The 288,358-nt window shown below is 42.3% G+C and overlaps 1 protein-coding gene and 2 pseudogenes across 1 annotated transcript; all 3 read left to right on the top strand.

The window, feature by feature from the left end:
* Positions 1-95,145: 95,145 nt before the first annotated feature.
* TOR (target of rapamycin) lies at positions 95,146-260,153 on the top strand. The gene is made up of 57 exons (XM_087690407.1): positions 95,146-95,556; positions 95,765-96,103; positions 96,181-96,255; positions 96,366-96,538; positions 96,952-97,050; positions 97,138-97,297; positions 97,391-97,534; positions 97,614-97,783; positions 98,056-98,260; positions 98,370-98,579; positions 116,370-116,522; positions 116,615-116,736; positions 116,861-116,960; positions 117,056-117,151; positions 117,304-117,434; positions 130,085-130,187; positions 130,311-130,505; positions 130,735-130,824; positions 131,000-131,035; positions 131,175-131,273; positions 131,378-131,476; positions 131,860-132,022; positions 132,117-132,250; positions 135,053-135,105; positions 135,292-135,415; positions 135,517-135,717; positions 135,822-135,974; positions 136,062-136,214; positions 139,151-139,222; positions 139,307-139,441; positions 139,544-139,605; positions 182,626-182,723; positions 183,278-183,387; positions 183,466-183,642; positions 183,762-183,827; positions 185,726-185,794; positions 211,998-212,108; positions 212,437-212,577; positions 212,650-212,784; positions 223,791-223,974; positions 224,123-224,334; positions 224,502-224,708; positions 225,221-225,343; positions 228,319-228,528; positions 230,289-230,369; positions 230,582-230,656; positions 230,741-230,807; positions 230,890-231,050; positions 231,177-231,350; positions 231,454-231,582; positions 231,671-231,754; positions 231,843-231,904; positions 232,000-232,072; positions 232,146-232,280; positions 259,087-259,254; positions 259,354-259,622; positions 259,725-260,153. Exons 1-57 carry the CDS (start codon positions 95,443-95,445, stop codon positions 259,741-259,743), a joined length of 7,503 nt encoding a protein of 2,500 aa, XP_087546533.1. The 5' UTR covers positions 95,146-95,442; the 3' UTR covers positions 259,744-260,153.
* On the top strand, positions 110,647-111,570 carry LOC148039411 (uncharacterized; annotated as a pseudogene).
* Positions 140,506-143,706, top strand: LOC148039410 (uncharacterized; annotated as a pseudogene).
* Positions 260,154-288,358: the final 28,205 nt, after the last annotated feature.

The raw sequence follows: 288,358 nt of genomic DNA, 5'->3' as shown, positions 1-288,358 counted from the left end.
CTATCCCTCTCAGTACGTCCCTATTTTTGTATTTCGACTTGATGATTCTTGTCAAAGGACATAAACCAACTATTTGGTCCCTAGAGACCCTAGATTCGGAAACACCACATATTGGCAACTCTCGGCAAATGCACCACCTGTCAGGACCTAAAATGGGCCCGCCGGACCTCTAAGACACACAAGACACCCCACATAGCCTCACGGCTAGGAGCGTTCAAGGCACACGCTATACTAAGCTCTAATATTGATTTTGCGTTTGTAATAGGACATAGTCCAATGTTTACCTTCCCCTACTCCTTAGAGAAATATTCCATAACACATAGGTATAATACCTCGTATCACATACACAAGAGGCAACCTCTCGACTGAAACACCATGGCCTCACTGCAACTCTCCTACATCTCGGGGATTGGCCCCTTGATGCAATGTCTCAACATGAAAACAAACGTACAAGCTCCACTCTTTGATTTATCGAATGATCCAGGAGTTGCTATTTCCTCAGTAAACTTACCCCAAGGAAGAACCACTCGTCTATCCTACAGCCTAGGAATCCTCATACACAGTGGAGTGTAAAAATCAACCCTTCAATGATTTTCAATCTATGCATTGTTACTGCGTTGCTAGAGACTAGCACTGAGTTACCTCATGCTACTAGCCTCTTAACCTTAAACAAAAGATCGTCCTATATGATGTGCACAACCAAAAGGTCAGACTTTACTTCATTTTCCGCACTTAAACGTTTCCATAAACCCTCATTTTCCCCATACCGCTTATGTGTTGCATTGTTGCATAAGTGTAGGGATTTTTCTTTGTCATTTTCAATGTATAAAGCAAAAAAAATGCACTAAACCAAAAAAAAAAAAAGGGTGAGGTGAGGCTTAACCTCATGCCTCAAGCTTGCTAAACATTCACAGACATTAATCATTATTTTTCTTATTTTTAGAAGCACAAAAACCTATTTTTTCCCTTTTTTGTTATTTTTTCTATTTATTTATCAAGAAAACAGAGAATTTACTGGAATTTTCTAGTTTTTCTGATTATGACAACTGAGAATCACTCATTTTTCACATTTCATCCCTCATGCCTCATTTTATTCAAACCTGAAATGACAAAAAATCCCATTTTATTTGTAAAATGCATGTTTTTCAAGTTTTAGAAAATTATTTTCAGCATTATGGCATTATATATTCACAAGAGAGTTTAGTGGATATAATAAATAGTAATCTTATTTTTTGTTATCTTTACTTATATATATTTGTACATTGTGTACTTATACAAGGGATGCTCACTCAACTATTGGTTATTGACCTTTACCCCAACAACCTCTTGTTGAGATGGCAAGCTCAACACGTGCGGACATTGATGATGGACCGCCTAGCTAGATGAGTCCGCACGTCTACACTTAGCACGTTGGTGGTCATTATGATACTCACATGGCTACTGACTTATCACTTCTTATATTTAGTTTGTTACACCTACCTACAACTGGCAAAGACATAGCGCCAGTCGATTAGTGTAGTCGATTATGCATTGTTTGACTTAGTATGCCACTTTCCTTTATGTTGTATCTTATCTGTACTTTGTGTACATTGTATAGTGTGTAGAAGAAGAAGAAAAAACTAGCAAGAAAACGTTTTGGCCTCCATCTCTCTTCTTGTGTTATTGAGTGAGCTTCCTCTTGTGTATACAGTATGTGTTTGGCGCCGCACCTCAAGCAAGTCCCCCCACCACGCGATTCTTGATGTGGTATCAAAGCTGCGCCATTGAGATAGGCTAATTTTGAAGGTTGAAGTGAAGGAGAAGAAGCAAGGTTCGAGCAAGCAAGCAAACGGGTAATAAGCTCTCCCATTCTTCCACTCTCTCTCTTGGATAGTGCCTGTGGAGGCACCGGAAGCAGGGTCAAGCAAAATTGCTGTGAGATTTGGTGTGTGAGCAGACAACTAGCCCTTTAGGGCTTGTCCGTAGTTATTTTGGGCGTCTGAGGCCATTTCAGGTCTCGTTTTAGAGCCGCAAGGTTGCAGACAACAGTTTCAGGGTACACTATGATTTTGGTTGTATTGATTGAAAGTGGATGCGCAAGTTACAGATTGCGAATCTATAATTTTTGAGGTGTTTACAATAAGCAAACATAAGGTTTATCTGCAAACAGGTTGCAGATTACATGTACTGTTGAGCAATCTGTGAAAAAGGTTGCTTTGTGTATTATTGTGTACGTGTTGTGGAAGATTGTAGAAGACTAGCTTGCTGTGTTATATCCTTGTTTATGATAATGGCAGAGAACAATGGAAATCCCATTATTGAGAAGATCGACCTGAACAACTACCCTTCATGGAATTTCCGTGTGATGAACTTCCTCATTGGAAAGGGCCTTTATGAGTTTGTCTCAGGTGAAGAAAAGGAGCCACAGCTGGGTATCCCTCCGACTGCAGATGAGCTAAAAGCATGGAAAGAGTGAAATGTGAAAGACAAATATGTGATGTACTAGCTATCTGCAGTAATTGATAAACTATGCTGGGACATATCAGGAACGCAGAAACTTCACATATAGCTTGGACAATTTTTGAGAGCATGTTTTCAGTAAATACAAAGGCACGAAAGATTCAACTCAAGCAAGAGTTGAATGCCTTCAAGAAAGGGAAAATGACTGTCAATGAGTATGTGTTGAAGATGAGGAACATTGCAAATGCTTTAGCAGCGATTGATGCAATGTCGAATGATGATGATTTGGTTTCATCCACCCTGAGTGGCCTTAACAATGAGAAAGCATGGAAATCATTTGTTACTTTGGTATATGTACGGAAGCCATTTCCAGATTTTGATGAGCTGATCTCTCTCATGATTACTAAAGATATCAATATGCAAGGTGATTCGTCTGAAAGAAATGGTGGACAGGTCCAAGCATTTTACTCGAGTTCAAGAAGGGGACGTGGTAGATCCTCTTCGAGAGGCCATGGTATGGGACGTGCTGGCAATAACCAACAAAACAGGTTCAATCAACAGTTTGGTAAAATGTAGGTTTTTGGAGGTAGAGGAAACTTTAGAGGTAGGGGGAGCTCTAGAGGAAGAGGTGGATGGCAGAATAGAGGTTCTGGCAATTCTGCTATTGTTTGCCATTATTGTGGAAAAACATGCCATATTGTAGCCCATTGCTATGCAAAGAAGGATGATATTCGCAATGGTAAATTGTAGCAAGGAAACTATGCATCGTCTTCACGACAAAATGAATACAAAAATAGGGCGTCTGTTTGTTATGCAGCATATGATGAATGCAGTTACAGGAAAGGGGACAAATGATGATGTATGGTATGTCAATTCAGGTGCATCTAATCATATGACTAGTCATGTTGAATGATTTGGAGAGATGTAGGACTTACAAAACCCAAGTTATGTGCAGACAGGTGATGATTCATGCCACCCAATTTCACACATTGGAAAGGTTCCCTTGTCCTTATATGATGGCCAGACAAAGAGTTTGACAGATGTATTACATGTGCCATCAATTACAAAGAATCTAGTTGGCCAAATGTTCACTTTAGATGCTAGAATTCATGCAATGGATATTGCTATGTATGTTAAAGGAAAATGAGTATTTGAAAATATTGAAATATGGCATAAACGTATTGGATATGCAAATGTACAAAGGCTAAAATTAATGTAGTCCAAAGGATTGATTATAGGGTTGCCTTCTTTTAGAGTTGCAGAATTGCATAAAGTCTGTGAAGCATGCCAGTTTGGTAAGCAGGCGAGACAACCCTTCTCACATGATAGAGAAGTGAGCAGAAACATACTTGATGTAGTACATATAGATGTCTAGGGGCCTACACAAAATGTATTTGCAGCAAATACTTTGTCACATTTATTGATGACTGTTCAAGGAAGCTATGGGTATACTTCATGAAGGAAAAGAGTGACGTGTTTGAGCACTTCAAATGTTTTAAGGCAGCTGTTGAAATAGAAACAGGCTTAAAAGTGAAGTGCTTGAGATCAGATGGAGGGGGAGAGTACCTCTCTAATGAGTTCAGTGGCTTCTTGAGGACTCATGGGATAAAGAGGCAATTTACTTGTTTGCAGGTATATCCCACAGCAAAATGGTGTTGCAAAAAGAAAAAACAGGCATATTGCAGAAGTTGCACGAGTATTAATGGCTAAAAAGAATATGCCCAAACATTTTTTTCCTGAGCTTGTCCATACTGCTATCTACATTATGAACAGAACTCCCACAGCTGCAGTTCATGGGATGACTCCTGAAGAACGCTTTACTGGCAAGAAGCCTTATGTATCGCACTTGAAGGTATTTGGTTGTGTTGCATATGTTCATGTGCCAGATGAGCTACGGAAGAAGCTTGATCCAAAGGTAGAAAAATGTGTTTTTATTGGATACTCTTTAGAGCAAAAAGGGTATCGCTATTATAACCCTGTCACAGGTGAGTTTAGAGTGAGCAGGGATGTTATCTTTGATGAGATGGGAAGTTGGTATACACATGCTGGTGATGTTTTGGATGATGATAATGATCAGGACATCTATGTGCAGAAAGATAAACAAGAATCACGGAGTCTTAGTGGACCAGAAACATCATTTGGTACTACACCTACAGTGAGCCCTTGGTCTGGGAGACTAAGGAGTAGCCCCACATCTTCAGGTGGATCTATAAGTGCTGCAGGGAAGGACAAAGGAAAGAAGAAAGTGTTGGATGGTAATGATGCATCTACTAGTCATTTGGGATTTGACGGAGATTCCAATGGTTCAAAGAGTTTGGATGATGAGCTTGGTATTCCTTCAGTCAGGACACCAGGTGTACAAAGAGCTCATAGTAATGTAAAGGCTCTATTGAGTGATCCGATGGTACGCAGATCTAGCAAGGTCAGATATCATGTTAAAAGATTTGGTTTTGAAGGTTATGCAGCTCACCATTATACTAATATGGTGAAACTAGTTGAGGATGTTGAGCCCACTTGTTTTGAGGATGCTGTTGGTCATGCTCATTCGGATATAGCAATGGATGAGGAGATGGCTACATTAGAAGCCAACAAGACTTGGGATTTGGTACCCTTGCCTAAGGGTAAGAAAGCTATTGGCTATAAGTGGGTTTACAAAGTCAAGCATAATGCTGATGACTCCATTAGCAGGTATAAGGCTAGACTAGTTGCAAAAGGCTATGCTCAAACATATGGCATAGATTATGAAGAGACATTCAGTCCAATTGCTAGGATGGCAACTGTTAGGTGCGTGATTGCCTTGGCAGTAGCCAAAGGTTGGAGTTTGCAGCAAATGGATGTTAAGAATGCCTTCTTGCATGGTGAATTGCAAGAAGAAGTGTATATGGAGCAGCCAGCAGGTTATGAGGATTTAGAGCATCCCACATATGTGTGCAGGTTAAAGAAGGTACTCTATGGGCTAAAGCAAGCACCTAGAGCATGGTCTGACAAGATTGGAGAGTATCTTGTCAATATTGGATTTTGTATTTCTGATGTTGATCACTCACTTTATGTGAGAAAGGGAGATGCAGGGTTGGTCATCATAGTCATCTATGTGGATGACTTGATTATTACAGGTGACAGTGACAATGGGATTGCTGAAGTTAAGGACTTCTTGAAGAAGAAGTTTGAGATGAAAGATTTGGGTGAGTTGAGATACTTTCTTGGTATTGAGGTTATCAAATGTGATGATGGTATATGGCTGTCCCAAAGGCAGTATGGCTTGGATATGTTATCCAAGTATGGTATGACAGCATGTAAGCCTCTTTCAGTACCATTGGAACAAAATGTGAAGTTGAGTGCTGATGTTGGAGATGAGATAGAAGACCCTACTATGTTCACGAGGATAGTAGGGAGTTTGATTTACATGACTATCACAAGGCCAGACTTGAGCTATGTTGTTGGCCTTGTTAGTCAGTTTATGAAAATGCCTAGAAAGCCTCATTTGGATGCAGTTAGACGTATATTGAGGTATGTGAAGTCCACTTTACATTATGGAATTTTTTATGAGGCAGGTAAGGACATACAGATCTTTGGATACACAGATGCAAATTGGGCTAGTAACATGTCAGACAGAAGATCTACAAGTGGATTCATGTTTTCCCTTGGTAGTGCAGCAGTTACATAGAGCAGCAAAAAGCAACCTACACTTGCTTTATCAAGTACAGAGGCTGAGTATAGAGGTGCTGCTATGGCAGCATGTGAGGTGGTATGGCTGCAAAAGTTATTAGGTGATTTGGAGGTGCATGGAGATGGTCCAATTGTCATTCACTGTGACAACATGAGCAGCATACAGCTAGCTAGGAATCCAGTGTTCCATGCTAGGACAACACACATTGAGGTGCACTACCACTTTGTGAGAGAGAAGATACTTGTAGGAGAGATTAACTTGGTATATGTCAGCATACACGATTAGATAGAACCTGCAACAATATTTTGGGCCTGCATTGATTTAAGTCGTTGTACATTAACATGACCAATGCGTTTATGCCATATATCAATATCTGCAACTACACCGGTCCCATGTGCAAACATTGATGCACTCAATTCAGACATGTCTGCATCCAATGTAAACATTCTGCCCTTCTTCTTTCCTTTTGCTATCAAGCGACCTTTATTTTTCATATCCTCAACAAAGCATCCATGAGGATTAAATCTGACCTGCAAGCCCTGCTCAACCATTTGACCAACAGAAACCAGATTCTTGGTGATATTCGGAACATGAAATACATCGAAGAGGTATTTCTTTTTCCCATCCTGCATAGACAAAGGAATTTTTCCAATCTGCACAATAGGATGTGCAGTATCATCACCAGTCTCCACAAATCCTGGTTTTTCCATTTTTCTTGCATCCTCCATCCATTCTGCATGACCTGTCATGTGGTTTGATGCACCTGAGTCAACATACCATACATCATTGCTTTCTTCTACACTTGTCACAGAATTGTTCATGTGCTGCACCATAAACAAGTGCTCATTTCTGTCATCACCCTGTCTACTAGAAGATGCATAATTCCCTTGTTGCAATTTTCCATTCATAATGTCATTCTGCTTTTTATAGTAGTCTTTAGCCATATGACCCATTTTACCACAATAGTAGCATTCAACATTACTGTTTGCATTTTGGCCTCTTTACCATCCACCACGACCTCTTTGGCTCCCCCTACCTCTAGAGTTACCACATCCTCCTCCATAGGACTGGTTTTCTTGAGTTTGCTGCATATTCTGATTTCTACCACGGCCTCCAAATCGGCCTCCTCTACCTCTGCCTCTACCTCTTCCAGCATTTGAGTAGAAGACAGCTTCTTTTGAAGTTCCTCCTGAAGAAGATGCACCACCATTTCTCTGTTGCTCAGAAATTAGAAGAGCAATCAACTCCTCAAAATCAGGAAATCTTTCACGAACTGAAATGGATGTCCAAAACTGTGCATAATCCTTTCCTAGACCATTCAAGGTCACAAAAACTAAATCATCATCTTCCACTGGTGACCCAATGGAAGCAAGTGCATCTGCAATCTTCTTCACCTTCATGTGGTAGTCGTTGATGCTCATATTTTCTCTTTGCACATTGTGCAACTCTTGCTTGAGCTGCATTTTCCTGGCTTGTGTATTTGTGCTATACATTTTTGACAAAGTATCTCATGCCTCCTTTGGCGTACTTGCATCCTGAATATGCACAATCATAGAGTCTGAAATGCTGATAGACAGCCAATACATAACTTTCATGGCTCTCTCATGCCATGCTTTAAATGCCTGCATTTGCTGTTGATTGGGAACATCAGGAAGAACTGGTTCTTCTTCATTTCCTGCAATAAATTCCCAATATCCTTTTCCCATTAGAAAATTCGTCATTCTAAACTTCCATGCTTGGAAGTTGTTCTTGTCAAGCTTTTCAGTGACAATCTGTGAAAGAGAATCAGATGCCATTACAGAAGACTGCAAAAAATTCTGTCACTGCAAAAACCACAGCTTCACCCTCACAAGGAAAAATCTGCAAAACTGGCGAAAGTGGTATTTGACCACACAGTCACTTCCTAGTGACGATTTTGCATCAACAGGCAACAGGGATGATTCTGTAACTCCTAATGTCTCTGCGCACAAGCATACAATGCAATTTTTACAGTAACTATTCACCGACCTGTAGAACAGTGGCTGCACAGCATAAAACTGAGCCTTTTCCTGAGTGTGTGCAGAAAACTTCCACCTCCAAAACAGGCCCGAAATGGCCTCAAATCAAAAAAACAAGGTCAACAAGGGCTAAAGCCCTTGCCCGCAGCATATACTGCCCTCTTGCTTCACCGCGAAGGGCGTCTCAACCTGAGACAATGCACTCCTGCACTTTCTGGCTGTGCTACCTGCAGAAATCTACTCCCAAAACAGAAAATGAAAGCAACACTGCTCCTCTTACCAGAACACTGCGAGCTTGGCTTGCTTTCTTGAGCTCCTTACCACGAACAAGGCTCTGATACCATGTCAAGATTGTGGGAGAGAAGGAATGAGTCTCACTTGTAGCTTTCTTGCTTGCACAATGGGGGAATACACACAAGGGTGGAGGCTGAAAACAGTTTTTCTCTTCTTAGTTGTGTAAGCCAAAAGAACTCTCATACAAAGAAATAGAAGAACCCTATATACGGGTCTCAGACCAAACTCAAATAACTAAGGTGGCATACTAACTGAGCCACAAACTAGAGTAGATAAGGATAGCTGTCATCTAGCTATTATTCATGGGCGGTGTACCAATCGCATCTGCAACTAACACGTCGGTGACATAAATGCACAACGGTCACCCTGGCATATCACGAGTGGAGCTCGATATCTCAACAGGCGCCCCCCCTCCAACTCGTCCGCAGATGTTGCGCCCCCCCCTCCGTTTCAGAGAGAAGGAGAAGGAGAAGGAGAAGAAGAGGGAGAGAGAGAAGGAGAAGAAGGGAGAGAGAGAAGGAGAAGAAGAAGGAGAAGGAGAAGAAGAGGGAGAGAGAGGAGAAGAAGAAGAAGAAGAAGGAGAAGAGGGAGAGAGAGAAGGAGAAGAACATGAAGAGAGAAGAGAAGAAGAGGAAGAAGAAGAAGTGGAAGAAGAAGGAAGAGAGGGAAGGAGAGGAAGAGGAGAGAGAGAGAAGAAGATACGGAGAAGGGAGAGAGAGAAGGAGAAGAAGAAGACAAGAAGGAGAAGAAGAAGAGGGAGAGAGAGAGTAGGAGAAGGAGAGAAGAAAAAAAGAAGAAGAAGAAGGAGGAGGGAGAGAAGAGAAGGAGAAGAAGAGAAGAAGGGAGAGAAAGAAGGCGGAGAAGAGAGAGAGAGAAGGTTCTAGAAATTTTCCAACCTTCCCTCCCCCTAAGCCCAATTCACGCCCAAGCTCCCTTTTTGTGCCTTTGGGTGTATATCTTCATCATCAGGAAATGCTCAGGTGGCATTGGAGTGCTAGAATTCTGCAATCCCTACGTAAGAAGACTCGTCCCATTAAAGCTCTCTACCGAAGTTCGTGTATGAGATAAAGGCTCCCAATAGGTGCTCCCTATTCATACATCGTCTCTTGGCTAAGGTTCTTACGGACTTTCTCTCCACGACTCGGAGAATCTCATAATTGTGTATGGCCCTGAAGCAGAGATCTTAGTGAATGGGAATCCCACAACCATGGATGGAGATTCGGGTCAAGATGCCACCACCCATGCAAACACGCTGCCAAGGGTAAACACTAAAGTTTCTCCCCACAATCAGGTATTGCTTCGATGTCTTACTTATCTCATGAGGATAGGGGATCATAATGAAATTCATATTGCATGGTTTGATAGGTAAAGAACCTAGGCATGAATCTAGTTATGATAGTTGTAATAATCATAAGATATTTCATGTTTATGGTCAATGAAATGATAGGTAAAATTGATTAAGGAAAACACATTATAAGATGCCGAAATGCCTCACACATACACGTGCATGAAGAACATTCTACTCATTAATAGTAGAAGATATTTTTGTATTATACACTGATTGGATTACCTTAGTTTGCATTTAGAAAGAGCTAGAATCTTGCATTATTTTCATTAAAAGGATTGGAGCCTCACATCGAAAGAGATAAAAATACTCCCTTATCAAAAAAATGCAATAGCATCCTAAGTTTGCAAACCAGTTTTTCATGCGCAAGGATGATAGGGTATATTAAAGTAACAATTAGATCATACACATGTCGATATATGTTAACTTGCACACACAATGGGATTGCACGATAAACATTGTTAGAACAGTAGTTCTAAAAGAAATTCCATTTAGAGATCCTTGTTTGAACTCTAGCCTATAGATGAAGATTGGATAACCTATGGCTAATCAGGTTGGAATCTCATTAATGTACTCTTGGTGATGTACTAGCAATATGGGTTAGCACTTGGTGACCTGTGATCTTAGATAGCTACTCTAGGAATTGGGTTGATCTTCTACCCTAAATAGGTGGCCATGATTAATAAAGGTCAAGGTGAAATCACTTAGATCATTTAAAGGATCTAGAAGGAATTTGTTAAATTGACCTTGCGAAGCCCTAACCCAAGGGGGGAGAGCGAACTTTAGGGTAATTGATTTATGCTAAGCATGTTGCTTGGAACTATTCAAATGGGTTCTAAGGAAGGTTGATCTTGTTAAAGACGGATTGTTGACCCAAGTTATGCTTGGTTGTTTGAGAAGGTTGTAAAAGTGTTTTGATACATCCAAGTTAAATTCTAGTTGTGCATGCAATGGGATTGCGATGCCTTGAAGCAAGATGTTGTGCATTCAACTGTTTGTTAATGTGGTTTTGGATGTTAACCCAAGTGGGGTGTGGTTGATGATTTTATGGCCGAGTCTGTGATGATTGACTGCCATGGGAACAAAAGGATGGTTTCCTAGTTAAAGGATGTTAGGCTGGTTGCTTCAGCTGTGGTTGATTTCCTAAAGGGTTAATCAAGGAAGGATGGCGCTAGCCAGCCCCCGCGAACCGCCAAACCCTAACCAAGGGGGTTATGAATCCACGCCAGGAATGTGGACCAAACCCGTCGCGAGAGGTCTCTCCGTGGAAATTACTTGGCATAGGAGGATGCTTGGGTGCCAGTGGGGGCTCTAGCCGTAAATCCCAATGCCTCCGGGCCCTACACAAGTGTTCTATGTGACTCGAGATGGGATCTAGAGGCCTTGATACTAGTTACAAGGCAGAATCTTGGTAGGATAAACCTTCGTGTTTTATTACCGGGAGACGAAAGGATTTTTCTGCAAAGGCAGAAAGGAACACTTAATTCTCCTGTATGGGTAGGAGACAAACATTAACCTGAAGATAAGTTAAGAAAATGTTTGATCTTGTTTTATCTTGTCTTCGTGTTTATGCCCTAAATTATGTAAAGGAACCTATGATTAACGGGTTAATTAAGGAAGCTGCTTTTATATGTCAAACATAATGTGGTAGGTAATTAGATAACTAAAACAACCCCCGAGGGAAGCATGGTGGATGTATCCATTGGGTCTATCCTACGGAAGGGTGGTCTCGGTTAGCCGAGAGCTTTCCTCAAAGGAAATGTTAACGAGAAATGTTAGGAAAAAGTCGGTCGATGGCCTTAGACAATGTTGGCTAGAACCCTGATTCATGCCGTTTTAGGGGACGGGAATGGGACTATGCCCTACAGGCAGAGAGGTCGAGCGATGCGTCCCTCTCGGTTCCCATTCTCTTTGAACCAAATGCGGTGTGAGTCTGTTTGGGTCTAGTTGTATCTACGCAAAGTGGAGCGGCTTTCGGCCGATGCTAGAAGGCTGTTTGAAAGACTCGATTGCTAGGAACCCAGACTTCAAGTCGATCCTAGTGGGAACGGCTAGATAAGTTTCGTTGCGAGGCAGACTCGAGAGACCCTAGTTGGCAAACCCCATGTCATTCCTTGGGAGTTCCGAGCGGCGTCTTGTAGATTGATCTCTCAATGGGCTACTAAGACGTGTCCCGCAATTTGAGGGGCGGGCACATTACAGTTGGTGGTATCAGAGCAAAACTGCTTAAGCTAAGGGCTGTGCCTCATGATTAGAGTTGCCCAGTAGAAGCATGATGGGTCCTAACCCATAGATTCTAGAACCCAATGATAACTTGTCATCAATAAACCCTAGCGCATTCGAGATGAGGACATCTCGATTCCTCTAAGGGGGAGAGGATGTAATGTCCCCCATGCTTCCCCCCTCCCCGTGCCTCCCCCATGAGAACCCACCCCCTTACGAAAAAAAAAATTCAAACTTTTTTCAAATTTTTTTACTCCCTCTCTCTCCCCCTAGCCGACTGCATGGTGGAGAGAGAGAGACAGAGAGTGAGAGTAATGAAGAAGGGGCGGCATGCAGCCCCGACAGATGGTGGGCTCCGTCCTCCCCCCATAACCATCTCCCTTCCCCCCACCTTATAAGGGGGCAGAAGCTCCCCCCCTCGGACGGAGCACACAGCAACCCTCCTGCTAGCCGTGATGTGCAGGCACCCCCCCTCTAGCTCGTCCACCGACGTTGCACCCCCCCTGCGTTGCAAGTTTCCCGCAAAAAGGAACACTTAATTCTCCTGTATGGGTAGGAGATAAACCTTAATCTGAAGATAAGTTAAGGAAATGTTTGATCTTGTTTTATCTTGTCTTCGTGTCTATGCCCTAAATTACGTAAAGGAACCTGTGATTAACGGGTTAATTAAGGAAGTTGGTTTTATATGTCAAACATAATGTGGTAGGTAATTAGATAACTAAAACAACCCCCGAGAGAAGCATGGTGGATGTGTCCATTGGGTCTATCCTACGGAAGGGTGGTCTCGGTTAGCCGAGAGCTTTCCTCAAAGGAAATGTTAACGAGAAATGTTAGGAAAAATTCGGTCGATGACCTTAGACAATGTTGGCTAGAACCCTGATTCATGCCGTTTTAGGGGACGGGAATGGGACTATGCCCTACAGGCAGAGAGGTCGAGCGATGCGTCCCTCTCATTTCCCGTTCTCTTTGAACCAAGTGCAGTGTGAGTCTGTTTGGGTCTAGTTGTATCTACGCAAAGTGGAGCGGCTTTCGATCGACGCTAGAAGGCTGTTGGGAAGACTCGATTGCTAGGAACCTAGACTTCAGGGATCCTAGTGGGAACGGCTGGATAAGTTCCGTTGCGAGGCAGACTCGAGAGACCCTAGTTGGCAAACCCCGTGTCATTCCTTTGGAGTTCCGGGCAGCATCTTGTAGATTGATCTCTCGATGGGCTACTAAGACGTGTCCCGCAATTTGAGGGGCGGGCACGTTACACAAACTTATGATATTATTCCTTTAGAGCCTATTTCGAACCATATAAGATCTTATATAGCTTACATAACAAGTGTTCCTTGCCTTTCACAATAAGCCCTTTAGGTTGTTACATATAAATTCCCTCATGCAAAACTCCATAGAAAACAAAAAAAAGTTACAAAGTATAATGTGCACATAGAAGTATAACGACATGAGGAATACACATAATCTCATTCTATGGCCATCATCTTTGTAAAGGAAGGCATAACATTCCACTAGGAAAATTTTAGTGAGAAAATCTATAGGATTCTCATAAGTTAAGATCTTTACAAGCTCTTGTCCTCAATCACCTCTTTAATGAATTGTTAATGGATCTCAATGTATGTCACATGCCTACCTAACAATTCCTTGGCAGCATGTTTTAGTGGTCCATCAGGGAACTATCCTAGATGGCTTTGCCCGGCACTCGCAAAAATGCACGAGGTTTATCATCTAGGTTTCCCAGAGTCCATCCCATAATAGAAGGTATCGGCCGTCCCCATGAGAATCCACCTGTAAGCTCGGGGTCCTAATTTGACAACTAAGGTCTCAATGCATCAGCTAGCTCCATAGGAGGTGTCCCACAAGGGCTTCTCGTCCAACTAGAGTGATTGTAGTTACCCTTGGTTTACGGAGTGCAATACTTTTTTCTAGCAATGGTTAGGATTCAGGGAACCTTAACGAAGTTGTGGCATAGCCGCTGCACCTTTCCCCTTAGATAATTACTAATCAAGGTTTTAAAACCTAACCCTAGGTAATTCAATGCTCGGCTCTACCTAATTTTTCCTAATTAACGGCTACAACCCCGTGGCACTCCCGCCTCCTCCTACCTAACGGATTCCTCATCGAGCGACCTCTTGCCGTCGGGGCCTGGTCCAAAGCTCCTCGCGGTGGTACAAAACAATCCCCCTTGGAGGAGGGTTCCTTGTCTAGCCGTGGGGAAGGCATAGCACGATCTTTTCTCTTATTATCATGATTATATATTTACAATCAGATCTAACTACTGCATGCACAAATAAAAAAAAGAAATAGCAATAAGTGTTTTTAGCATATGAAGCAGCCCCACCCAAATCTAGGGTTTCTCTTTTAAGGTCCCACCTTATTCTTAGGGTTTCACTTTCTACTTGCAACTCTTTTTCGGAATTTGCAAAGATATTTCGAAAATCTAAAGTCTACTTTATGTATATGAAAAATTTGGTATTTCCACCCTAAAAGATAATATGGGCATTTATGCCTATGGCAGGTAATTCATGCACAGTCCTACCCTAACTCGTGCTTAGCAGGATTTCAAATGCTTTTTCAAGTCTATTTAGACTTTAGAAATTGTATTGACAAATTCTTATCAATGTCCAACAAGTCATAGGGACTTCCGATATTTATTTAATTTCATGATACTCATAGTTTCAGGGTTGTTGAGTATTTCATAGTTATTTTTGCTTCAACATTCTCGATATTTTAGGTTAGGTTTTCTTACTAATTCATACATGGATCAACTCATGATATTGATGCTCTTGCTAATACAATCATTAATATAACATTGCGTGTGTTTTCAGTAAGAAAATAATTTTTATTTTATTCTACTCATATTCCATGGTTTAATCGACGATGTCGAACTTTTAACATTATCTAGAAAGATCAATTTTCATTTAGCTATGTCCTAACTGCAATGCTGATTGTTTTTCTGAAAACTTTATTCTAAGCAATGCAAAAATCATAAGTGAAATTTTTCTTTCATCTTTCACACATTGAATTATATTTCCACACATCTAATTTATGTGCATCTAGTATATATTTTCTTATGTAATTTTCTGTTGATTTAATGCATTGATTATTTCATGATATTATATAAATTATTTTTTATAAATTATTATAAAACTCATATGCATTTGTTTATCATTAGCAAAATGAAATAGATATAGTCACTTTCAGGAATAAATGATTAAATATTTCCTTTTCTAACACCGTCTACCCTTTTTTTAAATATAATAATCACATGTGTCATTAATAAAATAACAATAAATATCACAAAATAAACCATAATTAAGATATTTTCTTAAGACATACAATCATTTTCCAAGTGAAAGAGTCTTTTCACTGAATAGTTAATTCTTATATTACTTAGGCTATTTTCCTAAGCGATAGTTCATATGCATTTTCTTTAGAATGTGTTTATAATCATTTAAAGCCAAATATAGCAATAAGCTTATAAAATATTATTTTTTTCCAAACCAACAATATGTTACCTCTATCAGGTTTGCAATAATGGGGGTTTTACTAATTCCTACCGTGTCATTTTCTCCATCGACCGCATTTCTTACTTCTCTTGCTTTGAATGGCCTTCTTGAATTTTTGTGACCTCGTGGAACCATGGATGTCATGCAAAATTGACATGGTAGTTCAGGGAGAGTTGTGGTTATCCAGAAAAATTTTGCCAACATTTTGCTTAGCGATATGGCTATATGAGAGGAATGTGTAACAGGGGTAGAGAAAATGGAAATGAGGTAGAAGAGGGGTATTTTTCTCCTTCAAGCTCAAAGCTACAATGGAAAAGAGAAATAGAGAAATTTTTCCATCATCAGGAGGTCTTCCTTATTGCTTTCTTTGTGAATGAGAGGGGGTGTATTTATAGCCATGAGGGGGAGCATGCAGTTGACTCATTCTTTTAGCTACTTGTCAAGAGCTAAGTAAGCTTTATAAAAAATGCTTTTTGATTGCCTACCTATTGGATGGTGGCATGGGGACGATTTTTAAATGCTTTCTCTACCTCCAAATGTAAAAATGTCATGTTTTTGGCCTATTTTTTTAGAAACGTATTTTTTTTAAACAACTTCATCTTATGGTTTTTGGGCAAGTTACCTCATGACTTATCTAGTTTATAAATTCATGCCATACTGTGTGAGACTTAACTTACTCAATATCATGCTCATTCTTGCACGTTCTTTGTCTACCAATTAAGGCTTTTGTGATTTGTCTTGCAATTTATACGAAATCAATGAGATCTTCGATGCATTAAATGGAATCGGGAATACTAAATCAAATATAATGCGAAAACAATTATGATCAAGTAGTTGTAATATAATTTATGAGGTGTTTTTGCTTCTTATTAACTGGAAACATTGAGATGTCTTTTCGTGTTAGATTGCGGAATTGATTGAATGCAAGACTCGATATTAAAAAATTTACGTGCGGTCACTTATGTGATAGCTCGATGAGTAATTTTTAAAACATCTCAAGCCCAAATTTGTTGAGAGAATATTGCATCCTCTCCTCCTTAGAGGAATCAAGATGTCCTCATCTCGAAAAGAACTGGGGCAACTATTTTTCTAGAGCCATCTCTTCTATCCACGCGGCATCCTTCTCAAGATAGTCTTTCTGTAATATCTCCGCACAATAAAAGTTAGTTGGTTAGTTCAAAAGTTAGTTAGTCAATTAATAAGTTAGTAATGTTACTAACTAAAGACTAATTAAGGTAAAAACTAATAAACAATAATAATTAAGGATTTTTATTTAATTTAAAATATTTTATTTAGAAAAATTGAGAGTCATAAATTCGATATTTTTCTCAGATTGATAAGGACCGTGGCCACCCTTCACGTAAGTTACAACGTGAAGGAGACTTATGAGCTATATTAATCATTAATATTAATGTGTATAGTTTGGAATGGTCCAAAAATATTAGATTTTGGGCAAAACTAGTTTATTTTAGATATTTTAGATATTATCCTAAAAAATATATGGAGATTTTTAGAACTGGATGTCATTTAAAAGAAAAGACAAGTGATGTTTTAGTTAGTTTTGGAGAATTTATAAAAAAAAAAATAAAGAAAAGTGATTTGCAAAATCGCGCACGCCGCAATCGCAATCCACAGACAGAAAACAGCACTTCGAACAGAGAAAAGAAGGAGTGAACTAAGAGCTTTCTAACCAAGTGTCTTAAAGTTTTAACCCCTTTCGGAGCCAATGGAACCATTAGATTTATGATTTGAGCATCAAATCACTGATCTTTCCAAGATCCCCCTCCACAAAGAGCTCCACTTCTCAACCACAAGCCCTCTTCTCTAATTCATTATAAATATGAGGCATGTGAGAGGCATAAGGAAGCATAAGGAGACCCTGAGAGGCTACGAGAGAGAGGTAGGGAGAAGGTTATCCCTCCAAGATATTGTGAGGAAGAGCTTGAAAGAGAGCTTGAGAGAGAGAGAGAGAGAGAGAGAGAGAGAAGAGTCACCCCGAGAGGCTGCAAGGAAGAGAATTAGCTCAACTCCCTCTATCTTGATCCTCGACTTAACCATCTTCTCTTACGCTCTTCCATCTTGAATCTATTCCACCTTCTTAATCTCTTGAGTCTACTTGCGGACGATGGCCTCCAAGCGAAGAATATCGCGTACGGATGACAATCCTGCAACAAGCAACAAGCCTTTGGGCAAAGGCATCACTGTCAATCCAACTGCGGTTCTGGTCGTAAGTAATATATTTTCAAATTGATAGATGCTTGCTTTGATTCTCGTATGAGATACGTTAGGCCCCATACTACTATGCACGAGTATAGGTCATGGGAAAGGATAAATTTCATCTCACCTACTCGAAAGATGGAGTTTGTGAAGTGCATATATCAAGGGAAGATAATTGCACCTAGTTACATATGACTTATTTGCTGATAGAGCAATTACAAGGAAGAATTAGTCAAGGGTTATGAATGGCATAGTCGTCAAAAGAATGACATTAAAAGATTGTGTAGACAAGTGCTAGATTAAAGTATAGTCAAGGGTTACAAATAGCATAATTACTAAAAGAATATGACATTGAGAATCATGAATAGAAAGTACTAGTTTAAAGTTTAAATACTTCAAAAGTACTTAGCCTAAGAGCCCAAATATTAAGAAAAACTGGATTTTAGCTCAATGCAAGGCCTGTTGGAGTCTAATTACTTGAGATCATCTCACACTTATCTTATCAAGTATTTACACGTTATGTCTATAATATGTTTTGATATATGAGAATAATTTCCTGTTTGCCTCATGACTTGACTAAGAGCTAGTACAAGAAATTAATAATAAGGATTAAAGCTAAGATGTTTTGAGATCCATTGGATAACTATAATCCAATTCATGGTTGGGTTATCAATCAAGATAATTGACCTATAGAACTTACATCATGAATAGTGTTTGAACCCTTAACATATGCCCTAGCCGAAGGAATGAAGTGTTAAGAAACATTTTTGCATAGTATTGCTCTTAGATCCCAAGGGGGAGAGCAAATATACGATGGAAATGTTATATCGTCTATTCTTGCATTGGTTGGAAAGAATGCAATTGGTTTTGTTGGTTGATCGAACAACATCCTAAATGCTTTTACATTCAACTGGTTGTTAGTTGTTGTTTGGATGATTATTCCGTGCTTGTGATTTATGGTAAATGCATGGCAAGGGTCTGTGATGACAAGTCGCCATGGGAATAAAGTAATGTTTTCCTCGAAAATGATATTAGGGTTGAATGCCTTGTTTGTACTTGATTCTAAAAGGATTTAATTAAGGAAGGATATATTGCACGGGTGGATCACCTCCATGATCGCACCGTGGGCTAACCCGAGAGGGCACTGCTCGATTCATGGGCCGAAGGTCGAGTGGTGAAAAGGCCAACCATGGAATGATGTTTTGCTCCTAGACAACTTGCGGGTCAGTTGGAGCTTTGGACACCCCTTGCTAGGTCTAGAATGGAGTTGAAGACCTCCGTGGCCCCAAACGTCTGGGCATGTTGGGAGATCCTATTCTAGATAAAGGATTGAGTTTGTGGTGCCATGTGAATTGGACTGGTTACTTCTGCAGGGCAGAAGAGATACTTTTGTTGGACAGAAGGGATACATAATTTCTCTTATATGGGCAGGAGACAAAGATTAACTTGAAGATAAGTTAAGGAACTTGTTTGAATCTTGTTTGTCAATAGATTGCTTTGCTCTGTTTTTGTGTCTGTGATATAAGTTATGCGAATGAACCCTGTTCTCTAAAAGGCTTAATTAATGAAGCTGACTTTAAGTGTTACACATAAATGAGGTAGGACCTAATTAGAAAACTAAAGCTATTAAGGGAAGTGGGTGGGCGGAACCCCCGACGGGTCTGTCCTACGGCAGGGTGGTCCCAGAGAACTGGGAGGCTTCTCACAAGATTTTATCATCATCCGACCTTTAGGTATTGTTAGGTTAGAACCCGATTCATGCCGTTTAAGGGGATCGGAATGGGACTGTGCCCTACGGGCAGAGAGGTTGAGCGGTGCATTTCTCTCATTTCCCATTCTCTTTGAACCAAGTGCAGCATGGGTTTGCTTCGGATTGGGTATCTCTGCGTAGAGTAGGATGTCCAAAACTCGACGCTAGAATGCTATTAGGAGACCTTGACAACTAGGAACACGAATTTCAGGTTGATCCAAGTGGGTTCGGTCATGAACGTTCTATTGTGAGGCGGATTCGAGAAACCCTAGGCGACAAAACTCGAAACATTCCTTGGGAGTGCTGGGCAGTGACGCTTAGATTCGTTTCTTGATAGACCGCTAAAAGAGTGCCTGGAAAGCCGATGGGCGGGCACCTTACACTTTCCATTGGATAAGATACTCTCCAATGGTTCTGTTTCTCAGAGATTTCTCTTTTACATCTAGGATCTTATCAGGATGGAGTTCAAGGTCTCCTTGACTACGCATAACAATTTGCTAGTCATCAAGAATATGATCTTGATTGGCCACATAAGATTTGAAAAGACTAACGTGAAATACATTGTGGACTTTCACATGATCAGGAAGTTGCAGTTTGTAGGCATTAGCTCCTAGGCATTTGAGAACATTGTATCGTCCACAATACCTTGGACTCAACTTTTTGAACTTTCCCAATGAAATTTTGGTATTTGACTTTGAGCTTAGGATTATGTTCTTAACTAGGATTTCTCTAAGCATTAGTTGATACTTAGGATCCTTCTTTGCCTCTTCTTTGGCTAGCTCAATGACTGGATTGCTAGGCATCGATATCATGGTAGCTAAAGTCTCTCCTTTAGATGGCTCTTCCATGATATTCCAAAAAGCTTTATGACTTAATGCATCAACAATCACATTCTCTTTCCCAAGTCTGAACTTGATTTCAAAATCAAATTCTTGCAAGACTTCAATCCACCGACGCTACCTCATCTTGAGGTCTGGTGAGAGTAAATATCCATTTGAGACTTTTGTGGTCACTGACCAAAGTAAACTTGCTTGAGAGCATGGATCATAGCTAACAGCTCAAGATCATGCGTGGCGTAATTTCTCTCATGGATTTTCAGTTTCCTTAAGGAATAGGCTATCAGATGACCTTGTTGCATAAGCACACAACCTAGTGCAAGAGAACTTGCATCTGTTATGACCTCAAACTCTTGACTTAGGTCAGGTAGCTTTAAAATGGGTGTTGTTACTAAACTTTTCTTGAGCTGCTCAAAATTGGCTTGCTCAATGGGCATCCATATAATGGTAGTTTGATTTTTTAGCAAATCAATGAGAGGTGTAGCTATTAGGGTGTAATTTTTTATGAAAATTCTATACCATCCAGTCAGCCCTAAGAAACTTGTCACTTCCTTAACTATCGTTAGAGGTTGCCACTCTTGAACATCTCTAACTTTGGCTAGATCTACCGAGATTCCTTTAGCAGATACTATGAATCCAAGATATTCCATTTGTCTTTTCAAAAAGGCACACTTCTTTTTCTTTGCATATAGAGCTTGTGCGTCCTCATTGTGTCTAGCACAATGCGCAATTGCAGCTCATGGTCTTCGTACTCATCAATATAAGGTCAAAAAATGTCCTGCCTTAATCTATTGAATGTAGTAGGGGCATTAGTTATACCAAAAGAGATTACAAGGAATTCAAAATGACCATATCTGGTGTTGAAGGCAGTTTTGGGAATATCTTCTTCCTTTATCTTTATTTGGTAATAACCAGATTAGAGATCAATCTTGGAAAGATTTTTGCCCCTTGGAGCCTATCAAGTAGCTCATCTATTCTTGGGATCGTATACTTATTCTTGACTGTTACCTGGTTTAGACCTCAATAATCAATGCAAAGGTGGAGAGTTCTGTCCTTTTTCTTTTGAAATAATACTGGGGCTCCCCATGGTGAATTACTAGGTCTAATGTATCCTTGATCCAATAGCTTCTTGAGTTACTCTTTCAGCTCAATTGCTTCAGGGATAGACATTTTATATGGACTCTTAGCGATTGGAGCAACTCCTGGTTCAAGTCTATTCTTGTGATCGACTTCTCTTTGAGGTGGTAATTCAGTTAGCTCTTCTAGGAAGATACCATCATATTTCTTCAACCAATATGGCTTTCTCTCGTCTTGTTTATTCTGCTCAACCTTATTTAATTTTATGAGATACACGGGTAATCCTTTTCTTAACCCTTTTATTATGCAAGATGATTTGGCTAGTTGAACCTTGGGTTTTCCTACCTCACCTTGGGTCATCACTTTTTCCCCCTTTAGGCTTTGAAAAGTCACCTGGCATTTTTTGCATTGAATATGTGTGTCATTGGTCCATACCCAATAGACATTCGTAGGCCACTAAATTCATGATCCTAAATCCCATTTTAGAGAGATTGCTTCACAGGCTAGATGTCACTTTGCAAGTTTACTGAGTAGACTGGATTTCTTTTCCATTAGCAAGTTCCACAAGTAACCTAGATATAGGTATTGTGTCTATACCTAATTTTTTGGCACACTTTGGTGACATGAACGAGTGTGTGCTTCCATAGTCAATCAAAATTTTAAAGGACTTACCCTCATATTCTATTGGTGTTTGAATCACTGAAAATTGGCGATTTGGGCCTTTCTTATGGAGGGTGGTGTGAACTAATGCCCTCTCCATATCGGCTTCCATAGTTGGGTTTCCCTTTTCTTCAAGCTCTTTAAGAATTATAGCAAATGCTTTTCCTTTTGTAATTGAAGCTTCATTCTGACCTCTATATTGTCCTTGGCGAGGAATTTGGCCAAGCTTTGGCCACTGCCTTTTAAAGTGGCCTAGCTCATTACAGTGGAAACACCTAGGTACTCCTAAATTACTTCTCGTAGGTATGAAGTTCCTTGACCAGGATATGAAGAACTTCATACCTACGAGAAGTTCATACTGGACCTCAATAATACTGCATTTGTTTTGGCCCTCTTTCCTTGACCAGGAGGACACTAACCTTGGGCTCACTTAATATAGCCCCATGGAGTCCCTTTGTTTTGATTCCAAAGTCTATTATTCATTGGCTTTGACTGAATCTTTTAAACAAGAGGTGCTGCGCAAATCAAAGCATCTTGAAAATCAATTGGGCACATAGATTCAAGGCATGTACTCAGAGGAGCATTCAATCCGTGACAAAACTTAGACACCTACTGAGCAATAGTCATGGAAGGCGCATATTTAAGCAGTGAGATAAACTTTGAGTAATATGCCTCTATAGGCTCATTCCCAGCTATCTTAAGTTAAAGAACTCATTCATTTTTAGTGTGCAGTAAGCTAGTCGCTAATATCGACCACGCACAACTTCTTTCAGCTTTTCCCAGGTAATAGTTGTCTCAGTGAGTCCTTGAGTCCCTGGTCTTTACACCACTGTTTCCATCACAAGCGTGCCTCACCGGTCAATTTCAACTTGGCAATCATAGCCTGATTAGCAGGGATAGTTCTCGCAGCAATAAAGTAGTCCTCCATGGTCTCAATCCAAATCTCTGTCTCGACTTCAACGTCTTTGCCCTTGCCATCAAATTTCGGTGGCTTAACCTGCTTAAGGAGATACTTCTTCTCCTGAATTTCATTTGGACTAGTGATAGCTATATTACCCTAGGTTATCATAAGTTTAACGAATTAGTTTAGCGCTTAAACTTTTCAGCTTCATTTTCACATTAACAAATCTTATTAGTTTTGTAAAACAATGATCGGCCAAAGACACAATATTTTTATAAAAACTAGCCATTGTTATCATATGCTATGATTTTTACAAGGGACATTTACAAATGGTAGATGTTTACATGTAGAGATGCATCAGCATCGATAGGATAGGTTGGATGCTATGTACAATTTTCAAAACCTGATATCATTATATCTTTCTTTTTCAGGGATGGATATTAGTTACATTCATGTAGAAAAAAGTAGGCCAATTTCTGTCTATGTCCAAAAACCTATACTATGAAAATGTTAGAAAAGGAAAACCATGGATATGGTAATCTCGATACTTACGACATCATTGGATTATAATCCTATTGATGACCGGGATTACCTTCAGTACCTTGTCTATAAACATAATGGTCTAGACGTATCTGTCGACCACTGGTAATCATAAGTGGATTCCTTTTGGATGGACAAAAGATAAAGGTCTCAACTACTTTTAAATTTTCCATCCATTCAAGGCATTTTAGATTAGTTTGCATGTTGAAGAATTGATCAGCCTCGATGTAACAATAATGATCATCCCAGAATCATCTTCTTTCGCGATTCACAGGGGATGGATTGTATAGGTGATTGAGTATCCTCATCATTTCTCTTCTCTACTCATCATCCGTGGAGTTCAATGCAAATGTGTACATTGCTCGAAAAACAAGGAACTGGTTCCAGGCTTCATTATTCTACCAAAGTTTATCCCTCAACAATTAGCATGCTCATTATTACATAGAAGGGTTGATCTTAAAAACCATAGATATTTTTAATTTCAATTATGCTCTAATACCACATGTCACGTGCCTACCCACTAGCAGCATGTTTTAGTGGTCCATCGGGGAACTATCCTAGATGGTTTCTCCCGACACTCACGAGAATATCGTCTAGGTTTCCCAGAGTCCACCCCGTAACAAAAGGTATCGGCCCTCCCCACGAGGATCAACTTGCAAGCTAGCTTAGGGTCCTAATTTGACAATTGAGGTCTCGATGCATTAGCTAGATCCATCAGAGGTGTCCCACAAAGGCTTCTCGTCCAACTGGAGCGATCATAGTTACCCTTGGTTCATGGAGTGCAACACTTTTTTCTAGGGATTGGTTAGGATTCAAGGAACCTTAATGAAGTTCTGGCACAGCCGCCGCACCTTTCCCCTAAGATAATTACTAATCAAGGTTTTAAGACCTGACCCTAGGTAATTCAACACTCAACTCTACCTAATTTTTCATCATTAACGTTTCATTCAATCTCTTGAGAGAAGCTCCCAGCTTACTGGGACCACCCATCCGTAGGACGGATCTGTCAGGGATCTCGCACAGCTGCTTTCCACAAATGATTTTCTTTAGTTTTCTAATTACCTATCACATTAAGTTATGACATAAGAAAGCAACTTCATTAATTAACCCATTATCACATATTCCTTCGCATAATTTTATGGCACAACACAAAGATAGAGAAAACAGACTTTTGGCAAAACATGTTTCACGAAGTTATTTACAATGCTTTTCCCCTTCTGCCTATGCAAAAGATAAACCTCTGTTCACCGGAAAATCACCTCTATCTGTGCAAAAGAAAACAAACCCTCCAAGATTTCCGTCCCTTCACTAGTACTGGGGACTCCAGGATCCCATCCTAATTCGTGTGAGGGTCAAGCAGTTCCTAGGAGCGATCGAGAGATTTACGGCCAAAGTCCCCCTAGCACTCCTGTCTCCTCATGCCTAACAAATTCATCATCGAGCGACCTCTCCCTATCGGGGCCGGTCCAAAGCTTCTCGTGGCGGTACAAAAAAATCACCCTTGGAGCAGGGTTCCGCGTCTAGCTGTGTGGGAGGCATAGCACGATCTTTCCTCTTATTATCCTAAATATATATTTACAATCAGACCTAACTACTACAAGCACAATCAATCTTTCATGTGCAACCATCAATGCATGCACAAATAAAAAAAGAAACAACGGCAAGTGTCTTTAGCATAGGAAGCAGCCCCACCCAAATCTAGGGTTTCTCTTTTAAGGTCCCACCTTATTCTTAGGGTTTCACTTCCTACTTGCAACTCTTTTTCGGGATCCGTAAGTTATTTCATGAATCTAAAGTCTACTTTATCCATATGAAAAACTTGGTATTTCCACCCTAAAAGATCATATGGGCATTTATACCTATGGCAGGCAATTCATGCACTGTCCTACCCTAACCCACGCTTAGCAGGATCTCAAATACTTTTCCAAGTCTATTTAGACTTTAGAAATTGTATTGACAAATTCTTATCAATGTCCAACAAGTCATATAGACTTCCGATATTTATTTAATTTCTTGATACTCATAGTTTTAGGGTTGTCGAGTATTTCATAATTATTTTTGCTTCAACATTCTCAACATTTCAGGTTAGGTTTTCTTGTTGATTCATACGTGGATCAAATCATGATATTGATGCTCTTGCTAATACAATCATTAATATTAACATTGCGTGTGTTTTCAGTAAGAAAATAATTTTTATTTTATTCTACTCATATTCCATGGTTTAGTCGACGATGTTTGACCATTTGTTGAACTTTCAACATTATCTAGAAAGATCAATTTTCATTTAGCTATGTCCTAAATACAATGCTTATTGTTTTTCTGAAAACTTTATTCTAAGCAATGCAAAAATCATAAGTGTAATTTTTCTTTCATCTTTCATATATCAAATTATATTTTCATGCAACTAATTTATGTGCATCTAGTATATATTTTCCTATGCAATTGTCTATTGATTTAATGCATTAATTATTTCATGATATTATCTAAATAATTTTCTATAAATTATTATAAAACTTATATGCATTTGTTTATCATTAACAAAATGAAATAGAGATAGTCACTTTCATGGAAAATTTATTGAATTTTCCACAACAGCGTCTACCTTTTTTTAAATATTATAATAACATGTGTCATTAATGAAATAACAATAAATATAACAAAATAAACCATAATTAAGATATTTTCTTAATGATAGACATATAATCCTTTTCCAAGTGAAAGAGTCTTTTCACTGAATAGTTAATTATTATAATACTTAAGCTATTTTTCTAAGCGACAGTTCATATGCATTTTCTTTAGAATGCGTTTATAATCATGTAAAGCCAAATATAGCAATAAGCTTATAAAATATTGTTTTTTTCCAAACCGACAATATGTTACCTAATGGGGATTTTGCCAATTCCTATCGCGTCATTTTCTCCATTAGCTGCGTTTCTTGCTTCTTCTGCTTCGAATGGCCTTCTTGAATTTTTGCAACCTCGTGGAGCCGTGAATGTCATGCAAAATTGACATCGTAGTTCAGGGAGAGTTGATGGTTGTCCATAAAAATTTTGCCAGCGTTTTGCTTAGCGATATGACTGTATGAGAAAGGCGTAATAGGGGGTAGAGAAAACCAAAATGAGGTAGAAGAGGGGTATTTTCCTCCTTCAAGCTTAAAGCTACAATGAAAAAGAGAAGTAGAGAAAATTTTCCATCATTAGGAGGTCTTCCTTCTTGCTTTCTTTATGAATGAGAGGAGGTATATTTATAGCCAGGAGGGGGAGCATACAGTCGACTCATTATTTTGACCACTTGTCAAGAGCTAAGTAAGCTTTATAAAAAAAACTTTTTGATTGCCTACCTGTTGAATGGTGGCACGGGATAGTTTTTAAATGCTTTCTCTACCTCTAGGAATTAAAAACATCATGATTTTCGACCTATTTTTTCAAAAACATCTTTTTTTCTTCAAAATGACTTCATATAGTGGTTTTTGGTGTAATAAAGCAATTTTCATGTTGCTTTAATTAGGAAATTAGCCTAGTTTGGATTGGTGTATAAAAGGCAAGAGGGTGCCAATGTAAACCATCTTTTTAATCATTTTGCACATCTGCATTTCTTGGAAGTTGAAGGTATTTCCTTCCCCACCATTGTAAGGGGTGAGTTCCTTACAACAGCCATCATCAATTGATTCTCAAGCTTTCATGTCTTCAACATCTCTTGTAATTTCTTGGTTGTAAGACATCTTGAATTAAGAAATGGCAAGCTATGGTTTCCTGCATTTCTTGTTAATTCAGCATTTCATGTTAGTCCTGTATTAATTTCCATTGAAGTGGCAACCATCTTTACATTGGTATCAAAGCATGGACTTTGATCCATGGGAAGAGTCATTTTCATGGAGAATTTACTCACAGGAATAGGTAGTAGGCAACTAGAGTACCAAGATTTGGTCATAGGGTTTGGTACAGTTCAAACCGTGACTCATCAGAGTTCTCTGTAACAAGTTAGGATTAATTTTGAAGGTTTCTTGTTGGAGAACTTGAGGAAGATGGAGGTTTTTTGGCCGAAATAGCAGGTCGTGGTCAAATGGAGTCCCATTTTGAAGGTTATTGACTCTAACTGGAGTCTAAACTCGAATTACAAGAGTTTAACCCTGATTACTTTTTGAGACTAGCTTCTCTCTCTTCCTTCTCTCAAGCTTTCTTCAAGCTTTCATGGTGGATTTTGGCTTTGTCCTCCTTCCAGGCCTTTCAATGGCTCAAGTGACCTCCAAGACTGTAAACTTCATGCATTAAGCTTCCCATAGAGTAGCCATATGCCTTGATCAAGGCAAATTTCATCTGGTGGTACATGAGGCTGAGTTTGTACTTTTTACGTTGAACTGATCATCTCTTCCTTCACAAAAATCTGCAGCATATGGCATTGGCTATGGCTTTAGCAAGCTTTGACAATGATTCTTTAAGTCTTCCGGCAAGCATATTGAATTATCTCTCATTCTCTTGATCATTCTTGAGCTCTCAAACCCTGGCTATGGCAGACTTATGACAGCAATGATTTTTTGTGAAATTTCTTCAAAAGATCAAAGGGTTTTTACTCTATCAAGCTTCCTGGAGCTTCCTCAACACTCAAGGGACTGACATTGATGCATTCTTGGACTTGAAGCTTCAAAGAATGGTGGCTATGGAGTCAAAACAGGGCAGCAAGCTTTAAGAATCCAATTCTAGATTATTTTCTTCAATTTCATGGGGCTTTTATTCTAAACCACTCCAGGGATCTTCCTTCTACTTCAACCACTCAAGATATTGAAGAATCCAAGCAATTTATTCAAGATTGAAGACCTATCTACTCTTGGATTGCAACGATGACAGGGATTGAAGAAATTTTACTGAAATCTTCATCAAATAGGCTTTAAATTTCCGGGGTTATCATCTATGATGTTCAATGGAGCTGAAGACTTGATCTATATTCCATTCTTGGATCAAATTTGGAGCTAATGAATTGGTTATGGAGTTATTCTTCTCTTGATCAATGGCTGTACTCAAGAAGAAGATCTATCAATCTTTGTTACTGAGGAAGGACTCAAACAACGTATTCTTCTTCAATCATTGAAAGAGGTATTCCTACTACTCTTCTTTAATCTCTCCAACCCCTCATTCAATTGTTGTTGCATTTCCTATTGCTGAAGGAGAGGTTAAGTAGAGTACTATTGCATTTGTTGATTGATTACATTCAAATTAAATGTCATCATTGATCGATTGAACCATAATGTTCAAGTGACCAAGCATGAATTGATTGATAAATCATGCCAATTTTAATTAGGCCATTGCAATTGATTGAATCATTACTCTTTGCTTTGTTGCTTGATCAACCCATAGTATAAACCCATGAAATTTCCTTTCAATGATGCTCAAGAATTGCTTAACCTCTAACTTTGGGGTCTTTTGTGATTCAACCCATTGAGAATACCCAATAAATTTGTAAAAGGTGAGCATGGTAAATTAATGAGTCATTGATTACTATAGGTAAAACTTTCTCATCCACATTTTCATACATTTTACCTTTCAATTCTTGCATACCATGAAATGGAAAAATCGTGATTTAGCCATGCATATCATGCCTTGATTGTTAGAACACTAGCTTTGCCATGTATATTCCGACCCGAGGAAAAAGGTCGAAGCCGGATGAGATAGCAAGACGAAAGAGAGGTGACCCTCCCTTGCTATTTATGACTCCGCAGGGTCCACAACCTGGCCCGGAATGAACTTTGCACACCTTTCGGAGTTTTAGAGCCCATCTAGGTGCCCGTCCTATTGTTTTATCCCTCACCACAGGTGGTGGACCATGGAAGACCACTTTGGAAAGAGTGGATGAAGATTTGAAGACTCATGGTAACAAACAGAGCAAAACACGGTAGTTAGTGACAATTTTGATCATATATATAGGTCTACAGGTGCTTTGCAATTGACTCCAAGTGAATGATTGAGCTTCTAGGTCATACTTCAGTGCCACATGTGGTTCTTGATGATCAATGATAAAAGGGTTTGAAACAGGGTCCAAACAATGAATTTATAGGCGATTACAGGTTGTTGTCTAATCCTGGATAGTCATAAAGAATCAATTACAAAAATGGGATATTTCACTCTAAAATATTGGTTCTTATTCTCAATGTGCAGAGGACGAAGTTAGCTTTGACCCTAGCTATAGAACACTTCATTTGGACCAACAGATCAAAAGCTTTGGCCGTGTTAGTGACAGGTGGTCACTGTAGACAGCACTGGGACTGGTTGACAAGGTACACTGTTTTGATCTGAAGCAACCACATACCTCTTTCAAAGTTGTTATTTCAATAAAATTGGTATATCTACGTGTTATTAGCTTCGTGTGGAGCTATCAAGAACTTAGATTGGAGGAGAATAGCTTTGGATATTGACCATTCTTTATCAGGCAATCCTAAATTATCACAGTTTCTATGATGACAAGGAACAAGAAGAAAGAGCAGGTATTGGAGCTCATTAATGAGGGTTTAGAAGATTACCATGCTGAAGCTAATCCTACCATTGGATCCACAAATTAAGGACAATAATTTATGGGCAATATTACAACAAATGAAGATGCACATTGGCCAAGGGTTCCTTATGACAATGAGCCCAGAATTGAAGCTAATGTCAACCATGATTCTAATGACTTCCAATAGTTATCAAAGCAAATTGGTAACATGAATGAAGGTTTAATCCAGCTCACACATTCAATGGATGACAAATTGGGTAAAATGATTACACACATGGAACATCAAAGCCATAGAATGGATGTTATATTTGAACAGTTGGTCACAATATTCAGTCAATTTGCAAAGCAATTCACTTTCCCATGCTAAAGATGTACCTATTGTTTATGGTAATGTGAGGTTCACAACAATCCATCAGCATATACCATCAACTTTTGAACATGGATGACTTTCTAAGGTGAATGATTCAGTTCAACCTCATACCAATTCTTGGAATAGGAACATGCCCAACTTTACTAGTTCAAGAGATAAAGGATAGTAAGATTATTCCCTGTATGATGACAAAAATGGGTTTGTACATGGATGTCATCCCTTTTACAAAGATTTTGGTTCTCAACATACCCAAGTTCCTCATACAAGAGATGATCAAGGGCAATATGCACATGATAAAGCAAGGAAAGGAGACAGTTTCCAGCATGCTGAAGATCAAGAAAATAGATTGGCACATCGAATATCCACTCATGACCAACATTCACATGGAAACTCATTATTTGGTCGTCAATCTTTTGGAAATAATGGAAATGGGCAGCATTCATCTATCCCTAATCATGGATAGCAAGCAATGAGTGAACATTTTAATAGAAAATAATCTTTTGGATATATCAACCATAATGGGCAGCACTATCATTATGATAAGGAATACAAGGACAAGATCCATATATCCAATTTCAAAGGAGATAACCCTTCCCTACCAAACTTGAAGAATGGCTCAACAAATTGGAAATGTATTTCACTCTCTACCCACGCAATGATCAAGCAAAGATTTGTTATGCAGCCCTACACCTTGAGGGTTATGCTCATATGTGGTGGAGATACATGAGAAAGATTGGAGAGAATTTTCAGTCTTGGGACGACTTCAAATCAGCTATGACTCAAGTGTTTGTATCACCAATGGAGAAGGAAAGGCTTGAAAGGAAATGGTATGATCTTAATCAAAGGGGTTCTACCGTGAGCGAGTATTCCATCCAATTCTTAAACCTTTCCATGTATGTGAAAGGCATTTCTGATTCAGCCAAATTGAACAAATACAATTTTGGTCTTGATCCAAACCTATTGGCTGAAGTAGGGGTTGCCAAGCCTACAAATGTTCATGCAACCATTCAATATGCTGAGAGGTACAACCAAAAGTATAGAAGAGATTTGACTTTATTTCAACCCAAAACATAAATGAATTATCAATCAAATCAGTGTATGGGATTTGGACATTAGTTCAGCCAACAAAGAGAAGGATTTAGAGCTAAAAACAAGTTTCAAAATAATTTCAGCAAGGTTCCAACCTATCCTATAGAATATGCTTCAAAAAAGGACAATAATTTCAGATATAATGCTGATCCAAAAGGAGATTTCAAAAGGACTGAAGGTACAATTAGGCAATATCCCAATAACAACAGTAACGAGGCACTTCCTAATGATAAATCCAAGGGTTTATCTTATAAATGTGGGGAGAAATGGTCTCCTAAGCACAAGCAGAAGTGCAACGGATTTATGGCAAAGTCTAATATGCTGAATATTGAAGACTCTAATGAAGAGGATACACAAGAAGGGCATCTTTTGCAAGTAGATGCACTTCGTTGATGAGATGCATGAGCATGATGTGATTAGGACACACAAGAGGAGTTAGAGCTGGTTAGTAATTTTCCTTGTGATCCAAGTGGTCCATTTGATACTAGTGAATCAGAGATTGATGATCCTTCTATGGTTTCTTGTCAACCCATGTTATGTTCCATATCTCCGGATTCATGGATGGGTTGAAAATGTGAAAGTACACTTCAGCTTAAGGGTACTATAAATTCAAAGGTTGCCCATATTCTCATTAATACGAGCAGCACACATAGTTTTGTCAATGTCAAATCATTATATGAGTTGAAGTTACTACCTCAAGAAATAGAAGCTCCACTGAAGGTACAAGTAGCTAATGGTGCCCAAGATTTGAGTAAAGAGATATGCCAACAGACTCCTATTGAATTATCATAGACTTGCACTATTATGATGGACTTGATTGTCCTAGATATGCGTCTTATTGACATCATCATTAGCTGCGATTGGCTTAAACAGTTTGGAAATTTTTCTTTGAATCTAAATCATATGTTCATAGAGTTTACTTGGAATGGGCAACAAGTAAAACTTAATGGCATGGAGAGAAAGCAAGTGGAAATAATCAGCAAGAAGAAGATGAAGAAGGAAATTAATGCTATGTCTTGTATTTTCACACTTCTTCTATCAAAGGCAGATGAAAATTAGCAATCTACTTCACCTAAGGAGCAAGATTCATGTCTATGTAAACTCTTGGAAGAGTTTAAGAACATATTTCATCCACCTACATCATTGCCTCCTCAGCGAGAAGTAGATCATCCTATTGATCTAATGCCTGACACTAAACCCATCAACAAACCTCCTTACAAGTTATCCAAGTATGAGAGAGAAGAAGTAGAGAAATAAGTTAAAGACTTGCTGAAAATGAGGTTACTTCAGCCTAGTCAGACACCTTTTGCTTCTCCCATACTACTTGTCAAAAAGAAAGATGGGTCATTCAGGATGTGTATTGACTATAGAGACTTAAACAAGAGCACCATAAAGAACATGTATCTGATTCCCTACATCAATGATTTGTTGGATGAACTCAAGGATGCAAAAGTTTTCACAAAGATTGACTTAAGGTTAGGATATCACCAAATCAGGATGAAAGCAGGGGATGAGTACGAGACAGCTTTTAGAATAGAAAGAGGTCTCTATCACTTCTTAGTTATGCCATTTGGACTTTCAAATGCACATGCAACTTTCCAAGCTCTTATGAACAAGATTTTGCAGCCATTCTTGTATAAATCAGTCTTGGTATTCTTTGATGTCATTCTCATCTATAGCAAGAATAGAGATAAACATCTGAAGCATGTCAAAGAAGTCATTCTTACCTTGAGAAGACACAAGCTTTTTGCAAAGGAAAGCAAGTGTACTTTTATGCCTAATGAAGTAGAATACTTGGGTCATATAGTTGGTGAGAAAGGGATTATGGTTGATCCAAAGAAGGTTCAGTGCATCAAGGATTGGCCCATACCACAGAATTCTACTTCACCACGAGGATTTCTTGGACTATCTTCTTTCTATAGAAGATTCATCAAGAATTATGCCCATGTAGCAGCTCCTCTTATTGATAGATTGAAAAATGAAGCTTTATTTTGGGATGCTACAGCCACTAAGAGTTTCAATGAACTAAAAAGTCTGCTTATTTTAGCACCTATTTTAGTGTGCCTAGACTTTTCGAAGGAGTTCACTATATTTGCTGATGCTAGTGGCAGAGTTATTGGGGCTGTTTTATTCCAAGATCATGGTGTTATTGCTTAAGAAAGAAGGAAGTTGGATGATAGAGAAAGAGAGCTCCATGTCTATGAGCAGGAAATGTTAGCCATTCTTCATGCAATCAAGAAGTGGCACCACTACATTTATGGCAGCTATTTTAAGGTGAAGAGCGACCATCGTGTGCTGAAATATTTCCTCTCCCAACCAAATCTTTCTCCCAAACAAAGACAATGGTTAGCTACACTTTAGGGATATGATTTTGATATTTCTTATATGGTAGGAAAGGATAATGTAGTGGCAAATGCTTTATCCAGGATGTAGGCATGTTTTGTTTCTAGCATTTCTACTATACATAAGGATTGGATCCATGACATTCAAGAAGAATATCTTTTAGATGAGCATACTGCCAATATTATCAAGAAATTACAACAAGATGATGGATATGAATTTCCCAATTTCAAATGGCAAAATGGAATTCTTTGGTTTAAAGAAAGAGTATATTTGATCCCTCAGTCATCATTTAGATCTCGAGTCTTACAAGAGATGGATTCTTCTCCTTTGGCATGACATATTGGATTGTTTAAAACCTTTGATAAGATCCATAAATGCTTCTATTCGAAGGGATTTTGGAAAGATGTCAAGGAACATGTGATGCAGTGCTTACCATGCCAACAAAATAAAGACTCAAATCTATTGCCTAGTGGTCTACTTCAGCCTTTGCCTATTCCACATGGTAAATGGACTGATATCAGCATGGATTTCATTACAGAACTTCCTACCACTAAGTAAGGCTGGAATAGCATTTTTGTTGTGGTTGATTGTCTTACGAAATCAGCCCACTTCATACCTATCAAAGTCCAATATTCAGCCAAACAGGTGGTAGATCAATTCATGGAAGAGATTTTCAGACTTCATGGATTGCCTATGAATATTGTTTCTGATAGGGATTCCAAGTTCATGGGGCATTTTTGGAAAAGCCTTTTTACTTCCATGGGTACAAAACTAACTCCAAGTACTACCTATCATCCACAAACAGATGGCCAAATTGAAAGGGTCAATAAATAGTTAGAAATCTACCTCATACACTTTTGCCATGATACACAAAATTCATGGGATCATTGGATTCATCTTGCAGAGTTCTGTTACAATAGTACTCATCACATGAGTATTGGTATGTCACCATTTGAGGCATTATATGGATATAAAGTCCAAGTACCTTCAACATTGTTTCATGATGAAGTGAATCCTCTTGCTCGTGGAAAGATGGAAGCCTTAATGAAGCAATGCAAAGAAAATATCAGGAAGGCACAAGAGACAATGAAATCATATGTGGATGATAAAAGAATGCATGTGGCGTTTGAAGAAGGAGAATGGGTATTTTTGAAAGTACCTAAATCTCGTTATGCTTCTCTCAAGGGTGGACATAATAAGCTTGCTCATCGCTATTATGGTCCCTATCAAATCATTAAGAAAGTTAGGGATCTTGCTTACCAACTTGATTTACCTTCTACCACACCCATTCACAATGTTTTTCATGTGTCTCAACTCAGGAAGTACATTGAACCTAACATACAAGTTCTTGAAGAACTACCTCCTCTTGATGAAGATGGCTTAATCATCTATGAGCCCGAAAGAATTGTTCATAAGAGAGAGAAGGTTTTAAGGAACCGTATTGTTATGGAGTATCTTATCAAGTGGAAGGGATTGCCTAGGGAAGAATCATCTTGGCAACATGCTACTTATTTGGATCAATTTCCATGGCTTCTTCAAGAAGATAGTTAGTTTATTGCACAGTGGACAGCTTGCTGTATTAATTTTCTATCATGAAAATAATTGACCTAGCAACATCAAACTTGGATTTTGATGATATGGATGGATACCTTATGAAGTATACTTCATTTCTATCTCTCAAATGTGACAATCCGCTATTTCAGTCAAAAGTTATGAGTCATTTATTATCACTACACTATTCAGAATAGCATTCCAAATTTCCACTGTTTTGAGCTCATTTTGGAGATTATTTTCAATGGAAGATTATCTTCTTCAGTGGAAAACTTCAACAAAGATATTCAGCATTGGCCTCTCGCTTCTTACCACTTACCATTCATTTGTCCTTTCACCCTTCCAAAGTTTTGAGGACAAAACTTTTTTGGGCAAGGATGGATTGTAATAAAGAAATTTTAATGTTGCTTTAATTAGGAAATTAGCCTAGTTTGGATTGGAGTATAAAATCAAAGAGGATGAAAATGTAAATTATCTTTTTAATCATTTTTCACATCTCCACTTCTTGGAGCTTGAAGGTTTTTCCTTCCCCACCATTGTAAGGGGTGAGTTCCTTGCAGCAGCCATCATCAATTGATTCTCAAGCTTCCATGGCTTCAACATCTCTTGTAATTTCTTGGTTGTAAGACATCTTGAATTAAGAAAGGGCAAGCTGTAGTTTCCTGCATTTCTTGTTAATTCGGAATTTCATGTTAGTCCTATGTTAATTTCCATTGAAGTGGCAACCATCTTTACATTTGGCCAAGTTACCTCATGACTTATCTAGTTTATAAAGTTATACCATACTCTTTGAGACTTAACTCACTTAATATCATGCTCATTCTTGCACGTTCTTTGTCTACCAATTAAGGCTTTTGCGATTTGCCTTGTGGTTACGAAATCAATGTGATATTTGACGCATTAGATGGAATTGGGAATACTAAATCAAATATAACGCAAGAAAATTTATGATCAAGCCGTTGTAATATTATTTACGAGGTGTCTAGTAGAGGTGAAGAGAAATAGCTAGAGATGGACTTCCTACTATCTACATGTCCACAACTGCATAATTAGAGTGTGGATAGCCCATGACTTGAATATCCTAGCCACCATAATAAATGTACATATTTTTAGTGCTCTTAGGGAATCTCACAATATCTTTCACAGCATCCCAATGTCGTTGGTTGGATGTTGCCATATGGTAAGCCACAACTCCCACTGAAAATGCTATGTTAGGTTTAGTGGCTATCATAGTATATATCAAGTTTCCCACTACACATGCATATGGGAAGTTGGCCATCTTGGCCTTCGCATCATTTGATTGGAGACAATCTACCTAATTGACCTTCACATGAGAGGTAATGGGTAGCCAATACCCTTGCCACCTTGCATATGGAAAATATGGAAACCACTCAAGGTCTTTATATGGATGTACTTATTTTGTGACAAGTAGAGGAGTCCCTTACAACAATTGTGCGTAATGTGTATACCAAGATCAATATATCATCAATATATATTATCGAAATGATAAAGCTACCATCACAAGACTTCTTCATATAAATATGAATCCATATCACTATGAGAATAAACATGTGAATGCATAACGGTATAAAACGTATGATACCATTCCCTATGTATTTACTTAAGTCCATAAAGAATATTCTTCAACTTGCATACTAGGTCTCCCTACCCTTTTTCATAAAGCCCTTAGGCTACCGCATATATATATCCCCTCATGTAGGTCCCATGTAAGAAAGTTGTCTCAAGATCTATTTAGTACAAGTTCAGATCCATTTGTGTAACCAAGGCCAATACCAAGCGAAGGGTAGTCATCTTGACCACAAGGGAGAATATCTCATCAAATTCAAGTCCCTTTTCCTATTTAAAACCCTTAGCAACTAAACATGCCTCATATGGTAGCTTAGGTAGATGATGAGTACTTTTCAACTTATATATTCACTTATACAGCAATGTACATTTACCATCTAGGAAGGAAAACCAAACCTCATGTATGATTTTTCTACAATGAGATAAACTCAAACTACATGGCCCTCTACTAAAAGTGAATATTACATATGTGCATAGTGCCCTCATAAAAAGTGAGAGACTCATCACTAAAATCTATCACCATGACCTAATACATAGAGGGATTAAACAATGACAAGGACATGAGGCTCTAGTAGAGTGTCTTAAAAATGACTGTGAGGTATGTACTACCTCTTCTCTTTGTTTAGTATCATGATCCTACACAACAGGTAGATTTGGGGCTACTGCTTTATTAACATCTAGGTAGGCTATCTAACTAGTGATACCTATATGGTAATAGAAGTCTTGTCTCGAAAGATCACCCTACGTATCTCAACTACCTGCTATGGTCTCATATGCATCCTTTCCTCATGGAACACAATGTCATGGCTATGGAGAACCTTTCGAGCGTGTGGATCCAAAGGAAATAGCCCATCTCACCTACATCACCATATCCAAGAAATATATATTTGATGGACTTTGGATCTAGCGTGTTGCATTTGTTTTTGGAAATATAGTAGAAAGCCTCACATCCAAAGACTTACAGGTATGCATACAAGGGAGGTCTACTAAACCATACCTCTACAACTCTATCACCAAGAGTAGTGCATGAAGATCTATTAATCATATGAACCACACTCTAACTATCTCAATCCAAATGTATTGTGAGAAGCCTACCTGGCTAAGCATACTATGAATTCTTGAATAATCCTATTCATGTACTCTATAACACCATTTTGGGGTGGGATGTATGGGGTGATTAACCGATGCTCAATATCCCTCTCATCACAAAACTACTCAAATTCCTTAGAGATATATTCACTCCTATCATTAGATTATAGACATTTTAGCCAAGGCTAGTTCTCAACCATAGCAAGAAAGAACCCAAAAAGTAAGTAACACCTCTAATTTTTGCTTGATGGAATAGGCCCAAACTTTATACGAATAATCATCAATAAACATGACAAAATACTTATCACCACCTAGTGAACTGACATGGCATAGGACCAGAAACATCTAAATGCACAAGTACTACCACCTCACATATGCATGTAGAACTAGAGTTTTTATGTAAGTTAAGAGTTTACCTGCCATATAAAAAATATAAAGTGAGTCAAAACATGAGTAGTCAAGAGGAAGTAAATACTACCAATGATTGAGGACTTTAATTAATTTAAGGGATATATACCCAAGATGGTAACTGTTGAGATATTTGCAATCACACCTAATGTAGCAAGTTTGTATGAGGCAGTTTGGGGCTAAAGACATGTAGGCTCCTGTAGGAATCCCATATGCATAGAGAGGGAAAACTTCTACCCATCTAGCAACTATAAAGCATTGTACATGACTAGCACTTTACATATGGAATGAATACAATGTCATGATGCTTCGTAATTTTAGTTAAGTGTCTTGTCTTTGTCAGTCCTACACAAGATTGTGTTTATGAGTCCAAGCTGCCATCTTGGAACCTAATTCACTTGTGTAACAATTTGTCTCTACTTGTCTATGTCATCATGAGTTTGGTCTTCATCTTCCATACGCCATAGCTCCTTGTTGCCATGTCCTAGATCCGGCACATTTTCACATGGTATCAAAGCCCAGTCAGGCATGGCACTACCTCTCCAACCTCTCTTGGCTCCTCTTAATCTCTGCCCAACTCACATCTAGCTCGGGATCAGTGTACGACCTCATTTTTTCAACTTCATCTTTAGTTAAGCTTGTGGCAGCCATAGCTAGACAGAACCTACTGTTCTTAGAGCTTCTTGATCTCCTTCTACAACCCATATCTTAAGTCAATTTCTTCTAGGAATATATTTCCCAGCTCAAGGCGCTCCTCCTCATCATGACATATCCCAACTTGCACACTACAGGAACCGACATTGCCTAAATTCGTCATCGCTGTCTCAAAAAGGCATAGAGCAAGTCGTACTACTGTTGCTGCACGCACAAGCCACGATCTTCCCTGCACACATAGGGTTTTTGAAGCCCACCTTATAAGCCTTATACCCACCGAATATCTTCCACAATGATCGCCTGTACACACTACTATAAACAAAAAATCTATTGTCTGTCTAATGACAGAAGACCTAGTCCTCCATAGCCACAACCACCAAAAGCTCATAATTACTATCATTTCTTCATTCCTCTCGGTCCAAGAAACTTACTATCACTGTGATCTATTATCACACTAAAAAAACCCAACAAGATTCATCACTTAATTAAGGAGGAAAGTGTTTCTGGAAGACCTCAAGCACCAACATCAAAACTCAAGCTCCTCTTGTACATCATCTTCTCACTATTTCTTCTCATTGGAGTTATCAGCAGTAATTTTTTGCATTCCTTGGAGGTTCTTGAAGATCTGGAAGAGTTCAAAGAAGATTAGAAGGCATTTGCAAGCTGGCACACAAGAAGTGTTGAGATATCGAGCTCCACTCGTGATATGCCAGGGTGACCGTTGTGCATTTATGTCACCGACTTGTTAGCTGTAGATGCGGTTGGTACACCGCCCATGAATAATAGCTAGATGACAGCTATCCTTATCTACTCTAGTTTGTGGCTCAGTTAGTATGCCACCTTAGTTAGTTGAGTTTGGTTTGAGACCCATATATAGGGTTCTTCTATTTCTATGTACTTGAGTTCTTTTTGGCTTACACAACTAAGAATAGGAAAACTTTTTTTCAGCCTCCACCTATGTGTGTATTCCCCCATTGTGCAAGCAAGAAAGCTACAAGTGAGACTCCTTCCTTCTCTCCCACAATCCTGACATGGTATCAGAGCCTTGTTCATAGTAAGGAGCTCAAGAAAGCAAACCAAGTTCGCGGCGTTCAAGTAAGAGGACCAGTGTTGCTTTCATTTTTTGAGTTTGGGAGCAAGTCTCTACAGGTAGCATGTTGAGATATCGAGCTCCACTCGTGATACGCCAGGGTGACCATTGTGTATTTATGTCACCGACTTGTCAGTTGCAGACGCGGTTGGTACACCGCCCATGAATAATAGCTACATGATAGCTATCCTTATCTACTCTAGTTCGTGGCTCAGTTAGTATACCACCTTAGTTAGTTGAGTTTGGTTTGAGACCCATACATAGGGTTCTTCTATTTCTTTGTGCTTGAGTTCTTTTGACTTATACAACTAAGAATAGGAAAACTGTTTTCAGCCTCCACCTCTGTGTGTATTCCCCCATTGTGCAAGCAAGAAAGCTACAAGTGAGACTCCTTCCTTCTCTCTCACATTCTTGACATGGTATTAGAGCCTTGTTCGTGGTAAGGAGCTCAAGAAAGCAAGCCAAGCTCGCGGTGTTCTAGTAAGACGAGCAGTGTTGCTTTCATTTTCTGTTTTGGGAGCAGATCTCTGCAGGTAGCACAGCCGGAAAGTGTAGGAGTGCATTGTCTCAGGTTGAGACGCCCTTCGCGGTGAAGCAAGAGGGCAGTATATGCTGCGGGAAAGGACTTTAGCCCTCGGTGACCCTGTTTTTTCTATTTGAGGCCATTTCGGGGCCTGTTTTGGAGGCGGAAGTTTTCTGCATGCACTCAAGAAAAGGCTCAGTTTTATGATGTGTAGCCACTGTTCTACAGGTCGGTGAAAAGTTACTGTAGAAATTGCATCGTATGCTTGTGCGCAGAGACATTGGGAGTTACAGAATCATCCCTGTTTCCTGTTGATGCAAAATCGTCACTAGGAAGTGACTGTGTTGTCAAATACCACTTTCGTCAGTTTTGCAGATTCGCCTTTGTGAGGCTGAAGCTATGTTCTTTGCAGTGACAGAATTTTTTGCAGTGTTCTGTAATGGCGTCTGATTCTCTCTCACAGATTGTCACTGAAAAGCTTGACAAGAACAACTTCCAAGCATGGAAGTTTAGAATGACGAATTTCCTTATGGGAAAAGGATATTGGAAATTTGTTGCAGGAAATGAAGAAGAACCAGTTCTTCCTGATGTTCCCAATCAACAGCAAATGCAGGCATTTAAAGCATGGCATGAGAGAGCCAGGAAAGTTATGTACTGGCTGTCTATCAGCATTTCAGACTCTATGATTGTGCATATTCAGGATGCAAGTACGCCAAAGGAGGCATGGGATACTTTGTCAAAAATGTATAGCACAAATACGCAAGCCAGGAAAATGCAGCTCAAGCAAGAGTTGCATAATGTGCAAAGAGAAAATATGAGCATCAATGAATACCACATGAAGGTGAAGAAGATTGCAGATGCACTTGCTTCCATTGGGTCACCAGTGGAAGATGATGATTTAGTTTCTGTGACCTTGAATGGTCTAGGAAATGATTATTGCACAGTTCCAAACATCCATTTCCGTCCGTGAAAGATTTCCTGATTTTGAGGAGTTGATTGCTCTTCTAATTTCTGAGGAGCAGAGAAATGGTGGTGCATCTTCTTCAGGAGGAACTTCAAAAGAAGCTGTCTTCTACTCAAATGCTGGAAGAGGTAGAGGCAGAGGTAGAGGAGGCCAATATGGAGGCCGTGGTAGAAATCAGAATATGCAACAAACTCAAGAAAACCAGTCCTATGGAGGAGGACGTGGTAACTCTAGAGGCAGGGGGAGCCAAAGAGGTCGTGGTGGATGGCAAAGAGGCCAAAATGCAAACAGCAATGTTGAATGCTACTACTGTGGTAAAATGGGTCATATGGCTAAAGACTGCTATAAAAAGCAGAATGACATCATGAATGGAAAACTGCAACAAGGGAATTATGCATCTTCTAGTAGACAGGGTGATGACAGAAATGAGCACTTGTTTATGGTGCAGCACATGAACAATTGTGTGACAAGTGCAGAAGAAACCAATGATGTATGGTATGTTGACTCAGGTGCATCAAACCACATGACAGGTCATGCAGAATGGATGGAGGATGCAAGAAAAATGGAAAAACCAGGATTTGTGGAGACTGGTGATGATACTGCACATCCTATTGTGCAGATTGGAAAATTTCCTTTGTCTATGCAGGATAGGAAAAAGAAATACATGTCCGATGTATTTCATGTCCTGAATATCACCAAGAATTTGGTTTCTGTTGGTCAAATGGTTGAGCACGGCTTGCAGGCCAGATTTAATCCTCATGGATGCTTTGTTGAGGATATGAAAAATAAAGGTCGCTTGATAGCAAAAGGAAAGAAGAAGAGCAGAATGTTTACATTGGATGCAGACATGTCTGAATTGAGTGCAGCAATGTTTGCACATGGGACCGGTGTAGTTGCAGATCTTGATATCTGGCATAAACGCATTGGTCATGTTAATGTACAGCGACTTAAATCAATGCAGGCCCAAAATATTGTTGCAAGTTTGCCTAAATTCAAGGTTGCAGAAATGCATAAGGTATGTGAAGCTTGTCAGTTTGGAAAACAGGCAAGGAAACCATTTCCTAGACATGTTCAAGAGAGTGAGAAGCCATTGGAATTAATCCACTCTGATGTGTGGACTACTAAAGCTGCATCTCTTGGAGGCTGTCATTATATTGTCACTTTTATTGATGACTATAGCAGAAAAGTTTGGGTGTATTTTATGAAAAAGAAAAGTGAAGTTTTTGGGCATTTCAAAACCCTTAAAGCTATGGTTGAAAAAGAAACAGGCCTGCAAATAAAATGCCTAAGGTCATATGGAGGGGGAGAGTACCTCTCAAATGAGTTTGCAAGGTTCCTACAGGAGCATGGCACAAAGCAGCAATATTCGTGCAGTCATACCCCACAACAAAATGGAATTGCAGAACGGAAAAACAGGCATATTGGAGAGGTATCTCGTGCCATGCTCAATGAAAAAGACTTGCCAAATTTTTATTGGGCTGAAGCAGTTGCTACAGCAGTCTACATAATGAACAGGACTCCCACTGCAGAAATACATGGAATGACTCCAAAGGAGAGGTATACTGGTACGAAACCAGATATTTCTCATTTGAAAATTTTTGGTTGCATTGCCTATGTACATGTGCCAGATGAGTTGAGATCCAAGTTGGATCCAAAAGCTGAGAAGTACATCTTTATTGGTTACTCTCTGCAGCAAAAAGGGTATAGATGCTATAACCCTTCTACTCGTAAGTTTACAGTGAGCAGAGATGTTGTTTTTGCTGAGATGAGTAGCTGATATAAACCAGTAAATGTGATTGATGATGTAGATGCACAAAATGGTAATGCTGCACAGAATTCACAGCAGCTGTCACAAAATATTAGTGGACCTGGAGCATCCTCTAGCAGTGGTTCACATTCTTCGCCATGGACAGGCAGATTGAGATCAGGAGAATCTTCTCAAAACAATGCAGATAGTGGTATGCAGGTATCACGAAAAGGAAAAGAGAAGGTTGATCAGCCCATGTTTGATGTGAATGCAGGTCACTCTTATGTGGATGGTGAATCCAGTGGCTCAGAACAGAGCATTGATGATGAGTTGGATATTCCTTCTATTGTTACACCTGGAGTAAGGAAGACCAAGGATGTTTTGAGAGCATCTGGGAGTGAACCTACTTTGCATAGGTCTACGAGAGCTAGGTATCCTGTGGATAGGCTGAAATATGATGGATTTACAGCCATTCACTATGCCTATATAGTCAAAGTGACACAAGAACCAGAACCCACTTCTTTTTAGCAAGCCATGGGAAAAGAAAAATGGGAGAAAGCCATGGATGAAGAAATGGATGCCTTGGAAGCAAATGCTACATGGGAATGGGTACCTTTGCCTAAAGATAAGAATGCAATTGGTTGTAAGTGGGTTTATAAGGTGAAGCACAATGCAGATGGTTATGTGAACAGATACAAGGCAAGATTAGTAGTCAAGGGGTATGCACAAACATATGGCATTGATTATGAAGAAACATTCAGTTCGATTGCAAGGATGGCAACCGTAAGAGCAATCATTGCTATGGTCGCATCAAAGGGATGGTCTTTACATCAGATGGATGTAAAGAATGCTTTCTTGCATGGTGATTTGCAAGAAGAGGTCTATATGGAGCAACCACCAGGTTATGTGCATGCCGTTCATCCTGAGTTTGTTTGTAGGTTGAAGAAAGCCTTGTATGGTTTGAAGCAAGCACCTAGAGCATGGTTTGACAAGATAGGACAGTATCTTGTCACTATTGGCTTTCAGATTTCCAAGGCAGATTTCTCACTTTATGTAAGAAAAACAGAGAAAGGTATTATGCTGCTTGTCATTTATGTTGATGATTTGATTATCACAAGTGATAGTGATGAAGATATCATTCATGTGAAAATGCTATTGAAGCAGAAGTTTGACATGAAGGATTTGGGAGAGCTGCGTTACTTCTTGGGCATTGAGGTGATTAGATCACCAAGTGGGATACAGCTCTTGCAGAGGCAGTATGGATTGGACACGCTGTCCAAGTATGGGATGACAGGCTGTAAGCCTATTTCAGTTACTTCGGAGCAGAATGTGAAGCTGAGCACAGATGCAGGTGAGCTTCTAGAAGACCCTACTATATACAGACGCATAGTAGGAAGTTTGATTTATATGACTATTACCAGGCCAGATTTGAGCTATGCTATTGGATTGGTAAGTTAGTTTATGCAGGCTCCAAGGAAACCACATTTGGATGCAGCTAGATGCATACTCAGGTATGTGAAGTCCACATTGCAGTATGGACTATTTTATGAGACTGGGGTTCAGATACAGTTGCATGGATACACTGATGCTGATTGGGCTGGTAGTATTTGTGATAGACGATCTACCAGTGGATATGTGTTCTCTTTTGGGAGTGCTGCAGTCACTTGGAGCAGCAAGAAACAGCCTACAGTTGCCTTGTCGAGCACAGAGGCTGAGTACACGGGTGCAGCAATGGCTGCATGTGAGGTAGCTTGGTTGCATAAGCTACTTTATGATATGCATCAGTCTACAAATGGGCCAGTTGCCATTTATTGTGACAACATGAGTAGTATACACTTGGCAAATAACCCAGTCTATCATGCTAGAACAAAGCACATTGAGGTGCATTATCACTATGTGCGAAAGAGGGTTTTACTAGGTCTTATTGATCTAGTTTATGTCAGCACAGAGGATCAGGTAGCTGACATATTCACGAAGGCATTGGGTGCAGAGAAGCTGCGCAAGTTCAGAGACCTGCTTGGTGTGCAGGAATTGGGATTGAGGTCAAGGGGGAGTGTTGAGATATCGAGCTCCACTCGTGATACGCCAGGGTGACCATTGTGTATTTATGTCACCGACTTGTCAGTTGCAGACGCGGTTGGTACACCGCCCATGAATAATAGCTACATGATAGCTATCCTTATCTACTCTAGTTCGTGGCTCAGTTAGTATGCCACCTTAGTTAGTTGAGTTTGGTTTGAGACCCATACATAGAGTTCTTCTATTTCTTTGTACTTGAGTTCTTTTGGCTTACACAACTAAGAAGAGGAAAACTGTTTTCAGCCTCCATCTCTGTGTGTATTCCCCCATTGTGCAAGCAAGAAAGCTACAAGTGAGACTCCTTCCTTCTCTCCCACATTCTTGACATAGCATAGCCGGAAAGTGCAAGAGTGCATTGTCTCGATTGAGACACCCTTCGCGGTGTCGCAAGAGGGCAGTATATGCTGCGGGAAAGGGCTTTGGCCCTTATTTTTCCTGTTTTTTTGATTCGAGGCCATCTTGAGGCCTGTTTTTGAGGTGAAAGTTTTCTGCACGCACTCAAGAAAAGGCCCTGTTTATTGTTGTGCGACCACTGTTCTACAAGTCGGTGAAAAGTTACTGTAGAAATTGCATCGTATGCCTATGCGCAGAGACATTGGGAGTTACAGAATCATCCTTGTTGCCTGTTGATGCAAAATCGTCACTAGGAAGTGACTGTGTGGTCAAATATCACTTTTGTCAGTTTTGCATATTTGCCCTTGTGAGGCTGAAGCTGTGTTTTTTGCAGTGACAGAATTCTTTGCAGTGTTCTGTAATGGCATCTGATTCTCTTTGACAAATTGTCACTGAAAAGCTTGACAAGAAAAACTTCCAAGCATGGAAGTTTAGAATGACGAATTTTCTTATGGGAAAAGGATATTGGGAATTCGTTGCAGGAAATGAAGAAGAACCAGTTCTTCCTAATGTTCCCAATCAACAGCAAATGCAAGCATTTAAAGGATGGTTTTGCATGAGAGGGCCAGAAAAGTTATGTACTAGCTATCTATCAATATTTCAGACTCTATGATTGTGCATATTCAGGATGCAAGTATGCCAAAGGAGGCATGGGATACTTTGTCAAAAATTTATAGCACAAATACGCAAGCCAAGAAAATGCAGCTCAAGTAAGAGTTGCACAATGTGCAAAGAGAAAGTATGAGCATCAATGACTACCACATGAAGGTGAAGAAGATTGTAGATGTACTTACTTCCATTGGGTCGCCAGTGGAAGATGATGATTTAGTTTCCGTGACCTTGAATGGTCTAGGAAAGGATTATGCACAGTTCCGAACATCCATTTCCATCCGTGAAAGATTTCCTTATTTTGAGGAGTTGATTGCTCTTCTAATTTCTGAGGAGCAGAAAAATGGTGGTGCATCTTCTTCAAGAGGAACTTCAAAAGAAACTATCTTCTACTCAAATGCTGGAAGAGGTAGAGGCAGAGGTAGAGAAAGCCGATCTGGAGGCCATAGTAGAAATCAGGATATGCAACAAACTCAAGAAAACCAGTCCTATGGAGGAGGACGTGGTAACTCTAGAGGCAGGGGGAGCCAAAGAGGTCGTGATAGATGGCAAAGAGGCCAAAATGCAAACAGCAATGTTGAATGCTACTACTGTGGTAAAATGGGTCATATGGCTAAAGACTGCTATAAAAAGCAAAATGACATCATGAATGGAAAATTGCAACAAGGGAATTATGCATCTTCTAGTAGACAGGGTGATGACAGAAATGAGCATTTGTTTATGGTGCAGCACATGACCAATTCTGTGACAAGTGCAGAAGAAAGCAACGATGTGTGGTATGTTGACTCAGGTGCATCAAACCACATAACAGGTCATGCAGGATGCAAGGAAAATGGAAAAACCAAGATTTGTGGAGACCGGTGATGATACTGCACATCCTATTGTGCAGATTGAAAAAATTCCTTTGTCTATACAGGATGGGAAAAAGAAATACCTATCGAATGTATTTCATGTCCTGAATATCACCAAGAACCTGGTTTCTGTTGGTCAAATGGTTGAGCACGGCTTACAGGTCAGATTTAATCCTCATGGATGCTTTGTTGAGGATATGAAAAATAAAGGTTGCTTAATAGCAAAAGGAAAAAAGAAGGGCAGAATGTTTACATTAGATGTAGACATGCCTGAATTGAGTGCAGCAATGTTTGCACATGGGACCGGTGTAGTTGCAAATATTGATATATGGCATAAACGCATTGGTCATGTTAATGTACAGCGACTTAAATCAATGCAGGCTCAAAATATTGTTGCAGGGTTGCCTAAATTCAAGGTTGCAGAAATGCATAAGGTATGTGAAGCCTGTCAGTTTGGAAAACAGGAAAGGAAACCATTTCCTAGACATGTTCAAGAGAGTAAGAAGCCATTGGAATTAATCCACTCTGATGTGTCGACTACTAAAGCTGCATCTCTTGGAGGATGTCATTATTTTGTCACTTTTATTGATGACTATAGCAGAAAAGTTTAGGTGTATTTTATGAAAAAGAAAAGTGAAGTTTTTGGGCATTTCAAAACTCTTAAAGCTATGGTTGAAAAAGAAACATGCCTGCAAATAAAATGCCTAAGGTCAGATGGAGGGGGAGAGTACCTCTCAAATGAGTTTGCAAGGTTCCTACAGGAGCATGGCACAAAGCAGCAATATTCGTGCAATCATACCCCACAACAAAATGGAATTGCAGAACGGAAAAACATGCATATTGGAGAGGTATCTCGTGCCATGCTCAACGAAAAAGACTTGCCAAATTTTTATTAGGCTGAAGCAATTGCTATAGCAGTTCACATAATGAACAGGACTCCCACTGCAGCAATGCATGGGATGACTCCAGAGAAGAGGTATACTGGTAGGAAACCAGATATTTCTCATTTGAAGATTTTTGGTTGCATTGCCTATGTACATGTGCCAGATGAGTTGAGATCCAAGTTGGATCCAAAAGCTAAGAAGTATATCTTTATTGGTTACTCTCTGCAGTCAAAAAGGGTATAGATGCTATAACCCTTCTATTCGTAAGTTTACAATGAGCAGAGATGTTGTTTTTTATGAGATGAGTAGCTGGTATAAACCAGTAAATGTGATTGATGATGTAGATGCACAAAATGGTAATGCTGCACAGAATTCACAGCAGCAGTCTCACAAAACATTAGTGGACCTGGAGTGTCCTCTAGCAGTGGTTCACATTCTTCGCCATGGATAGGCAGATTGAGATCAGGAGAATCTCCTCAAAACAATGCAGATAGTGGTATGTATGTTTCACGAAAAGGAAAAGAGAAGGTAGATCAGCCCATGTTTGATGTGAATGCAGGTCACTCTTATGTGGATGGTGAATCCAGTGGCTCAGAACAGAGCATTGATGATGAGTTGGGTATTCCTTCTATTGTTACACCTGGAGTAAGGAAGACCAGGGATGTTTTGAGAGCATCTGGAAGTGAGCCTACTTTGCGCAGGTCTACCAGAGCTAGGTATCTAGTGGATAGGCTAAAATATGCTGGATTTACAGCCATTCACTATGCCTATATAGTCAAAGTGACACAAGAACCAGAACCCACTTCTTTTTAGCAAGCCATGGGAAAAGAAAAATGGGAGAAAGCCATGGATGAAGAAATGGATGCCTTGGAAGCAAATGCTACATGGGAATGGGTACCTTTGCCTAAAGATAAGAATGCAATTGGTTGTAAGTGGGTTTATAAGGTGAAGCACAATGCAGATGGTTATGTGAACAGATACAAGGCAAGATTAGTAGTCAAGGGGTATGCACAAACATATGGCATTGATTATGAAGAAACATTCAGTCCGATTGCAAGGATGGCAACCGTAAGAGCAATCATTGCTATGGTCGCATCAAAGGGATGGTCTTTACATCAGATGGATGTAAAGAATGCTTTCTTGCATGGTGATTTGCAAGAAGAGGTCTATATGGAGCAACCACCAGGTTATGTGCATGCCGTTCATCCTGAGTTTGTTTGTAGGTTGAAGAAAGCCTTGTATGGTTTGAAGCAAGCACCTAGAGCATGGTCTGACAAGATAGGACAGTATCTTGTCACTATTGGCTTTCAGATTTCCAAGGCAGATTTCTCACTTTATGTAAGAAAAACAGAGAAAGGTATTATGCTGCTTGTCATTTATGTTGATGATTTGATTATCACAAGTGATAGTGATGAAGATATCATTCATGTGAAAATGCTATTGAAGCAGAAGTTTGACATGAAGGATTTGGGAGAGCTGCGTTATTTCTTAGGCATTGAGGTGATTAGATCACCAAGTAGGATATGGCTCTTGCAGAGGCAATATGAATTGGACATGCTGTCCAAATATGGGATGACAAGCTGTAAGCCTATTTCAGTTCCTTTAGAGTAGAATGTGAAGCTGAGTGCAGATGCAGGTGAGCTTCTGGAAGACCGTACTATGTATAGACGCATAGTAGGAAGTTTGATTTATATGACTATTACCATGCTAGATTTGAGCTATGTTGTTGGATTGGTAAGTCAATTTATGCAGGCTCCAAGGAAACCGCATTTGGATGCGGCTAGACGCATACTCAGGTATGTGAAGTCCACATTGCAGTATGGACTACTTTATGAGACTGGGGTTGAGATACAGTTGCATGGATACACTGATGCTGATTGTGCTGGTAGTATTTGTGATAGACGATCTACCAGTGGATATGTGTTCTCTTTTGGGAGTGCTGCAGTCACTTGGAGCAGCAAGAAACAGCCTACAGTTGCCTTGTCGAGCACAGAGGCTGAGTACAAGGGCGCAGCAATGGCTGCATGTGAGGTAGCTTGGTTGCATAAGCTACTTTATGATATGCATCAGCCTACAGATGGGCCAGTTATCATTTATTGTGACAACATGAGTAGTATACACTTGGCAAATAACCCCGTCTACATGCTAGAACAAAGCACATTGAGGTGCATTATGACTACATGCGGGAGAGGGTTTTACTAGGTCTTATTAATCTAGTTTATGTCAGCACAGAGGATCAGTTAGCTGACATATTTACGAAGGCATTGGGCATAGAGAAGCTACGCAAGTTTAGAGACCTCCTTGGTGTGCAGGAATTGGGATTGAGCTCGAGGGGGGGTGTTGAGATATCGAGTTCCACTCGTGATATGCCAGGGTGACCATTGTGCATTTATGTCACCGACTTGTTAGCTGTAGATGCGGTTGGTACACCGCCCATGAATAATAGCTAGATGACATCTATCCTTATCTACTCTAGTTCGTGGCTCAGTTAGTATGCCAACTTAGTTAGTTGAGTTTGGTTTGAGACCCATATACAGGGTTCTTCTATTTCTATGTACTTGAGTTATTTTTTGCTTACACAACTAAGAAGAGGAAAACTGTTTTTCAGCCTCCACCTGTGTGTGTATTCCCCCATTGTGCAAGCAAGAAAGCTACAAGTGAGACTCCTTCCTTCTCTCCCACAATCCTGACAAGAAGCATAACCATCAAGATAGTGCTTGTTAGCACTAAGCATAGTGTGTTTTCACACTACCTTCTTGTGTCCTTTGACACATTAGGTTTCAACTCTTTTTGCTAGTCAAAAAGCCAAGGGTTTGAAGTTGAGTTACAATGTCAAACATGAAGATTTTTAAGTGGGTGCTTCTCATGAAGAGTAACATGTATCTTATGGCCCATTTACACTACATAAAGATGTTACTCTACCTACAGGAAGACATGGAGCTGCCTATATCCAAATGCCATCAATGTACCCATTTGAAGATCTTGAAGACATGAAAGTGCAAAAGTTTAAAGTTATTTCTATTGCCTCAAAGATGATACCTTTGGTGACATGAACATGAAGATTGATGCAACTCATGTTGCAAGCAAAGAGGACCTAGAAGAAGAGGACAAAAAGATCAAAGAGAATAAGAATAAGAATAAGAATAAGAAAAAAAATCATAAAGACTCTAAAGCGGCAAGCAAAGTGAAGAACAAGTACATGATCAAAAAGAGCAAGCTGGACTACATCGGCATCTGCAATGAATTGAATATCTATGTCAAAAGAAATGTTGAAAACTGCAAGGGCCTGATGGCGATCCTTAACCCAATTTTTTTTACTAGACCTTTTTTTCAGTCTCGTAATGCCTAGCCAAAAATGTCTTATCATAAGCTTGTAAACTGCTCATGTAGCCATGTACTACAGTCTCTATACACTTTGTGAGCCCCATGTTATAGCCTCCTCTGGATGTCCATCATGTTTGTGGTACCCACACTTAGTCTTTTCTGCAACAGTCTCTGGTGTTTTGCCATGTTTATGGTGTGCCCAAACTTTGCAGGTGTTGCTCTCACTAAAGCCTCTACACACTTTGTACTTTTTGGTTGTGATTGAGGAGGGGTGTTGAGATATTTGCAATCACACCTAATGTAGCCTCTTTGTATGAGGTTGTTTGGGGTTGAAGACATGCAGGATGCAGTAATCCCATATGCACGGAGAGGGAAAACTGCTACCCATCCAGCAACTATAAAGCATTGTACTTGACTACCACTTTACATATGGAATGAATACAATGTCATGATGCTTTGTACTTTCAATTAAGTGTCTTGTCTTTGTCATTCCTACACAAGATTGTGTTTATGAGTCCAAGCTGCCATCTTGGAACCTAATTCACTTGTGTAACAATTTGTCTCTACTTGTCTATGTCATCATGATTTTGGTCTTCATCTTCCATCCGCCATAACTCCTTGCCATGTCCTAGATCCAGCATATTTCCACAGTAATGCCAAAGAGATACATTTGAAAGTTTAGTCATGACCAAAACATGATCAACGCATCTAGATATAAGCAAGGGATATAGGCTACCAATCTTGGCACCTCTGGTAAAAATGAGGTTGCCACTTGTAATCTTCCATGCAAAATCACCAAAAGATACATGATACATATAAGATAAGACTTTTAGTTAAAGTTGGGATATGGCGTATATCATGGAGTACAAATGGAGCATCAATACCAAACTACAGTGTCACATTGCCAATGTTAACGATGTCACATACATGGTAATCACCTAGTTTAACTAAACTTGTAATAGTGCAATAGCTATAAAACCAATGACAATGTGGGGTAACATAAAAGGAAGCCCCTGAATCAAGAAGCCAACATTGAGAGTAAGTAGATTAAACATCAAGCAATTGAGTAGTATCAAGTGAAGAAGCAACAAGTACATAATCATTTGAGCTATACTCCAATGCATTTATCTCTTCTATCTTAATATTGGACTTAGGAACAATGTTGTGATCATCAAAAGACTTGGCTTTATCCTACACTTTCCCTTCACCTTTTTTACAACTATCATTGCACATCTTAAAGCAATGTGGCCTTATGTAACCCTACTACCTCAGAACAATGACAAGTGAGAGAGGACTTATTAACCAGGAGACTTATTGTGTGATTGCCCACAAGACTCAGACTTGCCCTTATTGGATGTGAGTCTCTACCACAGTTATTATTCCCTCTACCATCATGTCTGCCTCTAACAATGACAAGTGAGAGAGGACTTCAGACTAAGAGACTTACCGTGTGATTGCCCATAAGACTCGGGCTTGCCCTTATTGAATATGAGTCTCTACCATGGTTATTATTCCCTCTACCATCATGTCTACCTCTAATTATAAGTACATGAGAAGTATATGATGTAATTTTAATTCTTTTGTAAGCAATACACTCTCTACATTGGAGCATTTAAAGCCATCTTTAGAAGGATTAACACTCATAGTAGTATATAATGTATCCCAAGACTCAGGTAGTGTGACAAGCAAGAACAAATACTTTATGCTATCCTCAAATTGAATGCCTTGAGATAAGCTAGATAAAATTGGAGTGAAACTCATTCAAATGAGTGGACATAGGAGTGCCCTCCTTCATATGAAGGTATACAAGCTTCTTCAACTAATACAACTATGAGGCAGGACTCTCCTTGTCATAAAGATCACATATCTTTTTCCATAAATCATAAGCACCACCTTTAGTCGTATAATAACATTGAAATATATATGCTTAAACAAATATAATATAATGGTTGACTTACATAGCTCATCAAGCTCATCCCAATCCTCTCTACTCCAACTACTCCAAATTTTGGCTTTATATCCTTGGTTTCCAAGGGCTTAACTTTTTTTTTTTGCACTAATACCTGGCAAATTTGAGTCTTCCAATATTGGAAGTTATTGCCATCCAACTTCTCTATGTTAAAGATACTACTGCCTGCATTGGAAACGCCTTCCATCATGTTTGCCAATCAAAAAGAAAATGGACCATTGTAATAATAGCAAACCAGCCTTGAAATTGAGCTAAAATGTGTATACAAAAACACTACTATCTACTACAAGAAAATCATAGAGTGTTGAACACAAGTGTTTGCTCTTAAAGAAACTACTCAAAACTAAAATTTCAACATGGCTGGTCACAAAATTGCAGTAAATGAGTGTAAATTGTAAAGAAAAGACTAGAACACAAAGCTCCTACTGCTAGGAATATCTAGATAGCAATTGAGACATGTAATGCAATTAGCAGTGCAAGATAGGCATAAACCACTAGGGTACCAAATACTGTTAGAGATCCATAGATGTGAGAGACCTAGATGTAATGCAAGATAGGCATAAACCACTAGGTTGCCAAATGCTATTAGAGATCTAAAGATATTAGATACCTAGATGCAATCTCAAGAAAAAGAGTAGGATATACATAAGCCAACTATGTATACAAGATCTCCAAAAGCAACAAAGACCCACAAATCTACAACTAATTAATTGCATATGAATAGTAAGGCTCAAGTACATAATCAAGCATGCATCCAAAGCTAACAAACCCATTTGATAGGATGAAATAGTGGGTGTAAAAGCTAAAGCTAAATCACCCTACAATCATCATTATCTGCATGAAAAATGTAGATCGTAACTAGCTGAAAGAAAAAGCCAACGTGCTTGTGCAAAAGTAAACTAAAATATCCTAGAGCAAAGTAAAGCTCAATACATATGCCTCATAGAATTTGGGTGTCCAATGACATAAAACAATACATCTGAGAGCATGTACCCACAATAAGCCATTGCAAATATGCAACCATTGGAGCTAAAAACCAAAGCCTAAAGCTCAACATAAACATATTTGGGCATAATAACCAATGCAAAAAATCAATACATCAATGTTGCATTTCCAAAGTATGTGTGTAAGCACTTACTATGTAAGCCTTTGGAGCGAATGCTTCTTGGCCAAAGGGTATTATAGCAAAGGACCTTCAAGAACTAAGATAAATAAGCTCTATTTAATCCAAAATCCTTTCCCCACCATCAATACATCATCATGGCATTGGAAACTTTTCCTATAAGCATCAATAACCATAAGCCAAGTGAATATTTATTGTCCAAGTAGTGAACAACAAACATGTTCTAAATAGAGCAATGACTAATCCAAAACCTTGCAAATGGAGCTTAAGATAGAGTCAGAGAAACCAAGAAAAATCCTCAAAGGTTATTCAATTAGTTGTAGGAGCTCTAGGAATCAATGGTTGAGGTAGGAGGATCACAGAATAGCCCTAAATTTATAGACAAATTATGGCATTATTCCTGGGGCCTTGGTTGACTACTATGGAGCTCAAGGATCACTTAGGATGCTCAAATACTATTGGGGAAGGTCTTGATCATGTTGAAAGGGGTGGAACTTATTTGGGAAGAATAGAATTGATGCATACCTTATTGAATGGTTACCATGGAAGCTATGAATGAAGCTCTCTTTCTCAGCTGAAGTGCATGTCGATGAAGCTCCATGAATGCCCACTCTCATATTGGTTGAAAGGTGGATCAAGAGGTCGTAGCACAATCAAAAGTAAGAGCTATGGAGCTTCAAAGCAAGACAGTGTGTGGGAACCCCAACAATCACAATGTGTGACTTGCCTTCCCTTATTCTATTGTCATAGAAAGAATAAAAATTAAAGTGATAATGATGGGTGGCTACCACCTGTAGCATACATGTGTGAAAGTATTATGTACAAATTAAATGTAGGAAGCTAGGCATAGGTAATCTTTAATCCCAGAATCAAGCTTACTCCACTATCCCTAAGTATTTATAAATTTCTCACAATTGAAAAAATGTAAGTGATTATAGCTAGGATTCTTTCTAGGTCATAACTTCTTTAGAATTCTGCTATCCACTAGCTTGTTATGAGACCTGTTGAGAAAATGTTATTGTCTTTACTAATTTGATCCAAAATCCATTAATGAGAACAAAATTAGAGAGCATACTATAGACCTTTTCTTTAATGGCCTTATTCATCTTCTCTATCACATCATTTTGTGTGAAATTTTCACAAGCTATCAACTCTCTTTTAATACAACAACTAGCAAAAAGCTCATAATTTAATACCTAGTATAGAAAGTACCATCAATTGGGACATTGGTACGTTAGAAATCATCCACTTCGTCAACCAAATCCACATGATGATGACTATTAGAAGCAGCATGAGAAGAATTAAGGAGCAACACCAAAGGAGAATATGAGCTATTTATGGTGATTGTTAAGTATTAAGATGGCAAGCTCAACACGTGCGAACATTGATGATGGACCACCTGGCTAGATGGGTCCCCACGTCTACACTTAGCATGTTAGTGGTCATTATGATACTCACATGGCCATTGACTTATCACTTATTATATTTTGTTTGTTACACCCTCCTTACAGTAGCTAGCAAAGATATAGCACCAGTCGATTAGTGTAGTATGTTATGCATAGTTTGGCTTAGTAGGCCACTCTTCTTTATGTTATATCTTATCTATCCTTTGTGCACATTGTATAGTGTGTGGAAGAAGAAGAAGAAATCAGAAAGAAAACGTTTTGGCCACCATCTCTCTTCTTGTGTTCTTGAGTGATCTTCCTCTTGTGTATACAGTGTGTGTTTGGCATAGTAGATCAAGCAAGTCCCCCCATCACGCAATTCTTGACATGGTATTAGAGCCGCACCATTGAGAGAGGCTGGTTTTGGAGATTGAAGTAAAGGAAAAGAAGCAAAGTTCGAGCAAGCAAGCAACGAGTAAGAAGCTCTCCCATTCTTCCACTCCTTCTCTTGGATAGTGCCTGTGGAGGCATCGGAAGCAGAATAGAGTGAAAATCTCAAATTGTTGTGAGATTTGGTGTGCAAGCAGAGCATTGTATATTTTTAGATAGGCCGTTAGGGCTTGCCTCAGTTTTTTGGGGCATTTGAGGCCGTTTTAGGCCCCGTTTTAGAGGCACAAGGCTACAAACAACAGTTTTAGGATACACTGTGATTTCAGCTATATTGATCGAACATGGGTGCACAGGTTACAGATTTCGAATCTGTAATTTTTGAGGTGTTTTCCAGGAGGAAAAAATAAGGTTTATCTGCAAACAAGTTGCAAATTACATGTATTATTGAGCAATCAGTGAAAAAGGTTACTTGGTATATTGATGTGCAGTTGTTGTGAAAGGCTGTAGAAGACTAGCTTGTTGTGTTGTATCCTTTTTTTGTGATAATGGCAAAGAACAATGGAAATCTTATTATTGAGAAGCTCAACAAGAACAACTACCCTTCATGGAAGTTTAGTGTGACGAACTTCCTCATTGAAAAGGGCCTTTATGAGTTTGTTTCAAGTGAAGAAAAGGAGCCGAAGCTGGGTATCCCTCCGCGACTGCAAATGAATTAAAGGCATGGAAAGAATGGAATACAAAAGATAAAAAGATGATGTATTGGCTATCTGTAGTCATTGATAATACTACGCTGGGACATATCAGGAATGCAGAAACTTCACATGCAGCTTGGACAATTTTTGAGAACATGTTTTCAGTAAATACAAAGGCACGAAAGATTCAACTCAAACAAGAGTTGAATACCTTGAAGAAAGGGAAAATGTCTATCAATGAGTATGTTTTGAAAGTGAGGAGCATTCTAGATGCTTTAGCAACAATTGATACAATGCCTGATGATGATGATTTGGTTTCATCCACTTTGAGTAGCCTTAATAATGAGAAGGAATGGAAATCATTTATTACTTCAATATATGTACGAAAGCCATTTCTAAATTTTGATGAGCTGGTCTCTCTCATAATTACCGAAGAGATCAATATATAGGGTGACTCATCTGAAAGAAATGGTGAACAGGTCCAAGCATTTTACTCAAGTTCAGGAAGGGGATGTGGTAGATACTCTTCGAGAGGACGTGGTATGGGACGGCTGGGGATAACCAACAAAAAAGGTTCAATCAACAATTTGGTAAAATGTATGTTTCAGGAGGTCGAGGAAACTTTAGAGGTAGGGGAAGCTCTAGAGGAAGAGGTGGATGGCAGAACAAAGGTTTTGGAAATTCTGTTATTGTTTGTCATTATTGTGGCAAAACATGTCATAATGCAGCCCATTGTTATGCTAAGAAGGATGATATTCGCAGTAGTAAATTGAAGCAAGGAAACTATGCATCGTCTTCATGACAGAATGAAGACAAAAATGAGTATTTGTTTGTTATGCAGCATATGATGAATGTAGTTACAAGAAAGGGGACACATGATGATGTATGGTATATGGATTAAGGTGCATCTAATCATATGACCAGTCATGTTGAATGGTTTGGAGAGATGCAGGACTTACAAAATCTAGGTTATGTGTAGACCGGTGATGATTCATGCCACCCAATTTCACATATTGGAAATGTTCCCTTGTCCTTGCACGATGGATAGACAAAGAGTCTGATAGATGTATTACATGTGCCTTCAATCACAAAGAATCTAGTGTTTGTTGGCCAAATGGTAGAGCAAGGGTTGCAGGTCCGATTCAATGAAAAATGTTGTTTTGTAGAAGACTTTAATGATAACTGCAAGTTAGTCTCAAAAGGAAGTAGAGTTGGCCGCATGTTCACTTTAGATGTTGGAATTCGTGCAATGGATGTTCCTATGTGTGCTAAAGGAAAAGGAGTGGTTGCAGACGTTTAAATATGACATAAATGTATTGGACATGCAAATATACAAAGGTTGAAGTTAATGCAGTTCAGAGAATTGGTTACAGGGTTGCCCTCCTTTAGAGTTGTAGAATTTCATAAAGTCTGTGAAGGATGCTAGTTTGGTAAGTAGGCAAGACAACCCTTCTTGCATGATAGAGAAGTGAGCATAAAGTCTGTGAAGCATGTTAGTTTGGTAAGTAGGCAAGGCAACCCTTCTCTCATGATAGAGAAGTGAGCATAGAAATACTTGATATAGTACATACAAATGTTTGGGGGTCTACATAGAATCTATCTCTTGGTGATAGCAAATACTTTTTCACATTTATTGATGATTGTTCAAGGAAGCTATGGGTAAATTTCATGAAGGAAAAGAGTGATGTATTTGAGCACTTCAGATCTTTCAAGACAGCTATTGAAAAAGAAACAGGCTTGAAAGTGAAGTGCTTGAGATCAGATGGAGGGGGAGAGTACCCCTCTAATGAGTTTAGTGGCTTCTTGAGGACTCATGGGATAAAGAGGCAATTTACTTGAAGGTATACCCCACATCGAAATGGGATTGCAGAAAGAAAAAATATGCATATTACAGAAGTTACACGTGTATTAATGGTTGAAAAGAATATGCCAAAATATTTTTGGTTTAAAGCTGTCCATATTGTTGTCTACATTATGAATAGAACTCCCACAGCTATAGTTCATGGGATGACTCCCAAAGAATGCTTTATTGGCAAGAAGCCCGATGTATCACTTGAAGGTATTTGGCTGTGTTGCATATGTTCATGTGCCAAATGAGCTACTGTAGAAGCTTGATCCAAAGGCTAAAAAATGCATTTTTATTGGATACTCTTTAGAGCAGAAAGGGTGTCGTTGTTATAACCCTGTCATAGGTGAGTTTTGAGTGAGCATGGATGTTATTTTTTATGAGATGAGCAATTGGTATGCATATGTTGGTGATATATTAGATGATGATAATGATCATGATAGCTACGTGTAGAAAGAAAAGCAAGAATCGCGGAGTCTTAGTGGACCAGAAACATCACTGGTACTACACCTATAGTGAGTCCTTGGTCTGGGAGACTAAGGAGTAGCCCCACATCTTCAGGTGGATATATAAGTGTTGTAGACAAAGACAAAGGAAAGAAGAAAGTACTAGATGGTAATGATGCATCTACTAGTCATTTGGGATTTTATGGAGATTCTAGTGCTTCAGAGAGTTTGGATGATGAGCTTGGTATTCCTTCAGTCAGGACACCAGGTGAACAGAGAACTCATAGTAATGTAAAGGCTCCATTGAGTAATCCAGTGGTACGCAAGTCTAGCAGGGTCAAATACCCTATTAAAAGATTTGGTTTTAAAGGTTATGCAGCTCACCATTATCCTTATATGGTGAAACTAGTTGAGGATGTTGAGCCCACTTATTTTGAGGATGTTGCTGGTCCTGCTCATTAGGATATGCAGCAAATCGATGAGGAGATGGCTGCATTAGAAGTCAATAAGACTTGGGATTTAGTACCCTTGCCTAAGGGTAAGAAATCTATTGGCTGTAAGTGGGTTTACAAAGTCAAGAATAATGTAGATGGTTCCATTAGCAGGTATATGGTTAGGCTCATTGCAAAAGAATGTGCTCAAACATATGGCATAGATTATGAAGAGACATTCAGTCCAATTGCAAGGATGGCAATTGTTAGATGTGTGATTGCATTGGCACAGCAGCCAAAGGTTGGAGTTTGTAGCAAATGGATGTTAAGAATGCCTTCTTGCATGGTGAATTGCAAGAAGAAGTGTTGTTAACCCCAACACGAAGAAAGCAAAAGGAAATAAAAAAGATGCAGGTCAAAGGCGGAAAAAAGGTAGCCCAAATGAAGAAAGAAGATGAGAAAAGGCCAAAAGTGCAAGGGCAACCTTAAAAGTCCAAGGGAAATGCAAAAGGGGAAAGACGCATTTTAAAATATAAAGGCGCACCCTGAAATCTTGTAAAAGAGTGCCAGGCAGTGGAAAATCTAGAAAGCTAAAACAAAAGATAAAGACGAAGGCCAAGGCAAAGAGAAACGGAAGACAAAGGCGCACAAGGAAAAGCGCAAGTCAAACTATTGTAAAAAAGCGCAAGCGCATCATGGTTTAATTCAAGGAGCGTCGGGCTCTCACCCGTGCAATTTGTAAAGGTAGACAAGTGGTGGAAAGAAAGCTAGGAAGACAGAAGGACAACGGGAAAAAGGGCCTAGGCTATGGCCGGCCATGTAAAAAAGTGGAAAAGGGGATGACCGCCCAAAAGGGATTTAGGGTTTTGTATATAAAGTTGAAAAGTGAATGAGAAGCTCATTCTTGTGTGTGGCCAAAAGTAGCTCTCCTCTTCTTCTTCTTCTTCTTCTTCTTGCTTGCTTGAGCTTGTGCTTGAGAGAGGGAGTGTGAGAGTGGGAGAGAGTGAGTGTGTGAGGGTGAGGGACTGAGGAGGAGAAGCTCTCCATCTTCTCCTCTCTTCTTCTCTTCTCTTCTCTTCTCTTCTCTTGCTCGCGGCAATGGAGCTTGGAGCATGGAGCTTGAGGATGGAGCTTGCTTGAAGCTTGCACTTGGATCGTGGAGCTACCAGAGTGCACGGGAGAGGAGTAACTCGAACGGCATGGAGGTAAGCTCACTACACCCATAGATATGGATGGCGCATCAGCTATGTGAGAGGTAGCCATTAGTGCTCAGATTGGAACGCTTGAATCAATAAGCGGTCCGTGGGTCTTGGCGGTTGAGTGAAAGCTCCCACATTTTGGTTCCGTTGCCGAGACCAACGGATTCAAGCCTTGAGCACTTGTGTGCTTCGAATCGAGCATTGGAATAGGGTTTCCCTGAACCGGTGCTTGAGATAGGTAGGAAGCGAGGGGGTTGAAGATGGTATTCGATCTCCTTGGCAAGTAGGTTTGTTGTTTTTCTTGAGATTTATGTTGTGAGATGGAGTAGTGTAGGTATTTATTTTGTGATTTGGATGCATTAGAGTAGGGGAAAACAAAGAAAAACAAAGAAAATAAGCATTACGGTTACTACGTAAAACAGGGCAGAAACAGGGCAAGAATCGTGCAAAAGTGGTAACAAACTTACTTGTGATGCCTAAGGTCGGTAAGTGAGTTATTGGGGGTGCTAATACCATACCTGGAAGAGGATGTAAGGGCCAGAAGTGGCAAGAAAGGCCACATTGTGCATTGCAGGGTTTCAGGAGAGCAGGAGAGAAGAGGAAAGCTTGGCGAGGAAATCCGCTTCGATCTTGGCATCAAGGAGATCGTCAGCTAGCCTAGGTAATTCTACACCTTCCCCTACAGTAGTAGGACCAATCTGGAGTTGCACAACAAGGGGGAAGACCCCCAGCGCCCTACACATCAAATTTTGCGAGCTGCGGCAAAAACACGCACGGCGTTCGGCGTGTCCGAGTCACGTTGACTCTGGTCCAAGGCCCAGACTCGGCCCTCGGACCACCCGGCCCACTCGGCCAAACCCTAGTCGGCCTCGGACCGTCCGAGTCGACCCATCCGAGACTCAAATTCGACCCTCGGCCCAAGTGCCTCGGCCCAGCCAAGTGATCCAGTCCGAATCGTCCGAATTTCGCCCTCGGCCCATGCGCCTCGGACCGTCCGAGTGACCCACTCGGACCCTGCAATTCAGACCTGTTAGGCCGAATTTATATTTTCTCAAATTTTTACTTGAAGACCGTGAAATTAACCGAGAAACCATATAGAGCCGAAACTATATCATAGATCCATTACCGGGCTAAAACTGAGAGTAAGTGGTTCAAATTTGGCTACAAACGGTCCCCCAACTTGTGCATGGCTTTTACCGTAACGGCCCTGCGGGCCGAGGGGGACTGCCCCCCCCAGACCCCTGCAGAGGGGGCTCTGCCCCCTCCTCACCTCCCCCGGGTAGGTTGGAGAGAAAATGCGTGCTGTGACAGACCCTCCAAATTGGACCCTAGCGTACCAATGGCTCTACACGAGCATGGAGTCTCACTTGCAATGGAACAACCAAAAGCCCATACCCGAACAGAGAGAAACAGAGACCCTAGAACATCAATGGGCCAATCTATCCATCAAGGGCAAAAAGGCCACACCACGGGAACACAAAGATATTGTGTTCAAACCGTGTCTAGTCAGAGCAAAATGCAACTTCAGCAAGTTACAAATGCAAAGACGACTAGGCACGACACTCTTGACGAGAGATGTACCTTGAATAGCACTCCACTGACGATCCAAGACAGCAGTGGAGAATCCACATCTGGTTGTGCAGTCGAGAACTCAAGGGCATCTATCAGAAGGCTTAAAATTACAAGCCAAGACCTGGAAGATGAAGATATAGTACCACCTGGTTATCTTAGGGTCAAACTCACCGTGAAAAGAGAGCATACTATTGATGCTCTAATTGATGAAGGAGCTGATTTTAATGTCTTGACCTATGAATCATGGACCCTACTAGGCCAACCAGAGCTCACACCGACGGATGCAACTCTTAATCCTTACGGGGAACACCCACAAGCACTTCTAGGGAAGTGCAAAATCCTTGTAACAATTGAAACAGAAAGCTTGCCACTCCTGTTCTATGTCCCTCCCAATAGCGAGAATGGTGGAAAGGAAATCCTCCTAGGAAAGCCCTTCAAAAAGACTACCAAGTGTGAGGCGGACTACGTAGCTCAGAGGATACACTTGACACTGCCGGGTGTGAGGATTGTCACGACCTTTAGCAAGGGTGACCTCAACAAACCCCGAGGGAAAGGCAAGGAAGGTGCTGACGTAATAGTCAAGCCCGTTAACGAGAGCAAGGACTTGTTGGAAGAGTTAATACAAGCACAGGTCGAGCGACGAGAGCCAGTGTGAGTGAGGCCATGCCTGAACCAAAAAGGTTAAGAGACAATGCCAAGGGCAGGCTTTGGACTTACAAATATCATAGAAGACCCCAAAAGAAGCTCAAGCCTTATAGACGCAAGCATCTATGGAGGGTCAGCACAACGCCGCGATGGATATCGAAAGCGTTGCTACATGCTCAAGGGTATTATGCAGGAAACCGATGGATTTGGGTGCCAAAACCCCTTGCTAAACCTCGGTGGTCGACTGAAGGCCAGAGCTCATTAAAAGCAATGAAGCACAGGAGATAATCTAAGAGAAACTCTAGGTCTCAAGGCAACAAACCAGCCATGATTGTTCGAAAGAAGGAACCTCAACCTAGCATGCTAAATAGACAAATGTCATATGTAGCCATTGAGCATGCACAAAAATCATTAGTGCCCAAAGAGTCTTTGCTTGCCCAAGGGGAGAACAAGCATCATAGGCACAACATTACTCAAGGCAAGGCTAATTGCTCAACAAAACAAATGGCACAATCGTCTAATAGCCTCGACTAAATCATTCAGCCAGTGCCAAGCCCACCTAAGAGTCCTAGATCTCCTACATTCTCTTCTTCCAAACGGACACAGGAAGCACAACAGCACTTGTCAAGGGCGGCTGCTCAGTCCCAATCTCCATCTCCATCTAAGCTTCCGAATTTCCAAGAGGTGGGACATGACACCATCTGTAGCTCTCGGCCCAAGGATATGCCTATGCAACCTAAGGTGACTGGAGATCTACACAGGTGAATGTTCAAATGGAAACAAAAGACACGACCACTTCTGATTGCCTTAGGGACTTGACACCGCAATCCACCAAGGGTAGCAAGTCCACTAAACTAGTTGCTACTACTTCCAATCAAGGATCACAGCAGTCACAGCCCTTGGCCATGACAATGCCCCTTATGGAACGTGTCCTTAATAGTTCGCCTGTGGAGGAGGTGTCGCACCCAACTTCCTCGACGACTCCAGCACTTTCAAAGTGCCTAAAGCCTAGGCTGGAGGGGTTAAACACAAGGGAGTCGGCTAAAGGGCTAGACTCTCTAAAAAGGGAGGTAATTGTACTCTCACAACCTAACAAGGCTATTCAGCAGGCCACGGCCATGTCCCGTAAGGACATACTAGAGGAAGAAAATACTAAGGCCCAACCAAGCACATCAACGGTTGATCTAGTTCAGGGTCCTGAGTCATTGAGCGATGCACCTTCATTGACCAAGAAAAAGAGGAGAAAACACAAAAGGCAACAACAATCACAGGTGGTTGTGGGCCCCAAGAGCATTGAGATCAAGAGCGATGGGGAACTGGGGAATAAAGCATCGAGTCCATCCACCAAAGAACCCGTTAATGCCTCTCCTAATAGCGGTGAGCCCTCAAACGCACCCATGTGCTCTGAAAAACCAAAGCAACCGTTGCCATCAACAGTTGATCGCAACACTCTATCCACTGACAATAGAACTCACATTGACCAATCAAGAGTGGATACAACGTCGTCACAATAGGGTGACAAATCTATACCAGTCACATCTAAGAAGAACCATGACAAAATAGCAATAAAACCTCAGGAGAAACATGAGAACCCCAAGAGCATAAGAAATCCTAGCGCTAACCAATCTTGCTCATCTAGGCCTGAGCCCCCAGTCATGATGAAGCCTAAGGAAACTCTTAGAACGTTGCATGAGATAGCAACCGAGCAAGCCCTCGTTGAACATAGAAGTGTCACAGAATGCTTAACTGAGTTGGATGCTAAGCTCAAAGTGGTTGCACGTGTCTATGTCCTTGCGGACATGGGCACAATCCCCAAGGAGTAGCTTGGAGATTACTTGACCTTTCCTCTATCATGGGAAGAACAAGAACATCTTAACGGGCACTACGACAGGCTCCTGCATGAACGCATGCGACTCATCCCTGACGAGGAGGCTGATGAACTGTGCTTAACCATCACATTCAATGAAATGCTCTGCCAACCGAATCTCATAGACATAGAGCAACTAAAGCAACTGTCAGCAGGCCAAAGTCAATTTGAGCAGCGTTGGTGCGAAAGCTGTGTTGTAATGGCCGAACTAGGGGCTCAGATCATGACGGTCTCAGAAGAGCGATTGGCCAGATGGCGGTCTCAAAGAGACCCAACCTATGTGGCACCAACTTCCCTTTGAGTGCTGACTGACATTCGGGGTACGGACTTAGCTGGACTTAAGCTGCAGGGCCCTTTGATTGATAAGGTTCTCACTGAGGAGGAGTTACATATTGCCAGTAGACTCGGTCAAGGTTCCATGCTACTCGACATGGCAAAATATCTATCAGTATTAAGTAAGCTGCCGCAAATACTAGATGTGTGTGCCGCGCTCCGGTACAACCCCAAGTTCTACACTTGGTTCTTACCCTCGTGAAGTGACATGGATGTATAAATATGTATATAAATAAACACTGCTTTTTGTGTCACCATGTATAAACAATGTCAACACACACAAGCAATGATAGTCAAGCGCAGGGAGAAGAGTGGGGTCAGGTAAACTAAGCTCCTCAAGTCCTCCTCTCATCACACATTCAAAAACCATGTGACCAGCCCCACCTCCAAGTAAAGGGCATGCAACCCACATTGCCGCCATAGGAAGCCTTGACCAACAACTTTGATGGTGTAGATAGGGTGTAGCCCCTTTCTATACACCTTCTTCCCTTTTTGGTCTATCATTTCGAGGATGTGACCTGTTCGACTCCATGACAGCCAGTCCACACAACTTAGCATAAGCCAATATCAGCTAATGACTGGTGGCAAAACGAACATCATCTTGGGGGCCATCTCTCTACAACAAACACTGCAAGCCTCACCCCTCCCCTTCTTGTCATATGCACTTGCTAACCCACACTAAAATCCCTTCCTACGAACAGTTGTATCCTGTATCAAGGTCTAAATCCTTGGGTTGCATCTTGCAGGCTTCCAGACAAAACACATGGAGAACCATGGACACCTGGCATGCAAGGATGCTCTTCACAAAAGACGGGAGCATGTGGCACGCGCCCCTCCACCAGAGCGCTATGTCCCTGCCATCAAGAGGTATGCCAAGAAGCGAGGACCTAAGCGACACCGTCCAGGGCGAAGGCCAAAGAATCCTTGAGTCAAGAAAGTCGAGACTCAAAACACGCAACAGGTGGCAACACTAGTGGCACAAACCCCCAACTCACGCTCGGGCCCCAAATGCTCAAGGGCAGAAAGGGCAGCTCGGGAAAGAGAAGAATTTAATGAATTGTTTAAAGACATTCTGGAGACGGTAGCGGGCTGAGACTATACCATTCATGTCCCGGCCGACATGTTCCCTACCCAACCCCACAGGAGCCCCACACTAGCAGAGCCCCAATCACCCGGCCACCCAGACTCGCCCTGCCTTGTACAAATAGAGTAGCCCCATGCTGTATAAAGGGCTTATCAAATGCTACCTGGCCATAACTTTTTGTCTTTAAAAGGTTAAATGTTGACATGTTCCCGAATTGTACGAACTTTTCATATCTGTGTTTAATATATTTCACGTCTTTAGCAAAAGAAAAAGCTAATCAAGCGCAAGTGATAAATGTCTAAGTCAACACCATAGAATTCAGATAAGTGATGTCTCCTTGCATTACATTGGTTTATTATAGTTGTGGCAAAGACCATGCATGTACTCTCATGAAGCGATAAGTGGATACAGGATGAGATAAGTCTTTGCACGAAAGTGTTCAATGCCCGATCACCGCAAGACCATCGACCCCACAAGGAGCCGCGGCAAAGCCACGCTGCCAACAACCTACATCACATGGCCCAAAGCACATTTATGGGTCACGCTCCCCTTCTGGGTCAAGCTCTATAGTTGGCTCACGGCAGTCGTTACCTCAATCGTACCAACATCGCGTGTGTCGCAAGGAAGTTGCAATATCTCAAGTGTGTCTCCCCATCTCAACAATGGCTTCTCTAACAATGAGGCTAGGGCACAATCATCATTGTACTATCCATTTCTTGAGCCTTCGAAGCTTGACATTTTCCAACCCATTTGAAAGGCTGATAGCCTCAACATATTGTAATCGTTGTACTCAGGCAAGTCTTAAAAAAAAAAGAATGAAAAGATAAGAATCACCCACGATCACAGCACAGCACCTAGGGGTCCTCAAATTAGGTACGTCCAGTGACCTTGCTCGACTGGCTCCGTCCCTAGTCCCCTAGCCCTTTAGCATCACCCACAATTGTTCAGGGCACATCAAGGGCAGGACATACCTAGGGAGCTTGTCTCGACTTAGACCTGTCACCCTGACCCACTTGCACAATTCTCTCTTGCGCTCTGCCTTACTACCATTTCAATCAGTGGTGGTAAGCACCGCACGATTGGCCATGAAAAGTACACCGTCCTCATCAAGCAAAACCAATAGCTTCCAGCTACCAAATGTGCGGTGTCCCTATATTCACTTATGATACGTCGTGTAATCACAATGCAAAGGATGTCTCCTATACCTTCTTGTACTTCTTCTCAACATGGACAACTTTGCGTCATCCACGCATAGTTACGAGAAACTAGCCCGCGAACTTCTAACCATGTAATATCTAAGTATGCACGAGCACTCACATAATATCTGCAGCAAAGTATATACACAGTTTGGGTCCTCAAGTGCAGGACAATACTCCAGGCTCGACCTGTCTCTCAAACTAATCAAAATATGTCTTGTGCATGATAAGAAGACTAGCACTACCCCTTAAGGAGAGACCACATGAGAGGTTTTCCAATTGCAGGCATTGAAGACTCCAACGAAGGTGTTGATTCGCTCTTCATCAACACTCAACTTTGAATTCCTAACCTTCTCACCCTGTAAGCCTGCCAAGAATCATCATGTACAGAATCCCTAAACAAACCGCCACTTGTACTCCATCAATGCAACACCCTCAAAGAACAACCCTACAACCAACTCCCATTGCCCTACCACCTACCACTTACCCACCAACGTGCCCCCAATGACCTTCCTTCCCACCACTAGCAACACTCCATCATGGCAACCACAGGCATCCTTGTCACCCACGTCTTCAGTGCATGCTACAGCCTGCTACCTATGACGGTAAGTGCCATGGGACTGGCACTCGTCTAGGAGGAGGGTAATGTTAACCCCAACACGAAGAAAGCAAAAGGAAATAAAAAAGATGCAGGTCAAAGGCGGAAAAAAGGTAGCCCGATTGAAGAAAGAAGAGGAGAAAAGGCCAAAAGTGCAAGGGCAACCTTAAAAGTCCAAGGGAAATGCAAAAGGGAAAAGGCGCATTTTAAAATATAAAGGCGCACCCTGAAATCTTGTAAAAGAGTGCCAGGCGGTGGAAAATCCGGAAAGCTAAAACAAAAGATAAAGACAAAGGTCAAGGCAAAGAGAAACGGAAGACAAAGGCGCACGAGGAAAAGCGCAATTTAAACTATTGTAAAAAAGCGCAAGTGCATCATGGTTTAATTCAAAGAGCGTCGGGCTCTCACCCGTGCAATTTGTAAAGATAGACGGGCGGTGGAAAGAAAGCTAGGAAGACAGAATGACAACAGGAAAAAGGGACTAGGCTATGGCCGGCCATGTAAAAAAGGGGAAAAGGGGATGACCGCCCAAAAGGAATTTAGGGTTTTGTATATAAAGTTGAAAAGTGAATGAGAAGCTCATTCTTGTGTGTGGCCAAAAGTAGCTCTCCTCTTCTTCTTCTTCTTCTTCTTCTTGCTTGCTTGAGCTTGTGCTTGAGAGAGGGAGTGTGAGAGTGGGAGGGAGTGAGTGTGTGAGGGTGAGGGACCGAGGAGGAGAAGCTCTCCATCTTCTCCTCTCTTCTTCTCTTCTCTTCTCTTCTCTTCTCTTGCCCGCGGCAATGGAGCTTGGAGCGTGGAGCTTGAGGATGGAGCTTGCTTGAAGCTTGCACTTGGATCGTGGAGCTACCGGAGTGCGTGGGAGAGGAGGTAACTCGAACGGCATGGAGGTAAGCTCACTACACCCGTAGATATGGATGGCGCGTCGGCTATGTGAGAGGTAGCCATTAGTGCTCGGCTTGGAACGCTTGAATCAATAAGCGGTCCGTGGGTCTTGGCGGTTGAGTGAAAGCTCCCACAAGTGTATATGGAGCAGCCAGTAGGTTATGAGGATTTAGAGCATCCCACATATGTGTGCAGGTTAAAGAAGCCACTCTATAGGCTGAAGCAAGCACCTAGAGCATGGTCTGATAAGATTGGAGAGTATCTTGTCAATATTGGATTTTGTATTTCCGATACTGATCACTCACTTTATGTGAGAAAGGGAGATACAAGTTTGGTCATCATAGTCATTTATATAGATGACTTGATTATTACATGTGATAGTAACAATGGGATTGTTAAAGTTAAGGACTTCTTGAAGAAGAAGTTTGAGATGAAGGATTTACTTTCTTGATATTGAGGTGATTAGATGTGACGATGGTATATGGCTATCCCAAAGGCAGCATGGCTTGGATATGTTATCCAAGTATGGTATGATAGCATGTAAGCCTCTTTCAGTACCATTGGAGCAAAATGTGAAGCTAAGTGTCGACGTTGAAGATGAGATAGAAGACCCTACTGTGTTCAAGAGGATAGTAGGAAGTTTGATTTACATGACTATCACAAGGCCAGACTTGAGCTATGATGTTGGCCTTGTCAGTCAATTTATGCAGATGCCTAGAAAGCCTCATTTGGATGCAGTTAGACATATATTGAGATATGTGAAGTCCACTTTACATTATAGACTTTTTTATGAGGCAAGTAAGGATGTACAGGTCTTTGCATACACAGATGTCGATTGGGCCGATAGCATGTCAGACAAAAGATCCACTAGTGGATTTATGTTTTCCCTTGGTAATGCACCAATTACATGGAGCAACGAAAAGCAACCTACAGTTGCTTTATCGAGTACGAAGGCTGAGTATAGAGGTGCTGCTATGGTAGTATGTGAGGTGGTATGGTTGCAAAAGTTATTAGGTGATTTGGATGTGCAAGGAGATGGTCCAGTTGCCATTCATTGTGATAACATGAGCAACATACAGGTATCTAGGAATCCAGTATTCCATGCTATGACAAAACATATTGACGTGCACTACCACTTTGTGAGAGAGAAGCTACATTGTAGAAGAGATTGACTTGGTATATGTTAGTACAAAGGATCAGATAGCTGACATTTTCACCAAGGAATTGGGTGCAGAGAAGCTTCGGAAGGTTCGAAGCTTACTTGGAGTTGCAGAGATAGAGTTGAGCTTGAGAGGGAGTGTTGAGATGGCAAGCTCAACATGTGCGGACATTGATGATGGACCACCTGGCTAGATGGATCCACATGTCTACACTTAGCACCTTGGTGGTCATTATGATATACACATGGCCACTAACTTATTATATTTAGTTTGTTAGACCTACCTACAGCTGGTAAAGATATAGCACCAATCGATTAGTATAGTTTGTTATGCACTGTTTGACTTAATAGAACACTTTCCTTTATGTTGTATCTTATCATACTTTGTGTACATTGTATAGTGTGTGGAAGAAGAAGAAGAAATCAGTAAGAAAACGTTTTGGCCTCCATCTCTCTTCTTGTGTTCTTGAGTGAGCTTCCTCTTGTGTATACAGTGTGTGTTTGGCACAGTAGCTCAAGCAAGTCCCCCCACCATGCGATTCTTGGAATTAAGATCCCCATGGAGGAAAATATTTCTTTAGATAAAAACCATTGATTAGAAAATGGATCATCAAATACATCTATGACTTGTATCTGTATAGAGCCATTAGGGTTGATTTTGCAAGTACCTTGTAAGTGTTAAAATATGCGAGATCTAGAGCATGGCAAATGTAGAAGCTATGGAGGTTGAAAGAGGAAGAAGAGACTCATGAAGACATTGACCATGACAAAGACAAATTTTCACACAAGTGAATTAGGTTCCAAGATTGAGACTTGGACTCATAAACACAATCTTGTGTGTGGACAGTGACATAGACACTTTACTGGAAAGAAAAGAGTACTATCCTTGGCTTAGAAAAAGAGTGCAAGTACAATGCTTTATAGGAATTGAGTGGTGGCGTATGGTATTCCGGTCCTAAGCCCTCACTGCTCCTTACAAAAGGGAATGAAGTAGGTATGATTGCAAATATCTCAACACCCCTTCTCAATCACAACCAAAACTACAAAGTGTGTACAAGCATTAGTGAGAGCAACTCTTGCAAAGTGTGGGCACACCATAAACATGGAAAAAATCCAGAGGCTGTCACAGAAAGGCTAAGTGTGGGTACCACAAACATGATGGACATCCAAGGGCTGTGGCAGAGGGCTCACAAAGTGTACAAAGGCTGTAGTACAAGCCTACATGAGAAGTTTATAATTTTATGTCCGAAGCATTAGGGCTAGGAAATACAAAGCTAAAAAAGTCTATCTAAATAGAAGGACTGATGAGGTTTGTCCTTCTCCTGGTGGTCTTCTTCTTCTTCTTCTTCCTTTGCTCCGTTTTCTTCTTCTTCTTTAACTGTAACTAGATAGGCCTTTTGGGACCTTTTCCCCATGTGGCAAAACTTCTCGATATGTCTGGTCCTTTTGCAGAAGTCATAGAAGAGCTGATCCCTCTTGCCTTTATACTTGTTGCCAACATATAATGCATGTTCATCTCTAGAGGTGCTTGGTTCTTCCTCAATTTTTAGCTTCTTTTCCTCCTCTAACAGTGATGCCTGGATATCAAAAATTTTGGGGTTTGGCATATTGATTAGGGTTGTTGATACATTATTATATTTAGGAGGCAAACTTTTAAGTAGAACACCGATGCGAACATCTTCTTCCATTTTAATATTGACTCTTGCAAGTTGGGTTAGAAGTCCTTCCACGTAATTTAGATGTGTCGCAAGTGATGTGCCAGACTTCATTTCAAGCCTGAAAAACTCAATCAAGAGACCATACTTTGATGATTTAGACTGTGCACCAAACAAAGTGTCAAGTCTCTTCCATGTCCTGTGAAGTGTCACAATTATCCACATGGTGGATATAGCTATCGTCTAACTCCAATTTGATAATGGCTTGAGCCTTATCATTATTATTTTGCCAAGTAACTGTAAGGTCTGCATCATGAGGCTTCTTTTCTTGTCCAATAGTAATGGCCCAAAGGCCCTTCTTCATCAGGATGAGTTTGATGCGAGTCTCTTCCATGTATCCTATGAAGTGTCACAATTATCCACATGGTGGATATAGCTGTCGTCTAGCTCCAATTTGATAATGGCTTGAGCCTTATCATCATTCTTTGGCCAAGTGACTGCAAGGTCTGCATCACGAGGCTTTTTTTTTCAAGTAGTAATGGCCCAGAGACCCTTCTTCATCAGGATGAGTTTGATGCGAGGCTGCCAAGTGTGAAACCCGACTCCTTTGAAGTGAGTAGTTAGAGAGTCTTTTCCCATGTCAGATGACTAGAGCAGCAACAAACAACTCCAGAATTCTCAAATTTTATTAGTGGAAGAGCAGATTACAGTGTGTCAAGAGACACAAGTAATGACAATGTGAAAACACACTATGTAAAGACTATGTCTGGAACTCAAATCTTCTTAGTTTGGGGTCGTTGTTCTTCTGCCAATGAATCCAGGTTCTTCTCCTCCTTGATTTTATGCTAGGACAGTAGATCATAGTGGCAGTGGGTTGTTCTAGGTGGCAGGAGAGAGAAAATGATGAGATTTTTTAGCTTCAGGTGAAACTGGCTATGGAGTCACATTTAGGGTTTTTGGGGGCAGTTTGATTTTTCAAACATTATAGGAGCTATAATTGATCATTTTGATTTTTTTTTATTGAGGATGAAGCTTACTTCATGGGTTATCAATGCCCTATGATGGTGCGACTGAAATTGTGCTGTGTAAGGATAGATCAAAGTGTTTGATCAGCACAGGCACAAATTTTGATAGTGTGACGAATCTTCAATAATGCTAAAGCATATGATGGCCAATGTTGCAGTGTGATGTGCCACAGAGATGCACCTAAAGTTAAGGAAGATTTCCCTAGAAGACATCATGATGAATAGCAACTTGTAGTGTGAGATCCATAGGCTCCAAGATGACTAGGTACCGCCTGCTGGCTATGGAGGCCACATGACATATCCTTAGAAAAATGACAATGCTGAATAGTGGATAGTCAAGTTCTGAGGTGATATAGAGAAGCGTCTTCAGTAGACAAACAATGTTCTAGAAGAGAGCTCCTAATGGTACGGCCTATAAAGAGAGATATGGAAGCTCCAAGGAGGCAAGGTCCTCCCTGGCTATGGCTGCCATGGGTGACTGTGAGATTCAAGTGAGGAATGGGGGTCATGCACTCAACTTGAGTTGGATTGAGATGAAGAGAAGTTGAGAGGAGCGAAAGGAGATATGGACCATGCTCAATTGAGCTCTGATACCATGTTAAAATATGCAGGATCTAGAGCATAACAGATGCGAAAACTATGGAGGTTGAAAGAGGAAGAAGAGACTCATGAAGACATTGACCCTGACAAATACAAATTGTCACACAAGTAAATTAGGTTCCAAGATTGAGACTTGGACTCATAAATAGAATCTTGTGTGTGGACACTTGACTAGAAAGAAAAGTGTACTATCATTGCCTTAGAAAAAGAGTGCAAGTACAATGCTTTATAGGAATTGAGTGATGCCACTTTCTCCTATTGTGCATATGGGATTCTGGTCCTGAGCCCTCACTGCTCCTTACAAAGGGACTAAAGTAGGTGTGATTGAAAATGTCTCAATAGTAAGGGCCCATCTAGAATTGTTAAATCCAAGAAACTTGCCAGAGTGAGAATCGTAGGCCAAGAGAGACGAGATCACCGTTTTTGAATTATTTTTATTTGATGAAGATGTCATGTGGTGAGCTCTGCATCGAGCCTATGTGACTTCCATGTACTATAAGGCCATCCATTGTATTTTTTCCAAGAATTCCAAGTGTAGGAGGTGATACTCCAAAGACTCATCATCTCCTTAACACTCTGTGTGATGACCACGTGTAGAGAAGGCAATTCCGTCTTAACAAAAAAGATGGCTTTTGTATCATAGACTGACTGAAAAGGTATATATCCTATTGTGGATATTGGAAGATTCTATATACCCAAAGGGCTTCTATAATTCTACCATTCTAATCATGATGATGATATGCAACAATTGTCCTTATCAAGATTGAATAGAGGATGCGATTGGTGACTCTGACTTGGACATTAACCCTAAGGTAGTAGAGTGTGGATTTATGATGGAAAATCTTGTAGGCCTATGTTAGCTCTTCCATGATCTTATTCAAGAAGTGAGTGCCATGATCACTTACCAGCTCCAAGGGACTACCAAAGCCTATGATAATACTCTCATATAGGAATAGAGGCACGTTGTTGCCATTATCTTGCTTGAGAGCTTTGGCTTCACACTACTTTGTCACATAATCAATACATACCATAACATATTTGTTCTACTTTCTTTTAGTTGGAGGGTCGATTGGGCCCACAAAGTCAATTTCCCATTTCTCGAATGGCCTCAAAAGGAAGGTTTTTAACACCAAGATAGGAAATTTGAAAAATTAGAAGCAGAAGATAGTCCCAATGCAAGAGAAAAATGGAGAACAAAGGCACACTAAGGAAATTTTGAAGACACAAAGCATAGGAAAAAATTTTAAATATAAGAGGGAGGTACATAAGAATAAGCACCCCTTTATCTTTTTGCAAAAAGAGCACCAGGCACATTGTAATTTATTTGGCAAAAGAGCATCATGCAAGTTGTAAAGAATAAGAGGCACGAGTTAAGGCCATGCTAATAGGAAAGAATGAGGAAAAAGAGTGGAGAAATGGACAAAGGCCAGCTGGTCCAAAAAGGGGATGGCTGCCCAGAGAGAGGGTAGGGCATGTATAAAAATCAAAAAGTGAATGAAGAAGCTCATTCTTGGTGTGTGGCCAAACTTTCTCTCTTCTTGTTTCTTGCTTCTTGCTTTATTCTTATGTATGAGAGGGGGAGAGTGTGTGTGTGTGTGAGAGTGAGGGACTGTGGAGAAGCTCTTTTTCTCCGCTCTTTATCTTGTCCTTCTTCTCTTCTCTTTTCTCTTACACATGGCTATGGAGCTTGAAGCTTGGAACTTGGAGATGGATCTTGTTTGAAAGTTACACACCTACTCAAATTTCTTGATGAAGCTGTAGGGATCATTGCCTACTTGATATTTGTTGAGTTGCTTGGTAGCTATTGGTATCTTTTTTTGGCTCCTAGTATTTGGAGTAACTCCAAACCCAGCTAGCAATGATACTACCAAGGCTATTCCACTTTGCTTGGTGTCAATGTTGTCTAACAATTGCTTCGTGAGCAGCTCGCTCATCATTGTAAGATCTGTTTCTAAGGCTCTCTCCTTATCGACATTTCCTCTCACTCTATTTTACACCTAAGACAGCTAAGATCCTATGAATCTCATTGAGCTCTCTCTCTTGGTATGACCTCTAAGCCCGTTGCTCCTAGTTATAGCTCACTATGCATTGCAATGCGATCCTTCCTAGCCTCCTCTCCTTCTCAATATTGGCTATGATATCGGCTGTAGATCTCCCATGATGTGTTATCCTTGTCTATTGGTCATACTACATGATAAGTCCTCGGATGTCATATGGATATCCTACTATGTTAAGGTCAAGTTCATTCTCGTTTGAACTGGTACCAGCCATGGTGGTTGTCTCTTGACCCACTAGTATTTCTATGAGGTTGACTATGCCCATTAAAGATGTTTCTCTAATCTTGGTTTGTTCTTCCTTCCCTCAGTCGTCTGATGGTTCTATCTTTCCTAGATCTTTGTCTCTGGTGTCTTGGGTCACTCATTCAATTTTTAGGGTTGCACTCCTACTAGTGGATTCATTTCTTAGCTTAATATCCTTTAGTGTATTCCTTTTTAATCCAATCAATCTACAAGTGTACACACACTTACACACTTGAGTGGTGCAATGTGAGCTATGTGAAATCAGCCTTTCCAGTTTTTACCTACACTTAAGTGTCTATGATGCAGGGTGCAACCTTTGATGAAATCAATCACATCCACAATTTTACCAATTAGTTTCATCCAGTTGCAACTCTTTCACATGAATTGTGATTACTCCTAATAGTCAATTTTAGGTCCCTCATGGGTTTTGGTAGATGGTTTGATGGGTGATTAACCTAGGTAGTCAAATTGAGTCTCTACTAGAGGGTAAGCAGCCTATGATTGATCGGTAATTTTAGTCACTCCTAGCCATTAGGTTAAAGTTCTAGTGACAATCAGCTCTATGGTCTCATCTGTAAGTTTGAATTCCAACTTGGATTGTTGGGCAACTAGATGTTGGCCTTAGTAGGTCATCTTGGAATGGTCAAAATTGTCAAAAATTGTGTTCTAGACAACCTGTCCAGGTAGCAGGTTTTCCCATCTGAGTCCTAGACTCGGCCATCTGAGTGGGATCTGTTGATTGTCCGAGTGGTCAAGGGGTGCCCATCCAAGTGTTTGAGTTTGCCATCCAAGTGGACCAAAGTGACTCGATCATTAGATTCTAAGTGGACTTGTTTGAGTCTAAGTGTCCGAGTGGACTTGTCCAAGTCTGAGTGTTCGAGTGGTCAAGCTCGGACTTGGACAAGGGGTGCCCATCCAAGTGTTCAAGTTTGCCATCCAAGTGGACCAAAGTGACTCAATTATTAGAGTCTAAGTGGACTTCTTTGAGTTTGAGTGTCCGAATGGACTTGTCCAATTTTGAGTGTCCAAGTGGGGGACTAAAGTTACTCGGATGTCCAAGGGCTGCCGACCATTTGAGTCCTAGGAAAACCATTTTAAAGCAATAGAAAAACATGCCCGCATGACGAAAAATCAACTAAATGCACTAGTTATTGCTGCACCCAGGGTTTTGACTTCATTCAATAAACATCAAGGAAAACTTAGAGCATACTTGAAACACCTGAATGCAATGACACTACAAATTTCTCTGTTGTTGCTGCTCTCTTGACCTATGGCTTTCTTTCTTCTCTCAATAGCTCTCTCTCTCTCAATCTCTCAATGTCCAAATGAGCTCTCTCTTTTCCCTTTCTTGCCTTTTGTTTCTCTCTTATCAAAACAGGAGTTGAACTTCAAAAGAAAAGGATGAATTGAATTCTCTTTTTCTTTTAGTAAAAATTTTACATGAAGTTCTTACGTAGAATGTATGGATTGATTGATGTGAAAATTTCCTTTTGTGTTTTACACATTTTACTATCTGATAGTGTTTCTTTCTAATCACTTTATCTACTATGCAAGAAATATTTTTCAAAGAGAACTCATTGTGGATTGTTGTGCAAACAAGAACCCAAATGGCAAGGCAACATGATAAAACCAACAAGCTCCTATTCTCGAAGGAAGAACACAAAAAATACGGCATAGCCCCACAAAGATACACGCCTTCAACCAACTGAAATACCGTAGCATCCATAAATTGGAGGAGCTAATGACATTGGAAGAGATAGTTAGAAATGTAATAGAATAGTACAATCTTGCTAAGTACCTAAAGAAAGTGGGCCAATATATAGATCATAGCAAATGCACCAAATTTATGAAACCTTTTGATATCTAGAAGAACAGTGGCATGGTAACAATCAAACAAGGTGATGCCACTATTAGGAGGGTGGAAGTCGAACACAGGAAGTCGTGAAGAAGGCCTTGGGGTTAGTGGACAAGCCAAAAATGAGACCAAAGAGAGATATCTATGGGATGTTAGGAGTGGATAAGAAGAAAGTTTACACAAATTATGGAATTAGCTTGGCTGATATTTTCTAGCCCACCATACACTACAAGCAAATATGGTCCACACTCTCTTCTATAGTAAAATATATAACACCCTTATGATTAGAATAGGAGTACCCTTACTTGAAAGCCTTGCAAAAAATGCACTAAATGAAGTGAATTGGAATGTTTATGTCCAAAAAAAAAATCCAGGTAGAGGCATTGGCAAGCAACAAAGAGAATAGCTATCCAAAGAACTACAAGGGGCAAAGACACAAGATGAGCAAGAATCAAGGGGAAAGATAGTGGAGCTGTATAACGAACTTCACATAGCAAGCCATCCTAAGGGAAAAGGTAGAGCACCAAAACTAAGAGAAGGAACAAATGAGTACATTATGGCGAGAGCAAGAGCAAGTAATCACTATCCTCGCACAAGACAAGGATGCTTGTGTAGCAAAAAGCCTTCTTGAATATGGTACTAAATGTCACCTAGACAAGAGAGAAAGAGATTATTGATAAACTCAGAAGGAAATTAGAGCTGGCAAGAAGAGCGCTTCAATATGGACTCCATTCTAAGGTGCCCAAACTTAGCACCAGCTTAGGTGTAGAGAAACAAAGAGCTCATTTGATCACGACTAGATTAACTATGTAAGAACTTGAATTGCTAGGGCTTGAGGAGCAAGAGCAAGACCACGATGAGGAAGAGCACCCACATGAACCAAGTCCCCCATTGCAAAGACAAGCACAAATAGAAGAGCAAGGTGAGGAAACCATACCCCTAGGAGAATGGTGGAAATGAGGTACAAGCAAAGAGAACAGTTAGAGGTAGTACAAAGAAAACTCTAAGCCAAGCTGCTACAAGTTCCTAATGTGGCCATTCCTCAAGCAGAGGAGTGTTATCCTCTAAATTGGAACACCTTCATAAAGAGGGACCTCTGCCCATCTATAGCACACTTCCTCACAAGGACTTCTCTTCTTACTCAGATCTTGCCGTTATTGCCCCTCTTCTTTGACATTAATGTAGGGATAGATAGCTATGCAATGACCTGCCTCATGATGAGAGCCACCCTCTTTCCAGCATTCTGTAGTATGAGCGTATTAGAAGATATGAGCAATAGTAGGTTTATTGGGTGTAACCACCCATTTTTGTCCATCGCACCCCTCAATGTAAGAACCAACTTGGAGATCTATATGCAAAGTCAACCTTTCCTAAGCAAATCCCTCAAGCCTCTCCCCACAGCTTGGCCCCTGACCATGAATAGGATGTCACTTAATGTGCTCCCTTGTACCCAAAAAAAAGAAGAAGTGAAAAAGAAATCAAATGAATTTAAATGAAATCCCTCCATTTATTCTCTATGACCGTCACAACCACTACATTTAGGGACCACCCTAGCCCCTCCCTCACACACACACACACACACACACACACACACACCTCTCTCTCTCTCTCTCTCTCTCTCTCTCTCTCTCTCTCTCTCTCTCTCTCTCTCTCTCTCTCTCTCTCTCTCTCTCTCTCTCTCTCTCAATTCACCATAGCTCACTTCTCCATTGCTTTTGCTTATTCGTGCTCTCACTCAGGCTTATCCCTTCAAATTTGTGCTTATAGAGATGCATTCCACACAAATTGGGAAATCATAAAAATGGGATTCGTAGTAATAGTCGCTTCAAGAGAGCCTTATATCTCTAGTGCTAGACCATAGGAACCAAAGGAGAACAAAACATGAGATTAAAACCACTATGCATATGTTGCGAGCAACAGATGCGTTGTTTGCACGTAGCGAATGGAAGAAGCTCCCTCTTTCTCTCTTTTACTCATAAAATTGCATACAACTCATGAGAATTTAAAAATAGACTAAAAGGGAAGATAAAGTAAGATGAAACGACTGAAGATTGGGTTCAATCTCCCCCTGACATGAAGTGGGCAGCTTCCTTCATGCCGTATTTATAATAATATTATGAAATCTTCTTTGCCCAAGATTTAGGCCCTTTACAATCACTTTTTGCATAAAGAGTTTGAGTGAAGTGAAAAAGAGATTAAGTAATCTGAATTAATGGATGCTAGTAGTTGTGTATCCCATAACTCTTTAGAACCATTAATATTTTATCGAACACATCTTCTAAAAATCTATTTTGATAATAAATATTTACATAGAGGGTATGCGCACGCTTTATAAGAAATAACGGTGCATCTAATACAATAATCCAATAAATTCTTGGGGAAATAATCTTTAGAATGCTTGCGTGTGGTGTGCTTTTTCCAATTCTCCTTGCTCAACACATCAATTGCCAAAAATTCAGAAAATCATGTTAGAATAATAACCAACTGAATAATTGCAGCTAGCCACATAAATCAATTAATTTGGAATTCCATACAATAATTAGTTCACGAAGACGTTAATACTCATGTGGATAAAATGGTACCACCCACGTTCACACTTACATTGACATCCGGAAAGGATAGGCGTCCCTATCGACCTTCTACCTAAGACAATTCTTAGGAACGTGCCCTGCATTGATGGAGAACCATTTAAGCTAGATGTGAAGACAATAAATTAGAAAAGATCGCAAATCACGAGCATGCATCCATTGAGCTTCCTCAACAGGGTGATTGTGGAATTTAACAAGATAACGAGGATGAGTATTTCCAGTTCTAGTAGTCATATAGTCAACATCAATTATTGTTTCAAGAATTAAGATTTCATGGTCATCGGCAATCAAGGGTAGTGAGTCATAAACAGGGTGAGTAGGAAGAGAACCTTTGAAGGGATGTAAAAGACTAATGTGAAAAGTGTTGTGGATTTTCCAATGATGAGGTAACTCTAGTTTGTAAGCATTAGGATTAATACAATGGAGAATTTTAAAAGGTCCATAGAAACGAGGAGCTAATTTTACATTTGGGTTCTTTTCTACACTATGGAGTCTACGTTTTTCAACAAGTAACCAAACATAATCTCCTTCTTTATAAATCATAGTTTGCCTCTTTTTATTTGCTTGTTTCACATATGATTGTTAGGCCTTTGCTAGTATTTGTTTAACTTGCTCATAAATACTTGACTGATTTTGAATCCAATCATCAACAGAATGTATTTTTTGAGTTAGGCGAAATGTGGGAGTTGGCAATTTGTGACCATAAACAATTTCAAAAGGTGCCTTTTGTGTAGTAGTGTGAGTGATATTATTGTAAGCAAACTGTAGAAGGTGCAAATGATTATCCCATGTGGCTGGAGAAGAAATTGTGTAAGCGCGGATTAAATCCAAAATTGTGCTATTTGTGGCCTCTATTTCACCTAGATGAAATGCAGAACTAAAGTCAATCTTAGTTCCTAAGTTAGTAAACAAGGTAATTCAAATATTATTACAGAATCGAGGATCTACAATTATTTTTGGCAATCCATGGTGCATAAAAATATGCTTGAGAAATAAGTTAGCAGATTGTACAGCAGTTAAGATCTTTTTACAAGCAATGAAGTAAGCCTGTTTACTAAAGCTATCAACTATGGTCCATATCATATCATTCTGTGAAAAAGTTTGTGGTAAACTTGTAATGAAGTCCATAGAAATCAGCTCCCAAGGTGAATTAGGGATAGTGGAAGTAATAAACCGTATGATTTACCATGATGTCTTTTTATGCGTTGATATACAATACACTCAGAAACAAAATTGGAAACATCACGCTGCATATTTGGCAAGAAAAAATCTTCATGTAATTTTTTATGTGTGGAGATAATACCACGATGTCCCATATAAGGAGGTTCATGTACTTCTTGCAGAATGAAATGACGGAAAGAATTAGTAATACATAACCGTTTTTCATAAAACCGAAAACCATCGAAAACAGAAAAGTTATTAGTAGGGATCCATTAATTATTAGATAAATTTAACCAAACATCATGAAAATCGGGATCTTGAAGATAAGTATTTTTCATTGTGTCCAATGAAGAAGTAGAAATAAGAGAGATATTGTTTAATGATGGTCTATGGCTAAGTACATCGGCTACTACATTTGCCTTACATGGTTGATATTGAATGAGTGGATGAAAGGATTGAATAAATGATACCCATTGTATGTGTCTATCTGATATTTGTGGTTGTGACAATAAATGTTTAATACTCTGCTGATCGGTTTTAATCATTAACTCCGAACCCATTAAATAATGCTTCCATATGTGCAATGCATGAACTATGGCTAGTAATTCTTTGTCATATGTACTATATTTAACTTCAGATGATTTCAATTTACAACTAGAGTATGCTATAGGGTGATTGTCTTGCATCAATACTGCACCGATGCCAGAACCACTTGCATCAGTAAAACCACAAGAAAGAATGGTCTACTGAAATCAGGTAACTGCAAAACTGGTGCGTGTGTGAGTGCATGCTTAAGTATTTCAAACAATCGTTGTTGGTTGTCGCCCCAACGATAAACAAGACCTTTCTTTAACAAAAGAGTTAACGGTAAAGTAAGCAATGAAAAGTTTCTAGCAAATTTTCGATAAAAGCTAGCTAGTCCTAGAAATGAACGAACTTCATGGACATTTTTAGGTGTTGGCCAAGACTTAATTGCTTCAATTTTACGTGGATCTACATGTAAGCCTTTGGCAGATACGATATGACCTAAATATTCTATTTCAGATTGAAAGAAATAACTTTTGTCAGGGTTAGCGTATAGATGGTTTTGTTTTAATAAACTAAACACTAAAGATAAATGTTCTTTGTGTTCTTTTTCAATTTTGCTAAAAACAAGAATGCCATCGAAAAAGACTATTACATAATGCTGAAAATGCAAAAATATTATATTCATCATTCTACTAAATGTTGCTGGTGCGTTGGTAAGTCCAAATGCCATTACCAAGAATTCATAATGTCCAAATTGTGTACGAAAAGCTGTCTTAAAAATGTTAGAAGTAGACATACGAACTTGGTGATATCCTAATTTTAAATCAATTTTACGAAACACTATTGCTCCTTGTAATTTATCTAAAAGGTCGTCTATTCTAGGTATTGGATACCTATTTTTAACCGTTATTTTATTAAGTGCTCTATAATCTATACACATCCGATAAGTTTGAGAGGAAGTTGTAAAGGTGCATCATTAGAAAAGCAATCGAAAAATTTAGCAATAAAATGTTGTTGCTTTGGAGTTAGTTCAATTTTTGTAACATCAACTTTATTAATCCATACTAAGAAAGCTTTTGATTGTTTACGCAAAGCTTGCTTCGCCTGTATATGACTAATAATCGGAAATAATTCAGTTTTTGTTAACCCTTCAAGTAAAATTTGTTTACCTTTGTGCTCAATGTGCATTGATTGTGTGTTGTAATCTATATTGTTGTAGTCTATATTGGGGTTCAAGTAAAATTTATTTACATTTGTGCTCAATGTGCATTAAGTGTGCATTGTAATCTATATTCGGGTTGAATTGGTGACGCCATGGCATGCCTATAATTACGCCAACAGATTGCAAAGGTGCTACTAAAAATTTCCGCTTTTCCTTATAAGATCCAATACAAATTTCTAAATTATGAACTTCTTTAGTACCATTATATTGTTGTCCTAGAAATACAACCTTAATTTTATAGATAGATGGAATAGCTTTAAGTTTCTAACTACTTTTTCTGAAATAAAATCATGAGTACTATCATTGTCATGTAAGACAATCATATCATTATTATTAATTTTACATTGCATCTTTAATAAGGCATGCAAAGAAATTTTACCAGCAAGATCTTCAGGTTCATTAGAATTTTTGCCGATAAGTGTAGCCTCATCGAAGTCGGGCATTGCTTCAAGGTCTTCATTGGATTCTTCAACTCCAAGAAAATTTAGATGTGCCGTGGGTTTCTTCCAATCACGGGTGTTGCCCATGGGACAACGACTTGTGATATGACCAGGATGCTTACAATTATAACAAATTACATTTTTGGAAATGGCATTGGAGACATTTGGGTTAACATTTTTAAGTTCACCAGATTTAGGCAAATTTGAAGGTAGATTGGGAGGTTTAGAATTGGAAACTGATTGACCATGATTATTAAGAACATTTCGCATCCATGGTCGTCGATTAAAACGATTCTTTCCATATTGAGAATTAAAGTTTTGGAAAGAATTAAAATGAAAGTTACCCATGTTGTTACCGTTGGATGCCGGAAATTGCCTTTGGTCTTTAGTCTGCTTCTTCAGCATCGTAAGCTAGGGATATGGCTTCATCTAGGTTATTGGGCTTGAACATGTTGACTTTAGCTTAGATGGATGGAATTAAGCCAGACATATACTTTCTCTTGAAGGTAGACTCGGCCATTGGCTCCACCATTTGGAGTTGCAAGAGAGTGCTCCAAAATCTTTATATGTATTGAGGGATAGACTCACGTTCTCGTTGCATGAATAGATCCCATTATTGTTGCATGCAGAGCTCGAATTGTGCAGAGAGAAAATTTGCAAGAACCTTCTTGCGAAAGTCATTCCATGTGAGAGGACGATCAATGCTTTTACGAGTGACATCCCACCATAATGCAGCTTTCTCAATAAAATAATGAGATGCACATTTAATTTTGTCACTTTCTGAGTATTTCTCATTGTCAAAATAAGCTTCGAATCGACTTAACCATGACAAAAGTTTGCAACCATCTTTAAGACCATTAAAAGAATTAAATTTGAATGTACGCTTACTTATCTTGGACTCCTTTCGACTAGCGTGGACATCCAAAGTAGCGTTGATGGCACGAACTAGGTTGTTGTCATTGGTAGAAATTTCAATGGGAGGATGCTTGAGGGACTTCAATTCTTGCTCTAGTTGTACACGATGTTGACGCTCTTCTTCAAGTTGCATGGATATTAAATCCATATGCTGCTCCAAGGTTGGCTCAGAAAGCAGTGATGCAGAGTCGAAATTGGCCATGATTGCTTGATGGAGAAATCCGAAAATTTAGGACGCCTTGCAAATGAAAAGATGCCTTGCTTGTTGTTGAAGAATTTGGATGTGTAAGACCAAATTTTTAAACGGTCTTTGAACAAGAAATTATGGATAGAAATAGGCAAGAAAAGAGGGAAATTTTTTATGGAAATTTTGTGAGATTTATGAAGCTGGAAAGAATTGTGTGAGAACTGCCTCTATGGGAGAGATAGTCGGCTGTGATTTATGAAGATTGGCACAGTCTGTGTATGACATGAAGTAAGAGAGGTTGAAGTTGATCGAGTAGGTTAGTAATATAACTTGCCTAATAAGGCTTTTAAGCCTAAAAACTTGATGTTTTTACCCAAAATGATGTCGTGGATGCTGCCGTGGCATCAAAAAAGCCCCCCCCCCCCCCCCCTGAATTTTAAAAAAAAGAACTTAAGCTCTTGCTTAAGCTTAAGCTAAGCTTTTCTTAAGCTTTAATTAAGCATCTGTAAGCTTTAACTCATCACAAAATATGGCACCATGATGTAAGAGTGGCTATTCTTCAATGTCTGGGAAAACAACAGAAATTCTTGACTGTGATAGAGGGGTTTGGGGTTTGAAGGCCTAGGAATCCAGTCGTGTAGTCAATTTGTGATGAGACAGACCGTAGAGCCCGTTTATAACAGAGGGCTCGTCTTCATGCCAGAGAGTAGGCGATTGGAAGCCCAAGAGGTAAGCTGGGCTCTGATACCACTATTGCGAGCAACGGATGCATGGTTTGCATGTAGCGAATGGAAGAAGCTCCCTCTTTCTCTCTTTTACTCATAAAATTGCATACGACTCATGAGAATTTAAAAATAGACTAAAAGGGAAGGTAAAGTAAGATGAAATGACTCAAGATTGGGTTTAATCTCCCCCCAACATGAAGTGGGCAGCTCCCTTCATGCCATATTTATAATAATATTATGAAATCTTATTTACCCAAGATTTAGGCCCTTTACAATTACTCTTTGCATAAAGAGTTTGAGTGAACTGAAAAAGAGATAGAGTAATCTAAATTAATGGATGCTAGTAGTTGCGTATCCCACAACTCTCTAGAACCATTAATATTTTATTGAACATATCTTCTAACAATCTATTTTGATAATAAATATTTACATAGAGGCTATGCGCACGCTTTATAAGAAATAGCGGTGCGTCTAATACAATAATCCAATAAATTCTTGGGGAAATAATCTTTAGAATGCTTGCGCGTGGCGCGCTTTTTCCAATTCTCCTTGCTCTACACATCAGCTGCCAAAAATTCAAAAAATCATGTTAGAATAATAACCAATTGAATAATTGCAGTTAGCCACATAAATCAATTAATTTGGAATTCCATGCAATAATTAGTTCACGAAGGCATTAATACTCGTGTGAATAAAATGGTACTACCCGCGTTCACACACTTGCATCGACGTCGGGAAAGGATAGGCGTCCCCATCGACCTTTCGCATAAGACAATTCTTAGGAACATGCCCTGCATTGATGGAGAACCATTTAAGGCGCTCATCCTGCCAACGTACACACAAAGGAGAACCATTTAAGGTGCTCATCCCTTTGCATAGGTGCCACCTAGCAACAACATGGCTTCTCCATTGCTGATGTATGATAACCCTTGCTACATGGAGTTAGAAGAATGGCCTCACGAGAATACCAAAGTACCCCTTGGTAGAGAGCCCATTATAGATTATCAATTGTCACAACTAGACACAAAAATAGTTAGTAAGATAATCAAAGTTTTAGATTTATCACCATTATGTGCTTAATATCCCATTTTGAGATCCCAATTGCCAAAGAATAGGTTTGATGCATGTATATAGATCCTCTAATCATCATAGGTCAAAGTTTAGTGTATTCATTGCATTTGAACTCATCATCACTCGTTCTAGAGCATCATAAGAGCATTACCATCTTAGAATCAATTAACTCATCTCAATAGGCACATTTGTAGCATGAAGATGGTTGAGAAAATAGATAATATGCTTTTGTCCATGCTTGTAATATAAAAAGGCTTGGCACATGAAATATGCACTATTACCTAAGGAGGCATATGTAGACCATCCATCATGGAAGTACATTATTCTTGATATCAACGTTGCCTTCCACGTGATCAATGTAGAAAAAATAGCATATTTTATGTGCTACACTTACTCTTGTTGACATGAAGCTTCATACAATTATGAGAAGCATGGGAGGAGACATAGCTTTCCAAAATATTTAGTGTTAATGCCAAAGACCCCAAGAGTACCTATCTATTCCAACCCAAGGACTTGGTGCATCCTTCAATGCTATTATTAGAACATTTACACATTGTTAAAATATTGCTTTGCTGGCTACTTGTAACCAATTAAGGCTGTCATTCTCTTACTCAAACAAAGTCCACAATACACAAGGTAATGGCCAATGACTTTTTTTTAATGTAAATACCAAAGTTAATCAAAATGCCATGCCTAGTCTAATCCTCCACATTTCTTTCTTGCTAGCATAGTACTTGGAGTTACTAGAGAAAAAGACCGAGCATTGGTTCATTGATCACTCTTGCCCTTTCCTTAATCTCCATTTCATAAGTGATTGCCACTAAAAGAGTACGTAATGAGAGAGGCTTGCCTCACTCAAACATCATGTCCCCTCCCTAAGGAATAAGAGTTCAAAGAAAAAAGAAAAGTAATAAAGGAGAGAAAATGCTCTATTTAGGTGCACATATGATCAAAACACTTAGGGTCCTCAAGTTAGAGATGCCTAGTGATGTTGGTCAACTAGCTCGATCTCCAACCTCAATGGCACCTCTTGAGTATAGGAGGTCACCTCAAAATTCACTGCATTGCACCACCCCTTCAACCAATGGGTCCTTGAGTGTGCGATATATATACATATCGAGTTTTGCCCCTCCTAGAGTTAGACCCACCTCTCAATTGCATTATGCATATCGCCCATCACTTGCATGGTTAGATTTGACATGATTCTTAAGAAGAGAGTAGAAAGTTTTATGCATAGGTATAGCTCAAATATGCACCCCAACCATCAATGTCCAGTCCAGTTCCTTCAGCATCTCTATCCATGAACCAAAGGGAAAGTTGCAAAAAAGAATGTGAAAAATCAAAGTGAATGGATCATTCAAAGAAGTCAAATATAAGGTCAAAGGAGTCGCCTGCGGCCAACAAATCAAAAGAAGCTAGTTGGAGGTTTAAGAAGGTGTGGGAAACCATAGTGTCAATTTTTGAAAGTACTAAAGAAAATCATAGGTAGTACAAAGAATCTACAAGCAAAATGTCTTTTTTTGCCTAACTTTCATCATATCCTAAAATAATGTATTTTTGTAAAAAGTGAGAGCCAAGGTTACTCTTGTACAGACTAAAAGATCTCTTGGGTCACTAATGGATATTTTTGAAATCTATAATGTATGCATATAAGACACACGAGTCATGTAAATCCATGAGCAAGTTAGTCCATCGAGTAAAAGTTAGTGCTAATAATGTAAAAGGCCAAGGCATGTAAAAGAGATGATGATTAGACTTGGGAGAGACCAAGGGTTGAGGCTACCCATCCAAGAAACCCTATGTATATAATGTGTAAACTTAATAGAGGTTCTCATTCTTGTGTGTGCAATCATTGAGCTCTTGCTCTCTTCTTCTCCCTTTTAGTTCTACCATAGGCAAAGCTTGAGAGAGAGAGAGAGAGAGAGAGAGAGAGAGAGAGAGTGTGTGTGTGTGTGTGTGTAAAGGGAAGCCTCTACTCATTGTTTGCTCTTCTCTTCTTATTTTTCTTCTCCTCTTTTGCAATACCCATTTATGGAGGTTTGAGGAAACCATTGCTTCCATCTTGAGAAAGCAAGTGAGAGTGAGGAAATAAGAGCACAGGATTGGGAAGGATAAGCTTATTTTCATATTTTTCTTCTCTATTCTTCTTGGTGGCATTAGAGGTATGCATAGATCATATTAGATCAATGGTTCAAGCTTGAGGTAGTAGATCAGGAATTGTGAGACCACCAAGCTCCATTTGGGGAAGAGACTACAATGGAAAAGGTAAGTTTGGTGAGTCTACTTCTATAAACTTTGAGCATTCTTTGCTTTCTTGCACTCATGAGATTGAGTAGAGAAAGTATGATTGGTTAGGAGCTAGAGTATGAGCCAAATATGTGAGAGGTAGCTTGTGTTGCTAGGAAAGAGGAGAAACTCTTAAAGAATACAAGTCTGTTGTTGAAGTCCCACGATTATGTGTAGATGCAACATGTGGTGTTGGTATTTGTATAACTTGTGCATGCCCTTAGATATGTGGATAATATCGTACTTTCAAGAGGTGTGTATGTGTAATTTAAGATATATACAAAGCAAGGCAACTAAGTATTTTTGTAGGTATGTGGATTCAAGGTTCACTCTATAGGAGCCTTGTTATAGACTTCCCCTTGTTGTATGTTTGTTTTAAAGGAAGTCCCTTCTGATAAGGTTGTTTTGTACTTAGTACTTTGCCTTAAGATACTTTATTCAAAGGGATTTACTAATAGATGTTTTATTAAAAAAAGTTGTGTGTAGGTGCACACATGGTCTATATGTGTAGATGTCCCACATATTTGTATATGTGGGTTTGGAAGTGAGTATTGAATGTGTAAGTCACTTCAAACATTTGTATGTTAAAGTATGTGCATGATTGGATCGAGTGTTTCATGTAGGTGCATTTGGTTTTGCACTTTAAGGATGTTGTGTGCATGGGTTCATTATTAATTATTTGGTGCATGCATATTTAACTCGTCTATAGCTTCTTGTTGCATGTTGTAAGGCCTCACCCTTACATAGAGTGAAATGTTATTCCAAAAATTTGCCATTTATCTATCACCAACGAAAGTGCTCTTCCCTCTCACTCTTCTACACATACACAAATCCAAATCAAGGTAATCACAGTCTGTCACAAACACATACATATGACTGCACTTAACACACCATTGCACTATACCTTGCTTTTTAAAGACCTTTTGTAATAACCTTGTATGTTTACCTTCGTTATATGTTCACAAAGCTCTATCATACTCTTGCAAAGTTGATCCTTCCTTGAAAGACAATTATAGAATTAATGTGAGCTAATCTTTATAACCAATATGACTACTTCTTCCTCGTACAAAACTATCACTATTGGTTCTATTTTATTAAAATTCAAAGTAAATACCATTCCAACTTCTAAAGGTTATAGTTTTGAATGTAGTCCAACCTTTTTCCACCAATGGTTGATTTGTTTATTATATTATTTACTCAACTTGGACTTTGGGGTTTTAAGGAAGGAGGAATGTTTTTCTAAATGAAGGCCCAACCTAGGGTATGACCAATGATAATAATGTTGACATGGTCCTTCGGTATCTAGGTGATATCAATCGTGTAACCTCCTATCATTGTGTTAGGCTTTTGTATTGCAAATGAGTCTTGTTAGAGCATCTCGAAGTTGTTGTCCACATAGATTTGGTGTTTTTTGGTGGCAAGGTGGCCGTCTAACACTAGCTTGACCATGTTTGTGGCCATTGCCGTTAATCCATCTAGTTGGAGTCTCTACTCCATGAGGATGTTGTGTTGCAACTCTTTAGGAGCCACGTGGCTAGGTGGATGTCAAATGCAATGTAGATGAGGCATAGAAATAGTGCATGATTGAGTAGTTGGTCTTGGAGGTTTGAGCCCAACAAGTCATTTCCTTGTTGGTATGGGAGAGGTGAGCTTGGGGAAGGAGAGAGATTGGTGTCTAAGAAGAGGACATTGCTGCAAAGGTTTGAGCCCAACAAGTCATTTCCTTGTTGGTATGGGAGAGGTGAGCTTGGGGAAGGAGAGAGATCAGTGTCTAAGAAGAGAACATTGCTGCAATCAAAGGCATTATAGGTGAGGTATGCGAGGATCTCCTTTCTTAGCTTTTTGTCCAATTGAGGGTTTCACAAGGCCCTCCTTCTCATGTTGTCAAGTGGGCTGCCAACCATTCCCTCAATTTGAGGCTCATTTTGTATCGTTCTTTATAGATGCCACCGTCATCTTCAGGCGGCCTTATGTCTCAAATATATCCTTGGTCTCAAATGAACATCTATTGCAAGGATATCAATGAGCATCTACTGTAATATTAGTATTTGGATATTGCTATTAAACCTATTGGTCACCTTTCAATAATAGAATATGTTGCTACCAATGTTGATGCCAACTTGGTACTAGTATTGACTACCACCCCACTTCACCCACCTCACCATAGCTTTGCCACTTAGATCTTATCATGTTACCTTGGAGTCATGAGAGATGAAGGCAATTCCATCACCCATGTGAAAAAATTAGCAATTGAGGTCGTTAAGCAAGCTCACATGATGTAGGTAGATGTGGGGACTATTGCAAATATCAATTAGGGAGAAGTTGCTATCCAATCCAAGATAATGCAAATGCCAATGTAGGAGCTAGAACAACTCCTAGTTCCTCCTTGTCGACAATCGTATTAATGTTATTAGTTTTTAACCTTCTTCACAAATTTGCATAACATGAACAATGCACCAATGAGTTGTCCGAGAAAACAGAGGAATGTCACTACTTCCATTGCCACCATCACTATCATGAGTACCCTCTACCACCACCTTGGTTGCTCTTGCATCCTTGTACACACACGTGCATGTGCACGCACGCACGCACACACACACACACATACATACATATGAGAGAGAGAGAGAGAGAGAGAGAGAGAGAGAGAGAGAGAGAGAGAGAGAGAGAGAGAGAGAGAGAGAGAGAGAGAGAGAGAGAGAGAGAGAGAGAGAGAGAGAGAGAGAGAGAGAGAGAGAGAGAGAGAGAGAGAGAGAGAGATTGATTCACCCATGGATGAGAGCACATGTTTACAAGGTGTGAGCGGGAGTCTCTTGAGTTGAGCATGAAGGGGGTTGGCTCGATGGAGTGTAGATTTTTTTAAAACTTTTTTAAAAATTACATATTTGATAATGTGGTCAATAATATATTATGTCAAAACATGTAGTTATTTACAACATTGGCATAAAGCTTTTTGACATCAAAGCTCTCTCCAAGAGCCTTGAGGCTATCTTGCAATAGTGTAGCTTCTTTCTGAAAATTCTAGAAATTGCTAGGTAATCAGTCCTAACAGCATAAATAACTCAATAGTGGACCATTTTTTTTCCTTCTTCATTCCAACTCTATTCATGTTCAACCATATGCAATTCATGGCCATTGCCCTCATCACGTTCCAAATCTTTAGCATTTCTTCATCATCTAAAGAACCTTGCACACCAAAAAGAATTGTCTTCGTCTTTACAATGTCATTTAGACATGCTTGTTTTACCGAATCCTTTATCTTTTTCCACAACAGCATAATCTCTTTGCAAGTCCAAAATACATGCTCAATTGACTCCTTTTGAACACAATGCAATGGGCAGCATGTGCCAACAACTAGTATGCACCTACCTAATCTATCCCTTGTGGGTAGCTTCATAATTACCACCTTCAACAACAACAAATTTAGTTTCTTGTTAGGAGTGGATTTCCATGCTTTGACTAGCCTTCTCCTCTAGGTTTCAACAGAGGTGTGAGAAAACTGACTCTTCCATTTACTATGCACATTAACAAGTATCTCTAGATTTCTGCATGCAAAATCTTTTCCCAATTTGCAGGCTAGCTTGCCTGTATGATTAGTGAGTGACATCCAAATTTTATGGCATCCAATATTAGAAGGTGGGGGCCAAGATTGACTCATGTTTTGAGTCGCCCTTCTAACTCATTCTTCCTCATGCTGTGTAATATCAAACTTGGTCTTGAATTGGTTTGTAGACAATCAGTCTCCCTTCTCAAGGTTCCATATGTCCCTCCATTTAACCATTCCCAAAATTTCTAGTTTTCTTTAAGCTCAGTGTCTGTATTAATAGGCACTTTATCCTCCCTTTAATTTACAGTTGCAAGTATGGTACCCTTTCTCATACATGTATTAGCAAACTTAGTGATATCTCTATCATAGATGGGCCATAGTTATTTGTAAATCTCAATTGGCAAACCATCTAGTCTAGGAGATTTTCCACTTTTCATATTGCTAATTACATATTGGAGTACATCAATAGTGAATAGCCTTGCCAACATCAATGCTACATCTTCCTTGATTACTTTGGTTATTCGCTTAAGGACCTCCTACATCTTGACACCATAATTAGCCTCTACATTGGGCTTGGCTCCCATAATGTTGGACATGTGTTTAACAAACATCTTAGCAATGGAGACAATATTTGAGTATTGTTTGCCTTCATCGTCTTCAATCAATTCAATATGCTCCCTTGTCATACCTTTGTTGCAGAAACTTGTAGAATATGGGTGTAGGGGCATTTTTTTCTATGAAATATTCACATTTCAGTTGCACCTTTGATCCAATGGATAATCTTTGGTTATATCCAACATACATGCTTTGAATTTCACTACATTGTCAAACTCTCTTCTCCTTCTTTTTGGATGTAGCCTGCCATGCTTTTTGACCAGCCCAGTGACCTTATTGACTACCCCTTCTATTTTTAGAAAGGGGTCAACCTACCCTTCAGTAGAAGACTTCTAGACCTCATGCAAGTTCTTTACAAATCTCTTATTTTTCTAAGAATGAAGTGTTAAACATGAACCTGAGGGGGGGGGGGGGGGGGGGCACTCCATGGAACCTTTGGATGAAGTGATTTTAAACATGATTTGCACTACATAGTGATTTGAATCCACAACTTCTACTAGGGCTACTAGGAATCCACCAACCTCCCTTGTTGACATAAGCTCTATCAAGTCCGGTAGTGGTAGCTCTCCAAGAGCTACCAATTTGTTTGTTATGCCATGTAGGTGTGAGTGCTTCCCTTCCCCCATTTATATGAGCTACATCCATAAGTCCCTAGCTCCATAACAAAGTGTACTCCAGTTCTCCTTCTCAGCTTTGATAATGGTTGTACTTCTATGAGACCTATCTCCCTCTTCAAGGACCATATTCTAGTCCCCAACCAAAATGGTGTTCTTCGTATCAATGACATGATCTAGTGTGCCCCATAATTCAACTATGTTAGCAGAGGTATTAGGGCCATAAATAGAGAATACTTGGATCTCCAACTCGAGGAGGAGAGGAGAGGAGAGTAACAATTTGGAAAGCTGACGTGGCATGAGCATTTAAGGGCATTTATTGCCCATTAAGTTGCGTGCTAGGGCGAGCTAATGTGGCTTGGTCCATGTCGCAAGTCTCAGCTCAGGCAAAAGATGGCAGCGAGGCTGAACAACTAAAGAGGAAGGCCATAAAGGGAGAAGATGCTAATGGACCTAGACTATTTGTTCGTTGCTACTAGTAAGTAGCATGATCTTGACATGGTAGAGATCGAGAGGAATCTCAGGCAAAATATGAAATTTTTTCCGAGTGCAGGAAGAAGACCATTATAGAGAAGGGTGTGAAGGTCCTTAGGACACAAGCCTCGTTTTCTTTGCAGAAACTCAAGAATAAATATGCAGATTTATTGCATGTGGGATGTACTTTTACTTCATGGGAAAATTTCATAACAAGGATGATTTTGCTAAATGGTTTCTGCTCACTTATCATGGGAGGGCTTTGCTTTGCTAGTGTAAGTTTGTTGGGAGAGGTTTCTATTTTTCCCTTGTGGGGACCCAGCAAGAGAGAGATTGGATTATCGCTGGCGTTTGGCTATATAGGAAATATTGTCCATGCCTTGACGTGCAGACTACTGACCAATAGGGATTTGAATTCTTGTGGAAATAAAATTGAGTCCCTTCCCAAATGCATCTTATCTGTGTTATAAGACTGGGCACTTTGCTTGGGATTGCAAGCAAAAGGAATCAAAGGAGGAGGCTCCACTTGTTGAGAAGGATAAAGAGGTGGAGGAGAAAGACCCAAAGGGGAAGGCATCGATGGGTGATAACAAAGAAAATTTACCCCCTAGTCAAATTGTATACGAAGGCGAAGAGAGGTATTTAAGCACGACAAACTCAACATAATTTCCAATTCAGAGAAAAGGAGTGCATGGAAAAGATTGATAGGTAGGAGGAAACTTGACTTAATGGTGGTGGTTGTGATGGATAAACTGAAACCCAAGCTGACTTGGAGGAGCAGTGGAGAATCAATTGTATATGTAAGCATCAAGAAAAAAGTTATACATTTGCCATATAGGCTTGTGAAATCCTACAATAAGCTGATAGTATAGACAGAGAAGTATAAATTAGTATGGAAGTATAGATTATCAATTCTCTAGTCTCTCTCTCTCTCCCCCCAAGCCACCAAACCCTCCACAATGCCTTTCCCTTTTTTTGTTGTGAAAATCCCTCACTCTAGCCTTTTTTTTTTTGGGCGTTCAACTCCTGCTCCATAATTCATCACACACACACACACACACACACACACACACTCTCTCTCTCTCTCTCTCTCTCTCTCTCGCTGTGTCCGTGTCCCCCCGCCCGTACCCTCCGCAAGGCTGGCATCAGAGCTTGTATCTCGATTAAACCCTATTGGAATCAGACAGGTACCATCCAAGGATCGAGGATAATCCAGATACTGGCATAAATTTTCAGCTATGGCGGAGCAACTCAATTGCCCTCGTCCCCGGCCGATCTTAGGAGTTGGCAACTGAGCTAAAATTTCAGGTCTGCACAGACCATAGGCATGGCTACGATGCCTGTCCCCCCTCCGCCGTCGCCTGCTCTCCGCCCGCCCGGTGGTGGGACTGACACCCTGCAGCGCCTTCTCGCAGACCTCGGTGTCCGAGGATCCCCCAAGGTTGGTTCGGAGTCTGTCTTATGATCGACGTTCCCTCTGATTGTCGCACCTTTGTATGTTGATCAGTGCTTGATTAAGTCTACTAGTTTTACACTCCCTCTCTCATTGTCTCCTATTGTATTTTGATTTACCTCAATAATTAGACATTCCTTCTCACATTGTCTCCTCTCTGTCTGTTGATCAGTTCTTCTTACTGTCTCTTTTGCAGGATGGGGCTGCCGCTCTTCTCAGAAGGCACATCGAAGAAGAAGCTCGAGACCTTGGGGGAGAGGCCTTTACACGCTTCATGGATAGCCTGTATCATAAAATTAGTTCTTTGATTGAAAGCCCAGAAGTTACGAATAACCTGGGAGCTCTACGTGCCATTGACGAGCTTATCGATGTCAAATTAGGCGAAACAGCATCCAAGCTTTCACGCTTTGCAGTGCATTTACAGCATATATTTAAGGAGAAACATGATCTTGACGTTCTTGTCCTTGCAAGCAAGGTTCTGGGGCATTTTGCAAGAGCTGGTGGGGCAACGATGGCAGATGAAGTAGAGCACCAGGTCCGTAGGACCTCCTGTGTTTCCGTTTCCAAGGGTTTCCTGAATGCATGGCCCACTGACACGTTGCATGCTTTCAGGTAAAGCATGCATTAGACTGGCTGCAGGGAGATCGTGTGGAATCTCGACGCTTTGCAGCTGTCCTTATCCTTAAAGTGAGTGCAGATTGTTATTACGGTTATTGCCTTGATTCATGCTACTTGTTTCCATTGTATGATCCTAGTGCAGGGTTATGGACAATAATCATCATGGTAACCCAATGCAGGAGATGGCTGAGAATGCACCAACAATGTTCAATGTTCATGTCCCTGAGTTTGTGGATGCAGTATGGGTTGCTTTGCGAGACCAAAAGTTACATGTGAGAGATCGGGCTGTGGAGGCATTAAGGGCCTGTCTCTGTGTGATTGAAAAACGAGAAACTCGGTGGAGAGTGCAATGGTATGCAATCTTGAATGTTTTCCTAAACAGCTGGTTTATCAGCTGAATCAAAGGAGCTATGTTTATGATCTATGCCAGAGGAATTTGTTTACTATATATGAATGGTGAAGTTGATATCTAAGCTTTTAGAGCCCAAGGATTAGAAGAGCAGATACTTCACAGATGCAGAGTTTGTAGGTTGAGCTGAAAAAGTTTTATTATGGTGCGTTTGTGCTTTTTCTGGTAAACTTGGGTTGCTTTCAGTGGTGTTTGAAATGCAGAGCATATTAGACATAAAGTGCCCCAGACCATCTCTATCATAACGTGGCACCCTGTTCCAGAAGCATTCCCCTGCTATCCTTTTGTTTGTATCTTAGAAAAGGAGGCTGGATATAAAGAAGAGAGTTTCACTTATAAGTATCCTTCACTTGCAGGTATTATCGCATGTTTGAAGCAACCCAAGATGGACTTGGAAAGAATGCAAGTGTTGAGAGCATACATGGGTCATTGCTTGCGGTTGGAGAACTTTTAAGGTTAGTGAGCAACTTATAATGCTGCTCTTTATGTTTGCAATGCAAAATACATGGTTTGAGTGCCTTACAACTTACTCCTTTGAACAGGAATACTGGTGAATTTATGATGTCACGGTATAAGGAGGTAGCAGACATTGTTTTCAAGTACCGTGAACACCGTGATCGTTTAGTTCGAAGAAGCATTACTGCATTGCTTCCTCGTATTGCCCATTTTTTAAGGGATCGCTTTGTCTCTTCATATCTGAAGGTGTGCATCCATCCCTGGGTTTGATCTTGAGCTAATTCAGATCTCCTATGCATTTGGAGTTACCTGTTTGATTTCAAATATTTGACTATACAGATTTGTATGGAGCATTTGCTTGCTGTTATGCGGCATCCTACAGAACGTGGCAGTGGATTTGATGCATTGGCAGAGATGGCAGGTGCTGTGGGTGGTGAATTAGAGCCCTATTTGCCAGTCGTGACAAGTCTTTTACGAGATGCAGTGAGTTGCTTTTTTCCATCGTCTTTAGTGACAATATTTGTTGGAGAATCATAGCTAGTTAAGTTACCTTTTTATACAGATTGCTCCCCGTAGAGGCAGACCTTCCATGGAAGCACTGGCTTGTGTTGGTAGTCTAGCAAAAGCTATGGGGACTGCTATGGAAGAGCATGTACGGGGCATATTGGATGCAATGTTTGCAGCAGGGTTGTCTCCCACTTTGGTTGAAGCTCTTGAAAATATTGTTTCCAGGTAGGCACACTTGTTACTGCAGGAAAGACTTTGGGTACTTTACAGACTTGCTGGAATTTTTTTTGGGTATTAGGCATGGATCATATTACTGTGCATGACTTCCACTATATACAAAGATAACTGTTTTGATGCACTACTACTGTTTTATTGCCATACTTTACTTTGAAACTGCCCAGTCACACTGGGTGTGCAATTTCTGGTTGGTTTATGTCCTTTTGCAATTTCTGGTTGCTTCATGAACCTTACAGCTACCATTTTGTGTTGATTGTTAGCTTACCTTCTTTGCTTCCTACCGTCCAAGATCGTTTGTTGGATTCCATTTCCCATGTGTTGGCAAAATCATCATATCGTTTGCCCAAGGCAACTGTTGTACCTACCCGTGTGCCCCCAGTTCCTAGCTCGCCACAGCCATCAGAGATAAATGCATCTGCTTTGGTACAACTGGCTCTGAGAACGTTAACAACCTTTGACTTAATGGTTTGTTTCTTGTATCTCTGATCCGGGGTTGTCAGTACTTGATTCTAGGTAGGTGAAATTTTCAAGTAAGAGAGTGATGTGTGTTGTGTGCATGTGAACTTTTGTACAGGGTCATGAATTGTTGGAATTTACAAGAGAAGCTGTGGTGTCCTACTTGGAGGATGAAGACCCAATAACAAGAAGGGATGCTGCTGTTTGCTGTTGTAGGCTTATGGAACACTCGTTTCTGTCCTTTGGATCAGCAAATTCTAGATATTCTTCAAACAGAAATACCCGACTTCGGGCAGGGTCTTGGAGGCGGAGACATCTGATTGAAGAGGTATCGTTCTTTGCTTTTTCATTTTGGGTGATGTTTGGTGATGCTAAAGAGTGATTGAGGATGCTTATTTGTGTGGCATTTATATGTATTATCTTGAACTCAGTCACAAGTGCAAATAAGTTTGACAAAAACAATTAAGACCCCTAAAAGAACATGCCAACAGCATGCTATCCATTTCCTCAATACCTTATCCGGCTCTGGCCCCCAAACAAGAAGAAGAAGAAGAAAAAGAAGAAAAAAATACACAAAGAAAAGGAAAAAATGAACATTTGAGGAGTGTACCTTATTCTAAGACAGTTGAGCTCAAAGTCTACAATGTAAGATGTTTGACTAAACAAATACACTACAAGTTCAACACATCCATGAGGAGTCACTCCTTTCTCATTGTTGGGCAACACTTGAGCAAGATTTCCGCCCCAAACTACATGCAAGTAGAGTGGACTTAGGGCTTTGTCACAGATGAGAGTTGATTGGTAGCATTACTGTTTGGTGTAATGCGCCTAGGCATCTCCCACATACACATGCTCGTATGCCAAGCAGGTGATGATGGGATAGGCGGATAACATGTAAGAAGAGGGGCATGAATGGTTAGATAGGTCATGGTGACGACAAATCATGGTGTGCAGGGTTGTGGCCAATAGTGTTAGCAGATTAGTTAGTTCATGGTTGAGTCTGTACATGTGGTACAATAGGCTGGGCACAAAGATATTTTAGGCATTTTATTTGCCAGCATTTATTTTGTGTTTTGGCATTATTGCAGCCAGTGGGCCAACATTTAATGCTGGCCGACCAATCATATTTTTGGCATTTATTTGGCCTATATGTTCTCAAGCTCCCTCCTCCACATTCATTCATCACTTGACAGTTCTTGGAGAGAGGGAGCATGTGCTAGTGCCTCCATAGCCAGTGACTCTTCTATACTGTCTCATGTCTTGGTATATGGATTCCATTTCCCGAGCATACATTTGAGTTCTCATTTGTATTGTGTGCTTTCTTTCCCTTTCTCTCTTGTCTTGTGTTTCAACAGTTTATTACATCTTATGTTTACGCTTTCATTGCTGCACCACTTCTGACATGGTATCAGATTTCAAGATTAGTGCTCCTGCTATGTTTTCTTGCTGATTTTAGGATTGTTTTCACCCTTGCTGATCAGGCGGCTGCTGCTCCAACTAGGCGATCTGTTTTACCTGCGTTTTTTGCTGATGTCAGTATCTGTACAACCTGTGCATTTGTTTCAGCTTGTGTTTTGGTGCCTCAGCATCTCCTCTTGGTTGGGCGCTTGCATTATTAGGCTGTTTTTGTCAGACCTGATTATTACACGTGGAGTGCGGTGATGAAGGCCTAGTTTATCCAAAAGCGGTTATGGTATGTGGTTGGCGGAGCTATGGCACGTCCTCAAATAGCCTTCTCTTGTTCCATCTGATTTTGATGAAGGCAACCATGAGGAGGCAGTGCTTACATGGGATTCGGATGATGCCCGTGCTTATTCGGCCTTACTTCGGTGTATTTTTAAAGAAGTCCTACCGGCGGTCACCTCTTGCAGGACAGCTTGAGACATATGGTTGAAGTTGCAGTTGATGTACGAGGCTCCTTCCACCATGAGGGCCGTTACTTTCAATTGCCAGCTTCAACAACTGAAGTTTGAACCCAAAGATATGATCTAATCATTTCTCCTTCGAGTTACCCAACTCCAGGATCAGCTTCGCACATGCAGTCTGCCCTATCAGAGCCACATCTTGTTAGTACGGTACTCTACAAGCTTCCTCGGGAGTTTGATGAAGTGGCGAATGCTTTACGGGCGTAGACATCTATGACTCTTGTCAGTTTTCTTCATATGTCCTCGATGCTACTTGAGTATGAGGCTACTTTGTAACTATAGGGGATGCTTCCATCACATTGTGTGTAGTGATGGGGTCAGGCACGGAGATAGAGATAGACAGTCAATATGCGTAGTGAGAGACAGAGTGAGATAGAGCAGAGTATAGAGTGAGCACGTTTGTAGGTACATTGATGAGTATGTACCTTTAGGTTTTTAGATAGATATATATGTGTAAGTACAAATGCTAAGGGTGTATTCACACCCGAGCACATTTAAAAGGCACGAGGTCTTTATTCCCAACAACCTCCCACCTAAAGGCAATGTGCCTTAAGAGGGGAAAAGAATCAGCTAAGTCTAGGTATGTACAAAGCTGAAATACATATATCTATCCAACTCCCATCATTTGTCGGCAATGAGCAAACTGCTCTGCTGGAAGACCCTTTGTGAGAAGGTCTGCAGGGTTATCATTTGTATGCACTTTGACAAGCTCAATGCTCTTGCTGCCAAGTACATCTTTGATGAAGTGATTCTTCACTTGTATGTGCTTTGTCTTTGCATGAAAGACAGGATTCTGTGCTAGCATAATAGCACTCTGACTATCGCAACGGAGAACATGTAACTCTGTGATGCCAAGCTCTCCCACCAGACATGAAAGCCATAAAGCCTCCTTGCATGCCTCAGTGGCAGCCACATACTTTGCCTTTGTAGTAGACAATGCAACACACTTTTGTAGCTTGGAGATCCAAGAGGCTGCTCCACCTGTGAAAGTAAACACATACCCAGAATTGGACTTTCTGCAGTCCGCATGATTAGCATAGTCTACATCCGTAAAGCCAACAATAGATGCCTTCAGCTTTCCAAAGCAAATGCACAACTCTTTTCGGGCTGTTTATGCATGTGATCTTCTCGGAAGATAATGTCATTGCTGCGTACCGCTTTCCTTTTCTCAGGATCCCACAATTTATAACCCATTTCACCCTCGTCACTACATCCTAGGAAAATGCATTTACAGGACTTTGGCTCAAGTTTGTTGCGTTTTTCTTTACGAATGCGCACAAAAGCCTCGCAACCAAACATTTTCAGACGAGCATATGAAGGAGGCTTGCTTGACCACGCTTACTAGGGAACTTCCCCTCCCCTCCGCCAAAAGACATGTTTGGTGACCGATTAATTAAGTGAACGGTTGTCACAACAGCCTCTGCCCAAAAACCATGGGGTAATGCAGCATAAGACAGCATCGTACTACGGACCTTATCCTGTTTGGTCCGATTCATACGCTTTGCAACTCCATTTTGGGGTGGATTATGAGGGACAGTGAGCTCCCTCTTTATCCCTTTGCTGTCACAAAATGCCTGAAAAGCCTTGGACACATATTCCCCACCATTGTCAGAGCGAAGACACTTAAGTGTCTTATTAGTTTGATTTTCAACCAATGCTAAGAATTTTCTGAAGTTGTCAAGCACTTCATTCTTGCTACGAATAGGGTAAACCCATACCTTCTGTGTAGCATCATCAACAAAGGTGACAAAATATTTATTTCCCGCTAAAGATAATCCTGGCATCTGACATACATCTGAATGTACTAACTCTAGAGGAGAAGATTTTAAAGAAAGAGACTTTTAGTGAGACGTTGTGCATGTTTGCCATAAATACAATGATCACAATGCTCAAAATCAGCATAACGAAGACAAGGCAAGTAACCCAAACGAGAAAGCACTTTCATTCATGTTTGACTCATGTGTCCCAACCGGCCATGCCATAAAGAAACACTTGGTTGCTTGGTCACGGCAACAACATGGTTGCGCACACTAGATACATGAAGTGGATACAAAGTATCACTCTTTCAACCTCTGCCAATAACCCTAGATTCCTTACAAATCTTCCATTTTCCATCACCAAAGGTGGTATGAAAACCATCAACATCTAGCTGCCCTTTGCTAATCAAGCTCTTTTTGAGCTGAGGTACATGCCGTACATGTTGAAGTGTGAAGATAGAGCCATACTGAAATTGCAACTGCACACTGTCAATACTTGCAATGTCACATGCATAGTTGTCCCGAAGATGGATCACACCATGTCGACCCCTTGTATAGGCAGAGAACCACTCAGGATGAGGGGTGACATGAAAGGAAGCACCTGAATCAAGAATCTAAGTATGCATGTCATCATCTATATATGCAAGTAAAGCATGTGCACTAAAGTGTGAAGAGACCAAGAGTACGTCATTCCCACTGTCACTGTCATGAGTGACTACATTCACCTCTTCAATTTTGACACTTCTCTTCTTAGGCGGACTGTCTTTTTTCTTTCCTTGCTATCATCTGTCTTCTTGCCCTTTCCTTTCTCTTTCTTCCATTTGTAGCAGTCACATTTAAAGTGACCCTTCTTGCCACAATGATGGCATTCAACATCCTTGCCACGTGATTTACTGCGTCCCTTGTTATCATATTTGCCTGTCTATTGTGATCTGCCCCTAGTATGCAAAGCACTAGAAGACTTACTGGATGCATTGTTCTGCCGATTCATTTCTTCCATGAGAAGAGCACTCTCTACCTCAGCATACAAAAGAATCGCTTTAGAATTGCTCATAGCGGTCTTGAATGTATCCCAACTCTCTGGCAAAGTGCAAAGCAAGAACATAGCCTTAAATTCTTCATCAATCAAGAATTTCAAGGCAATCAGCTAGCTGGAAATGGAGTTAAACTTGTTAGCAGTCAGAGACCTTGTCCAGGTGCAGTCGGACAGTTTCTGTCCAGGTGCAGTCGGACTGCCATGTGGCAGTCGGACCTGTCCTGTCAGTCAGCTGCATTTAATGCAGCCGACAGGTCTTTTCTGGCGCCCTGTTTCCTGGCTATTTATAGCCGAGGTTTTCAGCAGTCTCTCGCACTTTTTTGCTCGCAGATTACAAACTGGTGGCACGCGCAGATTCCGTCTCTATTTGCAGATTTCTGACAGGAGATAGTGCAGACTGCAGCGGACTTCGAGGTGAACAGCAGGTTGCATCGTCGAGGTGGAGACACGCAGTTCAGCACACTGCGCCCGTGTACATATATGCATATCTTTGTATACATCACACTTTATACAGCAGATCTTCAGCTTCCATTGTCTCTTTCTCTCTTCTCTCTCTGCGTTCTCTCTCTCTCAGTCCTACGCTTCCGCACCGCTGCACTCTGACATGGTATCAGAGCAGTGTTGAAGGGTTGATTGAGCGCAGAACCAACCTGAAGAGGAGTTTCTATAAAAACACAAGGTTGCGTTTTCAGCATTTGAGGGCAGGCAGGAGGGCTGCGCCTCAGAACAAGGCTGAAGCGAGCGTGGGCGCGCAGGAAAGGAGTCCAGGTGGTGGATTTGCTGCTGTTTTTTGCTGGTTGACGAGGAGGAAGTTTGAGTTTTCAGCTTTCAAGTGCAGGTTTTGCTTTTTCATCGCCTCCGGCGGGTGAAGAAGTTTTAGGACGCGGAAGAGCCCTAGCAGGCTGAGTTTTCACAGTCAGTGGTGGTTGCTTTTGCGTTTGTGAAGGCATTAACAGGTGAAGATGTCTACAGAGATTGACTTGGAGTTCCAGACGATTATGGACCGGAAGGTGCCTGTCTTACCGGTTCTTCCCGCAGATTAGAAGCTCGATGGCGAGAACTACCGCCTCTGGCGCGTCATGATGTTGGCCATCCTTGAGTCCTATGATTTGGCGGAGCTTGTACAGGTGGAGATCGACCGGCCCTCGGTAAGAGATGAGTCCAAACTCTCTTTCGATGCTCGTGCGGAGTTGGCCAAGGCTCAGTCTCACTGGGACAAACTGAATGCCAGGATTCGTTCCTTTCTTTTTCTGTCTTGTACTACAGCCGTGATAGCTCACACCGAGCACTTGACGGTGGCTCGGGAGATATGGCTGGAGCTTGATCAGATGTACGAGTCCTTGCGTGGGAGCTCGTACTTCATGCTGATCGTAGATGACTACAGCAGGATGATATGGGCCTATTTCTTGGTATTGAAGTCAGAAGCTTTCTCCCACTTCAAGGATTGGCTTCTCTTTGAGGAGAGCCAATCAGGTCGGAGATTGAAGACCTTGCGATCCGACAAGGGTGGTGAATTTGTTTCTAATGAGTTTGCTCGTTTTTGTGCAGATAAAGGTATTCACCAGGAGTTTGCTAATACCAACACTCCTCAAGAAAATGGCATTCTTGAACGGAAAAACCGCAGTGTGATCGAGATGGCGCGCACCATGATGGAGCACCGACAGACCCCTCAAGTTCTGTGGGCCGAGGCTGTGGCTACTGCAGTCCACATCCTTAATCGATCCCCCACTTCGGCCGTTGATGGGATGACACCTTTTGAGGCTTACTTTGGGACTAAGCCCGATGCTTTTTACTTTAGGGTCTTTGGGTGTGATGCCTATGTTCACATTTCCAAGGCTCACCGTAATAAATTTGAAGCAACTTCCCGAAGACAGGTATTTGTTGGCTACAGCTCCCAGTCCCAAGGCTATTGATTGTATGATCCCGTCAAGCGGGATGTGTACACTAGTCGAGATGTGCGGTTTGTGGAGGTTCCGGCCATATCAACAGGTGAGGAGCATCCCGTTCTTGGAGATCCAGGGGAGAGTTGGACTCCCGCTACAGTTCCTTTGGAGCCCGTGCCTTTTGATTCTGATTTTGTTTCTGTTTCTGACACAGAGTCTACTGTTCCACCGGTCACCCCCGAGGAGTTACCACCGGTGGATATCCCAGAGTCTTTAGTTGATGGAGAGCGACGAGGGGAGGTCCGGTCTCCTTCTCGTTGGGCCCGTGACACACTTCGTGATTCAGGGATCGAGGGGGTCCCTGAGGAGTGGGGACCGCAGGTTGGTCCGCGGCACCAGGCACATACTACCGAGCTTGTTTGCTCTAACTATTGTTTGATGATCCGTGTTATGCAGGATCGAGAGCCCACCTCCGTGAAGGAGGCTTTACAGTCCGCACCATGGAAGAAAGCTATGGAAGCCGAGTTGGAGGCTATTGAGAGGAATTGCACTTGGTCACTCGTGCCATGCCCCCCCAATAAGAAGGTGATTGGCGTCAAATGGGTCTTCAAGACCAAATACCTTAGCGACGGTTCTTTGGATAAGCACAACCTCACCTTGTTGCTAAAGGTTTTGCACAGCGCCTAGGGATTGATTGTCATGATACTTTTGCCCCCACTGCTTGTATAGCGACCATTAGAGCTGTTCTTGCCTTGGCTGGCCATAGGAGATGGCCTGTTTACCAGTTGGATGTGAAGTCAACCTTCCTCAATGGTGATTTGAAGGAGGAGATCTATGTTGAGCAGCCTCTTGGCTTTGGATCTTCAGATGGGAAAGTCTACAGGTTGAAGAAGGCCCTGTATGGCCTCAAGCAGGCTCCGCGTGCATGGAATGAGAAGATTGATTCGTTCCTTCAGTCACAGTTGGGATATTGGCGTTCTAAGGCCGATCCGCAGCTTTATGTTCACACTTCCGAGGATGGTTGTGTGCTTTTTGTGTTATATGTTGATGATTTGATTGTCACAGGTAATCATGCACAGAAGGTCCAAGAGACGAAGGTAGCTTTACATCGGACGTTCGCGATGACGGACTTGGGTCTACTCCATTTCTTTTTGGGCCATGAGATTTATCAATCTCAGAGGGGGATCTTTATCTCTCAGCAGAGATATGTACAGGAGCTCTTGGTTTATTTTGTGATGGAGGATTGTCGGACCCTTTCTACTCCTATGGATCCGAACTGGAAGGCCACTTCCCATTCAGCTTCTCCCATGGCGGATGCTTCCCGTTATCGTTAGTTGATTGGATCCTTGATTTGGCTTCTCAACACTTGTGTTGATCTTTGTTTTGCTGTTGGGTTCTTGGTAGGGTTCATGAGTGAACCTCAGATGGTGCATTGGCAGGCTGCTCAGAGGATACTTCGGTATTTGAGGGGGATGTCTGATTTAGGGATTCATTATCCTGCAGGGACAGATGGTACAGATCTTGTACTTGCAGGTTGGAGCGACTCGGATTGGGCCGGTGATGTGGACCACAGGCGGTCTACTACAGGTTACTGTTTTACCTTGGGTTCAGGTGTTATCTCATGGAGTAGCAAGAAGCAGCCCACGGTAGCCCTTTCGTCTACTGAGGTGGAGTATCGGGCCGCGTCTTCCACCACATGTGAGGCTATGTGGCTTCGGAGATTATTAGAGGAGCTTGGCTGCCCCTAGACTCGTCCTACTTTGCTGCATTGTGACAATGAGAGTTGCATTGCCTTGGCACAGAATCCTGTTTTTCATGCCCGGACGAAGCACATAGAGATCGAGTACCACTTCATCTGTGAGAAGCTTCTGGATGAAACCATCACTGTGGAGTACTGCAAGACGGAGGACAATCTTGCAGATTTGTTTACGAAGGCACTTCCCCAGGCTCTACTTCGGAGACATTCCAGATCCCTCAGGCTTCTACCCCGCCCAGGCTCTGAGAGGGGGTGTTAGCAGTCAGAGACCCTGTCCAGGTGCAGTCGGACAGTTTCTGTCCAGGTGCAGTCGGACTGCCACGTGGCAGTCCGACCTGTCCTGTCAGTCGGCTTTTCTGGCGCCCCGTTTCCTGGCTATTTATAGCCAAGGTTTTCAGCAGTCTCTCGCACTTTTTGCTCGCAGATTACAGACTGGTGGCACGTGCAGATTCCGTTTCTGTTCGCAGATTTCTGACAGGAGACAATGCAGACTGCAGCGGACTTCGAGGTGAACAGTAGGTTGCATCGTCGAGGTGGAGACACGCAGTCCAATGCAGTGCGCCCGTGTACATATCTGCATATCTTTGTATACAGCACACTTTATACAGCAGATCTTCATCTTCCACTCTCTTTCTCTCTCTTCTCTCTCTGCGTTCTCTCTCTTAGTCCTACGCTTCCGCACCGCTGCACTTTGACAAAACTCACTCAACTGAGTAGACATTGTTGTATCCTCTTTCATGCGCAAATCCATAAGCTTTTTCAGCCAATACACTTTGCTTGGGGCACTCTTCTGTGCATACAGTTCTTCCAGTCAAGTCCAAATATTATATGCAAAATCCAAACCTTCAATGTTAAACAGCAAGGCATCAGAAATCGATAGCTCGATGATTGAGCGTGCAAGCTCATTTAACTCATCCCAATCTTCTTGTTCCACGTCTGCAGGCTTTGCCCCTTTGGTTTTAATCGGCTTTGCCTGCTTCTTCTGCAACAGGATATTGTAGCACTATTTTTGCCAGACAGCAAAGTTATGTGCTCCTTCAAGCTTCTTAATGTGCATGAGATTACTGTTGTCACTGCTGCCAGCCATGATTTTCAGCCCAAATGTGACCAAAAAACAGCAAATGCAGGCCCAAAGCTGTCACCCAAGTGACCAAGGTACAAACAAGTACCAATCATCAATAAATGACCATGCAGAAGCACAGATTTCAGATCTGTAAATAAATTTACAGCTGTTCCAAGGGCATGCTCATCACATTACATGAGAAGTCCTAAAATTTTAGCTGCAATTTCTGTTGTACGTGTACCCACGGGCACGAAATTTGATACACATGGTCAAAAGCCCCAAAATTTTGTGCTCAAAGCATCAACCATTTACTGCACTGTGTTTGACATGCCTAGAACATGCCAATTTTGCCAAAATGGAGCAATTTCAGCAAAACCCCCAAATTTCACTGACCGATCTGTTTTGATTGCATTAATACATGTTCTCGAAAGCATAAAACATGCAAAATTAGCAAAATTTCACAAGATTTTGCAAAAGCCCCAAATTTCACAAGATTTTGCAATAGGCGATTATTGATGATTTTATGAATTTCTATCTCCTTCAGAGGGGGATGTCTTGGCTTGTATCAGTGAGGCTCCTTCCATAGAAAGCTCTTCTAGCTTATCATGGACCTCAAGGGGGGTTTTGGTCCATTGCAACCATTCATCTGCGGACGTTTATATACCATCGTGAGAGCTATGGTCTTCATCCTCTTCCTATTTTGGCATTGAAATTTGACACCAAAGATCTTTAGGTCTCGAGCCATGGATTTTCAAATGTGGCATGTCTTGTCCATTATGGAGACAAGGATAGTGTCCTCTCCCTTGAGGCCTAGGGCTAGGCTAGCCTTTGTATTCTTACTAGCATGGAGACAGAGCTTGTGGTTTCTCTCAAGGTTGAGTTTTAGGCATCTTTGCTCATCACCTTGGATACTTTCATCCTCTTGAGTTTTAAGCCACGGTGCAGGTGTTTCTTTCATTTTCCATCAGGTTCTTTGCACCACAAGCTCTAGTGTTTACCCCTTCTCTTGTGAAGGATGCTATTTCACTCTTATCTTAGCTGTCAACGATCTTTGTCACTAATACCCTTGCCACATAACTGTTCATTATTGTGGATTCTATTATCAATTATTCCTCTTATTTAAAAGAAAAAGATGTTACATAAGTTATATTTACTTGGGCTATCATAAAAAAGTCTACGATCTTGGTAGTCCACTACGACACCCTTGGTTCGTTGCTTTGGTCTCTTTGGGATGTCACTGTTTGGGTAAAAGGGGGCAGAAGTTATATCCCGTGGGCACCCTTTTAGGCCTGAAAGGGCTGTTGAGCCATTTAAATTAAAGACTTGCATTGAATCAATTATCTTGCATTTGGGCCCAATTTTACTTCACAGAAACAGCCTCAAAAAGTAAAAATCCCCTTTATAAGAACATGTTGTGGGCATCTATTTTGTCTCTTCATTTCATAGCTCCTTTCAGAGTGTTCTCTTTATAGTAATAGGGGACGCCCATCCCAAGTCCCCAGGATGCCGGAACGCCGTCCTGAGATGGGACGCTTGTGCGGGACGTGGAGGCGGAACGGGGGACGCCCCCGTTTAGAAGTGTCACAAGAGGGGATGGCCGTCCCTCCCGTCCCGTGGTCGCGCTTCCTATTGGGGACGGGATTGTCGGGAGACGGATAGTCACCATTTCTCGTTTTTGGACTATCTAGTGTCTTTTTTTCCTCCCGCATCTTTCGCATCTGTGTCGCCCTCCTCGCCGGACTCGCGTATCCAACTCCTACTCCCCTTGCAGTCCGCCTACCTGCTCGCCTTGCAGCCCACACCGCATTCCCCTCGCTGCCCCCGCCTTGCAACTTGCCCCGTAGCCCTTCTTCTTCTTCTTCTTCTTCTTCTTCTTTCTCTCTTGTCTCCTTCTCCTCATCTTCTTCTTCATTATCGTCATCATCATCATCATCTTTTCTTCCTTCTTGCTCCTTGTAGCTTGGGCTCCCAACTTCCCTACATAGAGCACCCAGGTCCCGCAGCGAGTAATTGAGCAACTAGCATGGCTTCTTCACGACCGGCTTGTCGGGTTGGAGGGAGAGGCAGACGCTCCGACACATGGTTGTGGTGGGATGAGGTAAATGCTGAACGCCCATCAAGTGGAGGTGGATTACGTCCTTGGTCATGCAAGCTGTGTCCATACCGGCGTATGAGTGGTGTAAATAAAGTATGGGCCCATTTATTGCATGAGCCAGGAATGGAAGTGCAATTTTGTCCTGATATCACGCCGGAGAAAAGAAGGGAGCTTCTAGATCGTATGATATAAACTTATAACTTATTCTAAAATCATGTCATCATGATAATTGTTGTGTTTATTATTTTTTGTCCCTAGGTCGGAGTACTTTAGAGCCATGTTGAAGAAGGTTGAAGAGTATGGGCCTAACTATGTGCCCCCCTCTTTGAGACTTTATGCACTACCTTGCTTGATAAAAAAAAGCTTGTTGTGGAGCAAGCTGCAGCAAACATAAAGAGAGATTGGGAGAAAAATGGTGTCACACTTATTGCTGATGGGTTGGAGTGACACGAGAAAGAGATCTATCCATGGCATTGTAGCTTATTCTCGAGGGGAGATGTATTTTATGTCATCCCATGATGCTTCTGGGACTGGGAAGTCTGTAGATCAACTTGCAGCAGAGTGGATATCTGCTGTTGAGATTGTTGGGCCACATTTGGTGGTTGGCTTTGTGGCTGATGGTGAGCCGACAAATAGGGCACCAGGTGCCATTGTTCAGGGAGTGTATAAGCATATCACATTTTCTTATTGCACGACGCATTGCTTGAATAACCTTTTGAAGGATATTGATGAGTTATCATGGGTTCATCCTGTGATACACGATTCAAATCAAATGGTTACTTTTATTTTAAATCACCAATACCTTCGCTACAAGTTTACAAAAAAGTAAAAAAAGATGTTGTTAAAGTATTTAGATGCACGGTTTGCCTACAACTTTTTGATGTTGGGACGCCTCAGAGAATGCATGGGTGCAGTGAGACAGTTGTTTGTCAGTGATGAGTTTAGTACTTCTTCATTGGCAGTCACTCATGTGGGCATGACATGCAGAGAAAATGTAGAGAGCAATGAATTTTGGGATAATTAAAAAAAATTTGATGCAATGGTTGTGCCTATTGCATAATTGTTAAGACTTGTTGATGGTATGTAGCCATGTATTGGCAAAGTGTATGAGGCAATGGACAGGATGATTGAAAAGTTAAAAGATTTAGTGCCTGATGTTGAGCAATATGAGGAGATACATGATTTGTGTATTGAGAGTTGGAATGCCTATAGCTCACCTCTGCATTCAACTGCATTTGTTTTGGACCTTGAGTTTCAGGGTAAGGATCAAGAAAATGATGCTGATGTTAATCTCCATTGGAGGCAAATTCTTGAGCGCATGGTGCCTGATGTCGACACTAGGTGCAAAATTAGAGATGAGCTTGCTCTCTATAGAAGAGCAAAAAACTCTTATGGTTGTGCGGATGCTCTACATGACCGATGCAGGGTTGGGGCACCATTGTGGTGGGAGGATTTTGGATCAGATGGTCCAGAGTTGCAGAAGTTGGATGTTCGTATCTTAAGCCAAGCAGTGAGCTCCTCTTGCTTGGAGCAATTATGGAGCACCTATAGTCATATTACTTCAAAGAAGAGGAATCGCCTTGAAGTAGAAAAAGCAAATGATTTGGTGTTTGTTAGTGCCAACTTGAGAATGCTTTGCAGAAGTGTTACATCACAGGCCGATCCATTTACCCAGTGGGAGATGGAGCAGGAGGAGGAGCATACTCGTTTTATGGAGACTATGCATGGTACCCATGATCATGAGGCTAGCACTTCAAAAGCTGCAGATGCACATTTTGCTGGAGACGATGATGATTCCTTCTAGATTTGGCCTTATTCCTTGCTAGAGTTCATTTTGTATGTTGGTTTCAGGTTTATGGCTAGTTATAGCTTGGTATCCAACTGTCTATATGATGTCATGACCTATTGTCACAGCTTGTAGATGCTCATTTTGTTGCAAATGATGATAATTTTCTTTAGATTTGGGCTAATTCAATGCTAAAGTTCATTTTGTATATGATTTGTATTGTCATTTTTCCATCTCATGTTCGTTATGCGATATGTTGATAAAATTCAATGAAAAATGATGTTTTTAAAGCTCAAATTGTGCTTGTTTATTTATTTCATTTCAGTAGAGTCCAATGTGATGACTTGAAAACTGTTTTATATGTGAAAATACATTTTTTAAATACGCCATTCCTCCCCTCGTCCCGACCTCGTTTCCGTCTTCCATCCCTTGTTTCTATGGTTCTCTTTTCTCTTACTCACTCCCATTTTAATATAATTGGCGAATAGGGATCATCTATAGCTATAACATAATTGGGACGAAGTTCAAAAAAGATAGGACCATTTGAAAGAGGTGATGCAACTGCTCCTACTATCATATCATGTAAATTAATATGACGGGTGTCAAGAACCGCTGCTATACAAGAGGCATTTAGGCCACGCCTAAACAAAGGGATTATACCTATTGCTATGTATTCTAGGTGGATGTAAGGATAGTCTTTTCTAGCTTACTGCTTTTGTATTTTGGGATAAATAAGAGAAAGAAGATTTACATGTTGGTCTTGTGAGAGTGAGTCTTCTACAGTAAGTATTCATTAATCCTCAATATACAGAGTAGATGCTTTAAACTTGAAATACAATTTTCACCATAGATGTGAGAAGCACTGAAGTCTGGCAAGATCCATTTTCTACTCCCATTATAGTAGAACTATCCAATAACAAAAAAATCACACTAATCCATGTGACACAGACTTATCTATAACTTGGAACAATCAAGGTACCAATAGAAATACAACTCATGAAACAAATGAGGTATGACTTATTGATTGGTACAGACATCTTACAACATTTGGTGCCCTATACTTTTTGGGCTAGGAAATTTACAATGACCTATAAGGGAAAACAAGCTAACATGACACTACTCACAAAAATTGAAAGAACTGTTTATTCTATTGTAGAAGCAAATGCCCAGGCTAAAGATAGTTCAAGAGCCCAATAGATAAAGACAGAATTGAAGAAATATGAACAGGATACAACTCAGATACAGGAACACATAAAGACTTTCATGCATGATGATCCTATGGTCTATAAGGAAAAAAGACAAAGGTTTGCAGTATCCTTACCAATCCAATCTAATGCAGTTCCTACCAAGGCAGTTGATTCTGGTATGAAGGATGAAGACTTACAGTTGTGCAAAGAAGAGATACAATCTCTCTTGACCAAAGGCTTAATAGAAGCAACCAACTTCCCTTGAGCATGTTAAGCTTTTTATGTAAATAAGCATTCAAAACAGAAAAGGGGAAAAAAGAGATTGGTGATCAATTACACACCCTTGAATAAGTATCTAATAGGACATGGCCATCCTATTCCCTTGAAGGATCTTCTTTGAAAAAAACCAATATCTTTAGTAAATTTGATCTTAAGTCAAGATTTTGGTTCCTACTTATAAAGGAAGAAGATAGGTACAAGATAGCATTTTGTGTCTCTCATGGTCATTACCAATGGACAGTGCTATCCTTTGGAATCAAGATAGCCCCTACAAAGTTTCAAGAATGGACTGATTCCATTTTTGGCAAATTTCCTTTTTGCCTTACCTACATTGACGATGTTCTTGTATTTTCGGAAACTGTGCAGGAACATGTAGAGCATCTTTTCCAGTTTGCAAAAGCAGTCGAAGAAACAGGAATAGTACTATCACCCACTAAATCAGTGATGTTTCAAACATTAGTGGAATTTCTTGGTATAGAAATGAACCAAGGACGCATAAAGCTTCAGGAGCATGTATTAACTAAAATCACAAACATGCCAAACACTTTCAATTCAGTAAAACAGCTCCAGCAGTTCCTAGGTTGTTTAAATTGGGTCAATTCTTCTACTCCAAATATAGTCCATTATTCCTAGGAACTTTATCTTTTGCTTCGAAAAGATAAATTCAAATGGAAACCTACGCACACAATAGCAGTTCAAAATATTAAGAAGATTATCCAAAATCTTCCTACCCTCAGATTGCCTACAGGTCTCCCATTGTTCCTTTACACAAACGCTTCTGACACTAGATGGGGTGCTTGTTTTGCAAATAAGAATCATTAGAATTACATCCATGCAGATACGCCTCAGGAATCTTCTCTACCACCCAAAGAAACTACCCTTTCTACCAAAGAGAGATTCTAGCAATGATCAAGGCAATTAAAACATTCAAAATCTTTATTGAATTCGTTCCTTTTACCATTCGCACTGACTTGAAACATGTGCCCGAGTACCTTAGCAAAAAAGCACCCAATGAAATCAGAAATAAAAGGTTGCTAAGGTGGTTACTCTTTTTTGATGCCCTTGATGTGACTTTCGAATATATTCTAGGTGTTCAAAACACTATTGCAGATTTACTATCCAGAAAGTCATCATGACCACTTGCAAAAAGATACTACTATACAATATTCCTTTATACCCTCATGATGTAAAGATAAATCCAAAGCACCTTTCCTTCCATCTCACTCCGCACTACCAGATGCTTCCTCATCCCTTTACGCAGGAAAACTTTGAGTGGGAAAATGATGCAATTAAAACATTCAGAATCTTTATTGAATTTGTTCCTTTTACCATTCGCACTGACTTGAAACATGTGCCCTAGTACCTTAGCAAAAAAGCACCCAATGAAATCTGAAATAAAAGGTTGCTAAGGTGGTTACTCTTTTTTGATGCCCTTGATGTGACTTTCGAATATATTCTAGGTGTTCAAAACACTATTGCAGATTTACTATCCAGAAAGTCATCATGACCACTTGCAAAAAGATACTATTGTACAATATTCCTTTATACCCTCATGATGTAAAGATAAATCCAAAGCACCTTTCCTTCCATCTCACTCCGCACTACTAGATGCTTCCTCATCCCTTTACGTGGGAAAACTTTGAGCGGGAAAATGATTCCCAATCTCATAAGCCTATATAAGACTCACCCATCTCATTGTAAAAAACAAGAAGACGACAACAAGATAGAAAGAGAAAAGCTAGAGAGAAGTCTAGAGCCAAGCCCAGTTTCCTTGTACTCAGTTTAAGCTTATAATACAGAGCAACTTTCTCACCATATCTTTTAAGTTTATATCATTGAGTTTTGGCAAGCAAGTTCTGCTATTTCCCTTTCATAGCTTCTGTGCAAACTTCCGCTCGCGCTCATCTCTGCCAGCAGTCCTTGTGTTTTGCTGCCCGGAGTCATCATCAACATTTTACTGCCCAAGGACTGTGTTTTTTCCCCTTCACCGCTCTCACATCATTCCTTCTGCTGCCTGGAGTCGTAAGCAACATCCTGCTGCTTTGAGGACCTCATTTTCCCCCCTCCATTGCTGCCACATATTGTGGTCCTTCTCTAAAGGCTGTTGTGTGCATGTTGGAGGATCCTACTGAGGTGCTGCTGCCCTTCATCAGCTAGGACAACATAATTATCTTCTTTTCTCTTCCTTCCACAGGTGCTGCCAGCCTGCCACCCATCTCCACACCTAAGGTTCAAGAGAGTGCAGTCATCTTGAGCTACTTTGGCATCCCCAACTTCTTTGCTCTTTTCAGCCCCGGTCTTAGGAGGTACAGGGCATAAGATAATTGTTCCCCATTGTATTTCATTCATAGTCTATATTTTTGAGTTCATTCAGTGCTAGTGGTTGTTGTTTTTGTTTTCTCCATTACAAACCCTACAATTTCTTTGCATCAACTTCCATGTCTACACCCTAAGGCTTTAAGACGTTACGGGTGCAGATGTGATATGATATGCTTGATATTTGGAGATATAGTGGCTGTTCAAGAGGCCAATGGATTTGCACACTTGGATTACCAAAGTCTACTCCATTGAGTGTTAGTTTATGCATAGAAATATATGGGGATCTTAGGATGAAACAAATGGCATCCCCCAAAAAAAAAGATGTTGGTGAGAAAAAGTTCCAGATTCATCTACTTTTGAAACCATCATTCCTTTTTAAGACTTTTGATTACATCTAATAGACCAAATATAGAGGAGGCAAGCGTATCCATGATAACGAGCTTGCGCTCTTTGAATGCTTTCTTTTCCTCTAATTTTGCTTTTTGGTTGGCTAACATTGATCGGGCAGTGCTAGCCATGTCACTAAGAGACTCCTCTATCTTTCTACCCTTCTTATTGCATGCTCCTAGGCTGGTCTTTTGATCTTACTCGATCTTCGGAGGCTCGTTGGAGCCAATGTCTTCCTGGATGTGCTCACCTAGATCATTGGAAACTGATGTAATGTTGTCTTTTGGAGAAGACAACCCACCAACAAACGAAGCATGTGCATCACTGACAACATTGGCACGATTCCACATATATTCATCCACAAGATCATACAATTGACAAGAAAGAGAAAGTTTTAAGTGATGTTTTTGTTTTTGTTGCTAGATTCTCTCCATAGCCATATGGCAGTGGTTCATGAATAGGAGGAGGTTCTTGATTGCTCTTTGATCTTTTGTGACTTCAAGAATTTTCTCAATATTACGTCTATGTCATTGGAGACTAGGAGCAAGGCCTTTCTACTTGATGCATAAAAATAAATTTAACAGGAATATTTTGTTTGGCCTTATGCTTCTCTTATACTGTTGATTGTAATTCTTTGAGGTGCAGATCCTGGAGAAGCTTTTGGTTGCTGCAGTCGCTGATGCAGATCCTGGTGTCCGCAAGGCTGTGTTGCTTTCATTGCATGGAAACTCTAGTTTTGATGCATTTTTGGCTCAAGCAGACTGTTTACGTGCAATATTTATATCGTTGAATGATGAGGTAATGCAATTATGCTATGTAGCTGTTTTGTGCAAACCTTCTAGTGGAAACTGTCGACCAAGTTGCTAAACAGTGGGATGGTTTGATTTCAGGCTGTTGAAGTTAGAAGGCTTGCCATCTCCATGGCTGGCAGGCTTTCCGAACAAAATCCTGCATATGTTCTTCCAGCACTACGTTGCCATCTTGTGCAGCTATTAACTGACCTGGAACAAAGGTTAAGATTTTTCAGTATGTTACTGGTTATTTTAAGTTTCTTGTTGTTGTACCTGTATGCATCTTTATTTTATGAACTTGCTAGTTCAGCTTAGTTGATGTCAAAAAAATTTGCAAAGCTGCAGTCCAGACAGCAAAAGTAGGGAGGAAAGTGCTCAGCTTCTTGGTTGTCTTATCAGCTCTTGTGAACGTCTAGTGCTTCCTTATATTGATCCTGTTCACAAGGTAAGTATAGCACGCCTGATACAGTGTTCATGGTTGAATTATGTTCACCTATATGGACTCAATATTTCTTGTGGACATTTCTCTTATTTTCATAGGTGCTGCTAGCCAAACTACAGGATGGTTCAGGTGGAACTGCTAACAATGGTGTTGTTACTGGAGTTCTTGCAACCGTGGGTGAACTTGCAAGAGTGGTATGCATTCATGGAATCATAAAACACATTTCTATTTCAAAGCAAAAGGAACGGCTCAACCTTATTTTTGTGCCATCCTTGCTGTGCCTGATACCAGCTTAGACCATGAAACCAGTAAAAAAGTTCTAATTTGGCATAATTGTTTTTTCTAGGGCGGCTTTGCAATGCGGCAATATCTTGGTAAATTGATGCCCTTGATTAGAGATGTCCTACTTGATGGAGCAGCAACTGTGAAAAGGGAGGTTGCTGTGTCCACCCTTGGACAGCTTATTCAGAGTACCGGGTAAAGTTTTCCCCTCTAGGATGACAATGTTGTTAATGCACTGGTCAGAGAGAATTATATAAATATGTTATAGGTCCTTATTAGCTTTGTGTTGGAATTGCTTCACCATTTTCTAACATTCTCATTAGGTTTCTAGGGCTTTCTTCCTCTATGTAACTCCATCTACATGGAATCTACAACATTCCAGCCAAAAATGATAATAAGAAAAGTTGTATCGAAAATTAAAACTTTATATAAACAAAGAAACAAAGAAAATTTGTAAGTTACCTATCACATAAGGCATTGGGCCAGCCAAATGTGCCTTCTTTCTTGCAGTAGCTAGTAAGTTGGTCTTTGGTTTACCACTGTTCCTCAAGACTTTCCACCAACTTCTGACTGTGGAGTTGCAATCGTGTATAGCCTTAGCATTAGCTTGGAGTTGCCTTCCCTTATGCTCGAACTTTGGATCAACAATATAAGCTATTTAATGAAGTGCCAAGTAGTATTGGTTTCATCTGCTTACTGCAAGCTCCTGAATTTCTTGTTTCTTGGATGGATCAAGGTCAAGAGCATGAATGTTCTCAATGAGGCGATCCATTGCTTCATATACCTTAGCGATATAAGGGACATCGCTATCCACTTTCCATAGGAGATTAACCATAGGTAAGCATAGGAGAAGCAATTGCTTTGCTTCTTTCTGATATGCATCTTGGCTCACAATTGTGTAGCATAGTTGGCCCAGTGGTCTTTTAGAAGTAGACCAACTTGCCCTGATGGAGCAACGGCCATTTGCTTCAGAGCTGGCCTCATATTATATAGATGATGAAGCATAAGAAAATTATAAGCAAACGTGGTCTTAGAGTACGTCAACAACTTCTTTTTAGTGAATTGCTGGTACAATGCTAGAGAGAAGTGATGGCAGGTGACAAATAGATTATTTCTTTGTTTGTAACAATAATACTCTTAATCCATGGTAGTGTTCCAATGTATTTCAATAAATTATTAAGATAGTAGGCCATACATGGACTCTATGTAGTGTGGGGATATTGTTGCTCCAATAAAGCACAAGTAGTTCTATTTGTCATCTCCCCATCTGAGACAAATTGAATTACATTTTTAGGCCCCATATAGAAGTTTCTAATGTAAAGCATCATATGTAGGAGGTTGATAAGATGGGCCAAATTGGGCAAGTTTTAAAACCATCTCCTTAAAAAAAAAGGAGATTGTGCCACATTGAATTGAATTCCGCTTGAGAAAATTAATTGTGCGCAGTTGCATCTACTTGAGTTTTTCTTGGTGGATGTCATGCAATGAACAAGTTACATTGTTTTTCTGGAGGGTTGGATGATGTACCTTGTGTGCCGCCACTAGTACTAGTTGTAGGAAAAGCGATAGTCTAATTGGTTCCATTTCACGAGCTCCACTTTTGCTAGTAGTGGTCATAGTTGAAGGTATTGATACTCAGACGATGAGTATCCTTTGGGGGTTTAGTTTCAAGATACATCTTCACGTCCCTCACCATACGAGCACGATCCTCGGATGGTATCTTGTCATGGCCTTTGATACCGTGGCCAGGGACATTAAGGAGATGCACCATCACTTGATCAGGACCTCCACCTCGTTTGATGCCACAAAAGCGACACTCAATATGTCTTGCTCTACTTGCCTTGCTATTGTGGGACTCAATAATACCAACTTGCTGTCATTAATAGTCAAGCGTGGGTCATTGTTTTCTCTCTTGGGGTTCTGTTAAGTTGGGCATCCATGGTTTGAGGCCTCATTATGGGATAGGAAGGGGAGAAATTGTGGATGGAGAGAGAGAGAGAGAGAGAGAGAGAGAGAGAGAGAGAGAGAGAGAGAGAGAGAGAGAGAGAGAGAGAGAGAGAGAGAGAGAGAGATTAATGTCTACAAAAGGCCAAATCAGTCTAGGAGGCTAAAATGTTACATTTGAAAAGTCGAGGAATTTTCCCAAGTTCCAAGATAGCTGTCATTTAATGCTATGACTAACTAAATGGGAAATAAACAATAAACAATACATAGCTGATGAGACAAAATGATGTGTAAGCTAGATACAATGTGGAGTTGCTCAAGAGACACTCTCATCCCAAGATTGAAGTGTGCTTAAGACTGAAGTTGAGAATGAGAAGCATGATTGAGGCTTAAATTGAAATGCAACATGTGAGAGTGAGAAGTGTCGTTGAGGCTTAAGCTGGCTGCTGAATTGAAGTGACTTGAAATTGGAACTGAAAGGCTTGGTTGTTGAATTGAAGTGGCTTGAAGTTGAAACTTAAAGGCTTGGTGAGTTGGATTGATGCTTCATGCACATATTTATAGGTTTAGGATAAGGTTCAAGATAAGGGTTTGATTTTGTATTTTTCTCCAAAATATTCCGGTTAAGGATTTTTGAGAGAGAGAGAGAGAGATTTTTCTCATGTTCTTTGCTCGGAAAATTTGGCTCCTCATTTCTAGCATTTGGCATGCTATGGCGGGCACCAGAATGCGTCCTTTTGATTGGGTCTTTGGCAAGCCTAAGCATCATGGTCTGGTTTAACCCCATATGAAGATTCTGTTTCACTTTCTCAGATTTTGGGACCGTTGGCATATTTGCGTCACATCATGGTCCGGTTTAACCCCATATGAAGATTCTGTTTGACTTTCTTAAATTTTGGGACTGTTGGCATATTTGGGTCACTCGCAATGCATTCATTTTGGATGCTGCCTTGGGCATCTAGAGTCATGTTGCGAAGCTGAGAGGACTTTTTCAATGGCATCTTGATCTTATTCGGCATGTTGATACTTTGTTCCTTTTTGTTTTCTTGTGCGACTTTTGTGCTACTTAAAAAAAAAAAGCTCAGTTTATGCACAATCGCTTAGAGCCATCTTGCAACTTGTAATCTTATAATCTTAAATGATGAGAGAGAGAGAGAGAGAGAGAGAGAGAGAGAGAGAGAGAGAGAGAGAGAGAGATTTACGAAAAAAAAGAGAGAGAGAGATTAATGTCTATATAAGGCAATGTGGCCTATGAGACAAAATTCAGAGTACGTCCATGTCTAATGTCATCTCATCAGTAAGGTAAAGATAACATCACAAATAAGTGGGTGGCCTATGAAACAATACTGAAAATAACTATATGATGGGACTATACTAAGGTTGAATCATGTGTAGTGTTATTCCATCGATAGAAAAGAAAAGGAAAGAAAGGAGAACCAGATCTGATAGAACCATGTACAAAAGTGTGGTGGGACTATGGGCTGTAGCTGATCTCAAGATTTGCACATGATCTCAGCTATGATGCGGTCCCTAGCTGCTTCACTGATATGCCTGGTGGTGAGTGTGCGGTGTCTCGTGATAATGGCTCTAATTGGACTGTGGTGTGGCCTCCTCGGACATGGTCCTGGTAGACAGGGTCGTCGTGCTCGACGAAGGGAAGTGGCTCTATCCAATGTGACACTACGGTGTGGCCTGTAAGGTGTTTGGCGGGGTGGCTCTGTTTCTTCTAGGTTGGTAGTGTCAGTAGGGTTGGCTTTGTAGAGAGAGAGAGAGAGAGAGAGAGAGAGAGAGAGAGAGAGAGGTCATATGTATGATGACTCATCATGCATAACAAATATGATCTATTGTGAGGGAGAAAGAAGGAAAGAAAGTTATATTAATGTCGATAAAAGGCCAAATCAGCCTATGAGACCGAAATGTTCTGGGAATTTTTCCAAGTCCAAGATAGCTGTCATCCAATGCTATGACTTACTAAATGGAAAATGAACAATAAACAATACATAGTTGATAAGTACAATCTAATTCTAAGCTAGATATAATGTGGAATTGCTCAGGAAGCACTCTTCATTCCACGATATCTCTCATGGGTCTATCTAGCATAGAGATTTTGAAGCGGCGAGGTGTGGTCCTCGATGATGGTGTAGTATCCTTTGTATCTATAGCAGATAATGCCTCTTGCGGGAGCGTGGACCTACTGGGCATGGATGACAGGCTGTGCATCTCTCTGTGGCTATGTCTAGGATGGTTCAATGTGGTGAGGCTACTAGTAGGTGACATGAAGATTCTACTATCATGAGGACATATATTTTTGAAACCTCACTTAACATGTGGATTAATTTTTAATCACATGGTTAAGTAAATGTTGCACATGTGAGGTATAACTGGGGTTAGAGTAAATTTACGAGTCCGGGACCTAAGGAAATTACGTGATGTCAAAGGCAAAAGTTGCTATAAGTTATGCCGCAAAGGTACTTGGTGGTATCTGGTGCCAGTTGTTAGCCTCGGTCATTCATTTGGCCATAAGTGTTAGTTGGTGACACTAGAGAAGTGGCATTTAATGGTACCTATTGCCAATTTGATGGTCAAAGATGGCACAGAGACACTCGGGAATGGAAGTTGCCTAGCCAATTTAATTATTGGCTAGTCAGATTATTTTTCAGGGCACCGAAATAATTATTAGATTAATTTTAGTATTTAGAAACTGAAAATTAATATTTAATTATAGATAATGCTGGAAAAACCATTTGGGAAGGTTGGTTACATGGTTCCATTGCCGGGCTACCACTCAATCCCTTGATTTGGTGGGCCCGAGGCATTTGATTGCAAGCCAAAGCTTTGTGCTAGTACTAATTTTTACTCCCAGCTGAGAAATTACAGAAATATGTCTTCATGCAGTGAGATGGACTCAAGCAATGATGATGCCTCTCAATATAAACGTTCACATGGGAATGAAGGGAATGCAATGGCTGACCTTGGATAAGGCTCAGTAGCAAGCTGAAAATGTTGCTGTTGGGCAAGATGCATGGCCTTGAGTGCATGAGGAAGCTGATGACTATCAAAGTGAAGAGGAATTCGATGACCAGTTCAAGAATCGGATGAGGACAGCAGCAAATCTCTTTGCTGAATTGGCAAAGGATCCTCAATTTACTCGATTTTTGAATGCTCCAAAGGACAGCAAAGGCAAGAAGAAGAAGACGTCTTTTACACCTTTGGGATAGCAAGATGCACTGAAGATAATGCCAAACCCTTCATTTGAAGCTCCCAAAGATACTAATGAAATAAAACAGTTGGTACCTATGGGGCAAGGAATGCAAATGCAAGGCCATCACGGAAGTGCCAATCCAATGGATTTTGGACAGCCGGGCATGCATGCGATGATGGGGCAGCCATGATATTTTAGTGGAAGCACGATTTTTCATGCTATGGTTGGACAAGGACCGCATATGGGAATGTATGGCACAAATCCCTATGGTATGTAGCAACCAATGCATGGTGTGCAAGGCCCAATGTATTCGAGTATGATTGGAAATATGCAAAACCCTATGTATGGTGGCATTGGCTTGATGCTTGGGGCACAAAGTAGCATGTTTGGTACTGCATATGCACCCCCGAATGCTTATGAGGCTCAAGGAATGAATGTTGGTCATGGAAATGCTCCGTTTGGCGTTGGTTTTGATGTAAATTCAGCAAATGCACCCTTTTTGCAGCAGCCAATGTATGACAACTTGACATCCAAAGGGGCAGCAAAAGACTATGATAAGGGTGGAAAAGCAATGAAGTTTGAGTCCTTCAGTGGTGTATAAGATAGGCTGAAAGCTTTGACTTTCATTCAGTAGTTTGATGTAGCCTATTAAGGGGGGAACTTCATGGAGTTCTCGAAGATTCGAAAGGCAACCACTTTCTTGAAAGGGAATGCATTGTAGTGGTGGTCCACTCTTTTAATGCAAGGTAGAGCACCGTCGACGTGGGTACAATTCAAGCGAATGTTTGCATCGAATTGGTTGACAAGTATCTTGGAGGTGGACATCACGACAACTTGGAATAAGTTGGATGCTAAGGAAGTCATTCATAGTTTAATGTGATGCATGTTGTAACAACATTGGGACTGTCTTATGTAGGACGACAGAGTTGTGGCTTATGAGAGTCGAATTCTCCACGGTGCAGAAAAGAATATGCAGGTATATGAGAAAGAGCTCTTGGCTGTAATTCATGTCTACGTGGAAACATTATTTGTTGGGGGCTGATTTTACAGTGCATACAAACTATCAAACTTTGAGGTACTTTCTGACGCATACAAAGTTGTCAGGGAAGTATATGAGATGGGCAAATTTTCTCTCGTACATATTGATGGTAAAAAGAATGTTGTGGTTGATACACTATTACGTAAGCCAAAAATTTCAGCCATCAGCATGGTTCATCACACTGAGTTGGATGTCATGAAAGAGCAATATGTTGCTGATTCAGACTTTGCTAATGTCTATGATCAGCTTTGCAATGGCCAAAGGCATGGACACTTTGTGCTAAGAGCTGGATTTGTGATAATGTATGGAATATGCACTTCAGAGATTACAAGAAAAGCAAAAGAGGGCAGTTGATTGCCATAGATGTGCTTTGTAGTTTGCAGAGGGTGATTATGTATCCTGCCTTTTGAAAAGGCAAGGCTGAAAAAGATGAAAAGAAGAGAAAGATTGTATTCGAAGTTGAGTATGAGATACTATGGGGCCTTCCAGGTGTTGGAGAAGACCAACGATGTGGCATATCGGCTGAAATTACCTCCACATTACACAATGCCTTTCATGTCAGTTTGTTGAGTCCTTTTCATGGTGATGTGCTAGAGGATATATCTGTTGAAATTCAGCCTGAGGTTGAGGAGTTGGATGAGATTTTGGCACCAGAGCAAATTTTGACACATAAGGAAAGAAAGGTCAAAGGTAAAGTTTCCAAGAGATACTTGGTGAAATTTCGGAATTATTCACCAATGGATGTCAAATGGATGGAAGAGGATGACTTGGTAGACCATCCTCAGTTGTTGCAGCTTTATCTAGATGCCTTTCAGTTAGAGTCGACTTTAGTCAGGCTCCGTCAAGTTCAGTAGAGCAAGGGTCCGGAGTATCGCCTGATGCTCAAGGGGGAGGTAGCACCTCCACTCCTCCAGTTATGGACAGCTCTCATATGTAGTGGATCTTGGATGTATTCAGCATGCATCCAGGTACTGCGCTGACAGTATGTTTGCCATGAAGTCACTACTTAGTGTACCAGTCATTGTGACATGTATGTAGATGAGTATGAGTTTCACCTGGGCACTGGAACTATACTTTTGCATCAGCTTATGATCAATTTAGCATGAATTTTGTCTCAATTTTGAGACAAAAAATTTGCTAAGTTTCAGCTCAGTTTTTGATCAGCTTGAGAATCAGTTATGGTCACTTTGCATCAGTTTTTGCATTGATTGCTGGTCAGTTTTTGCAATGAGTTTGTGATCAGTTTGGGGTCACATTTGCAGTAGTTTATAATCAATTCTGCGATCAGCAACAAGTGATTAGTTTATGATCAGATTATGCTCAATTTTCAATGGTTTACATCTGGTTCCATGGATAACAGGATATGTTATGATGCCATTGATGTTTTAGCCATGGTTTATGCTTGGTCATGGTATGCTATGCTTTGGTTTTGCTAGATGAGTTGAGCTTATGAGCATTAGACATGCCACATGATAATCTGGCAATGTTTTTGAGATTCTTTGTGAGTCTTATGTTATGTTATGATTGGTTGAGCAATGGAATGGTTGAGCAATAGTGCGCAATGCTGTGCTAACTATGATGCCTTGTGAAAATTCCAATCCACTATTTTGCTTTTGATGCATTTGACAGTGCAATCGAGGACGACAATTGCAAGGATTTTAAGGGGAGGGCTGTCATGAGGACATGTATTTTTGGAACCTCACTTAATACGTGGATTAATTTTTAATCACATGGTTAAGCAAATGTTGCACATGTGAAGTGTAACTAGGGTTAGAGTAAATTTACGAGCCCGGGATCCGAGAAAATCACGAGATGTCAAAGGCAAAAGCTGCTATAAGTACTTGGTGGTATCTGGTGCCAGTTGCTGGCCTAGGTCATTCGTTTGGCCATAAGTGTCAGTTGGTGACACTAGAGAAGTGGCATTTAATGGTACGTAACGCCAATCTGATGGTCAAAGATGGCATAGAGACACTCGGGAATGGACATTGCCTAGCCAATTTAATTATTGGCCAGTCAGATTATTTTTCAGGGCACTGAAATAATTATTAGATTAATTTTCAGTATTTAATTATGGATAATACTGGAAAAACCATTTGGGAAGTTTGTTACTTGTCAAAAATGCCCATGCAAGGCTGAAAACGTCTTTAGAGGTTGGAGAGAAGTGTTTTTAGTGTATTCAGCCTGCAAGAGAGAGGGAGGAGATGTTGCTGGTTTGATTTGCAGCCATTGGAGGACCTTTTGAGGCAGCCAGGGGCAGGAGAAGACCAATCAACAGCAAATGACAGTATCTACAGGCTATTGAGACAAGGCAGTAGCAGTAAATGACTGATTTTCTTCAGTTCTTTGCATCTAGCTATTGAGATAGGGCAGTAGTAGTAAATGACAGATTTTCTACAGTTTTTCACGAAGAAAGTCTGAATTTTCTTTCTCCTCAGCATTCTCTCTCATCTCCCAGCCTTTCTATAGTCTTGCTCCAAAGATTGCAGCATTGAGATTACCAGAGGTTGAGAAATTTCAGATTTCTTTGTTGCAAACCCTATTCTGCAGTAGAAATTAGGGTTTAGCAGCAACCTTAGGAAGCGTGCGAGAAATTGAAAGCTCCAAGACTAGGATTCAATAGGGCTGAAGCTGTTTCTAGCCTATTCAAGTGGAGGGACCAGCAAATAATTGAATTTGGGGCATTTTCCATCTCCATCAAAGTAGATGAAGGCCAATTGATTGCCTGAATCAAGGGGCAAATCAGATGAAAGACTTGCTGGTCATTTTGGACAGCAAGGGAAGTTGGAATACCGAAAGGGATTGGGGGAATCCGATTGTACATCAACTTCTTCAATAATTAAGTGAAATAAATACCGAAAGGGGCGCCGGTTTTGGGGCCAACAGGGTGTCCAATGTCGAAGATTATATGGTAAAGTGTGTATTTCGGTTTTGTGAAATTTTACACAGATACTTGTCAAAAGATGACGTACCAGCGAGACAGTAGGGTTTGCGGGAGGAACACGGAGTGAACTCGGCAAACATGGAGAAGAGAAGAGAAGAGAGAAGAAAACTCTGATGAATGGAATGATGAAGTTCTGAAGTGAATGTGATATAAGGGACCAAGGATATGCTATAGCACAAGGAAGATGATGAAGATAGCCATGAACCACGAACCGCAATGTCCTCTTGAAGGGGTGTGAGGGTAGTGGAGAGGTTGGAGAGAAGAGGTGACGGACTGAATGAATTAGCCGTGAGGAATGAATGAGAGAGTGGCCTATAAATAGGCACAGTCAGTCTAGGATGGCGCATCTTTTTGGGACTGCAAACCCTAAATGCAAAATGCAGAAACGCAAAAATGCAAACTGTGGGTAAAGGGTTTCTCAACACCCCCTCTCAGGCCCAAAAAGGGGAACAAGAGAAGAGTGAGGTGGAGATGCAATGCGACATACTGAAGAATGCTCATGCAGCAGGTGCCACTTGGACAATGTCCCTCGTAGGAAAATTGTTCACTTGTCCAAGCGCCCTAGTACAAAGATGATGAAAACATGCAATGCAGAGGAGGAGGAAGATGTAGAGGATCCTTAAGATCTAAGATTTCCACCTGAAAGGTAACCTATAGTAAAGAATAGTAGACAGAGTGAATTGGAGAGCCCAAAACTCAACCTCGGGAGAGAAGCCACTGGCTCTATGCATCCATGTTGGAAGGAATACGAAGGTCTCATCACCAAGACGCGGCGGAACCTCCGAGGTCCCGATCTAGGTGGTACATGAAGATCTTGGATATCAGTAGAAGAGATGACTGGTCGAAGACAGCCACCCCAAGAAAGTAGAGGATGGGTGAAGAACTTCATGGGGAGTAGGTTCCCCCTCTGAGGTGGAAGGTGGAGGGGCTCCGCTGAAGTCGAAGTAGATACCCCCTCTGAGGGCAAAGAAATAACATCCTCCTCTGAAGTAGATAGGGAATCCAGAAACTCATGGATCATGGACTCCGAAATATTTGATGATGAAGGAAGTGCCGCCGGTCGTGCTGAAGAAGGTATCAGGGGTGTTGAAGAGCTCCCAAAGGTAGCCTCTCAAACCTGAGTAGTCGATGGTGGGGAAGGGTGGGGCTCAGAATGAGCAAGAGGTGGGCAATAGTCGTTGTCTCTCAGTGGAGCGGACTGGGTAGCCGAAGAAGAGGAAGGAGTTGAGCAGTCATTGTCTCTCAAAGGAGCGTATTGATGAGGAGACAGTGTCAGACAATCACCGTCTCTCGATGGAGTGGACTGCAGATCCGTAGGTCGTGGAAGCCACTGTACCTAGAAATAAGGGGGAGAAGACTGCCGCTGGCATTGTGACGATCTCCAGGAGATCATAGAGCCAATCGATCCTCCATGTGCTCGAAAGGACTTAGTGCGCATCGGATGCGTCTTATTGCCTTGAGCATAGTACTCTAATAGCCGATGCAGAACGTTTTTTGTGGCCCAGAAAGGAAAGGTGGCACAAGGAGTGCCTGGTGGAAGACGCATGTAGTCCGGAGGGGTGGGGAGCAAAGGTCGATTTCGATAGTCTTTGGTGGGATGACCGTTTGTGTTGCAGTAGGAACACCCAGTAGAAGGGCAATCTGTCGGGGGAGATGCCATGGTACCGGTGTCCTTGTTGAAGAAGGAAGAGGTTAGCAACCATGAACCACGAATCGCAATGTCCGCCTCAAGGGGTGGGAGGGTAGTGGAAGGGCTGGAAGTGAGCTGCCAGTGGGAGGAGAATGCGACCAATAGTAAGAGGTTGCAACCAATAGCAAAACGTAGGCGAAGAGAGAGACTAAAAACGCAGGCAACAGGTGAGAGAAAGACTAGAAACGGAGGCAGGACGGCCTGCAAGAGAGAGAAAGACTAAAACGCAGACAGGACAGCCTGCAAGAGAGAGAAAAACTAAAAACGCAGGTAGCACGACTGTGATGACGTGGCAGGCTGTACGGTAGTAGGTTTGCACAGGAACAGCAGTCGCTTGGTTGGAATCAGCTCCAAACTGCGTGAAGAGGGCTGAAAATCAGGCGCCAACTGATGGAGACAGCAATGGACAGCTTCGGCTGAGATATCCTCCCCGAATTGGGTGTGAGCAGCAAGCTAAAACACGTGAAGTATGCAAAAACGAGATTTTGATGCAGTGGAATAAGAAGAGAAGTGGATGCTGAACCCGCCACCGTTCTTTGACTTCACTGGAGTGGAGGACCTTTGCCGTTGTTTGAGCAGATCCAGCTCTGATACCATGTCAAAAGATGATGTACCAGCGAGACAGTAGGGTTTGCGGGGAGGAACACGGAGTGAACTCGGCAAACATGGAGAAGAGAAGAGAAGAGAAGAGAGAAGAAAACTTTGATGAATGGAATGATGAAGTTTTGAATCATGGAGTGAATGTTTGGAGGTTTTATCTTTTGTCTTGGGTTCTTCATTTTTGACCAATGCTAGAATGATTATGAAGCTATGTGTCCCAATTTTAAAGATATTGTGTCTTGCTGATAGAGAGGGTGCCACGATGGGATTGATGTATGAGCTCATCAATCTCATGATAGAAAAGATTGAAAGGCTTCAGTATTAATGCTTCCAAGCGACAACAACTTAGGGCACTTTGTGTAGTCCGATGGAACATGATGCACTGTCTATTGCATGCTGTTGCTTTTGTGGTTCATCCTTTTTGGAGAGCAAAGATCCTGATAGTGACAAGGAAGTGAGTAAGGGCTGGATGGATATGGTGAGCGTGTTACAAACTATGATTAGTGCTTAGGGGAGTTATATATTGATTGGATAAGTATAAGTTTTAGTTGATTGCATTTGCATTGCGAAGGATGAGAAGAGGATGCATCAAGGCGTAAAATGGTGGGAAACCTTTGGGGCGGAGACACCAAATTTACAGTGCTTGGCACTTAGGATATTGTCCCAAGGCACTTGTGCTTCACCATATGAGAGAAATTGGAGCAATATTTTTCTCATTCATATCAAGAAAAGAAACAAGTTTAAACCAAAGAATATAGAGAAGCTTGTTTTTATACACACCAATTAGTGTCTCATGAGAAAGTTGAAAGAAGGATAGAATTGATAGAGGTGGCCTTGGAAATGTTGAACAAGGAACATGATGATGAAAGGCTGCTTGCTTTGTAGGAAATGAGAGGAACATGATGAAAATTCAGCTCTTGTGATAGTAGGTGCGTCTAGTGTTGGTGCTTCTAGTGTGCCACAAGATGAGGTGGAGGATGAAGATGAGGATAAGGAAAATGATGAGCTTCGGTCTGGAGATGAACACAAGTCATCTTGAGTAGCACAACAAGTCTACAATCTTTAGTCTTGACAATTGACGCTTCAGTCTCGAGTGTAGAGTCCAGAGTACTACGATGTAATATGAGTCATGCATTTTGTGATCTTAGTGGGCTGATTATAATTTATGAGTCATGAGTCATGACATTTTGTGATCCTAATGAGCTGATTATAATCTCAAAATTCATACAGTCCTCTTGTCGAATTTCAATATCATTATTATATTTTCCTAGTTTTTAAAGAAAAAAAATAGGGAATGTATGATTGAGTTTGGGGATCTGATTCATATTCAGTCGTACTTTCATACTGGTACATGTATGGAAGGATGTAACTCATGTTATCCACCATGGCAATGGTTCATCATTCTATCAGAATTTTTGGTCTTGTGCAGATATGTTGTCCTTCCTTACAAGGACTACCCTGAATTACTTGGGTTGTTGTTACGGCTCTTGAATGGAGATCTTGCTTGGTCCACAAGAAGAGAGGTTCTTAAGGTATTTAAAGTGCTTAATCGTAATGTTCTCTCCATCTTGTGTGTGAAAGTGTTCTTTTAGTTTCATAAATCAACATGTAGTGCGACATGATTCTGCTTGGGAAATGTTGTCATTTATTCTCAGGTTCTAGGAATACTGGGTGCACTTGATCCCCATATGCACAAACGAAATCAGCAATCACTTCAAGGAGGTCATGGTGAAGGTCTTCATACTGCAGCTGCAGATGGTCGTCCACAAGTTCATTCCATGGAAGAGCTTCCTTTAGATGTGTGGCCTTCAGGAGGACTGTTCATAACCTCAGAAGACTACTACTCGACGGTATTATCCTTTTTTTTCCAGAGAAAATAAAATTCTATTAAGAACACCTTGGAGAAAATCTCAAATAGTAGCTAAGTACCATCACAGATACAATGGTTTTGTGAACAACCAATCCAGTGGGATGTAATGCCAAACCATTTGATATTATCTTTTGTTTGCAATGTGAATACTTGATAATGCCTAATTCGAGCCTGCTTATGCTTATTGATCTGCCAAAGCTTTCTTTCAGGTAGCTATACATGCACTGATGCGCATTCTAAAGGACCCCCAGTCAAGCTATCACCAGAAGGTGGTGGGGTCTCTTATGTTTATCTTTAAGGTACACCTACAATCTCGTGGACCGGTGGTGTTTGCTTTTGAAATGAATTGTATATGTGGATGGATTAGAAGCGCTAGAATGATGCTTATTTAATGGTTTAACCTGAAACATACTTGGTTTTTACTTCTGGGCTTATTTTTTTGAGTTGACTGATTCTTTGATATTCTTATTTCAGTCAATGGGACTTGGTTGTGTTCCTTACTTACCAAAGGTGGGTTTATGAAATGGGTGTATGTTCACAAACAACTAAGCAGAATGTCTAAACAAGTTTTGCTCCTTATCTCGGAAGTTCAAAAAGATAAGTGAAACAGTCAATGACATGCTTGTACACTACATATATTGCTCCACAGGTTATGCCAGACCTTTTCATCACTCTTCGAACTTGTGATGAGAGTTTACGAGAGTTCATATTTTGGCAGCTTGCATTACTTGTTTCCATTGTTAAGCAGGTGCCTATTTTACTTCATAGAAGCATGGGCATACTCTAGGAGTTGGTGTTGTCCATCTAAAGGCTAAGTTCTCAAAGTGCAAGTTTTCATGTTTCACTGTGCAGCATATTCGGAAATATTTACCAGAGATGCTTTCACTTATTACAGACTTTTGGTCTACTTTGCTTCTCCCGGCAGCTAACCGTCCTGGTAGTGGGTCTCCGGTAAATTTTCCTTTTCTCTCCGCTTATGCCTTTTTATGATTGAGTCCATGTATAAGACTCTCATCCCTTCAGCCAGTTATGTGTGACATATAACCTGCTAGTAGAACCCTTCAGCTGGCAATGAATAGATTGTACCCTTCAGTAATGGTATAACCAGCCTATACCTTTCAATAATAATGGTATAAAAAGGTATAAGCTGGTTATACCTTTCAATAGAATGGTATCCCTTTAGCAAAAAAATTGTGAGTTCTACCGGCAGGTCATATTTCTGATAGGGTATGCAGCCATGTGCATTTGTTTCATTTTATCATTCTTATTTGTGTGCTTATTTCATCCTCTATCAATAACATTGTTGCTTATGTATTTTGCTAATGTACACACAGATCTTAAATTTGCTGGAGCAGCTGTGCAAAGCTCTCAATGATGAGTTTCGGACATATTTGCCAGATATTCTGCCTCGATTTATACAAGTTTTAAATGATGCAGAGAGAAATAATGATTTTACATTTGTGCCTCCTGTATTGCACACATTGAAGGTTTTTGGAGGTATTTGTAGAAAATATTGCTTTCAGTAAGGTTTCCTTGTTCCCCCCTTCCCTTCCTTTTTTAAGGTTGTCTGAGCTTTGGTTTGTTTGTGAAGGCAATCTGGATGAGCACATGCATTTGTTATTTCCTGCTCTGCTTCGTCTCTTTCGACCGGATGTGTCAGTTGCCCCATTGGATATCAGACGTGCCACAATAAAGACTCTTACACGTTTGCTTCCAGTTGTCCAGGTATGCTGTTTCATTCTTATGAAGTTTGTGGATTTTGGAAAGGCTTACCTTATGTGATCATTAAGGAACACAGGCTATTTACACATGTCCCTTGTTATGAGGGGGGAAAGATCGTTCCAAAAAGGCACCCAAATTCGTCCACCAACTCACGGTACTTGACTGCAAGACCAGGGAAGAGGAGGCTGATTGGTTCATGAAGAAGGCTCTTCTTTCGCATGACAGGCCGTTCTCCACATCGTGGGGTACATACAGGGTACCCGTTCACATGGAATTTTGTATGGAGAGGGGGTGATCTTCTCAGCTTGGTCTGATTCAGACTGGGTCGACATTGAGATTCGCAGGTCGATCCCTCGATATGCTCTCCCCCTTGGATCTCACGCTATTTCTTGGAGCAGCAAGATGCAGCCTATCGTTGCTTTTTCTTTGATGGAGGGAGAGTATCGTGTATTGTGCTCTTCTGCTTAGGAGGCAGTTTGGTGTTGATATTTGTTTTACACAAGTGGGAGCTACTTTTCTTCAGGTCAACCACCACAGTGTTCTTGCCATTGCAAAGAACCCATGTTTTGTGCTTGCATGAAACAGCATGAGGTCCAATACCACTATGTCTGAGAGAGTGTTTTGAATGGAGAGCTGGGGCCAATCTACTCCTGTGAATGACAATGCAGCAGACATCTTCACGAAGGCTTTTCCATTGCCTTTTATGCTTCATCAATGTGCTTTCTTGGCCTTCAACCACTCTAAGGATTTGAGAGGGTGTTAGCAGTCAGTGTCTTTCTGCTGTCACCTTCTTGTGAGTTCCATTAGATCCTGACGTAGACATAAGAGCTCTGACGTTGTGTCATTTCATGCATTTGATAAGTGCTATCATTTGCTGCATTTCATCCCGTTTCTTTCATCATTTGTGGCCTGTTTTAGGGGCATCTTTGGGGCATTTGCCATGTGGCAGCTGGGGGCCCATTCTCAGCTTGCAGGTTGGCCAGTTTATACACGCACAATGGCATTTTATGCCAGTTGGCCAAGGATTTAATGGCACCAGCAGGTTAGTCCTATTAGGGCAGCAGTCGGCCAGTATACTCATCCTCTGCCTACATACTAGGCAGCCCACAGCAGTACCTCTTATTCAGCCTATCACCTTCATTCTCCTCATCATTGCCTGCATTCTTTACCATCAGCCTTTCATCTCGGCATCCTCACTGACATGCTTCAGTGTATATGCAGGGACTGTTTGTACTCAGCCATTTACTGCATTTCAGATCAGTCATTGTTCGCTCATCATACTTGCATTTTCTTCTGTCTCTCTCTCTCTCTCTGTCTCTCTCTGTCTCTCTCTGTCTCTCTCTGTCTCTATGTTCATTTGCTTTTGTACTACGCACTCACAAATTCTCCAATCCGGTCTCTTTCCTTTTGGATGCATACTTAGTCCCTGAAAAAGCACGCCACATGTAAATGCTGAAGGGATTGTTTAACACCATGCTTGGAGCTTATTTGCTTCTGTGACCTTACTTGCTTAATGCAGCCTTTAAGGCAGACATACATTGGTCATTTGTGACTAATTCGGTGTTTGTGCAGGCCTTCTAGGTTGCTTTGTCTCTGTTCCGGTTCAGTTTTTGGAATTTGTGTATGCTATAGATTTATGATGGCTTTGATTAAGCCGTGAAATCAGCAGTAAACATGCTGCATCTTGTGACACTCAAACTTCAGCTTCTTTTGACTCGAAGAGGTCTCGGAGATCCAGATCCATTGTTGATTTCTTAGGTGTAGCAGTCTGCAGTGACTTGCCCAGTGCTTGAAGAACGACGAAGGCCAGTCACAGTACTAGACATTTCCACTAGTCATAACCTCAGTATTCAGGAGGAATTGGAGTTGGAGTTTCTTGTCTTTGTACTAGCAGTTCTATTAGATTCCTTAATGACTCACTTATTAGTTTAGCACTTATAAATCACCAGCTGCTTCTGCAAAAATCCAGTGTCAGTTCTGTAGGATCATTGTAGTCAATGACAATTGGTATGCAGGATATTACGGTGGATGCTTACCATTACCAATTTTGTAGGTTGTAAAAGTATTCAGTTGAGTTCTCACCATGGACCAAACCAACTTGCTTGTTTTTTCAAGAAAATGAAATTTCTATTGATAATACCTGAAAGGAAATTCCCTTGAGGTAAAAGACAAAGTGCAAGGAACTTTATAAAGGAGTAGCTAAGTACATCACAAATACAATGCTTGTTTGAACAACCAATTTGATGGGCTATAGTGCGAGACCATTTGAGGGGCAGTATGGAAAAAGGTGCCAGAGTCCCAGGTCTGCAGGAAGGCCTTTTTCCTCCATATCCTCTTAGAGCTGACCTGTATCGTCTCCCATCTTCTGCGGAGAGTGTAGACGATTTGTGTCCAAATCCTTGAAAGAGTCTCTACTGTGGATACATCCTATTAATCAGCTCCCTCTATGACAATGTCCTTGGGTCCATTGTGCCAGTGAGTAATCTAGAGTGGAGATAACTGCTCAGATGCTGTAAAGCATCTTCCTATGATGCTTACTATTCTTGGTTCTGTCTATTGCACAAGTATTTATTCAGGTTTTCCACACATTCTTTCCTTCCTTTTCCTCATATACTCATCAACTTGATTATTGAGACAGGGCCTGAAAGATTATACGAAGGCTTTTTAGTAGAAGTTTCTAAAAGTGAATTTAATACTGGAATCTTTATTTTTTATGAATTCAGTAGCAGTTATCATTATTCTTATTTGTCCACACAGCCAAAAAGGTCTGGTGCTGCGAAGCTTCAAATTGTATGTTTTTGGCAGGTGTCTGGACACATTTCAAGTTTGATGCACTCACTAAAACAAGTTCTCGATGGGTATGCCTTGGACTGACATTTTACTAATGATTGGCAATGGTGGTTATAGTGTTTCAATGAAACTCTTATTGCCGTTAGGTTGACAATTGAAATTTATGTTTTTGAAGTCTTTTGTTCAGTATGGATTCATCACGATTCCGGAAAGTATGTATTTTAGACTGATTATATTATATATTCTATGTACAGGATGGTGGATGAGTTGCGGAAGGATGCAGTGGATGCCATTTGTGCTGTCACTGTAGCTTTGGGTGAGGATTTTGCATTTTTCCTTCCTTCAGTTCGCAAATCACTTCAACGACATCGTTTGCAGGTGGTCGACAGAGTTTAGCTTACCTAGATTTTATTTATGGAAGATCAAAAGAATGCTTGATTAAGATCTTTGTTGTATTTTTCTATGTTGCTGTCAAGCAGCATGCTCAATTCGATGCAATTGAAGGTCGGTTAAGAAGAAAAGAGCCTCTTTTCATTGACATGCAATCCAACGAGGTCACAGGCACAAATGTGATATCTATGGACTCTTCTGGCTCTGCTTCCAACGTCTCTCATGGTGTTGACTTGGAAGAGAGATATGATGATGCCATTGATCCATCATGGCAAATTAAGAATTTTAAGGTATGGTAGACAAAAGTTCAAATGACAATATGGATTTCCTCGTCATGAAGTGTTTTATTTTAGTATCTAAGCTCTGGAAAACTTATTCTACTGCTGGTCATAAGGTAAATGATGGGCGAATCAGAGCAGCTTGGGAGGCATCACAACGGAGCACTAAGGAAGACTGGGCTGAATGGATGCGCTATTTTAGTGTAGAACTTCTCAAAGAGTCGCCTTCTCCTGCCCTGCGGACTTGTGCTCGCTTAGCACAGTTACAGGTATGTCAGTTCAAGCGTGTAACAGTTCAGCGGATCAGCTGAATTCTGCTGTTAAGAAACTGAAGAATCGTGACTTTGTGCCCTCAGCCTGTTGTAGGACGGGAGTTGTTTGCGGCAGGATTTGTCAGTTGCTGGGCTCAACTGAATGAAGCTTATCAGCAGCAGCTTGTTCGAAGTCTTGAGATGGCTTTTTCATCATCCCACATTCCTCCAGAAATCCTAGGAACACTTCTGAATTTGGTAAGCTCTGAACAAATGTTTCTTCACTGTACCGGTGCATTAGCTAGATCACACAAAATGTGTCCACATTTCAGCTACGGTAGCTTATTTTACTTTTGGCACAGATGCATAACATTGCAAATTCACAGCTTTTCCTATGCTCACCAGTTTTAACATTGAATTTTGTATGTTGAGGTGAGTTCTAAAATGGTTTTATTTTGCAAATTGCTTGATTGAACTGGGGAACTTGTGCTGCATTCCACCTATGTTCTAGTTGTAATTTCTACAGTTCTTTTCCCCATACTTTGTACTCTCGACTGTATTTTATGCTCATCCTGCCATCTGACTGTTTGATCAAATTTCAAAGATGATGGAATTTGAGGTAAAAAACCAAGAAATCTGTTCGGGTGCTTATACTTCCTAACCCCATTGGCAACATTCAAATTTTATCAATTTCTTTTATTCCAATATATTCACTTGTATTATTCTTTGTTTCACCTCATTCGCACCCTCATTCTCTCCAACTTTCCTTGGTTTCAAAAATGACATTAATGTATTTCTAACACTTCCCTTTGAGTCTTTCTTTATCTGTCTTGTTTTGAGCAACTAAAATGGGAGACCCTTCACACAAAACCTTAGGGTTAAATTTTTTTTCTTGAAAATGAGCCAAATTTGCATTGGAAAGATAAAACTGTTTAAAGATGACTCCCAATTATCATGCAATTAACAGGTTGACTGCTTTTTAAGGATACTTATCACCACATTTGATTGTGGTTTTTATACATGAAGGTATGGATTGAACATCATTGAATAAGCATCATTAGACATTTTCATTAATAAAATTAGGGGTTGGTAATTCAAGCTCGTGACATGGACTCTGCAGCTTTGTGTGATTGCTTGGCACAAGCTACTAAGTAGAAATCATGGCAAGGGAAGTGAACTATAGCTGGCAGGTTTGGAAAATAAATCTTGCTGAGATCGTAGCAAGGGCAGTCCACTATAGCTGGCAGGTTGTGAAAGGAAGATAACAACCTGTTACTGGTATGACTGTTGGGAGTGGCCATACTGTTTTTAAGTTGGGTTAATTTTTCAGTGTAGAGCTGTTTCAAGAGGTGTAGCTTTGTGTGATTGGTTGAAGCCACCTAATAGAAAATTTGGCAAGGGCAGGCAGATTGGGTAAATAAATATATTGCAAATAGGCTAATAATCATTCTAATGCAGATAAACTATTTAAATATGAAAGACCTCAACTTTTAAATGACATCAATTCCCCAAAATCTCTTCCAGCAAGTGTTTTTCTGTTGCGGATGAGGACTTCATGACTCCGTTTGCTGACAGTGATGACTTCTAGAGAGTCCAATGCAAGAGCCTATAATAATTAGCCTTTCTTAGTTCGAGATCTCTTTCTATATATTGGTTGCAAGAGTAACCTCTCAAAGGTTACAGTTCCACCTGCATCTAAGACATATACGGTGTATCGGTATGTCTTGTATATCGCCTAGCTTACAAATGACTGCGTACTTCATTATAGTGTTTATATCTGCCATCATTCTGGTTCAGCATACGTTTGAGGCTGTTTTTGTGTTCGTTCCAATCACCAGGCTTGTAAAATCTTGATAGTCCTATCTTATACACTTAGACATGGCTATGGGCACATATCACAAAGATTTGGGAATGGGGATGAAATGCATTTCAGTTTCTAAAAATTTATGGTAGTTTGTGGAAATGGAGATCGTCAGCAAGGGCCATTTTATTCCTAGAGAATTTATTTTCTGTGTCAATGTGAGTGTTTACATGGCTTCTTATTACTAGCCCCAAGGAAAAATATTTCCATTGTATGTCAAAGTAGTTGCATTAAGCTTTATATGCATTTATGTTGATTCTTATAATCAAGTTATCATATAGATTGTTAAATTATCACCTCCTTTGTAGTGTACCATTTTAGAAACATAATTTCCATGTGAGTGTTGCAACAGGAGTCAGCGGTTGCAGTTTTAGTGTAGGCTGCCCCTTCATCCTTATCTGCTGTTGGTGCTGTCAGATTGCTGCATTCTTGGATAAGAATGGAGACCCGGAGATAAATATTTGCTGTTCAAATTGGAAGGGTTTAACCTTGTTGAGTCCCCAAGTCTCTCAAACTTTAAAGACTATCCCTTCTGTACATTAATTAATAGAGGAAGAGTGATTGCAGGAAAAAGAAAATGTATGTGTCATTTATCCGTCTCCCAAAATCACGTAGCCCAAGTCGTGATGAGGTTGGTTGGTAACATTTGAACGGCAATTCTATGGAATAAAGGGCAATGCCACCTGCAGAGGCTTGGGCCCACTAACAGAGTGGCTTAGGAACGATGCAAATGCAGCTTGTTACCAACAAGGGAGTGGCTCTCTGATGGGACTGAAAGGCTGTGACAACACAGAGAATAGTCCTCTTGAGGTTTTGGGTGCCAATAGTTACAGTTGTGGGTGGCATTCAGTTTTCAGTTGCTTCCCAAGCATTTGATCTTGTGGAGGGGCCAGGTGCAGCTTCTGTTCCCTACTTGATGGTGGTGGATGCACCCTCTAGTGTTGAAATTAGCAATTACAAAAACAAGTATGCCCATTTGTGCCATCTTTTTATTTACATTCACTTGTTATACCTCTCTGAAACTGCTTTAATGTCAGAAGGTTTATGGACTTGAAGGACACTGAATTAACTTGGTGCTTTCTGCAACTTTGTAAATGTCAAAAGGCTTATGGTTTGGAGTCGTTTCCACCTTTTTGGAGGATTCTGTTAGTGCATGATGTATGAAGGTTGTACCATACTATGTTGATAGATAGTATGCCCTGTGCCTGCAAGTAGCATGATCTTCCTCATTTGGGATTTAAGCTTGAAATACAGCCATGAATGCTTGGATCACTTGCGCTTCTGCTGTCAAGTTTGTGCTGGTTGCTTGACATCTTTTTGATTTTGGTGCAAGGCGGAGTTTATGGAACATGATGAAAAGCCTCTACCGATTGACATAAGATTGCTTGGTGCCCTGGCAGAAAAGGTATGTGCCCATTCTACTTGTCAGTAAGTGGATTTGTGGGACTGAGAGTTACCATGTACTTGCTTTTTCGCTCTCATTTTGCAGTGCCATGCATATGCGAAGGCTTTACATTACAAAGAAATGGAATTTGAGGGAGCACAAACAAAGAAGATGGAGGCAAATCCAGTCTCTGTGGTGGAAGCTTTGATTCATATAAACAATCAATTGCATCAACATGAGGTACATGCTTTGTAGCTATGTTGAACTTGGCAGTGAAGACAATCAATTGTAGATCTGTTCCACAATTGAATTTTCTGCAACTTTTTTGGGAATGTGGTTCAGGCTGCAGTGGGCATTTTGACCTATGCACAGCAACACCTATCTGTTGAACTTAAAGAATCATGGTAACGTGTTTCCGAAAGTTCAAGTTGTAAATAATCTCGTTTTGATTTGTGTATCTAGTAGTTGTTTCAGGATTTTTGTTCAATTCCTCCCACTATACATTACTCTTTAGATGATGTTTGATTTAGTGCAAAAGGTGCATATATGTTTCTGTCAGGGAGAGGGAATTCTACTTCACAGAATTAAAAGAACTAATAGGTTATATAAATGGGATGCTATGGGAAGTTAATATTTAACTTTGTTAGAGAGGAGACAATTATGAGAAACAATATCCGGTATGTTGGGTCATGTAAATTAAGTTCTGCTTGAGCACTAAGACCATTTTTCTCTCTCTCCCATGGAGGATCATGAGTTGATTTTGATCACAGAGACACAACAGAGTTGTGAGAGGGGACTCCCTAGAGTACAGGGATATGTATGGGAGTCCACATACAGGAGCTGCATGAGACATCAGGGCACCACCTGAGAATAAGGAGGAGTGGTGGTGCTGATCAGGTTGGAGCTACAGGATAAGATTTCACATCATGGTATGACATCCTGATGCACTTCACATGTGGGTCAGATTGGAGATCTCCCGAGGCCGGATGCTATATTTTGCCCTCTGCTACGTTCCTGCACGGGGGTTGAGATATGCTACCGGGGAGCCTCAACAATAGGAGGGAGAGGGGTATGGAGGAGGAGAGTCCCCTTTCACAGACTTATTAGATGAGATTGTACACTATTCTCGACAGGGAGAGATTCTCCTGGTAGGAGATTTTAATGCTAGGACACAGAGCAGACAGTGTGACACATATGATTTTGAGGATGTAGGGAGAGATTCTCCTGGTAGGAGATTTTAATGCTAGGACACAGAGCAAACAGTGCGACACATATGATTTTGAGGATCTAGGGAGACTACAGGTATGGATATGGAGGAGGTAAGCACATGTAGGATATTTGCTAATACTGGAGGAGATAGTACTTACTACGGTGAGTACCTACTAATGCTAGGATCACGACACCATCTCATCATTTACATCGGGATGAAGAATTGTTGGCCTGGATCCAGAGAATTGATCTGCTTCTAGCCCACCAGCTCTAGCACATTGAACTATGTACTAGACTCCATTGAGACGATGGAACTAGTCAAATCCTTCATCATCCCCCCTGTCGGATCGGAGCAAATCATACCTACCTATCCCTCACCCTATCCTCACCACACCCACATATCCCGGCCACTACACATACCCCGCCCACCACTTTCTATTTCAAACACGAGCTAGCAGACATATATGTAGCCACCACACACATATAGCTTCAACATAATGTCCCCCTAGGGATACTCACCTCCCAGCTCAACTCCGTCCTCCACTCGGTTGCTCTACAAAGCTTTCCACACTCCACACACACTACTAGATCCATCCAATTGGGCACCATGCCTTAAAATAGATGGTACGATGAGGAGTGCAGAGAGCTATACAAACGTATTTGGTTTCAGATTGGATTAGGGACCATTATAGAGAGGGAAGTCCGTAGGAAAATGCAAACCCTGATTCGTCGTAAATGACGAGCATATGAGGAGGCACAATGTTGGGATCTACACCATTTATTTATGAGCAGAGATGTAGCCACAACATGGCGTAGATTGCGGGAGCCTCATTGCCCCACACACATCAGTGACCCCAGAGACATGGCACTCTATGCAGAGGGGCTATATGATGTACCACACCAACCACCGATTCTCCACCCACTAGAGCCCCCCTCTATCACATGCCCCTCCTTCACTCACGATATGGTGAGGAGAGTGATTGAGTGCCTACAACATGGACGATCGATGGATCACACATGCATACAGGGTGAGCACTTCATTTATATGGTGGACATTCTGGCTCCTCTCCTTGCTTTTATGTCCAATAGGGCTCAAGCAAAGGGCTTCCCAAGTGAGTGGACCACACCATCATGCGATCCACAAGTCTGGAGACCCACTAGATCCAAATAACTATAGAACCATCATGGTGGGCCACACATTGGCAAAGATATATGGAGCAATGATAGAGGCAAAGCTTAGTGCATATGCAGAGAAAGGTAGATTGAGAGTAGTAGGGATCCCATCAAACACGATTTGGGGCAGCTATACATTGTATGAGAGGGTGGTAGGCCGAATGAGATGCCTAGGAGGACTTTCAAACATGGTCTCTAGCACCATTAGAGTGGAGCAGGGATGTCCCCTCTCCCACACGCTATTTGGTCTCTACATTGACAAGGTAGAAGATCACATCACATGAGGAGGTGGTGGCAATGGGGTGGAGATAATAGGTATACTGGTCTCCATTATGCTTTATGTCGATGATATTGTTATGGTATTTGAATTATAGTAGGGTCTATAGCAACATCTCCACATCCTTCTTGACTTTTGTACACAGTGCGGATTGATGGTTAATCTTGGAAAAACCAAGATCTTGATCTTCCACACATTAACCCTAGTGAGGAGGAGATCAGTCTTCACTCTAGGAGCCGGAGGACACATGGAGGAACTCACATGAGGATACGCAGCATTGGCCATGATGGAGAGACAGTGCCATAGGGCACACTTCTAGGAGCCACGCACATGGAGGTGGCTATTTGACATGCTGGTCACACCGGCCATGATGTATGGTGCACTTGTTTGGACCCTTGGCCTAGCTACATACCTATGGACACAGACAGATCATTATGCTCTCACGGATGATCTGCAGCAAACCATCATTACAAGATGAGATTATTAGAGCCGAGTTTGTTGCACCCCCCATTATGATGGAGACCCTCTTTCATACCATTAGCTTCATACACAGAGTATGTGACATGCATTTAGATAGAGTACCTAGGAGACCCTTCAAGGTCTTTATGCAGCTAGCTCAAGTAGGATATGAGACTTCATGGTATGCACAGGTCGAGAAACATCGTATAGGATATGGGATTGACATGGACCATCTCCCCCCTTTCAGTACGATCTTGAATCCCCCTTTATACTTCTCTCAGCGATTAGTATTCCATTTCACATATCGAGAGGAGATAGTGGAGGTTGTCCACAGATATGTTTACTTGTGGATTACATTTTAAGACTGAGATTCACTTTGAGGGGAATGACAGAGGACAGATTGACACGAGGCTATGCGGCTCTAGGGTCGCTAGAGAGTGAGTGCGCATGCATACAGTTCCAGGAGCCTCAGGCCGAAGCTTTGGCTATTTGACACTTTGGTCACACTAGTGCTTCTGTATGGGGCTCCCATATGGGGATTGAGGCTCTACCACACGAGGAGAGCCACACAAGATCAGCCCACTACCCAGGGGGGAGGAGATATATGGGGGGGGGGGGGAGCAAATAAAGAGATCCCTAGTACTAATGATTTCATGGATGATCTGCAGTAAACCCTTGGTACCACATGAGATCATCGGAGTAGAGATGGGAGCACTACCCATAGTGGTAGAGGCCCTCTTCTAGAGGTGACCTTGCGTAGGCTTTGGACCATACTGAGAAAGAGACTCCTGACTCGCACTAGAGTCGTCTAGATAGCTAGCATTACAAGGAGATATTGAGTGATGGTATGCCTTGATAGAGGCATGGCTACAGATACATGGATTACACATAGATCACCTCCTACCACTACAGCACAACTTGGATTTCCCTCACTTGGAGCTCAGCCAAGAGGTATTGAACCACATCATCAAGATGGACACTAATCAAATACATGCTGCCATGACATGCATGACACCTACTCGAGATTTGTGGATGCAGATGGCTTTCTATCGGAATCATCTTCTTCATATCACCCTAGGGCTTTGTCATGCGCCCGAGATACATGGATGCACGTCTCATGGTGTACGATGCGCCATTGGAAAGCTCCGTACATCGTCACACCAACTCTAGATTGAGATAGGTAGATACAATAGAGACCCCTTTCCCTCGGAAGTCAGGATTTTCTAGCTCTGTTAGCTTGAGCCAGAGATAGAGGAGCACTACATATGTAGATGTCCAATGTTCTATGAGATTCAAGGGTGCTTCCATTGCTTGTTCAGAGAGGGATTTGGGCCACTATCCAGGGTTATGGATTTCTGGGATCAAAGATGTTACATTTATGGTGTAATACTTGGGAAACAAGTGCGAGAGATGACCGTCTGGGGGCCTTGGGCACCCGAACGGGGTCAAGGGGAGCCTAGGAAGTGAGTGAGTTTTAAAATAGTATAACTTACCCGAAGGGGACGGTTGGCGGGAGAGACACGACTTGGGGTTCTAGCCAACAACTTCATAGACGTGGCTAGGGGGAGAATCGAAGACAACTCTCTTGTGCTCATTCTCGATATAGCTGAGTGGGGGGGCACCGATAGAATGTAGGAGATCGGTTAGGCTCGGAGATTGAGGCGGACAGTTGTTACGCTCAGTGAGAGAGACAGATAGAGTGCGAGAGAGCAGAGTAGAGAGTGAACACGTTTTTTGGTACAATGACGAGTGTACCACTTTAGGTTTTTAGATAGATATATGTATGAAAGTACAATGTGCTAAGGGTGTGTTCACACTCGTGCACATATAAAAGGCACGATGACCCTTTATTCCCAACAACCTCCCACCTAAAGGCAATGTGCCTTAAGAGGAGAAAAGAATCAGCTAAGTCTAGGTATGTACAAAGCTGAAATAAATATATCTATCCAACTCCCATCATCTGTCGGCAATAAGCAAACCGCTCTGCTGGAAGACCCTTTGTGAGAAGGTCTGTAGGATTATCATCTGTATGCACTTTGACAAGCTCAATGCTCTTGCTGTCAAGTACATCTCTAATGAAGTGGTACTTCCCTTGTATGTGCTTTGTCTTGCATGAAAGACAGGATTCCGTGCTAGCATGATAGCACTCTGACTATCACAATGGAGAATATGTAACTCTGTGATGCCAAGCTCTCCCACCACACGTGAAAGCCATAAAGCTTCCTTTCATGCGTCAGTGGCAGCTACATACTCTACCTCTGTAGTAGACAATGCAACACACTTTTGTAGCCTGGAGATCCAAGAGATTGCTCCACCTGTGAAAGTAAACACATATCCAGAAGTGGACTTCTTGCAGTCCGCATGACCAGCAGAGTCTTCATTTGTAAAGGCCTTCTACTTTCCAAAGCAGATGCACAACTCCTTTGTGTCTTTGAGGTATCTTATAATACCTTTCACTGCATCCCAATGCTTCTTGCCAGGGGTTGCCATGTAACTACTAACCACTCCCACTGCAAAAGCAATGTCAGGACGTGTAGCAACCATAGTATACATCAAATTGCCAATAGCTGAAGCATATGGTATCTTGGTCATTTTAGCCTTCTCATCGTCAGATGTAGGGCTGTCCTATGCACTAAGTTTCACATATGGAGGCAATGGAACCCCAATTGTTTTCCTCCCCTCCATATTGAAATGCTGCAAAACTTTGGAGATATACTCCTGCTGAGATAGATAGATAAGCCTTTCGATCTATCTCTGAGTATTCGCATGTCAAGAATGTGATTTGCATCACCAAGATCCTTCATGTTAAAGCTGCCATGAAGACTTTGCTTCAATGAATCCAAGGCATGAGTATTCCTGCCAGCCTTTTCATCATCAGATGTAGGACTGCCCTCTGCACTGAGTTTCACATATGGAGGCAATGGAATCCCAATCGTTTCCCCCCTCTTCATATTGAAACGCTGCAAAACCTTGGAGATATACTCTTGTTGAGATAGATAGAGTAATCCTTTCGACCTATCTCTGAGTATTCGCATGCCAAGCATGTGATTTGCATCACCAAGATCCTTCATGTCAAAACTGCCATGAAGACTTTGCTTCAGTGAGTCCAAGGCATGAGTATCCCTGCTAGCAATCAGCATGTCATCAACATACAAAACCAAGATAATCAGGTTGCCATTTGCTGCCTTCTTGGTGTACAAGTAGTGATCCACTTGACTTCTATGAAAGCCTTGAGATTGCATGAATGTATCAAACTTATGATACCATTCTCTTGGTGCTTGTTTCAGCCGATACAAACTCCTTCTGAGTTTACATACCATTTTTTCTTTCCCTTGTTCAACAAACCCTTCAAGCTGTTGCATATAAATGTCTTCATGCAAATCACTATGTAAAAACGCAGTCTTTACATCCATTTGTATGGGTTCCATATCTTCAACTGCACCCAAGCCCAAAATGGTGCTCAATGTAGTCATCTTGACTACATGAGAGAAAATTTCATCAAAGTCAATTCCATGCTTCTGCTTGTACCCTTTTGCAACCAATCTTGCTTTGTACTTTGGTGAGGAACCAGAAGTGACCTTCATCTTGTAAACCCATTTGCATGGAAGGGTTTTCTGCCCTTTAGGCAACTGCACCAAGTCCCAAGTGCCAAATTTTTTAAGAGATTCCATCTCTGACAGCATGGCTTTATACCATTTGTTTCTGTCCTGTCTGTCCATTGCTTCCTTGAAGCAAGACGGTTCACCACAGTCTGTCAGCATGACATAATCAGCCACATTAATTGCACTAGGAACAAACCTGCCAAGTTGTCTAGTAGCCCTAGATGATTTCCTAACCCAATGGTCATTGTTTGTTGGCCGTTCCTGCAAATTTCAATTTTCAGCATGCTGTCCTAGCATTTCAGCCTGCAAATCAGCAGCTTGCTGTCCTGGCTGTTCCTGCACATGTAGTGGCTCATTATCATGGGCAATAGCTGGCTGATCATTTCCAGCATCATTTTCTGTATTTACAGGTTCATTTACAGCAGGTATTTGCTGCTGTACAGCGGGCACATTTTTCTGTCCAAAAGGTATTTCTTCCCGGAATACAACCCTACGGACCTCCTCAGTCTTTTCGGGCTGTTTGTGCATGTGATCTTCCCGGAAGATAATGTCATTGCTGCGTACTACTTTTCTTTTCTCGGGATCCCACAATTTATACCCCATTTCACCCTCGTCACCATATCCTAGGAAAATGCATTTACAAGACTTTGGCTCAAGTTTGCTGTGTTTCTCTTTACGAATGTGCACAAAAGCCTTGCAGCCAAACACTTTCAGATGAGCATATGAAGGTGGCTTGCCCGACCACGCTTCTTGGAGAACTGCCCCCCCCCCCCCCCCCCCCCCCCCCCCTCCCCAAGGACTTGTTTGGTGACCGATTAATCAAGTGAATGGCTGTCATAACAGCCTCTGTCCAAAAACCATGGGGTAATACAGAATGAGACAGTATCGTACGGACCTTATCCTGTATGGTCCGATTTATACGCTCTGCAACTTCATTTTGGGGTGTATTATAAGGGGCAGTGAGCTCCCTTTTTATCCCTTTGCTGTCACAAAATGCCTGAAAGGCTTTAGACACATATTCCCCACCATTGTCAAAGCGAAGACACTTAAGTGTCTTATCTGTTTGATTTTCAGCCAATGCGAAGAATTTTTTAAACTTGTCAAGCACTTCATCCTTGCTACGAATAGGGTAAACCCATACTTTCCGTGTAGCATCATCGACAAAGGTGAAAAAATATTTCTTTTCCCCTAAAGATAATCTTGGCATTTGACATACATCCGAATGTTCTAACTCTAGAGGAGAAGATCTCAAAGAAAGAGGCTTTTTGTGAGACGTTTGTGCATGTTTGCCATAAATGCAATGATCACAATACTCAAAATCAGCATAACGAAGACATGACAAGTAATTCAAACGAGAAAGGACTTTCATTCCTGTTTGACTCATGTGTCCCAACCGGCCATGCCACAAAGAGACACTTGGTTGCTTGGTCATGGCAACAACATGGTCACATCACATTCTCCAAATTTGGGAAAAGCCCCAATTTTTATGGGTCCAATGTTGAGAAATTTCACTCAGATGAGTAAAATTTCAATAATTTCAATAATTTTGGTATAATTTCAATAATTTTATGGGTTCCGTTGACCCGTGGAATAGGTCGTCGACTGAATGTCGCCCCGTCCAAGGCGTCCCGTTCAGTCACGTCGTTATCGCCCGCTGAAGCCGTCACGTGCTGGACTGTCACGTGCCGATGACTGCTGTCCTCGTGTAGCTGTCGCCCGCTTGTTCACGCGACTGACCTGTCTAGCTCGTCACCTGTTCACCCAGCCCGTTGTACTCTCATCAGCCCGTCAACTGTCCGTTTCTCCTGTCGACTGCCTCTCAGCTGCTACTCGTTGGACTCCTGCAACATACGAGCTTGCCTGCAACCTGCCCGTTGCTCCTGTCGATTGCCTCTCAACTGCTATTCGTCGAACTCTTGCAGCACCTTGGATGTTTCTTGCTAGCTGTGATACTAGTTTGTAGGATATCGATTAGGCACAGAGATTGAGGCAGCCAGTCGTTACGCTCAGTGAGAAAGACAAATAGAGTGTGAGAGAGCAAAGTAGAGAGTGAACATGTTTTTCGGTACAATGACGAGTGTACCACTTTAGGTTTTTAGATAGATATATGTATGAAAGTACAATGTGCTAAGGGTGTGTTCATACCCGTGTATATATAAAAGGCATGATGGCTCTTTATTCCCAGCATAGAAAGGACTCCCACATTTAATACTGGTATTAGAGCTGCTTCGACTACGTCCGTGATGGCGATCATGATGAGAACTGCAGTTGGGCCACGTTAATCGTTACTTTTTGTGTTGGCGATCACAACGGATGGTGTCAAGTCAGGCCACACCAATCGTCAATGTCCATGTTGGCGACTACGGTTGGGCTAAGTCTTGCATTTAATACTGGTATCAGAGCCTTGTTTCCACGCGACTTGGTGGGGGTGTTTAACCACACCCTTAGCCAGCACTCTTGTCGACAGGCTGTGTTCCTAGCTGCACAGTTCTTTGCGCCATCTCTACCTTACAGAGGCCATCGACATCTGTCCTATCTTTGTAATCAGGGAAGTACCTCATCTTTGTACGCAAATTTCTTATATTTGCTTTCTAATTTCAGTGTATAGATGGAGGGGAAAGAGAGAGAGGGGGTAACCGAAGGTTCTAGCTCCAGGGACCAACCTATGGTGGATCCCCATGAAACGGAAATACAAGAAGAATATTGGGAAGAATTTTTTGCTACACGAGAACAATTTGATGATTTAACTGCTCGTGTGCAAGCACAGGGGGTTCAATTGGAGCTGCTAACTCAAGCACTCACCGAAATAAAATCCCAATTGGCCTTATTACTAGAAAGGGATAAAGGTAAGGTAGAGACCTTAGATATTCCATCTTCATTGAAAGATCTAGATGTGACTATGCGAGACCCTAGGGAACCCCAACAAAAGCTGAGGGATAACCCAGTGTTAAAAGATATGAAACCCCCTCAGTTTCATGGGGAGGAAAAAGATAGAAATAAAGATACTATCTTTAACTTCCTCCAAAAATGAGAAGATTTGCACAAATTAAAGAATACTCCACCACATCTTCAAGCATTGGAATCTAGTTTAACCTTGGGACCAAAGGGATATAAATGGTGGAGAACTTTAAAGCAAGCAAATAAAATACGTGAGACTTGGGCTCAATTTGAATCTGTCTTTTTGAAAGAATTCCTTCCTGAAAATGAAATGGAAAGTGGGATTTTGTCAGACAAAAGGGAAGACCTTTGTTGACATATCTTGAGGAGTATCGTGAGATAATCCTCAAATTGGAAGGAATAGATGAATTTCAAAAGACAAGAGGATTCATAAGGGGACTAGATAAGGCCTGTAAAAAGGAAGTGAAAAGGAGTTCACCTAAGACGCTTGAAGAGGCAATTAAATTTGCACTAATCAATGAAGATAATACGTGTCTAGGTGCACTCACTAGTCTCACTGATACGGAGCCCAAGACTAGGGAATTTGAAGCCTCAAAATTTGTAGGTAAATCTAAAAGGAAAATGCCATTTTTAAGGGTAAGAAACAACCCTTTGAAAAGAAACAATATGTAAGGCCAAAGTTCAGTCAATATGATTTTGATAAGGCCAAAAAAGAAAGGCTGTGTTTCAATTGCCTATCTCCTAATCATGCTGCCTGGAATTGCCCTCAAAGGAAAAAGGGGAAAGATAAAGGAAAGGATAAGAACAAGGGCAAGGGAAAAGAGAAACAAATCCATATAGTGCAGACCCTGGAATTAAAGGGGCATGAAAAGTATAAATCTTTGGAGGTCTTGCACAAGGATGTACAACACAGGTGTTGTATGTTAACTTCTATGTGGCAGTCTACCTTTGGGCCGCATGATTTAGTTAGAGTGCATGGATTTATAGCAGGAAAGAGGGTTAGAGTCATGATTGATGACTCTGCCACCCACAACTTCATAAATTATGCACTTGTCAAAAAGTTGAAACTTCCCCAACAAAAGAGTGAGCATCAATATGTTGTTCGTATGATGTAAGGTGAGGATAATGAAATATGGGATACAATGGTATTCAATTTGGAAATCGAGATCCAAGGATATAAAGATAAGCTTGATTTCCAAATTATGAATATGAAAAGAGCTGATATTGCTTTAGGGAGGGAGTGGCTATGGGGATTGGAACCATCCTTAAAGTGTAGTTATCATCATAATACACTGGAATTTGAAAGGGATGGTAAGACTTTTGTGATTCAAGGTGAACATGAAGTATCTGATAATCCTTTGATGTGTTCCCTTAAAGCTCAAAAGCTGATAAAGAAGGAAGCTTGTGAGGTATATATGTTATGGTCTCTCCTTGTATAGGACACTTTTACTTTTTGTAATATTAAGCAACAATTTTTTTATGTTTGTGAGTTAAATGTAAATAATGAATTAAGTGGTTTATTAGATGAATTTAAATCTGTGTTTCCTTCTGATTTACCAAGTGGCCTTCCACTAGATAGGGGTGATGTAAATCGCCCAATTGACATAGATAGGGATACACACCCTGTTTCTAAACCATCTTATAAGCTAAGTGAAACACAGCACCGAGAAGTCGAAAGACAAATTAAGGATTACCTTGACAAAGGGTTTATATAGCCTAGCAATTTACCTTGGGCTTCGCCAATTTTATTGGTAAAGAAAAAAGATGGTTCTATGCGACTTTGCGCTGATTATAGAGCACTTAATAAGATTGTTTAGTGCAGCACTGAGGAGCGGGAAAATGGAAAAAGGAGATAACCGAAAGGGCACAGGACAAAGGAAGGAAAAGGCGCCCCGGATGGAAGTCAGACCTTGAAAAATTTGAATGATGACCTCTCCAAGAGGCCTTAATGTCGCCTCGAGAAAAGAAAAGAGTAAAAGCACACCATTAATTGTGAAAGCGCTCCCGAATCCTTGTAAAAGAGTAAGCTCACTACATCCGTAAGGTATGCATTGCGCGTCGGCTATGTGAGAGGTAGTTATGGCTGCTCGGTTTGAAACGCTTGATCAATAAGCAGTTCGTAGGTCTCGGGGTAGAGCTCCGTAGCTCCCTTTCATTTTGGTTCCATTGCCGGGACTGACGGAATCGAGCCTCGAGCGTTGCGCGTATCGAATCGAGCATAGAAGTAGGGTTTGCAGCTTGAACCGGTGCTCGAGATAGTTAGGAGATTTAGGAGGTTTTAATCCTTGGAGCAAGTAAATATTTTGATTTGTTGTTGAATATTAGAGTAGGACCATCCATCTCCATCTCTGTTTTTGGTTTTTGTTGCATTGGGTTAAGATTAGAATAGGAAAAAAAAGGAAAGCAGAAAGGGTTCTGCTGCTTCTGGAAACATGAAAATAGGGGCACAAATTTTGGAGTGCCGTTCGATTCGAGCACCACAGTGATTCCAATTATGTCTGGCATTTCCTTGTAGTGTTTTGCACCTATCTGGAAGGCACTGGATGATTCCATGGAGTAGACACTGAGCTTGAGTCATCACGCGTAACCCGCGGGTTGTCGTCTGCGCAGTCGGACCAAGTTGTCTGGGTTCGATTCCCAGAATCGGACCATTCTATTTTTGGAGTCGGACCGTCCGACTGCGAGAATCGGACCACCCCATTCGATCCGATTTCAGCAGTTGGACCCAGTGCAAAAATCGGACCACGTGTCCTAGTCTCAAAATCGGACCAACTGTAAGGATTGGACCACTTTTCCTGGTGTGAGAATCGGACCATTGGTCCTAGCACCACAATTGGACCACTCGTCCTATTGTAGGATTCGGATCCCCTTGTCCGACTAGGGAAATCAGACCAAAGTATAAATCAGACTGTCCGATTTTCACAATTGGACCACCCTGTCCGATTTTCATAATCGGACCATCCTGTCCGAGTCTTAAAATCGGACCAGCCCGTCTGATTCCCAGAATTGGACCACTTCACCAGAACTTAAAATAGAGGGTTTTTGAACTTGCCTGACAATCTTGGCCACCCTGTTCACATCTCTGACTCCCCTTGGGAACCCAATTTAGCCCTTAGAAGCCAGAGACCAGACAGGATAACTGAGGATTCACCCCAAACAGCTAGACATTGAGCGGACCGAATTTAGAACTTGACTTGACTTTCGGTAACCAACCAACCAACCCTGAAGCAGAATAGAGAACGCAGCATGGACTTTTAATAAGACCTTAGATCAGCCAGAAACTGTGCTTAGAGCCATATCAGGCTACAAACGTGAGGGGAAGAGTGGAGTTTGCATTGAGCATTTTCTGCATCCGCACCTCACTTGTGATTTTATCACCAAAGGTACACTACAAGAAAAGAAAAAGCCTGTTTTCGCACTGAGCACTAGAAAGCACGAAGCACAACTTGTGAATAAGATTGACAACTGCTTTCAATAACAAGGAACTTATCAGGAGATATAATAATGTCAAGGAACCCACTATTAGGAGAAGATCCCAAAATATAGTTGGGTGTCTGAGAGCCCCATCAGTAGGACCTTAAGAGGACACGAAGATCCAGAAGGCGACAACATAGAGGATTGAACGCTGCCAGAGTTACTCAACTTGATTGACGACCTTGTGGAGCTGGAAGTGGGAGAAATGTCAAGATCACGAGGTGGACAAGGAGAGGACCGACTGGACTTGGGAGAATTCCCAGTCTTAGTGCAGGAGTTAGTCAATGAGTATGACTTGTTGACTAGGACGGTAGTTTAGGGTAGACCAGTAGAGGAAGTGGTAGCAAGCCTAGAAGAGGAAAGAAAGGCGATTCGAGAGGCGCTAGAGAGTATAATTGCCTATAACCACGAGCAGAAGGCTAGGAAACTCCAATAAGATGTAGACATGTACGAGGTGCTAGCCCTGGCTGGTGCAGCCAAAGCAGGGCCAAATGCAGAGAGAGAACGAGCAGCAGAGGCTGACTTATCGTTGAGTGAACTCGTAGCCAAGTGGCTCACGGACAATACTCTGCTGAGCAGAGCGCAACAGACTTAGCCACCGCAAGGGGTCACACAAGGGGCAAAGGGACAATCTAGAATTCCTATTGTAGCAAAGCAGCTAGACAAGTATGAACCTAGCAATGATCCATATAGCTTTGTGGAGCAATTTGAACAAGTTTGCGAAGCAAATGGTCTCACGGACCTTGCACAATGCTCTCAAGCTTTCGGTTTGTGCTTAGGTGATAAGAGGAGAATTTGGTATACTAGTCTAGATGCAGCTGAGCGCACAAACTTTGCCCGTCTTAAGGACCTCTTTATCAAGAGATTCTCTGAGGCAGGGTACTCTGACAATCTCATCGTCCGGTTGATGAATGTCAGTCAGAGGGAAAAGGAAGACGTAAGGGACTATGTCACTCAATTGCATAGCCTCTTTAAGAGGATCCTTGAAAATGAGCGACCTAACGAGAAGGCTGTGTCTACCGTATTTATAAATGGAATTCGAAGCGAGGATCTCTATAAGGCTTTGGCTAGTAACTCCACTCTACAGCGAGACGTGTTAGGTAGAGTCTTTGAAGAGGCAATAAGGGTGAACGATCAGCTTAGGGAGCGAAGCATGAGGAACTCCAGTCGGGACAGTACAAGTCAGAAAGCTCCAGAGCGGTCAACAGTTTCAGGAGAGAGAGAGAACTCTAGCATACAGGATAAGGGAAAGAGTGTTGACCAAGGCCAGGAGCTGGCTGAGGTGAGAATGAAGCTTGCGCGATTGCAAGACCAAATGTAACCACCTCCCAGCCGAGTGCCAAGATCCTAGATCTAGGCCGTGCTCGAATTGCGGTAGGTTCGGTCATGACGCATTACATTGCAGACTGCCAAGGAGATTCCCATATGCGCATCAATACAACCGTTCATACTTAGGCAACAAGCCACCTAACCTCTTTGGCAGGGGAGCCCAGTTGGCGCTTCTAGCACCAAATGACATAAGACTGGCCATTCCTAGGCTAGAGATGAACCCAACAGGCATACCCAGACCACCAAGGCCCTATGTAACCCATCCACCGAGTGACGCTCCTGTTCACTATGTGGAAGAACCTAGTGAAGAGGAGACCTACGTGAACCCATACATATCCTATGATGAGGAAGGCAATCTAGTCTTGATGGACTACCGACCAGTACCGGTGATGGCGCTAGGTAGAGGAAGAGGCAGAGGCTTTGGAGGACCAAGCCAAGATCCAATCTCATACTGTATTTGCGGTCATCCAGGCCATATTTCATCACGCTGCCCGGAAAGGGAACATGCAAACAAGGACAAAGCTGACCTTCGATGCACCGAGTGTGGAATCACACACCTATTTTCTAATTGTCCTAGATGGAAGCCATCAACTAGTTCTGCCAACGTGCCCTCAGTACCCTTGGGGCTGTTCAATGTGGAGACCTTTGACAGTGAGGATATGCTCATCCCACTACATGTCATGGCGCGAGCACAGACAAAACATATAGGCATCTCATTGCCTAGGCCAAGTAACCTGGATGCAGCCTCGTTGGAAAAGAAAAGCCGGAGGAGAAGGAGAAAGAGAATAGACGCAAAGATTACCCTTAAGACTGAGGAAGCTACAACGCTAGTGACAGGAAAGAGGGTCACTAATGCAGAGGAAGAGACCTCAGCTCCTAAGACAGCAGAACTAGGGAGTGCCAAGGTAGGGGAATACCCCCAACCCAAACGGCAACTCGAGGCTATAGCCAAAGTCAAGGAGTGGGTCAAGGATGCCCAGGAACACCTCAAGGACGTAGAGCCCATACTGGAAGATCAAATTGAAGATCTCTCTAGTGTAAGTACATCCATTTCACCGTCACGACCTCAATCGGGAAATGCATCCACACCATATGAGATGCCACAGAGGGAAGAGCAGGAAGAAGCATGTCAGCAAGATAACCAAGACATATGGCCAACGAGTGTTGACCAAGGAGGAAGGCAACCGCCCAGCAACCTCCTCACCACTTTTGTAACCACGTCGGTAACCTTGAGCCTAGGAGATCTGCTTCAGCAGCACCCTTCCTTATGGCAAGAATTAAAGCACTAGGTGGAGGGAAAAGAGGAGCACACTGCCGCTGACTTGCAAGAGCAAGACGCAGTCACACAGATTCCAAACCTAACGCTACACTGAGTTCCAAGGTCACTGCACGCCAATGCTTTCTGGGAAGGCACTGAGATGCATACAGTCTTACCTATCTTAGCCTTGGGGGATGTAACACGAAAAGGAATCGTAAACACAGGCGCCGGTGTCAATGTCTTGAGCCACGTAGTTCTACAGGCCTGGGGAAACCCACCTGTGGAAACAACTAGATTTAATGTCACATTGGCCAACGGAATGAAGGTCAGACCATTCGGGGTCTTAAAGAGCTAGCCAGTGAAGGTCGCAGGGGTGCAGTTTTCTGTGAACTTCATTGTCATGAAGGGAGTGGACTACGACATACTGCTAGGCCAACCCTGGATGAGGAATGCTCGAGTTATTGAAGATTGGGGTAACAATCTCATCTTCTTGGGGAATAGAATAGAAGCGGTAAGGGTTGAGATGGATACCTGGAAGACTATCCTAGCCGATGTTGATGCTATCTCAACCATGCTAAAAGGTGATGCATAGGCAAGCAAACCTTATGGGTCATTGACCAAGTACATCCCTTGCCCTGAGGACGAGTTGGATTGGATGCACGTCTTGGTAACCATTGACCTACCGTTCTCAGATAAAGAAGAGCTATATAGGCAAGCTGCTAAATCCCCAAGCATGCCAGCAAGGGAGCCCATCGTGCCACACTGCATGATGGCAGGAAGCTTACGTAACCCAAGGAAACCGGTCTCGTTCCATATCCCCACCAACAAGCTCGAGCTTCAGGGAATCATAGAGTACCTGACTGATAAACTGAAGGGCAACATGGTTGCCAATCTAAAACCCCTAAGTGATCTTTTGGCTAAGCCTGAGCGGAAATGGACCAAAATTCACAATCTGAACCTATTATACAATTGGGCTTTAGTCACTGACAAAAACGAGATTGGAGAGGAAAGCCTGGGGAATGAGGAGCAGTTAGAGGGGCAAGACACTGATGATGAGGAGTACGAGGACTGCCGCTCTATTGGAGACGAGAGTGAAGAAGAGTTAGACACGATAGAATATGACAGTGAAGGGAGAACGATCAAACAGATCAAGGCAGACTCTAGGCCTAGAAGGGAAAGTGCAGGCTGGAATGAAAGAGAAGTCATGCGGAAGGAGTGCGATAGATCCTGGTTGGAGCACATAGGAGCCATGGATTACGAGCAGGTAGGAGTGACGCAACCATTGGTAGTTCCAGTGCTTAAGACGGATACACCTATTGAATTACGACCCCCTGGCGAAACTCCTTCCTCAAGCGAGGGATGTGAGTTTAACTCGGAGTCAGAAGTTAGTACGGAGAGTGATCCCGAAATACCCCAACCCTCTAAGGTCAGACGCACCAAAGGGGACTTGCCAGTCCACCTAAGGCGCAGATGGCTAAAGGAGGAGGCCAGGAAGCGAACTAAGGACTCAGAAGCAGAGAGGCAAAAGAAGCCGCAGGATCTCCCCAAACGCTTCACGAAGTTTAAGAAGGGTGATAGAGTGGTAATTCTGCTAGGAGCAAAGAGACAAGGGCAAACCAGTGAGCCAATTGAGGGACCCGCCAAGGTCAAGGAAGTCAACTTGGCAGGGGAAGGCGAGAAGCCTCGACCTGTGTTCATTGCTGACGACTTGACCAAGGATGAGGAAGCTAAACTTGTTGCTCTTCTACGAGAGTATGTTGATGTGTTTGCCTCGTCCTTGGAGGAACTTAAAGGAGTCGATCCTAGGGTTGTGACCCATAATATCCCAATGGTTCCAGATGCGGTGCCAACAAAGCAACGACCTTACCCTATGAATCCCAAACACGCCTATGCAGTGAAGGAGGAAATTGATAAGCTCTTGAAGGCGGGATTTATATATGAGATTGAGCACGCGGATTGGGTATCACCTATAGTGATCGTTATGAAAAAAAATGGTAAAATTCAAGTATGCGTGAATTACAAGAAAGTTAATGCCACTACGAAGAGGGACAACTACCCCTTGCCGTATACTGAGCACATGCTGGAGAGGGTAGGAGGCAAAGAAGTCTTCAGCTTTCTGGATGGCTTCTCTGGCTATAATCAAGTTCAAGTGCACCCTGACGACAGGCACAAGACTGCCTTTGCCACAGAGTGGGATGTATTCACCTACATTGTTATGCCCTTTGGGCTAATGAATGTGCTTGCGACCTTTCAACGATTAATGTGCACAATCTTTAAGCATATGCTTAGACGCGAGCTAGAGGTGTTCGTAGACGACTTATGCGTACACTCTAGTTGGGCCGAACACTTAGAAAAGTTGAAAGCTGTCTTTGAACGGTGTCTGTTATACAACCTCTCGTTGAACCCCTTAAAGTGCCAGTTCTGGGTGAAACACGGATGTATCCTAGGGCACGTAGTGTTAAGGAATGGCATTGCCACTGACTTCTCAAAAGTCAGGGTCATTGTCGACCCACCACACCCATTAACTACAAGGGCATTCAGTGTTTCTTAGGCCATATGGGATACTATCGACGCTTTGTACCGAATTATGCACTGATTGCTAGACCATTGTACAAGCTGCTGATCGTATTCGAGTGGACTGAGGAATGCCAGCGTGCATATGAAGAGTTGAAGAAGGCTCTCACCACTGCATCAATCTTATGAGCCCCAGATTGGAGCATAACGTTTCATGTACACATAGATGCCTCCAAGTTTGCTATTGGAGCTGTTCTATGCCAGCTTGGTGAGCATAACCTAGATTACCCCGTGAGTTTTGCCAGCGAGCAGCTCACTGAAACGGAGATGAACTATTCCACTATAGAAAGGGAAGGGTTAGCCATGGTGTTTGTTGTAAAAAAATTTAGGCATTATCTGTTGGCCACCCCCTTCGTCTTTTTCGTTGACCATCAAGCCTTACTTTATCTTGTGAACAAGCCGTGCGCTACAGGTCGCATAGCTAGATGGTTACTTCTGTTGTTGGAATTCGATTTCTCTATGGTTGTACGTAAGGGAAAGCAACACTACATGGCTAATTACATGTCCGGTATACCCACAGGAGAAGCTGTTGGACAACGCATACCCGACAACCTATCGGACGCTCATTTCTTTGGCCTGTCTAGCGAAAGAGACTTGTTTAGAGCCGATTTGATGCCATATTGGGCCTATGATGTAGTTCAAGTGCTAGAGAATGGTCTACCTGAGAGACCTATTGAGAAAGCCAGGCTAAGGAGACTTATCTTAAAGATCCGGCCATACCAATTGATCGCCGACCAACTCTATAGGCTAGGACAAGACAGTTTGTTGCGTAGATGTGTGTGTGAGTACGAGATGCACGATGTATTGAGAGAAGCGCATGGTGGAATAGCTGGAGGACACTTTAGTTGGGATACAACAGCCAGTAAGGTGCTACAATCCCAACTATGGTGGCCCACCCTATTTCGTGATGCTGCTAAATTTGTAAAACACTGCGATGAGTGCGAGAGGACTAAGGTACCTGTGCGCAAGGATAAGATGGAGTTGACCCCTGTAATAGCATGACAACCCTTCGAAAAATGGGGCATCTACTTCATTGGACCTATCAGTCGTGCGGCACAGTACTCCCAGGCAAGCTACATCATTGTGGCAACTGATTGCTTGACGAAGTGGGCAGAGGCAAGAGCCACTAGGAAGAATGACGCTAGAACCACTGCGAAGTTCTTGTGGGAGCAGGTCCTTTCACGTTTTGGTTGTCCAATTGAACTAGTAAGTGATTAGGACACACACTTCATTAATGAAGTGATATCCCACTTGCTCTTGACCTTCCTAATCATTCATAGAAGGTCCTCGCCCTACTACCCTCAAGCAAATGGCCAAGGAGAATCCACGAATAAAATCCTAGTCAACGTGCTTATGAAGGTGGTATCCACATCACGAAGTGACTGGGATAACAAATTAATGGCGGCCTTGTGGGCCTATCGTACAGCGTATAAGACGGCTGTAGGACAGACGCCCTTTAGGATGACTTATGGAACGGAGGCCATTCTACCCTTAGAGTTCTTTGTCCCTAGTAGCCCAGGAGCGTTGGGAGGGAAGAGATGCTTGGACCAACCGCTTAGTGGAGTTAGAGCGTCTCATGGAGACTCGACTCTTAGCCACCCACGCTCTGATTTGTGAGAAGGCACGAAGAAAGATGTGGTTGACAAGCATGTCAAACAACGCAACTTTGATCAGGGGGAACCTCGTTCTACTATACACTGTGAAGGGTCACAAACAGAAAATGAAATTTCGAGGACTAGGACCTTTCCGAGTACGTATAATTAGTAGAACAGGCAATGTTGAATTGGAGACGCTCAAAGGTGAAGGAATAGGTTTTATCAATGGCAGTCGCATGAAAAAGTACTATCCTCCTTCCCATCTATTGCACGAGCCACCTATGCTTGAAGCCCCTATCAACGTCTGCGTGGCCACTATTACCGAACTGAGAGATCAAGATGAAGAAACAGTGGCACCCGCCTACCTACGAATCACGGTCACTGCAGAATGGACGTATTCTTCTGATGCCTTGATTGACGAAGGTGCCGACTATAATATCTTGACGCATGACCATTGGACACTCATTGGTCAACCTAAATTACAGCCCACAAACGCTAAACTCAGCCCATTCGTGGGCAACACTTACTCACTCTTAGGAAAATGTAAAGTGGCTGTCTCTATCGAGTCTGAAAGTATATCAGTCTTCTTTTATGTGTTGCCAAACACTAAAGGGGCCGGTAATAAGTCACTACTAGGTCGCACTTTTAAAAAGCAGACGAACTGCAATGTGGACTATAGCCTAGATCACATTCATCTTGCTATAGGCAATGTGCGTATAGTGACTAATTGCAGCAAGGGTTACCTTGATCCTTTTACAATTGCAAAGCCACCGATAGAGACTCCTACGACCACGCCTATGACCAAGCATAGGGAAAAGGGCTATGATATCTCACCCCACGCTCAAATTGCTAGAACTAGGCCCACCAAGGCCATTCACAAGGCCAAGGAGTCCAGGCTCATATGGGTGCGAAAACGACAAGGGCCACCTCCTTGTAAACCGCAGAAACGTGCTCCTAAACGCAAAAACTATCAGTCACAGCCTAAGAGGCATCTCAAACGCTATCGACGTAGGCGCACGACCATGCCGCGATGGATCCCCAAAGATCTCTTGCGAGCACAAGGATACTATGAGGGTAACCCCTGGATATGGGTGCCTAAGAGTGGACATTCAAGAGGCTCAACTCTAAGCAATCTCACTCTAGCTAGAGAGGCTTGCACATACGGAGCCTAGGCTGCAAAGCAAGCTGGACAAGCACCGGTGGGTGAGATAGAATGCAGCACACCTCCTATGCCACTAGAGCTCCCTGCAGCATCTCCAAGTGCTTCTGAGTGCAAAGTCCCATCTGTGACACCATTAATAGAGTCACCACTGTCCAGCCCGATTGCACCATTACCACCAGTAGGTCTCAGGCCTTTGTATGAAAGACGATCTTTCCTTTCAGTGGCCAAGGATCTTGCTGAGACCTCGGGAGATAGTGTAGTGACATGCATCAAGGTGTTGAATAATACGTTTACCACATTCGCTAGGAGCTATGAGAGCCTTGACCTAGGACTTCTCGATAAACCCCTTGCTTCTGATGTTCGTGCGTTGCCATGCACTTGGGAAGACTACGAATTTATGACCGTGAAACTTTCCAAAATTGCCGCTGAATTAATCGCTAATGGAGAAATCTCAAAGGAGCAAGCCATTCTCAGAAGACTAATTACCTCGTACTGCAAGCCTGCTCGCTTTGCACCTGAACAAGAACTGGAGGAGCTCACGGAGCTTGCCAGCTCTGATTCTTCGTTCTTACAACAGTGGTATGCCTTGCAACTCCAATGGGAGAAAAAAGGCTGCCGCATCATGACCAATGCCGAGCAAAGAAGGGCAATCAAAACAATTGAACACGACCCTACTTATGTGGTACCTCTTTCGTTTAGGGTTTTGGCCATTACACGCAACATACACTTAGATGACCATGTGTTAGCCCACCCTTGCATTGACCAATTCCTTACGGAAGAGGAACTGCACTTTGCTTGCCGCCTCAACTCCGGGGACATCTTTCATGATGTCTTGACCTATATCACCCAAGCTTCCATATGACTATGTGAACTTGATTGTCATGCCCAGTTTGAATATAACCCTAACCTCTATACTTGGATGTTGGCCAAGTAACTCGCCCCACAAGGTCCATGTGAGTCCTCCTCCTTTTCTTGCTAATCCTAGGAAGGATTCCTTTAAAACTTAAGGAGGGGGGGGAAGGGGGGAAGCGGAGCAGAGCAAAGTGAGAGCCAAGTGATGTAGCAAGGTACAGTGATGGATGAAAATGATTAATTGAATTTAAATAGGAAAGAATGCAAGGAGGAAATAGATGTTGCTTTTGAATTATTTCCAAGTTTCATACCTTTGAAGCAGCACATCAAATTGTCACACGCATTCTTTCTTGGGTTTTTGTTAGTGATGAGTCGAAAGCCTCCACAATTAGATATAGCGGTGTCCTGACGGCAATCATCCATGAGGCTATCAAGGATGCTGGTGTAGATGAAGAGTAAGCTGTGCATTGAAGCTCACCTCACTGCGGGGAAGAAGGCTCGAGTGAAAGGACAATAATTGACAAAGGAGAGCCGGAGGTACCACCTACTCAAATGGCTAAACCACGGGAGCAAAAGAAGAGTGACAAGAGCCAGAAGGAGAAGAAAGAAAGATTGAGCAAAGAAGAGCGAGCCGAGATTAAGAGGGCTCAAAGAGAGTCAAGAAGGGTGGAGGAGGAACGAAGGAAAAAAGAAGAGGAAGAACTCGAAAAAATTAGAGAAGAATCAAAGAGTGCAGAAGAAGAGAGGCAAAGAAAGGCAGAGGAGGAAGCTGAAGAACTAAGAATGAAAGAACTTGCTGAGTTGGCAGAGGCCACTCATAGATCTGTCGAAGAAACCCATGGGGGAGGAGAGATCGATCCCTTGAGTCTTCGCCATGAAGTTGAAGCAAGTGGCAGTGTGGAAATGGTCCCAGTAGTTGTAGGCAAGGGCAAGTGCCTGCTGCACTCCCTGCCTTCCTCCTTTGTGCCAGTACCAATCGACACTACAACCACAACCACAACCACCCTGCAACCCACACCCTCTCTAGACATGGTCCAATTGATGAACATGATGCAGCTACTTGTTAGTAAAGTGGCTGAAATTGTACGAGAAGCTGGAGCAAAAAGGCCCGCTGCCGCACATGCCGAGTCTAGGCAAGATCCAAAACGACAGAAGCTAGAGGCATCAACCACTACAGCCCCTACTCCCGTGCCATCTGGTGCCGACTATGACGCTTATGTGGCTGAGCTTCTAGCACAATTGGACAAGGAAAAAGAAGAAAAGAAAATAGCCCTGGTGGAGTTAGAGAAAGAAAATGAAATTTTGGTAGCCTTAAGGCTGGAAGTCTCAAAGCAAGGAGCCAACCGAAGAAGGGAAGTGAAAACTCTACAAGATCAGCTGGAAGTGAAGACCAAGGAAGCCCAGGACAATGAGAGCCGTCTAAGATAAAGGCTGGAAGATGAAGAGCAAAACTTGGTGGCAGAATAGCGAAGCTTGAAGTTATTAGTGCAGCAGTATGCTGACTTGCAACAGAGAACTGCTGAACTGGAAAGGTACAGCTCAGGAGGACGAGCCAAGTGAGCAACAAGAAGATGCCATAGCTTTCCGGCTATGGTATGAACTTGAAGAACAAGACAGATTGGAGAGGGAAATAGAGTTCCTAGAACAGGAAAGGCCGGGAGTTCCCACAGCAGAAGCACAAAGGCTGCAGAATGAGGCACGATGACTGCAAGATGCATTGGAGATTACCAAGGGAGACATAGAGGCCCTCATGGTCATGGCCTTCACCCAAAGAAGATTGCACTTCGCAGAGATCCAAAGTCACGAGCAGCTTGTGTAAGAAAAGTCAGAGCTATTTGCTGAGGCAGAAAAAAGATTCAGCATTGCAAATTAGGCAAAAGAAATTGCTGAAGAACAGTTGGCTCGAAAATCTAGGGAAAGGAATTGACTTTGGTTCTTAACGAATGAGCAATAGGTTGTGACAACCTTGGCAAGTGAGTTGGAGAAGGGAAGAAAGAAGATGGACGAGAGAGCCAGTGAGTGGGAAAGAAACAATTTTGAAAGAGTTAGGGATTTAACAGAACGCTTGGCGGTGGCTAAGTGCGAGAGAGTGCTTGTGGAGTCCAGGGTAGAAGTTGTTGATGTATGTGCCAACACACAAAGACAAGCCTTTCTCAGCACAGTACTACACGTCACCTAGGTGGAGGGCAATGATTCAGTGGAGAAGGTAAGAAGGAAGCTGGAACTGACCACTCGAGCACTAAAGTATGGCCTTCAAGAATGGGAGCTTCCAACAGGCACAGGAATTACGTCCACTGTTGAGCTTAAGGAACTTGGTTTTGAAGGGCATGTGCAACCCCACCACCACCACAAGCGGTTCCATTAGTTGTCGAGCAGAATGTCGAAGAGGGTCCGGACTTTGAGCAGGATGCTGAAGAAGACCAACAAAGAATGGCCAGTCCGCCTCTACCAGACCTCCTGCCTGAAGAGCCCGAAGATGCCCATATGCCCGAGCGCATTGTGGCAGCCAGAAGAAGAAGACAAGAACTAGCAGAGGAAGCCCAACGCAGAGCACGATCACTGTGAGGACAATTCCCTGAAGAGCCTGCCCCACTACGGGGGGATCCCCATCCTATCGATTGGCCTCAGGAATTGGTCATATGGCGTCAACAGGAGTTCAGACGAGGCTGTTTGAACTTTCATTTGCTTATCCACGCTCTCTGGACTTTGCCTCTAGGTATTTTAGCCAAGATCAAGGATCTGGCTAATGATCTTGCAAACAGGTGGATAGAGGAAAGAAGCCTCATAATAACTAGATGGAGGCAAGAGCCTTAAGACTACTGGCAAGACAAGGTAAACAAGGTTCCCAAAACCGTCCAAGGCTACGAGGCACAGGCGAAGTGGTGGAGGAGGATTTGGGATACCAATTTTGACGCGTGGACCGCCTTCTGCAGCTCGTTTCCTGAAGAACGCAACGACCCCATCTACATGCCCAACCCCCGTAGGCATGGAGTTGACTATGATCGAAATATTCATGGGGATTTGACTTTCCTAAGATATATAATGTTAATGCCTAGAGCCCCGAGGAATGCCTAGTCTTTAGGTCAGAGGATCTCCTCCCATCTATCAACCGCTTCCTCGCAGATTTTTCTTCTTGCCCAGATCTAGCCTTCTTAACTATCTGTAATTATCTTAGGCTTATCAAGTTCTTACTAATACAGAGACCCACAGCCAAGGAAGCCCACCTCTCTCCACTATTTTTTGACATCAACCTAGGGATAGATAGTAGAGCCATGACTAGACTAATGATGAGGGCAACCCTGCTTCCCTCCTTTTGCCTAGAAATCTTAGAGGATATGAGTGATAGCCATTTAACGAGGTGCAATCATCATTTCTTGTCATCCATATCTCTGAAGGCCCAGGCCGGTATTAAAGAATATCTACAAAGTCGCGCATTTCTATCCCAATGCTGGCGACCGCCTCGTAATCCGGCTGAAAGTGATAGGCATTAGCCAGGACATCTTCCTTGTATGCAATTCTTCAAAAAAAAAAGAGAAGAAAAAGAAAAAGAGAAAAGAAAAAAGCACGAGGGCTCACTTCACTCACTATACCTAGGGTTTACACCTAGCCCCTCTCTCACTTCACGCTTAGGGCACATCAAGGGCAGGACTTCTAGACTTGTCACCCTAAGTTTTGCACTGCACCTCTAACAACACACGAACTGGGTCCTCAAGTGTGGGACATTACCAAGGGCTTACCCAAGGTTAAACCCATCTCCCAGTTCCACTACACATGAACTTACACCACACCGTGAGACAGATACATCCCTTAGGGAGTGCACAACTTTCTCTTGCAGGCTATGATCGTGACTCGGTGAATGGCTACCCAGCTAAAGAAGATCATCCACGACATCCACTAATGACCAAGAATTTTTCCCTGAGTCGGACAGGATACCACTACAGTAGCTTCAGGAGCCTTTGCATACTCCGATGGTTGGATGGACCAACATGCTTGATGTAGCCGATCATCTGCATGTTGATGGCTACCATGACTGAACCAAATCAAGCAGAAGGAAAACTCAGTGATGGACCCACCATTGGCATAGATTTTGGAACCTCATATTCTCCAAATGATAAGAGATGCCCATGTAAAACCTTTATCAGCCGTCGCAAAATGGGAGCTACAACTGTGTGAGAAATGCTGAGCATCTTCATGAAGTCTAAAGCACGTCGGAATCTCTCTCGGTCATTGTTAATTAAACTCCATCACCTCTCATTCACAACAGTACCTTTTGATTGTGGTCATCTACCCACCAGTTTCACTTAGCAACAACCCCAACTACCCTACTACTCCCCACCACAGCGCCATGGGATTGACACTCAGCTAGGAGGGGGGTAATGTTTATTGCAGCACAGAGGAGCGGGAAAATGGAGTAGAGGAGCGGGAAAATGGAAAAAGGAGATAACCGAAAGGGCACAGGACAAAGGAAGGAAAAGGTGCCCAAGATGGAAGTTAGATCCTGAAAAATTTGAATGACGACCTCTTCAGAAGGCCTCAATGTCGCCTCGAGAAAAGTAAAGAGTAAAAGCGCACCATTAATTGTGAAAGCGCTCCCGAATCCTTGTAAAAGAGTGCTAGGCTCACTCCTGTGCAAATTGTATGCACTAGTTGGGAATGGGATAAGTTAGAATGGTGGGAAATAGGAAAAGAGGGCCTAGGCTAATGGCCGGCTATGTAAAAAGTGGGGATGACCGCCCAAAAAGTAGGGCATGTATATAAAGTTCAATAGTGAATGAGAAGATCATTCTTGTGTGTGGTCAAAGCTTCTTCTTCTTCTTCTCTTGTTTCTTGCCTTCTTGCTTGTGCTTGAGTGAGGGATTGAGGGAGTGTGAGGGAGTAAGGGAGTGAGTGTGTGAGAGTGAGGGATCATGGAGAAGAAGCTCCCCATCTTTTCAATTCATCTTCTCTTCTTCTCTTCTCTTCTCTTTTCTCGCGCGGCTATGGAGGAAAAAGGCATGGTAGGAAATGGGTTTCAAACAAGTTTCTGACATCATTAATTTCTAGGAAACGTTTGAAAGACGTTTCTTACCTATATAGTAAATAATATGAGCTATAGAATCCATATACTTGAAATGCTCAAAGAAATAATCCTACCTATCCATTATCTAGCTGCTCCTTGCTTTAAAATTATATTTAATGTTTCCTTTTAAATATTATGTTGATAATCATTGATAATTATGTTAATAGTTATAAATTGAACTGTGATTTAGAAATGGCCAATAATGGCTATTTTCTTGAAGATTTGACATTGTTTGCATGTTTATAGTAGACAATATGATCATTGATCACTTGACGGAGAGGGCTTGCGGTTGCTTGAGCTTGCCGCAAGGATTGTGGAGCTACTGGAGTGCAAGAGAGAGGAGGAAACTCGATCGAGCATCAAGGTAAGCTCACTACACCCGTAAGGTAGGCATTGCGTGTCGGCTATGTGAGAGGTAGCCATGGCCGCTCGGCTTGAAACGCTTGATCATTAAGCGGTCCGTAGGTCTTGGGGTAGAGCTTCGTAGCTCCCCTTCAAAGATAACGGTGAATAATAAGCTTGCTATGCCCAGAATGGAAGATCTTTTTGATCAATTACAAGGGGCAAAATTCGTCACAAAGATTGACTTAAGCTCAGTCTATCACCAAGTAAGAATTAAGGCACAAGATGTTCCTAAGATGGCATTTTGTACTAGATATGGGTATTATAATTTTTTGGTGATGGCCTTTGGCCTCACTAATGCACCGGCTACTTTTATGAAGCTGATGAATAGTGGGTTATGGCTCTATCTAGGACACTTTGTAGTAGTCTTCTTGGATGATATCTTGATCTTTAGTAAATCAAGAGAAGAACATTTGGAACACTTACGATTAGTATTCCAATTTTTAAGAATCCATTCCCTTTATGCGAAGAAATCTAAATGTGAATTCTTCACACAAGAGGTCAAATATTTGGGGCATATTATCTCGAAAGAGGGAATCAAGATGAATCTAGAAAAAGTAAGGGCAATTATTGAATGGCCATCTCCAAGGAACTTGAAAGAGCTGCAGATCATCCTAGGTTTATTTGGGTTTTATTGTAGATTCATTCGAGATTATGCCAAGATAGCTGTTCCAATGACGGACTAACTTAAAGGGAAAAGGAAGAGCTTTAATTGGGGAATAGACCAAAATGAAAGTTTTCAAAAACTTAAGGTAGCTATTGCTACAGCTCCAGTACTATTAATTGTGGATCCCAATAAACCATTCGTGGTTGAAGTTGATGTTAGTGATAGGACAGTAGGCGCGGTCTTATTACAAGAAGATCGACCAGTTGCTTTCGAAAGCAAGAAATTAGACCGTGCAAAACGGAATTATTCTGTTTATGAGAGGGAGCTGTATGTAATAGTACATGCAATGAAGAAATTGAGGCACTATTTGTACGGTGCCAAACTTTTGATCTTGTCGTATCATGAGAGCATCAAGTGGCTTAATGACCAACCGGATCTACAAGGGCGTAAAGCCAAATGGGCCGAACTCCTCCAAGAGTTCGACCATGAAATAAGGTATAGAAAAGGAAAGTATAATATAGTGGCTGATGCACTCAGCATAATGCCCATCATAAATGAATTGAGTTTTACTCAGTTCACTTTCGATTTGCTTGAATCCTTGATCTGGCATATTCCAACATATGGGAAGCAATAGAAAATGGGGATTCAAATGGAAGGGTCTCCACTGAGAAAGGAACATCTGAGGATGTTCAACAAGGAAATGGAGCATCAGGGGTTGCTCAAATGGGATTCAAGTGTAAGAATTTTACCATTGATAATGGTTATTTATTCTACAAGGGTAGGGTATCTGTTCCGAAAGATGAAGAATTAAGGCACCAGATACTCTTTGAGTGTCATGATACCCCTAGTGTGGGACATCTAGGAGTTAATAAGACTTATAGTCTTATTAAAAGGCAGTTCTATTGGGATGGAATGAATAAGGACGTCCTTGACTATGTGGTCAAATGTAGTAAATGCCATGCTAATAAAGCTGAAAGATTGAAAATGGGAGGACTTCTCCACCCATTAGAGATTCGTTTGGGAAAATGGGAGAGTATCTCCATGGACTTTATTGTCGCATTACCTAGAACACAAGGGGCACGACTCTATGTGGGTGATAGTGGATAGGTTAACCAAAATGCCTAGGTTTATTCCAACTTCAACTGATGTTAAAACACCAGAATTGGCTAGATTGTTCATAGAGAACATATACCGATTGTATGGCCTTCTGGCAAATATAGTTTGTGAACGGGATAGAAAATTTGATAGTCAATTTTGGCGTGCTGTATTTAGGAGATTGGATACTAAACTTAGCATGAGCATGACGGAGCATCCGCAAACAGATGGGCAAACTGAAAGGGTTAACCCAATCCTTGAAGATATGTTGAGAGCGTATATAAGTAAAAGGCAAACTAATTGGGAAGAGTATTTACCGATAGGAGAGTTTGCATACAATAGTGCCAAACACTCTTCCACTGGATATAGTCCATTTATGCTAATGTATGGGTTTCCTAGAGCTCCTCATGCAGTAGGATTGCAGAAGGAAAAGGTTCAGGCAGTAAAGGATTTTTTGGAGGATATGAATAGTATGTTAAAATTTGCTGAAGAAAATATTAAGAAAGCTCAAAATCGAGCTAGAGCTTATGTAGATCCTTACCGAAGAGACATCGCCTTTGAAGAAGGGGAATTGGTCTATCTTAAGGTGCTTTAACAAACTAAAACCATGAAAACGGGAAGATGTCCAAAGCTTTCACCTAGGTATCGCGGTCCATTCACAATACTTAAGAGGGTGGGAAAACATGCTTGCAAGCTCCAACTACCTACTGGTAGTAAAACACATCCAATTTTCCATGTAAGCAAGTTAAGAAAGAAGCTGGGTGATATGGATAATTTAATCTTAAATGATAACATTGAGGAGCTAATAGGTGACCAATCTATTCCACATGAACCAGAAAGAATTTTAAGTGTTCGTAGCACACGAAAGAGGAATACTATTTATCAAGAATATCTGGTGAAATGGAAAGATTGTTAAGAAGAAAGCTCAATATGGGAGTGAGTAAGTACCTTAGGGAAAAGGTTTCCCATTTTACAGTTGGACCTTCCAAGTATCGTCTTTCGAGGACAAAACCGATGCTTAAGGGGGAGGAAATGTTACATGTATGGTGTAATATTTGGGGAACAAGTGCGAGAGATGACCGTTCGGGGGCTTTGGGCACCCGAATGGGGTGAAGGGGAGCGTAGAAAGTGAGTGAGTTTTAAAATAGTATAACTCACGTGAAGGGGACGGTTGGCAGGAGAGACAGGACTTGGGGGTTCTAGCCAGCAACTTCGTAGATGTGGCTTGGGGGAGAATCAAAGACAACTCTCTCGTGCTCGTTCCCGATATAGCTGAGTGGGGGGGCACTGATAGAAAGGACTCCCGCATTTAATAAAAGATGTCTTGGGCTTTTCTTACTGGTGCTCTGGTGCCATAGAGATCACCTATTACATACCCAACAGTAGAGACAGAACCACACACTAGTGTGCAGTTAGGGAGTTCTATAAAGCATCAACTACTGCCCCCCACTTTGGAGTGCTCACCGATTGACACCCCCCACCACGAGGGACCACTGTAGACATACCCATAGAGAGGTGTAGAGCCCGTTGCCCACGCCCTCGCAAGAGGCATGATCTGTAGATACAAAGGATACTACATTGCCACCGTGGGGACCCTACCTCGCTGCTTGAGCCTCTCTATGCTAGATAGACCCATAAGAGACATCCTAGGATGAGTACCTCCTGAGCAGTTCCACATTGTATTTGTGGCTTAGACATCATTTTGTACTCTTCAGCTATGTATTGTTCTGTGTGTTCTTTTTTCTCCATTTAGTTAGTCATAGCATTAGATGACAGCTTTCTTGGGACATGGAAAATTCCCAGACTTCTCAGATGTAACATTTTAGTCCCATAGGCTGATTTGGGCTTTTGTAGACGTTAATATAACACACACACACACACACACACACACACTCTCTCTCTCTCTCTCTCTCTCTCTCTCATGAGCATGTGCTTTACGTAGATATCATGCAGTTTTCTAGCCTTGCAAATATCATTATGGCAAGAGACCTCAATGCGTGAATGGGCCATATGCAGCCACCATGTGGAGAAATATTAGGCCTGAATTAATTCTTAGATTGTGGAGCAGCCACAAAATAAAATTATATTAATTTCTTTTACTTTGGTTTTGGTTGGAAAAAAGTCCACACTCTATAGAAGAGGCCAACGGTGGATAGCCACACGATCTCGTTTCAGCCATCATTGTGCCTGAATGCCTTCATCAAACCTAGCGCCCAATTCTCCATGCCAGCCCCATCAGTCTTCGACTGAGCTGCTGCCCTGACAAGGTTCCATGCTTTGTTGCTGAAAATTGTGTCTTGTAGCAGCCCCCTACCAGTGATTGGTCCAGCCATCCAACACACTTCTGCCATGCCATCAGGTGCATCTGTCCAGACCTGCGCATTCTCAAAATGCAGTTTGTGCTGCCTTTGTGGCTGCTCCAGTGCTGATGCCTGCTGTCTTGGAGCTTTGCACTGCTGTTTTCTGCTGCAAACACAGGTTTCCAGTCTACTGTCATCACTACAGCCCTTGACAGCTATCACTTTCTTGATAGATGTTTACAGTATATTCCATCCAAGTCTACTGTGATCTGTTTAATTTGTACTCTCTTCTCTCTTTGGAGGATCTTATAGTACAACTAGTTGTATCTGTGCACACATTTGTAGTGTCCACTTTTGCAGAAATTAGAGCCACTAGTATGCCATTTAGTGAGACTCTTCCACAAAATAGTCTTTAGGACACTGACTTTTGTGATCTGAGCCCACCTTGAGAGAGGTGGCTTTGGAAAAGGTTTCTAGAAGGATAGAAAAATGAGCATTGCATTAAAAAAGTTAGTGTAAGAGTTGACGGATAATGTTTAGAACAAAATTGTAAGGAGACAGGGGGACTCTTCTAAGACCCTTGTTCTCCAATGCCGACTACCTCATTAGAGTTTTGACATACCTATGCATCATGCCTCTACAATGCCAAAGTTCATACATATGCATCATGCCGCTACAATGCGATAGGTAGAGTCTAGAATGGTAGAGCACATGATCATGATGGTTTGATAATCAAGTACTTTTATTGGCACTTGAGATCTTGACACGTTTATTGGTAAACAGCAAAAGTTTCTTCATAATGTATGCCCTTCTTCCGTGCATAGCCTTTTGCTACCAACCGTGCTTTGTACTTGTCAATTGTACCATCAGCCTTGCGTTTGAGTTTAAAAACCCATTTTGTCCCAATGGCCTTCTTGCTAGGTGGTAATCCACAAGATCCCATGTAGAGTTAGTGGCAATAGAGTCTAACTCATCCTGCATGGCCTATATCCAATGTACATCTTGCTGAGCTTCGTCCAAGGAAGTAGGCTCATCATCATCCAATAGTGAGCTCATAAACACATGCTCATCACAATCATCTACTTCCGTAAAATCAATCAAATATGCCCCCCCTGCATCATTTGTTGCATTTCTGGCAGCCCTTCTAGTGCGTTGAGGTATAGCAGCATTCATTTTACTGTCCTAGAGAGTTTGTAACAGCCATCTTGGGACTGTTTTGGCTGCATTTACAACAGCCCTTTCATGTTGTATTGCTTCTTTCACTGCATGTGGCAAACCATCATTGATACCCTGCTGTTCGGGAGCATATGGTGCAGCAACAGCTTGTTGTATTAAGTCTGTCCTGCCATTTACAGAAGGTACAGACTCCAAAGTAAGTGGCAAAAGATCCTCAAAGACATCACCGATGTCATGGGTGGCTGGCATTTGAAACTGATCATGTGAAAATGCAGCATTTTCAGCAAACAGGACATCCCTACTGACAAAGATTTTCTTCATGCGTGGGTCATACAAGCGGTAGCCATTGCTCTCCGAAATGTAGCCAATAAATATGCATTTTACAGCCTTGTTATCAAGTTTCCCACGAAGCTCTTTCTGAACATGTGCATAGGCTATGTAACCAAACAGCCGAAAGTAGTCTACTTTGGGTTTCTTGCCATGCCAAGCTTCGAACGATGTGATTGTCTTCAGTGCCTTAGTGGGTGCACAATTCAACACATGATTTGCACATTGAAGGCCTTCTAGCCAAAATTTATGAGGTAGCCCCTTGCTTTTTAGCATACAACGAGTCATCTCCATAAGAGTCCGATTCTTCCTTTCAGCAACACCATTTTGTTGAGGAGTCATTCTAACAATGGCTTGATGCGTAATGCCATGATCTAGCAAATTTGTCTCGAAAGTACGAGACATGTATTCCCCCCCTCTATCTATGTGAAGTGTATGCACTTTTAAGGCAGTTTCAGCTTCAAGCTTTACAACAAGATGTTTGAAATGCATGAACACATCGGATTTCGCCTTCAGCCCATACACCCTTGTATACCGAGAGTAGTCATCAATAAATGTAACAAAGTATTGATGGTCTCCAAGTGTACGTGTCCTCATGGGACCACAAACATTAGAGTGAATAAGTTGCATTTTTCGGACAACACGCACTGCACTATCCTTTTTGAAGGCAAACCTATGCATCTTGCTCAAAATACATCCCTCACATGCATGAGGAGGTGGAGTCTCCACTGGAGGCAATGCATCTACCATATGATGCCTCTTAAGGGTCATCAAACTCCCAAAGCTCATGTGTCCATAGCGGGTATGCCATAGCTGCACATTTTGCCTAGAGCGCGAAAGAGGAGCGACTGCTAAAGCATCATGAGACTGTTTGTCATATGTACCCAACAAAAATAGACCCTTATACAGGGTGCGGGACAGCCTAAGTGCATAATCCATCTCTCTGTCTCTAACAATGAATTTGTTATTCTCGAAGATAACCTGAAAGCCATGCTTATTAAAAGCACAGATAGACAACAAGTTCTTTGTAATGCTAGGTACAGACATCTAGAAGCATGAAATCACAACCATCTGCAGTAGTGATAGTGACTGTCCCAATGCCACATACATCATAATTGTTGCTGTTTGCACATGTAACACGTTTCCCAACAGGGGTTGATTGCAAAGAGGTAAACAAACACTTCCTGGAAGTGATGTGCTTTGACGCTCCACTGTCAAAATACCATGTTTTCTGCGTTTCAGCAGCATTAAATGCTGAATCAGCCATTGAAGAATCATAACTGCATGTGAGAAATGCATAGTTCTCCTCTACAAAGTTGTTTGAAGTATCATCATTAGTAGATTTGCTAGCTGATGTTTCTTGGATAGCCAAACCGGAGTTTTTTTTCTTCTCTTTGGCCAATCTCTTTCTACATTCATTGATATAGTGACCGGGCTTCTTTTAGTAATGGCATTTCCCCTTCTTTTTAGTCTTTTTTGTGTCTTAGACAACATTATTTGATGGCTGTCTAGCATCACCCTTTTACTGATTTTTTACATTTTGCTTGTTTTTTCCTTTGCTTTTGAACTTGGAAAGCATAGGCACATCACCTGAACGCAATGCCACATTCTTCTGAGTCTGTTCCTCTTGTAGCAAGAGGCCTTCCAACTCCACAAATGTAAGGGGTTGCTCCACCCCCCCCGCTAGATATGACTCTGGAGGAGAGTTCAGTGTGATGTTTACCAATTCAACATCGTGAATGACCTCATCAACATTGAGTAGTTGCTCACGCAAATCCTGTATGTGTGTAAGGTGCTCTGTCGTGCTATCACCTTCATCCATGGTCACATTGGCCAACTCTTTGCGGAGATAGGATATCTTGGCCTTATTGCGTGCTGCAAACATATGCTCAAGTACATCCCATGCTGATTTGGAGGTCTTACAAGACTGAATGTGTGGAATAATTGCCCTTTTCACTGACAAGGCAATCAAAGAAAGTGCCTGTGCATCTTTTGAGTCCCATTTTCTCTGATCCTCGGTAGGAGGGAGAGGAGGGGCAGTAGCAGTAGTAGCACCAATACCACCACGAGCAGCACTAGCAACCTGTCCTCGAGCGTATGCTGAAGTGTCTGAGGTGCAAGACCTCTTGGTCGTTGCAAATCACCTGTAACATAGTCCCATATGTCCTTCGCCACAAGAAGGTTATGGACCATAAAACTCCATAGTGGGTAGTTTGAGCCATCAAGTTTGTCCTCCTGATTGAGGACACCAAGGGTGTTGCTCTGATCATTATTCCCTTGACATGCCATGCTGTCAATGATAGACAAAAATCTGTAGTCAAATACTTCAATGCTGAAGTATAGAGTATACTCCTTAGAATACCAAAATCCCCCACGAGATTAAGAAACAAGTACCAAACTCTCACACAAATGCCAAAGTGTGCACAATGCCACCCAAATCAGCACTCAGCTAGTAAATTACAGCACTATATTGCTGTACCACACTCGCCTCGAAATGTGTGCCCACCAAAGTACAAAATACAGCAACTTAATGCTGATTCTTACCAAAATTTACTGAATTTTTCCAAAATTCTCTGCCCAATCTGACTGTAACAGCAATTAAATGCTGATGTATTGCTTGTTGCTTGCCTTGGAGTGCGTGTCGGGCAAGAGCCCAAAATTTCTTTCTAAAATTTCAAAGAAATTGAAGAAATTTGTACCTTACAATTGGAATATCTGCAAAAATGTCGCCTCGGGATGCGTGCCAACAGTGAATAGTCGCTGAAATATGCCTCGAGATGCGTGCCGGATCAAAAAAACTGAAAAGCCCCAAATTTTCTTGAGTCAATGTGGAAGAAATTGCGCAATGTCTATGAGTTTGGTAACGATTTGCACAAAGGGCCTCCAATCATGCAAAAGCCCCAAATTTTTGGTGGGAATGTCCAAGAAATTGAGGAATTTCTTCTAATTGGTTGTCAATTTGAGCTCCGGGAGCAAAAATTAGCAAAAGCCCCAAATTTTTGGGCAGCACGAGCTGAGATTCGAGAAGAGATGGTTGAAATAGACTGGAAATTCCAGAAATTTTGAGAAAACCCCAAAGTTGAAAATTAGGGTCTCTACACTTTTTAGGATTTGCAGAAATTGGCGGGCAGGACTGAGAAAATGGCGGGCAAAGCTGAGAAAATGGCGGGCAGAGCTGAAAACAGCAGTAGGTCTTCCAAAACAGCAGCTCCTTGGGCTGTGTGCAAAGTTGTGTTGGACTGCGTGTTGGAGTGCGTGCAGGGCTGTGCCCCTGCTGAAAACAGCAGATTTGCAGCAGATGACTAAGCTGGACAGATCTGGAGCAAATGGACAGATTTGGAGCTGATGGCTGAACTGGACAGATCTGGAGCAGACAAGAGACGGCTGAGCTATAGCTCGTCCTCCACTTCAGCAGCACCTCACAGCAGCTGAAAACTCTTCCTCGAGCTGAGAACCAAGCTGGCAGTAGTAGGACCTTGGGCGGGATGGCACCGACTGACGGGGGCTGAACAGAATCCGCGTGTATGAGCTACTTTGATACCAAATGTTGGAAAATGGCAGCCAGCTATGGAGAGAGAGAGGAGAGACAATGACAACAAGAGAGTGAGCTGAAGCAAAAAAAAGAGGAGTGTACTTGCTAGAATGAAAGATAGAGTGAAAGTACAACTTATGTTTAGGTCAAGGGTTGACCTAACCAGCCTTCCACCAACTAACTAGAGTTAGGTTTATTTTACTCTAGAGCCTAGTGCCACTACTTTAAGTTTCTAAGACACTAGGTGTACACACCTTACATTGATACTTTAAGAAGTGTCCACACCACACAAATTACATTTGGCGCTGCCCATAGAATCGGCAAATTCTAACAAATGCTACTAGCAAGATTAAAGCATTTCACAAATTTCACATCTTGGTGATAACCCCAACTCTGAATGCTTATCCCTTACCATTCGACAAGCCCAAAAAGGATCATCATGTGAAGAATCCCCAACAAACCAACACTTGTGCTGGCCATCAATACAATCCCCAACACAGCATAGCCCTACCACAAACTCCAACAATCTTCCACCAGCCACCTTGGCCACCAATAGGCCCCCAGGACCTTCTGCCACACCACCACAAACACTCCTCCATGGAAACCACAGGCGTCCTTGTTACTCACGTCTTCGGTGCATGCCACAGCCTGCTACCTACGACGGTGTCTCTCTGTCACTCTCTCTCTCCCACTCAATGCAACAGGCTCATTCTCTCTTTCTCTCTCGATACATACACAATGCAACCACCTTCTCTCTCTCATCATTTTATACATATTCCAATTTGGAATCTCTCTCTCTCTCTATCTCTTTGTCTCTCTTAACTCTAAATCCTAAAACTCTCCCTCTCACAATGCAACCACATTCTCTTTCTCATCATTTACACATTCAAATTTGGAATCTTTCTCTCCAATCTCTTTCCCTCCATCTTGTTCATCCTTTCTAGTATCTACTCACTTGAGCTTCACACTCTCTCTACTCCTTTCTAGTATTTGCTCATTTGAGCTTCACACACTCTCTACTCCCTCAAGCACTCTTGCCATCTCAAGCTCTCTACTCCCTCAAGCTATCTCTATTCCTTAATCTCTCTATCTTTCCTATTCCCTCAAGCTCTCTCTATTCCCTTAACCTCTCTATTCCTCTAATTTCAACTCTCGTTTGCATTTACTTTAAAACAACTCTAAATTTAAGTCCAAGGTTATGAACTACACAAATTATATGTAAACTTTTTTTTATTGGATGTAGCATCGGATGCAAGTCCAAGATTTATTAGTATGATTAGTATCATACTAGTGTCAGAAGGTACTTATCGGACGTGAGAACCTTGGTCACATGTCACTATGATTTTTACATTGTGCTCCAAATTTCAACTCTCTTTTGTATTGACTTTAAAATAAAGTCTATTAATGTATGTTTTAAATCCAAGATTGTGAACTACACAAATTATATACAAACTTTTTTTATTGGATGTAGGATCGAATGCAAGTTCAAGATTTATTAGTCCGATTAGTACCATACTAGTATTGGTGGACGGTACTTATTGGACGTGACAACCTTGGTCAGAGGTCACTATGATTTTTACATTGGGGGCCATTATTGAGGGGTGAGAAAATGGTCATTGGATCATGTCCTTACACTGTGTTTCCATTATTGAGGAGGGGATTTTACATGCATAGTTGCTAGCAGGGATTTCAAAATGAGGGGTTTCATATGAGTTTCCTAAAATGTAAGAAATGGGTTTCATTTGAGATGAAAATTATTGAAATTTAATTTTCATATAGATATATTTCAAGTCCCATGGGCCTCAACAAAACACACATTAAGAATGATTTAGTGTTCTATAGAAAATCTAAGTGAACAATTAATAGACCGATAATTTACATACACGGTACCTATTTCCCACAATTCATCATCTAGATTTGATGAATATAGAAAAAAATTAATGCTTTGGTTATAGGTATTAGGATCCATTACATACACGATAGACGTATTCCACAATTTGTCATCCAGATTTGATGAATATAAAAAAACAATATAAGAAATGTGTTTGTGGCAACCATGTTCATATGGTTATAGGTATTAGGATCGAGTGCTGTTTTGTGGACTTGCAAAGAGCTTTTGACATTGTCCTTAGGGCTAGCTTAGCAAGAAGATTGGAATACATGGGAGTAGCAAGACAAATGACATAGAGAGTCCTTGCTTTGTATGAGCCAATTACAAGCATGGTCAAGGAGCATGAAGATTCCTGAAGTTGACTGTGAGCACCTTGGAAGTGAAGGAAGACTGTCCTCCAACACCCAAGCTCTTTGGCATGTACATTGACGAGGTGATTGATTATAGAGGCTAGGGGACATGATGTGGGAATTCCTTGCTTTGTTTGTGTCAATCATAGTCAAGGACTAGAATTTTTAAGAAATGATTGAGCACCATAAAAGTGAGTGAAGGCTACCCTCTAATATTTTTCTCTATGCAAGTGACATTTTCATTATTCTAAACACATTGATGACAATGCTACCTAGATGCTCTACAAAACTAGTGTAGCCAAGAGTTTTGGAAGTGGGGAGGTTTCATACGTTGGAAACAATATCATTAAACTTTAGAAATGATAAGAAACAAAGTTTCATACAAAGTAGAATATGCATAATAGATATATAATGTTTAAGTAACACATTAGCTAGGAATATTGTAATAACTTGTGCACTTTCTTTAACTTTCAAATGGAGACTTAGAAAAAACACATTTGAACTTGAAGTAAGAAACATGAATACCGATTAATATACCCGTCAATGACTAATTGATGAATCATGATTTCAAATCAAGCTTATTGCTATCGTCCTTTATCATGATTCATGAAGTAACCACTAATAAATATGCAATGTGGATGGCACTACAATAGGGTGTAATGAGTAACAATTCGTAAGAAAGAATTTCAAAATAAAGGGAATATGCCAAACTATATTTATCAAATACTAAGGCCTCATTGTAACCAAGGTAACGATTTTCAATCCCTCCTTACAGTGGATTGAAGACATGGATGTAGTTTGCATATAGAGGGAGCTAGTTGACCATGTCACAACATATGCATATATAAGGATTACTTTATAGGGCCTTGATGCTCTATGTGGAGGACAATTGAGGGGCACTTGATTAGAGGGTATGCTGCCCCAAGAGTACCACGGGGACATTGTACCCATTTCTAGTTCCAAGAGAGATAGATGAAGCTATGGATTTTTGAGACATTGGTCACTCCCACATTGTTGTGTGGTGCATCCATATGAGAATCAATCTTGTATACTAGAGGACCCAAACGCAAGGAGGCATGTGATGGTTGGAAGATGGAGTAATGATGATCTTGCATTTCATCTGTAGTAAACCATTAGCAGCACTTGAGATTATATAAGATAGCCTTTGACTTGCCCTAGAGTTATCACTGCACCACATGCTGGGTTGCACATCTGAGTAGCTTGCTTGGGATTCATGATAGATAGATGGGTATACTTTCCTCTTTTTAATATAGCATGGAGGCCCCTTTCATTGCTCTTGGCAACAAGTGAATAGGATAGCTAGAGCAAACATCTTTGAGTGACATAGCCAAAGGACTTGGAGCATAGTAGTGTAGCCATTAGGGATAAAGATTGCCTTCTATTAAGACCCTTTTTTTTCCTCACATATAGTAGATTCTTCATGTACTCACACTATATGGATCACATTTGTCATATAGTTTGGGATTTATGACTAGTCCGATTTGCACATTATCCCACTAATTGTGGATTGAGATAGCTATATACAGAGTAGGAATAGCGGGCCCAACTGTTGAGATATGCTAATTGCGTAATCTAGAGGTCGAGATAGAGATGCACTATGTTTGTAGATGTTGAACTTATTATGCGATGCAAAGGAGATTTCATTGCATCTTCCAAGATGGCTTTGGCCTAGTTTTTTGAGTCTGTGTGTTTCTTGATTAGAGATATCTCACGCTTTTTCTTTTCGAGCTTTGCAGAGTCCAGATACAAGGAGCCCTTCATTAGATAGCCAGTAGCACGATCTTGGATAGTTATAGCTATAAGCAGTGCTTTGAATATAAATTTCATGTATAGGATCTGTCACTTTGATAAAGGTATCATTTATGAACATGTATGCAGTGTTTTAGATGTATTAGGACCAATGGGATGGTGATGAGTGGAAAGAGCTATATAGACACCTTTGGACCTAGAGAGGGCTAGGGCATGTTGTAGAGGAGGCTGGGAGACAAATGAGGACTCTCACTTACAGTAAATGGTGAGCATACAAGTAGACACAATATTGAGATCTATACCATCTATTCATAAGCAAAGATGTAGCCACATCATACCGTAGGCTATGAGACGTGGTCACATGGAATGGCCATTTTTGGGGTCCCCCGTCCCGGTTTCCATGTTTCTAATTCCGGTTTCATCCCTATTGCATGTGACTATATAGTCACATGGAATGGCAATTCATGGCACTCTCCGTTCCAATTCCTTGTTCCCATTCCCCATTCCATGTGACTATGTTATTAGAGCCACATTGATCCACACCCGTAGGAGACCTAGAGACCTAGACATTCCTATGGAGAGAGGCTATATGATGTACCACACGAGCTGCCAATTCCACCTCCTCTAGAGTCTCTTTCTACCAAATCCACTTGCTTCATATAGGATATGTTGAAGAGGGCTATAGAGCATCTACATCATGGATGATCGATGGATCTTGGTTTGGAGATCCTCTAGATCCAAGCAAGTAGAGGACCATCATGGTGGGCCATACATTGGCCAAGATATATGGAGTAGGGATGGAAGTAGAGCTGAGTGCCTATGCAAAGAGATGGAGATTGAGAGCTACATGATAGGATGGATTCAGTTGGGGGGTGCTCTACACTTAATCACATCTTCACCTCGAGATGAGCTCACACTATGCACATGTAGAGCAGTATGATCCTTACTGTCCCTCCATACACCTCTCTCGCATTTAGAGGAACTCGGTTTTGCGACATGATCTCTATCAACTGCACATACAACATACATGGATCTTACCCTAGCGGCCCCTCCCTCGAGGATATCATACTAGAGGAACTAGGACTCCAATATATGGTTTTATTGGGAGACTTGGATACTTAGATGTATACATGGCACATGAGATGCGAGTAGCCATCACACCCAACTCTGGTCTCTTCTTATTAGCTAGAGATTGAGATAAGGAGAGCGGCCCAGGTTCCTAGACTTGAGAAGTTTTGTAGGCTATGCCGGGAGGGGGAGAGTGAGGCTACATTTGTGGATGTGGAGTCTACAATACAATTTAAGTGAGGTATCCCACACTATTTAGAGGATACACCTCCCTTAGACTAGTCGTGGGGTCCCCCAATCAACAACATTTGGGTGAGTTCTTACTTGAGATCCCAAGGATCTGCACACCATTATTTAGGCGGGTACCCTATTGAGAGGGGACATGTAGTCACAGCTCATTGGGTTTTTCCAGACAGTGACCACACTGCACCTACATAGAGATGGCTGAAAGTCTAGAGAGTTGAAGAGATTAGAGCACCACTTGGACTTAGGGTGGAATAGAGAGAGAGAGATCCACTAGTGATAGGACCGATACTTGACAAAGCTGATTTTGCCCCGCAATCTCATCAAGGATTCATGACATATTATAGCCACCCATCCACCCCACCTTTTTTGTTGTATCCCTACAGGGACATTGTATTGTACACCACCTTACACTTTGCTTTGCATTGTATATTGGTGATTATCATTTTGCACGTCACACTTTGATATCTACCACTGTACACGGTTTTGTCTCGTAAGTTCTTTTATTGGCCTCAGTGGATGTTAACATATGTTTCTTTCTCTGCGTGTGTGCTCTTCTCTTCTCTCTCTCTCTCTCTCTCTCCCTCCAAGGTTACTAGGACACCCGAACTTATGGATGTAGAGCACTGCACCGGCATCAAGCATGGCTCAGGTTGGGGCACGACATCAGTCAAATGTGGAGGAGAGATGATAAAGCGAGAAGATATCAATCAAATGTGGAGGAAGGATAACAGAGTCCTCCTTGCCCACTGCCACCAGTATGACATGCTACTACCTGTCATACCCATTGGATAGTAGATTATTCATCACTTAGTATTCATAATGATGGTACCACTATAGCATGATAGATAGGGACTAGACATAGCATGCATGTTACTACATTAGTTTCTTTTGAGTTTTTGCATGATACTTGAGATATGTAGCAGTTGTATATTGATTTGGTTCATAGGTCTCTCGAGGAGTCACCTTGGATAGAGCTATAGAGAGAGGCAGAGCTCACCGCCCACACCCAGGAGGCCCACGCCCCGCAGGAGAGATCACCTACAGATACAACGGATACTACAGCGCCATCGGGGAGCTATACCCCCCCGCTTCAGCCTATCCATGCTGGACAAGCCCATGTGGGAGATCTTAAGATGACAACGCTCCATGAGCAATTCCACACTGCACTTGAAGTGCATCTAGATTGTATCGAGTCTGTATACCATTTTGTACCTACTCACCTAGTTCACCATAACACTAGATAGTAGTTTTACTGGGACTTAGAAAAATTCCCAAACATTTTGTATGTAACCTTTTGGTCTCATAGGCCAACTTGGCCTTTTGTAGACGTTAATATAACTCTCTCTCTCTCTCTCTCTCTCTCTCTCTCTCTCTCTCTCTCTCTCTAAAGCACCACCATCACACCTATGGGCACCACCGGAAACCCACCACCGACACAACCCTCTCCCTTTCCCTTTTCTTCCTCTTTCTTCTTTGAACATCAAATAATGTTATTTTGAAGTAGTGCAATTGGGAATTCTCTCTTTATTTGTTGTTTGGGGATGAAATGGGAGAGTTGCAACACATGCGTCGGTGATAATCTATAGGCATGTAGACTTCAAACTTTGCAGGTTTGTGTAATGGTTTGAAAAAATGGAAAATACAAGCCACGAGATATTGAAAATTTTTAATAAATAATTCTGAGTGTTGACACTGCATTAACTATTTGCTACTGAGATGTATAGTGTTTATTCAATCAGGTACGAAAAGCTGCAACGTTGGGATGAGGCTTTGAATGCTTATTCAAATAAAGCAGTACAAGCGACAAGTGCTCATGCAGTCTTAGAGGCCACATTAGGTCCGATTTTTGAACTCCACTTAATATCTGTGCTGAACAGAGTCAACTGCTAATGTTGCACTGAGTGACGTTAAATCGAGCACTTTGAAAGCAAAGTTCTGTTTTCCAGATGAGGCTGTGCTGTAGCCTTGATGTTTGTGAATATACTAGTAGATTTACTATGGACTCCAGCCTGAAAGAAATTCTTTTTGATCTGAATTTACCTTGTATACTATGGCATGTATAACGTGCAAACGTTCAACCAGCCATAGTGTGTTTTGGTCATGGAACTGTAAATGTGCAACCTCATATACTATGGTTGTTTTGGTCGTGGGTTATTTTCCAAAATGGCCTGTTTTTGACCTTCCTTTCTATTGGATGTATGGAAGCACAGCAGACTGTCAGAAAGAGCAGGGAGGGCATTGATTTAGGTTTTTAGAGTTCTAGGAAGTGTAATCAAAGTTATAGTTTAAGTTTTTCTGACCTCATGATTTCGGTAATAACAACTGTCTTTTGTTGAATTGTGTTATTGTGCAATCAAAATATTCTGTTCATTGTAATTTTGTATCTTTCAGGCCGAATGCGATGCTTAGCAGCATTAGCTCGATGGGAGGATTTGAATGCACTTTGCAGGGAGTTTTGGACGCGTGCTGAACCGGGTGCTCGTTTAGAAATGGCACCCATGGTTTGTCTGTTTTTATGTGCTTGTGACATTTTTATGGACCATTTCTTTATGTGGTAATCTAATTCTGTTTGTGTGTAGGCTGCGAATGCAGCATGGAATATGGGTGAGTGGGAGATGATGGGTGAGTATGTTTCTCGGCTTGATGACGGTGGCGATGAGTTGAAATTGCGAAATTTAGGCAACTCTGCAAGTTCCTCCGATGGAAGCAGTGATGGTCCCTTTTTTAGGGCTGTTCTCTGCATACGACGTGGAAAGGTTCCAGTCTTGCACAGCTCTTTTATGTTCTACGATAAACTTCAGATGCAGGTCTCAATTAGGAAAGCTATGTTTAATTCATATGCCAGCATTTATTAGTTCACCAGCCTTGTTTGCAGTATGAAGAAGCTCGTGAATACATAGAACGGGCCCGAAAGTGTGTGGCTACAGATCTTTCTGCTTTGGTAAAATTTGCTTCTTAAAGTCTCTTGCTTATTCAAAATGATAATATTGTTGTAGTTTTCTGTAATAATTTGCATGCTTTAAAGATTTTACTGCATCGCTGTCAAAGTGATTTTGATTGCTGAAAGCCCAGATACGATGATAAGGTAGCAGTTTCTGCACTCATTACATGCCAGATTGTCATGAAACAGAAACTACTTGCTTGTGCTTCGACAAGACAATGCAGTACTACTGAGATGCACTTCATAACTTGTATGACAGCTATTAACTAGTTGAAACATCGCATGATACAGTGTGGATAAAGCAACATGTGAGAGCCAATGGACTTGAGGGGAAGTTTGCCACTTTGTTTGATCTCAGTTAACTCTCAATCTTAAATGATGCAATCTCTCTTTTGATTTGATAAGCAATTTCAGTGTGGCCCTCACAAAAAGTCAAAAGTGCAGTCTAAAAAGGCTCTGCTTACCACTGCAGGACTTTTTAAGAGCAAACTGGAGGTGAAGTGATTTGTTGACACAGTCCAGATGTTTTTATGGTCAAAAACCTTCCCTTAGCTCCAATCTTGTGTAGCATGGCACTATAAAATTGTGCGTGGTCTTGTGCTAGGATGCAATCTCTCTTTTGATTTGATAAGCAATTTCAGTGTGGCCCTCACAAAAGGTCAAAAGTGCAGTCTAAAAAGGCTCTGCTTACCACTGCAGGACTTTTTAAGAGCAAACTGGAGGTGAAGTGATTTGTTGACACAGTCCAGATGTTTTTATGGTCAAAAACCTTCCCTTAGCTCCAATCTTGTGTAGCATGGCACTATAAAATTGTGCGTGGTCTTGTGCTAGAAGCACATTTCTTAAAGTAACGTTTTGTACCTTTGAAACATGTTTGTAAAGATCTTATTGAAATGTTTCTGCAAGGACGTGCTTCGATTAAATTATACCAGCAATATAAATGGCCATTTTCAGCCTCTGGAGTGAAAAGGAATGGTCATTCTCGAACTTCCCATTCCTGTTCTCTGTTCTAATTTGATGTTCCTGGTCACAATGCATTAAAAGATAGTCGATTGCTTGTATTATCTAGCATTTAGTATCTTGACTCGTCAACTTCTGTACCTTTTGTTTGAAACTGTTAGTTTCGTTAGTTTATTGTAGGGCTGTGCACATTTTGGATTGTCAGTAGTTACTTCCAGCTACATCCATAATGGTTATCCCACCTGATAGAATAGTGCTTGTCAGAAGAAGGAAGTCAATGAATTATAAACTCCCTGAATATCCTAATCGATATAGAAGTTTGAATCCTCAAGCTGACCCCCCTACCTTTTCATTGAAGTAACTTGAGGAGATACACAATTGTAACTATGGGGAATTTATATAAACATTTTGAAGAGTTGTGATTCATTGATTAGGGATGTATGATTGATGTGCTACTCTTGTGATTCTTGAGCCTTATTCCCCAATGTTCATCTTTTGAAATCTAATTTAGAGTTTAACGTATCTTAATTCAAGGCAATGTGTTTTGGTAAGTCCTACGGAAGTTGTAAAGTTATAGACTAGGCATGTTTTCAAGATCCATATTTCTAGTTTGTGTATTTCTTCAAGGATACTAGACCTCTCGTTTCTGAGACTTGTGACTTGCATTGGTCTTGCGATTGCTTGAAGGGGGAGAACCTGAGCTGCTAGGTTTGGTTTCTCTATTGTGGCACCTCAGCTCTTAGCTATTGTTGGCAAGTAGAACAGAATAATGCTCGTCTTTCAGAGTGTAGTGGAAGAATGTTCAATTAATTTATTTCAACTTCATGGTTGGAGGATGTTCTAGCAGGTTCCGAAAATGTCAGTTGAGTAGATTTGAAAGCTCTGTTTGGAGATATTTTTTGAAATAACTTGTGACTTTGAAATCTTTGGTGTAACAGGTAATAGACAGTTATGATCGTGCTTATAATAATATGGTCAGGGTTCAACAACTGTCCGAGCTAGAAGAGGTACAAATATTTTGAAGGGGAACTGACAGCTCCCAGTTTTTTGACAATCATGCTTTCTAACTCCAAGTCCATTTATTTTTTGTCACTTCAACAATCTTCCTGGCTCACTTTTACTGTCATGAAAGACTAAGAGTGTTTTTATTCCCATCAGAAATAAGTACTATCTAACTCCTTTTGGCACACCTATACTAGTAAATGATCTCAACAGCTCTAGGTAGAAAATTTATAACTATGGTCAATTTCTATCTATACTTGTTTGACAATCTTCCTGACTAATTTCTTCTGTTGTGAAATGATAAAGAGTGTTTTCATTCCCATCAGCAAATAATTACTATTTAGCTGCTTAGAGCTCTGCTCTAGCCTCCTTAGCTCAGGGGCAGTCCCATGGGCAATGTGTCTGTGTCTCCTCGTGCTCATCACATTGCACACATGCCATTGGGTCCCTGCCATAGCTAGAAGCCAGAGAAAGAGAAATATCTTTCTAGGCCTGAAGCTGTGATGTAGCCGCCTCCAAAAGTTGTGCAGGAAACCATCTGAGATTCCCTCTCTATGCCAATGGGGCCTGGCTGCTGACTGTGCTCCAATCCTACTCGTGTATCCCCTACCCCAATCTAGTAGCCAAAAAAGTGCACGTCTTATGGTCTGTCAAGGAAGGGGTCTCTCCACACCCACTCTCTGAGATCCCACTTAAGTCTCTGTAGAGGCCTCCTCTTGTATGTGCAGTATCTCCATTCATTTGCAAGACAAGTGGCTGGGTCTATGTGCCACTTCCTCTCGAAGTGTGCCACTACTCTGATCCTTTGCCTAGAGCAACCACTGAGTGTTGTAAGGTCAAGATCCTCTTGCTTGAGGTGGCCATCCTCCTCAACTATGAAAGTGAATGCCCTGTATATTCTAGACAATACAACTGCTAGAAGGATATCCCCTCTAGAGAAGAGGCCAATCCAAGTCAGGGAGGTAGCTATATATGTCTGCCAATTTGATGGAACTCCCTCTATCATGGCCTCAATTGTAGCCTTGGCTCCCCTAAAACTATGTATTCTCTGCCTCTAAGTCTCTTGTGGTAACTCCTGAAAGGCAAACCAGCCCTCCACTCATGTAGCAACCTGTATAGAGAATCTCCCCCATGATAAGTATGTCTGTTGTCCAATAGTGTGGCCCGACTCTGATTGCAAATAATGTTTAAAGAGAAGAGGCTGCCTCATCTTCTCTTTGATAGTAGTAGCAGGGAGCTAGTGAAGCCACGAAGACAGAGATCCCTATACTCTAATAATGGAAGCAGCAAATCTTACCTCAAAGCTCCTCCCTAAATCTTAGGTGCTAATCTTGTGAAATATCGAATGATGTTGGGCTCCCATGGTCCTCCATGTGTAGATGTCATATCCTGTAGCCTCCCCATCACAAGTTTCTTTTAGGGCTCCTCACCTAGAAGCAGATTTGTGACAATGAGCTTAACCAGTACAGCTTTGCTTTAGCTATCTTGGTCTATGATCTTTTATCCTCCTCTAGATCAAGGCTATATGATGACATCCCATGCCACCTTCACTTTGGTCGGGCCCCTATCTCCTCCAGACCAAATGAAGTTCTTGATGAGGTGCATCACTTGGCCAATGCATGACCTAGAGAATGGCCAATAAGAAGTGATGTACCATGTGTTCACCCGAAGAACTTGATTGGTGATCACTACTCTCCTTGCTAATGAGTGTCTCATGGAGCTTTAATATAGAAGTTTCAATTTGATGCTTAGAAGAAGAGGTATTGATTGCTCTTTTGAAGTAATGCCAATCCCAATATGGCATCTGAGATATCTCATAGCTATCCTGCGGGGAACCCATGTAAAATTCTCATGTGATCGCCACTCTGGCGGTCTAATGTTGCATATCCAAAATCCATACGATTTTTGCCAATTAATTAGGGCTTTTGATGCTCTGCAAAATATCTCCATGGTCGTTACAAAGGCCCTAAAGTTACCCTCATCCCGATCTAGGTAAATTGACGTATCATGAGCAAACTCCAAGCTCCTCAAACTTGAGGATGGGTATCGTGATGCCTTTGATACTTGTAGATTTCTCTCTCAGAAAGGAGCTTATGCCCTCCACTATAAATAAAAACAAGAAAGGAGCTAGTAGATATCCTTGTTTGATTGATTTATGAATGTTGAATCTATCTTCTCTCGCTCTGCTAGTCATGACATGGTTGTGTGCCGAAGAATAGAGAGCCACTACTCCCTTGACCCTCCACTCTAGAGAGCCTCTTGGATCTAGCCAAAGTTGTGGTTTCCCAAAATGTGAAATGTTGTCCAAGATGCTGTGCTCTCCGACAAATCTAGTCTTAGTGGGGTGTATAGTATATGATATCAATGGTGCTAACTCAAGACTAATCACCTTTGCAAGGATCTTGTAGGTAGTTTCAAGCAAGGTGATTGGTCTACATTGTGCAATCTCCAATCTATCTCCACTTTCTTTAGGGTTGAGATAAATGAGCCGGTTGGAAAGTCTGTCTGGCATAATCCCAGATGCCATAATCTCCTCAAAGGTTGAGTGCAGGCTTGTATTGATAAGATCCCGGTAGCTATAACAAAGAAGGACTTATCTAGTCCATCTTCCCTTGGACACTTGCTAGAGTTTAACAAAAGAAAATTCTATTCATGAATCTTGCAAAAAAGACCCCTAAAGGTAAAATACACAATACCAAGAAGACCTTACGGCCCTATAAGGAGTAGCAAAGTATATTATAAATACAATGGTTGAGGAGCAACCGATTTGATATGTTATAATACCAAACCAAATGTTTATTAGTGAAAAGATAGAGGAGCGAGAGGGAAGTCTGCCAAGAATAAACAAAGTGAGCACAACATACATAATGTAGAAGTGGTCCATAGTGTGAATATGCTAACTAGAGAGATGACTAGATGGATATCCAATTGTAGGTGGACTAGTTGTAAAGTATCGGTGGAAGTGTATCGTTGTGTAAGGACCAACCTCGTTTGTGTCAGCTTGTGTTGAATTTGATATCTCAACACCCCCCTTAAAGCTCAACTCCATGACATGCACTCTAAGTAAGAAGCCTTTTTGCTCCTAGGGCCTCGGTGAAGACATTTGCAACTTGCTCCTTTGTGTTGACATATGTGAGATCAATATCACCTGCCAAGATTTGCTCTTTGATAAAATGGTAATGAATGTCAATGTGTTTTGTGTATGTTGGAGACATTGGGTTTCTCACCAATTGTATGCTATGCATGTTGTCACAATAAATGACAACTCTATTGTCTATCTAATCCCAAATCATCAAGTTGCTTTTGCAACCAAGCTATGGCATATGCTGCCATAGCAGTACCCTTTTACTCTGTCTCTGTGAATCGATCATGCAAAAGTGGGTTGTTTCTTACTGTTGCAAGTCACCATCCCACTCCTAAAGGAAAATACATAGCCACATTGGTGGATGTCTTGTGAGGCTCACTATCTGGCCAATCAATATCAATATAACCAAATAATCGCACCACTGAATCAGTCTCCTAAAAGATACTACAATCCAAAGTGGCCTTAAGGTATGGCAATGTATGTTTCACACTGTCCAAATAGGCTTTTGGGGCACGCGTATAAATTGACTTTCCAAACCAACTATATAGTTACAATCTGGCTTGGTGATAGTAATGAAGATCAAACGTTCCACTATCTTTTTGTACATTGTGGGATCGTCTAATGTCTCACTTACATTAGCACATAGCTTCACATTTTGATCCAATGGCACTAAGATTGGCGTACAATCAGCCATATTATACTCTGTCAACATATCCAAGATGTACTGCTTTTGTGAGATCCATATTCCATTAGATGTCCTAATCACATCAATGCCAAAGAAATACTTCAGCTCCCAAATCTTTCTTGTCAAATTTCTATTTGAGAAGACCCTAGACATGCTCTCCCTCCGGCACATTATCACCCCCAACAATCAGCTCATCCATATACAAGTTAATCACAACAATACCTCTATCACTCTAATGCCCATAAAGGGAGTGATCTGCATTTTTAACATGAAAACCAATTGAGATACAATACGATGCTATCTTGTCATACCATGCTCTTGGTGCCTATTTCAGCCCATACAACGCTTTGCGTAGCCTACACAAATTGTTGGAGTGAACCATGCTTTCATGACCTTGTGGCTTCTCCATATACACTTCTTTTAACTCACTATGCAAGAATGTAATCTTTACATCCATTTGATGCAAGACACAACCTTTTGCTATAGCCATTGCAATGACAGCTCTAAGGTCACCGTTTTTCCCACTGGAACAAATGTCTTCTCATAATCAATCCCACAAGTCTGTGCATAACCTTTGACAACTAGTCTTGCTTTATATCTACTCAGACTTCCATTGACATCATGTTTTACCTTGTAAACCCACTTGTAGTCTATAGTTTTGGTTCCTTCAGGCAATGGCACCAAATCCCAAGTTTAACTTACATCCAACTTAGCCATTTCTTCATCTATGGTTTTCTCCCAATGCACATGACCAATAACTTCCTCAACACAAGTGGACTGAAGTGATTTTATAACATTTGCCATATACGCATAATGGGGAGCAGCATAACTATCATATGCCAACCTCTACATAGGATACCTTACTCTGCTTAACATGTGCACTTGTGGAGCCTTGGCTTTTTCACATTAGGTGTATGGACAATTGGAATTTCAAACTTCTCATCCACACATTGATCTAAGCCATTAGACTCACAATCTATATGTGAATAGCTTGTAGAAACATTTGGTACACCAAGTGGCTCAACCACTTTTTCTTTTCTCTTTTGTGACACATTCTCTACACTTGTAGGAGTGCTATTTGCATGCAACCTGCCACTTCATGGTCTCTTAGTAGAGTTAATAGAAGAGGACTCTTGTAGCCCACTCAAAGTTTGTGATTGTGGACCCCATTTTTAACAACCACCCTTTCTTTTATGTCATCTGCAACAATTTATTTTTCAGCAGTATACCAACTGCCCATCTCATTGAAAAGCACATTTCTGCCCAACTGTATCTTGCATGTAACCGGATTATAAGACCTGCAACCCTTTTGCTCAAGGGAATGGCCAACGAATACACACTTTTGGCTTTTGGATCCAACTTCTTTCTCGGCTTATCGGGAACATGTACATATGCAATGCATCCAAATACTTTAACATATGATTGATCTGGTTTCTTGACAGTAAACTTCTCCTCTGGTGTCACATTATATGTAACCAACCTTCCTGCTCGGATAGGGTGGTAAATAACCAGATTAAGCACTATTTACAGCAATTAACAAATTCACAAAACTGAAAAGTACACTTTACCATATAATCTTCGACATTGGACACCTTGTTGGCCCCAAAACTGGGGGTCCCCTTTCAGTATTTATTTAACTTAATTGAAGAAGTTGATGTACAATTGGATTCTCCCAATCCCTTTCGGTATTCCAACTCCCCTTGCTGTCCAAAATGGCTAGCAAGTCTTTCATCTGATTTGCCCCTTGATTCGGGCAATCAATTGGCGTTTACCCGCTTTGATGGAGATGGTAAATGCCCCAAATTCAATTATTTGCTGGTCCCTCCACTTGAAAAAGCTAAAAAAAGCTTCAGTCTTGTTGAATCCAAGTCTTGGAGCTTCAAATTTCTAGCACGCTTTCCGAGGTGGCTGCTGAATAAGGGTTTACGCAAAGAAATCTGAAATTTCTCAGCCACCGGTAATCTCAATGCTGCAATCTTTGGAGCAAGGTTGTAGAAGGTTGGGAGATGAGAGAGAATGGTGAGGAGAGAGAAAATTCCAACTTTCTTCGCGAAGAGCTGTTGAAAATCTGTCATTTATTGCTGCTGCCTTGTCTCAACAGCTAGATGCAAAGAACTGAAGAAAATCAGTCATTTACTGTTATTGCCCTGTCTCAACAGCCTGTAGATGCTGTCGTCTGCTATTGATTGGTCTTCTGCTGCCCCTGGCTACCTCAGAAGGTCCTCCAATGGCTGCAAATCAAACCAACATCTCCTCCCTCTCTCTTGCAAGCTACACTAAAAATGCCTTTCTCCAGCCTGTAAAGACGTTTTCCAGTCTTGCATGGGCATTTTTGACAAGTGGCAGCTTTCCCTAATGGTTTTTCCAGCATTATCCATAATTAAATATTAATTTTCAGTCTTTAAATACTGAAAATTAATCTAATAATTATTTCGGTGCCCTGAAAAATAATCAGACTGGCCAATAATTAAATTGGCTAGTGTCACCAGTTGACACTTATGGCCAAATGAATGACCTAGGCCAACAACTGGCACCATTTACCACCAAGTAGCTGTGTGGCATAACTTATAGCAACTTTTCCCTTTGACATCCCGTGATTTCCTCGGGTCACAATTACTCTAACCCCAATTACAGCTCACATGTGTAACATTTACTTAACGATGTGATTAAAAATTAATCCACATGTTAAGTGAGGTTTCAAAAATACATGTCCTCATGACACTATACACTACAACAGTGGGAGTCTTGTTCATAATATACATATTTATAGAGACAGTTTCAGCCCAAAAATAGTGATGCATGTTTTTTTTCAGCCATCAAGGCTTGTGCAAATTTTGCAATGTGCTTGTTCTTTCTTTCAATGACACAATTTTATTGCAGAGTATACATGTACGTAAAGTATTTTTGAATTCCATGTTGTTTCAAGAAATTATTGAATTGATTGGATAAATATTCTCCCCCTCCATTCGACCTGAGGCACTTAATTTGGACACCTGTTTGTTTCTCAAAGAAATTTTTAATCTTGGAAGTGAGAGAACACTTTTCTCCTTTATGAAATATGTTCATATCTTTCTTGTGTGATCATTAATTCTTGCCATTGATGCAGTATTTGTAGAATCCCACATATCCCAATGTACAACATCAAGTAAATGCCTGCTTACACGTTTATTGTGAGGAAATGCATGCCTTGTCTGTTTTCCATGTTTTCGAAAGTGGCATGTTTAATAGATTTTTTGCATATCATGCACTTTGAGCTGAGATAAACCTGTCACAATTTCACATGACTACATATTCTTCAGGCGCTGTATATTTACATGTGTGATACTTTTATGCTACACGTCAATATTAGCCACAACTCCTGCAACTTGTGCAACAATAGTAGCCTTTAGCTTGGGTACATTTATATCCAAGTTAAACATTATTCCCACATGCTTGCCTTTCGTAAGCAACTTATATTGATTCTTGAAATGTTCTACAAAGCAGCCTTCTTGATCGAACTTTACTTGCAATCACATTCAACTATTTATCCAATAGAAAAAAAATTTATTTGAAATGTTAGGCATACGCAACAGATTAACCAAACATTTAATTTTTGTATCATGCACAGACAATAAGATACTCCCAACATGAGCAATAGGACGCGCTTGCCTTTTGTAACCAACTTATATCCATTCTTGAAATGTTCTACAAAGTAGTCATCCTGATTGAACTTTACTTGCAATTAGGCTCATTAATTTGTCCAATAGAAAAAAAATTCTTTGAAATGTTAGACATATGCAACACATCAATGAAACACTTAACTTTTCCACTATGCATAGACAATGGGATACTCCCAATAGGAGCAATAGGATGGGTTGTTGAGAAATGATATCATTCAGTATTGTTTCCTTCTTTCTTTTCTATTTTTGGTTTCCATTTCTAGCCGTAAAAGGCTTTCTAGGCTCCTTTCGACAGTGGGGCCCCATCAGAGAGATTGAGTGGGCGATAGTCTAGACAGTCTATGCCTATGTATATGGTATTGACTCCACCCATTCATCCATTCCACATCCATTCCTTCCGATGTTCTGTCACTCTCTTCCATCTCTCCATTGTTGCTCACGCCCCACCGGGAGGACATTGCAGTTCGTGGTCTTCATCTCTCCTCGCACCACACGCCTTGTCTCCACCTTCTAGGTTGTGTTTTGGGTTGCAGATTCTCTTTCTCCACTTGGTGACCATCTCCCTTGGATTGTGTTTCGTAGTTTGACATCTCTTTGGCATCAACAATTGCTTTGACATGCGCTTGCTCCCCAGAGACGTGCGTTTTTTGTAGTTCCTGCTCTATCATGGGCTGAATTTTCTCATCTAGCAAGCCATCTTGTTGATCCTCATCTTTGGGAGTACACGTTCGTAGCTAGTGATCTTCTTGCTCGACTCTAATGGCGTTTGACGAATGTGTCTCGCACTCTTTCATCTTCAGATTACTTCGATAGCACACTGCCCTGGAGGATTGTGTTTCGCTCCCTCTACAGTGTATGATTCCCTAACTAGTGCTATCACTTGATTTAGACAAGATAGACAGGACAATGCAGGCACCTAAGAGCTCCGGCTCCACTGTATAAGCTTCATTTACTCAGCATGATTAAGTGCTTCATCGCCATCTTCTTATGCGTCTTTTGAGTTTCTCTTCTCTTTGAGTGTTTGCTGTATGCACTTTGTGTTTCTCCCCACTGCAAGTCGTAAAATCTCTTTGGTTTGCTTTCATTGTAGTCATTTCTTGACATATGCTATAGTGTCACCCATTTCCACAAAACCATGCATTTACGGATTTTTATTTTTCTAAACCATTCTTCAAGAGATATCTTATTGTTAGAGGCACCTAAATCCACATATGATACATAATCACACACTACTAATGCATTTGCATTTAGTACATTCATGATGTGTTGCATAACAAACTTTTTCTCATTATCAACTTGATCACTGGTAGATGCATAATTCTTATGCTGTGTTCTTCCATTTATGTTAGAGACAGTTGAATCCACATACCATACATCAGCACTCATTGTTGATGCATTTGCATTCATCATGTGCTGCATGACAAACAACTTCTCATTATCAACTTGATCATTGGTAGATGCATAATTGTTATGGTGTCCTCTGCCATTTCTTCTATTCCCAGCTCTTCTCTTTTGGATAGTTATATGCAGTATGACCTTTTTTTAACTACAATTATAGCATTGACTCTAGACTAGCTTGTACTACCTATATGTGACTTCTTTTGTGAATGATGAGATTACCCTTGATTTTACCCATAATGGCCATAACCGTGTCCTCTACCCCACCACGACATCTATCTCTACTTGTGTTAGAGCAGAACACCTATTCTAAACGGTTCTTGCTTTGTCACAAGGATGCAACAAGACTCAAGTTTTTCTCTCTCAATAGCAACAGAGATATTAGATCTGCAAGATCAGGGATGGTGTCTCCTAGCCCAAACCATCCAAACATGCAGCCACTATATCATCATCATTAACCTGCACTTTAAGGATCGAAGAGCTTGAACATTGTGCTTAATCTTGAATGCATGGTCATTGATAGACATATTGCGATTCTTGACATTGTTTAACTCGGACTTCAAGTGTAACTTTCTGGCTTTGGTATTTGTACCAAATAGCTTGACCGGATTATTCTTTCCTTCTGTAAGAGAGTTTGCATCCTCTACATACCAAATCATGTTGTCTGAAGCATTGACAATAATTTTTTGATCACCTTAGTTTTGTTTCTTAAATGCCTTATCTTACTTCGGCATAGCATTTTCTTTCAGGAATTTTGGAGCCTTAGCATTATCTCATTCAATGTAGTCCCTATAAGCTTTACCCATAAGCTAATTGGTCAATCTGAACTTTCAAGTATGGAATTTATGCTTGTCAAGCTTGTCACTGACAATTTGATGAGACCCCTGAGACATTGTGTAAAAGCCAAAAGTCTACCATCAATAACCTACTAATTCAAGTGAATTATCAATAACCTATTAATTGAAGTAAATTGTCACATGGCCTAATATTAGTACATAAGTATATCCTGAGCAACACTTGTAATGTTTGATAATTTGCAAATACTGTTTGTCACACCTAACATGTGCAATCTGTTTGCAAAATGAGAAGGTTTGTAGAGTTCTTGAACATTATTAGATTGGTACATGAATAGCCTTCAACCATAGAAATAGGGAATGCCCGCTCTAGAACTTAGGAATGGATTAATGCGTTCTGGGAGGGATGAACCTAAGAAACGCTTGCAGAACACTTTAGCTGATTCCCAGGCCGTTCCTCGGCAGTTCCATCGCCGTTGCTTGGCCGTTCCATGGCCATTCCTTGTTTGGAATGGACTTCTAGTGTGGCTAATTTTTTTCTAAACAAAATGTTAAAACACACCTTAACGTTCCTGCCGTTGCGTGTTCGAGAAGCCCCCACCACTATTGTCGATCTCCCACCCGTCACTCTCTGGCTATTGTCCTGTGTCGACCTATGCTTCAATTGCTGCACATGTAGCAGGTCGTCTGTAGGCTCTGGCCACCTCTCTCTCTCATTGAGTACACACACACACACACACACACACACACACACACACGGAGTACTGATTGATCGAGCCGTCCAGCTTAGCCGATCTAGACGTCCTAGGCCTCGACACAGACACTGACGGCACCTTCATAAGCGGATACAGGGGATTATTGCTCGGACTAGAGCTAGGCCCTCCATACCCACATGACATTGTACCATTTGGAGCTCATTGTTACTAGATAGAGCTCTATGTTTACACACAGCCATAGTTAGTTTGCTTTCTTATTTTGCTTTGTGCTGCATATTTTGCCTAGACAGTTGTATCATCATACACATGATTGTAACTCGTGGTCTCATAGGTCATTTTGGCCTTTTGTAGACGTTAATATATCATTTCATTTCATCTCTCTCTCTCTCTCTCTCTCTCTCTCTCTCTCTCTCTCTCTCTCTCTCGTGCGCACTCGCTTCCTTTCATCTCATTGCCAAGCCTTGTAGGCTGTCACGAGCTTGTGCAGAGTCGGAGGTTCACCAATCAAATTTCAGCTTTCCTAAATTCCAAGGTGTCTACTAACCATGCACACCATTTTCAATTTTATTAAAATTTTAAAAAATTTGTGTAAATTGTACATTGTGGACAAATTTTGGGCATAAGGAGCAATTTGGGACCCTAGATGTCCCCTTGTTGATTGCCCCAAATCGCTCTCAATGTGAGAAATTGGACAATTGCCCCTATTACCACAAAATTCTCAATTGTTCCCAAATTTAAAGTATTTATTACAATTGAGGCCTGAATTGCCTCCAATTCCGGAGGATTTGGGATCTGAAATTGCCCTCAAATTTGGGGCATTTCGGATCAGTCTTTGCCCCAGATTTAAGGGTGATTCAGCAGGGGTTCACAGCTCCAATCTAGCTGCATTATAGCCAAAATTTTGGGCAACTTGTGGCAATTTGGGGCATTTAAGGCATCTATGATTCATGCTGCAATCTCCCCCAAATTTGGGGGATTTTGGATCAGTCGTTTCCCCGGATTTGGGGCTTTCTCAGCAACGATTGGGGCCCAAATTTGGCTGCAATGTCCCCAAATGTGGGGCATTCGGATCCGAATTTGGGGCACCAAAATTTGGGCATTTTTACCAAACACATGCATGTTGAAATTTTGGCTGCAATTTTATGCAATTTCATTGAACTTTTTTGATTATTTGTCACCTTTTATATAGATGGCAGCATAGACATCTATGGGATCTTCATCATCCTTAGTAGGTACTTCATCGACAACTGGACGAAGTCGAAGCACTATTTGGTCATGGTGGGATGAGGTAGATGTAGGGGAGCGATTGAGAGGTGGAGGGGCTCGCCCTTGGAAATGCAGACTTTGCTCTCATGCTCGCACTAGTGGGGCTGATAAAGTGAGAGCCCATCTTCTACATGAGAAGGGGAAAGAGTGCGTTTTTGTGCCAATGTATCAGTTGAGAAAAGACATGAGTTACTTGACTGCAGAGCCACTTCTATGGGGATTTCACATGCCAAGAGGACACCAAACATAGCGGTGGATCCAACAACATGGATTCGAAGGCCAGCAGGGCATGGTGCTTCATGCAGAAGACCATTGAGGTTAGTGGCTACACAACCATGCAACCTTCTCATGGGCCATCATTGGCAGTAGGTCGTGTTGGATAGAGTTCATTGCACACTTCATGGGAACCAATGAAAAAAGAGGAAACAGATGCAACAATGAGACGCTGTTTCGACTATGACTATATTGCATTCAAATCAGCCAGGTTCATCGTATTTTTTAAATATGGTGACAAAGATGGTAGAGTATGGACCCACATATAGGCCCTCTTCATCAGAAACTATCAAGACTACATTGCTTCAAAAGGAGAAGGCAGCCATAGAGATTGCAACAGCAAATATTTGCAATCAATGGCAAGGAATGGAGTGACATTGATAGTAGATGGATGGAGTGACACATGCCATAGGTCCATACATGGATGTGATCCCGTTCTTGGTAACTATGCCTGTAACTCCTGAACAGAGGCCAAAACACACCCGGAATATGAATATATGCACCTGTAAGAGACTAGAGGTTTGTTACACTCCCTTCAGCACTCTAAGCTCACAAAGACAACTCGTCACTCGGAGGTCGTATGAGAGAGATCTCTACAACTGTGCCCCACAGTAAGGCTTTCTTGTAGATTCTTGTGCTTGTGGGTCATATCTTATCGCCTATATGCTGCTCTGATGCCTTGAAAAGATACAAGGAGAGAGAGGGAGCTTGAGGTCTTGTAAGACACAGCACATAGAATGCATAGAAGATAGAAAGCTGAAAACCCTAATCTTTCTTATTCTTCTTCTTCTCCACTACAACAATCTACGAAGAATAAAGAGAGAGTACAACATACATCACGTACAAGCGGTCCATGATTGAACAAGCTAACTAGAAAGATTATCTAGTAACTCGGGTAGGTGGACTAATTGATGCCACTAGAAAGTATCACTAGAAGTATATGCGGATTTAGGTACCAATTGCTCCAATGATATGAATGCAGAAATGGTCATTCAAGTATGTGAGTGTTAGCTCGTGTGAACCTTAACATCTCAACAACTAGTAGAAAGACGGTGTTAGAGTTCCCTATCCTCGTAAAAGCATCTTTACTTCTCATGCATTCAGAGTCACCCTAGAGTCTTCCCCATCTCCTTTAAAGAGTATAAATAGTCTTTGTTTGGATCCTAGGAAGAGTCTTTACAATGGAGAGGCATCCTAAAGGTTAATAGCATGGCTACACCTCGTAGTCCAAATGAACCAAGCAAGAGGTCATAACAATTTGCTCCCGTAAGTGAGAATGCACGTAAGTCCATGGTGCTTGTAAATAATTTAGAATAGGAATCATATTGTAGTGTTGGCCAACAATAATAAATCTAGGGCTCCCCTTAATGAGAGATGCCATGAAAGACCATTGTCATGGCTCTCCTCAAGATGTAGTAGGGTCCAGGATAATTCTATAGATAGAGCCTCTGGGTCTCCTCTAACTGTCTGCATTGGACACATGCCATTAGCATCCTACCATAAGCGAGCCTTACATAATGTGAAAGTCCAATTAGCTATAAGCCATATGAAAAAGGATATCTTCTAGGGCCTAAAGCTATCATCCAATCACATTGAAAAATATGTCAAGAAGGGTTCAAATATACTTTATTTGTGCCAATGACAAGTGGTTGCTAGCTTTACTTTGATCCTACTCATGTGTATCCTTCTCCCCAATCTGGTGGTATAGCCCAAGAAGGTTGCATCACATTGTCTATCAATGACTAACTCCCTCAAAACATTAGGTCCCACTAGAATCTCTGTAGAGGCTCTCGAAGCCTTGCTCTAATGGATTATAATCTTTGTTGCAGTAACTTCTTGCAAGGCTCCTTGTTTGGAAGAAGACCTCTAACAATGAGCTTAACCAATAAAGCTCTACTCTAGCTATTTTGATCAATGATCCCCAAGCCGCCTCTTGTCTACATTGAATAAGAACATCCGAAGCCACCTCTTGCCTTGGCTGGGCTCAAGTCTCTGCTTGATCAAATAAAACTTCTGATGAGACACTTACTTAACCAATGCTTGACCTAGAGAACACTCCATAAGAAGTGATGTATCACATAGTCATAAGTACTTGATTGGCAACCACCAATCCCCCTGCAAGAGAAAGCATCCTTGTACTCCAGTACAAGAGCCTTAGTCTAAGGCTTAGCAAAGTGGGCGCTGATTGCTTTTGAAAGGTAACATAAATCCCCACATGACATCTATAATATCTCACTATCGTCTTGCAAGTAACCCATGTGAAAACATTATGGGGTCTCTAGTCCAATTGTCTAGTCTCACATATCCAAAAACCACTAGTGCCAATCTCTACCAATCAGCTTGATCTACAACAAAGGCCTTAAAGTTGCTCTCATCCCCACTCTAAATGTATTGATGTGTTGTTTTGAAATTGTACATGAAGGAGCTCTCAAACTTTGGGATGGGCAGGTAGATATTTCTAATTCTAGTACATTTATTTCTCAAGAAGGAACTCATGGGCTTTGCAACATACAAGAATAAGAAGCAATTGGACATCCTTGGCTCACTCATCTCTATATACTAGACCTCTGCCCTCCAATCTCACTAGTAAGGACGTGGCTAAAGTGAAGAATAGAGAGCTATACCTGCATTGATACATTGCTCTAGAAAACCCATCTCAAACATGGTGCCCTTCAAACTTTCCCGATCTACATTGTCATATGTCTTTTGGAAATAAAAAAGAAGTACAAAGAGGTCATGATACTTGGAAGTTGGAGCATGGAAGAGTAGTAGGCTCCCAAAAGGTGAAGTTGTTATTCAGAAGCCAAGCTCCCAAACAAAACATATTATGTTTCCTTCTCTTCATGGCCCAATCTCCTTCCTACAAAAGTAACTAATCTTCTAGACGTTCTCATTGAAGTCTCTAATTGTTTGTCTAGTTAAAGAATATCTAGACAATCAACTTTGTGTGAATCAGACTCTAAGATCATGTGGTACATGTGGTCTAGGATCTTGGCACTAGAGTTGCATCCTCTAACTCTCTTGTAGAGAACTGACTCAATTGATAAATGGTCTGAAAGAGTAGTGCAAGGATTGATGCTAGCTAGGCCTCTCTATCACAAGCCCAATCTTCCACATTTTTTTTTCTTTGCAAATAAAGTGTCGCTAGTTATATTACTTCAAAAAAACTTGAATACAAGGAAGTGGTCATGCTCAACAGACTAGCTGGAGTTGATGTAGAGTCATTGATATATCAGATGTACAAGCCTCTCAGGGCAGTCTAGGGGGGATTGGGGCAAGAAGCCATGGAGGCGGGGTGTATCGCCATCTGGGGCTGCTTGCCTATCACGAAAAACACATCCTGGCGGCTCCAAGTGTGCATGAAGTGACAATGGAGCTTTTGACCAGCCCTGCACGTGGTCCCATTTGCTGCGGAGGGAGTGGATGACGGAGGTCCAGAGCTCACCACTCTACTTGCCACCTGTAGGGGGATACCTGCTGGTGAAAACCTAGTGGCCCATACCTCCCCGGGCTCTACTGGCTCTCATATTGGGGGAGTAAGCCACTCCTGAGGTATAGTTGTGTCTATCTCCCTTCTCCTCAACTCCACTCCTCTTTGGCAACCTTATACTCGCTGCAACACCTCCTCATTAACCATCTTGTACACCTCCTGCCATGTCCTGATGGTGCGAGTTGGGCCAGCTTCCTAACCAGCCCACTGGATATAGAGGCGCTCGCTGATTTGTGCTCCTTTCCAATCTCTGACATGGGTTTGCAAGATCACCGACTGATGGTCTATCTCCTCCTGGCAGCGTGGGGGGCTCTAAATTAGGGCCTTAAGGAAGCCCTGCCACACATGGAGCAAGCTGCGTAGGAAGGGGGATCCAAGGGGGGGGGGATCTGGGCTGTCGTGAAGATCCATCTCAGGGACGGCCTCCACTCACCACCAAGCCTCGGTCTACAATCCTGAAGACCCTTCTACAATAGGACCTTTCAAGTCTGCCCTGCTGGTGTGAGGCCGCGGACTTGTAGCTTGCCCAAGAGGGCCATACTTTGATACTCTGGGTTTATGATCCGAAGTCCTCCCTCTGACCGATGCCAGATGATGGTCGCCCACGCCACCTTAGCTCGAGAATCCTTGGAACCATCTGAGCCGGACCAAAGAAAGTTCCGCACTAGGCGGTGAAGCTGAACTACACAAGATTAGGAGAAGGACCAATGCGAGGCGATGTACCAGGCTGTGGCTAGGAGGACCTGGTTATCCACCAGGGCTTGGCCTGCTAGGGAGAGGCGAGCAGTACTCTAGTAGGTTAGCTTCCTCCGAATAGAGTTGAGGACTGGAAGAAACTGCTGGGTGGGAGTGATGTCGAGTCCCACTTGGAACCCTAGGTAACGGATGGTCTGCCCTCTGCTCACCCATTTAAATCCCAGGTGTCCCCCCTCACTTTGTGCTAGAGTCCGGGTCTCTAAGAAATCTCTCTAGCATCAACTCATCGTCCTCTATGTAGAGTGCCGTATCACCTGTTGTATACTCTAGTCTAATAACTCTGTCTCCTCTCTCATTGGAAGTTGGAGGCTGCATAACTCGCTCACATGTGACCTGAGGAAATAAGACATCGCCTACGCAAAGAGTAAGAACTTGTACAAAGCCAAGGTACAACCCTGCCGTGGACCAATCTCTCCAGCTGAAACTCCTCCCCTCCCATTCCGCCTATGAGAACCCTATTGGTAGCGGATCTGTAAAGTGTGGAGACCCTGCAGATCCATGCTTAGGGGAAGCCCAACCTCACCATGGTGCCCTCTAGGAAATCCTAGTCCACCCCGTCATAGGCTTCTCGAAGTCTAGGAGTATTATGGTCAGTCCTTGCCCAGTGTGCTGAGCCCACCCTGTCTCCTCAAAGAAGGTGAATACATTGTCTAGGATGCTCCTAACCTGGATAAAGCTTGTCTGGGTGTCATGGATGATGTCTGGAAGCATAGGTGTAGTCGCCTACCAATCATCTTTCCCAGTATCTTATAGGCTACTACAGTAAGGTGATCAGTCTCCACTGGGAAAGCTCCAACCGCGGTCTCCTCCTTTGGGGAGAAGATTGATGGGGCCTGTCGAAAGAGTCCCTGGCATCTATCTTGAAGTGAAAATGTCCTTGAAGGCCATCACTAAGGGGTCCTTCACCACCTCCCACTAGGTAGTGAAGAAAGCCTTAGAAAGGCCATCCTCTCCTGGGCATTTCTACCCGTCCTGTGTATGGAAAGCCTCCTCTAGTTCCTTCTCTGTGAAGGGGGCTAGGAGGGAGCGTCCCATCTCCTTTGTGACGAGGGACGGGATGTGATCCCAGACTTGCTGTAATAGTTGCCTTCGTATGTCGTACGGACAGGTTCGTACGGTACTGTACGGTACACATTTGTATGAATTCCAACGAAATTTTGGGCCTATTTGGGCCACGTCGCCTGTGCGTCATCCATCCCGCGTCACGTTTTTTGCACCGCTGCTTTTACTCCGCCCACCTGCGTGGCACTTTTTGGGGGGTGGGAAGCCTTGGATACCTCACCCCACGCCCTTTTCCAGCCAAGCACTCCCCTTCCCAGCCCTCTTTGGATTCCTTCTAGCTGGCAGCCCTCTCTTTGACCGTTGATCCCTCTTTGACTGTTTGAACTTTGACCCTCCTCTCATCTACAAAAGTTGCTTCTCTTCTCCATGCTTCCATACCAATTCAACAAGCACTTGTGACTTACCATTCTCATCTTCCTCTCTTGGATCTTGATTTTTGAATGGACTTGTGATTTGTCATTCTCGAATCTCATCTCCCATTCCCTCTTTCCTGCACCCTATTGAAGCATTTGCCATTCTCAAATCTCATATCCCATCCCCATTATCCCGCACCCTATCAAAGCATTTGCCATTCTTATCTCCCAACTGCTCTCTTGCACTCTTGCTCTTTTAACTTTACCCCAACACTCGAGCCTACCACGTCTCCCTCTCCACTTTGAAGAGTCGAGACTCAAGCATGTGTGTGTGTGTGTGTGTGTGTGTCGAGTCTCTTTATCCGTCATCGGCACCATGACTCGTGACAACCACTAGGCCTTTAATTTGCATGTGATCCAGGTGGAGAGGGACACAAAGAAGTCCAACTCCCACCATTGGACATGCGAGTATTGCGGGAAACAGTATACAAGTGGTGCAACTCGGCTTCTCCAATATCTTTCCAAGACGGGGGGCAAGTTGCTCCATGCAAGGAGATCCCTCAAAACATTGCAGAGGAGATTCTCGCCAATATGAGAGGGGGATCCACAAGAGGAGGAGGAGGAAGTGGCTTATCGGCACCAACTCCTATGCCTACTAATGAGGAAGCATCCAATGTGGGCGTATCTTCAACCGATGAGGGAGAGGCCTCTACCATTGGTGGTGGGGGCTCGACATCCACACCTGGCTGCGATAAAAGACAAAGAGTGGAGGCTCATGCGGTGCCGGAGAGACAATCGTCTCTCTCAAGCTCCCCCTCATATGCATGGATGGGTTGTCTTTCTTAGAGAAAGGTAATGACTTGCGGACATTGAAATTGCACGCATGGTGATTGAGTGCAATCTTGCATTGAATGTCCTAAAGCAAGAGCAATGGAAGAAGATGATAAAAGCCATTCCCAATGTGGGTCCATGTGAAGGATGGATCGGTGTCACATACAGTGATATGAGGACGAGAAAGATTGATGAAGAGAAGGAGAGGATTGATAGAGCCCTTGATTCTATTCTCATCGAAGGATGAAGTGATCGTAAGAAACGGAGCATCATCAACATACTCGTCTCATGTCCACTCGGTACTTACTTTTTGCGGGCCGTAGATACCGGCAAGAGGGGGAGAAAAGTGACGGGCGGATTCATCTACCGTCACATTCGACAAGCTATCATTGAGGTATACATTGGAATTTGCGTTTTAAATTTGTTTCACTTCTTTCATTATGATAATATAATGATTCATAATTGAAATTTGATTTGTACATAACTTGTAATTTGTAAATTGTGGTTATAGGTGGGTCCCTCAAATGTGGTACAAGTTATTACTGACAATGCATTGAATTGTTGGCGCATGGGCCATTTGCTAGAGGCCAAGTTCCCTACGATTGTGTGGACTCCAAGTGCAAGTCATTGTTTGGACTTACTCATGGAGGACATTGGGAAGCTCAAGTGGATGAAGAGGGTGGTCTGCAAAGCTACATCAATTGTCACATTCTTCATGGTAAAGGTAAAGGTGCTTGCGATATATCGTGAGCATAGCACACTGGAGTTGAAGAACCCTTCTTCAACACTTGCTTACATGTAGTTATTGCTGGAGCATCTTTATGAGGTGCGGTCTGCCTTGCGCTAGACAATGGTGTCCATTCTATGGAATGAGTGGGATGAGCATGAGATAGAGGAGGCCAAAGCCATGCAACGCTTGTGCCTTAATGAGCAGTTTTGGCAAAATGTACGTGCCGTTGTCTTTGTCATGACTCCCTTTTATAGGGTGTTATGTATGAGTGATTGCGAGGGGTCCACCATGGGCCGTCTCACTCACTTCTTTAGAGTGGGATTGGTGGAGGCGCGTGCTTATACAGTGATCATAGAGATACAACGTGCACATGTTTTAGAGATAGCAGAGAGAAGATGGGCGTGGATGCATAAGCCCATCCATGGTTTTGCCGCATTGGTACATCTGGTCTATATAAAGTCACCGACGGCCATGGATGATAGAGAGTTCCGTTCAGAACAACTTGCTTATTTGACTCGTCTGGCCCCTGTGGATGACCACAATGCAGTGCCAGAGGAGCTAAGATACTATGCAGATCAAAGAGGGCTTGTGGCTTTTTCTTCTCCCACTTGATAGAGGAGAGAGTCACTTGTGAAGCCTTTATTTTGGTGGCAAAACTTTGGATACGCACTGGAGACCCTTCAGCCCTTAGCCAGAAGGGTCCTTGCCCAGGATTGCTCTTCGAGTGCATGTGAGAGAAATTGGAGTGCCTATTCTCTCATTCACACAAAGATTCGCAATCGGCTCAGCACACGACAGTTAGAGCGGCTAGTCTATTGCTGTACTAACTTACGCATAATGAGGGCTATGATGAGCATGGGTAGTCCAAAGCAGGTAAAGTTTAAACACTTAACCATAACATTTCAAATTTGTTGTTTTAACTTGTAAACTTGAACTTTGAAGTATAAACTTTATACTTTACAATTTAGACTTTAGCATTTACAATGATCAATCTTACGTGCATCACTGCATTGTGTAGGTGAATGTTGATACATTGTGTAGGTGAAGGCAGGGTCTCTTCAAGCATGGCGTACTCCTATTGCTAGTAGAAAGACCTCCCATGCCTCCTGCTCCTCCCCAACCATGCCCTGGTAGTCTTTGCTCTGCCCTGCTGGTCCTCTAAGGCCTCCAGGTTGTTGAAGTCTCCTCCAATAATCCAGGAGTCCACCTTTGGGAATCCTGTCGCGATCTCCACCTAGAACCTGCTGCATGCCCTAACCTCAGTAGGGGTATAAACATTGAGGACTTCAAGGCACGAGTCCCCAATATTCAATTTGATCCATAGAACCCCTTTCTGCCACTATCGTCCCATGGTCTAGTACACAGGCGTGAGACTCAGGTCAATAGAGGTGCATATGCCTCCACTCCTCCTATGGGCATCGATGGCGTGCTCCTAGTAAGTGTTTGAAGTGTCCGGGAGTACTTTCCCTATCCGTTGGGCCTGGGTGGGAGTGAGCTTGTGCTCCTGTCGAAGTAGGATGTCAATCCCCGTCCGGCAAGGGCAGGATGCTGCTCCTGCTGAACAATTAACTTCCTGGAGCCATGTGCCCCACTATAGTGGAGGCATCTGTTCGGTGTGCAAGCTGTTGGTGACGAAGAAGAGGAACTATGAGGCATGTGTATATGCTTCGCTGCCGGCTTGGATGGTGAACTCCATTCCCCCATGGTATCCCCCGGGCGGACCATGGGTGAGATGGATGTGCCTATTGGTACCACCAGGGCATCTATCAACAAGGTTGAGAGACGAGACTCCATACATTGGTAGAAACCGACTGTCTGTGCCAGGGGCCACTCGATCACATCCATTGGTGCTTTTCTCTGTGGAGGGGTTCGAAAGATAATACTCAGATGTGGGACCTCAGCCCCAACTCACCAGTTAATGTCCATCATGCAACCTAGCCACTGCTGGGAGAAAAGTGCCAGTCCACCTTCTCCCATACGGGAGATGTGATTTGCCACCTGGCTCCTCACCTCCTCCTCTATCTGGGTCGACATCCAATCTTCTGTGTGAGACGTCTAAAGGAAGAAGCCATAGTGTAGTCCATCCGGTGGTGCTAGTAGATGGACCTTGCCATTCCTTGACTTGTGTACCATGAAGATTCCCACCTCCAGGGGTAGTGGGAACTGTCCACGCTCCACAACTCTTAGACAAGACCATGGCCCACTGTGAAAGGACTCCTGTGGTAGCAGTTGCACCTCTTTCGGGAAAGTGTGATGGGTGGCTTGGACGGTACTGGTGGCTGTGTGGGGAGGGGGGTTTAGACTGGTGGTGAGTGGAGGATGTTGGTGTATGGGGCTTCTCACCTCCTATGGGAAGGGGGTGGATGGGTGACCGGGGGGGGGGGGGGGGTTTGGAGACGGAGAGGGTCGAAGGGTGGTGGGGTGGTCGGAGATGCCCGGTGGGTGTGGGAGGGGGGGAGGGGGGCGTAGCTCTGGAGTGGGGGGGACTGTGGACTAGGGTCGGGGGGGGGGACTGTGGGGAGTGGGGGGAGGGTGAGGGGATGGGGCATGCGAGACCTCGGGTGATTGCCTGTGATGCCTCTGTGGGGGTGGATGTGCAGACCTGTGGTCCTGCCAGGTGGGGAGAGGAGGGGGGAGCCGCGTTGTGTTTTGCGGGGGGGGGGGGGGGGGGGGCGATGCTTGCCATCCTTCTCCCTGCTGCTGTGGCTGAGGGGCTGGCTGCGGCTCCCCCTGTCTTCTCCCTCTCTGTCATCTCTGGACCCGAAGCCGTTCACGTCTACCTGTGGGCATGTTGGCGAAGCTGCCTTGGCTCTGAAGCGCATGCACTCTGCTGCCAGGTGCCCAATGTCATGGCAATGTAGGCACTGCCCGGGCTGCCCCGTCACAATAACCTGCTGCCTGAAGGAGTGTGCGCCTGCCTCTATCTCTAGAAACTGTGGTATGTTCTTTGTCTCTTTCACTGCCACCCCTACCTTTGGGACTCCTGCGGCTGTCACTGCATCCACAAAGGAGGCGGGAAGGACAATGTCGAAGAGCCATCCAAAGTCTTCCACAAGGTGACGATACTCTATCGCTAGTCCGGGGAAGAATAGGGTAACCGGATGTGTAAGGAAACTGTTGTGGAGCGCGAATGCCTCCATTGTGAAACCACTATACCAAGGGACCATGTAAATGACCCCTTTCATGGAGGCATAGGGTGAATTGGCGACTAACTCCTGGGCTACGTTGCCAAGGTGAGTCGTACCATGAAGATCCCTTGCCCCATGAGAATCGCCTCCACTATTTGTGTTGTGCCAATGCGCAACGTGGAGTGAAGCCAGTCCCGAAGCTGAGCCCTAGACGGGGAGTGCCATATGACCTATCCAAAGATCGTTGTTTCTTTTAGCTCCAGCTCTGTGGCACGGACTGGTAAGAGCTGTTCCTTAGAGAGGACTACTCGCAAGGTGTTTGACTGGGGGGCACTCGTAGAATGCACCGGTGTTTGACCAGAGGTTTCTAGTGCGCGTCCCTTCTGAGAACCTACCAAACACATTGTTGTAATGCCGGAGGCGGCGGTGTAGAGGAGGTAGGCGATGGGGGGCCACCGGGGGGGGGGGGGTAGCGTAATGGTGAGGCGGATGGGTGCAGGGCACAACGTGGTGAGGTGGAAGGGGTGGGGCAGCGTAGTGCTGGGTAGGGGGGAGGCAGTGCGATGGCGGGCGGTAGGCAAGAGAGACCGGGGGCGCGACGCCAGTCAAACTTGGGGGGTGGGGATGGTTTACGATGGCGGGGGCGCGAGCAGCGGTGTGTCGGTCGAGAGCGATTCCAATCATCCACATATAATATATCAAGCTTGGAGAAGATCTTGGCTATGTGAAGATACACTAGGATTCACCTTGAGCGAACATAGAAAGTACGGCCATGATTGAAACACAAAGACTCAAACAATGACGTGCAAAACTCAAACCCTAAAGGCAAAACGCAAAGTGCAAAGCGGAAAACACAAAATCGGAAAACATAAACACAAATATAGAAGAAAGAGAACTCTAAAGTTCGTGAATCGATGCTGTAAATGAAGAAAATAATGTATAAGGTGTTCAAGGGCAGAGCTGTTCAACAGCTATTGGCTCTCGTGGGAGCGGGCTGACGGAGGTGTCAATGTGTCCTCGATTAGACACAAATCTTGAGTTCTATGTGCAATAGAAACTAGTCAGAGTAAGAGATCGATGAAGAAAAGTGCTGAAAACACAAGAGTGACCTGATGTAGATGATGGAAGCTGATCATCGGCGATAGTGGGGTCTGGGAATTGTTGTAGACGTCATAGAAGCAGTCGTTGGGGGCTGGACAGCTGGTGGGAGAGGGCAGCCTGTCCATTTATAGATTTGGAAGGATCCTCCCGGATTGGGATTTTGCATGTGGGACACATAAACTTTCTAGAACCTCTCCCCATTTAATGAAACCTTTGGTAATTTGCTGTTTTGGGGCTATTTTAAGGAGCTAATCAATGTGTAATGAATGTTTAGGTCAACAAACTCTTGCTGCCCTAACTCTCCTAAAGAACCGAAGCAAGCGTGTGGATCTACCGAGCTTCACAAGCTCTACTTTCTAAAATAAGCAGTTTTAGAAAGGGTTCTCCTGTTTTTACTTGAATGTGTTTCTCTCATGTTGCAAATCTGCTCTTCGTGTGGTTTACTTGAATGTGTTTCTGTCATGTTGCAAAAGGATTCTCTTGTTTTTAGGTGTCCAATAATTGAGGGTTCCAGAAGAAGTAGCATAATTTACATTATTGCAGCTTGCACAACGTGCTTTCTTCTTTTGTGTTGATTGCTGGTTTAAACATATATATCTTGGAGAGAGTTTGTAGAATCTTATAGGTAATTCATGGCATAGTGGGATCCATGGTGGTGACATGGGGGTACTGTAGCTTGGATGATAGGTAGAGGTTGATGACATCTGAGCAGGATCCCTACCCATATTACTCACAGACATAGTGAACCCGGGGGCATTGCCATAGATGGGAGCAGATTTCCAGCATTATAGTTGGGTTCATATTGATTGCGAGATGTAATCAAGTCATTGACCTTAAAGATATATCCACTGAGAGTCTTTATCGAGGCTTTGGACAAAGATAGTCCACACTCTGCAGGGAAGCTAAGAGAGAATAAGGAGGAAAAAGAGCCTGTCCTGCAGATTTTGGATTCAGACATCTTTTATACTACTCCTCACATGGTCTGGCATTTTAGTTGACTAGATTGGTTGTTCATACAACAGTTGTATTTTTTATGTACTTAGATACTCTTCCTAGAGTTCCTTGTACTTCGTATTTAGCTCAGGGGTTTTTTTTCTCTGAGGTGTTATTAATAGAATTAGATTTTCTCTAGCTTGAGACAAAAAGGAAGAGCTCGGTAGGGGTTTGAGGCTACACATTGTTACACATTCAAGCTCAATGAAAGGGATTTCTTGGATCCCCTATTCCTTCAAGTAGTTACTCACACTCATTGTCTCACCTCTGTCTCTCACCTACGTTGTGTAACATCCAAGGTCCTTTAGTCCTACCCTCAATTGTGCATCAAGATGATTGCTTCGTCTCTCGTGGACTCTCATATTCAATTTGTGCTTTGGTTAGGCTTAGCCATACTCTTGGAAGCATATTGAGAGCATGTGATTCTCTAGCTGATTCTAGCTATGAGATCGTCTCTTTCCATGAAGTTTCGTATGGTGTCTGTCTCAATCCTAGAGGTTGCAGCCTCCACTTGGAAGCCACTCCTACTCTTAATTGTGCATCAAGATGATTGCTTTGTCTCTCTTGGACTTTCATTTTAACTTGTGTTTTGGTGTGGTTGAGAGGCACATGCTCTTGGAAGTACATTGAGAGCACAAGTGCAATGTGGATAGGCTGTTTGAACTACATCAAGAGCATGCCAGCACAGCATTTCATTCAATGATGACATTTAGTTAAGTGGTTTCTAGGTGCTGGCATGTGTTCCTATATTGTCCTCCTTGAACTATCTGGCCTGTATCTGATTAGTCTTTCGTATGTGTGGGATTGATTTATTCCACGGGAAAGCATTTATGTAGGCATTAGAATTTAGTTTCTATTGATATTCAAGCCCCTTGATAGCAGAGAATAGTGAGCATACATTTTTATTGTGCTCGACCATGCATTCAGGTGAGGCAGTTGGTCATACAGATAGAGGAAGAACATTTGTGGATATGCTTGATATAAGAGAAATTTTTGCCCTTGGCACGATCCATTATTCAGCCTTGACTGTAGTCAGAATTGTACTGCTAGAGCGAAGCACTAAGTTAGAGTCTGTACGTCTTTGTGGCATGTGGAACCACATCTTACAGCTTCAGACCAAAGTCCCAAATTGCTGAATGTGATTTCACATGTAATGTATTTCAAGTAGCTGCTATCTTACAGCTTCAGACCAAAGTCCCGAATTACTGAATGTGATTTCACATGTAATGTGTTTCAAGTAGCTGCCATCTCGTGCTGTGTGCCATGCAAGTTTTATTGCTGGCTTGTTGTGAGAAGTAGGCTCTCCTTTTGTACAATATAAGCATGACCTCTGGATCTTTCCTTTGTTGAGAGGTGAGAGAGAATAAGCACAATGAAAATTTAAGGTCAATTAACTTGAAGTACACAAGCAGTGAAAAAGGGATGGGCACAAGATGAAGCAGAAGCTATAGAACTACATTGATTGAAGGTAAATGCACGAGACTCATGCATACAGAGGGTCACGGGATGACATTTGGGTGTAGAGTCAGACCCCATTATGTTGAGGCCTGGAATTATATAATATAGGCATGACATATGGAGGTCAAAGATGTAAATTACCACCTACTATGCAACTTGAAACAGCTACCATTAAAGTTACATGTTACTGTTTGCTTGACTGAACAAAGTAATGACTGCTACAGTGGAAGTCACACACAGTCTGAGGACACAAACTAACAACTTATGTGTGTTTTTTCCCATGGCCTATTAAAGGTGACTCTAGCAAGACAAATTATGCAACTTCTGTTTGCTTGTTGTAACATGGTGATTAGCATGCCAGTGGCTGTATCGTCTTAGAAATGGGTAGCTTGGTGAGTAAAATTATGACAATGACATTGTTGTATGGCAGGTCATTGACTATTCAGTACTTGTGAACTCAAATGGAGCTAATGAAAACCGTGCTGCTCTTATTGGAAAGATGTGGCACGATCGCATTCGTGGCACCAAACGCAATGTGGAGGTTAAATACAAAGCCTTGCTTGTTTGAGAAAGATGGATAAACAATACTACTTATGAACTTTAAGATAGAAATGCGGGTAAATAGAATTAATAATTATTTATGGCCCAGTAATAAACCTTTTGAATCCATCCTCGATTGAGATGGTTTTTGTTATAAAGTACCTCGAGAAACATGAGATCAATGTTAACTTGGGGATGTTGTAGTTGGACTAGTTATATTGCAAGGTTGTAACTTGGAGTTTTTTGTTCAATAAAGCACTGCTAACATTTACCAGCATGAAGAGAGTTTATGATTTCTGATCTGACAGCCAATGTAATCACTCCTTCAGGTCTGGCAATCTTTGCTAGCTGTTCGCGCTCTTGTTCTTCCTCCTAAAGAAGATATTGAGACATGGCTAAAGTTTGCCTCACTTTGCCGGAAGAGTGGCCGGATAGATCAGTCCCATGCTACCCTTGTGAAGCTATTGCAGGCAAGTGACTTCAAAAGAATTCTTGTTTTAGAACGGTGCTTTTATTTGAAGGAAACCATATCCTTTTTGCAGTATGATCCGGAAGTTGTATCGCCTCCAAGGGTAGACGTGTACCATGAAGCACCTCAGGTCATATTTGCATATTTAAGGCATCAATGGTACGTGGAAAAAGACCACAAACGGAAAGAGGCATTTCATCAACTGCAGGTATTACACCTACCGAAGAATCTTGTATTTGGAAGATGGAGCTTAAAATGTGGTAGTAAACATTCCTATAATTTAAGTCTTACTTGGGCACTGTCCTGTGGAGTGTCCCAAGTCCAAAAATGCAAGACAGACTAAATGTCGTTTACTGCCTAAGGTTCTGTTTCCATTAATCTATAGCTCTTTCTGCTTGGAGTGGTATTCAAGCTTGTACTGGAAGTTTCATTTCACAGATGGCATCATACGGCTGGCTTGTAATTACTTGCAAAATGTGGGAGAGGGTTGATCTTGTTTTGAAGTTTTCTAGGGTCCATGTAGGGGGGGGGGGGGGGAGATGGGGGCATTTTGGTTCCCTTTGGGACCTGCTTTGGTTTCAAGAGATGCTGTTGAATCTATTCTGCTTTGGGAGGCTAACCACCTCATGGCAAGCAGATCCTTGCCTAGTCACTCTTGTATTGAAGTCTTCATGGTTTATCTGGATGAGGGTGCAAAGTAAGAATTAATTCGGTTTTTTATGGGCAATCAAGGAGCACTTGGATGGTTGTCTACTTTAGGAGTGTTATAAATCATTCTAGAAGCATAGGATTAGAGTCTTTTGAGAGTGCATGCCCCCTTTCTTCTTGGGGGTGGGGTTCCATCACTTGCATTTTACTGGGGGGTGGGGGTGGGCGGGTGTGTGGAGCCCGGGGGTGTGGGGTGGGTGTTGGGGGTTGGGGCTGGCGAAGGAGAGGGGAGGGGGAGACCAGCCATGGGAGATAGGATCAGGGTCTTTGAAGACTTGATCCTACTTCACACACTTGCTCCCACCAGTCCCCAGGGCCAACCTGACAGGGAGATCATGAGCAGCAAGCTAGTGTGAAATGTAGACAAGTAATTGAGCAGCTTCCTTCTAGGGGAGCTGCGAGCAAGTCTGGGAGCTTCTGTTTACCTTGTGTGTTGATGCTTCCTTCTCGGGCAGCTGTCAGCAACTCTGGGAGATCCTGTTTACTTCTGTAATTAGTAGTGTTTTTTTTGCGGCTTCATGCCCTTTAGTACGGGCACAAGGGAACTTTGCAGACAGTTGGGATGTTTAAACAAATAAAAGGAATTTCCCTCCAGAAAAGGAAAGACAAAGCTTGTGCTTCATAACCTAGAGTGCATCATGGGTAGAAACAAAGGATTTAATTGTGTGCTAAGAGCACTGAAGAGGTTGCCATTTAGTATAGCACAAGCTGTGGTGAAGAGTGTCTTGCGTCTTGGGGGTGGCTAAGGGCTTGGTAGTTTTTCTCAACTATCTAGAAGCAGCAGATGGGGACTCTTGAGGCAAAGGGATGAGCAGGGGCTAAGAAGGTTATGAAGGGTTGAGAGAGGATAATGATGTTGGAATATTCAAATATACCTTGTTGCTCCCGAATGAGGTGACCTGTATGAACAGCCTCTTGTAGCCTCAAATGTAAGAGAATGTGCTTCTACAACATGTGCACGTACTTGTACTACTCTTGAGAAAGGTCAGGAGTGATTTTGGGGTTAAGAAGACCTGCCATGACTCATCAGTCTTATAAGTAGACACTTTTACTTTTGCCCATGCAAGAAGCATTCGATTTACTGTGTTGCTTCTGCTTACTGATCCACTATAGCCACTATGCTTCAACTTGTTAAAACTCTCAATTTCTTATCATGTTTGTCTCTACTTTCTTTGCACTTTCTTTCATTTCTTTTCTCAAAGCCATTATTTGTATTAACCATGCCTATCTTCGACTTGGTTGGTGATCCATCCTCAAGTCATCATTCTTTGACTTGTATTCACTGGCACTTTAAGCACAAGCAAAGTTTAGGGAATAACAGGTAGGGTATAGGCTTGGGGGCATAGCTGCAAGGAATCACGTTTCTTTGAGTTCGAACTTACGAAATGTTTCTTGAAGTAAGAAATGTTTCTAAGAGTAAAAAACAAGGGGGGGTTGGGAACCAGAAAACATGTCTTTTTTGACAATGACAATCTAGTATTAATTCTTGTCTTGTGAGTTGATTATTATATGACTTTAGTCTCATTTACGAGTTACTTATGATATATTATAATTCATTTTGGATTTTGACACTTTATCAGTTTGTTTTGGAATGAGAATCATGATGTTGCACCTTGACTCAGTCCATATTGTACATGGACTATTTACATGTTTATTTCAATTTTCTTTATGTGATAAGTATGAAACATAATGTTTCAGGTTTGAACCATAGTATAGCTTGACTAACTTTGACATAAGTCAATAATGGATCATAGATGTGTAATGTATTATTCTCAATTGACTCTCATGTATTATCACTCAAGCTCAAATTTCCTTTTTTGTTTAAGAGAGAGTTCCATAGAGGTTTAAAATCTCTTTCCTCGGTTAAAATGATAAAAAGTCCCTATATAAAAAATCCCATGTTTCTTATTTTACCCCCTCTTGAAAGAAATGTGGAAAACATGTTTTTGACATTTCATTTCTAAACGTTTTTGAAGTTTCTGGCTGCCATGCTTGGGGGCAAGGTTAGTTGAGGGGTTAGAATACGGCATAAGCGATGTGGGTAAGGTCTTTGTCTTTAGAAACATCTACTGATCTTTTCCTTGTGTCAGTACATATTTATTAGCTAGATCAGAGATATGATCAAGAATCTTAAGATATAGGTGATTGTATTTATCTCCATCACCATGTTGGAAGGACGTGAAGCTTGCTGGTCGTTGTTCTATCAAATAAGTGTCCTTAGAGAATATACTCGTATCTTTCTTCATCTCGATCTTTGTAGGATGAGATTGCAATTAGATCTCCTAGCATTAGAATCTCTACCTGATTGCAGTTTCAGAAATTGGTCCCCAATGAAAACTGTGATTTGTTTGTACACTAAGGGACAAAAATCCCAGTTTGACGAAGAGAAGTTACATGTGTGATTTGGAGTAGCTTAGGAAGTTTTCTGCCAAGAGATTGCTTTTCACCTTTTGCTGTTCTTTTTGGACTTTAGCGTGTCTGGCAATACCCCTCCCTTGACAGGTTTGATTGTAACATGCAATGGTGGTACTGAACTTCCAATTGTAAGGGGTGAAGTTAAACTAGGGTTTGCAGAGAAAATACTAATAGAGTATGAAGGCAGTTAATACAATGAAACTCGTAGAAGAAAAAAAAGGGAAAAAGAACTAGAACAAGTATCTGATGAATGAATGGATGCTAAATGATGGAATGATGAAAGCAAGAAATACTGATGCAGTGTGCTCAAGGAATGGAGACTGTTTCAAAAGAAAATGTGCCTCATGGGATTGGGGCTGAGGAAAAGTATTGGAGAGTCTCATCCTTTAGGAATGGATCCCAAGTGCAGAAAACCAATGATGTAGTGGGCTGAAGACAAAAGGGCGGCAAAATGGATGTTGAAATGTAGCAGTCTCGGGGCTGGGAGTGACAAAAGTACAGCAATGTATTGCCGGGCAACAGTTTCTGGTCCAGGGTGCAGCAGCTTGCAGGGAAAATGCTGCCACAAATGAGTGCTAAGAGTGCAGTTGACTGCACTAGGATGGGTGGAAGGTGATGGCAGAAATCTGATGAGCAAGACCTAGCCTAGAAGGGTAGAAGGGGAGAAGAAGGCAGGGTTGGCAGCTGCCACAGATGGCAAAAGAGGCTAGGCTACAAGATGCAGCTAATAGAGTGCCCTCCAAAGGTAGATATATCATATCACCACCAGAGGGCAGGTGGAATCACCAGCAGGAAGGGATGCAGTGGAGGATGGTGAGGGCAGGAGCTCCAAGGCAGGGTAATAGCTCCAGGAGATGGGGCAGCAACCTGCTTGATGATGGCAGCTGGTGGAGAGGAAGAATGACGATGATGAGGTTGATTAAAAACTGGCACTAAAAATGAGAATGAGGGATGAGGATGGATGCCCACATGTCCTTGTATACACAATTTTTGGGCATTTCTCTTATTGCTAGAAATAGAATGCATTTTTAATGGATAAGTCTTTTTGGGGCTGTTTTGGTGGGGTTAAATAAGCCTGAAATGTATGACAGTTTTGTATTAATTTAGGCCTTCAATTTCAGTTTCTCAATACACCTTTTAAGCTCCAGAAGGTTGCGAAGGAAAGAGATTAGAGTATAACTCCATTGGCATTTGCCCATGAGGTCCTACCTCAAAGAGACCAAGCTGTTGGACCAAGGGTGTCAGGATGGTTTCCCAGGGCCCTAACAGGATGATAGTGGTCATAGATTTTTTTGAGTAGCCCAGGTGGATGGTCTTATGTTCAAAGGCAATTAATTGGTAGTATGATTCCCCCACTAAAGAACAGTCACGTGGCAAGGGCATTGATGATGAGGTATGAAGAGGTAAAGGGGTAGATGAGGAAAACTGCCACATGGCATGTGTTATGTGCTCAAGCTCCTGAGTGAGCAAGGAGTGCTCAAGAATGGTTCACTGAATGAGGTAAAAGGGTATCATGATACAATGCATGGGTTTTTATTCGGAGGGATTCCTACAGGTGTAGCTCTTTATCCACACCAAATGCCCAACATATACACTCTATGCAAATGTAAGGGTAATGCAATGGGGCATGCTCATGCACCAAGGTGCCACTTGGGCAATGGCCTCAAAGGGACATTGGTCACTTGTCAAGCACCCTTTACAATGACAAATGATGTAGATACAATGAGGAGGGGATGCTAATATGAAGAGAGGTGTGAAGCTCGGCCTTGAGAGGGGAAGCCTCCATGTCAGTTGCAGAAGTAGGGTATGGATTCCATGTGTCCATTCATTCAGAGTTTTTGTGTTCCCCCTTTTATCAGTGTTTATGCTTTGTTCATTCCATGCTTTTGTTCATTTGCACATTCTCACACGGTAGATGGCTAGGATCTATGATTTTACTGCTTTTTACTGACTGCTACAGGTCTGCACTTCCTTCATTTTAGTGTTGCTGGAGATGTCCTACTCTGGGTTGTCACTCCCAGTCCTTAATCAAACACTAACTGGCATGTTAGTCTGCTGGTTTACCCCATTTTTGGGGTGGGTAACCTATTTGCCTGCTACAAAAAGTGGGTAATGTTGCATTTTTGACTGTTGCCTGGCCATTTTGGCTGCTGCAGCATTGCTACTATTGTGAGGGCTGGTAGTGCTGGCGCCTACTGATCATCATCCTCCTAGGCATTGCATTTTGGCTGGGCCTGCCCTTGACTGTTGTAAACTTGCATTTTTGCTGATCATACCATTTTCACACTTCCATGTTTTACTTTTTCAGCTTAAGAGAGGGTCTTATTTATGGGTGGTTGGGATATGTTATTATACTCACTTCAATGTTATGCCATTCTTTTGTTTTCCTGATTGCTCGTGTGATTGAACTATTGAACTCTTGATTCATTTGGCCATTTTAGATCTCTCTCTCGAACCCTTTCTCCTTTCTATCCATAGCAGCTATGAAACGTGTTTCTTTGAGTTTGAAACTTATGAAACGTTTCTTAAAGTACGAAACGTTTCTGAGAGTAAAAAACGTGGGTGTTTATATTTTTAAAATTTTTTTTTTTGGTGAGTTGGAACTCAAAACATGGTTTTTTTGACAAAAACTATTGGGCAATGTTAAACATGATAATGATAATGTGTAATGACTCATGAGGGTTCAAGATTTTGAATGAGAGATTGATTTTTTAATGATTTTGTTTACTTATTGGACTTTGTCAATCTAGTATCTGTTCTTGTCTTGAGATTTGAATATTATATGACTTTAGTCTTATTTATGAGTTATTTATGATATATTATGATTCATTCTCGATTTTGACTTTTTGTCAATTTGTTTTGAAATGAGAATCATGATGTTGTAACTTGACTCAGTCCATATTATAGATAGACTATTTACATATTAATTACAATTTTCTTTGTATGATATGTATGAATCGCAATGTTTGAGTTCTAAAGCATAGTATGGCTTGTCCAAAGACTAACTTTGACTTAAGTGACATCATGGATATGTAACGTATAATGTATTATTCTCAATTGACTCTATTATCACTCAAGCTTGATTAGCCATTCTTTGTTTTAGAGAGAGCTCCATAGAGGTTTAGAATCTCTTTTCCCAGTCAAAACTATTAAAAATCCGTATATAAAAAAACCTGCGTTTCTTATTTTACCCCCTCTTGAAAGAAACTTACAAAACATGTTTCTGACTTTTCGTTTCTAAACGATTCTAACGTTTCTAAATGCTATGTTTCTATCTTCATTTATTGCTTTGACACCTATGTGTAGTATGTATCTATATTGATGAAAAGCTCAAAGGGCATGACTACTTGGAGTGCTATTATGAAGCTGTGGCTTGTGGAGAAGTAATTGTTGCATATGATCTTGGGATCAGCTCCTGATTCTGAATGGGGTCAAGGAAGAATTCAAGAAGCAGCCTTGGATTGGGACTTTGATGATGCCACTACATAGAACTTGTCTCTAATGCATCTTGACGGGGGTCCTATCAGCAGCCACCGCTTGCAAGCCATCCTTGAGGTGTAGACGAAGCTCGTGAGATGTATGAGGCGCCATCATCCATGTAGGCTAATAGCTATCACTTCGAGTTAACATGCTTCATTCAGTTCTTTGTTTTGGTAATGAACATTCAAGACCAACTTTGCAACATGAAAGTTGCTCTTTCCAAGGCATGTTTGTTAGGGATTCTTTACAAGTTGCTTGTCAAGTTTGATGGTGTGGCTAATGCCTCAAGAGCTTAGAGTTCATTACATTCACTAAGCTTTTAGCATATGACATCTATGTTGTTGGAGCACGAGTTAGTTATATGAGAGATTGTTATCTCAAGCTAGCAGTTTGCATGCATGAGATTTTGTGGATTCATAGAGAGGTGAGAAGAAGAAGGGGGAATGTTACTTCTATGTCAAAAAGGGACATCTCTAGAGTATTGCAAGAAGCTAGTGGCTCTGTGGAAGGAGGAGGTGAAGAAGGCAAGGACAAATTTAACTCCATCATCATTCTTGGACCTTGAGTGCAATTGTTGTTGTGCGACTAAAGTTGCATTGACCCAAGAATTTGTCTTTTGGTTCTAGTGATACTGTCATTCATTGTTCTTAGGCTAGAGAGGGACTCTGAGAGGATAGTGGTAGTGGGGTTGGTGATCTCATCCATATCTAGGTGGGATGGACTTTGAGTGTGGTTTTCTATATGTATCAACGAAGCTGGTTTTTCAAAGCTTGAAGTTGGTTTGCCTTTAGGTTCATGATGGGATGGTTCGATAGTGAGTTGGTAATCTCTCCTAGTCAATCCTCACATGGGGGACCCCTTCGATGGGGTGACTGGAGTTGGGGAGTCCATGGTAACTATGTGCTTTCTGCGATGGGATGATTGGAGTCAGGTAATCTCTGCTAGTCAATCCTTACATGGGAGACCCCTTTGATGGGATGATTGGAGTTGGGGAGTCCATGGTTTGATAGCAAGTTGGTAATCCCTCCTAGTCAATCCTCACACGGGGGAGTCCTTCGATCTAATGAGTGGAGTGGGGGAATCCATTGTCACTATGTGTATTTCACAAAGCTGTTTGTGATAGGCAACAAGATTTAGCTATTTCAATTTTCTATGGTTAGTGATAGAATATTATGAAAGTTGGCATTGATGTCTTTCTTGTATTGATCAACATTGACCTTTGTGTGTTTTCGAGGCACCTTAGTAGTGGCTTGATCATGCATAACCTTCTATATCCATGGTCCTTTGTTCTCATCATTGCGGTATGTATTATGATGTTAGGGGTTTCTAGTAGACTTGCTATTGTATGGGACATGGTGGTGGTTGTTAGGAGCTTGTATCTATATAAGCATTGTATCTCTTATTATACTCTTAAGCCGTGTTTTAAGAAAGGATATAAGCATGTATATATCATGGGTTTTAGGCATAGTCACTAGTGATGGTCATTTTTGGACTTGAGGATTGTAGGTACGGTAGCTTTTTTTCGTCCCGACTCCCGCATCCCATTCCATGTCACTATATAGTCATGAGTAACAGCTATTGCTCCCCATCCCCAGTCCTCGGTCCCCCTCCTGTATTGCGCCACTTGTGCCTATGGTTTTAGACACTTTATTAGGCTATTATTCGGGTTCCTCTCTATGAGCAGTTAGCTGGCTCAACCTAATGTCTTGAGGTTGTCATGAGGTCTATAGATATATGCTTCTCTTGATTCTCAATTGTATCATTGCATCATCACATCCTTGGAGAGAGGGGAATAGGAGACATCGTTGGTCTTCATCTCATTGGTATCCTAGTGGTACTGTACTTTTCGTATCATGCTTCATCTTATGGATTCCCTTGGGCAATTTATTTATAGTTCTTGTGCCCGTTTGTTTGTCAGAGGAATCATAGAGGAGTGTAGTTGGGCCACTTTCTATGGAAGTGCTCTATAAATTGTGCATCTGTCATCCATTCTACATTTGGTAGACCTGAACAACAGGAAGATGAAGCACTGCCCTCCAAAGAATGCGAATCTGATGAATGAATGGATGCTAGATCAATGAATGATGAAAGGATGAAATACAAATGAAGGGTGTTCAAAGAGCGGAGGCTGTCCAAGAAGTGTGGTTGGTCGTCAAGTATAGTTGTCAGGTACGAAAGGTACGATACGGTACGGTACAATTAAATATGGTACTAAATGGTACCTTTAGATTTTATAAGGGACGGTACGATATTAGTATGAAAAAAAATACTTGATTATTTTGAACTAAAGATAATAGAATAGATATTTCAAGTCTAAATAGCAATGCTATAAGAGTATATAAGATGAGTACTTGAGGGTAACATGCCAAAACCTAATGTTGCATGCGCAACATGCGCTATTGCTACCTACAACTTATAACTACATAGATGGGAGTGGATACATCATACATGCATGATCATGCAAATAAGAGAAGTGTGGGCTTGAGAGAGAGAAGGTTTAAAGGAATTGTTTGAATCTCAAATAACCTAATCTCATCGGAGAATCATATTAATATAAGGAGAGTTTAGCTCATCCCAAAGTGCAGTTCGAATGGGAAAGATGTATCCATTAAGTTGGTACCTTATGGTACTAATACGTAAGGTACGGTACCTAAAGTATGGTATAATATCAAACCTTTCGTACGTGGTACTAGTGCAACTAGAGAGAGGAAGAGGCTGTAGAGAGAGAGAGAGAGAGAGAGAGAGAGAGAGAGAGAGAGAGAGAGAGAGAGAGGAAGAAGAAGAAGAAGAAGAAGAAGAAGAAGAAGAAAGAAAGAAAGTTATATTAATGTCTACAACAGGCCAAGTTGGCCTATGAGACCAAAATGTTGCATACAAAATGTCTCGGAGATTTCAAAAGTCCCAGTGAAGCTAACGTTTATGCTATGTTGAACTAAATTGAGTAGGTACAAAATGATATTTAGACTAGATACAATCTAGAGGTGCTCCCAGTGCGGTGTGGAACTGCTCCTGGAGTGTTCATCCTAGGATGTCCCGCATGGGTCGGTCTAACATGGAGAGACTAAAGCAGCGGGGCAAGGTCCTCCGATGGCGGCGTAGTATCCCTTGTATCTTCGACATGTGTCTTCTGTGGGGACGGGGGCCGGCGGGTCGTGGGCGCCGGGCTTTGCCTCTCGCTGTGGCTATTTCTAAGGTGGTCCCCCGGGGTCAGGAGGCCGGTTGGGCTGGTGGGGGCTCGGTGGTGGGGAGGGTAGCTGGTATTTGGTAGAGAGAGAGAGAGAGGCTTGAGAGAAAAAGAGGGTGTGAGAAGCTTGAGAGAGAGACAGAGAGAGAGACTTGGGGGAGAAATAAGAAAGAAAGGAGAAAGAAAAAAAGAAACTTGTAGACTTAAAGGAGAGTGGCTAGAAAGTGCCCTTTTTTGTACTAAATCGTACGGATATGTACTGCACTGCACCGCACCGTACTGCACTGTACCGTACTGTAAGGATCCTACCGTACGGATCAGTCCGTACTATGTACGGAGACAACCCTGTCGTCAAGGCAGGCTTAGGAGGAATGCCAGACTGTGTTGCCCTCCGAGAACAAATTGGAGTACAAAAATCCACCAATGTCAGAAATATGATGCAGAGGTCGATGAGAGTAGGGCAGCAGGCTGGATGTTAAAATACAGCAATTATGGTTCTGAGAGTGACAAAACACATTAATGGACTGCCTAGCGAGAGTCTTTTCTGAGGCTGGTAACCAAAATGCAGCCTCCAGGGAGGGCGTAGAGTGCAGAGCACCAGGGAGGGCTGGAAGGTAATGGGAGCAAGTCGTTGGACCCGACACAGGGTTCTGGAATGTTGGGTGGTAGCTTTCATGACGGCAGAAGGGGCTGGACTGCAAATCATGGCCAGGGGAGGTGCTCCAAGTGCAGGTGTCAGCACCAGAGTGCAGGCACAGCCACTAGGAGCAGGGGCAGCAGCAGAGGATGGTGAGTACGGAAGCAAGCTGCTTGATGAAGGGCAGCTGGTGGAGAGGGAGAATGATGATGATGAGGTTGATGGAAATCTGGCACTGAAAATGTGAATAAGGGATGAGATGGATGCCCACGTCATGCCCTTAAATAGTGTCTTTTTAATAGATAATTCTTTTTTGGGCTTTCTTGTAGAGTTGAAATAGGCTGATATGCATGATAAGTTATGCTAATTAAGTCCTTCCATTTTGGTTTGTCAACATAAGGTATCTCATAAGTCTAGAAGAATCCTCAACAGTCACAGCGGGATGTCATGTGACATGCCCCAAGATATCTGGACTCTACTGTCACTGACCAGTATCCGCATTTCATCTTGTCTAGTCTGTATATCCCACTTGTACAAAGCAGTGATGTGGAGTATAGTCCAACCGGTGCATCGACTGTATAAGAAGGCATATGGAATGTTTTCTAAAGCTCTCCTGAACTTCACAATATATCAGGTTATTTTGTGAATGCTGTGTGGCTCCTCAATAAGAGCGGTCTAGGTGAAGATGTGGTTGGGTGGCAAAAGCCGTGTGAGGCCATTGGAGGTGAGAGGAAAAGAGGGAGCTTCAACTTAGGCATGCAGCATGGCATTCAAATTTGACTTGTGGCAGGAGCTTGCTGTTCATTTGGATAATGCAACGAGACACTCTCCCCCACTGGATCTATATGCAGGCTTATCTTCAGCAAACAATGACCTGGCAACTGCAGCAGTTCCATTAAGAGCACGGGTGTATCTGAAGCTGGGGACATGGCATTGGTCGCTGAACTCGGTGTTGAATGAAGAGTCAATAAAAGGTTCTTTATTAATTTATCATTGTTATGACTTCCTTTTCCTTCTTAAGTTCAGGTTTCCTTTCAAGTATTGGTCTAAACACTATCAACAATTTCAGCTCTTTTATTCTGTAAAAGGGAGAGTTTTGCTCAAGCCTTCTGATTGCTTCAGGAATCCTTCCTGCACTACAAAAAGCTACAGAGTATGCCTCATTTTGGGCAAAAGCGTGGCATAAGTGGGCACTCTTCAATACTGCAATAGTGGCGCATTATGTCAAGAGAGGGTCTGTACCACTGGATAAATATGTGGAAGCTGCAGTTAAAGGTTATTTTCGCTCCATTGCTTATGCCTCTGCAACGAAGAGTGGTGATGATAGTCTGCAGGTTAGATTTGATAATTTAGTTACTTATAGTAATGATAGTGTTGAGAATCGATGATAGCCGTTCTTGAAGGAATAAAAGCTTCTAACTTTTTCTTGCTAGAAAACCTAATGCTGGGAGATTTCATTATGGTGTGTAGCTAACATATTTGAGATAAATGGATATTACAGGATATTCTGCGACTCCTAACTCTCTGGTTTAATTATGGAGCAAGCAATGAAGTCAATAAAGCTCTGCAAGAGGGGTTTAGCGGGGTTAATATAGACACCTGGCTTCTTGTACTACCTCAAATTATTGCTCGTATACATTCTAACATCCCTGCTGTGCGCGAACTCATTCAAACATTATTGGTGCAGATTGGAGAGCGTCACCCTCAGGTTGGTTTGATATGTTTCTAGTTGCTGCTGCCTGCAGATTTACCACTGTGCAAGAAATAACTGTATTTGGTTTCTCCTACACCTAAGGCTATGAAACACATGTACATATTGCATATGAAAGAAACTTTACTACAGGAAACAGAATCATTTTCGAACCACTTTTAGGTATAGACAAAACACATTTACATACATAGCATATTAGATCATTTAAGAAATTTCAGAGCAGCAGAGACGGTCATTGTGGAACTACTTTTAGGTGGTGGTAGCTCTGAGCCATTGGTAGACCTGAGCCTTCAAACCAACTCTATGCCTACTTAGTGACTATAGAGTAGATGGATGTTGGCAAAGTCTCACAGCCATTGTGAATTAAGCAGGTTGTCTCATTCTACCCTCTGGCTTTGAATCTTTTAATGATGGAAATGATATTCTGAGTAAATGTTTCAGCTTATACAGGTGGAGCAAGTAATGCTTAGTCCTGCATGCATTCTAAGTTATATCTCACCTTTGGGCAGGCACTCATGTATCCTCTGCTTGTGGCTTGTAAATCCATAAGCTCTTTGCGCCGAACTGCTGCAGAGCAAGTAGTTGAAAAGGTTCGCAAGCACAGTCCACATAGTGCTCTACTGGTTGAACAGGTATTGTGATGGTTTTTTCTTTCTAAAACATTATGTGGAGAGACGTTTATGTACACAGGAGGGAGGGAGGTAGTGAGTTAATTATTGAGTGCATGAATCAGTGTGTGCTAACCAATTAGTCAGTTAGGTGATGTTCAGTGGGCCTGGTAGGTAGGGATATCTGCTAGTTGGATTGGGATATTCAGAATCTTGTCCTTTGAAAAGTTGTAGAATGTTGATAACATATTTCCAAGACAAAGCAGAACATCCAATATCTAAATACTGGTCTTTCTCTATAGACAAATGTTCTAATCCACGATCCCAGTTGATATGAGGAGTTCCACTTCTCTAGGCAGAATGTTTTCATTGGGGGATCTCCCTCACCAGTCATGGTGATGCCCAATGTCGTTGGATCTCACAAGCCTTACTAAAGTGACAAGGTTAACTGTGTGTGGTATGCTATAATTGCAAGATGATGACCATTCTCTCTTTGTTGCATCGCGTCTTACGGCCAGGTTTGTTAATATATCTTTTATTTGGTGGGTTCAAACTCTTTATAAAAACTCATAGATACTTCTCATCAGTATAATGTTTCCTACACATCTTTTCTCTGCTGGCCTTTTTGGAGGAGGATGTGTATGAACACACAATCAGTTTGAAGCATACCATTTGAGCATCGTTTGAGGTGCTCAAAAGAATTATGATGAAAATTTATAGCATTCTCTTTGATCCCCTAGCCATCTTTCGAGTTATCTCAGCATTTTCCAACAATTTGAGCCATCGGCGAAAGAGATTTAAGTCAATCGTGTACACCCTAATTTACAATAAAAATTAGGGTTTTGATAGCTGCCTTCGGATGCGTGTTCAATATTTAAGGCCATAAACCACGTTTGGGGGAGATATTAATAATGCCAAATTATTTTGTGAAAATGCAATTGTTTAGTATCTCGTATAATCCTTCGGAGATTTGTAAGTAGGATCTTGATCATTTAAGTCTTATTTACCAACAATTGATCATTCTCAAAAGCTATTTGGATGATGATGATAAAAAGACTATACTTCTTAATAGCCTGATGAAACAAGCACAATTTCATGAAACTGTGACAGCTCTCAAGGTAGCTCAAGAGATGAAATATGAAGAAAGGGTCGCCATCCTTTTGGATGATGAAAGGTGTAATAAAGATTTTGACATAGCACTGATGCCCTTCTACACCAAGAAACAACAGCCAAAGTGTTAATACTACGAGCGTATTGGTCACACTATTGACCGATGCCACAAGAAGAAAGGCAAGCAACAAGATAAGCAACATCGTTAATATGCTACTGCAAATACCTTATCAGATAGTGACCTTGATGAGCCACCTATTAGTTCTGACAAGGCCCTTAATGTATCGTTCAGTCATTGTCTCTTTGCAATGATGAACCCTATCAGTATGCTTTTTAAATCAAATCCTAAATAAATAAATAAATGTGGTTTGGAATTAGACATTGACCATGCGCATGCATGTGTAAAGACCTTTCTAAACACATACTATGTGGGGTACTTTACCCAGAGTTTTATCCAAAAAGATTTGTACTTTCCGTTTATGATTCTATTAGGAGCTATATTTCAAGGGGGATTGCGACCACTTACGGCATGACCTCTGAGTTGATCCGAAAAGCTATACCCATGTATTTGGTCTCTGGTTATGTGTCTTTGAGCCTCATCGGCTTTTGATTAGTCTCTGAGCCTCATTGGCTTTTGATTAGTCTTTGAGCCATGCACATGCACCTTTGAACTATGCTTTACTTCGGGTCCCTGAGCATTTTGATAGACTTTGTCACGATCTTCCTCACAGTGCATCTCTCTCACTTATGTATCTTCTTTCCAAAATCATTGTACGGGATTAGACACTACCTCTTAGTGCTACGACCTTCCCTTTTCCTTTTTCTTCACCCATGACCCGAACGGGATTTGTTAGATTTATTTATCCCTATTTGTGAGCACATATTATTGTGTGTAAAAGTGCGTGTTTATGTGTGAACACCTTTTGCATCACTTAGCATGTAATAAGGGTCAAAGGTGTAGGTAGATACCTCAGCCTATATATTCAGGCTCTTATCACTTGTACTTTCATCACAAACTATCACATGAATCTACTCAGCTTGTGGTTTACTTGCAGGAGCGCTCTCTCTCTCTCTCTCTCTCTCTCTCTCTCTCTCTCTCTCGGAAAGATTCATTGTTCACTATCTTGGGTGTGGTTGTGTCTTCTGCCATAGTTGGTGTGGCTGCATTCTCTGTTCTGTTGTCTGGTATATCTTACTGTTTTTCAAGTTCAAAATTTCAAATGCAGAGGTTGGCAGTACTATATGCTATAATTTAAAATTCACTTATGCATCCATTGTCTATGCAGTAATGTCAAATCAGTGTCTGCCTTTCACAATCGTATTAGTTCTGCAGCATTCGTGGCTGCAATTCACTGCATGTAATACAGTAACCCACTATATCATGCATGTCTTTTAATGATCACAACTGACTGAGACACAAGTTCATGATCGCATTCCTCAGGGGTGCACTGCAGAGGTTACAGGTTCAGGACTGCATCCTTCTCATGACCCAAGTGTAATCAATAGAGGAATTCAAGGCTGGAGTGCTTACTGCATTTTTGCAAGTATAATGCAGAGATTCAGTCAATGGGTGGAACGTTCCATCACATGGAGTTTTCCATCACGGCTGGTTGTTTATGACTATTATCGTCACCATTCACCTTCATGCTGACACTAAAAGCATTGACTGCAGCATTGGAGCAGCCATGCCAGCATCAGAGCATTCACCTTCATGATAATGCGTGCACATGTGCACTTGCACAGGTTTGTGAGCGTGTTGGAGAGTTCTTGTTTGGAGCGAGAGAGAGAGAGAGAGAGAGAGAGAGAGAGAGAGAGAGAGAGAGAGAGAGAGAGAGAGAGTTGCTGTTTTTACGAAAAAAAAAAGAAAAAAGAGAGAGTTGCTGTTGCAGGCCCAACTGGTATCAAAGGAGTTGATAAGAGTTGCGATTTTGTGGCATGAGACGTGGTATGAAGCAATAGAGGAAGCAAGCCGCTTGTATTTTGGAGAGCACAATGTAGAGGCAATGCTAAATGTGCTGTTACCTTTGCACAAGTTGCTTGAGAAGGAGGGTGCTACAAACACCCAAGAGATCACCATGCAAGAAATGCATTTTGTTCAGGTATTGTATGAGTGCTTTCTTTGAAGTAATGTACGTTCTTTAAAATATTATGCACAACAGGGTTTAGTTAGTGGCTGAAATCTCTCTTATGATGGGTAGAGCTGCACATATGGGCACATGATTGTAATATGCACAATATTATGCATAGTTGCTTGCTGAAAGCACAGTGACATAGAACAGCCGCTTTCTAGCATTCCATCCGATTTGCATCACGTCTCTGTACTGTCGTGGTCCTATCCCTAGTTAGAGCCCCCTCTAGTGATGACAGGGGGATAGCAATTCCTGTCCTCATCCCTGTCCCCATTCCCGTCCCTGTCCCCAAAACCTGTGCCATATCACTATGGCTGAGTCTCGATTTTGGTGCCAAGACTTGGTTCTTGTGTGGAGGTTTTCTAACTGGTGGGAAATATGTTTAAAATATGAATGACATGTATGAGGGAGTCCAGTTTCACACTTGTAGTCTAAGAAGACAAGACAAAAGGATGCCTGCTTTAGGCATGATGGCCTTTGATAGAGGTCTATTCATGTTTGAATGAATATGGATGAGGATTCTACCTGTGTATATTTTTTGAGCATTGATTTGCAATGGTTGTATGTAGACCCAGATCTAGGTGTTAAAGGAGCCATGATGTGTCCAACAGAATGCTGCCAGGGCTCCTCCTGGAGGATATCGGTGAGTTAGTGAACGGGACTGGAGGCTACTCAAAATTTAAGAGAGCTAGGAGGGGGGTCATTGATGGATTCTGACAGCTGTTTTCCTTGTATTAGATAGTGTCACAGCGACACAGCTAGTCTCTATCACTCCTATGTTTGGTGTTTATTAAGCTTAGTCTGGTTTAGCAAAAACAAGGGTCGGTGTATTCCTGTTTGGGTGTAGTCAAGATGTGTTTGGCATGTGTTACAGGAAGATGTTGTGAACCAATAACTCCTATGTCAATTAAATTCTAAGTGTCCTAGCAGGTGGGCCTTTTTTGTGAACACAGGTTAGCAAAAATATATTTTCATGTTAGCAAGGACCATTGAGCCAAGGGTGGATGTGCAAACATTATATGATCGCTTCATCCCTGTATGCAAAGCTTTTTAGTTTCCGAAATCTATACTGCACCTAGGTCAAGGGTAATTATTCAGGGTAGTGGTTTTTAAGGGTCGAGTGGGATGAAACAAGTGCCTTCAGTTTGCATAAGGTTCTGAGAAAACTCGAGATGAAATAGCAGGCTTGGCTATTCCAATAATGCGTCCCAGTCTTGAAGAAAACTTGTTTGTATGGAGGGGCTTTTTCTTTTCTTTCACCATGGTTGAAGTGTAATTCCAATGTGGTGTCCTGGGTTGTGTATTGCTATTGCAAACTGGTCTAAGAGTGGAAGATCGTTGAAACTGCCAAATGGGTCGTATGAAATGCTGTCAAAGTGAGGATCATGATTCTCTAGCAGGGTATTATTTTACCAGTGATCGTTTAGTAGCAAGAGAAATGAAATCTAGCACTACATTTGCAATTCATGAATGCCCTTGTTCAGGAATGAGAAAGTCAGATGTGTAGATTCTGAAAGTAATGCCAGACTGACTTTTCCAGCTACTCGACATGTGGATTCTGGGAGCAACTCTAGTTTTTCTCCAAGAGGCAGCAACTTGGCCATATGGATTCTGAACGCTTATTGATTTCATGCTTGCTTTATGCAAATTTTCTTGTCAAATTTAAGCTTTGCATTGTTTGCAGTATAAGCTCTTGCAATGCTAAAGCTGACGCATTATCATATCTCCAGAATTATGGACGGGAGCTTCAGGAGGCGTATGAGTGTTGCATGAAATACCGGAGAACAGGAAAAGAAGCTGAATTGACACAGGTGAGGAAGAAACTTTGACTATGTTCATTAGAAAGATTAAGGCACAAGCGTATAAGGTTTTTTGGTTCCTCTCTTTTCCACCTTTATGATTACCATTTTGGTTGAGCTGGGACTACTGACTCTGAAGGTGTAGAATGTGTACTACTATGTTTTGTTTAAAGAGAACTGTTATTTGTACCTTTTTTTGTTGAATTCGGGAAAGTATTCTGTAGGCTTGGGACTTGTACTATCATGTGTTCAAGAGAATACACAGGCAGTTACCAGGGCTTACCACACTTGAGTTACAGGTCAGTTGATGGGTGACAACTTTATAGCCTTCACGTGAAGGGAGGGCATGGGCATGCTGACTAAGTAGATTGTTTGACTTGCAGAATGTGTCACCAGCACTTCTAAATGCACGAGATCTGGTGCTTGCTGTGCCAGGAACTTACAGAGCAGGTCAAGGTCTTTCTGCCTTTCTCTTAAATGCCTGGCTTCTTGGCCAAAGCTTAAGCAATGTGTTGTGTCCTGGAAATTTCAGGGGCTCCTGTTATCACAATCACTGGATTTGCACCTCAGCTTGTTGTTATCGCATCAAAGCAACGCCCAAGAAAATGCACAATTCATGGTAGTGATGGTGAAGACCATGCATTCTTATTGAAAGGTCATGAAGATTTACGCCAAGATGAAAGGGTGATGCAGGTGATCTGGGTTGATTTTATGGGTCTTTTGATGTGATTTACAAGATTTTTAGAAAAGAGTAGTACATTTATTTCTTTTTGAAGGTCATCTAATGTTTTGATAAGGATTTGTGTTGAGTTGCATCAGCTCTTTGGTCTCGTGAATACGTTGCTGGCAAATGCGCCACATACTGCAGAAAAAGACCTATCTATTAGGCGCTATGCTGTGATTCCCTTGTCACCAAACAGTGGGTTGATAGGGTGGGTTCCAAATTGTGATACTCTTCATCATCTCATTCGTGAATACAGAGAGGCAAGGAAGGTAAATAGAGTGGTGGCTGTCCCTAGTGGCTTCTTTCATTTGTTTACCAGATTTATTGAGTCCTTCAAGCATCTACATTTTGTTGCTTTTCTGTCAATGCCAGATCCTTCTGAACATGGAACATCGTCTCATGTTGGACTTTGCCCCTGTCTATGACAATCTTAGTGTGATCCAAAAAGTTGAGGTCTTTGAGCATGCATTACAGAATACTGATGGAAATGACCTTGCAAAGGTATATCTTTAATGGATGCAATTTAAAGGGTTCCCTGCTTCTGATCTAGTCATGAAATTGTGGATAATGATATGAAACTCCTATACAGGTATTATGGCTGAAAAGTAGAACTTCGGAGATCTGGTTGTCGCGAAGAACAAACTATACTCGTAGTCTGGCCGTAATGAGCATGGTAATCACAGGATGTATTGTCATGCCTAATTAGTTGTGGTCAAGTTATCCTTTTGTGGAAGAGGTAATGAACTTGATGAAATGTTTAGGTGGGTTACTTATTGGGGCTTGGTGACCGTCATCCGAGTAACTTAATGCTACATCGTGTGAGGTGTGTGGGTTTGATTCAGGCTCAGAACAGTTCCTGTTTGCATGTCTTTAGTGGCAAACTTGAGAGCATGCTAAGCTATCTGCAATATTTTTCAGTGGTAAAATACTCCATATTGATTTTGGAGACTGTTTTGAGGCGTCAATGAATCGAGAAAAATTCCCAGAAAAGGTGTGGTGCTACACAAATTTGTTTTGCGCAGCTGTTTTCTGATTCTAGAACTGAAGGATGAATTTATTTTCAGGTCCCGTTTAGATTGACACGAATGCTTGTTAAGGCCATGGAAGTTAGTGGCATTGAAGGAAATTTCAGATCCACGTGTGAGAATGTAGTACAGGTGCTTCGCACCAATAAGGATAGCGTGATGGCGATGATGGAGGTACATCTCAGGCTACCTCTCAAATTGTTGATTATTGTGCAGTTTTGGCTCCTGTTTCTCCAATGCAATTATGGCCTTTAGTTTCTATCTTGATCAGTAGATGGCCTTCTTTTTATGTTTCTGAAAAAAGGTGTGGCTAATTATATAACTAAATGACAATACAATGCAGCTTAAGTGTTTAGCACTCTAGTTGGAGTTAAAAGCAAATCAGATTGGACATATTTGAGACCTCTCAAGGTGGTCTGGGGGGGATGACGGGGAAGAAGCTATGGTAGTGTAACACCACTAGGTTTTTGCCATCTGATCAGGTAAGGAACATGCTATGGCAACCCAAAGTATGAAAAAACTGCTGTGGTGTCACCAGCGTCCCTTGCTCCCCCACATGGGGTTGAGCAGACAGCTTACATATCCCATAGCCTCCCGAGCCACTGATGGATGTGCTTGGGTCACTAGCGATGGACCCTGTCACTAATCAGTTTGTATGTCAGGTCCATAACACTCAGCAGGAGAGAGTGATTCTTTCCTTGGAGAGAGAGGTGGATTCATAGATACTAGCTATGAATCATTTTTTTTTTGCAAATAAAGTGTGGCTAATTCTATTACTTCAGAAAAAACCCTGAATACAACGAAGTGCTCATGCTCAACAGACTAGCTGGAGCTGATGCAGAGTCACAGATATATCAAGTATACAAGCCTCTCAAGGCGGTTTGAGGGGGATGCGGGCAAGAAGCTAGGGGGGGGGGGGGGGGGGGGGGGGGGGGGGGAATCGCCATCCAGGGCTGCCTGCATGCATCATGAAGAATAGGTCCTGGCTGCCCCAGGTGCGCAAGAAATGAGAACGGAGCTCTTGACGAGCTCAAGACTCGCCCTGCACCTGGTCCCATTGGCCGCGGAGGGAGTGGATGATGGAGGTTCAGAGCTCAGCCAAAGTCGCCTGTAGTACTGAAAGGCTCTCCCCACCAAAAACCACCTGACAACGTGTCTTCGAGATGTGCTATCCAATAAGAGTCCTTACGATCTCCCATACCTGAGAGTAGTCTGTTGTGGGCTCCAGTACTTGGCAGTTGGGTAAAGCTTCTAGGCGGACCACTACGCAAGACCCAGCCTCAATGATAAAGATCGTGTCCTGCATCCTGGCCTTATATAGAAGGTGACGGCCCTTGCTGATTGCTCGCTAGTAGAAAGCTCCCCACGAGATACATCTAAGGCTGGGTGCCAAATGGCGGAAAATGCGGCATGCTTCTCTCCACACAAGCCGTGCTGCCTCACACAACCAAATGTAGTGTTTTGGAGTTTCCAAAAGCTGTTGTGGGTAGTGTTTACACCCTCCATCCTACTGCATCTGGGCTATCTAACTCCGCACCGCCTGTCCTCCATGTGCCAAAAGCCATAGAAAATAGGATACCCTCCTCGGCCTCCAGCTGTCCCATAAGCGGCACTAGAAAGTCCGACAGAAGGCATTGGTGATACTGTGCTTTGCCCAATATTTGCTACGTGAAGGTGCCCAGCCCATGTCCTCTTGCATGCGTACACGTCTCCCAATCCTGGCTGTGTACTCCAAGAACCTCAGTGGCTTCTTGGCAATTGCAGTGGCCAACCATAGCCTCTCTCCAGGGTTCCACTCCAGCTCATCATGTGGCCTACTCTCCCATATCCAGAGGCGCCACTCTCGGACCTCCTCCCAGAACACATAAGGGTCCAGATGCCAGGTCTTCCCTTGAAGACCGACTACACGAATCCTCCTCTAAGGAAGAACAATGAACTCCTCATCCTGCTCCCCTTTGTCAAAAGGACCAAACGACCCCTCTCGTGTATGGCGTAGAAAATCCTATAGGGGGCACCACCTACTCTTTGTGTCACTTGTAGGGGAGTACCTGCCGGTGAAAATCTAGCGGCCCATACCTCGCCAGGCTCTATTGGCTCTCTGATCAGGGGGTCAAGCCACTCTTGAGGTATTGCTGCGTCAATCTCCCTTCTCCTCGGCTCTGCTCCTCTCTGACACCCTGATGCCTGCTGCAACATCTCTTGGTCCCCCATCCTGTACACCTGCCGCCATGTCCTGATAGTATGAGCAGGGCCGTCCTCCCAGCCAACCCATTGGATGTGGGGGCACTCGCCAATCTGTATCCCGTCCCTATCTCTGACTTGGGGCTTTCAGACCACCGGCTGGCGGTCTATCTCCTCTTGGTGTCTTGGGGGGCTCTGAATTAGGACCTTACGGAGACCCTGCGACACATGAAGTAGGCTACGGAGGAAGGAGGATCGGGGGGGGGGGGGGGGGGAGGCGTGAATTGGGCGCCTGTGAAGATCCATCTCAAGGATGGCCTCCAATCACGACGAAGCCTCGGTCTTCACTCTTGGAGACCCTCTTGTAGTACAACCTTCTAGGTTTGCCCTCGTGGCGTGTGCCCGCGGACTACTAGCTTACCCAAAAGGGCCAGACTCTGAAACTTTGGGTATATGATCCCAAGCCCTTCCTTAGATCCATGCCGGATGATGGTCACCAACCACACCTTGCCCCGAGAATATCGGAACCGTCTGAACCGGCCCAGAGAAAATTCCACACTAGGTGGTGAAGCTGAGCTACAGAAGACCAGGAGAAATACTAGCATGAGGCGACGTACCATGCCGTTGCTAGAAGGACCTGGTTGACTACTAGGGGTTGGCGTGCTAAGGAAAGGAGTGTAGTACTCTAGTAGGTCGGCTTCCACTTGATAGATTCAAGTACAAGAAGAAGCTGTTGGGCAAGAGTGATGTCGAGTCCCACCTGAAACCCCAGGAATTAGACGGTTTGCCCTTTGCACACCCATCTGAATCCCAAGTAGATGCCCCACTCCATGCTAGAGTTTGGGTTCGTGAGAAAATGAACCGACTTTCGCCAGTTGATTTTCGCTTCCACTACAGTGCAAAACACCTCCAGAGCTAGTCTCTCTCTCTCCAGCATCAGCTCATTGTCGTCTATATATAGTGTTGTATCATTTGCATAGTTGTCAGGTACGACAGGTACGATACCGTAAAATACGATACTAATTGATATCTTATAATTTGATAAGGTACGGTACGATATTAGTACGAAAAAATTAAGATGATTTTTTAAAGAACAAAAATCATAAATAATTAAATGATAGATCATAGAATACATGTTTAAAGTGGAAATAGCCATTTCATTACATAATAAGATGAATACGTGAAGGTGACCATCGCGGTCGCATGGGCTATGTAAATATGCGATACAAAAAAGAGAGATTTATGTCATATACAGTCTAGTATATCTGATACAAAAAAAAAGAGAGATCTATGTCATATGAATCTATGATGAGGCATCACTATCATCATCATCATCATCATCATCATCATCAAAACCATCGGAGTGCTCATCAAGTGAGTTTGAAGATGACTCCTCAGCATCCGATGATGAGACACAGTCATACTCATCCTCACTGATGAGGTTATCATCATCATCAAAGGATGGCTCCCTAGGTGGCAGTTGTGTAGGTAAGGGGGGAATGCCATCATGAGGCATAGGATGTGAGCTACTAGAGCCCCGCCTTACGGATGTCTGCAAGCCACTCGAACCACCCCTTCTCGATGATGGAGGGCGTCGAATGACCATGCCCTTGCTACCACCTACTCAAACTTCTCGCCCACGAGCACACTGACTGCCAATGTCATGAGTATCAACTGCTATAAGCTCTCTATAGAGCTTTGCAAAAATCATCTCCTCGTCCTCCTCCTCCATCTCCTTATGTATACTCAGAAGAGTGTCCCCCGTCAACTTGAATGTATCAACATTCACCTACACAATGCAGTGATGCACGTAAGATTGACCATTGTAAATGCTAAAGTCTAAATTGTAAAGTATAAAGTTTATACTTCAAAGTCCAAAGTTTAAAAGTGAAAACAACAAATTTGAAATGTTATGCTTAAGTGTTTAAACTTTACTTGCTTGGGACTACCCATGCTCATCATAGCCCTCATCATGCGTAAGTTAGTGCACCGATAGACTAGCTGCTCTAATTATCGTATGCTAAGCCGATTGCAAATCTTTGTGTGAATGAGAGAATAGACACTCAAGTTGCTTTCAATGACCAAAGGCAATGCTTTGGGGTTTCTAGAGTCTGTTGTGTGCAGCGCTTACAATCTCCCTCCTCCTACATCTGGGCAAGCTAGCTTCCCACCGCCAAGTCTCCATGTGCCACCAGCCATAAGAAGTACAACACCCTCCTCGGCCTCCAGCTATTTCATAGGCGGCACCAGAAGGTCCATCGGAAGGGCTTCCTGATGCTTTGCTCCGCCCAGTGTCTGCTATGTGACGACGCCTAGTCCATATTTTTCTACATTGGTACATGTTTGCCTATCCTGGCAGTGTACTCTAGGAACCTAGGTGGCTTCTTTGCGACCACAGAGGCCGGCCATAGCCACTCTTGTGGATCCCATTCTAGCTCATCAAGTGGTCTGCCCTCCGAGATCCAAAGGCGCCACTCCCTGAGCTCCTTCCAAAAAACATAGGGGTCCAGTCGCCATGTTTTCCCCTGAAGGCCCACCATTCGAATCCTCCTCCATGAAAGGGCGGCAATCCCCTCATTCTACTACCCTCTGTCAAGGGCCAGACATCCCCCCTCCTGAACGATGAAGAAAGTCCCCTGTGGGGTGCCACCCACTCTACCTGCCACCTGAATGGGGATGCGTGTTGGTGAAAACCTAGCTGCCCATATCTCCTCGGGCTCTATCAGCTCACATATTGAGGGAGCAAGCCACTCCGGAGGTAGTGCTGTGTCTATCTCCCTTCTTCTCAACTCCACACCTCTTTGGTAGCCTGATAATTGCTGCAACACCTCCTCGTTTACCATTGTGTACACCTCCTGCCATGTCCTGATGGCACGAGCCAAGCTAGCCTCCCACCCAGCCCATTGGATGTTGGGGCGTTCACCTATCTGTGCCCCTTCTTGATCTTTGACGTGGGGGTTTCAGATCACCGACTGACTGTCTATTTCCTCTTGGCAGCTTGGGGGCCTCTGGATTAAGGCCTTTTGGAGGCTCTGCCACACGTGGAGTAAGCTGCGAAGGAAAGGTGATCTAGGGGGTTGATTTGGGCAGACGTGAAGATCCATCTCAGGGCACAGTCCTAAAGACCCTCTTGCAATAGGACCTTCTAGGTCTGCCGGCCTGGTGTGAGACCGCGGACAACTACCTTGCCTAAGAGAGCCATACTCTGATACTTTGGGTTGATGATCCCAAGCCCTACCTCTGACCTATGTCGTATGATGGTCGCCCACGCCACCTTGGCCCTAGAATCCCTGGAACCATCAGATCCTGACCAAAGGAAATTCTGCAGTAGGCAGAGAAGCTGCACTACGCATGATGAGGAAAAGCACCAACATGAGGCGATGTACTAGGCCATTGCTAGGAGGACGTGGTTAACCACCAGGGCTTGTCCGGCTAGTGAGAGGCGAACCGTGCTCTAGTAGGTCAGTTTTCTTCGAATAGAATCCAGGACAGGAAGAAACTACTAGGCAAAAGTGATGTCGAGTTCCACCTGGAACCCTAGGTACGAGACGGTCTGCCCTCTGCTTACCCATCTAAATTCCAGGTGGACACCCCACTCCATGGTAGTGTCCGGGTTTGTGAGGAAACCAACCGACTTTCGCGAGTTGAATTTCGCTCCCGCTGCACAACAGAACACGTCAAGAGCCAGCCTCACTCTCTCCAGTATCAACTCATCATCCTCTATGTAGAGGGCTGTATCATCTGCGTACTCTGAGTCTAGCAACTCAGTCTTTTCTCTCACTGGAAGTCGAAGGCTGCCTAATCCACTCACACGTCACCTGAGGAAGTGTGACATCGTTTTTGCGAAGAGTAGAAACAGGTATGGGGCCGAGGGGTAGCCCTGTCAAATTGGATCTCTCCAGCCGAAACTTCTCCCCTCACCTTCCGCCTATGAGAACCCTGTTGGTGGCCGATATGTATAGGGCGGAGACCCCTCGAATCCAAGTGTTGGGAAATCCCAACCTCACCATGGTGCCCTCTAGGAAATCCCAGTCCACCCTGTCATAAGCTTTCTCAAAATCCAAGAGTAGTACGACCAGTCTCTGCCCATTGTGCTGAGCCCACTTTGTCGCCTCAAAGAAGGTAAATACATTGTCAAGGAGGCTCCTATCCTGGACAAAGCCTGTCTGTGTGTCATGGATGATATCTGGAAGCACGTGGCGTAGTCGCCTTTCAATTATCTTTGCCAGTGCCTTATAGGCTAGTGGCAATAAGGTGATCGGTCTCCACTAGGAGAGCTTCAACCGGTCTCCCTCTTTGGGAAGAAGATTGATGAGGCCTTCCAAGACACTCCTTGGCATCTGTCTTGAAGTTAAAATCTCCTCGAAGGCCCTCAGTAGGGGGTCCTTTACCACTTCCTAGTAGGTAGTGAAGAAGGCCTTAGAGAGGCTAGCCTTTCCCGGGCATTTCTGCCCATCCTGTGTATGGAAAGCCTCCTCTAGTTCCTTCTCTGTGAAGGGGGCTAGGACGGAGCGTCCCATCTCTTTGACGAGGGACGGGATGTGATCCCATACCTGTTGTCTACATCTCTGTTATCTGGCTGAAGGTGCCTCCTATTAGAAAAGGCGCGGGTGTAATAGTCGGTGGCAATCTACATCACCTCGTCTTGGGTAGAACGGGTCCTCCCAAACTGAGCGCGAAGGCTGTGTATCTACTCTCCTGCATTGCAAGGCTACTGCACCTGGAAGAACTCCCTGCACATCGTGTCCCCCTTCCGCGCCCAAAAGGCTGCTGAGGTTCGGAATGAAAACTACGAGCGCTTGTCTTCTAAGCGAGCAATGGCTGCTTGTGCGCACATCTCTTGCGCGTGGAAGGGTGGATCCCCTGGTGCCTCCTGCAATAATATCTGCTTGACTGCAAGGTCCCACCGGAGTGCTCTCTCCTCCTCCCAGCACTGCTGCCTAATCTGTATGGCTGCCTCTTGGCAGATTTTGTTCGACTTGGCTAGGACTCCTGCAACCTCCTCTGCTATCCGGTCCCTCCTGTCCTACTCTTTGGTCCAACTTTGCTCCATTTGTCTAGTCATCTCCTCCCTCCTAAAGATCGAGTCACGGATCCGACAAGATCGTGTGTCTAGGGTGGATGCTGGGGGGTCAAGCATCAAGAGAACTGGGCAATGATCGGACAACGTGGTGCCTGCCAACTGCTCAATTTGGCCTCCACGAGAGCCTCCCTACTCTCCCAGATAAAACCTATCGTGCTGCTATAGTAGGACTCCACCTAGCCGCTTGTATCTCCAAGAGAAGTCCAACGACCTTTCCCTCTTGTGAAAGGTAGGGTCTCTCCAAGCAGCACGTGCTTTGACTGCAAGCAAGAAGACCTCCCATGCCTCCTGCTCTTCCCCAGCCTTGCCCTGGCAGTTTTTGCCTCTACCTTACTGGTCCTGCAAAGCCTCCAGGTTGTTGAAATCTCCTCCAACGATCCAGGAGTCCACCTGTGGGAGTCCCATCTGCGATCTCCACCCACAACTTGCTGCGTGCCCTAACCTCTGTAGGGGCATAGACATTGAGGACTCCAATGCACAAGTTTCCAATATCCAGTCTGATCCATAGAACCCTTCTTGCCACTATCGTCCCTTGATCCACTCTTGCCGTGGGCACCTATTGCATGCTCCGAGGAAGTGTGTGAGCTGCTCGGAAGTACCTTCCCAATTTGCTGCGCTTGGGTGGGGGTGAGCTTGTTCTTGTGCAGAAGCAAGATGTCGATCTGCCATCCAGTAAGGGTAAGCTGCAGCTCCTGCCGAACAATCAACTTCGTGGAACCACGTGCCCCACTGTAGTGGAGACTATTCACATTCCAAGATGCAAGGTGTAAGCTCATGGGGAAACTTGTGACTGACCAAATAGGCATCTGTTTGGTGTGGATGGTGTTGATTAGGAGGAGAGACTGTGAGGCATGCAAGTGCGCTTTGCCGCTGGTCTAGACGGTGAACTTCAGTCCCCCATGGCGGCCTCGGTCGGACCATAGGGGTGATAGATGCTCCAGGTGGTACTATGAGTGCATCTATTTGCCATGCTGAGAATCGTGACTCTATACACTTGTAGAAATGGGCCGCCATTGGCAAATGTGGATATTGACGATCCGCGTGATAGTATTGCTTGCTTGCAATTGTCACGTTGCAAGCTCCCCCCCTTGCTCCGTCAAATCGCGCCAACCCCCCAGATCGATGCCCCCCCCCCCAAAATCACACCTCTGTCATTCCGCGTGATCGCGGCCACCCCCCGAACTAAGCTCGACCCGTTGAGCTCCTCCCTCGATTGATCCGCCCATCCTCTAGTTATTCCCTCTATGTGCAACAACTTTTTCCCCCACCAGGTAGCACGGTGACGTGATTAGTTGTTCTTGCAGAAGGGACGCGCAATGGAAACCTCTAGTCAAAGGTCAGCGCACCCCCTGTCAAACACCTTGCACGTCGTCCTCTCTAAGGACTAGCTCTTAGTAGTCGGAGCTAAGGAGCTAGAGCTAAAGGTAACATCGATTTATGGTTAGCTAGTAGGACATTCTCCAGCCAGGGCCCAGCTTCAGGACTGCCTTCACTCCATGTTGTGCGTCAGCACAACCTAGATCGTGGAGGTGATCCTATTGGGCCAAGGGATTTTCATGGTCCAGCTCAGTTCGGCAGACGCAGCTCGTGAGTTACTTTCCAATTCACCATATGCGTCTACGAAGGGGGTTATATACATGGTCACCTGGTACAGTTGCTTTATTGTGGAGGCATTTGCAATCCATAACAGGTTTCTTCGGCACCCGTTCACCCTTCTTTTTCCCGGTCTGGCGATAGAGTATGGCTAGATCGTGGAAGATTTTGGACGTCTCTTTGGCACTAAGACTGGCGATAGAGTATGGCTAGATCGTGGAAGATTTTGGACGTCTCTTTGGCACTATCCTTTATGCATCTTTTGTGGATGCAGTGACAATAGTAGGAGTTCCAAAGGTATAGGTGGCAGTGAAAGAGGTAAAGAATATCCCACAGTTCTTAGAGATTGAGGCGGGCGGGCACTCCTTCAGGCAGCAGGTCATTGTGACTGGGTAACTAGGGCACTGCTTGCATTGCCATGACTTTGGGCATCAGGCAGCACTTTGTAGGTACTTCGGTGCTAAGGCGGCTTCGTCGATTGGCCCGCAGGTGGACAATGACGGTTTCATATAGGTCCAGAGACAACACACACACACACACACACACACACACACACACAGAGAGAGAGAGAGAGAGAGAGAGAGAGAGAGAGAGAGAGAGAGAGAGAGAGAGAGAGAGAGAGAGAGAGAGAGAGAGAGAGAGAGAGAGAGAGAGAGAGAGAGAGAGAGAGAGAGAGAGAGAGAGAGAGAGAGAGAGAGAGAGAGAGAGAGAGAGAGAGAGAGAGAGAGAGAGAGAGAGAGAGAGAGAGAGAGAGAGAGAGAGAGAGAGAGAGAGAGAGAGAGAGAGAGAGAGAGAGAGAGAGAGAGAGAGAGAGAGAGAGAGAGAGAGAGAGAGAGAGAGAGAGAGAGAGAGAGAGAGAGAGAGAGAGAGAGAGAGAGAGAGAGGCAGCCAGCTCCTCTGACCCATTCTCGGCAGCAGGGAGTAGGTGGGCGTGTGATGCTCCCTCGGTAGAGCACGCCACAGCCCCCCCTGCCCACCTGATAGGATTGCAGCACCCTACATCCACCACCTGCGCCACAGACTACCTCGCTTGAGATTCCACAACCCCCACACCCACCCCCCCTAATGACCCTGGCCCATAGCCTCCCCTTTTCAGGGCCATCAGCGCCCCCCCCCCCCCCCCCCCCCCCCCCCCCCCCCAAAAAAAACACGCGCCATACACCGTCGTCCATCCCACCATCACTCGATCTTCCTTTCCCCCCACCATCTCCCCTGCCGAGCACTCCCCATGACCCGCATCCGGTTTAGGTGAGCTTCCCCAGACCCACTTCCCTTCCTCCCATAGGTGGTGATGAGCCCCACACACGCCTACATTCTCCTCGCACCAAGAGTCTTCCCCCTCCCATACAGCTACCAACTCATCCGCCCCTATCGCTCATTACACTTTCCCGAGACAAGAACAGTTGCTGCCACAAGAGTTCTTCCGCAATAGCCCATGGTCCTATTTGAGAGTTGCGGAGTGCGGAGAGTTTCCACTGCCGCTAGAGGTGGGGATCTTCGTGGTTCGTAAGTCAAGGAGGGGCAAGGTCCATCTACTAGCACCAACGGATGGACGAAACTATGTCTTTTTTCTTCAGTCCTCTCACTCAAGGGAGTGGACCACTACATAGGTAGAGGAGTTAATGAGTCAGGTGGCGTACCACATCTCCTAGTGGATGGGAGAAGGACTAGCACTGTTTGCACATCAGTGGCCTGGCTATATGATGGACATTAACTAGTGGGTTAGCGCCAAGGTCTCTCACTTGAGCATCATCTTTCGAGCCCCTCCTCACTGGAGAGCTCTAAAGGATGTGATCGAGTGGCCCTAGGCACAGGCGGTTCGATTCTACTAGTGTACATAGTTACGACTCTCAACATGGCTGATAGATGCATTGATAGTACGACTTGGAGCATCTATTCACCCCTATGGTCCGGCCGAGGGCCACCATGAGGGACTGGAGCTCACCGTCCAGACCATCGGCAAAGCGTACTTGCATGCCTTATAATTTCTGCTCCTCATCAGCTGCCTCTACACCGAATAGATGCTTGTTCGGTCAGTCACAGGTTTCCCCATGAGCCTACACCTTGCATCTTGGAATGTGAATAGTCTCCACTACAGTGGGGCACGTGGTTCCAGGAAGTTGATTGTTCGGTAGGAGCTACAGCTTGCTCTTGCGGGATGGCGGATCAACATCTTACTTCTACAGGAGCACAGCTCACCCCCACCCAGGCCCAACGGGTAGAGAAGGTACTTCCGGGCAGCTCACACACCTACTGGGAGCACGCTATAGGTGCCCACGGTAGGAGTGGAGGCGTATGCACCTCTATTGGCTTGAGTCTCATTGCCGTACAAGACCACCGGACGATAGTTGCAGGGAGGGTTCTTTGGATCAGTGTGGATGTTGTGGACTTGTGCCTTGGAGTCCTCAATGTTTATGCCCCTACAGAGGTTAGGGCACGGAACAGGTTTTGGGTGGAGATCACGGATGGACTCCCAGAGGTGGACTCTTGGATTGTTGGAGGAGACTTCAACAACCTGGAGGCTTTGGAGGACCAGCAGGGCAGAGGCAGAAACTACTAGGGCATGGTTGGGGAGGGGTAAGAGACATGGGAGGTCTTTCTACTGGCAGTAGGAGCACGTGACGCCTGGAGAGACTCTGCTTTCCACAAGAGGGAGAAGTCATTGGATTTCTCTTGGGGATATAGGTGGCTTGGAGGAGTCTTGTTGGAGCGGTTGGATAGGTTCTATGTGGGAGAGTGGGGAGGCTCTCGTGGAGGCCAGGTTGAGCAGTTGGTAGGCACCACATTGTCCAATCATTGCCCAGTCCTCCTGGCACTTGATCCCCCAGTATCCGCCTTAGATGCATGCTCCTGTCGGATCCCTGACTCGATCTATAGGAGGGAGGAGGTGACCAGACAGATAGAGCAGATTTGGAGTATTGAGTGGGGCGAGAGGGACTGGATAGCAGAGGAGCTTGCAGAGGTCCTAGCCGAGTCGAGCAGACTTTGCCAAGAGGCAGCCATACAGGCCATGCAGCACAGCTAGGACGAGAGAGAGCACTCTGGTGGGACCTTGCAGCCACGTAGAGACTGTTACAAGAGGCACCAGGGGATCCCACCACCCTCCACGTGCATGAGGTGTGCGCGCGAGCAGCGATTGTTGGCCTAGAGGACAGGCGCTTAGAGTTCTCTTTCTGAAAATCTCAGTAGCGTTCTGGGCGCGGAAGGGGGGCAGGATGTGCCTATTGTTGGCTTTGCAGGAGATTGTCACTTTAGGACAGATACCTGATAGTCTCTTGGTAGGCCTTATTAGCCTTCTCCCCAAAGGGGGAGACCGGCTAGAGCTTTCCCAGTGGAGACCGATCACCTTGTTGTCAGTGGCCTATAAGGCACCCGCAAAGATGATTGGTAGGCGACTTTGCCCCGTGCTTCTCGACATCATCCGCGACACACAGACACGCTTTGTCCAAGATAGGAGCATCGTAGACAATGTATTTATCTTCTTTGAGGCGACTGAGTGGGCTCAGCACAGTGGGCAGAGATTGGCCGTACTACTCTTGGATTTGGAAAAAGCTTATGATAGGGTGGACAGGGATTCCCTCAAGTTTGGATTCGATGGGTCTCCGCCCTTTACAGATTGGCGACCAGCAGGGTTCTCATAGGCAGAATGCGAGGGTAGGAGTTTCGGCTGGAGAGATCGGTTCGACAGGGCTGCCCCCTTGCCCCATATGTGTTTCTACTCTTTGCAGAGGCAATGTCTCACTTCCTCAGGTTACGTGTGAGCGGACTACGGGGCCTCCGACTTTCAATGAGAGAGGAGACTGAGTTGTTAGACTCAGAGTATGCAGATGACATAGCACTCTATATAGAGGACGATCAGTTGATGACGGAGAGAGTGAGGCTGGCTCTTGATGTGTTCTATTCAGCAGCCGAAGCAAAAATCAACTGGCGAAAGTCGGTTGGTTTTCTCACAAACCCGGACTCTACCACGGAGTGGGGCGTCCACCTAGGATTTAGATGGGTGAGCAGAGGGTAGACTGTCTGGTATCTTGGGTTCTAGGTGGGACTCGACATCACTCCTGGCCAACAGTTTCTTCCTGTCCTTGATTCTATTCGGAGGAAACTGACCTACTGGAGCACGGCTCTCCTCTTACTAGCCAGCCGAGCCCTGGTGGTCAACCAGGTACTTCTAGCGACGGCCTGGTACATCGCCTCGTGTTGGCGTGGGCAACCATCATATGGCATCGGTCAAAGGGAGGGCTTGGGATCATAGACCCAGAATATCAAAGTATGGCCCCCTTGGGCAAGCTAGTTGTCCGCGGCCTTATATCAAGCGGGCAGACTTGGAAGGTCTTATTGGAGTAGGGCTTTCAGGACTGTAGACCGAGGCTTGGCAGTGAGTGGAGACTGAGGCTTGGCCCCCTGGTCACCTTTTCTACGCAGCCTACTCTGCGAGTGGCAGGACCTCTGCATGGCCCTAACACAAAGCTGCCTAGGCTGCTAGGAGGAGATAGATCGTCAACCGGTGATTTGGAACCCCCACGTTAAAGATCGGGAAGGAGCACAGATTGGTGAGCGTACCCACATCCAGTGGGCTGGTTGGGAGGCCGGCCCTGCTTGTACCATCAGGACATCGCGGGAGGTGTAAAGGGTGGTAGAAGAGGAGGTGCTGCAGAGAGCATTAGGCTGTCAGAGGGGAGTGGAGTTGAGAAGGGAGATAGACACAGCAATACCTTTGGAGTGGATTGTTCCCTCGATACGAGAGCCGATAGAGCGTGGGGAGCTATGGGCACCTAGGTTCTCACTAGCAAGCATCCCCCTACATGTGGCAGGAAGAGTGCGCGGTGCTCCACATGGGATGTCTGGCCCTTGACAGAGGGCAACAAGATGAGGGGATAGTCGTCCTCTTGTGGAGAAGGATTCTTGCCCCCAGACCGCTTTTTTGAGAACATTCCGTTGTAATCAGGTTTTTTGAGTAATATAATCAGCTACATTTTACTTGCAAAAAAAAGAAACGGGCCGCTTGTTCTAGGGGCCATTCGATCACGTCCCTCGAAGCTCTCCGCTGTTGGGGGGGAGGGGGAACTCTTCAACTCCTCCTTAATCTTTGTGGTTGTCTATTTCCCTTAGTGAGAGGCTTGAAAAAAAAAGGTGTAGTTTGTGAAAACTCTCTGTGCTCCGCAACTCTCAAGTAGGACCATGGGCCATTGCGGAAGAACTCTTGTGGCAACAGCTGTGCATGTCTCGGAAAGGTATGGCAGGTGGCAGGGGCGGATGAGCTAGTGGCTATGTGGGAGAGGGAAGACTGTTGGTGCACGAAGGAGGTAGTCGTGTGTGGCTCATCACCTGTTGTGGGAGGAGGGGGGTGGGCCACCTGAACCAGGTGCGGATCAGGGGGGGTGCTCGGTAGGGGGGGTGCTTGGAAGAAGATCCAGGGATGGTGGTATGGAGAGAGATGCATGGCGGGTGTGGGGGGGTGGCCTTGGAGAGGGGGGGGACGGGTGTGGGCCAAGGTCAGTGGGGGGTGGGTGGGTGATGGAACTGTGGGGACTCAGGCGGGGCGGTCTGTGGCATGTGTGGAGGATGTGAGGGGCTGTGGTCCTGCCAGGTGGAACGGACGGGGGCGGCTGTGGAGTGCTCTACCGAGGGGGCGTCGCTCGTCCGGCTGCACCTTGCTCATAAGGCTGCGCCCCCCCTGACGTCTCCCTCTCTGTTGTCTCTGAACTCGAGTAAAGCCGTTGGCATCCAGCTGCAGGCCTGTTGGTGGAGCCGCCTTGGCACCGAAACGCATACAAACTACTACCTGATGCTCAAACTCGTGGCAGCGTAGGCATTGCCCTGGTTGCCCAATCACAATGATTTGCTGCCCAAAGGAATGCTCGCCTGCCTCAATCTTTAGGAACTGTGGGATATTCTTGACGTCTTTCATTGCCACCCGTACCTTTGGGACTCCTACTGCTGTCATTGCATCCGCGAAAGACATGAGAATGACCAGGCCGAAGAGCCGTCCAAAGTCTTCCACCAATTGGCGATATTCAATCACCAGGCTGGGGAAAAGAAGGGTGACCGGGTGCCAAAGAAACCTGTTGTGGAGTGCAAACATCTCCACAGTAAAGCCACTGTACCAAGGGACCATGTATATGATCCCTTTCGTGGACGCATATGGTGCACTGGCGAGCAACTCGCGAGCTACGTCCGCCGAGCTAAGTCGGACCATGTGTAGAGATTGATTAGGCACGGAGATTGAGGCACACAGTTACACGCAGTGAGAGACAAAGAGAGTGAGAGAGAGTAGAGTAGAGAGTGAGCACGCTTTTTGAGCACTCTTTTTGGTACAATGATGAGTGTGTAGCTTTAGTTTTTTAGATAGATATATATGTGTAATTACAAGTGCTAAGGATGTGTTCACACCCGAGCACATGTAAAAGGCACGAGGCCTTCATTCCCAACAATCTCCCACCTAAAGGGGATGTGCCTTAAGAGAAGAGAAAATAATCAGCTAAGTCTAGGTATGTACAAAGCTGAAATAAATATATCTATCCAACTCCCATCATCTGGTGGCAATGAGCAAACCACTCTGCTGGAAGACCCTTCGTGAGAAGGTCTGCAAGGCTATCATCTGTATGCACTTTCACAAGCTCAATGCTTTTGTTGTCAAGTAAATCTCTAATGAAGTGGTACTTTACCTACATGTCTTTTGTCTTTGCATGAAAGATAGGATTCCGTGCTAGCATTATAGCACTTTGACTATCACAATGGAGAACATGTAACTCTGTGATGCCAAGCTCTCCCACGAGATGTGAAAGCCATAAAGCCTCCTTGCATGCCTCAGTGGCAGCCACGTAGAATTTAAATCTTCATTCACCGGAAAATCCCTTCTGTTTGTACAGAAGAAAATAAACTGTCCAAGATTTCAATCCCTTCACTAGTACCAGGGACTCGAAGATCCCATCCTGATTCATGTGAGGGTCAGGCAGTTCCTAGGAGCAATCAAGAGATTTACAGACAGAGTCCCCTTGGCACTCCCGCCTCTCCTCTTGCCTAACGGATTCCTCACCGAGCGACCTCCCGCCGTCAGGGCTGCTCCAAAGCTACTCGCACTGGTACAAAACAATCCCCCTTGGAGCAGGGTTCCGCATCTAGCCATGGGAGAGGCATAGCGCGATCTTTCCTCTTATTATCCTGATTATATATTTACAATTAGATCTAACTGCTGCAAGCACAATCGATCTTTCCCGTGAATCATCAATGCATGGACAAATAAAAAAGCAACACCAGCAAGTGTTTTTAGCATAGGAAGCAATCCCGCCCAAGGTTTCTCTTTTAAGGTCCCATCTTATTCTTAGGGTTTTGCTTCCTACTTGCAACTCTTTTTGAAGGATCCACAAGTTAATTTCCGAATCTAAAGTCTATTTTATCCTTATGAAAAATTTGGTATTTTCTCTCTAAAAGATAATATGTGCATTTATACCTATGACAGGCAATTCATGCACTGCCCTGCCCTAACACGCGCTTAGCAAAATTTCAAATGCTTTTCCAAGTCTGTTTAGACTTTAGAATTTGTATCAACAAATTCTTATCAATGTCCAACAAGTCCTATAGACTTTTGATATTTATTTAATTTCCTGATAGTGATTCATGCATAGGTCAACTCATGATACTCCTTTAATATTCTTGATACTGCTTCAATATTCCCAATATTTTAGGTTAGGTTTTGTTGTTGATTCATACATAGGTCAACTCATGATATTGAGCTCTCGCTGATATAATCATTAATATTAGCATTGCATGTGTTTTCATCAATAAAATAATTTTTATTTTATTCTATTCATATTCTATGGTTTAATCGATGATGTCCGACCATTTGCCGAACTTTCAACATTATTTAGAAAGATCAAATTTCATTTAGCTATGTCCTAAGTGCAATGCTGATTGTTTTTCTGAAAACTTTACTCTAGACAATGCAAAAAATCATCAGTGAAGTTTTTCTTTAATCTTTCATATATCGAATTATATTACTACGTACCTAATTTATATGCGTCTAGTATACTGTTTCCTATACAATTTTATGTTGATTTAATACATTGATTATTTCATAATATTATCTAAATGATTTTCTAGAAATTATTATAAAACTCATATACGTTTGTTTATCATTTGCAAAATGAAATAGAGATAGTCACTTTTAAGGGAAAATTATAAAATATTTCCTTCTCTAACACCGTCTACCTTTTTTGTGTTATTATGATCTCATGTGTCATTAATGAAATAACAATAAATATCACGAAATAAACCATAATTACGATATTTTCTTAATGACAGGTATATAATGCTTTTCCAAGTGAAAGAGTCATTTCATTGAATAGTTAGATAATATATTACCTAGGCTATTTTTCCAAGTGGCAATTCATATACATTTTCTTTAAAATATGTTTGTAATCGTTTAAAGCCAAATATAGCGATACGCTTATAAAACATTATTTTTTTCCAAAGCGAACAAAATGTTACCTCTCTCAGGTTTGCTGTAACGGGGGTTTAACCAATTCCTACCCCGTCATTTTCTCCATGGGCCGCGTCCCTTGCTTTCCTTGCTTCAAATACGCTTTTTGAATTTCTTGTTCAAGGCTCAAGCTACAATGGAAAAGAGAAGTAGAGAAATTTTTCCATCATCAAGAGGTCTTCCTTTTTGCTTTTGTGAAGGAGAGGGGATGTATTTATAGGCATGAGGGGGAACATGCAGTCGACTCATTCTTTTGACTACTTGTTAAGAGCCAAGTGAGCTTGATTAAAAATACATTTTGATTGCCTATCTATTGGATAGTGGCATGGGGATTATTGTTTATTACTCTCTCTCTCTCCTAGCGTAAAAAAAGTTATGAATTTTGGCCTATTTTTTCAAAAACGTCTTTTTTTCTTCACAACGACTTCATCTGGTGGTTTTTCGCCAAGTTACCTGATGACTTATCTAGTTTAAAAAGTCATGTCATACTCTTTGATACTATAATTAATATCATGCTCGTTATTGCTCGTTCTTCGTCTATCGATTAAGGCTTTTGCGATTTGTCTTGCGGTTACGAAATCAATGCGATCTTTGACACATTAAATGGAATCGGAAATGCTAAATCAAATATAATGCGGAAAAATTTATGAGTAAGCCATCGTAATATTATTTATGAGGTGTCTTTGCTTTTTGTTGGCTGGGAACATTGAGGCATCTTCTCGTGTTTTGATTGCCAAATTGATTTAATGCAAGACTCAATATCAAGAAAATTACATTCAGTCACTTATGTGATAGCTTGACGAGTAATTTTTAAAACTCCTCAAGCCCGAATTCATTTTTTTTTATATGAAGCGTCGTGGCGAGAATATTGTATGCAGGTTCCCTCCTTGCAAAATCATTAGACCTATTTGCAAAATCTAAGGGTGAATAAATAAAGTCATCTTCTAATTATTTGGAAAGCTCACTCTTGCTTAGTTCTTAGTATAGGGAATTTTGGACACTAAAGCGGTGAGATAGTGTTTGAAGTCATCTTCGCTTTGATAATTCACCTTTCTAATGATACGAGCTTCAAATAAAGAGCCTAGGTCTCTAAAGTAAGTACTTAGCTCTGATACCCTGTAAAGAAAAACATGTCTACAGATAACAAACACAATTGTACAACAAAGCATAGACTCGTAAAAGAACTAGGTAGGGTTAGGCTAGATGTCCGCTAGAAGAGGTATGGATAGTAGAGGACACGCGCCAACAATCTGCAAAACAAGATTCGGCCATGCTGTCAACAACTTGTGTATTTACAAATGAATCGATACTCCCAAATCAGGGTTTGCTTATAGAATGTAGACACTTTCTAGGAATGTATTTCCTTTTTACTAGAAGTTTAGTAATTTGAGGTTCGAGGCTGTAATTAAGAGCTAATCAGTCTATGATACATTTTCTTTTGCTGAACAATGACATCCTCCACCACAACTCTTGCCATTGGAACCACAGGTAGTGGTTCTTTTGACATGCCTTACAACTTTACAGCACCTACAATGACATGTGCCAGACAGACTACTCTTGGTGCAAACATGGCAATTATTAAAAAAAAAATATTATGATCATATTGCTTTTCATGTAGCCAAGCCTAAATATTTTAAGAATATCTGTAATAAAATTGGAGAAGCAGGACTGTCATATGTTCCACTCTCCTCCCAGTCTTTATGTACCGCACTTTTAGAGAAGCAGAGATGTGCAGTGCAGATTGCATCTGACAACAGTAGGAGTTTATGAAAAACAAATGCGGTCACCTTTATTGTTGATGGCTGGTCAAACACTCAAAGGCGATCCATTCATGGTAATATTTGTGTGGTACGATGTATGTTATTCTCATAATGCCATTGAAACTCCTAAGTCTACTAATCTGCTTGCGATTGAATGGGTTAGTAGCAATGAGATGGTTGACTCTGATTTGGTCATTGAACTTGTTGTGGATAGTGAGTCTACAAATAGGACTCCATGTGATATTGTTAAGCATCCATATCCACACATTATAGTATCTTATTGCATGGCACATTGGTTAAACAATTTGTTGAAGGACATTGGAAAGTTGGAATGGATTGAGCTTGTGATTGAAAATGCAAATGCTATAGTTACATTTGTCTTGAGCCATGAGTTTAGTGGTGCTTAATTTTGCAAGAAATCTAAGAAGCTTCTCTTGAAATACTCAAATACATACTTTGCATATTATTTCTTGAAGCTTGGTCGTTTAAGCACATACATTGGTGCTTTGAGACGTGTTAATTAGCGATGAGTACCACACAAATGCATTATTATTCACAACAACTAGATTGTGGAATAACATGTGTTGCATCCACAAAAGATGCTTGTTTTGGGATGATGTGTAGCAAATTGATACCATGGTATAACTTGTGATGCATTTATTGAGAATTATTGATTTTCTACAGCCATGAATTGGAAAAGTGTACAAAACTACGAATAGAATGATTGAGTAGCTATGAACTTTCTTTCCATGTGATGATGATAATGATGATGGTTTGATGGTAGATAGATATAAGGAGATACACACATTATGCATAGCAAAGTGGAACAATTATTATTCTTGTTTACATGCAGCTATATGTGTGTTGAATCTCAAGTTCTGAAATGTCATCATAATATAGATAATGATGTTGTAGCCAATTGGATGGCAATCTTAAATAAGCTAAAATCCCAAACTCAAACGAGAGACAAAAGGTCATAGAAAGTCTTTCAAAGTACAGAATTTATTGTGGCATGTATGGTTGTCCAGATGCATAGAATGACACCTTAGAGTCCAACCTACCTTATGATGGGAGTTATGTTGGTGAGCTCCTCTTGTTTGAAGTAGTTATGGAGGTTTTACTTAAGCAAATGACTTGGTCTTTGGATGGAGCATTCTCTTGCAAGTTGATAATCAGATGATGCTATCATCTATTCAGCTATGAGCATGAGCATTTGCCTTTCAGCCTTCACAGCACGTGAGTCTTCAATTGAGACTTGAGTGTACAATGTGCTTCTCCAAGTACTCAGTATTCGGTGTTCCTTGTTTACTGATGACCTTTACTCTTTATGTCACATGACATTTCTTAGTTACCATTTAGCATTGTTACTTCTAGTCTTCAACTTTAGTACATGGCAACCCTTGGCAAGAAGCATTGCGATACAGTGAAAGGTATTATGAGATACCTCAAAGGCACAAAGGAGTTGTGCATTTGCTTTGGAAAAAAAAAGGCCAATGTCGTTGGCTTTACGGATGCAGACTATGCTAGTCATGCGGACTGCAGGAAGTCCACTTTTGGGTATGTGTTTACTTTCATAGGAGCAGTCTCTTGGATCTCCAAGCTACAAAAGTGTGTTGCATTGCCTACTAGTCATTGTAAATAACTTTGCGACATATGTTTTACCAAAAGATTATTTTCTCTGCCTTTGTGTGCCCTAAAAATTGCGCGAAGAAACATGTGATAACAAGTTAATTAACGAAGCTGCTTTTATATGTTATAACTTAATGTGATCCGTAATTTGAAAACTAAGGAAAACCATTTGTAGTAAGTGAGTGGGCGAGATTCCTGACGGATCCATGCTACGGATGGGTGGTCTTGGTAAGTTGGGAGCTTGTCTTAAGAGATTGAACGAAACGTTAATTAGGAAAAATTAGGTAGAGCCGAGCGTTGACTTACCTAGGGTCATGTCTTAAAACCTTGATTAGTAATTATCTTAGGAGAAAGTGCGGCGGCTGTGCTAGAACTCCGTTAAGGTTTCCTAAATCCTAACTAGTTGTTGGAAAAAAGCGTTGCACTCCATGAACCAAGGGTAACTACTATCGCTTTAGTCGGACGAGAAGTCCTTGTTGGACACCTCCGATGGAGCCAGCTGATGTATTGAGACCTCACTTGTCAAATTAGCATCCTGAGCTTTCTGGTTGATCCTCTTTGGGGACGGCCGGTATCTTCCGTTATGGGGTGGGCTTTGGAAAACCTAGACGATAGACCCCGTGCATGCTCACGAGTGCCTGGTGAAGCCATCTAGGATAGTTTTGCCGATGGAGCACTAAAACGTCCTACAAGGGAATTGTTAGGGTGGTACGTGACATTGAAAGGAAAATGCCAGGTTGATCCGGCATATTCCAACATATGGGAAGCAATAAATAATGGGGATCCAAATGGAAGAGCCTCCACAAAGGAAGGAATATTTGAGGATGTTCATCAAGGAAATGGAGCATCAGGGGTTGCTCAAATGAGATTCAAGTGGAAGAATTTTACCATTGATAATGGTTATTTACTCTACAAGGGTAGGGTAAGCATTGGCCACTCCATCAAACTCCGGGGGGAGCTTGTAGAGGACCGTCCCGACGAGATGCGCCTCGCGAAGAGCAGATTGCATGTGCCGAAGCTGGTCCTGTACCTGCGTAACACGAAGAAGAAAAGACTGAATAGTATCTTTCGGCTCAAACTTCATCTGCTGGAGCTGGCCATAAAGTGTGACTGCCCGCATGGTGGAAGGTGCCTCGTACATCTGCTGCAACTTCTGCCATACTTTAGGAGATATCCTACAGGAGGTAACCGCCGGTAAAACCGCTTTAGAAATACACTGAAGCAACACCGAGTAAGTACGGGTATCATCCGAGTCCCATGTGAGCACCGCTTCCTCATGGTTGTCCTCATCAAAGTCTTCAGGAAGAGGAAAAGGACGGAGAGGACGAGGAGTAGCTCCACAGAGGATGTACCATAACCGCTTCTACATAAACCAAGCTTTCATGACAGCACTCCATGTGAGATAATCAGGTCCATGTAACTTATCATTAGGGGAAGTGCACGGAGGAGCCATATGGAGAGGATAAGAAGAAAAGTAGAGAAGAGATGGAATGTAGAGAGGAAACACAGCCAAAACACAAGCACAGACGGCAGAAAATGGGAGTTCACATGCAATATAAACCAAAATCTGATCAATAGAAGACAATCTGCTGCAGAAAGTCAAAAAATCAGTCAGAAACTGCCAAAAACATCAAAAACGGCCTGAATTAACAGTCACCCAGCCATGAGAGATGTTGAATCAGCAAAACGCAGACTGTAAACTGGAGAAAAACAGGTAGAAAACTATCGCCAGTAGGCGATGGCAAAACTGCAAGAAACGCAGGCTGAAAACAGCCCCAAAACAGGTCACCTGGCTGCGACAGCAGTCGTTTGATCAACAGGGGTACAAAACAGTCCTGAAATCAGCAATAAAACACAGCAGAAACACACATCCTGAAAACTGATACCATGTCAGAAGTGGAGCAGCAGTGGAAGCATAAACATGTGCTGAAACAAACTGCTGAAACACAAGACAAAAAGAGAAAAGAAAAGAACACGATACAGATGAGAACTCAGATGTATGCACGGGAAATGGAATCTATATATCTGAACACAAGATAGTCGCATACGACAGTGAGTCACTAGCTGCATGGGCACTGGCACTGGCTCTAGCTCCTCTCTCCACAGAGTCTGCAGATGGTGAAGATGATGATGATACTGACTGAGGAGGAGCACTGAGTATAAATAGGATAAAAAAGTGGGGAGCAATAATGCTGGTCGGATAGCATTAATGCTAGCTGACTGGTGCATAAAATGCTCCGCTGGCATAAAATGCCACACCAGAAAAATACCTAAAATACCTAATAAAAATGCCCAGCCCAGATCAAGCTCAGACTCACACATGAGCTGACAAATACTCTGCTAACAGGTATGTGTCCCGAAAGATGAAGAAATAAGGTGCCAGATACTCTTTGAGTGTCATGATATCCCTAGCGCGGGATATCCAAGAGTTAATAAAACTATAGTCTTATTAAAAGGCAGTTCTATTGGCTTGGAATGAATAAGGACGTCCTTGACTATGTAGTCAAATGTAATAAATGCCAGGTTAATAAAGCTAAAAGATTGAAAATGGGAGGACTTCTCCACCCATTAGAGATTCCTTCGAGAAAATGGGAGAGTATCTCCATGGACTTTATTGTTGCGTTACCCAAAACATAGAGGGAGCATGACTCTGTGTGGGTAATTGTGGATAGGTTAACCAAAATGGCTAGGTTTATTCCAACTTCAATTGATGTTAAAACACCAAAATTGGCTAGATTGTTCGTAGAGAACATATATCGATTGTATGGCCTTCTGGCAAATATAGTCTCTGATCGAGATAGAAAATTTGATAGTTAATTCTGGCGTGCTGTATTTAGGAAGTTGGATACTAAACTTAGCATAAGTACAGCGGACCATCCGCAAACTGATGGGCAAAGTGAAAGGGTTAACCAAATCCTTGAAGATATGCTCAGGGCATATGTAAGTAAAAGGCAAACTAATTGGGAAGAGTATCTACTGATAGTAGTAGAGTTTGCATATAATAGTGCCAAGCACTCTTCCACTAGGTATAGTTCATTTATGTTAATGTATGGGTTTCAGCCCAGAGCTCCTCATGCAGTAGGACTACTACATAAGAAAAAGGTTTAGGCAGCCATTGAATTTTTGGAGGATATGAATAGTATGTTAAAATTTGCTCAAGAAAATATTAAGAAAGCTCAAAATTGAGCTAGAGCTTATAGAGATCCTCACCGAAGAGACATCTTCTTTGAAGGAGGAAAATTGGTCTATCTTAAAGTGCCTGAACAAACTAAAACCATGAAAATGGGACGATGTCCAAAGCTTTCACCCAGATATTGTGGTCCTTTCATAATACTTAAAAGGGTGGGAGAACATGCTTACAAGCTCCAACTACCTGTTGGTAGTAAAACACATCCAGTTTTTCTTGTAAGTAAGCTAAGGAAGAAGCTAGGTGATCTGGATAATCTAATCTTAAATGATAACATGGAGGAGCTATTAGATGACCAATCTAATCCACATGAACCAGAAAGAATATTAAATGTTCGTAACAGACGAACAAGGAATACTATTTATCAAGAATGTTTGGTCAAATGGAAAAATTGTTCAGAAGAAAGCTCAACATGGGAGCGAGTAAGTACTTTAAGGAAAGGTTTCCCAATTTACAGTTGGACCTTCTAAGTATCGTTTTCGAGGACGAAACCGATTCTTAAGGGGAAGGAAATGTTACATTAATAAATGTAACTTATGGGAGACAGGCGCGAGGGATGATTAATAAATGTAACTTATGGGAGACTTAGGCACCCGAAGGGGGTCAAGGGGAGTCTAGAGAGTAAGTGAGTCTAAGATTAGTAGGACTCACTTGAAGCAGACGGCTGTCAGATGGAACTAGGAAGAGAAGCCAGCACTCTTCTAGGCGAGGTTGGGAGGCGAAAAAAAGGGTCACTCGTGCCATTTGATTCACGAAGAGATGGCCCATCGTCATAAGTTTGGCTACTAGGGCCGTCGTTAGAAGTTTGGCTAGTAGCTGCGTCATATGGGGGTTCCAAATCATCGGTTGGCGGTCTATCTCCTCCTGGTAGCTTGGGGGGCTTTGAATTAGGGCCTTACGGAGGCCCTGCCACACACGAAGTAGGCTGCGTAAGAAAGGGGATCTGGGCCGTCATGAAGATCCATCTCAGGGACAAACTTCAATCACAGCCAAGCCTCGGTCTACAATCCTGGAGACCCTCTTGCAATAGGACCTTCCACGTCTGTCCTCTTGGTGTGAGGCCGTGGACTATTAGCTTGCCCAAGAGGGCCATACTCTAATACTCTGGGTCTATGATCTCAAGCTCTCTCTCTGACTGATGTCGGAAGATGGTCACCTAAGCGACCTTGGCTCGGGAATCCCTGGAACCGTCTGACCTTGCCCAAAGGAAGTTCCGCTCTAGGCGGCGAAGTTGAACTACAGAGGACGACGGGAAGCACCAACACGAGGCGATGTACCAAGTCGTCGCTAGGAGGACCGGGTTAACCACCACAGCTCGATCTGCTAGGGAAAGGTGAGTAGTACTCCAATAGTTTAGCTTCCTCCGAATGAAATCAAGGATTGGAAGAGACTATTGGGCAGGAGTGATTTCGAGTACCACGTGGAACCCTAGGTAACGGACGGTCTACCCTTTGCACACCCATCTAAATCCCAACTGGACGCCCCACTCCATGCTAGAGTCCGAGTCTGTAAGGAAACCAACCCACTTTCACTAGTTGATTTCGCTCCCACTGCAGTACAGAACACCTCGAGAGCCAGTCTCACTCTCTCTAGCATCACATTGTCCTCTATGTAGAGTACTATATAATCTACGTACTTTGAGTCTAATAGCTCCGTCTCCTCTTTCACTGGATGTCGGAGGCCATGTAACCCGCTCACATGTGACCTGAGGAAGTGAGACATCGCCTTTGCAAAGAATAAGAACAAGTACGGGGCTAGGGGGCAGCCCTGTTGGACCGATCTCTCCAATCGAATCTCCTCCCCTCGTGTGCCACCTATGAGAACCCTACTGGTAGCCAATCTTTGAAGTGCGAAGACCCCGCAGATCCATGCCTAGGGGAACCCCAACCTCACCATGGTGCCCTCTAAGGAGTCCCAGTCCACCATGTCATAGGCTTTCTTGAAGTCTAGGAGTAGTACAGCTAGTCCCTAACCACTATGCAGGGCCCACTCTGTCACCTCAAAGAAGGTAAAGACATTTTCTAGGATGCTCCTATCCTGGACAAAGCCTGTCTCTATGTCATGAATGATGTTTGGAAGCATCGGGTGGAGTCACCTACCACTCATCTTTGCCAATGCCTTTTAGGCCACTGACAGTAAGGTGATTGGTCTCCACTGGGATAGCTCCAACCGGTCTTCCCCTTTGGGGAGGAGACTAATAAAACCTAAGCCTTTGCCTGTGACCCAAGCACCCCCAAGGTCCCACTGAAGTCTTTGTAGCTGCCTCCTCTTGTATGCCCAATGTCTCTATACATCTATCATACAGGTCGAAGGGTCTATGTCCAAGTACCAAACCTTGTAACAATGAGTCACAACTCTAATCCTCTGTCAAGCATCTTGTGAATTGTGACTAATCCAGATCCACTCGCCTAAGTTTGCTATCTGTCTATACTGAGTGTAAATACTAAGCGCACACTCTTCACCAGTGGTTACCATTGCAACACCCTCCATGGTCACCGCTCTCCCATAGGTGTCTCCAGAAAGTATGTCTGAAGAGCCTGTGATGCTATTCTCTGCCCAGTGCCTGCCAATCTGTGCCATGTAGGCGAAGAAACTCACTGCCTTCAGTGAACTGCCAAGCTATTAGATTGCTTGAATGCCTTGCCTATTTCATAAGGCTTATGGCTTGGTTAAGAGGTCAACGTACAGATGATGATCTTTGTTATCAACATAAACATTCTGGCATTTTTGTTATTGGTTGTGTGTATTGTACAGGTGATGATTTCCAATGTCGAATGTGACAAGTTTAGGACTTAGGACTTCATGGGATTATTTTCTTGTTCATGTTTTTTCTGCAACTGGTAGCGAGTCAAAAAGATCACCGAGCATAGATATTTAAACCTCCATTGCCATTGGTATTCAGTTCTTTTTCTTGTTCCTCTGAGCATAGTTTCCTCTTTCTTGTTGGTTTATGCCTGACTTGTGGTAGTTTCCTGCATGCTTTGCTGTAGTTTGTAGTGATAGTAGTCATTGTGTGTCTAAGGGAGCTGGCTGATTATCTGCTTCTGGGACTTTCTGTTCATCTTCAGGCTTTTGTGCACGACCCTTTGATAAATTGGCGGCTTTTCAACATGAATGAGGTTCCTCAAATGGGAAGCCTCTCCACAATCCGAGGCTTGGCAAATGATGCATATGGAGGTTCAACAGGGCTTCCATCTCCACCTCAACGAGCAGCAAAGGAACGTGAACTCCATCAGGTGCACAGTCTACATGCACAGAAGATTTCAAGTTCTTGATATTTGTTGAACTGGATTTTGGTAAACCTTTCTGAAAGTTGATGTTTTGTCCCCATACAGGCAGTTGGGCAGTTGAGTGATGCAAATGAAGTGCTCAATGAACGTGCTGTTGCAGTAATGGCACGCATGAAAAATAAACTTACTGGTCATGATTTTTCTCCAAGTGCATCAAGTATCAGCAGTATACCGGGTGGTCTTTTGGCAGAGCGAAGTGGGATTAATGTTGGTGATTTTCGTGACACTGAACCTGGCCTTAATGTTCCGGTTCAGGTTCAAAAGCTTATCAATCAAGCTATGTCACATGAGAATTTATGCCAGAGTTATGTCGGGTATGTGATCCTTGCCTTCTTGCTGCATATATTTAGCCTTCAAAGAGGGAGAGGGGGGTGGGGGGAAGGAAAGAAGAAATTGAGAGATTTTGCTTTTCTCAGGTGGTGCGCCTTCTGGTAGTCTGGAAGTTTTCTTGCTGTTTGGCATCAGACAGCCAGCACTGTTGAAGGTTTGTACAGGTAACTTATACATTGTTGAAATGCCTCAAGTCACATAGTAATTGAAGATACAGGTTCATATTCATGTACTATATATACAATTGTGTACAAGTATACGGGTGGGTGCCCAGAAAGAAGATTCTTTGCTCCACGTCATAAAATTGTAAATGTTCTCCAAGTGTATCATTTGTATCCATTACGCATGACTTCAGCATTCGTTACTAGATGATTTGTATCTATCATCTTATGACAAATATAATTCTTTGCTTGGGAGGAAGCATTGACTTGCTGTGAGCCTTGCCAAGCTAGACAATGGGTCTGTAATTTATTTTATATATTTTTTGAGGCATCACTTCCTAAGAGGGGATGAAACTTTAGAGTCACAAATTTTGTATCTTGTAATATGTAAAACATATTCAGTAGCTGTTAGCCAGTATGTCCTTTTCTTCGTGTATGAAATACATGCTATTACTCTGTTTCCCCTATCTATATCAGGATTCTTTAAATGTGGGACAAGTGAACAATGCAGGCCCTTCCAAACTTCAGTATTAATTTTCCGTGAACTCTTTGTGAGTTTGGTCACATTGTTAATGGTGGTGCCTTATGGTCATTCAGATTGCAGAGCATTTGCATCTGGTATTCTGGAAGTTATCTTGCTTTCTGTTATCAGACAGCAGAGTCTAAAAGGGTGAAGTTACGTAGAAGTTGAAGAAATACAGGCTAATGCACATGTACCTTACAGAAAACTCAGCAGTATATGATTGGATTATGCAGAAAGAAGCTTCATTGTTCCCATGCCACAGAATTGCCAGTGGATTTTTGAATATATCATTTATAATCTCATGATTGGCTAAATATAATTTTTGGCAATGACAGCTGTTTCATTTGGGATCAAACATTGACCTACTGTACATGTTTGCCAGTCTGACGCTCAGATTACAATGAATCTCATGCAAGTGTAATAGCTTCTAGGAAGATGACCTCAATCAAACACTTTTTGCTTTATCTGAGGGCAATTTTATCATATGACTAACCTTTGTGTTCACTCCCTTGTCAAAGAGTCTTAGATGCACCATAGGGCATATTTATGTGCCGTCATAGTGTATGCCAACTTTGTGTAGTGAAGGTTGTGTGTGAGAAATGCATCTTTTGAGATTGCAATTGACCATTGTCACAAGGAGCCACCTTGTAGTGAGCCATGAGCTAGAGCTCATCGATTTCTTCCATATGATGACCATAGACAACACCTACACAAGGAGTGAGTCTAGAGAGCTAAGGAGATCAAAGCAGCATGCCGATTGTAGATATGAGTCGGTACTAGACACAAATACTACATTAAAGAGGGAGACTTGGCTAGCGACATGAGCAGCACATGAGAGAGCTAAGGGTTTAGTTCAGATATTATCCATGTACTATTTCATCAAAGATATATGACATTCTCTACCTACCAATCTTGACTAGGTGGAATGAGATATGTGGATACCACTTAGCCACACAACTAAACACGTACTAAATTTTTTCTTATCCCTATGTGGGCATTAGTTTGACTCTTTCATCACTTTTCTTTTCACAGCATATGACTAATCATATTTTAGCATATCCACTTGATGTATAGTGGTGATTAATATTATACATGGTTTTGTCTTATATGCCAATTTTGGCCTTCGAAGATGTTTATATATTGTAGAGGTTGCTAAAATTAAAGAAATAATCAAGAGTACAAGAGGTCATTTGGCCAACATGCAAAAGCTAGATTCACCATTGCAAAAAACAAAAACACAAAAAAGTAAAGTAGTTCAACCTAGGAAAGAGAGATTGTTGAAGCCATGAACTGGTAACAATATCCTCCACCAATTATCGAAGACGTGTGAATAATCTCAAACCATTGAGCAGTCCCATCATAGATACCCCAACTAATATAGAAGCCACTCTCAAAAGAACAAGTCTATATTTAAACACATATAACCATGAATCATAGAAGCAAATGTGAAGTCAGAATTTCAAGCACGTCAAAGGTATCAAAGTCTAATCCAACATGTGAAACAAATGATGAGGTTGTACTTGTGATGTGTCGATTTGGGATAACCTTCCCACGGTCCAAGCATGATTAGTAATTTGTTGGGGTGTCACTCAATTTTAAACTGTAGAAATAAAATCCCAACTTTTTTTAGCAATTGTGGAGAAAATAAAAAGATAAGTAATATTTTCCACATACATATTATAAAATACACAATCACCACCAGCAATTTTATATTGCTACACCATATTGTTAGTAGGGAGATCTCCATTAAGAACTCTCCAAACAAAAAACATTGCATAGATGTAGGATCTTTGAGTTAATCAATAAGTATAGAAGAATATTGGAACAAGGAAGAGGACAGATCAGCAAGGTATGACAATCACTCTCTTCAAAAGTTACTGAAGCTCTAATGGGAAAAGTAAGATTACATTCCATGCATGTATAGGAGGCCTTTGGGATGGCATGAAGAAATGCAAGATGAACTAGTTGATGAAGAGTGCCATGAATGCTCAAAGTCATATAGGTTACAATCTAAGCTAAGGCTAACACTGGGAGAAAAAGGGTTTTAATGGATGGTATCGTGGTGAATCATCAAGTAAGAAAGAATCCAACAACTTTGCAATTTGGAAGCATATGAGATAAATTTGAGGCATGAAAGCAATCAAAATGTTTTAGGGGAAGCAAACTAGGTGTCATGAATGAATTTATAGTAGCACAATGAGGTGAAATTGCACATATGAAGGTAGCTAAGAGGGCAAATGGATTTAATGTTAAAGTCATCAGAGGAGTTCAAGAAGCTTAAGTATTAAGTTACTTTTGGAGACTTGCGCAGTTTATTGAGGTAGCAAATTATGTTGGGGGTAAAGGTGCTTGTGCACGAGTACAGTGTAGGCAACACGCCCCCATCACTATCACATTATTCTTTATTCTTTCAGCAACATTTGAATAAAGGGAAGGCCAGGCATACATTGTGACTGTTGGAGTTTTCACATTGTGTGTGTCTCTCACTCTCTTGCTCTTACTCCTTCCACTATAACTTTTGCTTTGGCTCCATGTTCCACTTCAGGGCTCACTCCCTTCAACTGGTATCAGAGCCTTTTTCTTCGTGAGCTTGAGCTTGATTCAACGGTGGTTTAGTTTTCATTCGAGCTATCTACAGTAGGGTTTTATTCTTGGTAGCCATTGCTTCACCTTTGGAGGTTCATATGAGTTCTCTCACTTGAGTACTCTTCAGTGTGTGTTAAAGCTTGGACAAGGCACTCTTGAGTTGCCATTCAGCTCATCTTAGAGCTCATTCTCAGGTCAACAATTCATTTTTTACAAGGCAACCATAGCTTAGCTTCTCATTGAAGCTCAACCCATTCTAACCATTGATTTATCTTATCTAAGGGCTTCATTGGCATTCTCTTGTGCCCCCCACCTTCCCAAGCTACTCATCAGTAGTCATGGAGCTTTAGGACATCCTAACAAGTCGCATTGTTTTGCACCTACTTGCAACCCCCACTTACGTAGTAGCAACCCATTGCCATTTGTAGCTCATAACCATTAATTTATCTTATCTAAGGGCTTCATTGGCATTCTCTTGTGCCCCCAACCTTCCCAAGCTACTCATCAGTAGTCATGGAGCTTTAGGACATCCTAACAAGTCGCATTGTTTTGCACGTACTTGCAACCCCCTCTTACGTAGTAGCAGCCCATTGCCATTTATAGCTCATACTCAACTTGACTAACACCCTTTGATTTGGTTCCTTTGCCTAGTGGAAAGTGTGCTTTGCCATGCAAGTGGGTGTACAAGTTGAAAAGTATCCCTAGATACTCGAAGCTAGCATATGAAGCTAGATTGGTTGCTAAGGGTTTTAACCAAGAGCACGATGTCGACTTTGATAAAGCCTTTTCTCCTATTGTGAAGATGACTGCCCTGCGTTTGGTATTGTCTTTGGTTGCTCAACTTGACTTGGATTTTTATAGATGGATGTCGAGATGAATTTTCTTTATGGAGACTTGCAGGATGAGATTTACATGGAGAAGTCTAAGGGCTTTGCGGAACTTGGTAAGGGACCACCTAATGTGCAGATTGAGAAAGAGCTTTTATGGTCTTAAGCAGGCTCCTAGGGATTTGTACCACAAGTTTGATCCTTTTATGCATTCGGACGTATATTCCCACCGTGATATGGATTTGTGTTTATACACAAAGAAGGCTCGTGATGGTAGCCTTATGATTTTAATCCTCTGTGTGGATGATATGTTGATTGCTAGAAGTGCTCATGATGAGCTGGATACCTTGAAAGGTCAACTCAAGAAGAGCTATGAGATGAAGGAGATGGGACAGGTCTCACATATTCTTGGGATGCACATGATTATGCGTGATCGCTCTAAGGGCTCCTTTACTTGTCACAAGAGTACATCTAGAAGGTCCTTGAGTGGTTTCATCTACAAGATATTAAGCCTATTGGCTGTCTTTTACCTTCTTATGTGAAGATTAATCAAGCTAATTGTCTGTAGTTTGATGAGAATAAGGCAGAGATGGCCAAGATCTCTTATGCATCTCCAGGGCGATTTCATGTATGCCATGATAGCCACTTGCTCTGACATAGCATTTGTAGTGGGAGTTGTGGCACACTATATGGCTACATTTGGCCGATGGCATTGAGATGTTTTCAAGGGTATCATGAGGTACCTAAAGATATAGCAGCTATGTGCATATGTTATGGTAATCATGATATACGAGTTGTGGGATACACTGACTGTGATTATGCAGGACATGTAGACAATAGGAAGTCCACCTCCACCTTTACTAGAGATTTTGTTTCTTGGATATCCAGGGTGCAAAAATACACGGCCCTCTCCACTACAGAGGCAAAGTATGTCACATCCCCACAGGCTTGCAAGGAGGCTCTTTAGTTAGGCCGTTTGGTGGGGCAGACCTTAGCATTACTGATGTGGTCCCTACACTGTATTTGAATTTTTTGAGTGATATTCAATCGGTCAAGAATCTGGTCTTCCATGCAAATATGTACATGCGGTGCGTTACCACTTTATTCGAGAGGTCATTGGAGGACAAGTCCATTGAGCTTATCAAGATCTCAATTGACAAAAACCTATAGATTTACTCACTAAAAGTCTCTAAGCAGAGAGCGCTTTGCCTTCCTTAGGAAGTTGATGAACGTTGGATGAGATGACGTCTATTCCTCATCCTGTTGTACTATATGTACATGTACTACTTTTTTTTCGTCTTCTTCACTTCTCACTTAGGGACATTCACCTTTAAGTGGGAGGTTGTTGGGGATAAAGTCGCCTATGCCTAGCCGCTCGTATATTATTACATTGAGAGTACCTATACATGCACACTGCAAGTGGAGAGTGCTCATCACTGTCAATTTATTATTGATTCTTTCAGTGACATTTAAATAAATGGAAGGCTGTCACACATTGTGACTGTTGGAGTTCCTGCATTGTGTGTGGTTCTCTCTCTTTCTCTTGCTCCTTCCACCATAGCTCTTGCTTCCACTCCGTTCTTTCACTTCAAGGCTCACTCCCTTCAAATTCATTATAGAAACAGTTACTTTGGGTTATGATATATTTATTAATTAACTTTGATAGCTCTAGTAGTTGATTTTTTTTAAAAATACTAATGGTGACATGTGGGTTTGTTTTTGTGCCGATGGTTCCTCGAAGTGGGTTGTAACTAAAAACTTTGTGTCTTTGTCTTATACATCTTTTAGGCCTCTAAAAGGATGTTAATACAAATCTCTCTCTCGCTCTGTGTGTGTGTGTGTGTGTGTGTGTGTGTGTGTGTTTTTATGATCAAGTACACAAAAACTTCAATTTTCCAAGCCAAGAAAGTTGAACCAATACGTGATTATTATCAATCAATAATAACTTGAATGTGTTGATCATATAACATAATGAACAATACCCTTTTCCATCTTGGGTTAACCTAAGATGGCCTAACTACATGTCCATTGTCATCATTATGTGAATTAAGTTTATCACAGTTTCTAAGAAGAAACTCTATTTCATACAAGTTACATATTCAATCTACAATGCTAGTTTGGGTCAAATCTAAATATGCATATATTAATTATTATAACTATACATTTCAAACTTTAGCGTACACCCACAAAGATTACAAGAAGCACAATTCACTTAAAAATGTCCACAAATATTAATAATCATTAGTATACATTTCAAACTTCAATATAGATCCATACACCCACAGATCATAATAAGCATAATCAAATTGGAGGATAATTATCAAACACGACAAAAGAGAATGCTCACATGCACTACATAACACAATTGTTTTAGCTGAAAGTGTTTGCCTTGGGAGGCAAATTTAAATGTTATGCATAGCACAATGATTGTGCTCTTGTCATGCGAGAGAGAGAGAGAGAGAGAGAGAGAGAGAGAGAGAGAGAGAGAGAGAGAGAGAGAGAGAGAGAGAGAGAGAGAGAGAGAGAGAGAGAGAGAGAGAGAGAGAGAGAGAGAGAGAGAGAGAGAGAGAGAGAGAGAGAGAGAGATATATATATTTATGTCTACAAAATGCCAAGTTGGCCTATGAGACCAAAAGGTTACATACAAAATGTATGGGAAGTTTTCCAAGCCCACTAAAGCTACTATTTAGTGTTATGGTGAACTAGGGTAGTAGGTACAAAATGGTATACAGACTCGATACAATCTAGATGCACTTCAAGTGCAGTGTGGAACTGCTCATGGAGCGTGGTTATCTTAACATGTCCTGTATGGGCATGTCTAGCATGGAGAGGTTGAATCGACGGGGCATGGTTCCCCGATGGCGCTATAGTATCCGTTGTATCTGTAGGTGATGTTGAGAGAGTATGTGTGTGTGTGTGTGTGTGTGTGTGCACGTGCATGCATGTAACGTGTATATGTGTGTTGTATTCATATTTTCTAAGATGCCTCAAAGGCATATAACACATAGAAAGGGCAACAGGTGGTCCAAATTGATCCCGTATCTTTTGAGCCACTGCTTAACTTATGCATACCATGGGGTCTCATGTCTTTCTTGAGCTAGGTAGCTAGAGGCCTCAATAGCTCTTCTAGGTAATCTGTCTATGTGCATATTCCATACTTTGTGTATGAAGCTAATGGTTTGAAAAAGGACCTCCAACATGAGGGAGGGTGCATTAAACTCTATTCTAATTATCTTATGTGGTCAAACTAAGGGTCCAAACATGCACACCATACATCATGGCTAATGTGACCAATGTGTCAAATGGCATGATCTCCTACTCACTAAGGCTAATATGTGGAAGATTATGATCTTGATTTTCCCAAGATTAACTCTCAATACACATTGCATATACAAGTCATGAAGGGCATAGAAATGTCAATGTAGACCCTCTTGTGACTCACACATCAAAACAATGTTGTCATCATAAAGCATAAGAGAAACTAGTGTGCTTGCTATGCCCACCCTGTCTCCTCCTCATGTGACGTCTTCTTCTATCTCATCCATGTAGAGTCCAAAGAGTGTAGGGGAGAGAGGCCATCCCTACTTCACTTTGATGGTGCTAAAGACCACGTCTGAAAGTCCTCATGGGCATCTCACTTAGCCTATAAACCTCTTATATAGTGCATGTGTAGATTTCCCAAATCAAGCTCATGGGAGCTCAAATGTTAGTAGCCTCCATAGTCTTCTATCTCATGGGTTTGTATCAAAGGCTTTGTAGAAATCCACAAAGTAGCAATAGTCTCTTCTTCCTCTCTTTTGCCTACTCAAGCATGCCTCTCAAGGTAAAGATATGGTCAAGTATAGAGAATTCCCTTTTGGATCCAACATCTCACCCATGCCTCTCAAGGTGAAGATATGGTCAATTATAGAGAACTCCTATCTGGATCTTGTTTATTCTAATGCTCTTCTCAATGTCCCTCTCTTACCACAGGGCGTTGAGCTCTATCTCCATCATTGATCCATATATCTTGGCCAATATGTGGCCCATCATAATGACTGCATAGTTATTAGGATCTAGGGGATCTCCAAACTTGTGGATAGACATGATGATATTAAGGGAGAATGAAAAGAGATTCCATTACAGCTCAATCAACTAGTTACATCCAAAAAGAACCCATCAATGAAGATGTTCTCTTTTAAAAGCTTGATGATTTCAGAAGCTATCCATGAAAAGGGATTCATCCACAAATATCTTGAGAGGATGTTGGAAGAATTGCAAACAACACATCATCTCCACAAGGACAAGATATCTACTCGGAAGGCAAAGAGCATGGAATAACAAGATATTCAATTGATGGGAATCGATATCCATACTTGCATTCATGCACAACTTTGGTACTGGCTTCTGATCATTATGAGAATGATGATGCATGTATGCTAAGTACCAAGCAAAATGAACAGCTAATCTAATCGAAGGATCAGTAGATTGATGATAGATCTGGGCAAACTATACATAATTATGATAAGCTTGTATAGGAATTTTCCAATCTCCTAGAACCACAGGCCAATTAATCCAAGTTCCTATCAAGTTTGACTCCACCCTCTTCGTCTAGGTATTTGCAAATCAAAACCAAAGTGGCTACTAACCAATTGAGGGGGACTAGGAATAAAAGGTGAATAGAGGAAGAGGAATGTGCATCAACAAGGGATGAAGGGATGGATAGGCAAAATCATTAAAAAAAGAAAGGATTAAAGATGGATATTTAGGTAATTTAACTAAATCGGATAAGAAAGGGGTTAAGAAATATGTTAGAAAAGTGGAAATGAGTGTGGTAGACGGTGGAGGACAAGGACTAGGAGAGAAAACACGATCCATAATGAATGGGCAATGAGTAAAGATAGGAATTTGGGGAACACCTTGCAGTTGAAGAAGCAGAGGAGAAATAACATGAGTCCAATGAAGAGGAGAAATCTGTGGGCCATCTGTTGATAATAAGGAAGGGAAGGCACTAAGCGGCAATTGTAAGCTTCAAAGAAGGAGGCATCAAAAGGGGATTGTTTAGAAACATGGGCTAAAAGATCCTCCCACAGTTGGTTAGTATTTTGTAATCATGCTGGAGCTTTTAATTGTCTCTAATTCAATATCATAGACTCTATCATGGAATTCCAAGAAACTTCAGGACAAGCAGATATGCATCCACTTTGGAAGAATAGGCTTGAAAAATCTCATTCATCTGTAACTCTAAGTATCTGACATAAAGAATAGCCTACAAAATAACATCCCCCATATACCAAGACATATCCTCATTGTCTGGAATCAAAAGATTGCCTCTAAGATACATGTAGGGCATCAACATGGTGTCTGCTATAACTAAATCCACAAAGCCCATTCGAGCAACTTCTACTAGGAGATCTGAGGACCAAACACCACTCCATTTATCCTCTAGAGGATGCAAATCCATAGTGGATAGCTTCATTTAAAAGGCTAGCTTTTGTTGTTGATAGTGCATAAAGAAAGAATGACCTAGTGGGATGTATTCCATAAACTACTCAAAACAAGATCACAGAAGATCCATTCTAGATTGAAGCCTTTCCACCTTAGCTTGAAATAATGGACACAAGGTTGCATTACGTTGAAGAGCAGCCAAGTCTGTAGTTGATAAAGAGAGTATTGATGGTACAATAGAGCTTGGAGGAATAGAGCATAGCTGAGCCAACTGTTCTTTTAACTCCTCAATGTTGGTATTTTGATGCTCAACTGTACAATTTGTTGATTGTAACTACATTGTTTGGGCAACAATTAATGCTTTAAGTGCTTGGGTTTCCTTAAAAAGATGATCCTTATCCTCATTGCCAAGAGCTACCTGAGCCTTTTCTTCAATCAATTGGGCCTGCAAAGAGGATATTTTCACTTTTTGGGCCTCTAGCATCTTAGTCTGTGGCTCCATGTGTTTAAGAATATAAAAAAGAGTATCCTTAGCAAAGGCAAGCTCAATATTAACCTTGTGTAACTCTTTCTTGGATTGTTGTAACTCCTCATGGAAAGAAGAGTACAACTATTGAACATAGGCTGTAACTGATGTTTCTATGGAACACTGAATGTCCTTACACAGGGAAGGAATAGCATCTCTTTCCCACTAGACAATGCAGAGAAGGAATTGGTATGCCTAAACTACCATATCTATGTGCTGTGAATAAATTGGTAGTTGTAAGGCAAGTAGAAAGGGTACTGCTTAATGTGGCAAGGATCGACATTGGAGGAACTAAAGTAAAAATTGTTTCAGCCACACGCTTTAAGCGCTTCCTTTGAATGACCAGAGGAGGAGGGGAGTCATGATCTTCAGGGATAGGTTCACAATCTTCAGTTGAAGGAGAGGGAACCACTAGAGGATTTTTAGGAGGTAGTGGAATTTTCTTTGTAGGGGCAAAGTATCTTAGGAAAACATACAAATAAGAACCATATATGACACTAGCCACATTACCCCTAGTCACCCTAATAAAGTGTTGATCCATTTTGGCAAGGAGATAAGAACTCCAATCAATGGTCATGCCCTTGAGCACCATTCTAGAAGCAGTCTCGGAAGCAGTGAATAACTCTTTGGACGTGTAATTAGATGGAGTATTGGTAGGTATAAACCTATCCCAAAGAAAATGACACAATTGTTTCCAAAAGAGATCAAAGATCATGAAAACACAAACTCTGGATGTAGTGATAACCCATTTAGCACCCAATAAGTCCTTAGTCTGTCTCTACAAGAGCTTCATAATGTCCACTTTAGAAAAGAGCTAGCAAGATGTTGGAAAACTCTCCCCATGATAAGAAAGAGACAAAGCCTTCCCCAATCCTCGAGGTGTCATCAGGACAGTGGTACCACAAATAGAGCCAGATTGCTTGTTGTAAGAGGTTAAGAATTCATCACACAAAGTAGGATCATCAAGAACGAGTGGCAACGAGAGAGCCACAAAATGGGATAGACCGGCCTTAGTAATAAGGTCTGATTCCCCACAATTGAGAATAATACCAAGTGACCAAAGAAATATATTGGACCGGGAGAGGAGTTTGAGGTGCCATTTAAATAAGAACAAAACATACATGCCACATTAATATACACAAAGGAGACTTGCAAAACAATAGTACAAAAACAAATAAGATCTTGACAGAGTATTAGCTCATACACAACACGAAAGACTACCCCAAGCAAACCACATCCTAGAAAAAAAATTGGTATGCCCTACCCACACATGCTATAAACAAATAAGCACACTGATCCCTACATCGAGCAAGAAAAATAAAGAGAAATATATACACTATAGCCCAAACTACATCAACATGACCATCAAAATAGAAGCAATACCACAAAGTATACTACACTTGACACAATTGAACCAAGTCCAGATTGAAACCTGACAACATGGACTGAATATGAGATTGTGTTGCCCTCATTCCCACGTATCGCATTCATTGATTAGATGAGAGATGTGCAGTGTAGCTGGATTTAATTTTAATGGTAGGTGAATTTTATCAATTATTAACAATGAGTGACTTTTTTTATTAGGTGGTCAACCTTAAAAAGAAAATTGTGGTTCATTTTATCCATTAAGAAATTTATTACATATTCACGACACCTTAAATGAACCATAGAGACTAACGTGACTCTAAAGGTCTCTAAATGCATATTTATTTTTACAAATTATGGTGTGTGGAGCGCTTGTTTTGTCAACACGTTTAAGAGTGATAATTGATTTATTTTGTTATAATTTAAAAATGTGCATGCTTAGCGCACGAAACACGCGCAATGTGAATGACAGGTTTATTTTATTTTAGTTAACATGATGTGTGTTAAGCTGGTTCCTTTTAACAATTAAATGTGGTTTGTTGTGCACCAAAAAGAAAAGAAAATCTTGATACTTGTATTGTGAATGCATCCTAAACTGAATGAGCACACAAAACTCAGGTAGTCAAGAGAAAACCACGGCCATGAAGCAATCCAAAAGACAATCCCACCAAGCTGAAAATTTACAACATGAGGAAAAATAACCAAAAATATAACATGTAAATTTTCTATATATTTTTTTATTTTAGACTTTTTTCTTTTTTATTTGATTTTATTCGGTACTATGTTTTATTTCTATGCAAATAATAATCAAAGCATTGAGAGTAGATCCTAAAATTTTTTGGATTTTTTTTTAAATCGTTAGGGAAATTTTCATCTATTTTTTGATATTTTTAGGGATTTTTAATGGATTTTTTAGATCTTCAATGGATTTTTTTAAACTTTTTTAATTTTTATTTTTATTTTTCAACTGATATTTATTATGGTTTTTTGCCACTTTTTTGAAATGTTTTTAGATTTTATTTAAATTTTTATGATTTATTTGAAATGTTCAAATATTTTTGGATTTTTAGCAATTTAAAATTGCAAAAAGATGTATCGGGATCTGCTACACTACGTGTGAATAGTAGCAATGCCACGGCGGCAAACTGAGATGCCACACACGTCCTTGCACGTGAACACCAGCTTAAAGAATGCACTCGCTTTTCAATAAAATCTGTGCATGAATACCCCTTCAATGGAATGAAAAGAACATACAAGTCGAGGCATGGGATTGTGTACCTACGAGACAAGGGGCTCATAGGAGATTCAGAGTCCGTGGTGGGGATGGGAAAAAAAAAAAGGTGGAAACGAGAGGGTTTGGAAGGGGAGGGGGGGGCTTGTGGGGTTGGGTGGGGGGTGGGAAGGGTGGCTTGGGATGGGGGTGTGTGCTTGTGGGGGGCTAGGGGGCAATGGAGAGGGGGGGAGGAGGAGGAGGGAGGGAGGCAAGATAGGGGAGGTGGAGGAGGGTAGGGTGGGGCAAGGAGATGGTGGTGGAGGGAAGGAAGGGGTAGTAGTGGTGGTGGAGGGGAGGAAGAAGGAGGAGGATAAGGGTAGAGAGGATGAAGGAGGAGGGAAGAAGGGGGGGCAGTGGGATAGTGGTGGGGGAGGAGAAGGAGGTTGGAGGACTGGGTGAAAAAGAGGATGGGAGTAGGAGGAAGAGGTGGTGGGAGGGAGGGAGGGAGGAGGGAAGAGGAAAAGGCGGGATGGGTGAGGTGAAGAGCAGAGGGAGGGGCACAGAGGCCGATGAGGGGGCGAGAGGCAAGGCATTGCAGGTGGCGGTCGTGGCGGAGAAAGGAGCGTGGGGAGGAGCAAGATCAACGGGGCAACACCTGGAGGTGGTGGCAAGGGTGGACACAGCAAACGCAGGCGGTGGCATGCAGGTGGGCGAGAGGGAGGTGGCAGAGCGAGGAGGACTAGCAAGGCACTTCTAGTGGTGAGGGGAAGAAGGAATTGGGGGAGGAAGAAGGATGGAGGTGGTGGGAAGGTGGAGGGTGGAGGTGGAGAGAGGGGAGAGAGTGGAGGTGTAGGTGGGGGTGGGGATAGGGATAGGGAGAGAGAAAGGAGGAGAGAGAAGAAGAGGAGGAGGAGGAGGAGGGAGCGAAGAACTAAATGGGTGGGGTGTTGTTTTTTTGTTTTCTTTTTTTTCTCTTTTTCTGTTTTTTTTAAATGGAAAAGGTGAAAACCCCCTTCCCCCCGTCCCATGCACAAGTGCAGAGCAGGGTAAAAAAGTTTGTAGTGCCAGAAATGAATAGAAAGGGAAAAGCATGGATGGATCGATCACAAGACATCGGACCCAACCACACACATTTTGAGGCGAAAATCAAGCGATTGTGCGGACGTGCAGGGCCATGAGATGAAAACTTATCAGAAAAATTAATTCGAAAACATCTGACCCTCAGACTGACATGTGATAAAAAGAAAATGTGGGCAAGATGGACAATAGAACGATACATCCGACATAAAAATAAGCATTCACATGAAAAAAGGGGGCAAAAAATACACCCCAAAAATGTGATCTAAACTTAATAACGAAAAATCGATTTGTCGAAATGGAATGCATAAAAAAGAAAAAAGTCCAATTTGATGTCAAAACACAAGTCTAGTGGCAAGAGGATATGGTCACATGGAAAAAAGTCAAAATGTGTATGAAAATACAATAAAAAATTAATAACACAAAATCTATGTGCCGAAATGAAGGGGAGAAAAAAAAAAGTCAAGTTGGATGGACAACTCAAGGCTATCCAAGCAATACACCATTTTGACAAGAAGAAAGCATGTTCACATGGAAAAATAATAAAAGTCACATAAAAAAGGACCCGCAACCATGTAGAAATGACTAAGAAGAAAGCATGTTCACATGGAAAAATAATAAAAATCACATTAAAAAGGACCCACAAACATGCAAAAATGAATAGTAGGCTATAAAAAGGAAAAATGTTCAAGAAAAAGAGAAGATCATGGCTATCAGGTCAAAGTACAGTTTTTGTGTGAGAAAGGTGCATTCACATGAAAATGCATCCAATTCGCATAAATTTCTTTAAAAATTAATAACAGAGGAAGCATTGCTCAGAATAGGGGATAGTAAAAAGAAAAATTATCAGATTTCAATTTTTGTGATGTAAGGTGCATTCACATGGAAGAACAGAAAAACGAGAAAGAGGGCTAAAGCGGCAAGAAAATGTCCCAGGGACGAGGTAGATCAAGACGGTGGGGTGGAGAAGGGACCCAACGAGACATAGAAAAGACATCACATCGTTTAAAGATCATATAGCAGTGTATTCATGAATATATGCAGATGCGATGTGCAGGGACAGCTCCACACTTAAAACCTTAACGAATCGGTTTGGCTAATCAATATGGGCCTAGCACTTGACCCTAAACCAAACCCTTGTATCCCCACACTTAAGACATGATATACATATATAAATACAAGAGGTAGGGTTAGAAATACTTGGTCCGTTCAGTTGGTCGAGGTGAATCGTCATCGATGCACTAGGGTTGAGGTCATCTAGTAGGAGGTATCATAGCTTGCCACAGCATATATCTAGCATGCCAGGGACCATGCAGTACCAACCAAAGAGATATCATCATTGATGGAGAACCTCAAGTTGTTGATGACGAAGAATATAGCACTCCGCTCAACAAGTGCTCATGTAAGAATGATAGATCAATCTCTTGCCCATGGCTCACGTCACTTAGAGAGGAAGGAAGGGAACCCATATCTCGCACCCAGTTGAGAAATCGACCAAGGAGAATGGCGCTAAGGGGGTATGTTAGCGTGCACAATTGATAGTGCATCAGTGCGTCCTAACCCATTCGGTATAGGTACAAGAAGGCAAACTAGGCAGCCTTATAGTGCAATGCACAAAGCAGAGTGATGGGTCCGATGGTGATGGTAGAGGCCTATCCTGTGCGTGCATAGGGAAATGAAAATGTACCCAATGCCAATATTGTAACGTCCCTCAATTCGCACATCTCATAGTTGATTAAAGGGAAAATCAATTACGCTCAGCTCCCCCTCTATCTCATGCTCTGTTGATAGATACAAGAGGGCAATCCATATGCATATCCCCATCTAGTTAGGATAAAAGCTCACATCACTCAAGGGGTTGTCGATGAAGAGTGGCTTCGTCGTATCGATGATATCAAATAGTATTTACTGATGAAGAGACACACCTAGGGAGATATCCCATAGATCAGGAACTTGAATTGCATGTAGAAGCAATCATCTACTATAGGGGTTAGATGCAACTATCGAAGCATCGGACATAGTGCACCAAGGGTGGTGGCTTAGAAATTGCATCTTGGTGATTTTCACTGAGGAGTCAACTGCTCTTGACTATAGGGTGTTGCCACCTTTTTCACAACCAGCTTTCCGTCCGACGGTGTTTGCTATCTTTTCTTAGAATAAGGCCTGTTATGACAAGGAATTTCTTTCTTTTCTCCCATAATAATTTTTTATTATTCTTTTTTTTCTCTTCGTTTTTTTCTTTTCCCTACTCCTGAGGGTGTTTTCACTTTTTCTCGAGAAAAGCAAGTCGGCATCTGTTGGGACCCAAAACAGGGGCCCAACACGAGCTATAGGCACTAACCGGGCCTCTATGACACTCACAAGACTATCCCACATGGTCTCGCGACCAGGAATGTCTAAGGGACACACTGCCCTAATCACTACTATAGATATTGCATTTGTAGTAGAACGTAGTCCAACAATTACCCTTCCCTACTCCTCAGAGGGAGATCCCACACATCTTGGTATAACATACCACGTAACACAAACATAAAGGAGGCACCCCCTGGCTGAATGTTATGGCCCCACCATTGCAGCTCTCCTACACCACGGAGAGGATTGGATCCTCGATGTGCTGCTCTAACATAAAGCACATATGAATACATTCCACTCTTATTTACTTTGAACAATCCAAGAGATTTGATATTTCCTTACCAAGTCTACCCAAACAAACCATTCATCTACCCTACAGCTCGGGTTTCCTTACACACTCCACGCAAGTCATTATTTGGAAAGCAATTGAAATGGATCCAAGTTTGATATCATGTTATACTCAATGCAAATGTGGATGACCATTGTGCTCAAGTATTTTATCATGAGAAACCAGCTAAATGAAGTGCAAAAACAACCGTTCAATGATTTTTCGACTAATCATACATGCGGCATTGATAGAAACTAGCACCTAATTTCTTCGTGCTACTAGTCTCCTTAACTCAAACGATAATCCGTCCTATATGCTATGCATAACCAAAAATATCAGAATTGAAAACATTTTCAACAACTAACCACTTTCACAATCCCTCTTTCCTCCTACCTTTTAGGTTTTGCATTCATTAGATAGGTGTAGGGTTCATTTTTATGTAGTTTTTTATATAAAAATCAATAAAATATACTTTAACATAGAAACAATGCTCTTGATCCTCATGCTCTAGCCTTGTTATATGCTCACGAACATAAAATGTAATTTTTCTTAATTTTTTGGGCGCAAAAACTAATTTTTTTCTTATTTTTTCTATTCTTCCATTTATTTCATCATAAAAATGTGATATTTCAAAATTATTGGTTCTTCCTGATCAAGGACACACATCATTTTCATATCAATTTTTATCCCATACGACCCCAAAACACTCAACAAAAACCCCAAATTCTATTATTTTTATCAAAATTATTATTATATCATTGTATTTTTTTGTTTTCTTTCATATTTCAGAGAGAATGCATCACGAGAAATCAAGAACAAACAAAATCAAGCACTTTCTTCAATCATTTTACATGAAAACAAAATAACCGCTCACTTACACATAGAAACCGCGATTCTGAGGCTCGTATCTCTGACGCTTCTTTGCCACTGATGCACTCTCTTAGCCCAATCTACGTCCTCCATCACTCCAACATCATCATTTGCTCCAGATTCTTCATCACAACTTTCCCCCTTCTCTCTTGAATTGATGCATACGAACAGTCGCAAAGAGGAGAGAGGAGAGAGATAGACTAGAAAATCATATTTCTTATTTCTCCATGAAAATTAACAAAATCACAGCCATCTCCTTCCTCTCTGTGTTTGGATCGAGAATCTATTTCTCTCTTTAGAATTCCTTCGAATGAAAAGGCATTAGTTAGATTTGGAGGCGGCTCAAAAAAATTTGCACCACCCCCCCCCCCCCCCCCCCTCTGGTTGTTAGTGTTTTTAGTTTTGAGGCTTTGTTTAATAAGCCTAAGGTTTAAACTTTAAAATAATCGGTTCATCTCTGGCATGTTCACACTGTCCCCAAGTGGATATTTTGGTTTTGAGTGGGGAAACGGACTCAGATTTGAGATCCGTCTAGACAGGTGGCTTCGCAGCATCGAAATCCATCAAGTTGGCCTTCGTCGTGCACTTTTCGACTCTCAGATCCAGTAGCTGCTTTATAATGCCAAACCTTGCCGAGATTAAATGGCGGGCCAAACAACCTCCGATCGACTAACCGAGACTTGCATTGGATTCCTGATGTTGAAATGCATCTAGGAAAACTCCAACTTGTTGGCCATCTGCCACCATTTGATTTTCATGAAAATTTGGTCTTTGGCTCTTTTGCTTCCAAAACGGCCTCAAATGCTTCAAGCACTGCTCAAAATCGACTCCTAAAATCCAGCTCTTATTGGCGACCATGGGATAGGGCGACTCAACCCATCAAATCCCACGAACTGATCTGCACAAACAACAATCAAAGCAAGCATCAAGCTGCCACAAAAATTATAATCCACAAAGCACAAGAACAGCTCTCACCCTACCCCTTGATAGAATCAAGGCACGAAAATCCACAAGGGATAGGCCCAACATAATTTGTAAATGTAGACGCGCGGTGGAAAGGAAGCTAGGAAGATAGAAGGAATATGGGAAAAAGGGCCTAGGCCATGGCTGGCCATGTAAAAAAGGGGATAAGGGGATGACCGCCCAAAAGGGATTTAGGGTTTTGTATATAAAGTCGAAAAGTGAATGAGAAGCTCATTCTTGTGTGTGGCCAAAGCTTCTTCTTCTTCTTCTCTTGTTTCTTGCCTTCTTGCTTGTGCTTGAGTAAGGGATTGAGGGAGTGTGAGGGAGTGAGTGTGTGAGAGTAAGGGATCGTGGAGAAGAATCTCCCCATCTTCTCTCTTCATCTTCTCTTCTTCTCTTCTCTTCTCTTTTCTCGCGCGGCTATGGAGGATGGAGCTTGACGGAGGGGGCTTGAGGTTGCTTGAGCTTGCCACAAGGATCGTGGAGCTACCGGAGTGCAAGAGAGAGGAGGCAACTCGATCGAGCATCAAGGTAAGCTCACTACACCCGTAAGGTAGGCATTGCGCATCGGCTATGTGAGAGGTAGCCATGGTTGCGCGGCTTGAAACGCTTGATCAATAAGCGGTCAGTAGGTCTTGGGGTAGAGCTTCGTAGCTCCCCTCCATTTTGGTTCCGTTGCCGGGACTGACGGAATCGAGCCTTGACTGCTTCCTGCATCGAATCGAGCATAGAAATAGGGTTTGCAGCCCGAATCGGTGCTCGAGATAGTTAGGAAATTTAGGAGGTTTTGATCCTTGGAGCAAGTAAGTATTTTGATTTGTTGTTGAATAATAGAGTAGGACCATCCATCTCCATCTCTGTTTTTTATTTCTGTTGCATTAGGTTAAGTTTAGGATAGGAAAAAGAAGGAAAATAGAAGGGTTCTACTGCTGCTGGAAACAGGGAAATAGGGGCACAGGATCAGATTTCTGATTGGAAGAGTGCGAGGGATGAGTTTCTGAGGTTACAACAGGTTGGGATGGGGCAATAAGAGGCCCAGGGAACCAAGAAACACCACATTTGACATTTTGCCTTCTGAGAAGAGAGTGAGCTTGAGAGCCAGGGAGAGCAAGAGAGAGAGAGCTGTGGGGAGATTGCGAAGTGCTGATCGATTCGAGTGCCACATCGCTTCTAGGTATGCCAGGCAGTACCCTCTATTGCTTTGCATCTATTTGGAAGGCACAGCACGATTCCGAGGAGAAGGTGTTGACCTTGAGGCATCACGCGCAACCCGCGAGCCGTCATCCGCGCCGTCGGACCAGTTCATCCGAGTCCCAAAATAGGACTGCCCAATTTCTAGATCGAACCGTCCAACTCCAAAAATCGGACCACCTTTCCGATCCGATTCCCAGAATCGGACTAGCCCAAAAATCGAACCACTTTTTCGATCCCATTCCCAGAATCAGACCAACTGTCCGACTGTCATAATCGGATCCGGTGTCAAAGTTGGACCATGTATCCTAGTCCCGGACTTGGACCACTCAACCCATTGCAGTAGTCGGACCTCCCCTTTCCAACTAGGGAAATCGGACCAAAGTAGAATTTGACCACCGTTCTTAGTGTGAAACTCAGACGAGCCTATCCGATTCTCAGGATCAGACCAGCCCATCCGATTCCTAGAATCGGACTAGCCCATCTGATTCCCAGAATCGGACCAATTCACCAGAACTTTAATAGAAGGTTTTTAAACTGATTCCACAGTCCTGGCCACCTTGGTCACATCTCTAATCCCCCAGGGAACCCAATTTAGCCTTAGAGCCAGAGGCCAGACAGGATAACTGAGGATTCACCTCGAACAGCTAGACACAGAGCATACCAAATTTAGAAATCGACTTGACGTTCGGTGACCATCCAACCAACCAACCCTGAAGCAAAATAGAGAATGCAGTAGGGTCTTTCATTACAAGTCTAAAATCAGCCAGAACTTGCGCTTAGAGCCACATCAGGCTATGAATGTGAGGGGTAGAGTGGAGTCTGCATTGAGCATTTCGTGCATCCGCACCTCACTTTTTGATTTCATTACCTAAGGTGCACTACAAGAAAAGGAAAATCCTGTTTTTGCACTGAGCACTAGAAAGCACGAAGCACAATTTGTGAATAAGATTGTACTTCCAATAACAAGGAGCTCATCAGGAGACATAATAACATCAAGGAACCCATTACTAGGAGGAGATCCCAAAACACAGTTGGCTACGTGAGAGCCCCATCAGTAGGACCCTAAGAGGACACAAAGATTCGGAAGGCAACAACATAGAGGATCGAGCGCTACTGGAGTTACTCAAATTGATCGATGACCTTGTGGAGCTGGAAGTGGGAGCAATGTCAAGATCACGAGGACTGGACTTGGGAGAATTCCCAGTCATAGTGCAGGAGTTAGTCAATGAGTATAACTTGTTGACTTGGACGGTAGTTCAAGGTAGGCCAGTAGAGGAAGTGGTAGCAAACCTATAAGAGGAAAGAAAGGCAATCAGAAAGGCGATAGAGAGCATAATTTCCTATAACCACGAGCAAAAGGCTAGGAAACTCTAACAAGATGTAGACATGTACGAGGCCCGCCCTGGCTGGCGCTGCAAAAGCAGGACCAAATGTAGAGAGAGAGCGAGCAGTAGAGGCTGACTTATCATTGAGTGAGCTTGTAGCCAGGCGGCTCATGGACAACACGTCCGCTGAGCAGAGCGCAACAGCCTTAGCGACAGTATTACTCTCGGGATTAGGGGTCACGCAAGGGGCAAAGGGGCAATCTGGGATCCCTGTTGTAGCAAAGCAACTAGACAAGTATAAACTTAGCAATGACCCATATAGCTTTGTGGAGCAGTTCGAACAAGTTTGCGAAGCAAACGGCCTCACGGACCTTGCGCAACACTCTCAAGCTTTTGGGTTGTGTTTAGGTGATAAGGGGAGAATTTGGTACACTAGTCTAGATGCAACCGAGTGCACGAACTTTGCCCGTCTTAAAGACCATTTTATCAAGAGATTCTTTGAGGCAGGGTACTCTGACAACCTCATCGTCCGGTTGATAAATGTCAGTCAAAGGGAAAAGGAAGACGTAAGAGACTATGTCACTCATGTGCGTAGCCTATTCAAGAGGATCCCGGCCAATGAGCGACCTAACGAGAAGGCTATGTCTACCGTGTTTATAAATGGAATTCGAAGCGAGGAGCTCTACAAGGCCTTGGCTAGTAACTCCACCCTACACAGAGACGTGTTAGCTAGAGTTTTTGAAGAGGCAATAAGGGTGGACAATCAACTTAGGGAGCAAAGCATGAGGAACTCCAATCGAGACAGTACAAGCCAGAGAGCTCCATAACGGGCAACAGCTTTGGGAGAGAGAGAGAACTCTAGCATACGAGATAAGGGAAAAGGTGTTGACCAAGGCCAGGAGCTGGCTGAGGTAAGAATGGAGCTTGCACGATTGCAAGAATAGATGAGGAAGCCTGTGCGGTCTCATGTGCAGTGTATACACTATGGTGGAAACCACCTCCCAGCCGAGTATCAAGATCCTAGATCTAGGCAGTGCTCGAATTGCGGTAGGTTTAGTCATGACACGTTTCATTGCAGATTTCCCAAGAGATTCCCATATGCGCAGCAATACAACCCTCCATACTTAGGCAATAGGCCACCTAACCTCTTTGGCAGGGGAGCCGAACTGGCACTTCCAGCACCAAATGACGCAAGATCGGCCATTCCTAGGCTAGAGATGAACCCAACAGGCATACCCAGACCACCAAGGCCCTACGTAACCCAACCACCGAGTGACGCTCCTGTTCACTATGTGGAAGAACCTAGTGAAGAGGAAACCTATGTGAACCCATACGTCTCCTATGACGAGGAAGGCAATCCAGTCCTGATGGACTATCGACCAGTATCGGTAATGGTGCTGGGTAGAGGAAGAGGTAAAGGCTTTGGAGGACCAAGTCAAGATCCAATCTCATGCTGAACTTGTGGTCATCCAGGCCATATTTCATCATGTTGCCCAGAAAGGAAATATGCAGACAAGGACAAATCTGACCTTCGATGCACTGAGTGTGGGATCACACACCTATTTCCTAACTGTCCTAGACGAAAGCCATCAACTAGTTCTGCCAACGTGCCCTCTGTACCCTTGGGACTTTTCGGTGTGGAGACCTTTGGTAGTGAGGATACACCCATTCCACTGCAGGTCATGATGCGAGTGTAGGAAAAATGAATAGGCATCTCGTTGCCTAGGCCAAGTAACTTGGATGCAACCTCGTTGGGAAAGAAAAGCCAAAGGAGAAGGAGAAAGAGAACAGACACAAATATTACCATTAAGACTGAGGAAGCTACAACTTTAGTGGCAGGAAAGGGGGTCACTGATGCAGAGGCAGAGACCTCAGCTCCCAAGACAACAGAACTAAGGAATGCCAAGATTGGGAAGTACCCCCATCCAAGACGGCAACTCGAGGCTATAGCCAAAGTTAAGGAGTGGGTCAAGGATGCCCAGGAACACCTTAAAGATGTAGAACCCATACTGGAAGACCGAATGGAAGACCTCTCTAGTGTGAGTACAACGGTTTCACCATCACGACCTCAATCAGGGAACGCACCCACACCATGAGAGATGCCACAGAGGCAAGACCAAGGAGAAGCTTGTTGATAAGCTAACCAGGACATATGGCCAAGGAATGGTGACCAAGGAGGAAGGCAACCACCCAGCAACCTCCTCACCACTTTAGTAACCACCCTAGTAACCTTGAGCCTGGGAGATTTGCTTCGGCAGCACCCTCCCTTATGGCAAGAATTAAGGCACTGGGTGGAGGGAAAAGGGGAGCATACTGCTGCGCTGACTTGCAAGAGCAAGACGCAGTCACGCAGATTCCAAGCCTAATGCTACACTTGGTTCCAAGGTCACTGCACATCAACGCTTTCTAGGAAGGCACGGAGATGCATGCAATCCTACCTATCTTAGCCTTGGGGGATGCAACACAAAAAGGAATCGTAGACAGGAGCGCTGGGGTCAGTGTCTTGAGCCATGCAGTTCTACAGGTCAGTGTCTTGATCCATGCAGTTCTACAGTCCTGGGGAAACTCACCTGTTGAAGCGGCTAGGTTCAATGTCACATTGGCCAATGGAATGAAGGTCAGACCATTCGGGGTCCTAAAGAATTGGCCAGTGAAGGTCACAAGAGTGCAGTTTTTCGTAAAATTCATTGTCATGAAGGGAGTGGACTATGACATACTGCTAGGCCGACCCTAGATGAGGAACATGCGAGTTATTGAGGATTGGGGGAACAATCTCATCTTCTTGGGGAATAGAACAGAAGCGGTAAGGGTTGAATTGGACATCTGGAAGACTACCCCAGCCAACCTCGATGCTATCTCAACCATGCTAAAAGGTGATGCATAGGCAAGCAAACCCTATGGGTCATTGACCAAGTATATCCCTTTCCCTAAGGACGAGTGGGATTGGATGCATGTCTTGGCAACCGTTGACCTACCGTTCTCAGATGAGGAAGAGCTGTACATGCAAGCTGCTAGATTACCAAGCATGCCAGCAAAGGAGCCCACCATGCCACTCTACATGATGGTAGGAAGCTCATGTGACCCAGGGAAACTAGTCTCGTTCCATATCCCGACCAACAAGCTCGAACTTCAAGAAATCATAGAGTGCCTGACAGATAAACTGAAGGGCAACATGGCTGCTAATCTAAAACCCCTGAGTGGAAATGGACCAAAATTCACGATCTTAACCTGTTATACAATTGGGCTTTAGTCACTGACGAAGAGGAGATTGGAGAGGAGAACCTAGGGGATGATGGGCAGTCAGAGGGGCAAGATTCCGATGGTGAGGGGTGCGAGGACTGTCGCTCTGTGGGGGATGAGAGTGAAGAGGAGTTACACACGATAGAATATGACATTGAAGGGAGAGCAATCGAATAGATCAAGGCAGGCTGGAATGAAAAAGGAGTCATGCTGATGGAGTGCGATAGGTCCTGGTTGGCAGCACATGGGAGCCATGGATTACGAGCAGGCAAGAGTGGCGCATCCACCGGTAGCTCCAGTACTGAAGATGGATTCACCTGTTGAATTACGACCCCCCTAGCGAAACTCCTTCCTCAAGCGAGGGATGTGAGTTTAACTCTCAGTCTTAAGTCAGTACAGAGAATGATCCTGAAATACCCCAACCCTCTAAGGCCAGACGCACCAAAGGGGACTTGCTAGTCCACTTAAGGCGCAGACAGTTAAGGGAGGAGGCCAGGAAGCAAACTAAAGACTCAGAAGCAGAGAGGCAAAAGAAGCCGCAGGATCTGCCCAAATGCTTCATGGAGTTTAAGAAGGGTGATAGAGTGGTGGTTTTGCTAGGAGCAAAGAGACAAGGGCAAGCCAGTGAACCAATTGAGGGACCCGCTAGGGTCAAGGAAGTTGACCTGACAGGGAAAAACGAGAAGCCTCGACCTGTGTTCATCGATGATGACCTGACCAAGGATGAGGAGGCTAGACTTGTTGCTCACCTGCGAGAGTATGTCGATGTGTTTGCCTGGTCCTTGGAGAAACTTAGAGGATTCGATCCTAGGGTTGTGACCCATAATATTCCAATGGTTCCAGATGCGGTGCCAACAAAGCAGCAACCTTACCCTATGAATCCCAAATACGCCCATGCAGTGAAGGAAGAAATCTATAAGCTCATGAAGGTGAGATTTATATATGAGATTGAACACACGGATTGGGTATCGCCCATAGTGATCGTTATGAAAAAGAATGGTAAAATTCGGGTGTGCGTGAATTACAAGAAATTTAATGCTGCTACAAAGAGGGTTAACTACCCCTTATCGTATACCGAGCACATGCTGGAGAGGGTGGCAGGCAAAGAAGCTTATAGCTTCCTGGACAGTTTCTCTAGCTATAATCAAGTGCAAGTGCACCCTGACGACAGGCACAAGACTTCCTTCGCCACGAAGTGGGGTGTATTCGCCTACATCGTTATGCCCTTTGGGCTAATGAATGCACCTGCAACCTTCCAACGATTAATATGTACCATCTTCAAGGATATGCTGTGACACGAGTTAGAGGTGTTCGTAGATGACTTATGCATACACTCTAATTGGGTCGAACACTTAGAGAGGTTGGGAGCTATCTTTGAACGATGTCGGTTATACAACCTCTCGTTAAACCCCTTGAAGTGCCAGTTTTGGGTCAAGCACGGATGCATCCTAGGGCACGTAGTGCTCGGGGGGGGTCACTCATAAATATATGTATATATAATGTGAGTTCAAAATAAAAGGTTTTTAAAATACCATTTTTATACAATTTTTTACATACAGAAGGGTGTCATATAAGGGGGTTACTTACAGATTGAATAGAAAAGGGTTGTGTTTTATTCAAGAAAAATTCAGAGGTTAGGATATTTATAAATAGGCCATGAACGCACGTTATATAGAGAATATATATATAGTGAACCCCCTGAGACGTAGTGTCAAGGAATGGCATTTCCACCGACTTCTCAAAGGTCAGGGTCATTGTCGACCTACCACCACCCATTAACTACAAGGATGTTCAGTGTTTCTTAGGCCATACGGGATACTACCAATGCTTTGTACTGAACTACACGCTGATTGCTAAACCATTGTACAAGTTGTTGATCATATTCGAGTGGACTGAGGAATGCCTGCGTGCGTATGAACAGCTAAAGAAGGCTTTCACCATTGCACCAATCTTACGAGCCCCAAACTGGAGTATAGCATTCCATGTACACATAGATGCCTCTAAGTTTGCTATTGGAGCTATTCTACGCCAGTCTGGTGAACATAATCTTGATTATGCAATGAGCTTTGCCAGCAGGCAGCTCACCGAAACGGAGATGAACTATTCCACTACAGAAAGGAAAGGGTTAGCCATGGTGTTTGCTATAAAGAAATTTAGGCATTACCTATTGGCCACACCCTTCATCTTTTTTGTCGACCATCAAGCCTTGCTATATCTTGTGAACAAGTCGTGCACTACAGGTCGCATAGTGAGATGGTTACTTCTCTTGTTGGAGTTTGATTTTTTTGTGGTTGTACGTAAGGGAAAGTAGCACTACATGGGGGATCACATGTCCTGCATACCCACAGGAGAAGCTGCTGGACAAGGCATACCTGACAACTTACCGGACGTTCATCTCTTTGGCCTGTCTAGTGATGGAGACTTGTTTACGACTAATTTGATGCCATATTGGGCCGATGATGTAATCCAAGTGCTAGAGAACGGTCTGCCTGAGAGACCTATTGAGAAAACCAAGCTAAGGAAACTTACCTTAAAAATCCAGCCATACCAACTGATCATTGGCCACTGGCCAACTCTATAGGTTGGGACAAGATGGTTTGTTGCATAAATGTGTGTGCGAGCACGAGATGCACGATGTATTGAGAGAAGTGCATGCCGGGATAGCTGGCGGACACTTTAGTGGGGATACGACTGCCCGCAAGGTGTTACAATCCCAACTATGGTGGCCCACCCTATTCCATGATACTGCTAAGTTCGTCAAACTCTGCGATGAGTGCTAGAGGACTAAGGTGCCCATGCACAAGGATAAGATGGAGTTGACCCCCGTAATAGCTTGACAGCCCTTTGAAAAATGGGGCATTGACTTCCTTGGACCTATTAGTCCTGCAGCGCAATACTCCCAAGCACACTACATCATTGTGCCAATGGATTACTTGACGAAGTGGGCGAAGGCAAGAGCCACTAGAAAGAACGACACTAGAACCACTACGAAGTTCCTGTGGGAGTAGGTATTTTCACGGTTTGGTTGTCCAATCGAACTAGTGAGTGATCAGGGCATGCATTTTATTAATGAAGTGATATCCCACTTGCTCTCAACCTTCCTAATCATTCATAGAAGGTCCTCTCCCTACTACCCTCAAGCAAATGGCCAAGCAGAGTCCATGAATAAAATCCTAGTCAACATGCTTACTAAGATAGTATCCACATCATGAAGAGACTAGGATAATAAATTGATGGCGGCCTTGTGGGCCTATCGTACAGCTTATAAGACGGTTGTCGGACAGACGCCCTTTAGGCTGACTTATGGAACAGAGGCCATTCTAAGGATAGCTGCTCAAGAGCGTTGGGAGGGAAGAGAAGCTTGGACCGACCGCTTAGTGGAGTTAAAGTGTCTCATGGAGACTCGACTTTTAGCCACCCACGCTTTGATTTGTGAGAAGGCACGACGAAAGATGTCGTTTGACAAGCATGTCAACCAGCACAAATTTTATCAAGGAGACCTTGTCCTACTATACTCGGTGAAAGGTCACAAATAGAAAATGAAATTTCAAGGATTGGGACCTTTTCGGGTGCGTGCAATTAGTGGAACGGGCAATGTTGAGTTGGAAACGCTCGAAGGGGAAGGAATAGGCTTCTTCAATGGTAGTCGCATGAAAAAGCAATATCCTCCTTCCCATCCATTGCACGAGCCACCTATGCGTGAAGCCCCTGTCAACGTTTGCATAGCCACAATTACCAAACTAATAGATCATGATGATGAAGTAGTAGCACCCGCCTACCTACGAGTCACGGTCACCGCAGAACGGACGTATTCTTTTGATGCCCTGATCGACGAAGTTGCCGATTGTAATATCTTGACGCATGACCATTGGACATGCATCAGTCAGCCTAAATTACAGCCCACAAACGCTAAACTCAGTCCATTTGGGGGCAACACTTACTCCCTCTTAGGAAAATGCAAAGTGGCTATCTCCATCGAGTCTGAAAGTATCCCAGTCGTCTTTTATGTGTTACCAAGCACTAAAGGGACCGGTGATAAGTCACTACTAGGCCGCACTTTCGAAAAGTAGACAAACTGCAATGTGGACTACAACCTAGATCGCATCCATCTCGTTATAGGCAATGTGCGCATAGTAACTACTTTCAGCAAGGGTCATCTTACGCCTCCTACAACTGCAGAGCCACCGATAGAGACCCCCATGACCAAGCCTAAGGAGAAGGGCATGGATATCTCACCCCATGCTCCAACTGCTAGAATCAAACCCACCCAAGCCATTCACATGGCCAAAGAGCCCATGCTCATATGGGTGCCAAAACGGCGCGGGCCACCTCCTAATAAACCGCAGAAACATGCTTCTAAATGCAGAAATTATCACGCAGCCTAAGAGGCAGCTCAGATGCTATCGACATAGGCACACTACCACGCCATGATGGATCTCAAAAGATCTCCTGCGAGCACAAGGATACTATGAGGGCAACCCCTGGATATGGGTGCCTAAGTGTGGACATTCATGAAGCTCAACTTTGAGCAATCCCACTCCAGCTGGACAGGCTGGCACATATAAAGCAGAAACCGCAAAGAATGATGAACCAGCACCAATGATGATTAGTGACTCCCAACACATTCATTGTCCCAAGCTAGATGCCCTAGCACCATCCAGGTCAGAGGAGTTGCGCACCCCCATGCTGGCTCGAATAGAATGCAGCATGCCTCCTATGCCACTAAAGCCCACTGCAGCATCT

Source organism: Lygodium microphyllum, chromosome 2, assembly GCF_053477565.2.
Source record: "Lygodium microphyllum isolate KBCC chromosome 2, Lygodium_microphyllum_v1.1.10, whole genome shotgun sequence".
Classification (NCBI taxonomy): Eukaryota; Viridiplantae; Streptophyta; class Polypodiopsida; order Schizaeales; family Lygodiaceae; genus Lygodium; species Lygodium microphyllum.
Note: the sequence above shows the minus strand (reverse complement) of the source record. Positions and strands in the feature narration are given on the sequence as shown.

What these genes read in the sequence shown, in the direction of transcription:
- TOR (XM_087690407.1), top strand. Translation starts at nt 95,443, where the DNA reads ATGGCTACGATGCCTGTCCCCCCTCCGCCGTCGCCTGCTCTCCGCCCG. An exon ending in ATATTGATCCTGTTCACAAG is followed by an intron (nt 116,961 to 117,055) that starts GTAAGTATAGCA and finishes TTATTTTCATAG; the next exon opens with GTGCTGCTAGCCAAACTACA. An exon ending in TTACCACACTTGAGTTACAG is followed by an intron (nt 230,657 to 230,740) that starts GTCAGTTGATGG and finishes TTTGACTTGCAG; the next exon opens with AATGTGTCACCAGCACTTCT.